Below are 272433 nucleotides of genomic sequence, written 5' to 3'. Positions count from 1 at the left end.
GGTGTATATGTGTTATATAGGGAGACAGGACGGTGTATATGTGTTATATAGGGAGAGAGGACGGCGTACATGTGTTATATAGGGAGACAGGACGGTGTATATGTGTTATACAGGGAGACAGAACAGTATGTGCTATATAGGGAGACAGGACGGTGTATATGTGTTATATAGGGAGAGAGGACGGCGTACATGTGTTATATAGGGAGACAGGACGGTGTATATGTGTTATATAGGGAGACAGGACGGCGTACATGTGTTATATAGGGAGAGAGGACGGCGTACATGTGTTATATAGGGAGAGAGGACGGCGTACATGTGTTATATAGGGAGAGAGGACGGTGTATATGTGTTATATAGGGAGACAAGGACGTTATATGTGTGTTATACAGGGAGACAGAACAGTATGTGCTATATAGGGAGACAGAACAGTATGTGCTATATAGGGAGACAGGACGGTGTATATGTGTTATATAGGGAGACAGGACTGCGTATATGTGTTATATAGGGAGACAGGACGGTGTATGTGTTATATAAAGGGAGACAGGACGGTGTATATGTGTTATATAAAGGGAGACAGGACGGTGTATATGTGTTATATAGGGAAACAGGACGGTGTATATTTTTTATATAGGGAGACAGGACGGTGTATATGTGTTATATAGGGAGACAGGACGGTGTATATGTGTTAAATAGGGAGACAGGACTGCGTATATGTGTTATATAGGGAGACAGGACGGTGTATGTGTTATATAAAGGGAGACAGGACGGTGTATATGTGTTATATAGGGAAACAGGACGGCGTATATGTGTTATATAGGGAAACAGGACGGTGTATATGTGTTATATAGGGAGACAGGACGGTGTATATGTGTTATATAGGGAGACAGGACGGTGTATATGTGTTATATAGGGAGACAGGACGGCGTATATGTGTTATATCGGGAGACAGGACAGTGTATGCGTTATATAAAGGGAGACAGGATGGCGTATATGTGTTATATAGGGAAACAGGACGGTGTATATGTGTTATATAGGGAGACAGGACGGTGTATATGTGTTATATAGGGAGACAGGACGGTGTATATGTGTTATATAGGGAGACAGGACGGTGTATATGTGTTATATAGGGAGACAGGACGGCGTACATGTGTTATATAGGGAGAGAGGACGGCGTACATGTGTTATATAGGGAGAGAGGACGGTGTATATGTGTTATATAGGGAGACAAGGACGTTATATGTGTGTTATACAGGGAGACAGAACAGTATGTGCTATATAGGGAGACAGAACAGTATGTGCTATATAGGGAGACAGGACGGTGTATATGTGTTATATAGGGAGACAGGACTGCGTATATGTGTTATATAGGGAGACAGGACGGTGTATGTGTTATATAAAGGGAGACAGGACGGTGTATATGTGTTATATAGGGAAACAGGACGGTGTATATGTGTTATATAGGGAAACAGGACGGTGTATATGTGTTATATAGGGAGACAGGACGGTGTATATGTGTTATATAGGGAGACAGGACGGTGTATATGTGTTATATAGGGAGACAGGACTGCGTATATGTGTTATATAGGGAGACAGGACGGTGTATGTGTTATATAAAGGGAGACAGGACGGCGTATATGTGTTATATAGGGAAACAGGACGGCGTATATGTGTTATATAGGGAAAAAGGACGGTGTATATGTGTTATATAGGGAGACAGGACGGTGTATATGTGTTATATAGGGAGACAGGACGGTGTATATGTGTTATATAGGGAGACAGGACGGCGTATATGTGTTATATCGGGAGACAGGACAGTGTATGCGTTATATAAAGGGAGACAGGATGGCGTATATGTGTTATATAGGGAAACAGGACGGTGTATATGTGTTATATAGGGAGACAGGACGGTGTATGTGTTATATAGGGAAACAGGACGGTGTATATGTGTTATATAGGGAGACAGGACGGTGTATATGTGTTATATAGGGAGACATGACGGTGTATATGTGTTATATAGGGAGACAGGACTGCGTATATGTGTTATATAGGGAGACAGGACGGTGTATGTGTTATATAAAGGGAGACAGGACGGTGTATATGTGTTATATAGGGAAACAGGACGGCGTATATGTGTTATATAGGGAGACAGGACGGTGTATATGTGTTATATAGGGAGACAAGGACGTTATATGTGTGTTATACAGGGAGACAGAACAGTATGTGCTATATAGGGAGACAGAACAGTATGTGCTATATAGGGAGACAGGACGGTGTATATGTGTTATATAGGGAGACAGGACTGCGTATATGTGTTATATAGGGAGACAGGACGGTGTATGTGTTATATAAAGGGAGACAGGACGGTGTATATGTGTTATATAGGGAAACAGGACGGTGTATATTTTTTATATAGGGAGACAGGACGGTGTATATGTGTTATATAGGGAGACAGGACGGTGTATATGTGTTAAATAGGGAGACAGGACTGCGTATATGTGTTATATAGGGAGACAGGACGGTGTATGTGTTATATAAAGGGAGACAGGACGGTGTATATGTGTTATATAGGGAAACAGGACGGCGTATATGTGTTATATAGGGAAACAGGACGGTGTATATGTGTTATATAGGGAGACAGGACGGTGTATATGTGTTATATAGGGAGACAGGACGGTGTATATGTGTTATATAGGGAGACAGGACGGCGTATATGTGTTATATCGGGAGACAGGACAGTGTATGCGTTATATAAAGGGAGACAGGATGGCGTATATGTGTTATATAGGGAAACAGGACGGTGTATATGTGTTATATAGGGAGACAGGACGGTGTATGTGTTATATAGGGAAACAGGACGGTGTATATGTGTTATATAGGGAGACAGGACGGTGTATATGTGTTATATAGGGAGACATGACGGTGTATATGTGTTATATAGGGAGACAGGACTGCGTATATGTGTTATATAGGGAGACAGGACGGTGTATGTGTTATATAAAGGGAGACAGGACGGTGTATATGTGTTATATAGGGAAACAGGACGGCGTATATGTGTTATATAGGGAGACAGGACGGTGTATATGTGTTATATAGGGAGACAGGACGGTGTATATGTGTTATATAGGGAGACAGGACGGTGTATATGTGTTATATAGGGAGACAGGACGGCGTATATGTGTTATATCGGGAGACAGGACAGTGTATGCGTTATATAAAGGGAGACAGGACGGCGTATATGTGTTATATAGGGAGACAGGACGGTGTATATGTGTTATATAGGGAGACAGGACGGTGTATATGTGTTATATAGGGAGACAGGACTGCGTATATGTGTTATATCGAGAGACAGGACAGTGTATGCGTTATATAAAGGGAGACAGGACGGTGTATGTGTTATATATAGGGAGACAGGACTGCGTATATGTGTTATATAGGGAAACAGGACGGTGTATATGTGTTATATAGGGAGACAGGACTGCGTATATGTGTTATATCGGGAGACAGGACGGCGTATGTGTTATATAGGGAGACAGGACGGTGTATATGTGTTATATAGGGAGACAGGACGGCGTATATGTGTTATATCGGGAGACAGGACAGTGTATGCGTTATATAAAGGGAGACAGGACGGCGTATATGTGTTATATAGGGAAACAGGACGGTGTATATGTGTTATATAGGGAGACAGGACGGTGTATATGTGTTATTTAGGGAGACAGGACTGCGTATATGTGTTATATCGAGAGACAGGACAGTGTATGCGTTATATAAAGGGAGACAGGACGGTGTATGTGTTATATATAGGGAGACAGGACTGCGTATATGTGTTATATCGGGAGACAGGACAGTGTATGCGTTATATAAAGGGAGACAGGACGGCGTATATGTGTTATATAGGGAAACAGGACGGTGTATATGTGTTATATAGGGAGACAGGACGGTGTATATGTGTTATATAGGGAGACAGGACGGTGTATATGTGTTATATAGGGAGACAGGATGGTGTATGTGTTATATAGGGAGACAGGACGGTGTATATGTGTTATATAGGGAGAGAGGACGGCGTACATGTGTTATATAGGGAAGCAGGACGGTTTATATGTGTTATATAGGGAGACAGGACTGCGTATATGTGTTATATAGGGAGACAGGACTGCGTATATGTGTTATATCGGGAAACAGGACGGTGTATGTGTTATATAAAGGGAGACAGGACGGCGTATATGTGTTATATAGGGAAACAGGACGATGTATGTGTTATATAGGCTGTGTTCACACACAGCTTTTTTTAGCGTTTTTTACAGTGGTTTTCACTATAAATCCGCTAAAAATAAGCTTCCCAGTCATTTCTGTGCATTTTGCACTTTTTGTGCACATTGATGCGTTTTTTACCGCGAAAAAAACGCATTGCGGTAAAAACCGCAGCATGCTCATTAATTTTGCAGATTTTTCCGTGGTTTTGGCTTCTTCCATGCGGTTTGAAACCGCTGCGGAAAAAAACGCATTAAAACCGCGCAAAAAAATTTTCTGCAACGTGTGCACTTAGCCAAAGGGAGACAGGACGGTGTATGTGTTATATAGGGAGACAGGACGGCATATATGTTATATAGGGAGACAGGACGGTGTATGTGTTATATAGGGAGACAGGACGGCATATATGTTATATAGGGAGACAGGACGGTGTATGTGTTATATAGGGAGACAAGGACGTTATACAGTCATGGCCAAAAGTTTTGAGAATGACACAAATATTAATTTTTACAAAGTCTACTGCTTCATTTTTTCTAATGGCAATTTGCATATACTCCAGAATGTTATAGAGTGATCAGCTTAACAGCAATTACTTGCAAAGTCAATATTTGCCTAGAAAATAAACTTTATCCCCCAAAACACATTTCAACATCATTGCAGCCCTGCCTTAAAAGGACCAGCTAACATCGTTTAAGTGATTGCTCAATTAACACAGGTGTGGGTGTTGATGAGGACAGGGCTGGAGATCAATCTGTCATGATTAAGTAAGAATGACACCACTGGACACTTTAAAAGGAGGCTGGTGCTTGGCATCATTGTTTCTCTTCTGTTAACCATGGTTATCTCTAAAGAAACACGTGCAGTCATCATTGCACTGCACAAAAATGGCCTAACAGGGAAGAGTATCGCAGCTAGAAAGATTGCACCTCAGTCAACAATCTATCGCATCATCAAGAACTTCAAGGAGAGAGGTTCCCTTGTTGCCAAAAAGGCTCCAGGGCGCCCAAGAAAGACCAGCAAGCGCCAGGACCATCTCTTAAAAGTGTTTCAGCTGCGGGATCGGGCTACCAGCAGTGCAGAGCTTGCTCAGGAATGGCAGCAGGCAGGTGTGAGTGCATCTGCACGCACTGTGAGGCGGAGACTCTTGGAGCAAGGCCTGGTCTCAAGGAGGGAAGCAAAGAAGCCACTTCTCTCCAGAAAAAACATCATGGACAGACTGATATTCTGCAAGAGGTACAGGGAGTGGACTGCTGAGGACTGGGGTAAAGTCATTTTCTCTGATGAATCCCCTTTTCGATTGTTTGGGACATCTGGAAAACGGCTTATTCGGAGAAGACCAGGTGAGCGCTACCACCAGTCTTGTCTCATGCCAACTGTCAAGCATCCTGAAACCATTCATGTGTGGGGTGGCTTCTCAGCCAAGGGAATGGGCTCTCTCTCAGTCTTGCCTAAAAACACAGCCATGAATAAAGAATGGTACCAGAATGTCCTCCAAGAGCAACTTCTCCCAACCGTCCAAGAGCAGTTTGGCGATCAACAATGCCTTTTACAACATGATGGAGCACCTTGCCATAAAGCGAAGGTGATAACTAAATGGCTCAGGGAACAAAACATAGAGATTTTGGGACCATGGCCTGGAAACTCCCCAGATCTTAATCCCATTGAGAACTTGTGGTCAATCTTCAAGAGACGGGTGGACAAACAAAAACCTTCAAATTCAGACAAATTAAAAGTATTGATTTTGCAAGAATGGACTACTATCAGTCAGGATTTGATCCAGAAGTTGATTGAGAGCATGCCAGGGAGAATTGCTGAGGTCCTGAAGAAGAAGGGTCAACACTGCAAATATTGACTTGCTGCATTAACTCATTCTGTCAATATAACCTTTTGTTACTCATAATATGATTGCAATTATTTTTCTGTATGTAATAAAAACATCTGACAAACACACAGAAAAACCAGAGGCCAGCAGATCATGTGAAAGTATAATATTTGTGTCATTCTCAAAACTTTTGGCCATGACTGTATGTGTGTTTTACAGGGAGACAGAACAGTATGTGTCATATAGGGAAACAGGATGGCGTATATGTGTTATATAGGGAGACAGGACGGTGTATGTGTTATATAGGGAAACAGGACGATGTATGTGTTATATAGGCTGTGTTCACACACAGCTTTGTTTAGCGGTTTTTACTGTGGTTTTCACTATAAAACCGCTAAAAATAAGCTTCCCAGTCATTTATGTGCATTTTGCACTTTTTGTGCACATTGATGCGTTTTTACCGCGAAAAAACCGCAGCATGCTCATTAATTTTGCGAATTTTTCCGCAGTTTTGGCTTCTTCCATGCGGCTTGAAACCGCTGCGGAAAAAAACGCATCAAAACCGCGCAAAAATTTTTTCTGCAACGTGTGTACTTAGCCATAGGGAGACAGGACGGTGTATGTGTTATATAGGGAGACAGGACGGTGTATATATGTTATATAGGGAGACAGGATGGTGTATGTGTTATATAGGAAGACAAGGACGTTATATGTGTGTTATACAGGGAGACAGAACAGTATGTGTTATATAGGGAAACAGGACGGTGTATGTGTTATGTAAAGGGAGACAGGACGGTGTATATGTGTTATATAGGGAAACAGGATGGCGTATATGTGTTATATCGGGAGGGTAATGCCAGGCTTGGAAGCAGTGAAGGGTCTCTCTCGCAGTTAACCTATACATGCAACATAGTTCCACTCCAGGCCAGCAGGGGGGACTCCGAACTGGAATTAAGGGGAGGAGTGCTCTCTGAGGGCCAGGAGGAAGGAGTGGTTAGTTAGTGTGAGGAGCGTCAAGTGTGCAGACGTGAAGAAGAAGCACGGAGATCGAGCAGAGAGGAAAGGCTCATCTCCAGTGAGAGCGCATGAACTGGAGCCTGGTCTCCACGGCTGTATGGATACTAATGGTCCTGCAACAGACACCAGAGGAGTAGGAGGCTGTAAATGCCCTACCCCCATCTAAGACTCGGAGGCACACCAGCACGGAGTGAGCCAAGAGAGGAATAGCGGCTACAGCTGTCTGCTATACGAGGAGTGCTAGTAGAAGAGAATTAGGAGGAACTTCAGTGAAACTCAGTACTTGGAGTACTTCACTCAAATAAATGCTAGGAAGGAGAATGCACAGCCAGTCTGCTGAGAGAGAATCCCTGAATTGCTTCCAGGCTAGCCTGCTCCGGTACCATCTAATCAGGACCCTGGACTGCCTTTATCAAGTAAAGGTACAGAAATTGCACCCCGCTGTGTCTTTGTCTGTTTCCGACACTGCTACATCCTTGTGCCAATCACCTCTACACTGCCCTGGGACTACAGCTTCACCGGTGGGGAGCTTTTACATCTTTGCTGCACCATACCATCAGTCCCAGTGGATCTGCATGCAGTGTCGGCTTAACACCTCCCTTGCCGAACACCACAGGTGGCATCACGAACTATAAATTTAATAAATTACATTCCACCATTCAATCTCCCTTTTACATGGGCGCCCAGGGCCACGGACCGGGTCATCGCTGCTGTGACATACCCTTCTGAGAGACCGGCCCGGTACCGAGTACCCCACAGCCGTGGGAGGGTGACCCATATGCATTTTACAGGGAGACAGGACGGTGTATATGTGTTATATAGGGAAACGGGACGGTATATCTGTGTTATATAGGGACACAGGACGGCGTATATGTGTTATATATATATATGGAGACAGGATGGCGTATATGCGTTATATAGGGAGACAGAACAGTATGTGTTATATAGGGAGACAGGACGGCGTATGTGTTTCTTTTTATACAAACCCACTAATTAACTGATCATTTACTGAGCACAAGTGAGGATGTAAACTAGGATTGAGTGCATTATATGACCAGGCGACAAAACTTTTGTCTTGCCAAAATCTGCCCATTCTGTGCCCATTAAATGATCAATATTTCTGCATTGATGCCAATTTATTTTCTTAACCTAAACCACATTTCGGAGGGTTTCAGCTTTCAAAAGAATAATTTATACAACCAATGGATGAATTTAACGTCAGGTTATAAGCTTTTATTTACTTAACACGGATAAGCAACATAACTTCTGTCAGGGAGTGTATACTCTAATGGGTGATGACTTTTATTAGACTGACTGTCATTTGCACCGACCATTTAGGAAAATCAGAGAAAAATATCATTTGCATAATAATTTGAAACATGGTGTACAGTTGTGAGATGATATTAATAGCCTGCGAAGCTCCATGGGTATTACCCCCTTCCCAGGTTATAAACATCTACCCTCAGCCGTCGGCTTTCCCTCTGCTGGTTACAAAATTACACGGGAGCCCACGCCATTTTTTTCTGAAAAATAATTGTATTAATTACATGCACACACACTGTAGTAATTGTATTTATCACTGATATCTATATATCTACTGTGAGGTAGCGCTGTCTTACAGGTTGGGGGGGACACTCGCTTGGCAGCGATAAAACAGTTCCGGCACAGGTTTTCATCAACCATAACACAGTCCTTTCGGTTTATTAATCCTCATAAACCAGGACAGCAACAGAAAGTTCACTAATCAGCATAGCGTCCATGTTAGCAATGTCCTATAGTCACATAAGCTATGCAGTATTCAATGTGCAGGGTTCCTAGCCCCAAGTTATCTCACCCACGTCCGGGTAACCTCACGGTTCCTTTATCATGCAGCAGGCCTTCATTCCCTCCAGGGAACTAACAGGTGCTGGCAGCCATTACACATAGCGTCCACACGTGCTATCAGGCAGGAAGCCCCATCTCAGCGGGACCTTCCACACTGGACCAACCGGGTCCAAGCATTCACTACCATGTGACCAGACCTAGGTACCTTATTTGGTCCATAACCACACCCACAGGTGATCACATGGCTATGACCTCACTAAAGGTCCTATTGCACACAGCCACACACAGGCTTCCCTGACACATTGTAACGGAACCGTCAGCTGTACCTCTGCTGACCATTATGATTATTCAGTATCCTACACCCATTAGGACAATGGAAATGCTTATACGGCTGTCCTGGGACGCCCACACAGCGCCCCCTAGCTGACACAGTGGTCACTACACCACACTACCTATACAATTTGTATATATATATGTGTGTGTGTCACTGACATCTATATATCTATGAATTCTATGTGTATATATCTATTCTATTCTAACCTGTCACTCTGTTATTTTTACTGTGTGCGGCATATGAAATGCCGGCTTTTCAAAGGACACTAGTGCGTAAAAATCGGACAGGACTCGCATGGTCCGAGTGCTGTGCTTTTTTTTTTCGCACCCATAGGCTTGAATTGGCAAGTCACGGACGATATACACGTACCATCGCAGCATATGTGAGCTGCCCCATAGATTAAAACTGGGCCGAGTACTATGTGATGTTTTATTTCATAGCATTCAGCCGTATTCTAAGGTAAGGTGACACCGGCCTAACGGCACTTTAGCAAATCCTGGCCAGCTTCAGTGCAGCACTTACAAGCTTTATTGAGAAAAGCTTGTAAACACTGTCATGTTCCGCAACCACTGCTAGATTGCAGAATCTAGGCAAAATAACAACTTGATAATTGAATTATTTCTTGAAAATTGGGAGAATTTTTAACAATAAGTAAACTGCATGGAAATAACCCTTTAAACGTTATTTGTAAATTTGGCCTAAGGACTTTTTTTTAATTGATCTGCATCAGGGTTTTATTTATTGAACAATAAGTCGTTATTGACATAAATTTTGGTGTAAATCTAATTTATTGCTTTGGGTGGGGGATGAAAATAACTACCGTATTTTTCAGACTTTAAGACGCACTTTTTCCCCCCAAAAAATTGTGAGGAAAATGGGGGGTGCGTCTTATAGTGTGAACGCAGGCTTATCGTGGGGGCTGCGGCAGTGGTGTGGCGGCGGCAAAGGTGCGGCGATGCTGAGGGGGCGGTACGGCGTGCACCTGAGCAGGGTCCCTTCCTCAGGTGAGGTGATGCCACAGCCCGGTGTCCACGGAGAGCAGAGCCGGGTGAATCAAGGGTTTCTCGGTGGCGGCGGCCATCTTCCTGAGGCCGCGCGTGCGCAGGTTGAGTTCTCTGCTTCCCGGGGCTTCAGGAAAATGGCCGCGCGTGCGCAGATTGAATTCGTGGTGGCCATTTTCCTGAAGCCGAGTTTGCAGATTGAGTGTGCCGCCGCCACACCACTGCCGCAAACCCCCCCCCCCCCCCCCATGGACACCAGGCTGCGACGTCAACCACCTTAGCAGGAAGGGACCCAGCTAAGGTGCACAGCCCACACCTAACATCAGCATCGTCGCACCGCCGACACCGGACCCAGTGACTGCAGCATTGCCCCTCTTCTCTTATCGTGAGGAAGGAACCATGCCTCCTGTGACCCTGCTATACCACTGCCAGCCCTCAGGTAAGATACCGTAAATTCAGACAATAAGACGGACCCCCATCTCTTAAAAATCTTTTTTTCTGCTATTTTCACCCCAAAATTTGGGGTGCGTCTTATGGTCCGAAAAATTCGGTACTTTTCATTGCACTGTGTACTCCGATCTGAATTCAAATTTATATTTTTGTTTTATAATTTGAACAACATTAGGTTGGAAAATAATACTTTTTCATATCAATGCATTCTCACAGTGTAGTTTTAATTTTTCTCACAGGTGGGTTGATATATTTTCATCCAATGATTAGCACCTGTAGAGTTTTTATTGAGGCTGAACTACCCCTTTAATCTTATTGTGATTGTCAATAAAACGCGCATTGTATCTTTTTTTGTTTGATTGTTTACAAAATTTATAAAATAAAAAGTATTTTTTGGTATTTTAATCGTACTCTTTTCTTTTACTTTCACACTAGTGGACTTGAAATTGTCATCAGTTATTTACTGATATAATAACATGTCCTCCCAGGCTGTTATCCTTGACACCATGGTTAGATGAGCGTATGAAAAATTGTCCGTGCAAATTTCATCCATATTGTCATCCTGCCATCTGTGTGTCCACAGATGTTCTGTGTGCGATCGATGTTCGGGCCACCCATTGACTTGAATGGGATTCGGGTTTTGGATCAAGTGTTCGGGTATCGTTTTGGTACCCGAACCAAACTTTTTTTTAAAGATTGGCAGAACATCCACGGGTCTGCTCATCTCTAATCACGATTCTCCTGTAAACGGCATCTCTTGTCCGGCATAAATAGGAGATCTTGATTTCTGCTATACATAGCACAAGAGGACTATTCAATACGCTAAAAAGTTTTTAAAAATATGAAAAAATAAAAAAACACAAGTTCACATAACCCACTTTTCCCCCATTAATAGAGCTAAAAACTCCATATGTTTGGTATTGTTGTGTTTGTAAAAGTCCAATTTTTCAAAATATAAAATAAATTAATCCAATCGGTAAACAGCATAACAAGAAAAAATGCCAGAATTACAGATTTTGTCTGCCGCAACATTGCGATAAGATGAATTTAGAAGCAATCAAAATATATCTACCCCAAAATGGCATCAATAAAAACATCAGCTCAGGGTGCAAAAAAATAAACACGCTCACAGCCCTATATCCCGAAAATTGAAAATGTTTTGGGTCTCAGAAAAAGGCAACATAAGCAAAAATGTTTGTACAAATTTCCACATTTTTCACCACTTAAAAAAAATCTATACATGCTTGATATCTGTGTACTCGTACTGACCTGGAGAATCATAATGCCAGGTCAGTTTTACCATATAATGAATATAGTAAAAACAAAAAGACAATTGTGGAATTGCACTTTTTTTGTAATTTAAGCACACTTGGAATTTATTTCCCTCTTTCCAGTACATTACATGATAAAATGAATAATGTCATTCAAGAGCACAACTTGTCCGGCAAAAAATCAAGCCCTCATATAGCTATGGGGACAGAAAAAAAGTTATGGCTCTTGGAATATGGCTCTAAATGGTATAGTGACCAAACAAGGTTACCAAGTGAACAATTAGTACACTTCGTTAATACATACACAAAACGCGCGTCAGGGTTTTAAACCTAGGATTTTGCAGCATTCTACATCGGTTCATATGAAATGCCACTGAGTTTTGTACCTACTCCAGCCCCTCGCCCTGCATTTTTCAAGAGGCACTGAGGAGATCGTGTGTAGTTTTACCCAAATATTTGAGCAGCTACTGTCAGAAGAAGACGGTGTGCAACGGCAATTAGTCTCTCAAGCGGTCGACAAGACACAGTTGCAATCAAGCGATGTTAAGTCAACAAGTCAGGAGGAGCATACTAAGAGGAGAAGACCAATACAAAAATGGTGTGCACACCAGATATAATGCTGTCAATATTCATACAGCTTAATTGATAACATGGACAAACAACTGAATAAAAACATCTAAAACCATGGGAACATGATACAATAACCTATCACCACCCCTGAATATGCCACAAGGAGCACTAATGAGGCAAAATAGCTGTTAGTAGCACCTCCAACTAATATATACTGTAAATAACCCCAATGAAAAATAGTAACATTGCATGGTATAATGGTCATAATGAAGCAGATAAGTGGATATTGGAGATGAACTGCAAATAGAGGGCAAATGATAAGCAGGGAAACAATAATGCTTAAATAATGCCAGCAAGGGAAGGAAAATGCAGAAAATATGTCGAACGTTTACCACGGATGGTACTACCTCACATGCATAGAAAATGCTCCTAGAACACGACAAGGTGCCATGATAAGCAAAAAACACAGAAGCCAGGGGTGTGGGGAGAAAACCCCATGCGTATCACCGTTAAACAACAGCTTCGTCAGGGCTGCCCATGTACCCATTCCAACACAAAAAAGGGTAAATGGTTCATGGTTTCTTCTTTTTCTTGTCCTCCTCTTCTGATCCAAAAGTATTCCTCCAGCACTTTTTCCTACACTAAATGCAGCTAACAGCAGTATTAATAAAGAATAGAATAGATGTAACCCTGATAAGGACTGTTGGTTTTAGGTTGCAGCAGCAAGGACTGTAAGGTATAAACCCTGCCTGTACGCCTCTTATTCACAACTATCCCTTCTCCAGAAGGAATCCCTACACTAATTGGAGCTAACAGCGGTCTAAAGGAATTGTGGGTTTTGGTTTCTGTAGCAAGGACTGTCAGTAATCACTGCTTAACTGCGTCTAATACACTATCCCTACTCCATCAGCTATCCCTACACTAATTTATGCTTAGAGCAGTATTATTAGAGAATAAAATATATTGGAATTAGCACTGAAAAGGAATTTTGTTTTAACATAGCACCAGCAAAGACTGTAAGGCAATAATCCCTAACTAGATGCCGCTAATACGCTATCCTGTAATGAATGTGCCACATTCTGCTGGGTCCTGTGGTACATTTGAGATTAGAAGATCTTGGCGATTAACTGAACACAGGTCCTCTTTAAATCCTCACGGTTATTCATTATTTAACAGGTTTCTTGTGGCATGGACAGGGTTTAGAGTTCCTCGTAATCTATTTTCTGTGCTGCTTAATAGAACCACACCCTTCTATTATATAAACCTGTCTGGCTTCTCTGCATGCGAGCAATAAATTCTTCATTTTGTTCTTGGCTGCATTGGAGAAAGTGTTTCTGGAGAGTCGCTCTAGTCATCTTGAGATTGTTGCATGCGGTTCGTTGCGAATATCTCTTCTTTCCCCTTGTTGTCTCTTCGTGTTGCTTTTCTGCTCCATTACTGTGCACCTATCTTCCCTTTGTATTTTATCCTGTGTGCTTGTTGTTTGATTGTGCCTTGGTTTGCCCGTCTGTCCAGTGTTACCCCTTAAACACATGCCCCTTCCCTAACTGGGGGTGAGTGGAAGCTGCAAAGAATTTCATAGAAGGAGTAACTCCTGGGGAGACTAGGGCCTCCCTAGTTTAGGAACAGTATAGGGTCCCTCTTCCCCGGCATTCCTGTGGTTACAAAGTGACATCCCTTCTCTAGCAGCTAACCCTACACCAATTGCAGCTATGAGTGGTATTATTATATTGTAGAATAAATTCTATTTCAATTAGCCCTGAAAAGAACTGTTGGTTTAATGTTGCAGAAGCAGGTATTTTAATACTGTAACTCACTGTCCATCCTCCAGCAGAAACTCTCTCTACACTATGCTATAAATTAAAAATAAATAAATAAAAAAAGAGCATGGGTCACACCGCCAAAAAGGCATACATTGGCTTAATGCTGCTAGGCAAAAATATGCATTACTGAACAGGAGGTTCTTAGTTTAACATTCTGATCAGACTGTATGAAGCTCAATGCCACGTCACGTCAAACCTCTCAGTGGGTCCTAACCTTTATTGCCTTAAAGGAGTGGCATCGTGCGCTAACCACAATCACAGCGACCATTCACCAGCAGTGAAGGCGGCCCGGTGCCTCACAGCACCCATGCTGCAAGACTGAATTCCCATCACTCCACCCCACAAGGTCAAAATCTGAGCAACAATGGCTACCACACAACACCAAGTGAAAGGAGCCATGAAAATACTCCCTTCACTATTTTCGGGTACAATGCACCGACGTTGGCGCCACCAGGTCTTATATGCACCCGATGAATCTGTGAGGTTAATCACAGTAATGATTTGTACCAGAATCAGATAAAGCAAAGGAATCTAATCAAAAGGTGAACATATCTTCCCTTAAAAATGCTCTTTAATAGAAAAGCTTAAAAAACACCTGTCCCAGTGAACAAGAAAATGGAAAATTCCAAAAATACCTAGACCACACAAAGCCCTACAAACCCCTGCGATAAACCTATTATGACACCTTCCTTGCTGTGGAGGTTGGCACCCTATGAAGAAACTATTTTGGCGCCCCCACTCAACGTGGACTGTCCCTCACTCCCCTAGCTCACCCTAAATAAAAAGGTGGGAAAACAATAATTGATAGGTAAGAGATGAAGGAAGCAGAAGGAAGAACTAGCAGGCAATTTGCAGGATAAATAACATCATAAAGATGAACATACCATTTCCATGCATGAAAGTAGCAAATGGTGCCATTAATACTTGCTTAAACAATCTAAAACTAAAGCACCAAAAAACGGTAAATGCTATTGATAGCAGCAATAAACAGCAACACGTTCAAAAATAGCTTTAGCATGCATAAACTCTTAGCCAAATATATTAGTATTCTGCACTAACATGACCAACCAGTGGTATCATAGACATACAATAGAAAATGGCCCAGAGATTATGAGCCAAATAGAGTAAATGCATTGATAACAGCAAAAACAAAAACTCCACATTGAAGGTCACTTATCATGCATAGTGTACGCCCTGACGCGTTTCCCTGCTGTGACGGTTCATCAGGAGGCTTAGACGGTGGATATGACAGATGCCATCAAATGCCGGATGCCATGATGAAGAAAGCCTAAGGGACTTTTACTTCCGCGTTTGGATTTTTGACAATCCTTGGGTTAGATTTTCCGGAAAGAAAGTAAAGTATACAGTTACTTTGATGTTCTGAGCCAGCTTCCTTTGGGATTTCTCTATTTGCTCGATTTGAGATCCTGTGCACTCATTGGGACAGGTGAGCCGGTTAGCCCATGTATACAGATATAATATTGGGGTGGAACGTATAAAAACAAAATGGATTGAATGACTACTCAAGTGCCCTGATGTGGAAACACAAAAGTGTAGTAGCTAAAACAGTGCAAACTTATACATTAAAACCAGCCAAGGACAAGGAGGAGCTCAACAAATGAGGTCAGAAGGATACAGAAACTTAAAGAATAATCAAACAACATGATGAACAGATAATGGCAGAATTATCACCAAGGTAGAGGTTGAGACCAGTACAACTGGGAGCAGCAGGTCAGAAAAGCTGTCCTGATTGATCAGGTGCCACATACATATGCAACTGTCCCGTATGGCCCCATGACACAAAAACAGTTCAATGACCCCCTAGATCTGGCATTGCTGCAGCGTGGCGAGGTAAGTTATTTATAAGGGTCATCAATAGAAGCATCTCATGATTTGTATTCCAATCAATATATAAATGTGTAATTCACATATGCCAGGTACATACCCCCCTCAGGAACTTACCAATCTCTGCTTCTCTTCCATGTTCACATATAAGATATTGATTCCAGTCTTTTCTTTGTTAAATATTAAGAAATAAAACATTTCTAGACCTCTCCCTGACAGGAATGTCAGTTTAGTTATCCATTATGGGTTGATACAAAGCAGTCACATCCAAGAATATCAAGCAATCCAGCATCTTACGCCAGGAAGCCGTAGAATCAAAATATGCCGGATTTTATCAGCCACCCTGATTCTTCTGTGCTAGAGCAATTTTGACTTTTGTGGAAAGACATTATAAGACTGTTCAAACCCGCTTTTTCATTTACTGTTCGTGGAAAATATTTGCATCCTATGCAACTGTTTGCACTATTATTGCCTACATTGTCATTGTGCACATTCAATACATTACAGAGGTTGTCCAGGACTTGGATATTGATGACTTAAGCCCCCGTTACACATAGTGATATCACTAGCAATATCGCTGTAACGTCACCGATTTTGTGGCGCAGCAGTGATATTGCTAGCGATATCGCTATGTCTGATACTTACCTCCGACCAGCTCCCCTGCTGCTCATCGCTGGTCGCGCGAGAAGGTCCTGGACCGCTTCTCATCGTCAGCTTCCTGCTGGGCTTCCTGTGGCGCCGACGAGCGACGCGTGGACGCGGGCGGGAGGACGTCAGGATCGCCGCGTCTGACAGGTAAGTAGCGACCCCCGACCCCTGCTATGTCGCTGGTGAGATCTGCCTGTGTGGCAGCTCACTAGTGACCACTTAGCGATGCACCAGCGATCCATATCGTTGTCGGGATCGCTGGTGCATCGCGGTACCCTTATCTTTAGCATAGGACATCAGGGTGAGATTGGCCAGGGTCTGACACCCAGCACCCACACCAATCTGATTTGCAGCTCCTGTGGTTGTCCACAGCATACAGTGCCAGGACATCACAGGGCTGTACACCGTGTAATGGTCTTTCTTGGGTGCTGAAGCTCATTTTTTGCAGAAGAGCTGAGATACAGTACCCAAGAACAGCCACCACATAGTATACAGGGTTGTCATGTCCAAGTTATGTACAGCCACCATGGAAGCTGTAAACAACTGACCATTGTGATGCTCAGTATTGGAAACCCACCGAGAGTGGCCAACTTTGCTTTTTATTTTTTCTGGACCTCTTATCCAAAAACTCACAGACAGACGATATTTTTTACAGACACATTGAAAAACCATAATAAATCGTTATGATTATAATGTGTACTATAACGTGATTATAGGTGTACTTCTCTGCTTTTCATCATTTATTCCTCAGGGGACGTAGAATAATATATCCGCAATCTGCATTGATTTAACGATTACATTTTTTCATCACTTTTTCATTATTCATTATGAAACGCAATCTTGCATTCCTTTTTTAATAACGTGGAACTGTTACTTGTTACACCAACAGCGAATATTTAGGAATATATTGAAGTATGAAGTAGAATTATCATCAGGACATTCTACAGAGAAACATACATTCCATAAAATCCGATCAGGAAGGACAAAATATCCTTGTACAAGATAAAATCACCTAACAGTCTGCAAATAAGATAGGCAGGGGAGTGGAGAAGTGATAGCACAGAGAGGATAAAAGGAGAAATGCAGTGAAGAGCCTGGGGAATCCATGCCATTGTAGAAATAATAGTAATGGAAAATAAATATCAAGAATATTATTTTCCCATTGAGTATTTACTAAAAGTAATTAAAGCAAGAAGAAAATGAAAGCAGTACCCATCATGTCCTAAAAACAGTCCTTTATTGCAGTGTGCGGGACATGCAAGCGACATGCAGAGAGTGCAGGGGAATCAAAGGATGACAATCGTTTCGCCTCTGCTCTGACACTTCCAGGGGTCCAGGTGAGGAATGATGTAAATCTGCTTCTTTTTAGAGTGGTGTAGCAGTTTACATCAATAAAATCACATTATCAATACAATATCTAGAATAGCTAGAATATATATAAAAATGAATGTATGTGTGTATCACCAACCAATCACGAAGCATCTTTCATTTCACCAGAGCTGTTCAAAAGAAGCTGAGCTGTGATTGGTTGCTATGAGCAACTGTTTTCCTTGCAAACAATCACTAAGCATTTCTCATTTCACCAGAGCTGGTTGAAAGAAGCTGAGCTGTGATTGGTTGCTATGACCAACAGTTTTCCCACTTGACAACACCTCAGCAGACACTGACATGGTGGGAGAAATATAGCATCCTCGGGAACATAAGCTCCCAGCCATTGTCTGCCCCCTGAAAGGAGCACAGAGCACATGACAGAAATGAATCCCCCCTCTTGTGCCCTTATACCATCACACATCCTCCATCCCATATGCACATCTTCCCTCTTAAAGGGATCACTGGCATGGAAGTCAGAGCAAATCCATTCAGCGCTTAGGTTTTGACCCCAGGTCTCTCTTAAAGGGATCCACGGTATGGAAGTCAGGGCAATTGCCTTCAAATGCTCTGGTACTGACCCCAGGCTCTCTTAAAGGGATCTCCTGCATGGAAGTTAGGGCAAATCCCTCGGCGCTCTGATTCTGACCCCATGGTTCTATTAAAGGGATCATTGGTATGCAAGTCAGGGCAAATCCACTCAGTGCTCTGGTTCTGATCCCAGGCTCTCTTAAAGGGATCCCCGGTATGGAAGTTAGGGCAAATCCTCTCAGCACTCTGGTTATGACCCAAGTCCCCTCTTAAAGGGATCCTCAGTAACAAAGTGAGGGAAAATCCACTCTGCGCTTTGGTACTGACCCCAGGCCTCTCTTAAAGGGATCTCCAGTATGGAAGTTAGTATAAATCCCTCAGCGCTCTGATTCTCACCCCAGGCTTCTATTAAAGGGATCATTGGTATGGAAGTCAGGGCAAATTCACTCAGCGCTCTGTTTCTGACGCCAGGCCTCTCTTAAAGGGATCCCCGGTATGGAAGTTAGGACTGTTCCACTCAGCTCTCTGGTTCTGACTCCAGGCTGAGGGGATGATGTGGGATATTACTTAGTGGTAGTTGTCCGGTGGCTCTGGCTGATGGGATGATGTGGGATATTAGTGGTAGTAGTCCGGTGGCTCTGGCTGATGGAACGATGTGGGATATTATGAGTAGTAGTCCAGTAGCTCTGGCTGATGAGATGATGTGGGATATTAGTGGTAGTTGTCCGGTGGCTCTGGCTGATGGGATGATGTGGGATATTAGGGGTAGTAGTCCAGTGGCTCTGGCAGACGAGATGATGTGGGATATTATGGGTCATAGTCCGGTAGCTCTGGCTAACGGGATGATGTGGCATATTATAGTGAATGTGGCTATGCGGAATGGACGGGGCTATACACTCAGCTTTATATATAAACTTTGTTCCAAATTATTATGCAAAAAGAGTTTAGGAGTGATAAGTTTAGAATTTTTTTGTTTGTCATTTAAACTCATTGATGGTGATGTGTGTCAGGGCTCTTTATATCACTGAAAGCAATTGTATATACCTGTGCAAATTAGTTTGGCAGGTGTGTCCAAATAAAGGCAAGACTACTTAAGAAGGCTGTTCCACATTATTAAGCAGCCAACATTTTTTGCCAAAATGGGAAAGAAAAAGGATGTGTCGGCTGCTGAGAAGCAACAAATTGTGGAGTATTTAGGTCAAGGCATGACTACAATCAACATTGCCAAGACACTTCATCGTGATCATCGCACAATCAAGAAGTATGTAGCTGATTCCCAGCACACACGTGTGCGTGCTGATAAGGAAAAATTGAGGACTCTTTCCAACAGGCAATTGCGTCAGGTTAAAAGAGCAGCTGCAAAAATGCCTTGTCATAGCAGCAGACAAGTTTTTGAAGCTGCTGGTGCCTCCAATGTCCCCCGAACAACAAGATGCATGGTCCTTCAGAGGTTTGCAGCTGTGCGTAAGCCATCCTGTCGACCACCTCTATCCACTGCACACAAGCAGAAACGGCTCCAGTGGGCCAAACGATACATGAAGACTGACTTCCAAACTGTTTTGTTCACCGATGAGTGCCGTACAACGCTCGATGGCCCAGATGGATGGAGTGGAGGTTGGCTGGTTGATGGACACCCCATGAAAACACGGCTAAGGTGCCAACAAGGAGGAGGTGGAGTAATGTTTTGGGCTGGAATCATGGGGAGAGAGATTGTCGGCCCCTTTAGGATCCCTGAAGGGGTAAAGATGAACTCCATAATCTATGTGGAGTTTCTAAAACAGCACTTCCTGCCATGGTTCAAGAGGAAGAACCGTGCTTTCCGCAGCAAGATCATTTTCATGCATGATAATGCACCGTCTCATGCTGCAAATAACACATCTGCATCTCTGGCTGCTATGGGAGGACAACTTATGGTGTGGCCACCATCTTCCCCTGGCCTCAACCCCATTGAGAACCTCTGGAACATCATCAAAAGGAGTGTCTATGATGGCGGGAGGCAGTTCACATCTAAGCAACAGCTCTGGGAGGGTATTCTGTCCGCATACAAAACAATTGAAGCACAAACCATCCAAAAACTGACAAATTCAATGGACGAGAGAGTTCAGAAGCTTCTTTCGAACAAGGGGTCCTATGTGCAAATGTAACATCACCTAGAATAAAGTTTTGACTTGAAAACTGTTTGATTTCATTTTGTAATAAGCTGATAATGCTTATAATTTCACAATTGACCATTTTTTGGTTCAAAATAAAAATCAAAAGGTTGAAAACTCTGCTATGCATAATAATTTGGAACATGCATTTTGAGTGTTTCTCATTTTTAGAAATATACTGTTTTCATAGGCAGTTTGTTCAAAAACATTGCAATTATACTAGAATATTAGATGACTGGAAAATAACAATGACTGCAATTCATATAGGTAATTTAGAGAACATATGAGGAAATATTTGTTGCATAATAATTTGGAACACAGTGTATATATATATATATATATATATATATATATATATATATATATATAGATAAAATAATCTGGGTGAAGTGGGATATTAGGGGTAGTAGTCCAGTGGCTCTGGCTGACGGGATGATGTTGGATATTATGGGTAGTAGTCCGGTAGCTCTGGCTAACGGGATGATGTGGGATATTATAGTGAATGTGGCTATGCGGAATGGACGGGGCTATACACTCAGCTTTATATATATATATATATATATATATATAGATAAAATAATCATAATTTGTTATAACTAACCGTAGTTAGTTACTATGCTCTGGTGTGGCACCCCTGAGGCTCAGTCGCCACAGAGGTACTGCACCTCCTCCTGAGGTGTGGTACCCCACCATCCAGGTAAGTTGGAGGCTCCTGACCACGCTCCAACACCTGCATCCCACACAACACAGTAATTCAGCAAAGCCACATTGCGGCTCCCTGCTTGGAGTGTAGCAGAGCACCTTTGGTGGCTCCCTGCTTGGAACACTAAACGTGCTGGGAGGCGGGTGGAGCGTCCGCTGCCACCATGCCTGCACCGGAGCAGAAACTGCACCACAGCAGAGACTGCACCACCAGGAGGCCCCAGGTATGTCTGATGCCCCTACACCTGGGAAGGCCCTGGGGTGTACTGCTGTCGCAGCGGCTGGCCAGGTCGTGTTAGATCTGGTCTGGGACCAGGATACCTGTCCCCGGGGGGAACCATATGAACCTCTGACGGTGTTGCAGCGGTACACCACGAGCCGGGATCGGTCTCAGGAGGAACGGGAGGAAGATGAGAACTGGGCTAGCTGCCAAGTGACCATCCGACAACTGGCAGCTGAACACCGAGAGAGGGAGCAGCGAAGGTTAGCTGTACTGGGCTCTGATTTGGACCGGAAAGAGCAGGTCCGTGCCGGTCACTATGGTCCCCGGGACTCAGGAGGTTGAGGACACGTCCTAAATGTGAATCATGAGAGGGGGGTTCGGCTTCATCCATGACCCTAGCCGAATCTCCGACCTGTTCTTTAATCGGCGGGACGTGGAACCCCACTTGAGGAAAGGGCACCCTGCCAGAAACCTGCATCTGGGAGATCATGTAACGTTTACCAGACATGAAGGATTGAGAGGCTGGTATGCGATGATCATCAGGCGGGTCCCGGAGGATCTCATCAAGTCCTGCAGGCAGAAACCGCCCACTGCCCCCATGTGCCAAGCTGAATCCACACCAGTCCTGCAGCCAAGAGTGCAGAAAGTTACAAATTTTACCCCTGTGGAGGAAGAGTAATTGAGGGCTGCCAACGCATTCTTCACCCCTGGAAGCAGTTTCAGCAGTTCCAGTCCAGAAACCCCAAGAGGGGACAACAATTAGTCAAGATGCTTCTTTAAAGTAACTCTCATTACCCAGGAGGGTATTTGCACCGTTGTGCCCTTTTGTTTTCTATTTTTGATCATCATGGTTTAGTTTTGTTTCCCAGTTGTTGCCCAGTTATATTGGCAGCCTTCCCATTTGAACTGCAGAGATCATGAACGCTGAATGGTCCAGAACTGTTATTGTACATAGTTTGCACCTCTTTAGGTGCTCTCTCTTGGTTTTACAAAGGACTCTCTCTTCTTGAAAGAATTACCTCAGCATAAGGACGTTTCCAGACATGTTGGCTGGACCCGTGTCTATTATTTGCACTTATTGATAATGGTTAATATAGTTTTGAAACAGAAAGCTAGAAATTGATAATGTTTATTGACAGATTTTATAGGGTATAGTTGAGAAAGGAATATAGTGAATGTTTTACAAATGTAGAAATTTAGTAAATGATATGCTAAAGAAATTTTGAAGTACAAATGCCTTGAATGTGAATAAAGAATTGAAGTTACAGGTGATGAACCAGACACCAGTGGTTGTAATGAAAGGAAGAAAGTAGAAAAATGTGTAAAGTGACAGAACAAAGATGTGTTGCTAGAAAAATGTGAATTGATATTGAGTTGCGTCCATAGCACTTTAAATTAGGTAGCATAATTTTGAATTTAGATAGCTAGTTAAAACTGTTTGCAACGTTCAAGAAACCGTGCCTCCCACATTGGGAAGTTTAGTATAAGACATGTTTATTCAGCATTACAAAATTTTGTATGTTCCTGTATTGTCAACTTTGCTTGCCTTGCAGCCCGCGGATGTGCTGTGTTTAATGGGGAGTATGTGGCGCCCCTGAGGCTCAGTCGCCACAGAGGTACTGCACCTCCTCCTGAGGTGTGGTACCCCACCATCCAGGTAAGTTGGAGGTTCCTGACCACGCTCCAACACCTGCATTCCACACAACACAGTAGTTCAGCAAAGCCACATTGCGGCTCCCTGCCTGGAGTGTAGCAGAGCACCTTTGGTGGCTCCCTGCTTGGAACAATAAACGTGCTGGGAGGCGGGTGGAGTTAGAATACATAAAAGAGTGGAAGGTTTAGAATTTTAGTCAGTTCGAGGTCAGTCAGTTGGAGGGAGTCACTCAGAGAGGAGTGAGGAAAGGAGATCCCTGGAAGAGTGATGGAGGAAGGAGGAGCTGCAGCAGATCTCAGTGACCTGGGTCTGCTGGAATGGGAAAGGAAAGAAGGAGAAAGACATTGAACCGAAACCTGATCTTCCATAAGAAGGAAAGACTAGTACGGAACGTAGGAGTAAAAGGGAACAGAGGCCATGGGTTAGAGGAAGAACCCTGCCTAGAAGTTCTAAGCGCAAGGCCGGGGCCCGGTCCCCGAGGTTGTTTGGACACTAATGGTTCTACAGCAGACACCGGTGGAGTAGTGGGCTGTAAATGCACTACTCCCATCTAAGACTTGGGGGCACAACAGCAACATTGATAGTGAGCCGGGACTCAGGAGTAAGGAGTCCCCGAAGCAGGCTACAGCTGTCTGCCATACAAGTAGAGTTCTTGGGAACATCTGTCAGGAGGCACTCCAGTGTAACTCAGTACTAGGAGTGCTTCACACCAAAGGCGCTATAGAGGAGACATTCAGAAAGGCACATGTTGGCGGAGCGTTGGAAGGGAGCATTCCATCTTGCCTGGAGGTTGACTGAGTCCCTGACCCGGAGGACACGGCACGGAAGCAGGCACCTGTGTGTACTACACACGGTGAGTAAAGATTTGGAACTGCAAGCCTTGTTGTCCTCCATTCATTCTTGCGCCAACGCATCCAGCACCGCTACATCTGGGTACCAACTTCTACACCGCTTGTGCCTCTCCTCTTCCCCGACATCTACACTGCCCTGGGGCTACAGCTCCACCTGTTGGGAGCTTCACCATCTTGGCTGCAACACACCACCAGCCCCAGAGGATCTGCATGCAGCGTCGGCCTAAGGCTGTGTGCACACGCTGTGGAAAAGGTGCGGATTCATCCGCGCGGATTTTGTACAATTCGCAGGTGAAACCGCAGGTCAAAAGACCTGCGGTTTTACCTGCGGATTGCTCTGCGGTTTTGCCCTGCGGTTTTTCATCTCCTCAATGGAGGAGATGGCAAACCGCAGGAGAATCCGCAGAAAGAATTGACATGTCAATTCTTTCTGCGGATTGAAAACCGCAGATAATCCGCGCGGAAAATTCCGCACCGTCTGCACTGCGGTTTTTGATTCCCATAGGGAATCATTGTACTGTACACCGCAGCAGAAACTGCTGCGGGTCCGCAGCGGCCAAAACCGCTGCGGAACCGCAGCAAAATCCGCAGCGTGTGCACACAGCCTAACATCTCACTTGCCGAACACCACAGGTGGCGTCACAAACTATTCATTCAAACCATTACATTTCCCCCCATTACTTGGGCGCCCAGGGCCACGGACCGGGTCCCCGCTGCTGTGACACATCCCGCTGATACCGGCCCGGTACTGAGTACCCCTCAGCCCTGGGAGAGCGACCCACGGGCAGCGCCGGGCTCTTCAGCTAGTAACATATAAAAACTGAAGCACAAGAACACGGACAGATCTAATCTGGCATGTAGACCTAGTGTGTCCTGGGATACTGTATTTATGATCCACTTAGCTTCTCTTTTTAATAATATCTTATTATGGTCACCTCTTTGCGGTGGGTATTTCACCTGTACTAGACCTGCAAATCGTAATGTACTAAGATCGGCTAAATGACGTTCCTGTATATGTTTAATCAAATTAGGGGAACCTTTATTAGTATTGAGTGATCGAAAATGTTAACGGATACAAATAAATAGAGGTCGAATTGTTTTGCCAATATAGTAAAATTGGCACGGGAAATAGATTACATAGACTACATGCTTTGTTCTTCAAAAGATTAACCCCTTAGTGACAGAGCCATTTTGCAGCTTAATGACCAGGGCCAATTTTTATAGTTCTGACCACAGTCACTTTATGAGGTTATAACTCTGGAACGCTTTAACGGATCCTGCTAATTCTCAGTTTGTTTTTTCATGACATATTGTACATCATGTTAGTGATAAAATTTCTTTAATATGACTTGTGTTTATTTATGAAAAAAACAGAAATATGGTGAAAATTTTGCAATTTTCAAACTTTAAATTTTCATGCCCTTAAATCAGAGAGATATGTCACACAAATTTCTTAATGAATAAAATTTCCCACATGTCTACTTTCCATCAGCACAATTTTGGAAACAATTTTTTTTGTTAGGAAGTTATATGGGTTAAAAGTTGACCATCGATTTCTAATTTCTACAACAAAATTTAAAAAAACCATTTTTTTTAGGGACCACAACATCATATTTAAAGTCACTTTGAGGGGTGTACATGACAGAAAATACCCAAAAGTGACACCATTCTAAAAACTAGACCCCTCAAGGTGCTCAAGACCACATTCAAGAAGTTTATTAACTCTTTACATGCTTCACAGGAACTAAAGCAATGTGGAAGGAAAAAATTAACATTTAATTTTTTTTGCAAAAAATTTACTTCAGAACCAATTTTTTTGTTTTCACAAGTGTTAAAGGAGAAAATGAACAAAATTTGTTGTGCAATTTCTCCTGAATATGCCGATACCCCATATGTGGGTTTAAACCACTTTTTCGGCACACGGCAGAGCTCGCAAGGGAAGGAGTGCCGTTTGACTTTTTCAACACAGAATTGGCTGGAATTGAGATCGGATGCCATGGTGCGTTCGGAGAGCCCCTGATGTGCCTAACGATTTGTCCTCAGAACGCTGATACCCCATATGTGGTGGTAAACCACTGTTTGGGTGCACGGCAGAGCTCAGAAGGGAAGGAGCACCGTTTGACTTTTTCAATGCAGAATTGGCTGGAATTGAGATTGGACACCATGTCGCTTTTGGAGAGCCTCTGATGTGCCTAAACAGTGAAAAAACCCCACAAGTGACACCATTTGGGAAACTAGACCCCTTAAGGAACTTATCTAGATGTGAGGTGAGCACGTTGAACCCCCAAGTGCTTCACAGAAGTTTATAACACAGAGCAGCATAAATAAAAAAAATCACTTTTTTTCCTCAAAAATGATTTTTTAGCCCACTATGTTTTAGGGTAACAGGTGAAATTGGACCACAAAAAGTCGTTGTGCAATTTGTCCTGAGTACGCGGATACCCCATATGTGGGAGGGAACCACTGTTTGGGTGCAGGGGAGAGCTCGGAAGGGAAGGAACGCCATTTTGGAATGCAGACTTTGATGGAATGTTCTGCGGGCGTCAGTATAAACCCCCCACAAGTGACCCCATTTTGGATACTAGACCCCCCCAAGGAGCTTATCTAGAAGTGTGATGAGCACTTTGAATCCCAAAGTGCTTCACAGAAGTTTATAACGCAGAGCTGTGAAAATAAAAAATCTTTTTTTTCCACAAAAGTGATTTTTTAGCCCCCAATTTTTTATTTTCCCAAGGGTAACAGGAGAAGTTAGACCCCCAAAGTTTGTAAATAGTGGAAACCCCTCAATTCTTGCTCCAACCCTAACCCCAACACACCCCCAACCCTAATCCCAACCCTATTGCCTAATCCTAATTCTAACCCTAATCCTAATTCTAACCCTAACCCTAATTCTAACCCTAACCCTAATTCCAACTCTAACCCTAATTATAACCCTAACCTTAATTCTAACCCTAGCCCTAACCCTAATGGAAAAATGAAAAAAATATATATTTTCTTTGTTTCATTATGTTTGCCTAACTAAGGGGGTGATAAATGGGGGGGTTATTTACTATTTTTTTATTTTGATCACTATGATAGTTTATCACAGTGATCAAAATGAAGGACTGGAATCTGCCAGCCGGAGCCTGCAGTTTTGCGGCGGGCGCACTGTGCATGTGCCCACCATTTTCTTCCGGATCCAAGATGGCGGCGCCCACCGGAGGCAGGAGGGACCCAGGACCACCGGGAGGGGATCCAGGACCACCAGGAGGTGTCGGGGGATTGGGGACCCTATTTCTCTCTCCTCTGATGTGCGATCACATCAGAGGAGAGAGGAATTAAATGCAAAATCGCGTCCGCCATTTTCTTCTGGATCCAAGATGGCGGCGCCCACCGGAGGAGGCAGGAGGGACCGAGGACCACCGGGAGGTACCGGGGGGGATCGGGGACCCTATTTCTCTCTCCTCTGATGTGCGATCACATCAGAGGAGAGAGAAATTAAATGCAAAATCGCGTCTGCCATTTTCTTCTGGATCCAAGATGGCGGCGCCCACCGGAGGAGGCAGGAGGGACCGAGGACAACCGGGAGGTACCGAGGGGGATCGGGGACCCTATTTCTCTCTCCTTTGATGTGCGATCACATCAGAGAAGAGAGAAATTAAATACAAAATTGCGTTGTTTTTTTTATAGGGCTAATAACGGCGAACACAAAAGAGGGGTTGGTAAAAAACGACCCGATTCATGTTCTCTGGGGTCTCGGCTACCCCCGGCAACTGAGAACTCGGAGAAAATCCGACGCTTGGGGGCGCTATTTAGTTACTCCACAGCGCCGTGAATTCACGGCGCTGTGGTTTAAGTACCCTTAACTACCGCCGTTAATAGGCGTATCGGCGGTCGTAAAGGGGTTAAATCAGTTTCTTTTTTTGGGTAATGAGACCTATTCTTAATGGATTATTTGTGATATGATACTGACAGAAAGAACAGTGTTCACATTTGGATTATTCATGTTGTTCACCGACATCCTATATCTAATATGTCATCCATTGGTCCATATTTAAATGGAATATAAATCTGCAATTATCCAAATTAGGTATTTTTATTTTCTTTTTGATTTATTACCTTCAAGTTATTCTTTCTGTGTCAAAGTATTTACTTTCTTAAGAGCTGCATTCAATATTGTTTAAACGTACCCTTTTCTTATAAACCAATGGGTAAGCTTATTTGAATATTTGTTGAAAGCTCCATTATCATTATTTATTTTTCACAGACGTAGACATTGACTATAGGGTAATCCTAATTTTGTATGTTGACGATGTGACCTGTTTATAATGCAGAAGAGCATTTGTAGTTTTAGGTTTTCTGTTTTATTCTTATCTCTAACAGATCTCAGGACAGATTTTCTTTGTCTGTGCTCCCCATTTATAGATCATATTTACTATAGGCTTTCCCCAGTATATATGTAAAAATCTTGCATGCACACTATAGGTGTTTTTGTAGGGCTTTGAGATGCATGTTTGTAACTGATTTATTTGTCTTTTGTATTATGCATTCCCAAATTGCATGTGTTTCATGTAAATACCAGCATCTGCATTAGGCTCTACTTGTACGCCATTCGCGCATGCACATTGTTCATCTTTTATATTTGGAACTATGGTAATACATGTATATTGATTCTCAATGATCTTTTGTATTTAAAGTTCCGGTGCTTATTTACAGCCCTGATTGACTGCCACAATCGAATTTGCTAAATTTCCTTACTTTGATTGACAAATGTCTTAAATATGTATGCAATAGGTATGTGCGCAACATAACATGCACGGATGCGTAATGCTCACCTTGAGATTACTAGTGCGCGTGCGTTTGCATCGTATGACATTAGGCATCTGAGCGCATGTGCATATCTTCGGTCCTGATTAGAAATGGGAGAACCCAAACAGTAAATTTCAGGGTCCGTACCAAGAACCTACTGTTCGGGCACAGACCCTGAACACAGATTTCTCCAGGAAGTTCGTGTCACTGTTTGGGTTCGGCACCCCAAACAGCAGGAGTTTATCGCGCCATCATGTAGATGATTATTATTATTGTTATCTTCCAGAAATATTGAATACAGCTCTTAATAAAGTAAATATTTTTACACAAAAATAATTACTTTAAGAGATGTAAAAGGGATTTTAAAATGTAAAACCTGTCCATTTATAATGACCACAGACAAGATAAAGATCCCCAATTCACATCAGGACTACAAGATCCCAGGTACTTTCAGCTGCATTACATCTAATGTGGTGTACTTAATTATTTGTATTAAATGTTTAACTGGAGGTTTTTATGTGGGGGAGACATGGCAAAAGCTTAGAACAAGGATGAATGCTCATCGTCACACAATAAGAGAAAAAAGGATGGATCTACCTGTGGCAAAACATTTTTGTATCCCTGATCACAGCAACATGGATATGAAATTACTGGTATTGAAAGGTAACTTCAAGTCTCAGAGAGAGAGAAGAGTTTGTGAGTATAAATTTATGACGACCTTTGACACTCTCAGTGCTGGAATGAATGTGTCGTATGGATTTATGTCTTTTTACATCAATTAAGGAATTTGCTTCCAAGACCTTGTGGGGGCATCACAACACATTAGGAGACCCCAATCAGAGGACTAGAAAACATCCGGACTCCTTATCTATGTACTGGTCCAATATTTATGTTTCTCCCTCTCCCATATTGATAGTTCTGCTTCACGTCACTTTTCTCATCTATTGCATTTTTTCTGTGTTGTATTGTGCATAAATATGTGACTCTTCAGATTTTGTATTAGTCTAGCCTGATGAAGAGACCTGAGTAGTCTCGAAAGCTTGCAATGTGTTACCATCTTTTCAGTTAGCCATTAAATGGTATCAACCACTGAGGACTCTCAATTCTGAATATTTTTCTACTTTAAGGGAATAAATCAAAAAGAACCAGCCAAGCTAAAGCAGACAGCTGGGGGCTGGTATTCTCAGGCTGGTAAGAGGCCATTGATATTGGCTCCCTCAAGCATAAAAATAGCAGCATGCAGCCACCCCAAAAAAGGCACATTTATTAGACACACCAATTCTGGTGCTTTGCCCAGCTCTTCCCACTTGCCCTGCAGTGGTAGCATGTGGGAATCATATTTGTGGGGCTGATGTCACTTATGTGTTGTCAGGTAACATCAAGCTCACGAGTTAGTAATGGAGAAAAGTCTATAAGACGCCTATCTATTACTAATCTCATGGTCTTATTGTAAATAAACACACAGCAAGTATAAAGTCCTTTATTTGAAATAAAAAGACACACTTTTACTTTTTTATTTAAAAATAACAAACATAGTTACTCACCTTACGCCCATTTCATTGAAGCCCTCGTCCCCTGTAAAAAAACAAAATAGTAAAGAAATAAAATACTCACCTAACACCCATTCCTTTGAAGCCCTGGTTTCCTGTAAAAAAAAACCCGCAAACATAAAAAACAACCATATCCTTCACCTGTCTGAAGTGAAGATGTCCCATGCCGTCATCCATGTCTGCGATAAAATGTTTTCAACCTGGATGGTGCCAAGATGCAATCATCCAGGCTGAAGACCATGGGAAAATGAGCTGCAGGGCCTCAGTGACTACTGGTAACGTCATCGAAGTAACTGCAGGTCACTGAAGCTGCCAATGAACTGTGGGTGATGTCAGTGAGATCACCACTTGCACTGTGAGAAAAAGTATTCTAATTTACTGAGATGATGACTTTTGGGTTTTCATTGGCTGTAAGCCATAATCATCAACATTCACAGAAATAAACACTTGAAATAGATCACTCTCTTTATAATGACTCTATGTAATATATGAGTTTCACTTTTTGTATTGAAGAACTGAAATAAATTAACTTTTTGATGATATTCTAATTATGTGAGATGCACCTGTAACTCTGCACATAGTATAATGGCCCCACATATAACCTTGCACATAATATAATGGCCCCACATACAGTCCTGCACATAATATGATGACCCCACATACAGTCCTGTACATAATATGATGACCCCACATACAGTCCTGTACATAATATGATGACCCCACATACAGTCCAGTACATAATATAATGGCCCCACATACAGTCCTGCACATAATATGATGACCCCACATACAGTCCAGTACATAATATAATGGCCCCACATACAGTCCTGCACATAATATGATGACCCCACATACAGTCCTGCACATAATATGATGACCCCACATACAGTCCTGTACATAATATGATGACCCCACATACAGTCCTGTACATAATATGATGAACCCACATACAGTCCAGTACATAATATAATGGCCCCACATACAGTCCTGCACATAATATGATGACCCCACATACAGTCCTGTACATAATATGATGACCCCACATACAGTCCTGTACATAATATGATGAACCCACATACAGTCCAGTACATAATATAATGGCCCCACATACAGTCCTGCACATAATATGATGACCCCACATACAGTCCTGTACATAATATGATGGCCCCACATACAGTCCTGCACATAATATGATGACCCCACATACAGTCCTGCACATAATATAATGGCCCCACAAACAGTAGTGCACATAATATAATGGTCTCACACATAGTCCTACACATTATATAATGGTCTCACACATAGTCCTACACATAATATAATGGTCTCACATGTAGTCCTACACATAATATAATGGTCTCACACATAGTCCTACACCTAATATAATGGTCTCACACATAGTCCTGCACATAATATAATGGCCCCACATATAGTCCTGCACATAATATAATGGCCCCACATATAGTTCTGCACATAGTATGATTGCCCCACATATAGTCCAGCACATAGTATGATGGCCCTATTTATAGTCCCCCATATAGTGTAGTTCCCACAAAGTACTGAATTATTAAAAAAATACCTCTGCCGACTCCCCACTGCTCCAGCCAGGCCACGGCTGCAGGGTTACTAGGGCGGGAGAGCAGAGCGCACTCTCTGCCCACAAAGAACACTCTTGACATATAACAGCGTCAGCGCATTCCCAGCTCCAGCCATATGTTCCACATGAGCATTCAGCTGATGAACGTTGCATGCACGCGCTCCGTGCCCCGCATGATGCTGTACCTCCAGGCACCTGGAAAAATTAAAGGGGCCAGCAGCCGGAAAAACAGGCTGGCAGCCCACCAGGCAGTGCCAAACTGCGGCCCACCAGGAAAATGCCCGAAAGGTCAGATTGGCAGTCAGGGCCTTATAGGAAGTATGCTTGGACAACCAATTAAACACAATGAACCTTTTCAAAAATAAAGTGACCTGCTGATTTCTTGACTGTTTGGTTAGGCAAATACGCTGTTAGAGAACTCCCTATTAATAAGAGGAGGTCTCCATTATGGCCACTTGTATCACCAAGAATAGAGCGTTGCAGCAAAGTGTCTGTGCTGGAGGACTCGACCTGATCATGCAATACACGCACCTGTCATTTATTTCAGTGGACACTGTGATGGTATGGCACACTTGCAGCCAGGATCAATCACAGATCGTAGCTGATCAGAAACAGATTAAGCAGGACAAGTGATCATATAATTATCAAGGGACCCTGGTAAAAAAATAAGTATTATTCAGAGCTAAGAACCCATTTAAGTAGTTTTTATTTATTTTTTTCATTTAGTTTATGGACTATATATTGTACTGTGCATTATATAAACACCGAGTCAGTGTGTAGTGCCAGCATCCTGTTTTCTGACTCTTATATGGTAAGACTCAAGCCTTTGATGTTTTGGCGGATATTCATTTAACACTTGTTAGTCTATGATTGTATCACATAGCATGACGAGGCACGATCTTATTCTTGTACTCACTGTACTGTGCGGAGTAATCCAGTGTGTTCCGGTGTGACCTCCTATGACTCTATGTTGGGTTGTGATTATCTCCGACTTGTCCTCAAAATGAACCTTGGATCTCTGTTCTGAGAACTCAACTAGCTTCTGTTTCACTAGTACTCATGCATATGTATATGTAATTTATACCACCAGATTTCAAGTAGTTAATGTAATTCAAGTAGACAGGGGGACATTGGTTCAGCACTGTTGCACCCTTTACTAGTCAGTAATTTGGGGTAAAGAAATATTGTTTCCTGTGTTTGTTATTAGGATTAAATGGAGCTTAAAATAAATGTGTGTCAAGTGTAATGAGATAGGGCTATGACCTTTATACACAAGAGGGTGCAGTGCTCGATTTCACACACTAAGCAAAGTCCACAGTCAATTAGCATGACATTTTCATTTTTATTTTTTGTTTTTTTTTTTGCCACATATCCATTAAGACTTTCGCTATTTCTTTGATGTGTTGAATGGCTTGGTAACAGTAGATCATGCAGTTATTACTGTTGGAAACATACAAATAAAATTGAGAAACTCTATAATTACTTAGCTTTACTTTTATGTACTTGTACAAATACAACATATATTAAAGCAGTTTGCAAGGTTGCATGTTTCTAAGCTGAAGCCTCCCAACTATCCCACATTTTTCAGCATTATTAGTGAGTAATCTAATCTTAGAAAAGTTAATGCTCACTGAAAGCAGCTTCTAGAGCATTTCTTACAGGATTTTTCCTTAAGTTGGGAGAATATGCAGTGCACAGCATAAATGGGTACACCCCAACAGATTTGGCAGAAAACCTTTAGTTTTTTTCATAATCAACATTTTCTATGGGATACTGTACTACAAAATGCTCCCACAATTGTGGGCCATTGATTGCAAACAAGATATTTTTTTTGTACACCCAAAAAAGTAATTCTCCTAACAAATTAATTCAAGAATGTTGCAAAAATGAGCACACCTCAATGAAGGTCTTAGGACCAAAGTTTAAGTTTAGACTACAAAACTCTAATGAACAAGAATTCAACCACAGGTAAGGCTAATTATTCATTGAACAGATATTCAGCAGACAGTTGACTATAAAAGGGCATTACCTAACAAAATAAACTCTGTTCCATTGCATGCTGTCATCAATAGCACCACATGGAAGAGAAATGTCACAAAACCTGAGAGAGAAATAATTTATTTATTGTTTGCCACATGGTTTTTTTTGCCTTCCTCTGGATCAACATGTTAGGGCAAGTTAGGATAGGATATGGGTTGAACTAGATGGACTTAAAAACTTCCTTCAACATTAATAACTATGTTACTATGTTACTAAGAAAGGTGAAGGCTACAAGAACATCAGCAAAGCTTTAGTTGTCAGTTAGAATAATATAGCAAATGTGATACAAAACTGTCACAAAAATGGAAGTGCAACCATCTCACAGAAATGTCCACTTAAGTTATCACCAAACAGAAGGATACTGATGAGAAAGGTTGAATAAAATCAGTATGCAAGTGGGTCGCCCTCCCAGGGCTGTGGGGTACTCGGTACCCGGCCGGTGTCAGCGGGATGTGTCACAGCAGCGGTGACCCGGTCCGTGACCCTGGGCGCCCAAATCAATGGGGGAATGTATTTAATGGAATAGTTTGTGACGCCACCTGTGGTGTTCGGCAAGTAGGATGTTAGGCCGACGCTGCATGCAGATCCCCTGGGACAGATGGTGGGGTGCAGCCTAGATGGTGTAGCTCCCCACAGGTGAAGCTGTAGCCCCAGGGCAGCGTGGATGCAATGGAAGAGGAGAGGTGCAGGCGGTGTGGAGAATGGTACCCAGCTATAGCGGTGCTGAATGTGTTAGCGCACAAATGAATGGTGGACACCGGGGCTTGTAGTTCCAAAGCTTTACTCACAGTCCGTTGTACACACACACAGGTGCCTGCCTCCGGGCCATGTCCTCCGGGTCAGAGACTCAATCAACCTCCGGGCAAGTTAGGATTTTCCCCTCCAACACTCCGCCAACATGTACCTTTCTGAACGACTCCTCTATAGCGCCTTAAAGTGTGAAGATCTCCTAGTACTGAGTTACACTGGATTTCCTCCTGTCAGATGTTCCCAAGAACTCTACTTGTATGGCAGACAGCTGTAGCCTGCTTCGGGGACTCCCTTCTCCTGAGTCCCGGCTCTCTATCCAATTGCTGTTGTGCCTCAAGTCTTAGATGGGAGTAGTGCATTTACAGCCAACTACTCTACCGGTGTCTGCTGCAGAACCATAAGTGTTCATACAACCTCGGGGACCGGGCTCCGGCCCTGCGCTGAGAACCTATAGGCAGGGTTCCTCCTCTAACCCACGTCCTCTCTGTTTTCTCTACTCCTTCGTTCCGTACTTGTCTTTCTTTCTTATGGAAACTTAGATTTCAGTTCTACATCTTTCTCCTTCTTTTCCTTTCCCGTGCCAGCTGGCTCAGATCACTGAGGCAGCTGCAGCACTCCTTCCTCCATCCCTTCTTCCAGGGATCCTCACTCCTGTCTGAGTGACTTCCTACCCGACTGACCTTCTGTCAGACTGACCTGTCCTCCTACACTTTCCCACTATTTTATGTATCTTAACTCCACCCACCTCCCAGCACGTCCAGTGTTCCATGCAGGGAACCACCAAAGGTGCTCTGCTACCCTCTGAGCAAGGAGCCGCAATGTGGTTATGCAGAACTACCCTGTTGTGTGGGGTGCGAGCGTTGGAGTGTGGAAAGGAGCTCCCAACTTACCCGGATGGTGGGGCACTACACCTTAGAAGAAGGTGCAGTACCTCTGTGGCGACTGAGCCTCAGAGGCGCCACACAAGTTCTCTGCAGTTTGCTAAAGAAGTAGAAAGCCAAATTGGAGGGTTTCCCATGATACAATGCGGTAAATTTTAAAAAGGTAAAACACACATGGGTGTTGCCCACAAATGAAGCCTTTCCTAAAGCCCATCATTGTATTTGTGGAAATAAAATGCGGTATAATATAGGTGCTGCCAGGTACAGGTATATATATCACATAGGAGGCAGACGGCTGTATACATCATAACAGAATGACAGTGCAAAGCATACTAACTCCACCCACAAAGAATGCCCTGACATAATCCCACATTGCATGCACCGCAGCGTTCACTAATGAACACTGTGTATGTATGCACGCAGTCTAAGGCTGGTTTCACATTAGCGTTTTTTTGTGCAGCGCATCGTGTGCGTCCATGCGCATGCGTCATGCGCACCTATATTTAACATGGTGTGTGCATGGTCTAGCGTTTGCACGCATTCGTATTCGTTTTCATGCACATGCGTTTTTCTAAGGTGTGCGCCTAGGCGTGCCAGACGCAACATGTTGTATTTTTGGGTCCGTCCAACGGCGTCAAAAAAACGCATGCGCACACTTGCGCACGGAATGCGACAAAATAACGCATTACAGTCTATGTCCATGCGCACGCCTGCATTACAAAACGCATGCATTTTATGAGTTAACATGGCTAGAAACTGGTTAAAACGCATGCGCCTAAAAAACAAACGCATGCAAAACGCATGATGCGTTTTTTGCATGTGTTTCTATTGCGCACGAAGCGCTTTTTCTAAAAAACGCTAATGTTAAAGTAGCCTAAGGAGGAATCAAAGGGTCAACAGCTGGAAAAAGGGAGCTGGCGGCAGAAGCACTGAAGCCTCCAGAAATATGCCCAAGGGCCAGAGAAAATGACACTGCAGTCCATAAACGGCCTATGAACCGCAGGTTCCTCACGCCTGGTTTAGAAAGTAAAGAAAAAAACTAATCACAAATGATGCAGAGAGGGCTGCAAGCTGTACTTTAAGCATGGAGGGCCTAAGGCACTTATGGAAACCTGCTTGCAGAAACTCTAGGATAGAAGAAGTTAAAGGAAGATCAGCTACCATATGATGGGTGGAGCAGCACGCCAAGAAAATATTCTTTACCCTGAAATAAACCTTGTTCATGCTAGGACCTCTGGATTGATTCAGAGTTCTTATCAAGGTCTTTGAAATCCTTTTGGAGGCTAGGGTCCCATCAATTTCAATAAAGTAAAACTGAGACTCCGGATACTCCTGTAAGGATGCCTGCTCTGAGACATCAGATCTGCCCTGTCGGAAAGACTCAGGAATCAACAACAGCTCATCTGCAGTCGCTGTGAGAGCCACACATTCTTGGGTCAATAAGGTATTTTTGCATTAATTTTCTGAGTTTGATCCAGTTAAATTTTTGACAATATTCTCTGAATCATGGACATCTGAGGGAACAGATTCCAGGCCGAATTTTCATGGCATTGACATTGCACCCTCTGTCAGTGGGTTGTCCTCATGATAGAGAGAGCAAAAAACTGAACACATGGCACTGACCTTGTTCACCATGAGGTCCACAACTGACATCCGCAGATATTCGAGAGATATAGAAAGGTCTCTAGATTCTACAATTCTACTGATACTGTTAAGTCTCTGCTTAATTTGTTCACAATCTTGGTGAAGGCTCTAGGAATATGGATGGCTAATAGATAAGAAAGATGCCATTCCACTAGATGAAGAATAGCCACTGCCTCTCTGATTATAGATGGAGATTTGGGCGCTTATTGACAGTTTATATATGCTGCCACCTTCACATTGTCTGTCTGAATCTTTGCAGAATTTTCTATACGAGCGAGAAAATTACCTAACACCAAATAAATGCCTCTTTCTCTCGTAGATTTGATGACATAAAGATCTCTTAGGTGATTCAAAAGCCTTTGAGCCATGAGACACTCCAGATGTGCTTCCCAGGCTAGTAGAGACACATCAATACTAATTACTGTAAGCGCAACTGGATTGTGGCAAAAATAGTCCCAATTGGAGGATTTAGCTATCAAGTAAGAGAGCTCTATACTGTCTGAATAGCTTTCCCAGGCCTTTGTGGGTATTGTCCCATATGATCAAAAAGGACAGCTTGAGTGATCTTAGATAGCTTCTTGCCTATGAGTTGGCTTATGTGGAAAATCTCATTTGAACAACTGGATCTTAGAGAAATATTTTTGAAAGCAAAAATGTTGCAGTTTGATGAAAACTCTGAAGATGAATTGAATGAAGAGAAATTGCCAAAGTTTCTGTATTTATTAGGTATCCTAAATAAAGGATTTCTGTAAAAGCGATGATAACGGATTTCCCCCAATTTACCTCCCATGCCCACTTTCTGAGCAGAGAGAGAATCCAGTGAAGATGGTTCTGTAGAGTGGCTTTGGACTATGTCCTCAGAAGCCAATCGTCCAGGTAGGGGACAACACAAATACCTCTTTTCCTGAGGACTGTGACAATAGAGGAGAGAGACAATGTAATTCTGAAGGAAAGAGCCTGGAACTAAAATGTCTTACAGTCTCCGTGATGAAGACTGCAATTCTTGGATATTTTTGATTTTGGCCAGTAATGGGAATGTGAAGGTTAGCATCTTTTAGGTCTAAGGACATCATAACATCTTACATAATACTTTTATTGAAGTACCGGAGGTTTGGCAACTAGGAAGACCTGAGAATAGACTCCAAAGGACTTTTTCTTAAGAGGAACTTTCACAAAGACTCTCATCACTGCAACATTTTTCTTCTATGAACTCTTCTTAGTGGCAGGTTTGATAGACATCTGAATAAAAGTAATATTATTAACAAAATAAGAATAAATAGAGAGCTAGAGAGAGCCTGGAAAAATAAGGCGTAATGCACAAAAATTGCCAATAGATGGCAGCAGAGCACAATATTGAAGTAGGTTAGGCCTCAGATATTCTCTTGAGTGCTAGCTGTGTTTGTTATGGATAGCACCCACAACAGGCCTCCTTCACATGTCCATATAAAACAGGTTTAACAAAACTGGTACCGGTGTCATCAGTGTTTTCCATCAGGGTGTCATCTATGTGTCCGTTTTTACAATTAGTATGTCATCCGTGTGTCCGTTTTTACCATCAGTGTGTTATCTGTGTGTCCATTCTTACCATCAGTGTGTCATCCGTGTGGCTGTTTTTACCATCAGTGCGTCATCCGTTTGACCGTTTTTACCATCTGTGTGTCATCCGTGTGTCCGTTTTTACCATCCGTGCGTCATCCGTGTGTCCGTTTTCACCATCAGTGTGTCATCCGTGTGTCCGTTTTCACCATCAGTGTGTCATCCGTGTGTCCGTTTTTACCATCAGTGCGTCATCCCTGTGTCCGTTTTCACCATCAGTGTGTCATCCGTGTGTCCGTTTTCACCATCAGTGTGTCATCCGTGTGTCCGTTTTTACCATCAGTGCGTCATCCCTGTGTCCGTTTTCACCATCAGTGTGTCATCCGTGTGTCCGTTTTCACCATCAGTGTGTCATCCGTGTGTCCGTTTTTACCATCAGTGCGTCATCCCTGTGTCCGTTTTCACCATCAGTGTGTCATCCGTGTGTCCGTTTTCACCATCAGTGTGTCATCCGTGTGTCCGTTTTTACCATCAGTGCGTCATCCCTGTGTCCGTTTTCACCATCAGTGTGTCATCCGTGTGTCCGTTTTTACCATCAGTGCGTCATCCCTGTGTCCGTTTTCACCATCAGTGTGTCATCCGTGTGTCCGTTTTCACCATCAGTGTGTCATCTGTGTGACCGTTTTTACCATCAGTGTGTCATCCGTGTGTCCGTTTTTACCATCAGTGTGTCATCCGTGTGTCCGTTTTTACCATCAGTGTGTCATCCGTGTGTCCGTTTTCACCATCAGTGCGTCATCCCTGTGTCCGTTTTTACCATCCGTGTGTCTGTTTTTCGCGTAGGATCTGATTTTCACAGACTGTCAAAAAGGGAAAGGTGGAGAAACTTTTTTTCACATATGAGAACAACCGATGACACTCATGCCACAATCTTATCAAAATAATCGACAATCGTTTTTCTCACACGTGAGAAATTCAGACATCTGAATGAGGCCTTATATGAACGGGACTTGAATAGCGAAACAAAGCACTAGAGGTGGCAAGGTCTTCAGGGATAGTGAAGAGAAGCTTTAAAGAAGTTGCTAAAAGCCTGCAGTTGTTCTGTGACTGCAGACTTCCGAATCCTCACAGCTCATGCACCACTTATGTCAGGATTCTCGGGTGTCAGCGGCGAGAGCAGAAAGTCAAGTGACTGAAAGTATGTGATATGTATAATTCAGGCCACGTTACAAATAGACGAACTCAGCAAGTGAATTCAACAAGGCCTTACACATATAGTCAAAGTGTGTCTGTAAGGCCGGGGTCACACTTGCGAGTGCAATGCGAGAAACTTGCGCGAGGCACTCGCATCAATACCCAGCACTGCCACCGGCACTCGGGACAGGAGTGTGCAGTTGCATGTCGTTCTATGAGTTTCTGGCCTTGCACTCGCAAGTGTGACCCCGGCCTTAGTATGGAAATCACATACTGCCTGCTCTGGCATCGGAAAATTCTAGCAGCGTGCAGTGTACACAATGTGAGGATTCAGAAGTCTGCAATTACTACAGACTTTTAGTAAAAGATCGGACAAACCCTTTAAACAAGTTAAAATATTCAATTTTTTTATTTTTATGACTGGAACATACATGGCAAACTTTTTTTTACCATCCACCTTTCGTGTCTCCCCTATTTCCTCATAAATTGTAAGCTTGCGAGCAGCGCCCTTATTCCTCTTGGTATCTGTTGATTTATGTAATTATTGTTATGCTGTAATCAGTAGCTACTGGGGGGGCAGAGGGCTCATTGCCCCGGGTCCAATCACATGCAGGGGCCCACTGGGAGACATGGCCAATATCTGAGGAGAGAGAGAAAGCAGGAAAATGCCGGCTCCCCTGTCTGGTAGATTCTGCACAGCGGCAGGTTGTAGAGCCTGTCTGTGCAGTGTACGGTGCTGCTGTCTCACCGGAGGAGCTTCATCCTGGCCGGCAGCAGCTGCAGTCTCTGCCGTGCAGGCTCTAATTGTCTCAGAGAAATCCAATGAACATAGTGGATGGAAAAATAGGAAATTTATAATGGACACAGCCACAATCTCACATATCCACCACAATTAGGAACAATGGAAGACCAACTGTAGTATTAGACTCACAATCAAATGGCAAATTCAGTCATAAGGTCAAATAACAGATAAAAACAACTTTATTAGTATATAAAAAATTGTACACAGACAAACATGCACAGAATAGGGCTAGAAGATGAAGAATGGTCATTACAACCACACACAGGAGGCCCAAGGTAGGTATATCACAAGGGAGTTTAAATAAACATTATAGTACTGTAAACATATCACATCACTCATAATATCATGCCTAATGGCAATATATTACAGGGTACCACATCAGGCAAATATGCCAAGACCAAAAACTAGGTCCCATCCATCAAACAGGTTAATACCACTGGGTTGGTAGGTCTGTCCGGGAGGGTCGCTCTATTGTTTACAAGGTACCTGTATACTTTCACTATTTGGTGTGTTATCAGTGGTTGTCTGTGTACAATTTTTTATATACTAATAAAGTTGTTTTTATCTGTTATTTGACCTTATGACTGAATTTGCCTTTTGATTGTGAGTCTAATTGTCTCAGGCACACTGGGTCCTAGTGTCCTCAGTGTGCATTAAACTGGACACTTCCTGGTCCTGCCTCAGTCGCTGCCTGCAAACTTCATGGTAAGTGGGGATGGAATTTATTACATTCATTCAGATTAGGCATGTCATGGTCACTGTGGGGTAAATGTGAGAGGATGGGTTTATTGTGAGGCAGGGGGGACAGAGCACTGGAGGTGAATGTGAAAGGATGGGGGTACTGTGAGTGAGGGAGTACAGGGCACTGGGGGTGAATGTGAGAGGATGGGGTTATTGTGGGGGCTAGGGCACGGGGGGGTTAATGTGAGGATGGAGTATTGTGTGGCAGCGGGGACTGTGCACTGGAGGTGAATGTGAAAGGATGGGGGTATTGTGAATGAGGGCGTACAGGGCACTGGGGGTGAATGTGAGAGGATGGAGGTATTGTGGGGGAGGGGGGACAGGGCACAGGGGCTGAATGTGAGAGGATGGGGGTATTGTGAGGTGGGGGGACAGGGCACGGGGTGAATGTGAGAGGATGGGGGTATTGTGAGGCAAGAGTGACAGGGCATAGGGGTAACTGTGAGAGGATGGAGTATTGTGTGGCAGCGGGGACAGTGCACAGGGGGTTAATGTGAGAGGATGGGGGCATTGTGAGGTGGGGACAGGGCACAGGGGGTGAATGTGAGAGGATGGGAGTATTGTGAGGCAGGGGGGCAGGGCACAGGGGGTGAATGTGAGAAGATGGGGTTATTGTGAGTCAGGGGGACAGCGCATTGGGGGTGCATGTGAGTGGATGGGGGTATTGTGAGGCAGGGGGAACAGGACACAGGGGCTGAATGTGAGAGGATGGGGGTATTGTGAGTGAGGGGGTGCAGGGCACACTGGGGGTGAGTGTGAGGATGGGGGTATTGTGGGGGAGGGGGTACAGGGCACTGGGTGATAATGTGAGAGGATGGGGATATTATGGGGGCTAGGGCATGGGGAGTTAATGTGAGAGGATGGGTTATTGTGTGGCAGCGGGGACAGTGCACAGGGGGTGAATGTGAGAGGATGGGGTATTGTGAGGCAAGGGTGACAGGGCACGGGGTAAATGTGAGAGGATGGGGTATTGTGTGGCAGCGGCGAGAGGGCACAGGGGGTTAATATGAGAGGATGGGGTATTGTGAGGTGGGGACAGGGCACGGGGTGAATGTGAGAGGATGGGAGTATTGTGAGGCAGGGTGGACAGTGCACTGGGGGTGCATGTGAGAGGATGGGGGTATTGTGAGGCAGGGGGGACAGGGCACAGGGGGTGAATGTGAGAGGATGGGGGTATTGTGAGGCAGGGGGGGACCGAACACTGGGGGTGAATGTGAGAAGATGAGGGTATTGTGAGGTGGGGGGACAGAGTACTGGGGGTGAATGTGAGAGGATGGGGGTATTGTGAGGTAGGGGGGACAGCGCAATGGGGGTGAATGTGAGAGGATGGGGTATTGAGAGGGAGGGGGTAAATGGCACTGGGGGTGAGTGTGACAGGATGGGGGTATTGTGAGTGTAGGGGGACAGGGCACGAAGGGTGAATGTGAGAGGATGGTGATATTGTGCGGTCGGGGATGGAGTACTGAGGGGTGCTTGTGAGAGGATGGGCTGTTGGGGTGTGGGAGGGGGACAGGAGGGAGGTAGGGGGCTTTTTTACTTGTGATCTCGTTAATACTTTAATAATAGATTAATATTTCAGTAGTATTATAACAAGGTATAACAAGGGCACAGGATGGCCGCATAACTCATGCGAAGATTGCATCACAATCTTCGGACTGGCCGGTACCGCTCCTGACATGAGCGAGACAGCGTGATGTATTACTATGCAGCTGTCATACTCAGGTGGGTAGAGCTGATGGTCAGTCCGAGGTTTGCGATGCGATCCTCGCACGAGAAATACATTCGTCTGTCTGGCCCCTAACAAGTATAACCATACAGTAACCACGAGCTGCATTCTATTTAATAATTTAATAATAAACAATTTATTATTATTATAAAGTTATTAAAGACTCGGGATAATTGTTTGCAGTCACTCTGAGACTACAGACCACAAAATCATGATGGGGTGTGCCTGCTGTCATGAGACCCCAAGACCACTGGTGCAATCAGCAGGTCATCCGACCACGTTTGCTATTTGCACATGTTGACTAGATAAGTTTGACTTCACTCAATTGAAGATAATTGGGAGAAGCCGAAAAACAGTCGTCACACGACCCCCTGCTCACATCAGCGATGCTGGGGCCATTACTACTGTACTGTACATACGTGGACCCAGTTAAGTGGGCATTTAAGAAGCATTATTATTTATAGGGGCACCAGTAGGGTAATTACTGGGAGGCAGATGGTGTTGAGGTGGCTGTCAGTCAGTGCCGGGATCAGGATACAGCTGCCACTCTCTATACACAGAGCAGTGACTTAAACCGTGCCAGCACAACCCCTATGTCTGGAAGAGCAAGGCTGCCAGGAGGAATAAAGTTAACTTCCTTCCAATTAAGGGGCTCTCAGTGCGGGCGTCGCACGGTGTCAGAACGCTATTAACTATTATATTGTGTATTGGAGGAGTGGGGACATCATTATATGAATAGCGGAACTCTCGGGGACATCATACTGTGTGTACAGGAGCTGCGGGCCCATCATACTGTATATAAGGTAGCTGTGGGATCATCATGTGGTGTATAGGGGATCTGTGGGATCATCATGTGGTGTATAGGGGATCTGTGGGATCATCATACGGTGTATAGGGGAGCTTTGGGCCCAGCATACTGCATATAGAGGAATTATACAAGGATAACTCAGGGGACATTATTAAATGTTAAATGGGCACTTAAACATTATTATTATAGGGGCTCTCAGTATTGTGACCATCAAAGTAGCACATAGAGTATTATTACTTTCTAGAGACAAAAATTTGGAGGGCACATGCACAGTGCATTAATATTTTCTAGGGGGCAATTTTACCATCTAGAGAGCACAGAGGAGGCATTATTACAATGTAAATGGCACAGTGTTGGCATTACTATTTGGGGCAGTAAGAGGAGCTCTGTTTTTGTACCACATAGCAGGTGCAGTAATAGGGACACATACGGCAGCAGCGGCTCAGCATTGGGATATCAGCAGTATGAGGAGTTTGTGCAGGTTGGCAATACATTTGTACATGGAAACACGAGAAGCAATGGGATGAAACTGAAAGGGAGAAGATACACATTAGATATTAGAAAACACTTTTTGACAGTGAGGATGATCAATAAGTGGAACAGGCTGCCACGAGCGGTGGTGAGTTCTCCTTCAATGGAATTGTTCACACAGAGGCTGGATAGACATCTGTCTGGGATGATTTAGTGAATCCTGCATCGCTGCATTGAGCAGGGGTTGGACACAATGACCCTGGAGGTCCCTTGCAACTCAAAAAACATTCTAGGATTTCATGATTCTACATGTGAACGGTGCTGGAAATGTGAGAAGTCAGATGTGTCTTTGTTGTAATCTCTGCAGATGAGTCCTGGCTGGAGAAGTCAACATGTCGGTCTGTCAGAAAGAACATCATCTGTAAGTCACTATCTGTAACTGTACTGTGATCTCTATAAGCCCTGCAGGACTGGTATCTAACACTATATGTCACCATAAGGCGGTAATATCAGTGCTGGTCTTTGTATAGACTTTTATTTTCAATAACAGGGCGGTCATCTCCCCAGGTTCCCCTATACCACCATAGTTATAATCATGATTACCTGGTTAGGGGCCACAGACGGACACAGACAGAAAGGGCCCCTGTGCAAGAACAATATATAATTCCTTTGCAGCCCAAGAGCTCCTAAAAATACAAAATTGCACCTTCTTTGGAGGTAGATATGGGCCCCCTTACCTCTTGCGCTCATGTGCGGCCGCTCAGGTTGCACCAATGATATGTCCTCCTGTTAGGGGCCCACTCAGATGTTTCGCCCCCCTGAGCTGAACCCCTAGCTACGCCTCAGGCTGTAATGTCTTTCATTGTCTGTGCAAGTCCCCTCTAAAATGTAAAGGGCTGAGGAATATGTCTGCTCTTCCTGATTGCCCCGATGCGGTGACAATCGGGGTAATGGTAGTTGGGGTTGATGACAGCTGTGATTTGTCAAAACTGCACTGTTGCATCCTGCACAAGTAATGATAACAAGTCATGATAACGCTCTGACTTATTCTCATGTCCATAATGACATTTAACATTTCTGGAAAATTAATGTAAACTGGAATACAGATGGGAATGAATGTAACCTTAGCCGTCTGTGCACCAGACAGAAACTGCTTAGAATATGGGGATGCTGATGTGAATCATATTCTTTTGTGTCCAATTTCCATCTCCTAGGTACTATAAACTGCACTATTAATTTTCGTATAAAATGAAATGAAAGGATTACTGATATGAAAAGACCTGACTAAAATAAATCATAATGAGTTTGAACGCAGTAACTTCTGTCATGATCTCATGGCTATAAAAGCGTACAGCTCGTCCGGGCACACGGGGAATGTTCTCCTAATAGTTTACAAGACTGATTATGTCCTGGAGACCCGAACCTTTAGTGTTGTTACTCCTGTGTTCAAGTTAAAGTGTTAAACCAGTCAACAATGCATCACCAGTAATGGTAGATCTGGAGTGAGAAACTCCAGAGAGCCATTATCCTAATTATTCTAAATCCCCTGGCACCCTAATTTTAAAGCACATGCTGAGTAAATGATATGTTTGCCTTTCAGCTCTTGCCATTTTCAGTGACTTCATAGTTAGTAAACACAATTTCTTCTTGGCCGGAGAATGAAGAGTAGTCCTCTGGAATTGCCAGTCAGCACAAATGGTACTTTTCAGTAGACCAGTGGCTTCAGCCGGTAATACTGCACTTTTTCTAATCAATGTCTTTGTATGAAGATCAGTGAAGGTACACTACACTACACCGGTCTCTCTGTGGTAAACCAGACATTGGCAAATTTTGGTATATGAAAAACCATGCAGTGGGGGGACGTGGCCTGGATGCCTAGGATGCCAGTTGCATGAGCTGAATGCTCCTTCCCTGAGACCCTGCAAAGCGACAATTTCAGCGCCTTTCCTGCATATTAATCAACCCACCCGGCTGCCCGAATCCTCACTGATCACTGGCAAGATGACAAGGGGTAAGAGAAATCTCAAAAACCAAAGCAAATTGGAGATTTTCTTCAACAGGGATATCAGGCAAGATGGCCCCTCAGTAAGCAGAGTCTCCTGCTCCTCGGGAGAGTCCCCCTCTCCACTGCCCCTGAGTCCAGCAAATACCACCGCTGCAGTGCAGGATGAGGCAACGACCACCTCACCTTATCTCCGGGGTCCGGGTCCATCACCAGGATCTAGATTTTCCCCACTTGCGGAGGGACACGAGAGAAATGTAGCAGGCCGGCGGATGGATATGCAGCAATGCACACCTCCCCTGCACTCCCAGAATAACAAGAGAGATGTTGCAGAGAAAGGGGATTCTGGAGGGGACAATTGTAAATCTCTTGCAGCATTACAGCAACTTCCTACAACAGATCTCCCTGCTTCAGGAACTTTAATGAAAGATATGCTGATATTGTTGCACGCATTAATTGCTATCATATTAGGCTATGTGCACACGCTGCGGTTTTTGCTGCGGTTCCGCTGCGGTTTTGGCCCTGCGGAACCGCAGCAGTTCCGCAGACATGGTACTTTACCATGATAGCCTATGGGTTTTCAAAACCGCAGTGCTCACGCTGCGGTTTTTTCCGCGCGGTTTTGCTGCGTTTTTTTTTCCGCAGCATGTCAATTATTTCTGCGGATTCTGCTGCGGTTTCACACCTTTAACATAGTAGTGGTGTGAAACCGCAGGCCAAAACGCAGCAAAACCGCAGGTCACTTTATCTGTGGTTTTACCTGCGTTTCCGCGCGGAAAAAACCGCAGCGGAATCCGCAGCGTGTGCACATAGCCTTAAAGAGGAACTTCTGTCTTATTCCAGAAAGAAAGGATCTCTACCTTCACCTTTCCACCAAATCAAAATTTACGCTGATCTCTCGGCAGAGACACTGCGCTTCCGCAGACTAATGAATCCCATCACTGCAGCCCCCAGAGAATCTCAGGTGGCGTACAGGTGGGGGTACCCCAAGAAATTGCTCATTAACAACAAAGGATCGTGGCATACTGTCTCTTCATATGAACGAGGAAGAGATTTGCTTCGTACCTGGGATATACAAGTGCAGGAACAACCTCAGAAACAAAGAGAGCCGCCTGTAAGGGCAGAGGAGACATGGCAGAAAGTCCTCCCAAAAAGAAACAGGCGCTGAAGATTTAATCTATCACGGTCATGTGCGTCTGGACGCAGATGTTACCGCAAGGCGAACCCATAACACACGTGACCCTGGATACAGCGCCTCCAGTGGCGAATTTAAATAATAAGGGGGAACCTGGGTAACATTAACAACGGGGGCCCTGCAATAGGGAATGGGGAAGTGGAGACCTCCTGCACTCCTCTGAGCCAGTGTCCCTGCACTCCTCACATTCCCTAAACAGGCTCCGCACCTGTCGCCGCACGCGAACCTTAAACCCTTGCTCGCCCTGACCCTAAACCCTCACTAGGGAGTAGGTCGGTGCGGAGACTAATCCCACCGCTGCACTAACAACACATAAGGAAAGAAGACAATAGAGGGGAAACACCACTTAGCTTTGCTCTGTTGCGTACGCTCCTAGCAACAGAGCCCCACCACCTGCGTGCGTCTTCTCCTCCACCCGGATCCATCACCATAACAGGATCCTTCACCATAGTGCAGCCTTGGAGCAGAGTCCATCACCAGTTGCAGCAGTCCAGTCACAGAGTCCAAAGGATGAGTCAGCCTCTGCCAAGAATCTAAGCATGCTTGAGTACAGCTCTCGGCAACCAAGTCGAGCATGCCGAGTGCAACTCTCTCCATAGTCACCACTCCACCAAGCCATGCACGCACTTCCCGCCGACACCATAAACTGCGACTCCTCCACGCCATGCCAGCAATTCCTGCAGACACCATTAGCTGCCACTCGTCTCCTCTGGCTGACTGCGCAGGACTCCTCTTCAGCTCTATCCTTCCACCAGGCTCTCACAAACTCAGAATCAATCAATGAATGAATATCACCAGCAGTGATTGCACACCCTGAGACTCATTTATAGAGCCCCACACCTGATTCATAATCACGTGCACATTAAACCTAAAGTGCGATACCACTAACCACCACCGGGGACAGTCAAGTCACTTTTGGCAACTTGCCAAAAGGAAACAAAGTTCACTCTGTGCTTTTAAATTTGTCAGATCCACTTCAGATCATGACATAATCATTATCTATATTTTACTATCTTTTAACAAGGGTGGCATCCTGACTGGTTGGTGCGGACAGTGATATACCACCCCGAGGATTTCCTACTCCCGCGTTTTGTGGACCAAAGTGCAGTCCTCGGTCTGTTTCATGACTTTACTTCTGATTTTATTAGTTTGCATTGTGTTGTTTTTTTCTATCCTTTTGCATACCTGTGGTATATTGGGGTTCAGCATTTTCCCGCTTTGCAGGGAATTCTGACAGGTGTAATGGGCAACCCATTAGTCCTACTAGCATCTATATGTTTACAATATGGTTATTACAATATGCTCACTTAATGTCAGAGGCCTAAACAGCCTTCATAACAGATCTTATATGTGGAAGGAGGCGGTCGCAGCTAAATGTGAGGTGTTTTGTGCCCAGGAGACCTACTTATTGGAGAAAGACTCCCACAGACTGTCTCATCGGCTCTTTCCATATGTGGTCCAATCTAATTTCTCAAAAAAAAAAGAGAGGGGTGATGTTAGCTATCAAGGGGTCTGTTGCTTTCTCCTCGACTTATCAAGAACTTGACCCTGCAGGTCGATACCTCATACAAGTGGGCACCATAAATAATGTTTTATATACTATAGCCATCATTTATGCTCCAAACCAAGCGCAGACTAGATTTATCAAAAAATTATTAACTAGAATCAATAAGGTTAAACAGGGCCACGTAATCATATGTGGGGATTTTAATTGTGTTTTTGATAATTCTCTGGACTCTTCCACCCCAACCTCCAGGGGGCCACCTGTTCTCCCCCCCTTAGCCTTTCGGGAGGACCTACAGTCATATGTAAAAGTTTGGGCACCCCTATTAATGTTAACCTTTTTTCTTTATAACAATTTTGGTTTTTGCAACAGCTATTTCAGTTTCATATATCTAATAACTGATGGACTCAGTTATATTTCTGGATTCAAATGAGGTTTATTGTACTAACAGAAAATGTGCAATCTGCATTTAAACAAAATTTGACCGGTGCAAAAGTATGGGCACCCTTATCATTTTCTTGATTTGAACACTCCTAACTACTTTTTACTGACTTCCTGAAGCACTAAATTGGTTTTGTAACCTCATTGAGCTTTGAACTTCATAACCAGGTGTATCAAATCATGAGAAAAGGTATTTAAAGTGGCCACTTGCAAGTAGTTCTCCTATTTGATTCTCCTATGAAGAGTGGCATCATGGGATCCTCAAAACAACTCTCAAATGATCTGAAAACAAAGATTATTCAACATAGCTTTTCAGGGGAAGGATACAAAAAGTTGTCTCAGAGATTTAACCAGTCAGTTTCCACTGTGAGGAACATAGTAAGGAAATGGAAGAACACAGGTACAGTTCTTGTTAAGCCCAGAAGTGGCAGGCCAAGAAAAATATCAGAAAGGCAGAGAAGAAGAATGGTGAGAACAGTCAAGGACAATCCACAGACCACCTCCAAAGACCTGCAGCATCATCTTGCTGCAGATGGTGTCACTGTGCATCAGTCAACAATACAGCGCACTTTGCACAAGGAGAAGCTGTATGGGAGAGTGATGCGAAAGAAGCCGTTTCTGCAAGCATGCCACAAACAGAGTCGCCTGAGGTATGCAAAAGCACATTTAGACAAGCCAGTTACATTTTGGAAGAAGGTCCTGTGAACTGATGAAACAAAGATTGAGTTGTTTGGTCATACAAAAAGGCGTTATGCATGCGCTGTATTGTTGACCGATGCACAGTGACACCATCTGCAGCAAGATGATGCTTCAGGTCTTTGGAGGTGGTCTGTGGATTGTCCTTGACTGTTCTCACCATTCTTCTTCTCTGCCTTTCTGATATTTTTCTTGGCCTGCCACTTCTGGGCTTAACAAGAACTGTACCTGTGTTCTTCCATTTCCTTACTATGTTCCTCACAGTGGAAACTGACTGGTTAAATCTCTGAGACAACTTTTTGTATCCTTCCCCTGAAAAGCTATGTTGAATAATCTTTGTTTTCAGATCATTTGAGAGTTGTTTTGAGGATCCCATGATGCCACTCTTCATAGGAGAATCAAATAGGAGAACTACTTGCAAGTGGCCACTTTAAATACCTTTTCTCATGATTTGAAACACCTGGCTATGAAGTTCAAAGCTCAATGAGGTTACAAAACCAATTTAGTGCTTCAGGAAGTCAGTAAAAAGTAGTTAGGAGTGTTCAAATCAAGAAAATGATAAGGGTGCCAATACTTTTGCACCGGTCAAATTTTGTTTAAATGCAGATTGCACATTTTCTGTTAGTACAATAAACCTCATTTGAATCCAGAAATATAACTGAGTCCATCAGTTATTAGATATATGAAACTGAAATACCTGTTGCAAAAACCAAAATTGTTATAAATAAAAAAGGTTAACATTAATAGGGGTGCCCAAACTTTTACATATGACTGTATATGACATATGGAGGGTTCTTCACACATGTGAAGGACTATACCTACTTTTCACAGGTACATCACTCCTACTCCCGGATAGACCTATTCTTGGTTAGCAGGCCTCTCCTTAATATTGTCAACTCATCAGAAATAGGTATAATAACTTGATCGGATCACGCCCCCATAAAGATGTCTGTTCGGGAAGAATCTGAGTGCCCCCTTTACTCCCCGTGGAAGATGAACCCCTTTATTCTAAAACCCCCCATTTAGTGGCACAAACAAAAGTAGCTCTTAAAGAATACTTTGAGCTCAATGCGGACTCAGTCACTAATTACTTCCATGCATGGAATGCCCATAAAGCGTTTATCAGGGGCCACTTTATTAAAATAGGCCATATTCTTAAAAAGCAAAGAGAAAAATGCTTATCAGACCTTACAGCATCGATCAGTTCACTGGAATACATGAATAAAAGAGCCCTATCCTCTGCCCAAATGTGTAAACTACGTGATCTCCGACTGGAATTGCGGGAATTACTCACACAATTATGAAAAAAAATCTTATGATCACCAAAGCCCATTACTACTCCCAAAATAATAAAGCGGGTAAACTGCTAGCATCCAGAGTGAAAAATAAAACTTCTAAAACTAAGATCCCCTTTTTGAGGAACTTATCTCCCGATTCTAAGATATACACTCCTCGGGAAATCGCCAATAAATTTAAGGATTACTATGCTTCTTTGTATAACTTAGATCCAAGAGCAGACCTCCACGGCCCAACAGCCCCTGATACAAATCTGTTTTTGTCAAGCATTAATCTCCCAACTCTTGCACCAGACCAGTTAGAAATCTTAAACGCACCTTTGACGGAGACTGAAATGACCAAAGTGATTAACTCTCTCCCAGAGGCGAAGGCCCCAGGGCCGGACGGTCTTACAAACTTGTGCTATAAAGCTTGCCAGGAGACCTTAGTCCCACACTTATGCAAAACCCTACAATTAACAGCAAATGAAGGGAGCTTCCCAGAAAAAATGCTGACAGCTACTGTGATCACACTCCCAAAACAGGGAAAGCCACCGGAGGTGCCCCAAAACTTCCACCCGATTTCATTGTTAAACACTGATGTCAAAATTTATGCTAAGTGTATTGCTCTGAGATTGGCGCCTATCATTCCTTCCCTTATTAACCCAGACCAGGCTGGTTTTGTGCAAGGGCGGACTGCAGCTGACAACACCAGGAAAGTAATTGATTTGATAGATGTAATAAATAGAAGGGGAACACCAGCGGTGGTAGTGGCCTTAGACGCCGAGAAGGCATTCGACCGAGTGAGATGGTCGCTTGTCTTCTCGGTTCAGGAGCGTATGGGGTTTGGGGGTCGGGTGCTGAATACTATTAAAGCTCTGTATTCTACTCCGTCGGCCAGGGTTTTTGTGAATGATACCATGTCAGAGACATTCCCCATTACAAATGGCACTAGGCAGGGGTGCCATCTCTCCCCCCTAGTGTTCATTTTAGCTTTAGAACCACTTGCCCAAGCAATCAGACAAAGTCCAGATATCTTGGGCATAGAGGTGGGGAAACAATCTCATTGCATCACGTTGTATGCTGATGATGTGATATTGACGTTAGCACGCCCCCTGGAGTCTTTGCTGGCAGCTCTAGAGATTATTGAAAAATTTGGCCTCCTATCTTACTACAAAATTAATGAGAATATATCTCAAATTCTACCCCTTAACATACCATTACCGCAGTTGAAATGCCTTAAGGCCATTATGAGGATGGACTGGCAGTTGGGCAATTTCATACCTGGGAACGTTGGTAACATCATCCTCCACTAATTTGTACAAAGCCAATTACCTCCCCCTACTAGCAGATATTGATAATGAGATGAGCAGACTCCAGAAATTTGAAGTCTCCTGGGTGGGTCATATTGCTCTGTTTAAGATGTTATTACTGCTCAAAATGTTATATTTATTTCGCACGGTGCCGATATCACCTCCGAAGGTGTTTTTTCAACGTTCTCATAAGCTTCTGAATGCCTTCATCTGGGGAGGAAAGCAGCCTCGGTTGTCGAGACATTTGTTGCAACGCACAAAGCCAGTGGGGGGATGGGACTCCCTAATGTGAACGATTACTGTATAGCAACTCAACTCAGCCGGTTGAAGAACTGGTGGAATCGCAACCCCCCAAGTAGGTGGTCCCAAATAGAGGCACATTTTGCACCCTCACACGATCTCAGGGCGGTGCTATGGGCAGCTCTGGTTGACCCACGGAACCTGGGGGCCCTCCTTCCACTGACTAAGCACTCCCTGTCTAATTGGCTTCAGGTTCACTCCTCCACTCAGACACACATCCCTGCATTGCCTCTCGAGGCACCTTTAGAACTTCTGGAGGTGTTATCAGAGGACCTTTTCCTGTACCATTGGAAGATAGGCGGGATCACGGTATTAAGCGATATAGTTGAAGATCGCACTCTTTTACCTTTTGCCCAGTTGAAAAACAGGTTTGGCTTGACCTTTAAAGACCATTTCTCATATCTCCGGGTACAATACTGTGGCGCCCCTGAGGGTTCAGTTGCCACAGAGGTACTGCACCTCCTCCTGAGGTGTGGTACCCCACCATCCAGGTAAGTTGGAGGCTCCTGACCACGCTCCAACCCCTTTACCCATCATCACAAAGTAGTGTAGCAAAGCCACATTGCGGCTCCCTGCTTGGAGTGTAGCAGAGCACCTTTGGTGGCTCCCTGCTTGGAACACGAAACGTGCTGGGAGGCGGGTGGAGTTAGAATATATAAATAGAGTGGTAAGGTTTAGGAGTTCAGTCAGTCAGTCAGTCAGTCGTCAGTGAGTTGAGAGTCGAGTGGAGGAGAGGAGATCCCTGGGAGAGGGATGGTATAAGGAAGTGCTGCAGCAGATCACAGTGACCTGGGTCTGCTGGCATGGGAAAGGAAAGAAAGAGAGACAGACATTGAAGAGAAACCTGATCTTCCATAAGAAGGAAAGACTAGTACGGAACATAGGAGAAAAATGGAACAGAGGACGTGGGTTAGGAGAGAACCCTGCCTAGAAGTTCTAAGCGCAAGGCCGGGGCCCGGTCCCCGAGGATGTATGGATACTAAGGGTCCTACAGCAGACACCGGAGGAGTAGTGGGCTGTAAATGCACTACTCCCATCTAAGACTTGAGGGCACAACAGCAACCTTGATAGTGAGCCGGGACTTAGGAGTTAGGAGTCCCCGAAGCAGGCTACAGCTGTCTGCCGTACAAGTATAGTTCTTGGGAACATCTGAAAGGAGGAACTCCAGTGTAACTCAGTACTCGGAGTACTTCACTCAAAGGCTCTATAGAGGAGACGTTCAGAAAGGCACATTTTGGCGGAGTGTTGGAAGGGAGCATTCCATCTTGCTTGGAGGTTGATTGGGCCCCTGACCCGGAGGACACAGCACGGAGGCAGGCACCTGTACGTACTACAGACTGTGAGTAAAGCTTTGGAACTACAAGCCCTTGTGTCCTTCACTCATTCCGACGCCAACATCCTCAACACTGCTGTATTTCTGCACCATCCACCTCTCCCCGCTATCATCCCCTTTACACTGCCCCGGGACTACAGCTCCACCTGTGGGGAGCTTCAACATCTTGGCTGCACCACACCTCCAGTTCCAGAGGATCTGCATGCAGCATCGGCTTAACATCTTAATTGCCGAACACCACAGGTGGCGTCACGAATCATTCATCTATAAACTTTATTCCCAACTCAACCCCTTTTACATGGGCGCCCAGGGCCATGGACTGGGTCACCGCTGCTGTGACATTCCCATATGAGAGACCGGCCCGGTAACGAGTACCCCACAGCCCTGGGAGGGCGACCCAATACATTTTAAAGAAATATCTAAACTTCCCATATAGGGTTAATAGTGATATTATTAGGACCCTCTCTTCTTCCTCATCCCTAGATATGGGCTTGAGACCCCTTTATGATTCCTTGGGACATAAGAGCAGATTTGTAAAATCTATACCCTTCATATCTTGGGAAAAAGACCTCGGCAAAGCCATACCTGACAAGGACTGGCTAAGATTAATTAAGTTGGCAGGACAGACGTTTAGATGTGCGTCCCACTTTGAATCACACTTGAAGCTGATACTTCGCTGGTATTTTACTCCCATGAAGCTCCATTCCATGTTTCCCAACACCTCACACCTATTTTGGCGAAACTGTAATGAGGTGGGGCCCTTATATCATATATTTTGGGATTGTCCACTTATATCTTCTTTGTGGGATCACACCTTTAGACTTATTTCACTTGTAGTGGGACAGATCGTCCAGCCGTCTCCCGAGGTGGCGCTCCTCCTCTTAAACATACATGCATTCCCCCCGTGCTCTAGAGTGGTAACGGCTCATATTGTGTTAACAACAAGACTCCTATTAGCTAAACAGTGGAAAAAATATGTTATTCCTAAGAAAGAGGCCATAGCTCAAGCAGTTAGTACCACGTTTATTTTTTTAAAAATGCTAGCCCACAAAAATAATGCCTTACAGAAGTTCACCAGGGATTGGCAGGCTTGGGAAGCCACACAGTTAGTGAGTCACAGTTGAACCAGTCAAATATAGGTTGGGGGAGGGTCCTGGGTGGGAGAGGGTTAAGACCGGAGCTCTTTGTTTATACTCCAATGGTTGCATAATTACACATTTATGTTACTTTGACCTGTGTTGTACATTTGTGATAATGTTGTATTATAGTATTTTCAATAAAAACGAATTTAAAAACAAACAAACCATGCAGTGGATTCTGCACATAAATAGGAAGATGTGCTTTATAAGGAAAGCTGTACTTTACATAGTGAGGAAGGGGCGGCAAATCAAGATGGCACCAATTTCTGATGCTTAGAGATGGGCGAACCTGAACAGTAAAGTTCGAGGTCTGTACCAAACACCTACTGTTCGGGCACGGACCCCCAACACAGATTTCATAGAATGGTATAGTTGGAAGGGACCTCCTGGATCATGTAGTCCAATCCCCTGCTCCAAAGCAGGATTCACTAAATCATCCCAGACAGATGTCTGTCCAGCCTTTGTTTGAAGACTTCCATTGATGGAGAACCACCTCTCGTGGCAGCCTGTTGCACTCATTGAACACCCTCACTGTCAAAGTTTTTTCTAATATGTAATCTGTCTCCTCCCATTCAATTTCATCCCATTGCTTCTAGTCTTTCCTTGTGCAAATGAGAATAAAGTTGATCCTTCTACAATGTGACAGCCCTTGAGATATTTGTAGACAGCTATTAAGTCTCCTCTCAGTCTTTTTTTTTGCAAGCTAAATATTCCCAAATCCTGTAACCGTTCCTCATAGGACATGGTTTGCAGACCGGTCACCATTTTGGTCGCTCTTCTCTGAACTTGCTCCAGTTTGTTGATGTCTTTTTTAAAATGTGGCGCCCAAAACTGGACACAATATTCCAGATGAGGTCTGACCAAAGAGGAGTAGAGGGTAATAATGACTTCACGTGATCTAGACTGTTTGCTTCTGTTAATACATCCTAGAATTGTATTTGCCTTTTTTGCTGCTGCATCACACTGTTGATTCATGTTTAGTTTATGATCTATTAGTATATACCCAAGTCTTTTTCACATGTGCTGTTGCTTAGTCCTATTGCTCCCATTCTGTATATGCCTTTTTCATTTTTATTGCCCAGATGTAGTACTTTGCATTTTTCCTGGCTAAAAACCATTCTGTTAGTTGCTGCCCACTGCTCCAGTTTATTTATATCTTTTTGAATCCTCTCTCTTCTCTAGTATTAGTTATCCCTTCTAACTTTGTGTCATCAGCAAATTTAATCAGTGTTCCCTCAATTCCTTCATCTAAAACACTGATAACAATGTTGAACAATACAGGGCCCAGGACAGAGCCCTGTGGTACCCCACATGAGACATTTTTCCAACTGGATGTCCAGCCGTTTACGACCACTCTATGGGTCTGATCACTAAGCCAGTTATGAATCCACCTAACAGTTGCCTTGTCCATTCCATACTTAATCATTTTATCAATAAAGATGGTGTGAGATACTTTGTCAAATGCTTTGCTGAAGTCAAGACATACTATACAAGACATACAGACATACAAGACAAACAGCATTTCCCTGATCCACCCAGTCAGTCATTCTGTCGTAGAAAGAAATTAAGTTAGTCTGACATGACTTATTAGTTACAAACCCATGCTGATTCTGGTTAATCACTTCATTCTTATCCAGGTACATACATGTTGTTTAATAATTTGTTAAAAAAATCTTTCCTGGTATAGAAGTCAGACTCACCGACCTATAGTTCCCTGGGTCCACCTTCTTCCCCTTTTTAAAGATAGGAACAACATTTACTCTTCTCCAGTCTTCTGGGACTTCTCCTAATCTCCAAGAATTTTCAAAGATTATGGTGAGTGGTTCAAACATTTCTACTGCTGTCTCCTTGAGTACTCTGGGGTGTAATTCATCTGGACCTGGAGACTTGAATTAATTTATGCTAGCTAAGTATTCCTTCACTATCTTTCTGTTTATAGATATCCTGGATTCTTCTATTTCTTTAATAGAACAGTGAAGATCAGTTAATGTTACATTTCCTTTCTGAGAGAAAACAGATGCAAAATAGGAATTTAAAAGCCTTCTCAACATCCTGTCTTACCATTTCATCATTTTCATCTTGTAAAAATCATATAGCACCTTTGACTTTTCTCTTACTTTTGACATATCCCCAAAATCCTTTTTTATTGCTTTTGATGTCTCTTGCGAGCCTTATTTCATTGTCGACTTTAGATAATCTGATTCGTGCTCTGCAGGTTCTGCAGACAGCATTATATTCTTCTTTAGATATGCCTCCCTCTTTCCATTTTATAAACATTTCTTTCTTCCTTTTTAGCATGTGTTTAAGTTCTGTGTTCATCCATCTTGGTTTCCTTAAATGCTTCCCATTCTTCCCTTTTTTCGGAATTGTTAACGATTGTGATTTGAGAATCTCATTTTTCATAATTTCCTATCCTTCCTGGAAATTTTTGTCCTTAAGGATGTCAAGCCATTGGATCCCTCCGATTCTCTTTCTGAGTCCCTTAAAATCTGCAGGATTACTCCAGGAAAATTTCTCCAGGAAGTCCGTTTTACTGTTCAGGTTTGGCTCCCTCTAACATCGGGTGTTTCCCATGTTGTCATCTGCATGACAGTGTGAGACACACCGGCGGCTCTGATAGTCGGTATGATTATCAACGATCAGCGATACCAGGTGTAGGCTGATGGGTCATGGAAACTGCATCTCTTTGACCGGCAGTAATGATCTTACCGGAGTCCAGAGACAGTGTTTGCTTCGCTGTCATGCACATGACAGCATGGCAAACATTGGATTTTCGGGCTCCCATTCAACTTTTTTAACTGTTCAGCCGAACCCACTGGACGTGAACATCCAGGAGTTCGCCAATCACTACAGACGATGTTTCATACCATATTAACAAGACATAAAAATGCTAAATGTTAATGACGTAACATTTCTCAATAGCAGATTAAAAAATACTGAGGATGCATAATGACATTTTTGGGGCGATAATAACCTATGGCAAATCCTGAATATGTGTACATAGCTTTATAAACAAAATGCAACACCTCAAAATGTACAAGAAATCTAATCAACTGTCTATGTCTAGTACAGCACCAGAGAGGGGATGCTGATGCTCCTGCTACACCATTCAACAGTGCCATCTAAGGCTCGGCGCAAAAGGTATGATGAGAATGGAGGCTGCTGTGCCAGGCTACACACAGCACAGAGATGCTCATCATGGGAACAAGACTGAGTGAGTATTTTTATTTCATTTAATTTGCCAGTGGGTTTAATGAGGAAGCACTGTATTGAGGCGCACTGTGGGCCATCATACCGCGTGTGGGGCACTTAATGGAAATCACACTGTGTGGGCATCTTAACCTTTTTTGGGGGCACTGTGGAGCACCCACACTGTGTAATGGAAGCCCCTGGGGTAACATACTGTGTGGGCATCTCACTGAATGAGGGGGCCCTGTGGAGCACCCATATTGTGTAATGGAGGCTCTGTGTGAGTTGTGTTGGCAGGGCACTGTGGGGCCATTATACTGTACGTGTGTGTATACGGGGGGAAATCTAATAGCATTGAGGTCATCTTTGGGACATTATACTGCCTGGAAGGGCATTGTGGGGGCTTTATACTGCATGGGGTCATAATAGAGGAATTGATCTGCATAGAAACACCAAATGCTTCCCTAGTGGAACGATTTCTGTGTGGGAAAAAGAACTGGGCAGTGTTATCTCTGTATATAATCTGTAATAAGGTTCACTATGGCATATGGCAATATTGACCCCTTATTCCTACCATTCAGCATTGGAAGGTGTGATGCAGATAATGTCTCTTTAGTGTTTCTCACATACTCATGTCATGTACAGCAATAAATATATATGCATATTTTATTTCATTAGAAATGTTTCTTTAACAATAATGTTCTCTCTTACTATGTATTTAATGATACAGAAATGCAATATACTTCGCCATTGGGCTGCTGTTGTTAGTAGCTTCCTAATAAAGCCATACTCATCACTAAACACTAGGTGGCAGTACGCGCACACAAGGATACTAGTATTACCCTTCGCTCTGCTGGTTTTCAGTCTGCTACATGATACTGGATATTCTGTAATCTTACTGCTTCCCACACAGCCATGACAATGGCATTTGTTCTTTTGTTCTAGATGTGTCACAACAGTTTTATTCAATAAAGCTTTATGAAAGAGCATAATGTTCAGTCCGAAAAGAAAAAAGGAATTCCACTTACAAAAGTGCTGAACTATAGATTGAGGACACCCAATGTCTACAGCGGATGGAAATATGTTCTGTACATTTAATGGGTTGCAGACTTGACCCTGTTCCTGTTTTGTTGTAAACCCCAGAACCATGACGCATATCTGCTATGGGACCAAAGAAAAACAAATTTTCTAAATTAAGAACAAAAAGATGAAAACAAGACGCAGCCCGCCGACTTATTAGCAGCATAGCTTCTAATTCTTGTGGTTGATGACTGATTAGCGGGGTAAAATTAGGTCAGTGGGGTGTGGAAATTGGTAGCGGTATCTTACAGCTGCTGCTTCACTCCTTGTGGGATTTCTTCTTACTCTTCACAATTTATTGCTGGCCGAAGCTAAACATAAACTGGCTCGTTGTCCCAGACATTGACCCTAAAGGTTATTCACATACTAAAGTAGAGCTACAGGCCAGTCCATAAGTCTCCACATGGAGAACTGTGGCTCGGAGCCATCCCCTGTGCAGTGTCCCCAAAGAGACTTTCTATCATAAGAATAAATCATTTAGCTCATGACACAATCTATGTAGAGGTTAGACCCCGTCCACATCTGCATCAGATTTTCATTGTACCAGGCCCAGACGATAGATCACCCACCACCATACACCACCGAGGTAAGACTGCATAGCGCTTATACATCGTCTGGTGGGTACAGATGAAGTTCTTTGGAGAGACAGATCGGGAACACATACAGTCAAAGTGTTGGAATCCTTAAAATTGTTCCAGAAAATTATTGTAATTACTGTACACATGTTTTGTTATACACACGTTTATTTCTTTTGCCTGTATTGGAACAACACAAAAAAACGGCAAATTGGACATATTTTCACACAAAACTCCAAAAATGGGCCTGACAAAATTGATGGCACCTTTCCAAAAATTTGGGTGAAAGAAAAAATGATTCTCAGTCAGAACCGAAACGCCGCCATTATGGGCTATTAAATAGCACTTTTTTATCATTTTAAATTGGTGTTCCGCCTCCATTTTCTTTATTATATTGAAGGCTTAGTCTTTATATGGGATGCTCAGCCCCCTTCCTACTTTCTGATGCTGCTTCTGTTTTTCTTTTTTTCTATTTAGCTATCTATTTATATGTCCAACTGTCATAGAGAAAAATTAAAATCCATAAAGACAACTCCAGAGAAGGGAGAAAAGCTAACACTTCAACATTCATTGAAGTAGGTATTCATATTGAGCATATGGGATTAATTATACCTAGGAACAGCGAAACTAATTAAAACAAAATGTGAGAGAGTCAACACTTCAATCTCCATAGAAGTAGGGACCCCTGCAATGTCCAGGTAATTAAATTAGATAAATGCTCTGACAGGTCTGAGATTCCTATAAACATCTAACACCTTCAGAGGTAGTTCTTGTTCTCTTAAAAAGAAACCTGGACAATTGCAGTTATAAACACTGTCTTCAGTGACCAAATATGGATTTTGTGGTTTGCATTGATTTGATATTTATTGGAGATATATTTTTAGCATCGTGGAAATTCATAACGTCTTTCTAACCTCTCCAACTTAATAACGATCCAAAGAATGGTGCTACCCATGTCATGTTCCATCTCCATAGACAGATAAAATTGTGATGAGAAAAATGACAACGATGTCTACCACCTGAGACCTCCAAAGGCGAAGTTATCCTGTAAGTTGGGGACGTCATAAAATTCTGAAAGACCTAGCACATCTCACAATCAGTTCCCACATGAGCTCACCAAGGAGAGGTGTGAGGGCATAATCGTATCCTTGAGCTAATAAATTTGGGTCTCTGCCTTTGTTCATTCTGGAAGACACAAATTCGCTGAGAGTGTCCTATTTTCCTAATCAAAGTGCTTTCCTCCGCTAAACTCTGAGCCATTTCCATGACATCAGGTATAGTAATTTTGCTTCGTTATTCCTTTTCATTTCATGTAATTGTATATACCGTATTGTTTTGTTCCCATTTCGTATAATTTTTGTATATTTTTCTAAACATTGCTTACCTTTCTGGATTAAATATATAAAATTTAACTGTTCTGTTTCTTTTGCTCTGTAAATGGCACCGCTAAAGCCATATATTACCTTGTAACAAATGTCCAATCAGTCTGTATAAACGATTGGTGGGGGCAGCTAGTGGTTCCTTGTTTTGTTATTGCGGAGCTGACTGTGACCACATGGACAGGGCCGTATTTACTACTAGGCACACGCGGGCACGTGCCTAGGGCGGGACGATGCGGTGGGGCGGCACCTGGGGAAAGTTTTTTTTTATAATGGAAGTCCGAGTCGGATCCTCCCCTCCGCTCCGCTCCCCTGCCCTCCCCTCCCCTCTTGAAGACATCATACTCACCTCCTCGGCTCCAGTGGTGTCTGCGGCTCCAAAGGTCTCCGGCGCCGGCATTCTTCCAGTGTCACAAAATGTGTGTGTGAGCGGTCACGTGATACCACTCATTACAGTAATGAATATGGACGCCACTCCTCTCCCATAAGCGTGGCGCCCATATTCATGGACCTTAATGAGTGGTATCACGTGTCCGCTCACACACACAGCCTGTGACACAGGAAGATGGCGGCTCCTGGAGTGGTAAATATGCAGGGACCGCACAAGGTGAGCCCTCAGCACAGCCATGCATACAGAGAGGGCCGGGGGAGGAGAGTATGAGCCCGGGGGGGATGAGTATGAGCCCGGGGGGGAGAGGTGAGTATGAGCGGGGGGATGGGAGATGACGAGTATGAGCCCAGAGGGGAGGGAGGGGGGAGATGAGTATGAGCCTGGGGGGGGAGATGAGTATGAGCCTGGGGGGGGAGATGAGTATGAGCCTGAGGGGGGAGAGGTGAGTATGAGCGGAGGGGATGGGAGATAAGTATGAGCCCAGAGGGGAGGGAGATGAGAACGAGCCCAGCGGGGAGGGAGGGGGGAGATGAGAATGAGCCCAGCGGGGAGGGAGATGAGAATGAGCCCAGCGGGGAGGGAGATGAGAATGAGCCCAGCGGGGAGGGAGATGAGAATGAGCCCAGCGGGGAGGGAGGGGGGAGATGAGAATGAGCCCAGCGGGGAGGGAGGGGGGAGATGAGAATGAGCCCAGCGGGGAGGGAGGGGGGAGATGAGAATGAGCCCAGCGGGGAGGGAGGGGGGAGATGAGAATGAGCCCAGCGGGGAGGGAGGGAGGAGATGAGAATGAGCCCAGCGGGGAGGGGTGGGGGAAATGGCTGCAGTGGGGAGATAGGCTGCACTGGGGAGATAGGCTGCACTGGGGAGACGGCTGCACTAGGGAGAAAGGCTACTTTTACATCAGCGATTTTTGCCAAAGTGTCTGCATTAGTTGTACTCACTAATGGGGGAGGCAGCACTAAAAGCGCCTAGGGCAGCATAAACTCTAAATACGGCCCTGCGTATGGGGGTATATACAGTATATATTCAATGAGCTGGAATAGGAGGTGTATTTTGCTCACTGATAGTTCCCCAATAACCGACCTAGTATTGGAAGCAGCCGCAACCTCGTTCATTACTCATCAGCCAATTAAACAACTGTCCTGACGATTGGAGGCAGCGGAGTTGCGTTCCCTGACAAACTGGTGACTGTGATGGGATCTGAGTGGTGTCTCCCATGTCATCTGTGAGAAAGAGGTAATAGTGGTGGGATCTGTGTGACCCTCTGGCTGTTATCATTGACACTATCTATTATTTATCTATTAACTATTTATCTTTTATTACCTTTCTAGTTATCTATCTAGCATATATGTGTCTATCTATTATCTATCTACCTATTTATTATCTACATATCTGTTATGTATCCTTTTAGCTATATGTACAGATGCTTCTCACAAAATTGCAATATCATCAAAAAGTTAATTTATTTCAGTTCTTCAATACAAAAGTGAAACGCATACATTATATAGAGTCATTACAAACAGAATGATCTATTTCAAGTGTTTATTTCTGTTAATGTTGATGATTATGGCTTACAGCCAATGAAAAATCATTATCTTAATAAATTAGAATAATTAACAAAAACACCTGCAAAGGCTCCTAAACGATTAAAAAGGTCCCTTGGTCTGTTTCAGTAGGCTCCACAATCATGGGGAAGACTGCTGACTTGACAGATGTCTAGAAGGCAATAATTGACACACTCCATAAGGAGGGTAAGCCACAAAAGATCATTGCTAAAGAAGCTGGCTGTTCACAGAGTGCTGTATCCAAGTATATTAATGGAAAGTTGAGTGGAGAGAAAAAGTGTGGTAGAAAAAGGTGCAAAAGCAATCAGGATAACCGCAGCCTTGAAAGGATTGTAAAGGCGATTTAAAAATTTGGGGAAGATTGACAAGGAGTGGACTGCTGCTGGAGTCATTTCTTCAAGAGCCACCACACACAGACGTATCCAGGACATGGGCTACAAGTGTCACATTCCTTGTGTCAAGCCACTCATGAACAATAGACAATGCCAGAAGCGTCTTACCTGGGCCAAGAAGAAAAAGAACTGGACTGTTCCTCAGTGGTCCAAGGTGCTGTTTTCAGACGAAAGTAAATTTTGCATTTCATTTGGAAATCAAGGTCCCAGAGTCTGGAGGAAGAGTGGAGAGGCACACAATCCAAGCTGCTTAAAGTTTAGTGTAAAGTTTCCATAATCAGTGATGGTTTGGGGAGCCATGTCATCTGCTGGCATAGATCCACTGTGTTTTATCATGACCAAAATCAGCACAACTGTCTACCAGGAAATTTTAGAGCACTTCATGCTTCCCTCTGCAGACAAGCTTTTTGGAAATGGAAATTTCATTCTCCAGCAGGACTTGGCACCTGTCCATACTGCCAAAGTGTCAATACCTGGTTTAAAAACAACAGTATCACTGTGCTTGATTTATCAGTAAATTCGCCTGACCTTAACCCCATAGAGCATCTATAGGGTATTTTCAAGAGGAAGATGAGAGACACCAGACCCAGCAATGCAGACGAGCAGAAGGCTGCTATCAAAGCAAACTGGGCTTCCATAACACCTCAGCAGTGCCACAGGCTGATAGCCTCCATGCCACGCCGCATTGATGCAGTAATTGATGCAAAAGGAGCCCCAACCAAGTATTGAGTGCATTCATAACATAGCAGACTCTCGCCTACCGTGGAAACCTTCAAAAAGAACCTGAAAAACTACATCTTCCGACAAGCCTACAACCAGCAATAACCACCGATCAACCAAAATACTGCATGACTAGCTCTACCCTTACGGGCAGGGTCCTCTCTCATTCTGTACCAGTCGTGACTTGTATTGTTTAAGATTACTGTACTTGTTTTTATTATGTATACCCAGGGGTGAACCTAGCCTCTCTGCTGCCTGAGGCGAACTGCAAAATGGCGCCCCCCCTCCCCCATAGTAAAATCAGTACAAATAAATCTGGTTTACTCTTTACTAGCCTAACCTGACGCACATGTAAAATACATACACTTTTATATAGGAATATATTTGAAACATCGATCTTTACACTTGTCTTTAGGGACTCAATGCCGCCTGAGGCGAAGTAATCAACTTGCTGTATTTTTATTATAGGTGCTCCCCTGGACGGGGAACAGTGCTTACTGTAGCGCTTCTTCCCAGGCGGCCGTCTGTGTGTCACTGATGCAGCACACGGGCGGCACACAGTTGCCACATGTATTACACACACGGACACGGATATCTCCAGTACCGTTTTTTCTGGTACCGGAAATTTCAGGATGTATGAAACCAGCCTAAAGCCACATTCGCATATTCAGTATTTGGTCAGTATTTTACATCAGTATTTATAAGGCCAAATCAGGAGTGGGTGATAAATCCAGAAGTGGTGACGTGTTTCTATTATACTTTTCCTCTGATTGCTCCACTCCTGATTTTGCTTTACAAATACTGAGGTAAAATACTGAACTTGTGAACGTGGCCAGATAGCGTGTTTCTGTTACTTTTGACTTCCCACAGACAGAAGTTGCAGTCACAAAATGGTGCTCATAAAAGGTGAAGATGGCAGTAGGGGGTATAGGAGCAGGAAAGGGACCTTAGGTTAGAAGCACCACTCCAGGGCAACCCCCCTCAAAAAAAACACAAAGTGGTGCTTAGAGTGCAGAAGCCCAGCATTAAATCTACACCTAAATACATACACTGGGAAACAAAAAATACAGCAAAGACCCAATAATCGGAGCAGTTTAACAACAAAAAATATATATATTAAAGACGAAATGTGGAAGAACGCAGTGTTTCTGCATTTAGGACCATGGCACAGGGGGCAGACAACCTGAATATATCAGCAGCACCCAGGGTGTAGGATTTGGGGCCATTTTGCTGACACAAATTACTTGTGAATAAAACTGGGGATAAAACTTATAAATTAGTGCTTAGTAATAGTGTAACAAATGTAAGAACAATGGCGATTCCTCCTGCTTTGTCCCGGCTCAGCAGCTTCCTGGGAGCTAACATTGCCCCTGTGCACACAGGTAGAGCTGCCACTAGGAATTTCGGGGACCCATACTGGCAAAATTTTCGGGGCCCTCTTGAGACTCCGCCCAGGCTCCACCCCTCAAACTGTCCACAGTCCCACCGATCTCTCTTGGAAAAACTCCACGTCTCACCTATCACACATTATCAGTTCCCATCACCAGATCACATATATAGCCAGCAGCTTTTGTTTTGGCCGAAAGATTTTTTTAAGTCCCCACCACAACAAGGTACCGTATATACTCGAGTATAAGTCGACCCCCCCTAATTTTGCCACAAAAAACTGGGAGAACTTATTGACTCGAGTATAAGCCTAGGGTGGGAAATGCTCCATAGATTATTCCCCCATATGGTGTCCCCAGAAGAAGCTCCATAGATTGTTCCCCCATATGCTGCCCCCATAAGAAGCTCCATAGATTGTTCCCTCATATGCTGCCCCCATAAGAAGCTCCATAGATTGTTCCCCCATATGCTGACCCCAGAAGAAGCTCCATAGATTGTTCCCCCATATGCTGCCCCCATGCTGCTGCTGCTGCATGTAAAAATAAAAAAAAGACATACTCACCTCTCCGTCGCTGGGTGTCAGATACTCACCTGTCCTGCGTCCATGGCTGCTCACCGCTATCTGCCACGTCATCAGTCAGTGACATTCAGACTGCAGGGGGCGCGGCGCACACTAACCACATCACCGCGCCCTCTGCTGTCTGAAGTCACTGACCGATGACAGACAGCAGCAAGCAGCCATGGACGCAGGACAGGTGAGTATCGCTATACTTACCCGTCCTGACGCTGTGTCTTGAGCTCCCAGCTTCTCGGTGCTCTCTCTTCCTGCCTTCAGCGGTCATGTGGTACCGCTAATTAAAACTCATGAATATGCGCATATTCATGAGTTTTAATGAGCGGCACCACGTGACCGCTGAAGGCAGGAAGAGAGAGCACGGGGAGAAGCTGGGGGCTCAAGACACAGCGTCAGGATGGGTAAGTATGACCTGACACCTCCGCCCCCTCCAACCCCCTTTGTATATGACTCGAATATAAGATGAGAGGGGGACTTTCAGCCCAATTTTTTGGGCTGAAAATCTCGACTTATATTCGAGTATATACGGTAGACTCTTTTGGCCAGGCCCTACTATACTATTGCTATGAGTGGCGGAAGGCACTAAAAAAATAAATAATTAAAGTGCCTTCGCCACTCGGGGTCCACCGTGCGGCAGATGGCAAAACCGCTGCTAAGGGAGGCAGTGCACTACAGCGGTAGTGTGCACAGGGTTCTAAATCACCCAAGTGCAAAAGATGCAGTCTCTGTTATGGGACACAGAGCTGCACAGGAAAATAATAAAGAAAAGGTAACGCTGAGCCTGTTAAACGCACAGGGGCACAGCGGCACACGTACGGTAGCCGAACACAGGAGTAGTTAAAGTGGCACTACAACCAAACGGACTTACCGTAAATGAGCGTGTGCACGGCGTCGCAACTGCGAACGCCACAGAAGTCTGCAACCGCAATAACGCAAGCGCGATGCAGGACGCTTTGCTGCTGAGATGGCTTGAAGCTTGAGCGCGCTGGCGCTAGCGCTGCTACTGGCTGACCCAATCACTCACACACTCGTAATAACCGAGGGAAGGGGTTTCATAATAAGTCATCCACCAGACCAAGCATCCATCAACAAACATACAGCAGCAAGTATCAGAAAATACTAGCGCATGGCATAACGGCCATGCGCACTTTTAATAGTGACCGGGACCTTCCGGAAATCTCCAGAGACCTCAGCTGAACCAATGGAATCAGGAGCAGGACCTGAGCACCTGACTCCTGAACTCCAATGGGAGCTCATTCCAGGAGCATGCTCACAAGCTGGCAGAAAGGACTTAGCCTCTGGAGATGAATGTGAGGATCTGGATCTCTGCATTAGTATGGCAGGACACAGATTCCTAACATTACCCCCCCTCCTAAGGCCCCCTCCTCCCCGAGCCCTGGTAGGAGTTACAGTAACCCGAGACACCTGGAAGGCATCAGAGGAACCGAGGTCACCAGGTTTCAAGAGGGACACTTGGGAGATAGTAGGAGCGGGAGTGACAGAGGCACGCTGCCGCGTGTCGGCAGTTGTCGCCACCCTCTGTCTAGGAGGGTTAGGCTGAGCACACAAGGTGCAAGCCTGAATATATCTTTTTATGTCCCGAGCTCTATGGGGCCACCAATACGCACCAGCCAACAGTTTTGAGACCTGCATATAGCCCCGATGGTGGTGCGTGTTAGGTGCATGCGCCCAGGCGAGCACCTGAGCCCTAAGATGAGGAGGAACAAAGGTCTCGATAACTGGTTCAGACTCCAACCTTCGCGGGGAGACGGCTTCCGGAGAAACCGCACAGACATGATGACAACCGCAGATGGATTCCTGGTCGGAGTCTGAATTAAGGTTGGTACGAGATATCTCCATGGGCTCAGGAGGTAGAACCTCTGGCTCTGCCAGCTCAAGGGGTTCAAAATATTTGGGAGCTGAAACGGATTTGCGCTTGGAGTGCGCCCGCTCCATACCGCGCTCCGAAAAACGGAGGTCAATCCGTGAGGAGACGGAGATTAGCTCCTCTAAGCTGGTGGGGATCTCTCTAGTAGAGAGAGCATCCTTCACATGCTCCGCTAGACCTCGCCAAAAAACGGGAATTAGGGCCTTGTCGGACCATTCCAACTCGGACGCCAGTGTCCGAAAACAGACGGCATACTGGCTAACTGAGAGTGACCCCTGAGTAAGGGCGAGTAGCTGCAGGGACGTATCATGCGTGACCCGAGGACCGAGAAAAACTTGCCTGATGGCAGTCAGCAAGTTAGCCGCGGACCGAATCTCGGGGTCACCACGCTCCCACAGAGGCGTAGCCCATTCCAGCGCCTTGCCCGACAGTAGGGAGATGACAAAAGCCACCTTAGCCCGCTCTGTAGGGAATTGCGCAGCCAGCAGCTCTAGGTGTATCGAGCACTGACTGATAAAACCCCTACAGGAGGCGCCATCCCCAGCATATTTATCGGGCAACGGGAGGCGGGTAACTGTCGGCGCAAGGGGGGACACGGACATACGCCCTACCGCGTCCGTAAGTGCCTGGACGGCAGCATCTGTGGCCTGCGCAGCTGTGAGAGACCTCTCGAGGGAGGCCAAGCGAGCCTCGAGCTGACGCACAAGCTGTAACAGCTGCTGCTGATCCGCCATCTCTAGCCAGACCCTGGCGCTAGTATTGAGTTATGAGTGGCGGAAGGCACTAAAAAAATAAATAATTAAAGTGCCTTCGCCACTCGGGGTCCACCGTGCGGCAGATGGCAAAACCGCTGCTAAGGGAGGCAGTGCACTACAGCGGTAGTGTGCACAGGGTTCTAAATCACCCAAGTGCAAAAGATGCAGTCTCTGTTATGGGACACAGAGCTGCACAGGAAAATAATAAAGAAAAGGTAACGCTGAGCCTGTTAAACGCACAGGGGCACAGCGGCACACGTACGGTAGCCGAACACAGGAGTAGTTAAAGTGGCACTACAACCAAACGGACTTACCGTAAATGAGCGTGTGCACGGCGTCGCAACTGCGAACGCCACAGAAGTCTGCAACCGCAATAACGCAAGCGCGATGCAGGACGCTTTGCTGCTGAGATGGCTTGAAGCTTGAGAGCGCTGGCGCTAGCGCTGCTACTGGCTGACCCAATCACTCACACACTCGTAATAACCGAGGGAAGGGGTTTCATAATAAGTCATCCACCAGACCAAGCATCCATCAACAAACATACAGCAGCAAGTATCAGAAAATACTAGCGCATGGCATAACGGCCATGCGCACTTTTAATAGTGACCGGGACCTTCCGGAAATCTCCAGAGACCTCAGCTGAACCAATGGAATCAGGAGCAGGACCTGAGCACCTGACTCCTGAACTCCAATGGGAGCTCATTCCAGGAGCATGCTCACAAGCTGGCAGAAAGGACTTAGCCTCTGGAGATGAATGTGAGGATCTGGATCTCTGCATTAGTATGGCAGGACACAGATTCCTAACAACTATATCCTATTAAACATTTGTTAAAATATCCAATATAATTTTGGTATATTGTTATTTATTTTTGAATTTTTAAAATGATGAATAATATCACATACAAGGGACAAATAACAGCACACCATGTCCAGACACTATATTACCACCACATAGTGACCTATAATACCGCATACAAGAAACAAATACCACCACACCATGTCCAGACAACTTATTACCACCACAGTGACCGAATAATGCCACATACAAGGAACAAATACCACCACACCATGACCAGACCACATATTACCCCCACATAATGACCAATAATACCACATACAAGGAACAAATACCACCACACCATGGCCGGACAACATATTACCACTACATAGTGACTGAATATTACAATACTGATCATTAACAAAAAAAACACAATACTGATATCACCATAAGTGCCATTATACACAGGAGATCTGTACTTTGTATGCAGTGTCTGTGTACAGGTAATAAAGTGATCAGTGGTGACATTAGGAGAGCAGGAGCTCTGTATATAGTGTACAGGTAATACAGTGATCACTGGTAACATTATACACAGGAGCTCTTTATATAGTGTCAGTGTACAGTTTTACAGCAATCACCGATGGCTGTTATGATGAGTCACCGAAGGAGGAAAAAACAAAATACCAGCTAAGTCCAGAAAAACCAGAGAGGTTGGCAGCTATCGGATTGCAGACCCCTGAACCTATCCACAACAACTAGCAGTAGCCGTGGGGGTTCCTACGGTGCCCTAGACCCCTCGATCACAGCCGGAGAACTACATAGCCTAAAGACAGAAAGGGGAAAAACTAAACTGCCCCAGAGCAGACCCCAAAGCAATAGGCAGCCCCCAACATATAATGACGGTGAAGCAAGATGAAAACACTAACACAGATAGAAAGATAGGTTGAGCAAATGATGGGGCCCAAGCTAACTACATAGGACAGGATAGGAAAGCTGCTGTCTGCCATCCGCAAAAACCCTATCAAAATGAGCCAACCGACTGATAGGAAAAACAGGCCCTGAAGTCGCTAGGCTTCAAAAGACTATATCAGCACTCAGGTATATTCTGAAGACAGAGCAAAAGATCAACAGATCAGAGACAAAAATGGAATTCAGCTCACCCCCGGCCGGGGATGGCAGAACTCCCAAAAAACAAGGCAAAACAAAAACAAAACTGAAGAGTACAAAGCAGAGCAGAAAAACTTAGCTTTGAGATGTAGGAATCAGACTGGTCTCCAAGAATCCAGCAGGAAAATCACCAGCCAGGAAGAAGGGCGTCGGCAGCCTTATATCCAGTCCTCAATTCCAGCCACCCACTCATCATCTAGCTGCCCAGGTGTTTGGTAATCAGTCTCACTACCTTCCTTCACTAGAGGAGAGAGTTCATCAGACCTCAATGGCATTATACACAGGAGCTCTGTATATAGTGTCAGTTTATAGGTAATACAGTGATCACTGGTGACATTATACACCGGACCGCTGTGTATAGTGTCAATCTACAGGTAACACACTGACTCACCAGTGACATCTCTAGGTGAAGTCCTTCATCTTTGCTTTTCATCTTTCATCCAGCACAGACCGCCATCATTTCTTCCAGCCAAGGCTCATCTCTGCTGGAAATAACACCGTTATCTAGAGCACCTCTTGCAGAACACATTACTTAATTTTATACTAAATTCTAAACAACAACAGATGAAAAAAAAGCGACATTTAAAACAGTATCCTCAAAAAATAAAATAAATACATCACTGCAGTAATAATATCCCTTAATTAGCATATAAAGCAGGAATAGAACAATCCACAAAATAGATTACGTAGCAAGGTGGATAATAAAACAACCTTTATTAGGTAAAATTGTAAGAAGCCAAATTAGTCAAATGGCAATTAAATAGTGATGAGCGAACGTGTTTGCCACTACTCGGTACTCGCCCGAGTATCACTGTACTCGGTGTACTTGGCGAGCACTAAGCATTTCCGGGAATACTCGGCGGGAACTCGGGTCTCCACCCAGCTTTTTAGGCGAACTGTACAGAACCAATCACGATGTAGGGATTGTCTGCCAGGCAATGAAACGCCGCAGCCATCTTTGTTGTGGTCGTGCAGTGATTGGCTGGCCGCACAGCATCATCAGGTGTATAAGAGACCGGATGCCGCCCTGCTCGCCGCATTCAGCTCCGGATTGAGATAGTGTAGGGAGAGCTGCTGCCTTGATAGGGTTAGAATTAGGGATTTATTAGTGAGTATGGGGTCTACCATCCTAAATAACTTAAATCCAGCTAAACCAACAGTCCTTCTAAGGACTAATTCCGGAGTATATAGGTTCCAGTGTTAGGCAGGCAGGGTAGTGTACGTCGCTGTATACACATCAGTGCAAGGCCTGCAGGCACTGTATGTGTGTATATACATATCATTGCATATATTAAGAGGGTCCTGTGTTCTAGTGCTGCTGCTGCTACCTGTGGGATATATTGGCCGTATATACCTAGCCCCAGGTGTAATTGGCTTTGAAAATTTTTTGGGCCAGGACTAATAGAGCTTTTTATATTGCATAGCAATCCAGAGCCCTTTTTTTTTCCTACATTTACTTTTTGACAGTGCACAATAGAGCCAGATCCTTTTCCTAGCACAGCGTGAAAATCCAGCAATTTTAAAGGGGTCTCAAACATCCCTTTTAAGTGTGGAGAGAAATATTTATTTTTATGTGGTACAGGAGTAGGTTTTTTTTGAGTGTCTTACACAATTTCTTGACACTATTTTGCTGAACCCTGCTAAAAATACAGACAGGCCATATATTTTACAGTGTGGTATATCTGTGACATGCTTCATCCATCCATCTGCTAAAAATGTTGGTCTTTTTAGCCCTAAATTCTTTTTTTTTGGCTGTCTGGCACTGTACTTATATACAGCACTATTTAGCCAAAAAATTTAAAAAATACAGGCCACACATTTTTCGGTGTAATATCTGCGTGCCAGCTCATATCTGTGTGCTCAAATTTTGGACAGTTTACGGCTGTTTTCTTTTTTGGTACTGGGTGTCACTAGACTTATATAAAACAGTATTTTCCCCAAATATTAAAAAAATACAGACCACACATTTTTCGGTGTGTTATCTGCTTTCCAGCTCATATCTGTGTGTGCTCAAAGTTTGGCCAGTTTGCGGCTGTTTTCTTTTTTGGCCCGGGGTGTCACTGGACTTATATACAGCAGTATTTAGCAAAAAAATTATTAAAATACAGGCCACACATTTTTTGGTGTGGCATATGCGTGCCAGCTCATATCTGTGTGTGCTCAAAGTTTGGCCACATTACGGCTGTTTTCTTATTTCGTCTGGGGTGTCACTGGACTTATATACAGCAGTATTTACCCCAAACATTAAAAAATTACAGGCCACACATTTTTCGGTGTGGCATCAGTGTGGTGTCTGCGTTCCAGCACATATCTGTGTGTGCTCAAAGTTTGGCCAGTTTACGGCTGTTTTCTTTTTTGGTCCGGGGTGTCACTGGACTTATATACAGCAGTATTTACCCAAAAAAATTAAAAGAAAAAATTGTGTCTTACTGGTATCTCCGTGCCAGCTCATATCTCTGCGTGCTCAAAGTTTGGCCAGTTTACGGCTGATTTATTTTTTTGTCTGGGGTGTCACTGGACTTATATACAGCAGTATTTACCCAAAAAAATTAAAAAAGAAAAATTGTCATAGTGGTATCTCTTTGCAAGCTCATATCTGTGCATGCTTAAAGTTTGGCCAGTTTAGGCCGGGTTTCATTTTTGGTCCTGGGCGTCACTGGAATTATATACAGCAGTATTTAGCACAAAAAAAGTTATAAAAAGCAAAAGTAAATTTGTAGTAGTGGTATCTGCTTGCTAGCTAATATCTGTGTGTGCTCAAAGTTTGGCCAGTTTACGGTTGTTTTCTTTTTTGGTTTAAAGTTGTTATGGCAGCTTCATGACTGTGTTAAATGCTCCAACTACTACCACCGTCATCATCTCCCGCCTAGAGGCAGTCACTGTGCAGATAGAAAGTCTGAGTAGCAGAGGGTGAACGCTTAGGCGCTGTTGTACTGTGTCTTGTACTCTGTCTCTGTATTATGAAGGCTAAATCTTCGTGATGAAATCATGCCTGGAAGAGCCACAGGGACAGGACTCGCAACAACTGAAGTCTGGTGTTCCTGGGCAGGATTCTGACAAGCTCTCACCTTCTAAAACTTAACTGGTTGGCCGCTGACGTTTAAAAGGAGCCCATACATTGTCTAGAACTGAAGATAGAGATTTTGACATTTTGGCTGCATTTCAAGAGATGTCAATTAGAGAGCTTGGTGGTCGGAGATGTGACTTCTACACCACCACATGAGCTGCAGCCTCTCCGCCACCCAATTTACCACACTCCCCACCCTCTGTCTCTTTCCCATTCTCCCGAAGAATGAAAGTCCGCAAGGACGAGGTCCTCTCCCCTCTATAACAGTCTGTCATTGTAATTTTTTTTGTTTAAACGATATTTATTCCTTTGTATGTAACCCCTTGTCATGTACAGCACCATGAAATTAATGGTGCTATATAAATAACTAAATAATAGTATATGGGTGTTTCCTAGAGACAATCCATCAAACATGTTATTGAAGGATTTTTTTTTAATGACAACTCTGTTCAGTTAGGCACAAACTATGTCAAATTGGTAGCTATACCCCAGTGGGTGTTTGCACAGTGTCATGTTGACTACAATCCCCAGATGTTATGTAGTTCTCACCTCTACTTCAACAGCATGATGAATTAATTAAAAAGCACGTAGTATTGGTGTAGCTGTTGTTTTTTTGCCAAAGAAACTCAATAACATCAATTAGGTGGTTAGCCACACATGGAATGGAGAAATAGTAAAGATGAAAATTGACAAGTAGTTTCTCTTTTACATTTGAGGTAAAACACAATTCCACAATTTACTTCAACTCTTACAACACATTATATTCAAAAGCCTTGAAGAAAAAGATGAATATATTGTGAAGGTCATAGGTATGAATAATTAAACACACCAATGATGTTACATAATTCCAAACATACACAACCTATCAGTGGTGAAATTATTTTCCACCAATAATTTAAAGTATCAGACTAGTGTCATCTTGTGGAATGATATGAGCCACAAAGCCCTTCACATTGAAACTGTTGTGGATGTACTGTAGAATTTTCTCTTGAAATTTGAAAGTACATGCAGTCTATGCTGCTTGCATTAAAGTAACTGATTTGCCCGATATGTACGGAGCCAGGATGACCGGTCCGCAGGTACCTGTGCTGTGACGGTTCTGGACCTGTTTTGGCTGCGTCCCCTGTTTATTGTTATTGGATTATTATTGTTATTGGATTATTGTTATCGTTGTTATTTAAGACTGTTGTGTTTGAAACTGTTAAACTTTAAATATGTTTTTGCTCTATAATAACTCTCAATATTCAAACTAGAACACTGATAAGTAGGATGGAGACGTTAATTATGGTGTCATTGACGCTCACCCTCTTGGTGGATTCCTCAAAGTTTTGGAGGATGGTACATATGTCAGACATCCATGTCCACACCTCAGATGCTATGTGTGAAGACAGAACTGAATACCGACAACCTTGTTGATGCTGGTAGATTAATCACCAACTGCCCTCTTCTCCTCAGAAATCCTTTCCTACATCTGCAGTGTAGAGTTCCAAGGCCTGGGGGCATCACACATCAGTCGGTGAGCCAGTAGCAGCAAGCGCTGCTGAATCACAGCAAGGGCGGATGAAGCTATAGCTGACTTTCTAAAATGGGAATTTAGAGTGTTGTATATTTACCAACAGATCTGCCAGCTCTGTGTCGCTTTCCAAAAAACGTTGACCAATTAAGTTAAGCGCATGAGCCAGGTATGGCACGTGTGTGAGCTCGCCTCACCAAAGAGCAGCCATCAGGTTCCACCAATTGTCACACACAAACGTGCCTGGCTATGGGTTTAGCGGTCTCATCCACCGATATGCCTGCTGTTTCAGAGCTGTCCACAACTCTTCAGCATTGTGGCTTTTGTCGCAGAAGCATATTAGAACATCACAACATAGACGGCGACAACCCTGGCACACCCTGCAAACACGTTTCCTGCAGCGGTGCTCCAGGTGCACCAAACATCTGTGGAGAAAATCCAATCTACACAAAGATTTCATCCATTATAAGTTTATGCTTAGAACATACAACACTGCCCTTCACCTCTCAAAACAAACTTATTTCAACACCCTCATCACCTCACTGTCCAATAACCCTAAACATCTCTTTGACACTTTTCATTCTCTACTCAACCCAAGAGTACAGGCCCCAACCACGGAACTTCGAGCTGACGATCTGGCCAATTACTTCAAAGAAAAAATTGACCTGATCCGACAGGAAATTATCTCCCAATCACCTCATACTATGCACTGTCCTCCCTCCCCCACTGCATCTAGCTCACTCTCTGATTTTGAACCAGTCACAGAAGAAGTAAGCAGGCTCCTTGCATCTTCTCACCCAACCACTTGCACCAGTGACCCATTTCCGTCACATCTCCTCCAGTCCCTTTCCCCTGCTGTCACCCCTCACCTAACTAAAATATTTAACCTCTCTCTCTCTTCTGGTATCTTTCCCTCCTCATTTAAGCATGCCATCATACATCCACTACTTAAAAAACCATCCGTCGACCAAAACTGTGCCGCTAACTACAGACCTGTCTCTAATCTTCCCTTCATCTCTAAACTCCTGCAACGCCTGGTCCACTCCCGTCTTATCCGCTATCTCTTTGATAACTCTCTTCTCGACCCTCTACAATCCGGTTTCTGCTCTTTAAACTCTACTGAAACTGCCCTCACTAAAGTCTCTAATGATCTACTAACAGCTAAATCAAATGGTCATAACTCCATGCTAATTCTCTTGGATCTCTCTGCAGCGTTCGACACTGTGGATCATCAGCTCCTCCTCACTATGCTCTGTTCCATTGGCCTCAAGGACACTGCTCTCTCCTGGTTCTCCTCCTATCTGTCTGACCGCTCCTTTATGGTATCTTTTGCTGGTTCCTACTCCTCTCATCTTCCCCTTACTGTTGGGGTGCCTCAAGGATCAGTCCTAGGCCCCTCCTCTTCTCTTTGTACACTGCCCCTATTGGTCAAACAATCAGTAGATTTGGTTTCCAGTACATCTCTATGCTGATGACACCCAATTATATGCTTCTTCTCCTGACATCACACCAGCTTTTCTAGAAAACACCAGCGATTGTCTAAACGCTGTGTCTAACATCATGTCCTCACTATATCTGAAACTGAACCTGTCAAAGACTGAACTCCTTGTGTTTCCTCCTGCTACTAATGTACCTATACCCGACTTTGCCATTTCCGTGTGTGTTTCCACTATTACTCCCCAGCAACATGCCCGCAGTCTTGGGGTCATACTTGACTCCGAGGTTTCCTTTGCCCCCCACATCCGATCACTGGCTCGCTCTTGCTATCTGCATCTCAAAAACATTTCTAGAATTCGGCCTTTTCTTACTTTTGACTCTGCAAAAACTCTTACTGTTTCTCTTATTCATTCTCATCTATTGTAACTCTCTTCTAATCGGTCTCCCTCTTACCAAACTCTCCCCCCTCCAAACTGTCTTGAATGCTGCAGGCAGGATCATATTCCTCACCAATCGTTACACCGATGCCTCTACCTTGTGCCAGTCATTACACTGGCTACCCATCCACTCCAGAATTCAGTATAAACTTATTACCCTCACCCACAAAGCTCTCCATGGCTCAGCACCACCCTACAGCTCCTCTCTTGTTTCAGTATACCACCCTACCCGCGCCCTCTGTTCTGCTGATGACCTGAGGTTAGCATCATCAATAATCAGAACCTCCCACTCTTGTCTCCAAGACTTTACACGTGCTGCGCCAATTCTTTGGAATGCACTTCCCAGGTCAATACGATGAGTCCCCAATCCCCACAATTTTAAGCGTGCCCTGAAAACGCATTTATTCAGACTGGCCTACCGCCTCAACACATTAACCTAATCTATCCCTGTGTGGCACAGCCAAAAGTTTTACCATAACCAGGTTCCCCGCATCATGTTGCCACATGCTTTATGCATCCATTAGCCCTCTGTGTCCGTTCTGTTACACACTTAACATTATGGCTGGTCCATACAATCAGGGCAATTGTTACCACCCACCTTTCTTGTCTACCTTTTTCCTCATAGATTGTAAGCTTGCGAGCAGGGCCCTCATTCCTCTTGGTATCTGTTATGATGTATGTGATTATTGTTATGCTGTAATGTCTATTGTCTGTAGAAGTCCCCTCTGAAATGTAAAGTGCTGCGGAATATGTCGGCGCTATAGAAATAAAATTTATTATTATTATAGAAATAAAATTTATTAATATTATTAGTTTCAGCACAGCCTGTTCCCGCTTTGATTAGGCAGTACTGCAGTGCTTCCAGCTTGTGACTGATGTGTTATCTTTTGGAGCTGGAGGCTGAAGAGGAGGCAAGGGAGGAGGAGGTGCAGGAGCTGTACAGTGGGCAGTGGATAGCACTGAAGCCTTGCAGCGCTGGAGTCCTGGGTTCGAATCCCACCAAGGGCAACATCTGCAAGAAGTTTGTATGTTCTCCCCGTGTTTGCGTGGGTTTCCTTCGGGTACTCCGGTTTCCTCCCACATTTCAAAGACATACTGATAGGGAATTTAGATTGTGAGCCCCATCGGGGACAGTGATGAAAATGTGTGCAAACTGTAAAGCGCTGCAAAATATGTTAGCACTATATAAAGATTATTATTATTATAAATAAAGATTATTATTATTATTATTACTGTACACTGGGGGGGCAACCCAGATTAACGTAGGCACCCAATACTCTGTGTTTGTGAGGACGGCCACCATACCAAGGTCTGAGTGTGTCCTGGATTCCACTATATTAACCCTGTGTACCCTCAGTGAGATGTATCGTCCCTGACCACAAGCACTTGTCCACGTGTTTGTGGTTAGGTGGACTTTCCAAGTACCAGCATTGTGCAGGGCACAGGTAATTTTGTAGCACACGTGCCTGTGTAATGCCGGGACGGCACACCGGGACCAATATTTTCGCATGTTCGTGGCCTTGGGGTGATCCTCGACTCTACCCTCTCTTTCAAACTACATATGAAAGCCCTTGCCTCCGCCTGTCCATTACAACTCAAAAACATTTCCTTGATCCATACATTACAAGAGACTTAAAAATGTTTGTGCACGCCCTCATGATCTCCCGCCTCGAGTATTGCAACCTTATACTCTGTACCCTCCTATCTAGAACTGTTGCACACTCAAATCTATCCAAAACGTTGCTGCCAGAGTAATCCAATTGTCCCTCCGTTATTCCACAGCTTTTTCTCTCTGCCATGCCCTTCACTGTCTTCCTATTGCCCATAGGCTACAGTTCAAAACCATAAATATGACATACAAAGCCTTCCTTAAACTGTCTCCTCCATACATCTGTGACATTGTCTCACAATGTCCAACTGGGTCATGACTTTTTCTTTTGGAATATACAGTGTATTTCTTTATTGAAGTGAAATATCGCAAACAATACAGCTCATGAAGACTTTTCATATGTGGATGCAAATACAAAACAAGCAGTATTACGCAGAAATTTTGAGGTATGACCAACCGAGTCAAACCCAATTAGTGCAACAAAACTTAACAGTAAAAACTTTACATTGGTACAGGCTATAAGTAGAATTATAAATGACTATGTCAACTATGGCCAATATTCAGAGAAGTAGATTCATTGTGAGGCTTTGTTTGAGGCCTAAATCAGTGAGTTAAGCGTAAGTGAGGGGAGTCTAGATGTCTATATAGCCAAGTTTTGGAATCAGATTGAGGTGGTGAACATTTGGAAAAGAGCGTTTGGGGAAAAAGCAGCTGGGAAGGAAAAGCAGCGTCCGACCAATGGGCCTGCCTAGAGGAAGAAAGAGGAAGTCAGGGAACATTTAGTGGCTAGTATTGGGCGCATTTTAGCCTCCATGAGGCCCAAGCCTTTAAAAAAAAGGAATGTGAGTGAGATTCCCAACTGGAGAGCTCCTCCATTTGTATATGAGCTTTATTTTTTCAAGCCATTCAGCTAAGGGCGGCGGAGAAGGGCTCTTCCAGTGGGATGAGATTAAATGTTTTGCTGTGCTTAGTAACAGAGCCAAAGGCCCATGTTTCTTTAGTTTACAATCCGAAGAGGGGCAAGATAGCAGTACCTCCTTGGAAGAAAGGCTTCTAGTTATTAACTTTAAGTCTTTTAGCGTTTTGTTAACCCCTGACCAAAAGTCTTTCAGAAGAGGGCAGTTCCAGAAAATATGCGACATATTACCTATTCCCAAGCCGCACCTCCAACATAATTTTGACTCGATTAATCCAAGATGATGCAAAAACTCAGGGGTTCTATACCATCTAGTAAGGATTTTGTAAGCATTTTCTTGTAACAAGTGTGGTGTAATGACCACTGTGTCCGCTAGGGGGCTCTGTGTGGATGTCCCAAGAGAGAGGATGAGTGGCAGAATATGGAAGGATCGTTATGTATCTCAAGGTGGGTGGCCTTGAGATGGAGACTTATGTGTTGATCAGCAATGATATTGCTGAGGTGTTGCTTCAATGTGTCAGGGAGATGTCTCCAGGTAACTAGGGAGATGGGCGGTACCTGGTTACCTACAAACCCACCCAGGGGGTGTGTTTAAAGAGCACTATTGTAAAGAGTGTGAGTGGTTGAAGGACCTGTGATGAGGTCATAGTCATGTGACCCGGTGGGCGTGGCTATGCACCATATAATGTGGCCAGGGTAGGTCACATGGGGTGAATGCTGGGACCCGGTTGGTCCAGTGTGGAAGGTCCCGCTGAGATGGAGCTTCCTGGCTAACAGCCTGTGAAGTGGCTGTGGTGAATGACTGCATGTGTCTGAGAGTTCCCAGGGGAGGGAATGAACGTCTGCGGTAAGCTGAAGCAGCCATGAGGAAACCCGGACGTGGGTGAGATAAGTGAGGCTAAGAGAGCCTGTATGCTGGACATTGTACAACCTGTGTAAACACAGGGTTTACAGAGTGAAGCTATAATGGAAGCTCTGCTGTTTATATGCTGTTGCATATTGCTTTGGTTTATGATGATGAATAAACCTCATGGACTATACTGCTTTATGAAAACCTGTGCTGGATCTGGTTTTGTGGCGGCTAAGCGAGAATCCCCTACTTACATGACAGCGCTACCTCACACAAGGTGCATCTGGAGAACCCTTTTGAGTTAGCCAAAATCTTATGTACTGTACTTCTGGGTCAGTTAACGAGATGCCTAGTTCTTTTTCCCATGAGAGTAAGCAGACTGGTTTCGATGTGCTAGAAGGGGAAATGATGTTTTTGTATATTCTGGAAAGCAGCCCGGGGATAGGCAAGGGGAGTTTAATCAACGCTTCGATCCAGATCCAGTTTCTGGTCCTGGTGTATTTAAAATTAAATTGTTTTAAGATTTCAGAGGCGTGAGCCTCTTGTATAAAGTTCACCGGGTGGGTACTGGCGTCTCTGGGCCAAATGTCCAGTAAAGAAATATTTCCCAAGTCCAGTTGGGAGATTGTCTGGTACGGTAGACGGTGCCACAGGTTTAAAGTGTCCGTATAGTTAGGGTTAAGGAGGTATGAAATAGCACTAGTGGGAGTTAATGCGGAAGGTTCAACTGAAGTGGATAAAGTTTTACTTAAATCTTTTTTGACTTTTAGAGTAGTCAGAGTGATTGCGTCTAATTTTAAGTGAGTAGGGGGTACCAGATCGTTCCAGATATAGTGATACTCGTTCTTTTCCAGGAGTAACAGCTCTACATTATTGTGATGCGGGGATTGACGGGCTAGTGAGAGTTTTAACCATCTATTGATGTGTATGGCTTTATGATAAGAAGTAAAATCTGGAAAGTTTAAACCCCCTGATAATTTCGGGAGAGTAAGAAACCTGTGGGAAAGTCTCGGTTTTTTAAATTCCCAAACATATTGTGAGATAATTCTTCTAATGGTCTTAAAGAAAAAATTAGGCAATGGAATCGGTACCATAGACATTGTATACAGTATTTTAGGAGTGATATATGTTTTAAATATGTTTATTCTTCCCATCCAAGAGAGATACGGGTGATCATAAGACTTTAATTGCCCCTCAGTGGATTTAATTAGTTTGTCATAGTTTTCTTTATAAAGATCTGGAGGAATTTTGGTAGGGTCATGACTTTTTCTACGCAAACACAGTGAGGAAAGCGTCCGTTTCCCAAGAGTCTAGAATGCAACATTTCCAGCGCAAGCAGAACACAAATTTGTGAATTTAGTACTGTGGCCTGTGGGCAGTTGGCTGCGTCTTTCCGCTTACGGTCCAATGACTAGGGTATGGACAACTGAAGGCTGCACTGGGACAAGGACGTGGACGTGCTTGATTATGGTGCAGTTTGACTGTGGTCAACAACAGGTGCAGGCCAGGAGGCATCTTCACATGCACCGTGGACAGGGGATTGCCTTGCACGCACAACAGCGGAAGAAGCAGTGGTATCACACACAGACACTGTTCATGGAGCCTGGTGTGCAACCAACAAAGTCTGTTGCTTTGCTGCCATGTGCCTGATCATGCTGGTGGTAGTAAGGCTGGTAGTTTTACTACCCCTGCAGATGCGGCCATGGCCAGTGGTGCAAATGTCCTTTTTGGAGTTATCGGCAGAATCTTTAAAAAACAAGAAGACTGGTAGGGGGACATTCATTGTCTCCCTCTACAATGCCACCTCCTCACCTCGCCACCTGTATTTTGTTGTTCCCCAAGGCTCTGTTCTAGGACCCTTACTTTCCTCCATCGACACCTTCAGCCTGGGCCAGCTGATGTAATGGCACAGTTTGCAATATCATCACTACGCCGATGACATGCAGACCTACCTATCTGTACCTGACATCACCTCCTCACTGACCTAAATCACACATCTTCCCACATAATCATCCTTCTTTTCTGCCTGCTTTCAAAAAGTGAACATAGACAAATCAGAATTTATCATCTGTCAAGCATCTCACGCTGATTACGCCAGAGAGCTGTGTATGACCTCATTCGGTACCACTTTAGTAAGAGGTAAACTTTGACCTAGAGAAAATGATTTTCAAGACATTCACTTTTAATTCATTTTTGGAACATTTTTTGCAGCTGTGATGTTCATCTTCTTGGTGTGGATGTGTAAAATTTCTAAGTCGTCATCAATACCATCATTGTCCATATGTTGTAAAGAGGAAATCAGGTTTTTCAAAGGGTTGTGGTTATTTACGTTCTGTGGCATTCCTTTAACTTTGTTGGTTACACTCGGACAATTAATTTAAGACTGTGACATTTGTATATTTTTGTTAATATGTGTGGGTGAAGATAAAAAATCTTGTTGCACGGGTGTGTTTATAGTTACTGACGGTGCACTCCTCTTTAAACTTAGTTTTTCATGAACATACAGTACATCAGTTTGTTTCATTTTCATCCGACACTGATCTGCTTTCTCTAATTCAGCATCTCACGAACATGTTGCACTTTACCCTTTCTACAGACACGCGCGTCTTTGACAACATATTTTGGATGGGCATTTTTTAGTCCGAGTCTCAGACACGCATCTGGTACACCGATCTTCTGACAGGCATGAAACTGATTATGGTAATTTATGGTGAATAAACGACAAATCGTTGCTGGCTGTATCATGGATCTCATACCTCCCATAGCCAGTGCTGTTAATCATCATGTACTTTCCCATTCCTGTCATCACCATGCCCCTTTTGCAGATTACTTCAGCCAACCATTCGTCCGCAATATTTTTACTAAAAACCTGCACCTTCACAGCAGCAACTGTGTATGAAACCACGCTACAGTTTTGCACAGTGTTTATGATGCCCCACACCTAAAAAAAAGGAAACAATATGTTGATATCTACCCCTAAGGGCGAATGTTTGCCAGCCCATTCACTTTGTGTATGGGCATTCCAAGTCTAGGAGACCTGCTCCTTTACATTGGGCATAGTTTTTAATCAGGCTTTCCTCCACATCTCATCATCCGTCGCCACTAGATCACCAGCATTAACGTGTTCCGTGCTGCTACAGCTAGGGTCGACTTCAGAACAAGGGTGGGTGTTTTTTCTGGGCGTAAACTACTTGTTGTGAAAATGGTTGGAGTATACCCCACAGGGGAAAATGTTTGACAGTCAACACACTTAGTGTATGGGCATTCCAAGTCTAGGAGACCCGCTCCTTTAAATTGGGCATAGTTTTTAATCAGGCTTTCCTCCACATCTCATCATCCGCCGCCACTAGATCACCAGCGTTAACGTGTTCTGTGCTGCTACAGCCAGGGTCGACTTCAGAACAAGGGTGGGTGTTTTTGCTGGGCGTAAACTACTTGTGCAAACGGATGAGGTGTACCCCACAGGGGAAAATGTTTGACAGCCAACACACTTAGTGTATGGGCATTCCAAGTCTAGGAGACCCGCTCCTTTTTAATGGGACATTTTTGGTTAAGAAGCCCTCCTACATGTTTCTTCCAAGGGTTATTGGGGTGCATATGACATGGTAGCAGGGCAGGCCTTGCAGTCTATGCATAATAAAACAAAATGGGAGTACAAAATGAATAATGTGAAGTGTATTTTCCTGTGCCCATCCAGTATGTGGTTTCAAAGGCATATTGGGGTGCAGATAACTTGGCAGCAGAGCAGGCCTTGTAGACAATGCATAAGAAAATAGTTTGGGATTACGAAATAAATAATGTGAAGTGGATTTTCCCATGGACATCAAGTACGTGGCTTGAAAATCTTATTGGGGTGCATGTAACTTTGGGGCAGGCCAGGCCTTGTATTCAATGCAACATTTTTTCAGGAAGCCCTCCTGTACCTTTCGTGAAAGGGGTATTGTGGTGCGTTGTAATTCTTGGCAGCCCATCTTCTCACTGCATAGGAAATAACAGTTTAGGAGACCCACTGATTAATAATGGCCCTTTAAGAAGATTAATGTTGCCTGATGCCCCTGTAAAAATAGGCTCTGTGACTTTAACCCCTTAACCCCCACGGGTGGTTTGCACGTTAATGACTGTGCCAATTTTTACAATTCTGACCACTGTCCTTTTATTAGGTAATAACTCTAAAACGCTTCCATGGATCCCAGTGATTCTGACGTTGCTTTTTCGTGACATATTGTACTTCATGGTAGTGGTAAAATTTCATTCATATAACTTGCGCTTATTTGTGAAAAAAATGGAAATTTGGCAAAAATTTGAAAATTTCTCAATTTTCCAACTTTGAATTTTATACCCTTAAATCACAAAGATATGGCACACAAAAAACTTAATAAGTAATACTTCCCATATGTTTACTTTACATCAGCACAATTTTGGAACCAAATTTTTTTTTTTGTTAGGAAGTTATAAGGGTTAAAAGTTGACCAGCGATTTCTCATTTTTACAACACCATTTTTTTTTAGAGACCACATCACATTTGAAGTCACTTTGAGGGGTCTATATGATAGAAAATACCCAAACGTGATACCATTCTAAAAACTGCACCCCTGGCGGTACTCAAAACCACATTCAAGAAGTTTATTAACCCTTCAGGTGCTTCACAGGAATTTTTTGAATGTTTAAAAAAAAAATAAACTTTTAACTTTTTTTCACAAAAAAATTAGTTCAGTTCCAATTTTTTTTATTTTACCAAGGGTAACAGAAGAAATTGGACTGCAAAAGTTATTGTGAAATTTGTCTTGAGTACGCTGATACCTGATATGTGGGGTGGAACCACTGCTTCGGCGCATGGCAGAGCTCGGAAGGAGCGCCGTTTAACTTTTTCAATGCAAAATTAATTGGAATTGAGATCAGATGCCATATCACATTTGGAGAGCCCCTGATGTGCCTAAACAGTGGAAACCCCCCACAAGTGACCCCATTTTGGAAACTAGACCCCCAAAGAACTTATCTAGATATGTGGTGAGAACTTTGAACCCCTAAGGGCTTCACAGAAGTTTATAACGTACAGCCGTACAAGTAAGAAATCATATTTTTTCCACAAAAACGATCTTTTCACCCCAATTTTTATTTACCCAAGGAAAACAGGACCCCAAAAGTTATTATGCAATTTGTCCTGAGCATGCTGATACTCCATATGTGGGGGTAAAGCACTGTTTGGGCGCATGGCAGATCTCGGAAGAGAAAAAGCGCCGTTTGATGCAAAATTGGCTGGAATTGAGATCGGGCGCCATGTCGCGTTTGGAGAGCCCCTGATGTGCCTGGACAGTTGAAACACCCCACAAGTGACCCCATTTTGGAAATTAGACTTCCAAAGGAACTTATCTAGATGTGTGGTGAGCACTTTGAACCCCTAAGTGCTTCACAAAAGTTTGTAATGCCCGGGCGTGAAAATAAAAAAATCATATTTTTTCCACAAACATGATCTTTTAGTCCCCATTTTTTTTTATTTTCCCAAGGGTAACAGGAGAAATTGGACCACAAATGTTGTTGTCCAATTTGTCCTGAGTACGCTGATACCCCATATATGGGAGAAAACTACTGTATGGGCACACGTTGGGGCTCGGAAGGGAAGTAGTGATGTTTTGGAATGCAGACTTTGATGGAATGGTCTGCAGGTGTCATGTAGTGTTTGGAGAGCCCCTGATGTGCCTAAACAGTGGAAACTCCCCACAAGTGACCCCATTTTGGAAACTAGACCCCTCCAAGGAACTTACCTAGGTATGTGGTGAGCACTTTGAATCCCCACACTTAGAGAATTAGCTGACACCTGGCCGCGATCAGCCGCGCTCCCCCCGTGAGCACGGCTGATCACGTGTGACTTACTATTCTGTCCATGGGCATTAAATCCCAGGGCACATGGACGGAATAGTACGTCCAGTGACAGGAAGGGGTTAAATCACATGATGATCCAAACAAGTGCAGAGAAAAACACAAGTCCATAAACACTCGGTAATAATATTGAATGCAACCTAACAGAGTCTGTAGGAAGCTTCAGAGGGAAATGCAATCAAACGAAGCAGTCTGTGAAGCACAGTTATACTTGGAGAAACTTGACCCATGAAAGTCCTTCTTTAGTCCATACACGAATATATATATATATATATATATATATATATATGCAAGTTCAAATATTATTTTGTATTAATTCATCCAGGGAGGTCTTGGTAGGAAGTCTCAGGTATTTGCAGAGCAGCAACAGCTTACGTGTACCACAAATGCAGGTGAGACCAACATGATAGCCAGAAGCAGGATGAATACTGGAAACTGGTGTATGCAGCAGAAACTCTGAGAGCGGAGAAACAGGAGATTCACACAGGTTCACAGCAGCAGGTAGAAAGCCAGCAAGCCATTCAGTATTCTGCCTGTGTCCAGGAGCTGGACACAGGCAGACTACTCCAGCACAGACTAAAGGCTGGGGTGGAGTTATAAAGCAGGAAGACAAGGGCACATGAGACAAAAGAGGCCATCTTGAAAGAGGGCAGGAATGCCCAAAAGGTAATAAAAAAATGTTCAGAGTCCTGACAGATAGGTGATAATGGGTCTGAAAGAAAAAAGGGGCTAACAGATTGAGGAATTGAAGGAAATGTCAAGTTTGGTGAAGGAAGCGTTATGATATGGAGTTGTTTCACAGCCAAAGGCATTGGATTCATGACCAGGGTCACTGGTGGTCTCAATGCTGAGCTATATGTGAGTATCCTACAAGATGAGTTACTTTGTGCACTCAAGTTCTATGGGCATTAAAAGGACAACATAGTGTTTCAACAGGACAACAACACAAAGCATATGTCGAGATTGATGAAGAAATGGTTCAATGACAATGAAGTATAGGTACGCTAGATTGGCCCACAGTCCCCACACTTCAGCCCAATCAAACACTTGTGGGTAGAGTCAGGGTCGGACTGGGGTGTCTGGGGCCCACCAGGGGAATGGACTCTAGGGGCCCACCCTATAGCTATATACAAATATCTGTCAGTCATTATCCCCATTATAGTGGAGCATCGACTGTAAAATACAGGCGACTCCTGTACATCTACTGTGCGCCACCACAAATGGGATGTATAATTACAGTAGTTTACATTAATGGGGTTCTTTGGTTAGAACAAGTTATCACCATGTGGATCCATGGGCTCCACAGGATAGGTGATCGCTTGGGTCCGACCATTAGAAACTGCACCGATCGGAAGAATGAAAAGTTTTATCGTTGATAGGACACATCCTCATTTTAAAATGGAGCGGCAGGTAGGATATCTGACCACAGCTCCATTCATTCTCTTTGGAGCATCTACAAAAAAACAAGTGGAGCCACTGAGGAAAAGAATGGATCAGTGGTCAAGTCGGACATGCCACTCCAGTCTAATGGGGATAAAAAGTTTCACATTTTGCTGAATGGGTCCAAGTAGTCAGACCCCCACCAATCAATACGTTATCATTTATCCTGTGGAGAGATGATTACTTTTTTCCACAGGAAACCCCCTGTAAGTGCATCTCTGCTGCTGTGTACACAGTATTTAATCTCTAGTTGAAATAAAGAATCTTCTCCTAAATATTATCAGAGAGAACAAATGACCGCCATACACAACACAATCCACTATACCAAGACCAATACCACCACATACAGGAAGAAATACCAAAACACCATGATCACACCACATGGAGACCGAATAATACTACATACAAGGGACAAATACCGCCACACCATGACCAGACCACATATTACCACCACATAGTGACCGAATAATATGACATATTACCAGCATATAGGGACCAAATAATAACACATACAAGGAGAAATACTGCCACACAGTGACCAGACCACAAATTACCACCACATAGTGACCGAATACTACAATACTGATTATGAATACAAACCCCAATACTAACAACACTTATTACCACCAGTGACATTATACACAGTACCTCTGTATAAAGTGTCAGAGTCCAGGTAATACAGTGATCACCAGTGACATTATACACAGGAGCTCTGTATATAGTGTCAGTGTACAGGTAATGCAGTAATCACTGCTGACATTATACACAGGAACCCTCTATATAGTGTCAGTGTACAGGTAATACCAGTGACATTATACACAGGAGAGCTGTATATAGTGTCAGTGTACAGGTAATACAGTGATCACCAGTGACATTATACACTGGACCTCTGTATATAGCATATAGTGTACAGATAATACAGGGATCACCAGTGACATTATACACAGGAGCTCTATATATAGTGTCAGTGAACAGGTAATGCAGTAATCACTACTGACATTATACACAGGAACTCTATATAAAGTGTCAGTGTACATGTAATACAGGGATCACCAGTGACGTTATACACAGGAACTCTGTATATAGTGTCAGTGTACAAGTAATGCAGTAATCACTGCTGACATTATACACAGGAACTCTATGTATAGTATCAGTGTACAGGTAATACCAGTCACATTACACACAGGAGCTCTGTATATAGTGTCAGTGTACAGGTAATACAGTGATCACCAGTGACATTATACACTGGACCTCTGTATATAGCATATAGTGTACAGGTAATACAGTGATCACCAGTGACATTATACACAGGAGCTCTGTATATAGTGTCAGTGTACAGGTAATACAGTAATCACTGGTGACATTATACAGAGGAACTCTATATATAGTGTCAGTGTACAGGTAATACAGGGATCACCAGTGACATTATACACAGGACCTCTGTATATAGCATATAGTGTGCAGGTAATACAGTGATCACCAGTAACATCATACAAAGGAGCTCTGTACACAGTATATAGTGTATAGTGTGTGTGTGTGGGCATGTAATACACTGACTCACCAGTGACGTCTGTAGTTGAAGTCCTTCATCTTTGCTTTTCTTCAACCAGAACAGACCGCCGTCACTTCTTCCAGCCAGGACTCGTCTCTGCAAAAAATAACACAGTCATCAAAAGCTGATCGCTTCCAGAGCATTTTCCTTACTTTTTCCCTCACTTCTACACTATGTCAGATGAAGAAAAAAAGCAACGTAGTACCGCCCTGCACAGTAACAAGATCCCCTTTTGTTCCCTCCATGGAAAATCATTTCCTAAAAAGTAAATTACATTACAGTAGTAATAATGTCCCTAATTGGACCCTAAAAGAAATTATGTTCCCCACTTGTCACCATAAACTAATATAGCATGTTCCTCATTCTGGCCCCCAAACAGTAATAAAGTCCCTCATCTTGGCCCCCTTTATTTAATAATCTCACTCAGCCTGAACCCCTATGTCCCTTGTCCAGACTGGCCCCCAGATATCCATCCTGCTTCCCCAGGTATACATACTGGCCCTCATATGTCCCTTGTCCTGCCTCACCATATATCTCTGCTGGACCGCATATATCCTTCCTGGTCCATTGTCCTGCCCCCCCATATAGCCATCCTGGCCCCACATATATGCAACCTGCCCCCCATATATATCCACACTGGCCCCTCCCCATATATCTGCATCTTGGTCCCTTGCCCTGCCCCCCTCACCCATAAATCTATCCTGGTCCTTTCCCCCCATATATGAATTCTTGCCCACTCATATATATCCATCCTGCCCCCCTCCATATATTCATCCTGGCCACCACCTCCCCCCATATATCCATCCTGGCTGCCCTATAAATGAATCCTGGCCTGCCATTTATATGCATCCGGGCCCCCCATATATGTATATATACATATATATATATATATATATATATACTGGTCCCTTGTCCTGCCCTTTCCCCATATATCCATCCTGGCCCCCTCCCCCATAAATGCATCCTGGCCACCCCCATATATATGCATCCAGGCCCCCCCATATATATGCATCCTGGTCCCTTGTCCTGCCCCTCCCCCATATATCCATCAGGGCCCCCTCCCCCATATATCCATCCTAGCCGCTCCATATATGCATCCTGACCCACCATATATATGCATCCTGGTCCCTTGTCCTGTCCCCCATAAATCCATCCTGGCCCTCCACATATATGCATCCTGGCTCCCTCATATATCCATCCTCGTCTCTTATCCTGCCCCACATATACAGTACAGACCAAAAGTTTGGACACACCTTCTCATTCAAAGAGTTTTCTTTATTTTCATGACTATGAAAATTGTAGATTCACTCTGAAGGCATCAAAACTATTAATTAACACATGTGGAATTATATAATTAACAAAAAAGTGTGAAACATCTGAAAATATGTCTTATATGTCTTCAAAGTAGCCACCTTTTGCTTTGATTAATGCTTTGCACACTCTTGGCATTCTCTTGATGAGCTTCAAGAGGTAGTCACCGGAAATGGTTTTCACTTCACAGGTGTGCCCTATCAGGTTTAATAAGTGGGATTTCTTGCCTTATAAATGGGGTTGGGACCATCAGTTGTGTTGTGCAGAAGTCTGGTGGATACACAGCTGATAGTCCTACTGAATAGACTGTTAGAATTTGTATTATGGCAAGAAAAAAGCAGCTAAGTAAAGAAAAACAAGTGGCCATCATTACTTTAAGAAATGAAGGTCAGTCAGTCTGAAAAATTGGGAAAGCTTTGAAAGTGTCCCGAAGTGCAGTGGCAAAAACCATCAAGCACTACAAAGAAACTGGCTCACATGAGGACCGCCCCAGGAAAGGAAGACCAAGAGTCACCTCTGCTGCGGAGGATAAGTTCATCCGAGTCACCAGCCTCAGAAATCGCAGGTTAACAGCAGCTCAGATTAGAGACCAGGTCAATGCCACACAGCGTTCCAGCAGCAGACACATCTCTACAACAACTGTTAAGAGGAGACTTTGTGCAGCAGGCCTTCATGGTAAAATAGCTACTAGGAAACCGCTGCCAAGGACAGGCAACAAGCAGAAGAGACTTGTTTGGGCTAAAGAACACAAGGAATGGACTTTAGACCAGTGGAAATCTGTGCTTTGGTCTGATGAGTCCAAATTTGAGATCTTTGGTTCCAACCACTGTGTCTTTGTGCGACGCAGAAAAGGTGAACGGATGGACTCTACATGCCTGGTTCCCACCGTGAAGCATGGAGGAGGAGGTGTGATGGTGTGGGGGTGCTTTACTGGTGACACTGTTGGGGATTTATTCAAAATTGAAGGCATACTGAACCAGCATCTTGCAGCGGCATGCTATTCCATCCGGTTTGCGTTTAGTTGGACCATCATTTATTTTTCAACAGAACAATGACCCCAAACACACCTCCAGGCTGTGTAAGGGCTATATGACCAAAAAGGAGAGTGATGGGGTGCTACACCAGATGTCCTGGCCTCCACAGTCACCAGACCTGAACCCAATCGAGATGGTTTGGGGTGAGCTGGACCGAAGAGTGAAGGCAAAAGGGCCAACAAGTGCTAAGCATCTCTGGGAACTCCTTCAAGACTGTTGGAAGACCATTTCTGGTGACTACCTCTTGAAGCTCATCAAGAGAATGCCAAGAGTGTGCAAAGCAGTAATCAAAGCAAAATTTGTCTACTTTGAAGAACCTAGAATATAAGACATCCAGTATTTTCAGTTGGCTCACACTTTTTTGTTAATTATATAAATCCACATGTGTTAATTCAAAGTGTTGATGCCTTCAGAGTGAATCTACAATTTTCATAGTCATGAAAATCAAGAAAACTCTTTGAATGAGAAGGTGTGTCCAAACTTTTGGTCTGTACTGTATCTATCCTGGCCCCCCACATGTATCCATCCTGCCCCCCCACATGTATCCATCCTTCCCCCCCAAAAGGGTATCCATCCAGGCCCCTTGTCCTGCCCCTCTCCCCATGTGTGTATCCATCCTGGCCCCTTGTTCTACCCCTGGCCCCCATGTGTATCCATACTAGCTCCCTCCTGTACGTGTATCCATCCTGACCTCCCCTGTACATTCATCCATTCTGGCCCCCCTGTATGTGCATCCATCCAGGGCTCCCCCCTTCCCTGTATGTGCCTGCATCCAGGCCCCCCCTCCCCTGTATGAGCATCCATGAAGACCCCCCTGTTATGAATGAGTCACCGAAGGAGGAAAAGACAAAAATACAAGCTAAGTCCAGAAAACCGGAGAGGTTGGTAGCTATCGGATTGCAGACCCCTGATCCTATCCACAACAACTAACAGTAGCCGTGGGGGGTTGCTACGATGCCCTAGACCCCTCGATCACAGCCGGAGAACTAAATAGGCCTAAAGAAAGAAAGGGGAAATCTAAACTGCCCCAGAGCAGACCCCAAAGCAATAGGCAGTCCCCAACAAATAATGACGGTGAAGCAAGATGAAAACAATAACACAGATAGAAAGATAGGTTGAGCAAACGATGGGGCCCAAACTAACTAAAAAGGACAGGATAGAAAAGCTGCTGTCTGCAATCCGTAAAAACCCTACCAAAAAATGTCCCAACCGTCTGATAGGAAAAACAGGCCCTGAAGTCGCTTGGACTTCAAAATGACTATATCAGCACTCAGGTAAATTCTGAAGACAGAGCAAAGAGACCAACTGATCAGAGACAAAAATGGAACTCAGCACACCCCTGACCGGGGATGGCTGAACTCCAAAAAACAAGGTAAACAAAACAAAACTAATAAGTTCAATAGCAGAGCAAAAACTTATCTTTGGGAAGCAGGAATCAGACTGGTCTCCAAGAATCCAGCAGAGAAATCACCAGCGACTCAGAAGGGCGTCGGCTGCCTTATATGCAGTCAGAAGTTCCTGTTACCCAGTCATCATCTACAAGATCAGGTGTTTGGTAATCAGTCTCACTACCTTCCTTCACCAGAAGAGGGAGTTCATCAGACATCGACGGTGAAGGGGAAAATGAACTCACAACAGTACCTCCCCCTTGAGGAGGGGTCACCAAACCCTCATCCACGCCACCAGGGCGAACAGGATGGGCCCGATGAAAGGCACAAACCAATCTTTCGGCATGAATATCGGATGCAGGGACCCAAGAATTATCCTCCTGGCCATAACCCTTCCATTTAACCAAATACTGGAGTCTCCGTCTAGCCAGGCGAGAATCCAGTATCTTCTCAACCTCATATTCCACATTACCTTCAACCAATACCGGGTCAGGAGGTGCCACCACAGGAACTACTGGCTCAACAAACCTCTACCTGAAATGGGAGTGAGACATCAGGTTGCCGCAAAACCGGAGCAGAAGTGAACCTTCGCTTTAGCTCCTGAAAGGAGGAAACAGCCTCCGGAGACCAATTCAGCACATCAGCACCCTTCTTAGTCAAATCAGTCAATGGTTAGGCAATATCAGAAAAATTAGCTATAAATTTACGATAAAAATTAGCAAAACCCAAAAACTTCTGGAGGGCATTCAAAGAAGTGGGCTGAACCCAATCATAAATGGCCTGTACCTTGGCCGGGTCCATTTCAATAGTTGACGGAGACAAAATAAATCCCAAAAATGAAATCCTCTGTACACCAAAAAGGCATTTCGATCCCTTGACAAACAGGGAATTCTCCCTCAAAATCCGGAACACAGTCCGATCATGTTCCACATGAGAGTCCCAATCCTTGGAAAAGATCAAAATATCATCCAGATAGATGATCAGAAATTTATCCACCAAGTCTTGGAAAATATCATTCATGAAGCACTGGAAGACAGAAGGGGCATTAGTGAGCCCAAAAGGCATCACCAGGTACTCAAAATGTCCCTCCGGAGTATTAAACGCCGTCTTCCATTCATCCCCATGCTTAATGCGAATAAGATTATACGCCCCCCTGAGGTCAAGCTTTGTAAACCAGCAAACACCTTTAACTCTGGAGAATAGATCAGAAATCAGGGGTAACGGATACTGATATTTAACAGTAATTTTGTTGAGGGAACGATAGTCAATACAAGGCCTTAATGACCCATCTTTCTTAGCCACGAAAAAAAACCCAGCACCTAATGGTGAAGAGGATGGTCTAATATGACCCTTCTCCAACGACTCCTTAATATAGGATCGCATAGCCTCGTGCTCGGGTACCGATAAATTGAAAAGTCGACCCTTGGGAAATTTACACCCAGGGCTCAGCTCAATTGCACAGTCATAACTCCTATGAGGAGGCAAAGACGCAGACTCATTCTCACTAAATACATCATAAAAATCAGCCAAATAGTCAGGAACATCATGCGACTGGGGAGAGGTAGAGAAAACAGGAGCATCACTAAGGGCACACGGACAACCCCAACTCACCACAGACACAGATTTCCAATCCAAAACTGGATTATGGATTTGCAACCAGGGAAACCCCAGAACAATGGTATCATGCAAATTATGCAACACCAAAATCTGCAATTCTCTTGATGGTGTGGGGCGACCCGCATTACCACCTGGGTCCAAAACTGAGGTTTATTCTTTGCCAAAGGGGTAGCATCAATACCCCTCAAAGGGATAGGCGTCCGCAGAGGTGTCAAAGGAAATCCACAACGTTTAGCAAAATCCAAGTCCATCAGGTTCAGAGCTGCTCCCGAATCCACAAAAGCCTTAGCGGAAAATGTGGACAGGGAGCAGATCAGAGTAATTGCCAGAAGAAACTTAGGTTGAACACCACCCACAGCAAATGTGTGTGCAAAACGTTTCTCTCGTTTAAGGCAGACAGAAATAATATGCGAGGCATCACCACAGAAGAAACACAGCTTATTATGCCTTCTGAACTCCTGACGTTGCGCCCTAGACAAAACTCTATCACATTGCATAGGTTCAGACATTTGTTCAACAGGTGGCAACACCTCTCGTGCAGTTTTGCGTTCACGCAAACGCCGATCAACCTGAATGGCTAATGACATAGAATCGTCAAGACCAGAGGGAACAGGAAATCCCACCGTAGTATCTTTTACGGTTTCTGACAAACCCTTCCGAAAGAGAGCTGCCAAGGCACCATCATTCCAGGTAGTAAGGACCGCCCACTTTCGGAATTTTTGACAGTACAACTCTGCAGAATCCCGACCCTGGCTCAATGCCAACAGGGCCTTTTCAGCCTGATCAATACCATTAGGTTCATCATACAACAACCCCAAGGCTTGAAAAAATGCGTTCACATTAGTAAGAATAGGATCATCAGGTTTCAAAGAAAACGCCCAATCCTGGGGATCGCCGCGCAGCAAAGAGATGACAATATTAACCTGCTGCGCGGAGCTCCCCGACGAGTTAGGCTTCAAGGCAAAAAATAATTTACAATTATTCTTAAAATTCAAAAATTTAGACCGATCCCCAAAAAACACATCAGGAGTAGGGATCTTTGGTTCAGCAGCATGTGAATGAGCAAGATAGGCGGAAATTCCCCGCACTTCAGCAGTGAGCTGCTCCACACGATCAGGCAATTGCTTCATCTCCATTGAGAAAAAAAAAAAAATTCCCCATACGGCCTCAGAGACATAGAGGAAAAAATATACATGAAAAAAAAAAATTCTGACAAACTCTTTTTTTTTTTAACAATTCTTTCCTGCTAGTGAGTACCCTAGGATCTGCGGTATGGTTGGTGATTCTGTTATGAATGAGTCACCGAAGGAGGAAAAAACAAAAATACAAGCTAAGTCCAGAAAACCGGAGAGGTTGGTAGCTATCGGATTGCAGACCCCTGATCCTACCCACAACAACTAACAGTAGCCGTGGGGGGTTCCTACGATGCCCTAGACCCCTCGATCACAGCCGGAGAACTAAATAGGCCTAAAGAAAGAAAGGGAAAATCTAAACTGCCCCAGAGCAGACCCCAAAGCAATAGGCAGCCCCAACATATAATGACGGTGAAGTAAGATGAAAACACTAACACAGATAGAAAGATAGGTTGAGCAAACGATGGGGCCCAAGCTAACTAAAAAGGACAGGTGTTATGATTGAGTCACCGTACGAGGCAAAAACAGAAATGCTAGCTAAGTCCAGAAAACCAGAGAAGTTGGCAACTATCAGATTGCAGACCCCTGAACCTATCAACACAACTAGCAGTAGCCGTGGGGGGTTCCTACGATGACCTAGACCCCTCGATCACAGCTGGAGAGATACATAGGCCTAAAGAAGGAAAGGGGAAATCTAACTGCCCCAGAGCAGACCCCAAAGCAATAGGCAGCCCCCCACATATAATGACGGTGAAGCAAGATAAAAACACTTACACAGACAGAAAGACAGGCTGAGCAAAGACGGGGCCCAAAAACTACCTAGATAGGAACGGATAGGAAGGCTGCTGTCTGCAATCTGCCAAAACCCTATCAGAGACAAAAGCCAACAAGCTGATATAAAAATGGCCCTGAAGCAACTAAGCTTCAAAAACTAAATCAGCACTCAGGTACTTTCAGAAGACAGAGCTCACGGAACACTGCACACTCCAGCAGGGAGTGGCAGAATCCAAAAAGCAAGAAAAACAAAAGCAAATCTTAAATGCAAAAAGGCAAAACAGAAAACTTAGCTTTAGGAGAGCAGGAATCAGACTGGTGTCCAAGAGTCCACAGAGAAATCACCCGCAGGGCAGAAAGGGCGTAGGCTGCCTTAAATCCAGTCAGTGACTCCACTCAGCCAATCGTCTTCATTAGTCCCAGATGCCTGATAATCAGGCTCACTACCTTCCTTCACTAGAATAGGGAGTTCACCAGGCCTCAGTGACGGAGGGAAAAATGAACTCACAACAGACAGGATAGAAAAGCTGCTGTCTGCAATCCGTAAAAAACCCTACCAAAAAATGTCCCAACCGTCTGATAGGAAAAACAGGCCCTGAAGTCACTAGGACTTCAAAATGACTATATCAGCACTCAGGTAAATTCTGAAGACAGAACAAAGAGACCAACTGATCAGAGACAAAAATGGAACTCAGCACACCCCCGACCGGGGATGGCTGAACTCCAAAAAACAAGGTAAACAAAACAAAACTAATAAGTTCAATAGCAGAGCAAAAACTTATCTTTGGGAAGCAGGAATCAGACTGGTCTCCAAGAATCCAGCAGAGAAATCACCAGCGACTCAGAAGGGCGTCGGCTGCCTTATATCCAGTCAGAAGTTCCTGTTACCCAGTCATCATCTACAAGATCAGGTGCTTGGTAATCAGCCTCACTACTTTCCTTCACCAGAAGAGGGAGTTCATCAGACATCGACGGTGAAGGGGAAAATGAACACCCCCCTCCCCTGTATGTGCATCCTTCCAGCCCCCCTCCTTCCCCTGGATGTACATCCTTCCAGCCCCCCTCCATCCCCTGTATGTGCATCCTTCCAGCCCCCCTCCATCCCCTGTATGTGCAACCTTCCAGACCCCCCTCCCCTGTATGTGCATCCTTCCAGCCCCCCTCCATCCCCTGTATGTGCATCCTTCCAGCCCCCCTCCATCCCCTGTATGTGCATCCTTCCAGCCCCCCTCCATCCCCTGTATGTGCATCCTTCCAGCCTCCCTCCATCCCCTGTATGTGCATCCTTCCAGCCCCCCTCCATCCCCTGTATGTGCATCCTTCCAGCCCCCCTCCATCCCCTGTATGTGCATCCTTCCAGGGCCCCCCATCCCCTGTATGAGCATCCTTCCAGCCGCCCTCCATCCCCTGTATGTGCATCCTTCCAGCTGCCCTCCATCCCCTGTATATGCATCCTTCCAGGGCCCCCATCCCCTGTATGTACATCCTTCCAGGGCCCCCCATCCCCTGTATGTGCATCCTTCCATCCGCCCTCCATCCCATGTATGTGCATCCTTCCAGCCCCCCTCCATCCCCTGTATGTGCATCCTTCCAGGGCCCCCCCATCCCCTGTATGTGCATCCTTCCAGCCCCCCTCCATCCCCTGTTTGTGCACCCTTCCAGGGCCCCCCATCCCCTGTATGTACATCCTTCCAGCCGCCCTCGATCCCCTGTGTCATGCCCGTCATGCCGGCCATGCTGCTTGCGCTGCACGATCCCCATTGTCATGCCTGTCATGCCTCATTGTTCCCAGGTCCGGGTCCCTGCGGGCGCCCCGCAGGTCTCGCCTGTGTGTACAGACGCACCTCATGACTGTTATGCCACAAGATCCCTGGAGCAGTGTGCACACGCACCTCATGACTGTTATGCCGCGTGACTCCTGGAGCAGTGTGCACTTGCACTGAATTCTCATGCCCGTTATGCTGCATGATTCCTGGAAGCAGTGTGCACGCGCATGTCGTGACTGTTGTGCTGCAAGATGCCTGGAGCAGTGTGCACGCGCGCCTTACCTCATGGCTGCACGCCGTTGCTAGGCAACCATCCGTCTCTGCTCTGATTCTGCAATCCTCTGTATTCCTGGAGCCCCTGATCATGTGACCTTTCCTATGTTCCAGCACTGTCTGATTCTGCAATCCTCTGTATTCCTGGAGCCCCTGATCATGTGACCTTCTCTATGGTCCAGCCAGTCTGATCTAGCAACGCTCTCTATGACCCAGGAGGAACTGAACCGGAAGTCCTTCCCTGGTCCTGACCCGGAAGTACAGATGCTATGGTGCTATATCAGACAGCCCCTTCCTATGGTCGGGGCCTGAGTATCATGTTGCTTCCCTGCATGGCTTCTTGGTCTGCTCAGTCGCTCCCTGTATTCTGTGCCCCTGTACTCTGCCCTGTCATGTGTCTCTGCACACGCTCTGTGCTTGTACTCTGTCTCTTGTCTCGTGCCATGTCTTGTGTTGTGTCTCGTGCTGTGTTTGTTCTTGCTATGCTTTGCCTTGTAGTACTTCCGCTGTCCTCTGCCTAAGGCCTGTTTCACACTTCAGTTTTTTGTGTCAGTTAAAATCCGCCAAAAAGGCGGAAAAGCGGATCCGTTCCTAACTGATGTGAACGGATGGCAGCGGATCCGTTTTTTGACGGATCCGCCGAATGAAGAATTTTAAAGGAACCGCAGTCCGGGGACGAGAGAGAGAGAGAATTTTTTTTTTCTTTTTCTCTGGCCGCCAGAAAGATTTCAGGGTTAAATTTACTCCTGAGTTCATTCCTCCGGGCATGCGCTGTATATAAATGCGGATCCTTCACCACAAAAAAACGTTACATGGTCCGTCCAGGCATCTCGGTGGACGCAAAAAATTGACGGATCCACAAAAAAACGGATCCAACGGATTTTGACTGATGGTCAAAAACGGAAGTGTGAAACAGGCCTTAGCCTGTTTCGCTATGTCTTACCTAAGCTCTTCCTTGCCTTGCTGTTCGTCTTGTGTTCCGTTTCTAGACCCGGCTCTGTGCTCCGGCCTAGGCTCCGCTGCTAGACTCTGTCCTATGGTGCTCTCTAGCACACTCCCGAACTAGTCTCAAGGCTCTGCCTTGACCCGGCTCTGGGCTTTGGCCTACACTCCACTGCTAGTTCTATGTCTCTGTACCCGGCTCTGGGCTCTAGCGTACGTTCCGCTTCTCTTCTCTTGTACCCGGATCTGTGCTACTGCCTACGTTCCACTCTCTGTCCTGAACCCTGACCCTAGCATGCCCTCTGCATGCGCAGGACCTTGTCTTGAACTCTGTGTTTTGCCTCCGTTTTTCGTGTGCCCTTGCACCTCTCGTACCAGGCTTTGCCGTGCTGTCTCACACGCATCTCTGTCCTGTACCTTTGCCTAGCCCTGCCTTGTGGCTGCGTGCCCTCTTGCACGCGCCTGGTTGCCTCATGTCCGCCTATTGTGCCTCAGCCGTGCCGCCTCTAGCCGTGCCCGCCTGTGTGCCTCAGCTGTGCTTGCCGTCCAATGCTATTGTGGTTTCCGCCTGTCTGTGCCTCAGCCGTGCCAACCTCTAGTCGTGCCCGCCTGTCTGTGCCTCCAGCCGGTACCGCCTGCCGGTGCCCCAGTCGTGGTTTCCGTGCTCCCTTGCACTCACGCTGTTTCTCGCACTGTGCGTTATCGTGCTACTCTTGCACAAGTCTTTTGCTTTCCTTGCTCTGTCCTGAACCTTGTCTCTCTGTTGTGTTCTGAGTTATATGACCTGCCTTGAATCTTTGTCTTGCTTGTACCTTGCTCTGTGCCCTGCTCTTTGTCTTGAACCCTGACCCTGGCGTGCCCCTCTGCACGCGCAGGACATCTGTCCTGAACTTCAAAGCCCAACGTGTTCTCTAGCACATGTGGGACCTGCCGCTAAACTTGTACCCTGGCGTGCCCCCTAGCACGGCCAGGACCATTCTTTCTACCGCGCCCCTGGCGTGCTCCTAGCACGCGCAGGACCTTGAATCTTGAATCCTGGCGGCTTCCTTAGCACGCCCAGGACCTTGGACCTTGAACACTGGTGTGTCCCCTATACACGCACCTTGCCTAGTGTGTTGAACCCTGCCTTGCACCTTGCCTTGGACCCTGGCATGTCCCTAGCACGCATCCTGCCTTGAACTTTGCCTTGAACCCTGGTTTGCCTGCCGGATGCCTGGATCTTGCCGATCGCCATCAGAGGTCCGGAACCTGATTACCCTGCCGATCGTTGCCTGCTGTCTGGAGTCTGAAGTCATCGTGCCTTTGCCTGTACCCAGGCATGCCATCTAGCACGTACCTTGCCATGGACCTTGGCGTGCCCTCGCACGCACCTTGCTGTGTTTTCCCTGTGTTTTCACGTCTTGCACCTGATGTTACCCTGAAGTTTTCCTTAATGAAGATACCTTGAACTTACGTCTTGTCTTGTTTCCCGCACGTCCCTGGTCGTCAGACACTCACATTGAGTCTTCCTTGAGCTCGCCACATACCCCCCCCGTTAAACACAGCACGTCTGCGGGCTGCAAAAGAAACAAAGATGGAAAAAATACAGGAACATACAAAATTTTTTGTAATGCTTAATGAACAATTCTTATCTAAACTTCCCAATGTGGGAGGCACTGACTCTTGAACGTTGCAAACAATTTTAACTAACTATCTATATCTTAATACAGTACCTAATTCAAAGTGCTATTAGCAGTAAACTCACTACCACTTTCAAGTATTATCATTAACACATTTCTTCATCACTTCTTTTCCTTCACATTTTACTATTACTTTTGAACCTTAAGTGACAACCGCTGATGTCTGGTTCGTCACCTGCAATTTTTAAATCTTTATTCAAATATTAGCATAAGTAAAACATTCACTATTAATCAGATTTCTAAACCTCACTACTAACTATAAAATCTGTTCTATCAAAAATACTAAACATTATTTCTTTAAGTGCAGTTATGTAGGTTAGACACTGCTCCAGCCAAGTTGCCTTGAAATGTCCTTATTCTAAGAGCAAAACGCCAATTCTTGAGGTAGTCCTTATTCTAAAAAGGGCTATGTAAAACCAAGAGAGGGCACCTAAAGAGGTGCAACTATATTTATAACAGTTCTGGATCATTCAGTGTCCATGATTTCCACAGTTCTATGAAAATGTTGCCAATAAAACTGGGCAAACTGGAAAAAACATGATGAACAAACAAACAAAAAAAAAAAATAACTTTGAGGCACAACTGTTTGAATACCCTCAAGGGTAACAGAGTTAGTTACTAATCATTGTTAGTGTTGGGGGTCCCCTCCTGGGGTGCTGAAAGCTGATGACTTCGGCTGCTTTCAGGGGAGAAATTGTGGGCATCCTCTTCCTGCTTGGGGTTTCACATCAGAGGTGGTGGTAGCTGGTGAAATTGCTGCCTGAGGTACAGTGGGTGTAACTACTTGTACCATAGGGTGGTTAACAGGAGTGGATGTAGCCTGCCTGACCTTGGCAGGTGTGATCACTACGGTGGGAGGTATTCCTGCCGGGGGAACATAGGCGTGCTCCTTTTTGTAGGCCGCAATGAAATCTTCTGGTATGCGGCACACATTCAGAGCGTACCAGCCACGCAACCCCTCATGCCGGGTAAAGGTAACGTATTCTCCCGGTTGTAGGTCTCTGGCAGGGTGTCCCTTCCTGTGAGACTCCACATCCCTTCTGCTGAAGAATAGGTCTGAGATCCGCTTGGGTTCAGCGATGAAACCAAACCCCCGCTCATGATTAACATTCAGGACCTGACCCCATCCTGCTGAGTCCCCGGGACCGTAGTGACCGGCACAGACCTTTTCCTTCCGGTCCAGATCAGGGCCCAGCACAGCCAGCCTCCGCTGTTCCCACTCTCTCTGCTCGGCTGCCAACTGGCGGAGGGTCTGCTGAAAAAAGGACTCCGTCTCCTCTTCCTCCTCCCAGGATCTGCTTTTACCCACCGTGGACAAGGGTACTACCGCTAGGGATTCAGGTGTTTCCCCCCAGGGCTCAGAGTCCCGGTCCCAGACAAGGTCCAGCACGACCTGTCCGGACGCTGCAGCAGCTGTACACCCCGAGGCCTTCCCAGGTGCAGGGGCAGTGGACGTACCTGGGGCCCTCTGGCGATGCTCCGGTGCAGGTTTGGAACGGCAATCAACGGCAGGAACATCCACCGGAATAGTCCAGTTAGCTGTCGGAGGCGGCGGTGGAGCAGATGGCGGCTCCGGGTCCGCAGGGGTCTCCGGTGGGACCAGCGCAGCCGCGTCAGGTCCAGGCAGGAGCTCAACTTCCTCTGCTCCGGCTCCCAGGTCCTCAAAGAACTCCTCCCGGCAGGCCGTGCTCTGCGGTGATGGTAGCGTGCAGGTGGGGACAGGCGCTGCCAGTGGCATAGCAGCGGCCGTAGGTTCCACAGGTGCTGCCTGAGAGAAGTCTTGTGCAGCAGCAGCAGGTACCGTGGGTGAAGGCACTGGTGCGGCAGCAGCGACAGCGGGTACCAATGGCGAGGGCACCGGACATGGAGGTACCGATGGTGTAGGCCCCTCCTGCCAGTTCATTGTCCTGAGCACCTCCTGCCTCAGCCGTAGACGGTGTGTCAGCTGGGTGATCTCGGCCTCCAGCTGCTGGCGGTCCATCTTGGAAGTCGGATCGGAGCCTTCAGCCAATGCGCCGGGGAGGTTCAGCTCAGCCTCCTTGTGCTCTTCGGGCCTCCCTCCTTCTTCCATCATGGCGTTCTCTCCTTCTACTTCCTGTCTCGACTCCTTTCCCGCCACCGGCTCTCGCTCCTCCTTCTGAGGGCGGCGTCTTCTTCCTACTCCTCCATACCAAGCCAGTATACGAACCCCTCGGAGGGTGGGCTATGTTGCAGTTGCATAGAGGTTCAGGCAGGGGAGGCCCAGGACAGTTCGCGGTCTTTTCTTAGGACCACCCATGTTGTCACGCCCTTCTTCTCCGCGCCGGTGACCATTTTTAGAGTCCATTTTACAGTCTATCAATTTGGTTACTCTGCACATTGTCAGCAATCTTTAAGTCCAATAAATCTTAGGCACACAGAACCCGGTGGCACCGGGCTTCGTCATCCTGTTCGTGACGCCAAAATGGGTCACCCGCCAGGGCTGTGGGGTACTCGTTACAGGGCCGGTCTCTCAGAGGGAGGTGTCACAGCAGCGGTGACCCGGTCCGTGGCCCTGGGCGCCCATGTATAAGGGGTTGAGTTTATGAGTGATTCGTGACGCCACCTGTGGTGTTCGGCAATGAAGATGTTAAGCCGACGCTGCAGACGGATCCTCTGAGACAGATGGTGTGGTGCAGCAAAGATGTTATAGCCGATCCACAGGCAGGGCTGTAGTCCCAAGGCAGTGTAGAAGAAGTGACACATAGATGGTGCAGTGTCAGGCGCGGGGGATGTAGCGGTGCTGAGTAGGTTGACGCAGGAATAAGTGGAGGACACCAGGGCATGTAGTTCCAAAGCTTTACTCACAGTCTGTTGTGCATACAGGTGCCCGCATCTGTGCCGTGTCCTCCGGGTCAGGGGCTTAGCCAACTTCAAAGCAAGATGAAGTCTTCCTTTCCAACACTCCGCCAACATGTGCCTTTTCTGAACGTCTCCCTCTTAGCGCCTAGAGTGAAGTACTCACAGTACTGAGTTACACTGGAGTTCCTCCTGTCAGATGTTCCTATGAACTCTACTTGTACGGCAGACAGCTGTAGCCTGCTTCAATGGAGTGATCAATGAGTGGAACAGGCTGCCACGAGAAGTGGTGAGTTCTCCTTCAATGGAAGTCTTCAAACAGAGGCTGGACAGACATCTAACTGGGATGATTTAGCGAATCCTGCTTTGAGCAGGGGGTTGGACCAGATGGCCCAGGAGGTCCCTTCCAACTCTACGATTCTATGATTCTATGATTCTATGATTCTATGATTCAGGGACTCCTTACTACCTAGTCCCGGCTCACTCACGATGCTGTTGTGCCCCCAAGTCTGGTGTGGGAATAAAGTGGTGACAACTTCTATTCCTCCGGTGTCTGCTGCAGGACCATTAGTATCCATACAACCTCGGGGACCGGACCCCGGCCTTGCGCTGTGAACTTGGGAAGGGTTCTGCTCTAACCCTAGTCCTTAGTTCCCTTCTTCTCCTCACGTTCCGTACAAATCCTTTCCTTCTTATGGAGAGAGTCAGGCTTTCTATCAATGTCCCTTTCTTGTGCCAGCGGACCCAGGCCACTGAGGTCGGCTGCAGCACTTCCTTCATCCATCCCACTCAGGGGATCTTCTCTCACAGACTGACCCAATCCTAAACTCTTCCCGCTCTTTTGGTGCAAACTAAACTCCACCCGCCTCCCAGCACGCTTCGTGTTCCAAGCAGGGAGCCACCAAAGGGTGCTTTGCTACACTACTGTGTTGTGTGGGATGCAGGTGTTGGAGCATGGTCAGGTGTCTCCACCTTACCTGGATGGTGGGGTACCATACCTCAGGAGGAGGTGCAGTATCTCTGTGGCGACTGAACCCTCAGGGGCGCCACACACCCTTCCAGGGCCCCCCTCCCGAGAGAGAGAGAGAGAAGAAAAAAAAAATCTTTCACTCTTACCTGCCTGTGCTCCCAGCAAAACAGTCAGGCTGAGTGCACACGTAGCAGAAAATTTCTGCTGGAAAACCTGACTCCCTTCCCAGAAACCGCGCGTTTTTTTCTGCGAGTTTTCCGCGCATTTTCTGTGCGTTTTTTGCACAGAAAACGCGTGGTTTTTTATCGTTTTTTTCCCGTGCGTTTTCAAAACGCATAGAAATAGCCAGAAATGTGGAAAAAATCCGCAAAATTAATGAACATGCTGCGTTTTTTACCGCGATGCGTTTTTTTCGTGGTAAAAAACATCAATATGCACAAAAAAAATTAATGGGAAGCTTATTTTTAGCGGTTTTATTGGGAAAACTACTTAAAAAAATGCTAAAAAAACGCTGTGTGTGAACACAGCCTAACAATTCAGTGACATGAGAAGAATCTACATAACTAATCATATGCTAAATAGTTGCAAATCAAATTTAAGTATGAGATATTCAAGGTGATTGTCTGTAAAATGATGGCAGTCTCAAGTTCAAAGCAGAAGTGGATAATGAGATACAGAGCCTGAAAGTCAAGAGTTCAAGACATTACCATTTTGCTCTTCACTGAAAGTGAACGTCGACGAGAATGGTTTAGCTGCAGTAACTGTCACAATCACACATATGTGGCTATGCCAAGTACTGGATGATGGGTGATCAAGGAGTGGAACAGGCTGCCACAAGAAGCGGTGAGTTCTCCTTCAGTGGATGTCTTCAAACAGAGGCTGGACAGACATCTGTCTGAGATGGTTTAGTGAATCCTGCATTGATGACACGATGGCCCAGGCTTCCAACTCTATGAGCCTAAGGTCACAGTTAGTCCTTTGTTCTGTTGATCAGTTCTGTTGCAAATGTGCAGTGGATCCACATGGATATTAGCCCTTCTGTGATGCCATCAGATAAATCCACAGCTTTTCTGTGCTGAATACACACAAAGATTTTTCTGCAGATTTAAGAATCTAAAACTAAGGCATTATTATGTGTACTCATTAGTCTGCATAGAATTCTTCCACCGTTTGTGCATGAGGTATAAAATACTTTATTCCCGGGCATTAGATAAGGAATATCAGTGTATTTGATGAGGGGAAGCTGAAATCCTCATCAAATACTGAACAAATAAGCTTGTACACCCCACATGTCAGACTTAAGAATGTGCAGAAAGTAGCAGCAAGTTGCCTTCAGAAATGTTGGAGCGGAGGTGGGTTTTAGTAGTTTCCTTGGAGCGGTATAATCTGTATATTCAGAGCCTCCTACATTCACCTTACTAAAAAGGAAGCAACCTGTCTGACATCCAAAGTAAAGCCACACATACTTTCCCTGTGGGAGGAGGAACTGGCACAGGACAAGGAAGAAAGAGACTGTCACTTGGAACCTAACAGCTGCTACACTATCACTAGGCACCAGACAAGGGTAACAATATGGCTCAGCAGGGTATGGGCGTCTTTCAGAACATCCCAAGCGTAACCAGAGCTTACACCGTAGCCTGCCTCATCACCACTGCTGCTGTGGTAAGTGGCCTCCTGAGAGCTGAGATTGGAGGCACAGATGTCGTCAGCATATGTCATCTCAAAATTGTCCACTCTCTGACCTCAGTCTTTATACCTTTTCATTTGCAGCAAATGGAGCTGGTCAGTCCATTCCAAATTTATTTTAACCCGGATCTAGTCTTCAAAAGGCTTCAGGTAAGTGACTACGAACCATCTGGAAGGGTGGCTACTGGCATATGTCTACTGGTCCACGACTATTGAACCAGTCCGTGAACTGTTAGGTTGGCCAACAGTTATCTGTATCCCCCATACAAAGCACACTGTGACCAGCAGGGAGAGCATGTTGAGGCCCGCATTTATCAAAAATTGCATCATTTGTCCAAAATCTGCTGTTTTCACTTCCACTCTGTCACTTCATGTTTGTCAAAACAATAATTGTGATAAATGTCATTATGTTCTGTAGAAAAAAAGAGTAGCAAAGTACACCTCATGTTACATATACCCAAGATCTCAAATGCAGATCTTGTTCCCATACAAGTTGTGGATGTTTACTAAGCTCAAAGTGCCAAAATTCTGGCCAAAACCCTGGAGTACATGCCTTTCACCATATTTATTTATTTTTGAGAAATTTGTAGCTCTTCACTTGAAAAGTGGTCAGGGCTTAGCAGAGGGGGCATGGCTTAGTGCAGAATATTGGCAAGAACTACATTTAAACCATTCAATAAATGGCCGACGTCATAGAATCATAGAATCATAGAATCGTAGAGTTGGAAGGGACCTCCTGGGCCATCTGGTCCAACCCCCTGCTCAAAGCAGGATTCGCTAAATCATCCCAGTCAGATGTCTGTCCAGCCTCTGTTTGAAGACTTCCATTGAAGGAGAACTCACCACTTCTCGTGGCAGCCTGTTCCACTCATTGATCACTCTAACTGTCAAAAAGTTTTTTCTAATATCTAATCTGTGTCTCCTCCCATTCAGTTTCATCCCATTGCTTCTAGTCTTTCCTTGTGCAAATGAGAATAAAGTTGATCCTTCTACAATGTGACAGCCCTTTAGATATTTGTAGACAGCTATTAAGTCTCCTCTCAGTCTTCTCTTTTGCAAACTAAACATTCCCAAATCCTGCAACCTTTCCTCATAAGACAGGGTTTGCAGACCGGTCACCATTCTGGTCACTCTTTTCTGAACTTGCTCCAGTTTGTTGATGTCTTTTTTAAAATGTGGTGCCCAAAACTGGACACAATATTCCAGATGAGGTCTGACCAAAGAGGAGTAGAGGGAAATAATGACTTCACGTGATCTAGACTGTATGCTTCTGTTAATACATCCTAGAATTGCATTTGCCTTTTTTGCTGCTGCATCACACTGTTGACTCATATTCAGTCTGTGATCTATTAGTATACCCAAGTCTTTTTCACATGTGCTGTCACTTAGCCCTATTCCTCCCATTCTATATATGTTTTTTTCATTTTTATTGCCCAGATGTAGTACTTTGCATTTCTCCCTGTTAAAAACCATTCTGTTAGTTGCTGCCCACTTCTCCAGTTTATTTAAATCTTTTTGAATCCTCTCTCTCTCTTCTCTAGTATTAGCTATCCCTCCTAGCTTTGTGTCATCAGCAAATTTAATCAGTTTACCCTCAATTCCTTCATCTAAATCGTTGATAAAGATGTTGAACAATACAGGGCCCAGGACAGAGCCCTGTGGTACCCCACTTGAGACATTCTTCCAACTGGATGTGCAGCCATTTACGACCACTCTTTGGGTCCGATCACTAAGCCAGTTATGAATCCACCTAACAGTTGCCTTGTCCATTCCATACTTAATCATTTTTTCAATAAGGATTGTATGAGAGACTTTGTCAAATGCTTTGCTGAAGTCAAGATATACTATATCTACAGCATTTCCTTGATCCACCCAATCAGTGATACCGTCATAGAAGGAAATTAAGTTAGTCTGACATGACTTATTAGTTACAAACCCATGCTGACTCTGTTTAATCACTTCATTCTTATCCAGGTATTGACATACATGTTGTTTAATAATTTGTTCAAAGATCTTTCCTGGTATAGAAGTCAGACTCACTGGCCTATAGTTACCTGGGTCCACCTTCTTCCCCTTTTTGAAGATAGGAACAACATTTGCTCTTCTCCAGTCTTCTGGCACTTCTCCTGTTCTCCAAGAATTTTCAAAGATTATAGAGAGGGGTTCAAAAATTTCTTCTGCTATCTCCTTCAGTACTCTGGGGTGTAATTCATCTGGACCTGGAGACTTGAATTCATTTAGGCTAGCTAAGTGTTTCCTCACTATCTTTCTGTTTATAGATATCCTGGATTCTTCTATTCCCTTAATAGGACAGTGAATAACAGTTGATGTTACATTTCCTTTCTGAGAGAAAAGTCAGTGTGTTAGACTGATATTCTAATATGTATGAGGCTCCCAGACAGATTTTGGACGGCTGATCCTTATGCTCTCTAAGGGTATGTGCCCATGATCAGGAAGTGCTGCGGGTTTGACGCTCCATATTTAAGCTGTGTTAATCCCGCAGCGGCCATCTGTGACAGCATAGTGGATGGGATTTCTAGAAATCTCATGTCCACAATGTGTGCAGAACTCAGACAGAGAGTTCTCTCTCTGGAAGCGCGGTGCTGCAGCCTGCTTTCTCTCTGGCACGCTCTCCCCTGTCTCTGGCGCGCTCTCCTCCATGCCTGGCGCGCTCTGCTTTCACGCCCTCTGCCTGCACATCTTCCTCTTCCTCCCTGTCCCCTACAGTCACATGGTCTAGTCCAGTGATGGCGAACCTATGACACGCGTGCCAGACAGGGCACGCAGAGCCCTCTCAGCTGACACGCGGCCAAGGCCTCACCTCACTGTTCAGAGCTGCAGCTTCCTCACACACTTTGAGCGGCGCGGCCGCGGAGCTGAGTGATGATGTCATCCAGCCGCGGCCGCGCCTCTTAATGTGTGAGAGGAAGTGAAAGGTAGGACGCTGCCGGCGTGCAGAGACCGCGAAGAGGTGAGTGTGGCCGCTGGTGTGTGTGTATGTGTGTGTGTGTGCCACTGGTGTGTGTGTGCCGCTGGTGTGTGTGTGTGGCCGCTGGTGTGTGTGTGTGGCCGCTGGTGTGTGTGTGTGGCCGCTGGTGTGTGTGTGTGTGGCCGCTGGTGTGTGTGTGGCCGCTGGTGTGTGTGTGTGGCCGCTGGTGTGTGTGTGTGGCCGCTAGTGTGTGTGTGTGTGGCCGCTGGTGTGTGTGTGTGTGGCCGCTGGTGTGTGTGTGTGTGGCCGCTGGTGTGTGTGTGTGTGGCCGCTGGTGTGTGTGTGTGGCCGCTGGTGTGTGTGTGTGGCCGCTGGTGTGTGTGTGTGGCCGCTGGTATGTGTGTGTGTGTCGTGAGTGTGGCCCTGTGTGTGAAGAGAGCCAGTGATGGCGGTGATGGGGAGCAGGACAATGATGGGAGTGATGAGGAGAGGGCCGGTGATGGGGAGAGAGACAATGATGGCAGTGATGAGGAGAGGGCCGGTGATGGGGAGAGAGACAATGATGGCAGTGATGGGGAGAGGGACAATGATGGGAGTGATGGGGAGAGGGACAATGATGGGAGTGATGAGGAGAGGGACAATGATAGGCGTGATGAGGAGAGGGCCAGTGATGGGGAGAGGGACAATGATGGCAGTGATGGGGAGAGGGACAATTATGGAAGGGATGGGGAGAGGGACAATTATGGAAGGGATGGGGAGAGAGACAAAGATGGGAGGGATGGGGATAGGGCCAGTAATGGGGAGAGGGCCAATGATTGCGGTGATGGGGAGAGGGACAATGATGGGAGTGATGCGGACAGGGCCATTGATGGCGGTGATGGGAAGAGGGACAATGATGGGAGTGATGGGGAGAGGGACAATGATGGGAGTGATGGGGAGAGGGCCAGTGATGGCAGTGATGGGGACAGGAACAATGATGGGAGTGATGAGGAGAGGGTAATGATGGGGAGGAGGAAATGATGGAGGTGGTGGAATGGGCAATTTCTACAAGAAGGGGATCATGATAGGGCATATTTCTACATTAAGGGGATCATGATGGGGCATATTTCTACATGAAGGGGATCATGATGGGGCATATTTCTACATGAAGGGGATCATGATGGGGCATATTTCTACGTGAAGGGCATCATGATGGGGCATATTTCTACATGAAGGGGATCATGAATGGGCATATTTCTACATGAAGGGGATCATGATGGGGCATATTTTCTGCATGAAGGGGGCCATGATGGGGCGTATTCCAGCATGAAGGGGATCATGATGGGGCATATTTCTACATGAAGGGGATCATGATGGGGCATATTTCTACATGAAGGGGATCATGATGGGACATATTTCTGCATGAAGGGGATCATGATGGGGCATATTTCTACATGAAGAGGATCATGATGGGGCATATTTCTACATGAAGGGGATCATGAATGGGCATATTTCTACATGAAGGGGATCATGATGGGGCATATTCCTACATGAAAGGGATCATGATGGAGCATATTTCTGCATGAAGGGGATCATGATGGGGCATTTCTACATGAAGAGGATGATGATGGGGCATTTCTACATGAAGGGGATCATGATGGGGCATATTTCTGCATGAAAGGGATCATGATGGGGCATATTTCTGCATGAAGGGGATCAAGATGGGGCATTTCTACATGAAGGGGATCATGATGGGGCTTATTTCTACATGACGGGGATCATGATGGGGCATTTGGCACTTTGTTATAAATTAATTGGGTTTTAGGTTGCAGTTTGGGCACTCGGTCTCAGAAAGGTTCGCCATCACTGGTCTAGTCGGTCCAGGGCAGAAAATCTTCCCCCTGGCAACCCTTCTGTCTGGCTAAGTGGTTCTGGATAAGGAGCAGGGAAGGTAACCTCCTTTGGGCTCTTCCTTCTCTTCACCCCCTTACACTAGTGTTCAAAATAATAGCAGGGATTTCAAAAACATGAGTTAATCACAAAATTTTTATACTAGTTTTTATTTCCATCATTCGGGACATTGCCCATTGTATTCTAATTCAAACCTCTCTCTCTCTCTCTCTCTCTCTCCTTTTCCAGGCTGCAATTCCTTTAAAATTCTTCATTTGTCGGATCCATCAAAAAAATGGACGGGTGGCATCCGTTGGCATCAGTACTAAAACGGATCCGACATCCGTTCTTTTGGCGGATTTTGACTGATGCAAAAAACTGAAGTGTGAAAGAGGCCTAACCTGATATTTAGTTGTATACCCACAGCTTTTTAGAACTGCTTCACATCTATGTTGCATAGCGTCAACCAACTCCTGGCACCTGTCAATTGTTAGTTCAGCCCAGATGCTTTGACTACATCTTACAATTTCTTGGCACTTGTTGGCTTTGCCTCAGAAACAGCATTTTTAATGTCCCCCCCCCCAAGTGTTCTATCAGATTAAGGTCCGGGGATTGGGCTGGCCACTGCATAACCTCAATTTTGTTGGACTGAAATCAAGATTTTGCTGCTCAATTACTGGAGTGTTTAGGGTCGATGTCTTGTTGAAACACCCATTTCAAGGGCATATCTATCATGGGGTTACCTCGACAGTGTGGAGCCAGAAGACCACAGCGGTCTGATTGCTCCTACTCAGGCTCTGAGAAGAAGCACTTCTTCATTTAAAATGTGTTTATTCCTTCTGGCAGAACAGGGGTTAATCAGCCATGTTGGAAATCCCTGTGTTCACAGCTGAGCTCAGTTAGCCACCCCTTTTCCCTTTATAATCTGGGCTCTGATACAAATCCTTGTCAGAGCTAGCTTTATTGCTGCATGGCTAACGCAGGGAGAGTCGTTCATAGTTAATATGAGAAGGAGAGTTGGAGGAGTTATCAGTGACTGTTGCTTGGTTTGTATGTGTGGTAATTCTCTATCCTTCTCTATTTTGGTTTATTCCCCTACCTTCACACCCCAGTGCATTCCTCTGATATATGTGAGTGAATATTTTATATGCCTGGAGTTTTCTGTTAACCCTTGTTTGTGTTGCCTTGTTTGTCAAGTTGGTGTGCTACGGTGCACAGTAGCGCCCCACTTCCCTGGGTGGGGGAAGAGAACTGACGGAGGGCTAACTCAGGAGAAAAGGCAAGGGCGGAGGCCTCAGCATCTTCAGGTTCGGAAGTATCCTGGGGAGTAGGGCAAGCTAGGGCACCCCCTAGTGTTAGGGACAGGGTCAACCGACAGCTGTGTCGTGACAATATCCTCTTCAGCGTAAGGCAATATGACCACTTCAAGTATTTTAATATATGGTATTCGGTAAATAGGTTTGGCACCATAGTAAGAGAAACATGCCCATATCATGATGATTGCACCACCATGATTCACTGTCTTCAGAGTGTACTGTGGGTTGAATGTGTTTGGGGGTCGTGTGATGAACTGTCTGCGGCCTTTGGACCCAAAATTTTACTTTTATCAGTCCACAAAATATTTCTCGATTTCTCTTTATGCCAGTTGATGTGTTCTTTGGAAAATTGTATCCGCTTCAGTACATGTCTTTGTTTTTAACATTGGGACTTTGTGTGGACTTCTTGCTAAGAGATTAGCTTCACACATGTGTCTTCTAACTGTCGCTGTACGCACAGGTAACTGTGACATTGTCTTTAATCATCCTGGAGCTGATCATTGGCTGAGCCTTTGCCATTCTGGTTATTCTCCCATCCATTCGAATTGTAGTGTTCCGATTTTTTTCCACGTCTCTCTGGTTTGGCTTTTCATTTTAAAGCATTGGAGATCATTTTAGCTGAACAGCCGATCATTGTATGCACTTTTTTATAAGTTTTACCTTCTCCAATCAACTTTTTAATCAAAGTATGATGTTCTTCTAAACAAGGCTCAAACCACCCATATTTTTATGGCTTTCAAGGAGAAATGCATGTACAACATGTCCTGGATCCACCCTTAAATAAGGACCACCTGATTCACACTTATTATTTTGAACACACCCCTTTCAATTAATTATTCTAATACACAGACTCTAAAACCTGTAGATCATGAATGCGGAGTCTGTTGGTTTTCTTAGAATCTACTGCACCAACTAGTAAATTGATTAACACGTGGTAATATAATTTATAACAAAAACAGTGATTAATCTGGTTAGTCATATTGCACTGCTATTATTTTGAACACTACTGTATCTTTCAGATGCCATTTACATGCTACAATCTGTTTTGCCTATTTCAGACGTGTCTTCTGGCAGTTTAACAGATTTTAGCTAAGTTAAATAGCCATTTACACACACAGAAATTGACTTATAATATTCTGATTGAACAGAATCGGGTCAGATATGTGTTATAACTCTAAAGGTACTGTCACACTTAGCGATGCACCAGCAATCCCGACCAGCGATATGACGCGGTCAGGATCGCTGGTACATCGCTAAGTGGTCGCTAGTGAGCTGCCACACAGGCAGATCTCACCAGCGACATCGCAGGGGTCGGGGGTCGCTACTTACCTGTCACACCAGGCGATCCTGCGTCCTCCCACCCGGCTCCACGCTCGTCGCTCGTCTCTCCACAGGAAGCGCCGCAGGAAGCTGACGACGAGAAACGGTCCTGAACGTTCTCGCGCGATCAGCGATAACCAGCGGGGGAGCCGGTCGTAGGTAAGTATCAGACACAGCGATATCGCTAGCAATATCACTATAACGTCACAAGTTATAGCGATATTGCTAGAGATATCGCTTAGGCCTCTTTCACACTTCCGTTTTTTACAATCAGTCACAATCCGCCAGGTTTTGAAAAAAACGGATCCTCAAATTTTTTTTGAGGATCCGTTTTTTTCCCCATTGACTTGCATTAATGGCGGATTGTGACGGATTGCTGTCCGTTGCATCCGTTTTTTTTGAGGATCCGCCAAAAATTGCTGTCCGTCACCATCCTCAAAGATTTCAAAACGGAGCTTGTAACGTTTTTTCCTCTGGCGGATCCTCCAGACACTCATTTAACCCGAAATTCTTTCTGGGTGCCGGAAAAAATTCTCTCTCTCTCTCTCTCATTTAAATTTCCGCATTTTCAGGATCCGGCTAAAAACGGATCCTGTGCCATCCGTTCACATCAGTTAACAACGGATCCGCTTGTATGACTTTTTGGCGGATTTGAACTGATGCAAAATACTGAAGTGTGAAAGAGGGCTTAGTGTGACAGGCCCTTAAGGCCACATTCACACGTTCAGTATTTCACATTTGTAATTGTAAGTCAAAGCCAGACGTGGGGGGGGGATGCTGGAGTGCACATGTTTCTGTTATACTTTTTCTCGGATTGTTCCACTCCTGATTTTGGCTTAGAAACACTGATGTAAAATACTGACCAAATACTGAATGTGTGAATGTGACCTAAAGCTGTCTATACACACTAGATGGCTGTCAGCTGAACGTTGCTTCTGCCCATTGTTTGCTGAGTTACTCTCAGCTGAGTGTCCCATACACAGGAGGCCTCTTTCATTGTGTTCTCTTAACAGAAGCTTAGCTCAGGGAGAACAATATGATCGACATCACCCTTGACCAGTTGGCCGGCGATCTCATATACATAACACCATTGGTCAATATTGGTGGGTTCAGCCAACTTAAAGAGGTATTGCCATCTACATGATCCTATCCCATTATATAGTAGGTGTAATAATAATAATAATAATATTATCAAATATCTCCAATTAGAAATGTAGTATAGTTTTTCTGATTTGTTATGTCTCTTTCCTCAAGTGCAGGCATTGCAGGATCTTAGATATCCATGGTTACGACCTCTGATATAGTGTGTGTTAGTGGTCATAACCATGGATACCTAAGGTCCTGAAATGCCTGCACTTGAGAAAAGAGACATAACAAATCAGAAAAACTGTACTACATTTCTAATTGGAGATATTTGTTAATATTATTATTATTACACCAACTACATATTTGGATAGGATCTTGGGGATGGGAATACCCCTTTAAGTCTAATGTGTATTGGAGCCTTCAGGCTACATTGCGTGTGCTGTTATTTTTTTTCCTTGTATAGCACACTGACCCATAAAGTTTAATTGATCCATACACACATCCATTTAAAAACCAAATCCTGGTGTCCAGTCTGTGACACTAAGAATTACGAGCACATTCTATTCTCATCCTTTTGTGGACCAGACTCGGCCATTAAAGTTTAAGGTGATTTGTACAAAACAAATGAAAAACAGAATACATACTTTGTAATTCAGACATTCATTCGAATTTCATTGATTTTCACTGATTCATTGTAAAAAGACAAGGATAAATAAAATATCAGACGGTCTTCCTGGGTCAGTGAGAAAAAAAGGCTGAATAAAAAAACAGATGTAACAAGGCGGTAATACAAAAGGCACATGAGAGAAACACGGATGTGTTACTGTAGCCTAGGGGAGAAATCACACAAGGCTCGCTGGTTACATAGTAACATAGTTTTGAAGGCTGAAGGAAGACCTTATGTCCATCTAGTTCAGCCTATTTTTAGTGCAGCTGTTCTGCATTGTTGATCCTGGGGAAGGCAAAAAGCCCACAGAGTAGAAGCCAATTTTCACCATAGGGAAAAAAATTCCTTCCCCTAAGCTGGGTCAACCGTCTACCTATAATATTCTGTTATTCGTAACCTTCTATACTGTTACTCACAAGAAAAGCATCCATTCCTTTCTTAAATTCATTCAGTGAGTTGGCCATCACCACTTCCTCAGGAAGAGAATTCCAGAGCCTCACTGCTCTTACCGTGAAGAACCCTCTTCTATGCTGGTGCAGAAATTGTCCTTCCTCCAAATGAAGAGAATGCCCCCTTGTTCTTGTCACAGTCCTTGGTACAAACAGTTCATTGGAGAGATCTCTGTATTGCCCTCTGATATACTTGTACATACAGTGGGAAAAAAAAGTATTTAGTCAGTCAGCAATAGTGCAAGTTCCACCACTTAAAAAGATGAGAGGCGTCTGTAATTTACATCATAGGTAGACCTCAACTATGGGAGACAAACTGAGAAAAAAAAATCCAGAAAATCACATTGTCTGGTTTTTTTTCATTTTATTTGCATATTATGGTGGAAAATAAGTATTTGGTCAGAAACAAGCAATCAAGATATCTGGCTCTCACAGACCTGTAACTTCTTCTTTAAGAGTCTCCTCTTTCCTCCACTCATTACCTGTAGTAATGGCACCTGTTTAAACTTGTTATCAGTATAAAAAGACACCTGTGCACACCCTCAAACAGTCTGACTCCAAACTCCACTATGGTGAAGACCAAAGAGCTGTCAAAGGACACCAGAAACAAAATTGTAGCCCTGCACCAGGCTGGGAAGACTGAATCTGCAATAGCCAACCAGCTTGGAGTGAAGAAATCAACTGTGGGAGCAATAATTAGAAAATGGAAGACATACAAGACCACTGATAATCTCCCTCGATCTGGTGCTCCACGCAAAATCCCACCCCGTGGGGTGAGAATGATCACAAGAACGGTGAGCAAAAATCCCAGAACCACGCGGGGGGACCTAGTGAATGAACTGCAGAGAGCTGGGACCAATGTAACAAGGCCTACCATAAGTAACACACTACGCCACCATGGACTCAGATCCTGCAGTGCCAGGCGTGTCCCACTGCTTAAGCCTGTACATGTCTGGGCCCGTCTGAAGTTTGCTAGAGAGCATTTGAATGATCCAGAGGAGTTTTGGGAGAATGTCCTATGGTCTGATAAAACCAAACTGGAACTGTTTGGTAGAAACACAACTTGTCGTGTTTGGAGGAAAAAGAATACTGAGTTGCATCCATCAAACACCATACCTACTGTAAAGCATGGTGGTGGAAACATCATGCTTTGGGGCTGTTTCTCTGCAAAGGGGCCAGGATGACTGATCCGGGTACATGAAAGAATGAATGGGGCCATGTATCGTGAGATTTTGAGTGCAAACCTCCTTCCATCAGCAAGGGCATTGAAGATGAAACGTGGCTGGGTCTTTCAACATGACAATGATCCAAAGCACACCGCCAGGGCAACGAAGGAGTGGCTTCGTAAGAAGCATTTCAAGGTCCTGGAGTGGCCTAGCCAGTCTCCAGATCTCAACCCTATAGAAAACCTTTGGAGGGAGTTGAAAGTCCGTGTTGCCAAGCGAAAAGCCAAAAACATCACTGCTCTAGAGGAGATCTGCATGGAGGAATGGGCCAACATACCAACAACAGTGTGTGGCAACCTTGTGAAGACTTACAGAAAACGTTTGACCTCTGTCATTGCCAACAAAGGATATATTACAAAGTATTGAGATGAAATTTTGTTTCTGACCAAATACTTATTTTCCACCATAATATGCAAATAAAATGAAAAAAAAAACAGACAATGTGATTTTCGGGATTTTTTTTTCTCAGTTTGTCTCCCATAGTTGAGGTCTACCTATGATGTAAATTACAGACGCCTCTCATCTTTTTAATTGGTGGAACTTGCACTATTGCTGACTGACTAAATACTTTTTTTCCCCACTGTATATATTAAGTCTCCCCTAAGTCTTCTCTTTTCTAGAGTAAATAGACCTAATTTTGATAACCTTTCTGGGTATTGTATTGAACCAACTCCATTTATCATTTTAGTAGCCCACCTTTGAACCCTGTCAAGTTCAGTAATGTCTTTCTTGAGCAACGGCGTCCAAAATTGCACACAATACTCAAGTGTGGTCTGACGAGTGATTTGTACAGAGGGAGAATTATGTTTTCATCTCGTGTCCCCAGACCTCTTCTAATGCATCCCATGACCCTATTTTCTTTGGTGGCAGCTGCCTGACACTGGGCACTCCAATTTAGCTTCTTATTGACTAAGATGCCTAAGCCTTTTTCCGTGTCTGATTTCCCCAGCAGTTTCCCATTTAGTAAGTAATTGTAGCATCTGTTTCTCCTTCCCATGTGCATAACCTTACACGTATCTGTGTTAAACCTCATTTGCCATTTTTCAGCCCAATTCTCCAATTTACTCAAATCTGTCTGTAGTTGCAAACTGTCCTCCTTTGTGTTAACTACCTTAAATAGTTTTGTATCATCTGCAAATACTAATATTTTACTGTGTAAGCCATCCACTAGATCATTAATAAATATATTATTAAATAGTAGGGGGCCCAATACAGAACCCTGTGGTACCCCACTAGCAGGCCCGGATTGGTAATATACCCAACCGGGCATTTTCCCGCTGGGCCGCTGTCATGTGGGCCGCGGGCGGCAGCACCCGATCATCTGGCCGCTGGCCGCTTGCCAGCTGATGCAACAACTGGCACTCCATTCTCGTCCTAGCATGAGACCTCCCCCCCACGCACTCCATCCACGCCCTCCATCCACGCCCTAGCATGAGACCCCCCCGCCGCCCGCAGCCACTCACAGCGTCGCTTGCCTGCTCTCTTCTCTGTATACAGGACCTTTGATGAGGTCACAGGAGGGGAGGAGTCAGGGGTCACAAGATCAGGAGCCTTTGTCCAGACCCCTGATCATGTGACCCCTGACTCCGCCCCTCCTGTGACCTCATCACAGGTCCTGTGCGCACAGCCCTGCCTCTTGGTGTCTGCAGGACTCGGCTGTACTGGTTGTTATGGTGCTGGATGAGGGAAGTATGTGTGGGGTCAGGAGGAGTTTACAGGATAGATGTAGCAGAGCTGTGTGTGTACGAGGTGTACGGAGTGGAGCCCTGTGTGTACGAGGTGTACGGAGCGGAACCGGATGTGTACGGAGTGGAGCCGCATGTGTGTACGAGGTGTACGGAGGGGAGCCGCATGTGTACAAGGTGTACGGAGCAGAGCCGTGTGTGTATGAGGTGTACATAACGGAGATGTGTACGCGGTGTACGGAGCAGAGCTGCAGGTGTACGGAGAGGAGCCACGTGTGTACGAGGTGTACGGAGCGGAGCCGCGTGTGTACAAGGTGTACGGAGCAGAGCCGTGTGTGTACGAGGTGTACGGAGTGGAGCCGCACGTGTACGAGGTGTACGGACCGGAGCCGCGCGTGTACGAGGTGTACGGAGCGGAGCTGTGTATACGGAGTGGAGCCATATGTGTACGGGATGAACAGAGCGGAGCCAAGTGTGTACGAAGCATACAAAGCAGGCTTTTCCCACGGACACAGGAGTACACGGCAGAGCCCCGAGGAGCATTTTAAAACTCGCACATGACATTCCACCTGAAGTGACGTGATGGAAGCTGACCGGAAATGAGATAATTTCATGAGGAGATTGTGACGGAACTAGGAATGCTCCATCACCATGTCCTCCTCCGACAGCGCAGACAGCAGGATCGCCTTGGAATCGGGGATGCCGGCCATGTGAGCGGATCATGATAAGTCCTGCATCTGGAGGCTCAGGTGGGCACTACAATGGGAGCCGGGCTGCTATAGTATCTTTATAGAATATTTCTTTATTTCTTGCTCTCTCTTTCTTTCTCTGTTCTTTCTCATTCTCTGTTCTGTCTTTCCCTCATTTTCTTTCTCTCTCTCTGTTCTTTCTTTCTCTCTCTAATCTTTCTTTTTTCTTTCTCTCTCTCTGTTCTTTCTTTCCCCTCTTTCTTTTTCTTTCCTCTCTTTCTTTCTCTCTGTTCTTTCTTTCTTTTCTTTACTTCTTTCTTTCTCTCTCTCTGTTCTTTCTTTCCCCTCTTTCTTTCTCTCACTGTTCTTTCTTCATTCTCTCTCTGTTCTTTCTTTCTCTCTCGCTCTCCTTTCTTTCTCTCTCTCTGTTTTCTTTTTTCTCTCTCTCTCTCTCTGTTTTCTCTCTTCCTTAGTGCCAGTCAGTGTGCCCATAATGCCAGCCACTGTGCCCTCAGTACCAGTCAGAGTGATCAGCAGTGCTAAATGGGTGCAGTTGGGAGTGGACATGGGTGTGACTAGTTGTGAAATGGGTGTGGCCGGGGGTAGCCTAAAATTTTCAGCGGCGTGCTGAGTGCGCCGCAGTCTTTGTCCCTCTTTCCCTTCTTGAAAACTTGGGAGGTATGATAGGGGTGGCTATGACCAGGGGGGTCTGGTTGCCAAATGGATAGCAGTTCTGACAGGAATTCTGTCATCGTGCGTACAAAAGGGGACAGAGCTTTGGGAGGAGTACTGTACCTAAAAGCAATAAATAGGACTGAGCTGAAATACTGGGCACAGCTGTGACTACATGTTATATAGTCGTGTTAATCTCCTCTCACTTCTTATAACCTACAAGTGTACAAAAATATTATATAGTCACCATGTGACTAGTGGGCCTGTGTAACTTCAAATGCCAGGGCTGAATTTTAGTCCCAGTCCGGCCCTGCCCACTAGTAACCCTGGCTCAATCTGAGTATGCACCATTAATAACCACTCTTTGTTTTCTATCACTAAGCCAGCTACCTACCCATCTACACACATTTTCCCCTAGCCCAAGCTTTCTCACCTTACTTACCAATCTTTTATGTGGGACAGTGTGAAATGCTTTAGAGAAGTCGAGATAAATGACATCCAATGATTCTCCTTGGTCCATTTGAGAGCTTACATCCTCATAGAAGCTGATCAGGTTAGTTTTTTCAGGAGCGATCCTTCATAAATCCATGTTGATATGGAGTTAAACATTTATTAACATTGAGATATTGCATAATGGTATCCCTTAGAAACCCTTCAAAAATGTTACCCACAACAGATGTTAAGCTTACCGGCCTATAGTTTCCAGGTTCCCTTTTACACCCCTTTTTGAATATTGGTACCACATTTGCTTGCCGCCAATCAAAAGGAACAGACCCTGTTTCTATAGAGTCTTTAAATATAAGGAATAGAGGCCTGTCTATCACATTACTTAACTCCCTTAATACTCGAGGGTGAATGCCATCAGGGCCTGGTGATTTGTCAATTTTAATCTTACTAAGGCAGTTCTACACTTCTTCCTGGGTTAGGCAGGTAATACTTAGTGGGGAGTTTACATTATCACTCTGCATTTCCCCTGGCAAATCCTTTTCCTGTGTGAACACTGTTGAGAAAAAAGTATTTAAAACATTTGCTTTTCCCACATCGCTCTCTATGATTTCACCCTCATTGTTCTTTAAAGGGCCGACACCATCAATTTTAATCATTTTACTGTTTATATAATTAACTCCACACACTTGTCCCACAATTATCTTCTGCAGTCACGCTGCCTTCGGACAGCTATGGGTGGGCAGAGATTTAAACCCTGAGAGGTTATTAATCATCTTAATGAAGAAATCAATGTTTCAAGCCATATCAATAATAAAGTACTTAAAAAATGTATTGCAGCATAATAAGTGTGTAAAATGTATAAGAGTGAGGCCAGGAGAAGAATTCATGTCACAACCGCGATGCAGCCGAGTAGCGCAGCGGCCAGGTGTTGCTGTAGTTTTTAAGTTTCATATTAAACAATCATTTGATTTTGTGGATGAAACAGCTGCTCTGTGTGCAAAATCTAGTAATTGTTATATAGGCAATCTAAAGTCACAGCAGCACTTGGCTGCAGCTGTTCTCGGCCTTACCGCAAGAGATAAAGTAAAAGCGTGTAAATAAAGTATAAAGGGATAATGAAATACCAAACTACTTCGCTCGGCTGCTCCCATCCTGGAGGAGTTTGGGAAAGCGACTTGAAGATAAGTCATCAAAGACTGACCTGTCACGATCTTCCTTGGTCTTATAGTTCCAGTATAAATTATTTAATCATGTATTACAGCAAGAAGGATTCATCCAACCAAATGGCTTTCTATTACTTATGTAACTATTTTTCTAAGAATTGTTTTGATTTCACACATATAATGATAAGAAGCAAATAACTTTCTTGACCTTGCATTCATAGAAGAGATATAAAATGTCAAATGGTGATGAAATGCAGTCCGGCTTCACAAAATGTCAAACTCTCGATATATGCCCCATGATTTACTATACTCTGAATCAGTAGTCCCCAATCCAACCCAACCTGTAGCATTGACATCACACCTGATGAAGGTATTAGAGAGATTGGTTCTCACACGTCTCCGTCCTCTAGTGAGCTCGGATATGGACCCTCTCCAGTTTGCCTACAGGCCGGGCATTGGTGTGGATGATGCCATTATCCACCTTCTAGATAGGACTCTCTCTCACCTGGAGAAACCTGGGAACACTGTGAGAATAATGTTCTTTGATTTCTCTAGTGCTTTTAACACCATACAGCCAGGTCTACTGAGAGACAAGCTGGGCCTTGTTGGTGTGGACCTCCAACTCTCCACCTGAATCCTTAACTACCTCACGAACCGACCTCAGTTTGTAAAGGTTCGGGACAGTGTGTCAGACACAGTGATCTGCAATACAGGGGCACCTCAAGGTACAGTTCTTGCCCCTTTTCTCTTCACACTGTACACTGCGGATTTTAGGTGCAACTCATCTAGCTGCTACTTGCAGAAGTATTCTGATGACTCTGCAATAGTAGGCCTCATCACAGGAGGAGATGAAAGAGAGTACAGAGATACTAACCAAGCTTTTGTGGAGTGGTGTCAGAGGAACCACCTTAGGATTAATGCCGGGAAGACCAAGGAATTGGTGGTGGACTTTCGCAAGGGCAAAAATCCACCAGTAGTGGTGAACATTCAGGGAAATGACATTGAGATAGTCGACACCTATAAGTACCTTGGTGTGATCCTCGATAATAAGCTTGACTGGGCCCATCACTTGGATGCAGTGTACAGGAAGGGCCAAAGCAGGCTTTATCTGCTCAGAAGGCTGAGAGCCTTCGGAGTTAGAGGGGCACGCCTTGCATCCTTCTTCAACTCTGTTGTGGCATCAGTCATCTTCTTTGGTGTGGCGTGCTGGGGTAGTGGCATATCAACCAGGGACAGGAATAGGCTGGACAAACTGATTAGAAGGGCCAGCTCTGTCCTGGGATGCCCCCTTGACCCAGTTCAGGAAGTAGGCGACAGGAGGATACTGGCCAAGGTGAGCTACATGGTGCAGAATGATTCCCATCCCATGCATGAGACCATGACAAAGATGTGCAGTACTGTCAGTGACCGGCTACTTCATCCTAAATGTGAGAGGGAGCGCTATCGAAAGTCCTTCCTTCCTGCTGCAGTTAGGCTGTATAACCAGCACTGTCCAAAACGGAGAACGACCCAAACAGTGAACTTATAGATCCAAAGTTGTGACAGTCCGGTTACATTTTTTTTTCATATATGTACCTACCTACTGTCAATGTAATGTCTTTTATGCATCTGTATCTGTACTTGTTCCTGCCTTGCTGCTGTAATGCTCTGAATTTCCCCATGGTGGGATGATTAAAGGATTATCTCTTTTTTAAGTGAAAACAGGAAACAACTAAAACAAGAAGTACCCACTGGCTAAGACTATGTTCACACGCATGTTTACAGATACCTGCCGGGTCGTGTACTTAATTAGCTAGTATTGTGCACCTATCATAGTCTTTGCAATAGGACAATTAGACGATACAGTTGTGCTCAAAAAATTACATACTCCAGCAGAACTTTTGCTTAATTGGCCTTTTTTCCTAGAATATGAATGATAACACCAAAACTTTTTTCCACTCATGGTTAGTGGTTGGGTGAAGCCATTTATTTTCATACTAATGTGTTTTCTCTTTTCAAATCATAATGACAACCCAAAACATCCAAATGACCCTGATCAAAAGGTCACATACCCCATTTCTTAATACCGTGTATAGACCCCTCTAACAACAATGACAGCTTGAAGTCTTTTGTGGTACTTATGGATGAGGTTCTTTATTTTCTCAGATGGTAAAACTGTCCATTCTTCTTGGCAAAAAGACTCCAGTTCCTGTAAATTCCTGGGCTGTCTAGCATGAACTGTGCACTTGAGATCTCCCCAGAGATTGAGGTCAGGAGACTGAGAACCTTCACTTTGTTCTGCTGTAGCCAATGTTTGGTCGACGTCCAAGTACGTCCCATGCGCAGCTTCCGGGCTGATGATTGCAAATTTGCCTCCAGTATTTGCAGATAACATGCTGCATTCATCTTTCCTTCAACTCTGACCAAGTTTCCTGTGCCTTCGTAGCTCACACATCCTCAAAACATCAGCGATCCACCTTCGTGCTTAATTGTTCCTTGTTGACCGCTATCCAAATGTAACGTTCATGGTTGTGGCCAAAAAGTTGAATTTTGGTCTCATCACTCCAAATTACTTTGTTCCAGAAGTTTTGAGGCTTGTCTCCTTGATGTTTTGCATATCGTAGGAGAGATACTTTGTGGCATTTGCGCAGTAATGGCTTTCATTCGGCAACACGACCATGCAGCCCATTTTTTTTCAAGTGCTGCTCATTTCTGTAATGGTAGGTGAGCACAGCCGATGACAGATACCTACCTGCAGGGATGAATGTACCCTTGGCAGATGTTATGCATCTGTGCTAATAAATAGGACAGGTGCCCAATATCTGCCAATCAAGGCTGCCACCAGGAATTTCAGGGCCCCATAGAAGCACCATTTTTGGTCCCCCTTGAGACTGCTCCTAGGCTCAACCCCAGTTCCGCCTCCACCCCTCAAACCTTCCACAGTCCCACCGTCCTTTGTTGGAAAAATTTCACTTCTGCACCACATCCTCACATTAACAGTTCCCATAAAACACCAGCTCACATACATTGCCATCAGCTTTTGTTTTGGCCAAAAGATTTTTGAAGTCACTGCCATGACAAGGTAGACTCTTTTGGCCTGGCCCTAACTCTACCCTATTAAAAATTTCAAGACGCTTATTAGGTATATTTTTCATTATTTTTCTTTAAGGGAATGTGTCACATACATTTTTTAAAATGACCAATAATACCACATACAAGGGAAAAATACCATCACACCATGGCCAGACCACATATTACCACCACATTGTGACGAAATAATACCACATACAAGGAATAAATACCACCACATCATGGCCAAACCACATATTACCACCACAGAGTGACCAAATAATACCATATACAAGGAATGCCGGCACACCATGACCAGATCACATATTACCACCACATAGTGATCAAATAATAACACATACAAGGAACAAATACCGCTACGCCATGACCAGATAACATATTATCCCCACATAGTGACCAAATAATACCACATACAAGGAACAAATACAGCCACACCATGACCAGACCACATATTACCACCACATAATGACTGAATACTACAATATTGATCGTTTATAAAAAACACAACATTAATATTACCATAAATGCCATTATAAACAGAAGCTCTGTACACAGTACACAGTGTATAGTGTCAGTGTACAGGTAAGGCTAGTTTCACACTAGCGTTTATGAGCGCAGCGACGGCCTGCGCACGGCCGCCGCTAAGCCCCGCCACCTGCCGCGCCCCCCGCCGGTAGCTCCGCCCACCGGCGCACGATGCTGCATGCGCCCTGCGTCCCCTATCTTTATCACAGGGGGCGCAGGCCGTGCGCAGTATGCGTTTGGCGGCGCATGCGTCCTTTTGACGGTGCGCCGACCTGCGCCAAACGCAACCTGCTGCAGTTTGGTTGCGTCGACGCACCGTCAAAAAGGCGCATGCGCCGCCAAACGCATACTGCGCACGTCCTGCGCCCCCTGTGGATAAAGATAGGGGACGCAGGGCGCATGCAGCGTCGTGCACCGGTGGGCGGAGCTACCGGCGGGGGTGCGGCAGGGGGCGGGGCTTAGCGGCGGCCGTGCGCAGGCCGTCGCTGCGCTCATAAACGCTAGTGTGAAACTAGCCTAACACACTGACTCACCAGTGACGTGTCTAGTTGAAGTGCTTCATCTTCGCTTTTATTCTTCATCCAGCTTAGACTGCCATCACTTCTTCAAGCCAGGACTCATCTGTCACAAATCTTTTAGGTGTCTGCTGAAATTTAAATGTTGTTTTTTTCCTTTTGGTCCACCAAGAGTTAATATCAGTCTCTTGCTGGCAGTTCTTTTAGGGTGGCCAGCTGATGTTGGTTAGTAACCTCTCCCACTTCCCTTTAAATAATCACAGGATCGTGATGCTAGCATCCTTGCCGGCCAGTGCATTAGCCAGGGTCAATAGAGGTGACAGTCAGGGAGTAGGCACGTGACAGCGGTGGGGGGAAGGACCCGCATAGGGCGTTAGGAGAGCTTAGGGCACAGGTTGGTGTCAGGAGGTGCCTTCCTCTCCCTTTTCCATCCCATCGTATTGATATGCTGTGTCGTTCGCTGTACTTACCCGTATTCAAGCACATCATCTCTGCAGAAAATAACACTTTTAGCTAGAGTAAAAAAAAGTTAGATAAAAAAAGTGACATAGTGCCGCCCTGCACAGTAACAGGAATCCACCTCAATTCATCGTTTGCTCTCCCCCATCTTCAATACAGCATCATTTGCTCTCTCACCCACAATTCATCATTATTTGTGCTCACCCACCTTCAATTCATCATCATTTGCTCTCCCGACCCTCAAGTGATCATCATTTGCTGTTCACCACTCCACAGTCTCAATTCATAACCATTTGCTGTTCCCCACCCCAGTCTCAATTCATAATCATTTGCTCTCCTCCACCCCAATACAGCATCATTTTCTCTTTCTCACTGTCAATACTCTGTCATTTACTCTCCCCCTCTCCACCCCAATTCATCATTATTTGCTCATTCCCACCATCAATTAATGATTTGCTCTCCCCAGCCCCAATAGATCATTATTTGCGCTCCTCCACCCTCAATTCATCATTTTTTCTCCCCTACACCGCACCCTCAAGTCATCATTTGCTGTTCCCCACCCTGTTTCAATTCCTAAACATTTGCTGTTCCCTACACCCCAGTATCAACACATAATCATTTGCTGTTCTCCACCGGTCCAGTTTCAATTCATAATCATTTGCTGTGAGATCAGTGCGACCAGATGACAATGATGGAAGTTGTATTCAGCAGCAGATGTGTAACTCCTGTATAATATAAAGAATTAAATAAAAAAAATGTTGTGGACTCCCATGCAATTTTCATAACCAGCAGAGGGAAAGCCCACTGCTGGGGGCTATTGTTAATAATCTGATAAAAGGAGCAATATACCAAAACGTTCCCAGGCTTTTAATAACAGCTCACAGCTGTTTGTTTGGCCTTTACTATTAGTGAATTTATGGGCTGAGGGCTGATGTTGGTAGCCTGTTAGGTATGCAAAACAGAAGCCGCGGAGACACCATCACATGTTTCTCAACGCAAGCAATGACTAGCCAGGTCTTTCCCCGGGAAAGAATAACCACGGGAAGGGCAGTCTCCAATGAAGGAAACCACCTATGCCAAAACATGGTATCCATCCACAGACAGCTGTTTCGGGGTATTTGCCCCTCATCAGTGTGGAGTAGGAAACTGGCTAGTAGGAGCAATGCCTAGTAGAAGACTGTGTAAAATGAGGATGATTGACCTCATGGAGATCAACATCCAACACTGCGGAGACACCATCACGTGTTTCTCAACGCAGTGATTCTAGAGCACTGCCCCCATCCCTTGTGGGAAATATGCAAAACAGAAGCCGCAGAGACACCATCACATGTTTCTCAACGCAAGCAATGACTAGCCAGGTCTTTCCCCGGGAAGGAATAACCACGGGAAGGGCAGTCTCCAATGAAGGAAACCACCTATGCCAAAACATGGTATCCATCCACAGACAGCTGTTTCGGGGTATTTGCCCCTCATCAGTGTGGAGTAGGAAACTGGCTAGTAGGAGCAATGCCTAGTAGAAGACTGTGTAAAATGAGGATGATTGACCTCATGGAGATCAACATCCAACACTGCGGAGACACCATCACGTGTTAGGGGGAGCAAAATATCTGTCTCCTTTCCAGGCTATCAATATCAACCCACAGCTGTCTGTTTAGCTTTTGGTGGTTTGAATTTACAGGGGAACACATTATTTTTTTTCTGTGGTCCCCCTTAAGTTCACCAGGAAAGGCTAAGCAAACAACTGTTGTATGACAACCTGACGAACACTACACAACTCACGTATGCCACTACATTATAAAATTCGCATACCAGGAACAGTAGATTAGTTCCAAAAAGGGGGCACTTGGTTGGCATTGCCACTGTTAAGGAGCTCTGCAAATGCGACATGACGCACGCAGACCATTCCATCAAAGTCTGCATTCCAAAACATCCCTACTTCCCTTCTGAGCCCCGGCGTGCGCCCAAACAGTAGTTTTCTCCCACATATGGGATATCCGGATACTCAGGCACCGGCGGCTGAAGGCAGCTCTCATTGTTTATACCAAAGAAGATGACGGTCACAAGGGGGCATTATCTACGTCTGGAGGAGAGAAGGCTTTTCCACCAACACAGAAGAGTATTCTTTACTGTTAGGGCAGTAAGAATCTGGAATTCCTTGCCTGAGGAGGTGGTGATGGCGAACTCAGTCGAGAGGTTCAAGAGAAGCCTGGATGTCTTCCTGGAGTGTAACAATATTGTATCTTACAGTGATTAGGTTCTTTGGAAGGATGTAGATCTGGGGATTTATTCTGACTGAATATAGGCTGAACTGGATGGACAAATGTCTTTTTTTGGCCTTGCTAATTATCTTACTATGTTACATCCCTCTTGTCCTTGTACTTGACCCCCAGCAACTCTGCTGTCACCCCTTCTGAGCATCTGCCCAATTAGCGTTTTTGGGAGGCCTCTCTCATTTTTGCGGACAGTAACATAGGCTGTGGTACCTCGCCTAGAGAGGGTTTTAAAGAGTGGGATGCTGGTATAAAAGTTATCCGTGTAGAGGTGATAACCTTTATCCTTCCTTCCCTTCATAAACTCTAAATCTGTGGGTGTACCCTGAGGTACTCTTACACAGCTTATACAGTAGAGTTTAATTCCGTACCTGGCCCTTACTGGGCAGGTACTGACGAAATTTGAGCCTCTCCTTAAAATAAATTAAGGACTCATCCACAGTCCCTTGTCCCTTTGGGGCACGTACCCTTCAGCAAACTTTTTGTTGAAGTGTTCAATAACCGGCCGAACTTTGAATAGATGGTCAAAGTTGGGGTCATCTTGTGGGGGACACTGTGCATTATCGGTATAATGCAGAAATTTGTGGATGGCCTCAAAACATGTCCGGGCCATGACCATTCAGAACACTGGAGTGTTGTATAAAACATTGCCGAAGTTCTGGCTTCTTGAAGATCCCCATGTGAAGGACCAGGCCCCAAAACTGCATCATTTCAACTGCGTCTACAGGAGACCAGTTAGAAAATGATGAAGAGGGGTTTTGTGCCAAAAATTGATGAGCATACAAATTAGTTTGACCCACCATGAGGTTAACAAAATCCTCAGAGAAAAAGACTTTGAAAAAGTCTAGTTCTGTGAGGCCGGAGCTGTCAAACTGGATTCCTTATTCTGCTACAAAATCAGGAATCATTAGCACATAATTTTCAGGGGGCGAGGTCCATACGGGGTCCATAATGGGGGCGCTGCTTCATTTTCTCTCCTGGGATGTCTTTGTGGTGGTTCAGCAGGACCTGAGGATGAAGAGGAAGAGGATGAGGACGAATCTGAAAAATAAAGCAATGTGGGATCCTCTCCCTCGCTATCAGTCTCGGAGGCAAGGAAAACAAATGCCTCCTCCACTGAATAGCGTTGTCGGGACGAGCGGGACGACTTTTTTATGAATATGATGATTGTGTTAGTACTTTATTTAACTGTTTGTGTGTGTGTGGTTGTGAGATAGTGCTTGGTGTAAACTTATTTGTCTGAAAAGAAAAAGCTAAAAGAAAAAAAAACAGCAACCAGGGAGGAAAAAAATGTCAGTGAAAAGTGTAAAACATCAGGCACGAGCTCTGATGAGTGAATTGTGTCACTAATCAAAGCTTGGCGGCTGCTGAACGTGCGCATGGAGGTGGCGCAAGTGGGGGTGAGAAAGAAAAGTGGAAAATAGCAGGCACGAGCCCTGATGAGTGAACTGTGTCACTAATCAAAGCTTGGCGGCTACTGGATTTGCGCACGGGGGGTGGCGCAAGGGGGGTGAGAAAGAAAAGTGGAAAACAGCAGGCATGAACTCTGACGAGTGAACTGCATCACTAATCAAAGCTATGTGGCTGCTGGGTGTGCGCACGGACGTGGCACATAAGGGGTGAAAAAGAAAAGTGGAGGACAGCGAGCATGAGTGTTGATCGGTCAGCTGCGGCAACAATCAACGCTCAGCGGCTGCTAAATGAGCACATGGAGGTGGCGCAAAGGGGGTGGAGGGGGGTAAAAAGAGTGGGAAAGGGAAGGGGGGATGGGAGGGATTGGTACTACAAAATTCCAGTAATTGTCTAGTCTCTAACATCATGTCCTCCCTCTATCGAAAACAGAATCTGACAAAAACTGAACTTTGTGTTTCCTCCCTCTACTAACCTAACTCAGACCAGAGCGTGCGGCTACATATATTTTTATGCAGCCACACACTCCGGTCCCAGTGCCGGCGGCAGTGCCAGGTTTTCATGCGAGAGACTCACACGAGAATCGTGTGAGTCTCTCGCAAATGAGTATGAGCCCTAAGCCTCCTTACCTTTCCATGCCAGAGTCAGTATATCACTCTCCACAAGGAGAAACATTACCCCTTGGACCTCGATAGTGACTTGTAGGATTGCTCCTTCCAACAGGTGGCGCTATGCAGTTCAAGTCCTCTTCCTCTCTGAAGAGGCAATTTGCATATTACATTTCCCAGAGGAGCATTGCATGGCGAATAAGCCACCTTACCTTGGCATGCCAGAGCCGGTATGTCACTCTCCGCAAGGAGAAACACTACCCCTTAGACCTCAATCCAGAGCCTCTCAACTCAACTAGCCAAATCAGTTCTCATACTTTGCACTGATGTGGCTAATAGCCAGAAACACATTGCTTCTCGGCCTTTTGGCTAAGATGAAGCGTAGTATCTTTCGAAAAGGTGGTCTGCTCCTATCACCCTAGTACATTGACACACTAATACACACCGGGTTGGTGCACTTGGTAGTATGCCAGGTGGCTCATATATTCATCTGCTGGAAACCATAGCCCCCCAGCATCAAAGTCATTGGGCTGAGGAAGTGTGAGGGCTTATGGCGCAATGTGTCCCAGGAGTTGGTCACCCTGGTGGGAATCCGAGCTTACTTGGAGTGAGATCCCAAGTCTTGGACTCCATACGACGCCGCACCTGGCCTTTCATACTTTCTTGAGCAACCCCCCCATTCCTGACCTTCGGGTCAGGATGGGTAATTTTTATAAACCTGGTGAAAGGTCCGGTCAGCTTTGAGCTGAGAAACCAACATGAAACAGGGCTCCCAGCTCCACTAGAGTGAGAGTCTGGTTGAATACTGGGAGCACGAAAATGGCTCTTCCCCGGCCTCAGCTAGGGAAAGCATTGAAGATACCTGAACCTCGCTGTGGCCTTCTGGCTCGGAGGGACGGGGATGGTTTATTGGGGACTCTCTCCTCCGGGAATGGTCCACATGAATCCTCACTTTGTGCGCTGTTTTGGTGTGACTTCGGTCACATTTTTCAGAGCCTTAGATGTTGCTTCAATCAAAAAATAGCCCAAAACACCATGTCTGCAAACTGAGAATCTGATTTGGGTTTTATGCTAAGTCATATTGCAAGACTTGTTAAAGAGTCAGGAGTGACTTTTAAGACTGCTGCTTCCAACACGTGGTGCTACAGAGTTTAAGTCCTCTTCCTCTCTGTAGAGGCAATTTGTATATCCGATCACTTACTCGATCATGTCACCTACACGTCAAAAACATTTCTAGAATTAGACCTTTTCTCACCTTTGACTCTGCAAAAACGCTTACTGTTGCTCTTAGTTTTCATTTGGACTATTGCAAATCTCTACTAATCAGTCTCCCTCATACTAAACTCGCCTCTCTTTAATCTGTCTTGTCAGGATTATATTCCTCTTCAACACTACACTGTTGCCTCTTCCTGTGCCGGTCATTGCACTGGTTGCCCAGCCACTACAGAGTCCAATATAAACTTACCACTCTCACCCACAAAGCGCTCCACAATTCTGCACCACCCTACATCTCTTCCCTGATCTCTATCACCCTACCTGTGCCCTCTGTTCTGCAAATGACCTAAGGCTAACATCCACAAAAATCCGAAACCTCTCCCATCTCCAAGACTTTTCGCAAGCTAAGCCACTTCTCAGGAACGCACAGTTTTGGGTGTGCACTAAAAACGCACTCCTTTAGACTGACGTATTGCCTCACCTCATGTAACTATTCCAGTTTTGCCCTTTCAAATCTGGTCCCTCGTAGCATCTGTTTACACACCCTCCATGCACTTAAGAGCAGTTTGCATCTACACTTAGGGTCCCGTTACATTTAGCGATGCACCAGCGATCCCGACAACGATACGACCCGGTCAGGATTGCTGGTGAATCGCTAAACGGTCGCTAGTGAGCTGCCAAACAGGCAGATCTCACTGATGCTGCAGCGGTCGCTCTTACCTGTCAGACGGCAGCTCTGATGACGACTTCCTCCCGTGTCCATGAGTCGCTCGTCAGCGCCAGCAGGAAGCCGACGACGAGAAATGGACCAGGACGATCTCGAGCGATCAGCGATATCCAAGGATTTTTTTTTACCATTTACTCGATTTCCTCATAGATTGTATGCCTCATGGTATCTGTTGAATTATGTGTTTTCTCTGTTATGTTTTTATTGTCTGTTTGAAAAGTTGCCTCTAATGTGAAGTGTCACGGAATATGTTGGTGCTATAGAAATAAAAATTATTATTCCATGCAAATGCTAATGTTAGATACTTCCAATCCGGTATGTTCAGATTAGAACCAGAGCTATAATCATTTAATTCTTAACATTCATTTTTGGTTTTCCAGTTTGACTTTGCTGATTCTGATTGTAAATCAGGCTAAATTGTCCAATTATGTGATAGGTAAGAGATTTCAACACAAACTACTTACCTTTGAAAGATGTCACATGGCAAGCAGACTCCCAGAAGTAAGCTGCAATCTGTGCTAGTCTTATTGCCTACACTGCGGGTGCTCACACAACGTACGTGTGAGTGGGTTCTCTGAAATCTGTATTGGCATAGGCTGACCGGTACAGAGCCGAGTGAATGGACAGGTTGGAGATTAGGCTGCTGTTTACTTCATTCTTTAGGGACAATGAACCTTTAAGTTTCAGGTATTTAAAGAGTTCATCAGGGAATTTTATTATTTTTCTAAATGGGCTAAGAACCAACCATTTTGCAGCCCTGCATCTGGTGGCCAAAACATAGAAATCATGGCCATTAAAAGCTGAATTTGGGATTACTTTTTAACCTTTACTAATTGAATCAGTGAATATTCAGCAAGTAAACACAACAGGGAATCTGTCACCAGGATTTTGCTACCCTGTCTGAGAGCAGCATGATGTAGGGGCATGATCCCAGCTATGTACCACTAACTGGGCTGCTAGCTTCAGTTTTGATAAAATGTCTGTTTTATATGCTGCAGATCTACCAGCTCTCTGTATGCTGAGCTCTGTATAACCCTGCCCACACCACTGATTGGCAGCTTTGTGTACACTGTGCATAGGCAGCCAGAGGTGGGGATGAGATTATACAGAGCCTGATAAAACAGTGATTTTATTAAAACTACAGCAATCAGGCCAGTAAGTGACACATCACTGGAATCAGTGTCTCTGGTCTTACATTATGAAGCTCTCAGATTAGGTGGCAAAATCGGGAGACATATTCCCTTTAATATTTTTTTACTTACATCTTTGAACATTACATTAATATTTTAATTTTTTCTTTTCACAGATTTGGAGACTAATAACAAATTTTCTGTACTTCGGACAGCTGGATTTCAGTTTTCTTTTCAAAATGATTTTTACGTATCCTTACATTGTAGTAGGTATCCACCCTCTAAATATGGACATGAGAATGTATGTTGCTGTCTTTCATAATGTCACAATATAGAAGTCACAAAGCGAAAGACATTGTTACTTTGGTTGTTAATTTCCTTTACAGATATTTCTTCTATCCAGGTACAGATATTGCAGGATGTTGGAAGAAACGTCCTTTAGGGGGCGCACAGCAGATTTTGTATTCATGTTTCTCTTTGGAGGACTCATCATAACAGTATCCTTTTTGTTTTAAATTGTCACAGATATTGAAAATCTTTAAAAAAAAAACCCAAAAAAACTCAAATCTAAGAAATGTCTATACAGCTCTGGCAAAAATTAAGAAACCACTGCAAAGTTTTCAGTTTGTCTGATTTTTCTCTTTATAGGTATATTTGAGAAAAATGTAAATTGCTTTTATTCTATAAACTACTGACATGTCTTCGAATTTCCAAGCAATAAATTTTGGATTTATTTTCAGAAAACTGAGAAATGGTCAAAAGAACAAAAAATGCAGTGCTTGCAGACCTCAAATAATGCTAAGAAAACAAATTCATAATCATTTAAATCATTTAGAAACAACAATACTAATGTTTTAACTCAGGAAAAGTTCAGAAATCAATATTTTGTGGAATAACCATGATTTTTAGTCACAGCTTTCATGCGCCTTGGCATGCTTTCCAACAGTCTTTCACACTGCTTTTCGGTGACATTATGCCACTCCTGGTACAAAAATGTAAGCAGTTCTTCTTTGATGGCTTGTGACTATCCATCTTCCTCTTGATTCCATCCAGAGGTTTACAATGGGGTTCAGGTCTGTAGATTGGGCTGGCCATGACAGGGATTTGATGCGGTGGTCCTGATTGATTGAGCTAGCTGTATGGCATGGCGCATTGTCCTGCTGGAAAAAACAGTCCTCAAAATATTGCCTGAGCAGAAGGAATCAACTGTTTTTCCAGGACAACCTTGTATGCGGCTTGATTCATACGTCCTTCGCAAAGATTAACCTGCCCAGTTACAGCATTGCTTGAAGCATCCCCAGATCATCACCGATCCTCCACCAAATTTCACAGTGGGTGCAAAACACTGTGCCTTGTACACCTCTCCAGGTCTCCGTCTAACCATTAGATGACCAGGTGTTGGGCAAAGCTGAAAATTAGACTCATCAGAGAAGATTATCTTACTCCAGTCCTCTATGGTCCAATCCTTATGGTATTTGGCAAACTCCAGCCTGGCTCTCCTTTGCTTCTCATTGATGAAAGGCTTTTTTCTAGCTTTACATGACTTGAGCCCTGCCTCTAGGAGCCTGCCATGAACTGTTCTTGCCATGCACTTCACCCCAGCTGCCATGTGCCATTGTAGGTCACTTGATGTCATCATGCGGTTGCTGAGTGATATTCGAATAAGATGATGGTCATCCCGGTCAGTGGAGAGTCGTTTTCGCCCTCTGCCGGTCTGTAGCTTTGTTGTCCCAAATGTCTGCTGCTTGACCTTGTTGTATTGGACTGCCGTCTTAGAAATTTTAAGGATGGAGGCAACATGACGCGCACTGTATCCCTCTGCTAGTAAAGCCAGAATTGAGCCCTTCTTTTCCTCACGCAAGACTTTTCTTTTCAACACCTTTGGCATGGTTAAAAGTTATTTTTTCATTTCTATTACTTTTGGGATATTTCTAGCACTTGTTTTGCCATCCAGCTTGTCCTACTGCAAGAGGATTGTGAACACCACAGCAGGGTTTTTTATACTTTCCTTCGTTAAATAAGATTTGGTTCAGGTGATCACCTAATCAGAAGCACATTAAGTAGAATGAGGTGTACTCTGGTTGGAATTCAACTGACACTGGAATGGAATGGCTGTCAGACATGTAGAGAAGCTGATTTTTATAACTATGCAGTGGTCTCAATTTTTGCCAGGGTTGTATAATAGTAAATGAGAAATAAGAAAGCTTCAATACTCTTAAAACCATATGGTGATCCAAGTTTTGGCTAGTTGAAAAGCTTGTGGTGAGGTTTTTCTGCCTTAAGGGACTTTAAAATGCAGCTGTATTACCTCAGTGTAAGCTGGTGTTAGACCAGTAGCACATTACTAGGACAGTGCTCACATGTAGGCAATCCCCGGATGTGTTGCGGCTGTCAAACATATGAGGGACATGCAGCTGCGGGGACTCAAACATATTATTCGAGCACACCGAAGGCACTCTTAGCACACGATCATGATCAGATAACACCTTATGGAAGCATCTTGGCATTCTCTTGATGAGCTTCAAGAGGTAATTACCGGAAATGGTCTTCCAACAGTCTTGAAGGAGTTCCCAGAGATGCTTAGCACTTGTTGGTCCTTTTGCCTTCACTCTGCGGTCCAGCTCACCCCAAACCATCTCGATAGGGTTCAGGTATGGTGACTGTGGAGGCCAGGTCATCTGGCATAGCACCCCATCACTCTCCTTCTTGGTCAAATAGGTAGTCATTTCCGGTGACTACCTCTTGAAGCTCATCAAGAGAATGCCAAGAGTGTGCAAAGCAGTAATCAAGCAAAAGGTGGTTACTTTGAAGAACCTAGAATATAAGCCATACAGTATTTTCAGTTGTTTCACACTTTTTTAATTATATAATTCCACATGTGTTAATTCATAGTTTTGATGACTTCAGAGTGAATCTACAATTTTCATAGTAATGAAAATAAAGAAAACTCTCTGAATGAGGTGTGTCCAAACTTTTGGTCTGTACTGTGTATATATATATATATATATATATATATATATTCTAACACTATGACTTATCTCAGCTAAGACAAAGCCTAGATCCTCAGGCTACATTCACACCATGGGCGTAGCCAGGATCAAACCTAGGGGGGGGGGGGGGGGAGGCAGAACCTCATACTGTTCCGCAGAACCTCATACTGCACACCTCAGCTGCTGCAGAAGCTCATACTGCACACCGCTACACTTGAAAATAAAGCCTGCACCTTAAGATGTGGTGGTGGTGATGAATGCAGTCTATTTATTCCAACTATCAATTGATGTTGATGTGTTACTGAAGACGAGCAATGCCTGTCCTGGGTGTCCTTTTGGGCAGCTATGAGGTGTACCTGACTGGTGCTAAAAAAGGAGTGTTAGTCTGTGTGCTACCCGGCTTTCATTCTTTTTGGTACAGATACGATATGGATAGACAGATATGGATAAATGGATACATAGAGCAGATTTCTAATCTGCTTTTGCTATTGAAAACATTATCTTTGAGCTCAAAAACCTTTCAGGTGATGCAGTTTTTTTAAAAAGCTGATTGGCTTTTGCAGCTGAAAAACGCTGTGTGTGAATGTAGCCTTAGATCAGGAATAGAACAGTCATTTATAGGACATTTCATAACTTTCCCAAACTCCTATGAAAAAATATTCTGCACATTCTGCATTGAATTACTGTACCCAATTTATTATATATTTTAGGAGTCGGTTCATTTTATACCGACTCCAACTCCACAGCCCTGGTGGGCGCCAAGTCATGTTTGGAGACCCCCAGATGTGCCTAAATATTGGAATGCCCCCAATTCTAACCCCCAACACAACTCTAATCCTAATCCCAACCCTAACCCTAACACAAACTTAACTCCAACCCTAATCCTAGCCCCAATCCAAACCCTAGCCCAACCCTAACCCTAGCTCTAACCCTAGCACAAATCCTAACGAAATGGTTTTTTTTAAAAAAAATATTTTTTACCTAAGGGGGTGATAAAGGGGGTTTGATTTACTTTTTTTTTTTTATTTTGATCACTGTGATAGACCCTATCACAGTGATCAAAATGAACCAATAGGAAAAATTTCCTATTGTTGCCGATCTTGGTTTGTGCACTGCGCATGCGCCTGTCATTTTCTTCCTGGAAGACAACGCCGACTGGGGGATGCAGGAGGGGGGTCCAGGGACACCGGAGATACCAGGTGGTTCGGGGGACCGCATTTCTCTCTCCTCTGATGTGCTAGATCATATCAGAGGAGAAATTAAATGGGAAATCTGATTTTTTTTTTTTTTGGGTTGTCGTTATTCTGGGAATAACAGTGATTGCAACACTGAATCATGTTCTCTGGGGTCTCACCTACCACCAGTAGCCGAGACCCCAGGGAGGCACTATAACCTTATTTCTCAGTGCCAATAAACTGTGGCCATTAAAAGGTATTTGCAAGACTCCCATCAGCCTGGACAGTAATCTGTGACCGCTTAACAGGTGGGCCTGAAAAACTCTTTACCTCCCAGCATTGCCAGGAGAGTCACAGGCCCCTCTTGTGCAGCAGTCACTCCGTGCTAAAAGACTAATACTGACTCTATTCAAATGCCTCTAGAACATGTGGTCGGGAACCCCCACGATCATGTTTCTCACCTATCCTGTGGATAATAAATGTTTGCAGTGGGATAAGCGCTCTTATAAATGATCCTTCTGTATAGCATTCTGTAGGTCAGAGAATACTCATCATGCAGTCTTTTTAGGCTTCTTTTGACTATACGGGTTCATGTGGCCATTGATTTCTCAGGAGCGTTTAGGTCCTCTTGAACCTTTACGTTTTCTTTAAGTATCAATACTGTAGCTATAAAAATAAATGTACATTAGTTCAGCAGCTAGTGATTTCTTTATTGAAATAGATCTAAATTTTCCAGTCCTGTCCTAAACAAGAAACAGGTGTTTGGTCTTTTTGTCAATCTCTACTTCATGGGCCAGGCTTTTACTCTAATGCTGCTATACATTTGGTGCCGCAGAAATCCTTCTGTTCATATCAATATTCTTGGCATTCTTACAGTCCAGGCACCTTACATGCCCTGGATACTCCTGGTTTTGTCCCTACTAGTTGGCAATTCCATCATTGTGGATGCACTAGGTAAGATATATGGCCTCCAAGTCCTCTTTTTTTTTTTTTCAGAGGTGGCCCTATTTTAGGCTGTACGTAAAATGTTTTTCTTCTGTTTCAGGCATTGCAGCTGGGCACATTTATTACTTTCTTGAGGATGTTTACCCAAACCAACCAGGAGGAAAGAAACTCTTAGTTACTCCGGAAATTCTGTAAGTATGAAAATGATGGGTCTTATATTCTATGTTGGTGAGAGTTGGGTTAATAGGAACTTCATGAAATAATAGAAACAAGCAGGAAAAAACCCTTTCAGTGTTACCATAGGGAAGTGATCCTTAAAAAAAAAAAAAAAAAAAGTGATGGCGTCCAGACCACTCATCACGAGCCCACTGAGGCAGCAGATTGGCTGCAGGGTGAAGTAACTGGTGGTTGGGCAATCACATCACTTCTGCTCCTGCAGAAACTGGAGCAGTGGTGGTGGGGAGGATTTGATTCATAAGTATTGCTTATTTTTTGTCTTTTTCATAAATATCTCTACTCTTTAATCATTACAAATGTAAAGAACCCATTTAGATCAGAATATCTTGAACTTGGTTTTCCATCATATAAAAACAATATGTGGGATGGAAATAAGGAGTTGTTCAGTAAGTGCATGTTACAAAAGACGTCATAATAATTGTGCAGGATTTCTTAAGGGAGGTACTAACATTACCTAGTGAAAGAATCATTTACTACCATCAGGAACTTTTCAGGGTATTACCATGAACTGCTTTGTCTGTGTGTCTTCCGCAGGAAACAGATACTTGATGAGCCTCACGTCGACCCCAATTACAACCCTTTACCAGAAGATATTGTGAACCAATGGGTCAATGGGCAGCCGCCTCATGTTGACTAAAGTAACAGTATTAAACCCAAATTTCCTACATATCTTAAAATAAACAATTTTTCTAAACTATGGGCTTGTGCATTTGAGTTAGGCAGTACTGTGAATCAGTTTTAAAGAAGCCCTACTCCCATCAAAGTTTTTATCACCTTAATATATTGCATTCATCATATTATATAGCACTGTATACTCACAATTGCTCATTTTGACTTTCTGCCCAATAAATTCTTCACTTTTCTCTGCTCCATGTAGAAACAGGAAGTCTTGTCCCTGCAAAAATCATCCCCCTCTCCAACTCCTGATCCAGCCAGATACTCCTCCTCCCCCTGCCAGGAACTTATGCAGTTAATTATGGCTTATACAGGGAAAATTGACCTCCTGATTCTACATAGAGCTTAGGATTCAGCTAGTCAGTTTTTAATCACGTGATTATTATTAGTATTTATATAGCACCATTGATTCCCTGGTGCTGTACATGAGAAGGGGGTTACATACAAATTACAGATATCACTTACAGTAAACAAACTAACAATCACAGACTAATATAGCTGTCATAGATATAATGGAAAACAGAAGAGTTAGCTGGTAGAAAGGCAAAATGAGCAATTGTAGGAACACAGTGCTATACAATATGATGACTGCAATATATTAAGAGGATACAAAATTTGATGGGAGGAGGGCTTCTTAATTCTCTTTTCTCTTCTCTGTGTAGAAACAGGAAGTCTCTTATCACTGCATGAGTTATCCCCATCTTCAAGTAATGACCCAGCATAGCAGCTACTCCCCATTGAAAAAGGGCTTTTGTAGTGATGACTCATGCAGGGAAAAGAGACTTCCTGTTTCAAAGAACTCACGTATTCAGTTTTTTTTTATTAACGTCATGTCATTGACCTAAAGGGAAAGAGAAGAATCACTGGGTAGAAAGGCAAAAGGAGCAATTGTAAGTACACAGTGACATATGATGGCTGCAATATATTAAGAGGATAAATGTTTTGATGGGAGCTCTCCTTTTATGGACACGTAGGATCAGCTATTACTTTTTTTCTGAAATGGTCTTTCCAAAATAATATTTATTGGCAGACAAAATACACCATATTCTTAGCCGAACATTGATCCTGTAATAATTGGATGAGGCACAGATGATATGAACAAACTTCAGACTTTATCCAGAGCAAACTTGCCCACATGGAACATAAATAGGCAGGGGAGGTGGGGAGACAATAAAAAAAAAGGCAAAACCCTCAATGCAAAATATTTAGCATTATGTTTATTTAAAAAGTTCTCTACAAGTGCGTGATGCACCTATACAAATTAAAAATAGAACACAAAATAGCTTTACATATCACGTACACAGGTATAAAGGAGGGCTTGGGACATCTGTCTCAGGTCTTCCGGTAGTCAGGTAGCACTAAAGCTTCACACTCTGTACATGGAAGGAAAAGGCTGAGGGAGTCAAACTAGGCAGCATCCAGCTGCTTTGAAAGTGGAATGTGTGGGTTCCCTGCACCTTCTGATTTGGGCTCAAGAGGTGCTAAGGTGACCCTCCCTCTTCCACAGCTCTTTAGTCTTATTTTTTTTTTTTTTTTTTTTACATTTCTCTCTTTTTTTTAATGGCTTTTTGTTTATTTATGGGGCGAGGTTCCATCTCCAGGATGAGAACCGCGAGATTCGTCGGGAGGGGACTGTTTACCAGGCCGGTGCAGTGTTGGCAAGACGTCTCATACGCCTATAGGGAGGAAAAGAGAAGAGGGGCAAGATAAATGTTAAGGAGGTTGTAGGTGTATTCTTAACACTAAGGCAGAGGATCAGGTAATGTTCACGGGGGATTTTAGTTTCACACTGGCCACTTGAAAATCATCCTCTAGCGCAACTGCTTCTAATACCCTTCCAGATATGCTCTTTCAAATAAACCTAAAACCAAATCCTACATCCTGAAATGATCCTTCATCTGCTAAAGAGCTTTTGTTGCCAAGATTCGGACCATAACAAAAAGAGAAAAAAAAAAACGGGGCAAGAGCTGGGCATAAAATAATACGATGGCATTATTTCAAAATGTGAAATGCTAACTGCAGAGCCCGTTGTGTACACGTCTACATGCCTGTGGCCAAATGTTTCAAGCTCATAAGGTCATTCTGGTTTAGATCAAGTTGATGGGGAATTACATGTCTGTATGCGCTCAGCCTAACTGGAGAAACTATGTGAAAAATGATATCTGCTGACTGTATACATCAAGGTCGGAAAATAAGCCTTTTGTTCGATAAATCCGTTCTAATATTTATATAAATGTCAGCTTTTGCCAAAGTTGAGTCAGTCCCATTGACTCTGATATGGCTGCGTATTTTACCGCTATGGCAAATTACAATATGTGCTGATAGCTAAAATTAAAAGAAAAAAGTAAAACAAAACAAGTCTATCTGGAACATATTTTCACATGGATGCAAAAAATCTATACAACAATAGAGGGCAAAGTAGACCCTAAAATTAGTTTCTCTTAGTTCTACTAGATAAAAGTGCCAAACTGATAGCTCTCATTGCCCGGGGCAGGTAAGGCATTAATGTAGCGACTGAAGTGTTAGTACATTAAGTGTTAGTACATTCACAGGCTTCTCTGTCATATTTCCATAGAGCTTGTCCTACCCAACTGATGTTACAGCCACAATTATGGTGGCAATCAACCAGACGCACTCTCTATAAAGGCACGTGTTCTAGCTTATATAAGAATGCATTGCACAAAAACACCGATATGGAACCAAAAGACTTGTGCTTACAAGCACCGGGGTGGGAAACGATATTAACATCATCCAGATGTCCTCAATTAGTAAACTAAAAGCTAAAATTAGGGGCTTAAAGGTGCTAGAGGGTACTAAAACCAGAAAGTAGCTTAACCATGTCATTCCAGGTTGTACCACAGATATTACTGTCCGTAAGCCGATGAACTACAAGAAGGGCACTGCAATGCGTAGCCATGCAGATTTCTGCTATGAATTCCCTCAATCACAGCTCTTTAAGCATGATCAACCTCAAAAAGAAAAATCAGGGGACTCAACCTCAGAAAAATCCATCCATGTGTACCGTAATAAAATTCCGACCTATGCCCAAAGAGGCTCTCCAACCAGCGTGAGCCATTTAATCTGAAACATAGCGCCTCACCTTCCAGAAATAAAAAAAAAAAAAAAAAAAAAAAAACAACGTTAATACTGTCACTACACTACGATACACAGAAAGTAAAAATACAAGTCTTAATACTGCACATAAGTACTTCATAAAATCACCACCATAATATAACCAGTGGCGATTCATGTTCCAGTAACCCAGCATGCACCAGTAGACATATATGCTACATGGACTGGCAAAAGTTAAAGGATTATGGTTAAGCGTTTCAAGCAGCAAAGCTATATCTATAACGACATTTCACAAGCAGATTTTTTGGCACCAGTTTTAAGTATAATCCATCGATGCTAAAGAATACTAAAGCCTGATCAACAGATACAAGAGAACATGAAGGATTCTGCTGTGGGCACTCCGAGGTGCTCTCGCTACAGGAACCAGCAATATCCCATATATTGTAGGTTCTGATAAAGGGGGAAAAAAAATGTAAAAAATTATGAGGCAAGTGGGCGACTGACTATCTCAATGTGAGACAAAGATGCTTGAAGGTGGAAATCAATTCTAAGTGCATTAAGCCTCGGGGCCGAGTACCATGTTTAGGGGTTAAACAGAATCGCTTTTCTAAGGGGAATTGGGCACAGATGGTGCTACTAAGCTAAAGGCGAGCACTGGGAGAAATGTCCAATCCCACCAGCTAAAGTCATATGAAATACCAACACGTCACTTGCAAAGTGCGATAATGATTAAAAGAGCAGCTCCACTGGCTGAAGCACGACAGCACAGACACGGATAGACACACATCACTTCATAGGCTGGTGCGCAAAAGCTGAAAAGTCTTCCTTGTGGACGCTCCGAGGAAGTGCCACATTGTTGTCTATATTCTACCCCGGCGAGAAGCCCGGAAGGAAAAGCGTATGAAACGACGGTGGCACCTGGTGTTCCTGTCCTGGTCACGGATCTTCTTTTCCATTTCTGCGTCTGTAAGGGTCTCCAGAAGAGGACACCATTGATCTGCATCACCTGTATTTCGAATTGCGATCTCCACTGTTGGCAAGGGGTTTTCACTGAAATAAGAATGTTAAAATGTTAGGAGACAAAATTTTATTTATTATAGCGCCGACATTTTCCGCAACGCTTTACAATTAAGTATGGACATATGAAGTCAATAAAAACAATACAATGTAACGCATTTTAGCAGTTACGGGAGGAGTGAGGGCCCTGCTCACAAGCTTACAATCTATAGGGAAATAGGTAGAACGTGCTTCTCATATATGGCCCTGCAAAAACCCAACATTACTGTACGCAGGTATAAAATCAGATCAAACTTCACAAAATGACGGCCACAGCTACCTAGTTGGGTGTAACATTTCTTTCCTCCTATTGCACACTGATTTACATAGAAAAGCAATGCTTTATTGCCAACTGTTATTTACAGAGCATAATATATTAAAAAAATAAGGAAACGACTTCAAATTAGGGCCAGGTTTAGACCAGCCGATCCGTGAAGTTAAATGACTGGTGATCGGCCACACATTTGCCACCAGCGGTTGGTTTATAGTCCCTTTACGCTGGAATAACACACAGAACGATCAGCAATGGATCGTTCTGTGTACACTGACTGTCATCGTTCTCAGCAACACATATTTACACAGAACAATGTGCTGCCGAGAACGATGAGCTTTAAGCCAGTCAAAAATTCATTTCACACTATGAACTGGGATTGGGTGATCGACAGGTTGTTCTTACTACATGATTATCGGGAAACACGTATTTCGATAATTACTCGGAAAAAATAATGCAGTGTAAATACTGTATATACTCGTGTATAAGCCGACCCCCCTAATTTTGCCACAATAAAATGGGAAAACTTATTGACTCGCGTATAAGCCTAGGGTGGAAAATGCAGCAGCTACTGGTAAATTTCAAAAATAAAAATAGATACCAATAAAAGTAAAATTAATTGAGACATCAGTAGGTTAAATGTTTTTGAATATCCATATTGAATCAGGAGCCCCATATAATGCTTCATACAGTTCATGATGGCCCCATAAGATGTTCAATACAAAATACACCCCATATAACGCTGCACAAAGGTTAATAATGGCCCCATAAGATGCTCCATAGATTATGCCCCCATAAGATGCTCCATAAAATGTGCCCTAGATTATGCCCCCATAAGATGCTCCATAAAATGCTTAATAGATTATGCCCCATAAGATGCTCCATAGAATATGCCCCATATGCTGCTCCAGATTATGCCCCCATAAAATGCCCCATAGATTATGCCCCCATAAGAAGCCCCATAAGATGCTCCATAGATTATGTCCCCATACGATGCTCCATAGATTATGCCCCCATATGCTGCCCCATAAGATGCTCCTGCTGCAAATGAAAAAAAAAATAATTACACTCACCTCTTGTCGCTGGGGGCCAGGTTCCGGTGTCCTAAGCAGGCGGGGACACTGATGCGCTATGGGGGCCAGGTGTCGTTGTCAGGGCCCCGGCACCTCAAATATTCACCTGTCCCCGGTCCACTGCTGCCGCTCTGTCTTCCGGGTCCTCTGTCAGTGACGTTCAGACAGCAGAGGGTGCGGCAACTGCGTCACTGTGCCCTCTGAAATGACATCACATCACAGCCAGAGGACGTGGAGGACAGAGCGTCGTGCAGCGGTGGACCAGAGACAGGTGAATATTGCATATACTTACCCCCTCCTGGCACGGTCTCTGCAGCCCCGCTTCTCCCACGGTCTCAGGCTCCTTCCTTCAGCGGTCACGTGGTACCGCTCATTAAAGTCATAAATATATGCATACGGTACGTGACCGCTGAAGGAAGAAGCCCGAGAGGGTGAGAGAAGCGGGGGGGGGGGGGGGGGAAATGTATGATCTGACACCCCCGCTCCTCCGCCGACCCCCTGGTGTATATAACTCGTGTATAAGCCGAGAGTGGGACTTTCAGCCCAAAGAAATGGGCTGAAAATCTCGGCTTATACGCGAGTATATACGGTATATGTTGAAGTGGTCAGCCAGACATAAATTTACTTTTCCAGAAGACTCCATGTGTTAAAATAAAAACAAACACAATCTCAGTCACACGGTCATACTCTCCTACCCTGCAGCCACTTGGATCCAGCATGAGTTGTTCCGTGGTTTACGCTAAGATGGGAAGTGGGAATTTAAGATCTCCACCTGTTGCTGGACTCCACTCCAGTCACTTCTGCTGCTGGATCTAGGTGGGTGCTAGTAGGCAACACGACCTGAGATTGTTAAATACCGGTATTTTTTTAAAATATCCAGACCACTAGACAAAGTTTTATTATACTTGCCTACCGAGCGGTCGGGGCCAATGGGTGTTGCTGGTCTTGCTTTAGCGCCTCCTCTATTCTTGTGATCACCTTCTTCCTCCACTGCTTCGTATCCTACATCATACACATAGTATTGCACATCGCGCTCCTGCGCAGACGTACATCACTCTGCCATGTCGAGGGCGGAGCAAAGTACTTAAGTGTTTATGCGCCAGCGCTCTTCGGCTTTTTCCTGCACCTATGCATTGCAGCACTTTGCTCTGCCCTCGACAGGGACCAGAGAAGTACGCCTGCGTAGGAGCGCGATGCTGGGCATTGGATGACGAAGGATGCGTCAACCACACGAAGCAGTGCAGGAGGACGGCGATCGTAAGAAGAGAAGAGGCGCTGAAGAAAAAGAAGCAACGCCCATCTGCACGTACCACCCGGTATGCAAGTATAATAGGTGTTTTACTTGTCCTGCAGGCCGGATCCGGGGCATATACACAGCATATTAGAATGCTGTATGTGAGGGCTTACTGGCATTATCTCATATGGGAAAAACCTTGTGTATTTGGTTCATATTTAAAAAGTGTCTTGAATGACATTGACACAAAGCATTTTTTTTTTTTTTTTTGCAAAGTATTGAATTTTCTTAACTGCTAAAATATAAAGTGTCTCATAAAAGTTGGCATGTCAGCAATTGTACACACCTGAAGAATCAGGTCACCTTGGGATTTTACTGCTCAGCGAATGCTGTAACGACAAAACTATGGCAAAATTGCATTGTATTTTTTCGCCCATTTCATGTGGAATTTTCACCTTTTTCCAATGCACAACATGGTAAAAATCAATAGTGTAATTCAAAGCTACAACTTCTCCCTCAAAAAGTGCTCATTGCCATTTAAAAAAAAAAAAAAAAAGTTATTAGCTATTGGATGAATGGGAAATCACCCTGTCATTAAAGGGTTATATTTTATTACTAATTTCATCTGGTAAAGGACCCAAGAGAGCTGTTTTTTGTGGAGCTTAGTGAAAAAATAAGCTTGTTGATGTACATTCCTAGTTGACAGTGACATGAAAAACATTGTTTCCCATCTACAGAATATGCAAACCATAAAACACATGGGCTGACCACAAGCACTGCATTATCTGCAAACATATCGCTGGTGCTGAAAGGACACTGCAAAAATATACACATTCTGCATGATCAGCAAAAGACTGTCTGCCGCACTCATGGCTTTGCCTCAAGCTTTATGAGTTTTAGCGCAGAATCCTAAACCTAGCTTCACACCAAACGTGCGGAACTAAATGGCCGCCGTTTGGCTACTTGTTTGGTGAATAGCTACTCTGCAAAAATCACGACTTGAGGCACTATTATTGAGATTCCTAATGCCATGTCTAATTGAAACACTTAAAAAGGCAAAATCAATGCAGGACCCCTGCACCTTCCTTGTCAATGCAATAGTAAATTATTACGGTTTAGCAACCGTACCACAAGGGGTTATGCCGTAGGATAGGTGAAAAATGTATAAACTGCTTGTAGGCCTGCGCAACCACAGTGACCAAGAGTTTGGGGCAGCAGCTGATCATTTCTGGTGCCGCTACAATCAAGGTCTACTAGACTTGTACAGCGCTTGGCTGTTTCGGTGATCCCAAAAACACTCAATTTTATTTTGTTACTTTAACCATATAACCATAATCATTTAACCATATAACTTATATACAGGGGTTGGACAAAATAATGGAAACACCTAACGTTTTGGCATCATAATCTTCGAACATGTTATAAACATGCAAACCGTGACATATGGTAATGTTTTGTAGTTGATTATTTGTGATATGTGTATGTAAATTAACTGTTTTGCAGAATTGTAAGAACACTGATGAGAACCTGATACCAATGGCAGACCTCTCGGATTTTCAAAGAGGCCAAATTGTTGGTGCTCTTATGGCAGGAGCTTGTGCAACAGAAAGTGCCCGAATGCTTGGCGTGTCAAGAGGTACTGTCTCCAAAGTAATGACTGCGTTTGAAGGAAAAACGTCCGCAGCAAACCACAGGTCCAGCCAAAAGTTGAAGTTGACTGAGAGAGACCGTCGGACTCTAAAGCGAATTGTGAGAGAGGATCAAAAGACCACGGCTCCGAAAATCACTGCTGAGCTCAATGAACACCTACAGAACCCACGAAAACTGTTCTTTGGGAGCTGCATACATCTGGATTCCACAGAAGAGCTGCAGTTCGAAAACCGCTGCTCTCAATGACAAACGTTTCCAAGCGTTTAGTCGTGTAGAAACCTCCAGAATTGGTCCCTCGAGCAGTGGAAACATGTGATATTCTCAGACGAATCATCGTTTACCCTATTTCCCACCTCCGGTCGAGTGTACATTTGGAGACAGCAGAAAGAAACATTCCATCCAGACTGCCTTCTCCCAACCGTAGAACATGGCGGAGGTTCTGTGATGATCTGGGGTGCTATTTCGTGGAGATCCGCTGGGCCAATGATATCCCTTCATGGAAGAATTAACAGCAGAGATTATTTAGGCATTTTGGGCGACCAAGTGCATCCTATGGTTCAAGCACTGTTCCCGGAGGGGAACGCCATCTTTCAGGATGATAATGCACCAATTCATACAGCTAGAATCGTTAAAGCATGGCACAAGGAACATTGTAATGAAGTTGAGCATCTCATCTGGCCCCCACAATCCCCAGACCTCAACATTATTGAGCATTTATGGCCGATTTTAGAGATTCAAGTTAGACGCCGATTTCCGCCGCCATCGTCGCTCAAAGAACTGGAGGGTGTTTTAACTGAAGAATGGGCTACAATTCCTTTGGAAACAATTTACACCTTGTATGAATCCATACCTCGGAGAATTGAGGCTGTAATCGCCGCAAAAGGTGGACCTACACCATATTTAACTTTTGTTGATGTTTCCATTATTTTGTCCAACCCCTGTAGTACCAATAATTCTACAGCGCTTTACAGACATCAGCATCACTGTCCCCATTGGGGCTCACAATCTAAATTCCCTGTGGAAGAAAGCCAGAGAACCTGGAGGAAACCCAAGCAAACAAGAAGAGAACGTACAAACTCCTTGCAGATGTTTCAACCCAGGACCCCAGTGCCAAGTAGCAACAATGATAACCGGAGCCGCGATGGGAAGCAAAGAAGAGCACGTCATCTCTAGAAGATGGGAGGTGCTGGACCGGACCGCGACACCCATCGCACTGGACCCAGGACCGCCCCTGGATGAGTATAATCTAACTCGTTTTTCTTCTTTCAGGTTACATCGGGGGCTTACCCACAGCATTACAGAATGCTGTAGATAAACCACTGATGGCGGTGGCCGCAGCTTATAGGCAAAAAATGGGGTGACAGATTGCCTTTAACGTACGAGACCACCACTGCTATTCAAGTTGCTCAACACTACTAATGTGGAGTCATGAGGAACGGGATGCTCGAGACCTCCATTCTAGTGATTGGAATGGACAAGGCAACTGTTAGGTGGATTCATAACTGGCTTAGTGATCGGACCCAAAGAGTGGTCGTAAATGGCTGCACATCCAGTTGGAAGAATGTCTCAAGTGGGGTACCACAGGGCTCTGTCCTGGGCCCTGTATTGTTCAACATCTTTATCAACGATTTAGATGAAGGAATTGAGGGTAAACTGATTAAATTTGCTGATGACACAAAGCTAGGAGGGATAGCTAATACTAGAGAAGAGAGAGAGAGGATTCAAAAAGATTTAAATAAACTGGAGAAGTGGGCAGCAACTAACAGAATGGTTTTTAACAGGGAGAAATGCAAAGTACTACATCTGGGCAATAAAAATGAAAAAAGCATATATAGAATGGGAGGAATAGGGCTAAGTGACAGCACATGTGAAAAAGACTTGGGTATACTAATAGATCACAGACTGAATATGAGTCAACAGTGTGATGCAGCAGCAAAAAAGGCAAATGCAATTCTAGGATGTATTAACAGAAGCATACAGTCTAGATCACGTGAAGTCATTATTTCCCTCTACTCCTCTTTGGTCAGACCTCATCTGGAATATTGTGTCCAGTTTTGGGCACCACATTTTAAAAAAGACATCAACAAACTGGAGCAAGTTCAGAAAAGAGCGACCAGAATGGTGACCGGTCTGCAAACCCTGTCTTATGAGGAAAGGTTGCAGGAATTGGGAATGTTTAGTTTGCAAAAGAGAAGACTGAGAGGAGACTTAATAGCTGTCTACAAATATCTAAAGGGCTGTCACATTGTAGAAGGATCAACTTTATTCTCATTTGCACAAGGAAAGACTAGAAGCAATGGGATGAAACTGAATGGGAGGAGACACAGATTAGATATTAGAAAAAACTTTTTGACAGTTAGAGTGATCAATGAGTGGAACAGGCTGCCACGAGAAGTGGTGAGTTCTCCTTCAATGGAAGTCTTCAAACAGAGGCTGGACAGACATCTGACTGGGATGATTTAGCGAATCCTGCTTTGAGCAGGGGGTTGGACCAGATGGCCCAGGAGGTTCCTTCCAACTCTACGATTCTATGATTCTATGACATTTATCACGCATAGTGTAGATAGATGATACGGATTGTGGGGTAATCCCTATAAGTAAGATTATGTTTATGAGAAAAAGGTGCTGTCTTCTTTGCATATTTCATGTAAGTGAATTAAAAAGATAATAAAACTTTCCTTTCTTACCATTCGCTTCTGCATTTGTGCCCAATTCATATCCTACCTGAATGCATAAGTCTTCTGATGCCAGCTGAGCTGCCCACGGATGCTGTATGCAATAGTGGTAACGAACTCGCCACCCAAACCAAGCTCGGAACATAACTTCAGTGCAAACTTCTCTGGGGAGTTCTCCTTTTCGGACATATCCCACTCAAACTGGTCAACCAAGGAAATGTTCCCAACGTGGATATTTAGCTGAGGAAGAGCACAAGGAGAAAAACAGCAAACCACAAAGTGAGGCCGCTATCTTTCATTCACCGACACAGCAATAGTCTCGACACAGAGACATTATGCAGATTCGGAAAACACACGGCCAGCCTTTTATGATATTAGGAAAATACTCGGATTCCAGAAGAGCCATGCAAAAACATCATCCAGGTATGAAATCAGCTGTGAAAACTGCACAAAATGTCCACAGATTATCAAACGGTCTGAAAAAAAGGCAAACAACTGGCAGGCATATGACTACACTAAAAGAAAACCATGCAGCACACTTCGACGACATGCAATGGAGTCAGCCGAAAAATGCACATAAGCAATTGTTACGAGGTCATGAAGACTAATCACTTTCTCAGTACCTTAATGATGACTCTCTGGTCAGACTGGTCCTCCAGAATGCTGTCAGTAGGATAAGACTCTATCTGCTGGCGGATAGCTGACGCAATAGCTGGGACAAAGGCAAGAGGGTTGAGGTCTAGGTCGTCACAGAGAATCTCCGCAAACATTTCCGGGGTCATTAACTTCTCTGTAGATGAAAGGGGGAAAAAAAATGTCAATCCCTAAATAACCCAAAACATAACTTCACAGGATAAATCTCATAACCTCTACTAATTTAACGTTTGTAAAGTACTTTCCTAAGACTACAATATTAATGGCCTATCTTTCATACAGGCTACGAATATCACATTTACGGGGGTGTGACTGGACTGAAGTGGCCAGGGGTTGTGCAGGCACAACCACAAATAGAATTATGGAGTTGTGCCTGGTTACAAAAAGGCCTTGAAAACTTCTTTAAAGGGAATTTGTCACCATGTTTTTGCCACTTACTCTGAGAACAGAATGATGTGGTGACAGGTTCTCTTTAACAGCTGTGTACATTGGGAATAGGCAGAAAGCTGGCAGTCAGTGGTGGGGCAAGTTGATACAGAGCAGGACAACATGGCATGAGAAAACAAGTCCATCAATGCCAAAAAGAAAAAAAAAAAAAATAGATGGTTGATATCGGCCACTTAAAAGATGACAATAACAAAATAATCACAGAGGATAAAGAAAAGGCTGAGATACTAAACAGCTTTTCATCTGTGTTCACCAATGAACAGTCTGTTACAGGGATCATTCAAACAAGGCAAAAATAAAAAATCACAACCTGATATAACTTAGTTTAACACAAAAAGAAGTGCATCTACGTCTGAGCAATTTAAACATTGACAAATCCCCTGGCCCAGATGGCATTCATCCACGGATACTAAGGGAATTGAGCTCAATAATAGACAGACCACTGATTCTCATATTCTTAGACTCTTGTAACAGGGGTGGTGCCACAGGATTGGAGGATGGCTGAGGTGGTACCAATATTTAAGAAAGGTAAGAAGGTGGATCCTGGGGACTACTGTCCGGTAAGCCTGACATCAGTAGTGTGCAAAGTTTTTGAGGGCATTATAGGAGATGACCTTCAGAAATACATTGCAGAGAATAATATAGTAACTGACAACTAGCATGGATTCATGAAGAATAAGTCGTGTCTAACTAACATGTTGGGTTTCTATGAGGAATTGAGTGCAAATCTGCGTGGAGGTAATGCGGATGATGTGATTTATCTGGACTTCGCAAAGGCATTTGATACCGTTCCACATAGCCTTATACTAAAGATACAGGCAAGGACTGGGGAAAACGATATGCAGATGGGTAAGGAATCGGCTAAATGATAGGAAACAAAGAGTTGTCATAAATGGTACATTCTCTAAATGGGATATAGTCAGCAGTGGGGAACAGAGGGACCGATTCGTTTTAACCTCTTTATTAATGACCTAGTGGATGGGATTGATAGTACAGTGTCAGTCTTTACTGACGACACCAAACTATGTAGGATATTAAAATCTGACCTTGAAATTACAATGTTGCAAAACGATTTGAATAAGATGACGGAATGGGTAAACACTTGGCAAATGAGATTTAATGTAGAGTAATGCACCTAGGACGGAGTAATCCTATTGCTGCATATACATATACATTAAATGGGAGTATACACTGCGTTCCAAATTATTATGCAAATTGGAAAGTGTCAAAGATGTAATTTTTTGTTTTTCAAATAAACTCATGGTTGATCACTGAAAACAATCTCAGAAACCTGTGATAATTAGTTTACCAGGTAAGCCCAATTAAAGAAAAACTACTTAAGAAGGATGTTCCACATTATGAAGCAGGGCACAGGTTTCAAGGAATATAGGACAGAAAAAGGATCTCTCTGCTGCCGAAAAGCATCAAATAGTGCAATGCCTTGGTCAAGGGATGAAAACATTAAATATTTCCCAAAAAGTTAAGCGTGATCATCGTACTATTAAGAGAGTTGTGGCTGATTCTGAGCACAGGCGTGTTTGTGCTAATAAAGGTAGAATGAGGAAGGTTTCTGCCAGGCAAATTCATCGGATTAAGACCAGCTGCTAAAAAGCCATTACAAACCAACAAACAGATATTTAAAGCTGCTGGTGCCTCTGGAGTCCCTCGAACCTCAAGGTGTAGGATACTTCAAAGGCTTGCTGTGGTGCATAAACCTACTATTCCGGCCACCCCTAAACAGTGTTCACAAGCAGAAATGGTTGCAGTGGGCCCAGACATACATGAAGACTTATTTTCAAACAGTCTTGTTTACTGATGAGTGTCGAGCAACCATGGATGGTCCAGATGGATGGAGTAGTGGATGGTTGGTGGATGGCCACCATGTCCCAACAAGGCTGTGACATCAGCAAGGAGGTGGAAAAGTCATCTTTTTGGGCCGGAATCATGGGGAATCAGCTGGTAGGGCCCTTTAAGGTTCTTGAAAGTGTGAAAATGACCTCTGCAAAGTATATAGAGTTTCTGACTGACAACTTTCTTCCATGGTATAAAAAGCAGAAACGTGCCTTGAGGAGCAAAATCCTCTTCATGCATGACAATGCACCATCTCATGCTGCAAAGAATACCTCTGAGTCATTGGCTGCTATAGGCATAAAAGGAGATAAACTCATAGTGTGGCCACCATCTTCCCCTGACCTCAACCCTATAGAGAACCTTTGGAGTATCATCAAGGAAAAGATCTATGAGGTGGGAGGCAGTTCACATCAAAACAGCAGCTCTGGGAGGCTATTCTGACTTCATGCAAAGAAATACAAGCAGAAACTCTCCAAAAACTCACAATTTCAATGGATGCAAGAATTGTGAAGGTGATATCAAAGAAGGGTTCCTATGTTAACATGTAACTTGGCCTGTTAAGCTATTTAACTCCAAAATATCCTTTCTGTTCAGTGAATGTGACCTCCTAATGCTGCAAATTCCACAAATGAGCATTTTCAGTTCTTTAAAACATATCAAATGTTTAGAAATTCTACTGTGCCTAATAATTTGGAACAGTGCAATATGAGTTTTTATTCATTTTAGAGATTATATTGTGATCATTGGGAGGTTTCTTCAATAAAATCTGATGTATACTCTAACGGGTGATGACTTTTATTAGACTGTCATTTGCACTGACCATTTTGGAAAATCAGAGAAAAATATAATTTGCATAATAATTTGGAATGTGGTGTACTCGGGACTACAGAACAGGAGAAGGACTTGGGTGTTCTGGTTACAAGTAAGCTGAGCAGTAGTACTCAATGTCAAGCAGCAGCCGCAAAAGCAAACAAGATTTTACGATGTATAAAAACGGAGAGAAACATCATGTGATCCCAACATATTATTACACCATTATAAATCACTGGTGAGTCTACATCTAGAATACGGGATCCAGTTTTGGGATCCACATTTTAAAAGGATATTCAGAAGTTAGAATAAGTTCAACGAAAGGCAACTAGATTATTACAAGGGATGGAAGGCCTCTCATATGAGGAGAGGTTGGAAAAGTTGGGTTTGTTAAGCTTAGAAAAAAAAGATGCCTCAGATTAGATCTCATTTACATGTATAAATATATATGTGGCCAGTACAAAACACTGACACATGACTTATTCCTCCCAAAGACCGTACTGAGAACTAGGGGGCGCTCATTTCAGGAAAAAAAGCGATTCCTGCAGCTAAATAGGAAAGGGTTCTTACAGTTAGAGCGGTCAGACTGGAATGCCCGACCACAAGAGGTAGTAATGGCAGACACTAAAACAACTTTTAAAAAAAGGGCTGGAAGATTTCCTTGGTACACATAACATTAGTTTAGTGACAAAATGTACAATTGGTGGAGAAAGGATGAACTTGATGGACCTGGGTTTTTATTTTTTCAACCTACATAACTAGTGAGTTCTTTTCAGGAAGAGATTATTTGTATGAAAACTACAACAAGCAGCCCAATAACTGGTAAATCACTGGATCAAGGTCTCTGCCTTTAAATTATGCTACTCTCAGATTAGGTGGCAAAAGTATGATGACAGATTTCCTTTAAGCAGTATTACTCCTAAATGAAATCGAGGAATGTTAATAGGAGCCTAATGGCTCTAGTGACTGGTGCATGTATCTAATCTCACCACCACTAAGTACCACTAGCTGAGGAATGAGGAATTTGTGCAGACTAATAATGCACATTTCTTTTAAGATCATTCATTGCATGTCAGTGGTGAAATTACAAAACCGTGCAAAGTTTTCCTACCAGCATGGCACTTTACAAATCACTGATCACAAAAAACAACAAATTCAATTTGAAGTCAAAAGTACCATTCATGTTCCATGTAAACGCATCACGCAACTTCTGCCCATCGATCTCCATGTCCAGGCGGATAGGGACTAGCACCTCTGGCTGGGAAGCGTTCTCGTGAATCACTGCTGGATCGTGATCATCAAAACTATGAATTAAAGGGGGGAAAAAAACAAACATGAAATGTCTCACTATGTAATACTGTCAATCAACTGAACAAGACTTTATCTAATATATAAAGCTCAATGTGGGTATGTGTATGTACAGAATTGATGAATCCAAAGGGAGTTTGTAGCTATATTCCGCGCTGCCGCTTTAGACAAATTCCAGGAGAATGCTGTATGATTGCAGTGGTTTTATTCAATAAAATATAGCTACAAACTCCCTTTGGATTCATCATTTCTTTGGTCACTGAAGACCTGTGGATCTGCAGCAGCCGCTACCTACACGCTCTTATCTCATCCTAACCAGGTGAGCATATTTCATGATATACTGTCTTTTGTAACGTGGATAAGACCCTATTGCGCTTTTTTGTCTCCCCCTTTTTTTGCAATATGTACAGAATTGGCATCCGCACCGTCGCAGCTACAGCCACAAAATTTGGCAGTGTCACACGTCTGGACCCTGAGAGTGTCCTAAGCTATGTTGTGAGGCGAAATTTTAACCCCACGCGTTCCAATTCACCAAACAATTTTGCCCCTATCTACATAATGGGGAAAAAGTGTATATCAAGCCCCGCCCCTCATTATGATGTCATAATGGTTGCCATGGTGACGCTGATGTAATCATAGGTTGCAAGCCCCGCCGCTCATTATGATGTCATAATGGTTGACTTTGGGATGGAGGATGTGTGATGGGTATATGGGCACTGGACTATGGGATGGAGGATATGTATGACGGGTATATGGGCATGGGACTATGGGATGGTGGATATGTATGATGGGTATATGGGCACGGGACTATGGGTTGGAGGATGTGATGGGTATATGGGCACGGGACTATGGGATGGCGGATATGTATGATGGGTATATGGGCACGGGACTATGGGATGGTGGATATGTATGATGGGTATATGGGCACGGGACTATGGGATGGTGGATATGTATGATGGGTATATGGGCACGGGACTATGGGATGGAGGATGTGTGATGGGTATATGGGCACGGGACTATGGGATGGAGGATGTGTGATGGGTATATGGGCACGGGACTATGGGATGGCGGATATGTATGATGGGTATATGGGCACGGGACTATGGGATGGAGGATATGTATGATGGGTATATGGGCACGGGACTATGAGATGAAGGATGTGTGATGGGTATATGGGCATGGGACTATGGGATGGCAAATATGTATGATGGGTATATGGGCATGGGACTATGGGATGGAGAATATGTATGATGGGTATATGGGCATGGGACTATGGGATGGAGAATATGTATGATGGGTATATGGGCATGGGACTATGGGATGGAGAATATGTATGATGGGTATATGGGCATGGGACTATGGGATGGAGGATATGTATGATGGGTATATGGGCACGGGACTATGGGATGAAGGATATGTATGATGGGTATATGGGCACTCGACTATGGGATGAAGGATATGTATGATGGGTATATGGGCACTCGACTATGGGATGAAGGATATGTATGATGGGTATATGGGCACTCGACTATGGGATGGAGAATATGTATGATGGGTATATGGGCACGGGACTATGGGATGGAGGATAATTATAATTTGTTATAACTAACCACAGTTCGTTACTATGCCCGGGCAGCGCCGGGCTCTTCAGCTAGTCTAATATATAAAGCTCAAGTGTGAGTGTGAGTGTGTGTGTGTCCGGGATAGGCATCCGCACCGTCGCAGCTACAGCCACAAAATTTGGCACAGTCACACGTCTGGACCCCGAGAGTGTCCTAGGCTATGTTGTGAGGCGAAATTTTTACCCCGCGCGTTCCAAATCACCAAACAATTTTGCCCCCATCTACATAATGGGGAAAAAGTGTGTGTATCAAGCCCCGCCGCTCATTATGATGTCATAATGGTTGACTATGGGATGGAGGATGTGTGATGGGTATATGGGCACTGGACTATGGGATGGAGGATGTGTGATAGGTATATGGGCACAGGACTATGGGATGGAGGATATGTATGATGGGTATATGGGCACTCGACTATGGGATGGAGAATATGTATGATGGGTATGTGGGCATGGGACTATGGGATGGCGGATATGTATGATGGGTATATGGGCACTGGCCTATGGGATCGTGGATATGTATGATGGGTATATGGGCACGGGACTATGGGATGGAGGATAATTATAATTTGCTATAACTAACCACAGCACAGTTAGTTACTATGCCCGGGCAGCGCCGGGCTCTTCAGCTAGTTGCAAAATAAAACTAATGGGAAGATAATTGCTGAGCGGCACAGAATCTCTCATTTATCACCTCTGATTATGTTTAACCCCTTTCCGACATATGACGTACAAAGCTAGAGTCCAGCTTACCTTTCTGACATGTATCTCCACCTGCACTATCGGGGGCATCCTACATGGGAGGACAGATACACAGTGATACAAAACACATCTTACCACAACGGGAAGGTTCTCTTCTTGTCCCGGCCTAAGCGGTTTCGATTAATAGTAGTAGAACAGGGCACAGCATCCAAGTGGTGAGAGCTGTTCGGCAGTGTTGGGACCCACTGGCTGTTTCTTTTCGCTTTTTGTTCCCTGAAATAGAAATACAAAAGCTCTAAGTCCAAAAATAATAGGAAGACAAGATAAAAAGCAAGATATTGCTGTATCCAGATTTAGTACGAAACGTGCAGGTAAATATATAAAGGCGTTTTAGGATCTAATCACACCCAGGCCATTTATAATGGAAGCTACAAGTTTCTGCCGGTACAAATGGTGTCCAACCAACCCAATTTACTTACAAGGGGGGCTGTTGGGGTTTTGTGTGGTATGCAGAACAGCATTACTATTCTTCATTGCAAATTTGACACAAAGCACAAAGAAAATCTGACAAATGTGAACAGAGCCTAAACCGCATTCATGAAACACTGCTCAAAAACTGCCGGACAGTGCAAGCACTAAAGATGCCATAATTCTACATATACTTATGGTAGGCAAACAGCGTATGCTGAAACATGAGCATTTACCAATTATGCCAAATGAACAGAAAAGGGCACGATAGCTCTTGTCTCCATTACCAAAATATCTTCCGAACGCCAACCAGCCCCAGACATGACGGCACTTGAGGTCCACACCTAGGCTTCTCAGTTCAGCACAGAATTCTATGTTGACCCAAGTCCAGATCCTTAGAAGATCGTGGTCCAGGATAGAGAGGAGTGAAATTGTTCGGATTCAGTTCCGAATACGATCGGCAGCGAATATTGTTTTTGCAATATTAGTCGAACACAGCCGAACGTCATTAGAGTCAATGGGAGTAGAAATTACCGAATATGTTCAGAACCGATCATAAGACAAACATTCGGCACAAATAGTGTTCAAATATGGTCCGAATGTGTCAAAATCAGATTCGGGGCCAAAATCCAAACAAATTCGCTCACCTCTAGTCCAGGACCAATATGAACCCTAATATTCTGTACTGTAGTCGTGACTATATTGGTGGTAACACTAGACTTTACTAAATGCACCAACGCTAGAACCAGGCTTACCTGAGATATGTCGGAGGCTCGGTGCTGATAGAAACAGCTTTGTATTTTTCATCGTTCCCATCTAGGATCTCTTCGACTTCTGAAGCTCTCAGTAGAGTGACACTAGTAGCTAATGTCGTGTACCCGTGATCTACAGAGGAAAGGGGAAAAGTACAGAACAAGTTACATCAGACTCACTGGAAAGACTGGAAATGTCAGGCGCGGACGCCACCGCTGCCTTAACACTGATGAATGCAAATTAGTTGTCGTTTTCTGTGAATTCATTGACACATTTATTGGCTTGCAAGACTGGATGACTGCAACTAATGGTGTTATACGTCTGCAGTCATGACAGCATGCGATGGCCACAATTACGATTTCCCGTGCGGACAATGACTTGACCTCATATGTGCAATTTGCAGATTTGTTCTCATGCTTCTCTTAATTCTCTTCTATTCAGATATGCCGAGAGAATAATCGGCAAGTGGCCAAATACACAAATCTCATCTATATGGGGGTTATAAGAACACCCTGACCCCCTCGCACAGGGAGTCTCAGAGTGACTGTAGACTTTCTTCTTAGATAGGAAAACCCATCTAAATACAATCATTTGTATGGCCAACAACCCCTAAACATGTATAACCGGGGGAGAGAGCAGCGTCTCCAGGTCCGTATGGACGAGCTCTTCATTCTACCTCACTAAGAAGAGGGGAGAGTAAGAGACCAGCACAAATACTTATTGGGAAATGATTGAAAAGTATAATTAGGTGCTGCAGTATAAGATCAGGTCTCCTGCACAACACAGAGAAGACGTGAAGCTATACCTGCAGGGACAAGGGAACAATGTGGTCCCCCCACATCAGCACCCTGGACAAGCATGACAGACCAGAATTAGAGGGCTGGGCACGATCTGTAGCCTGCCTGAATAGCAAACACATGGTGCACACTCATGTACAGCACGAGGAACATCATGGAAGGAGCACCTACATTTCTTCCCATGTGAAGAGGCGACAATCTTCTTCCTTTCTTCTACCGTGGCCAGGCGTCTCCACAGAGAGGGGTACCTCTTGTATAGTGAACCTCTAAACATGCGCAGAAAATTCCCCACCTGGAACCAAACAACCATAAAACCTAAATATTCATCACTGGTGACCGTACAAAAGTATCAGGGAGGTAAATCCCCCCCCCCCCGCCGCATACAGGTATTGGGGAGGTAAATCCCCCCCCCCCGCATACAAGTATCGGAGAGGTAAATCCCCCCCCCCGCATACAAGTATCGGAGAGGTAAATCCCCCCCCCCCCGCATACAAGTATCGGAGAGGTAAACACCCCCCCCCCCGCATACAAGTATCGGAGAGGTAAACCCCCCCCCCCGCATACAAGTATCGGAGAGGTAACCCCCCCCCCCCCGCATACAAGTATCGGAGAGGTAAATCCCCCCCCCCCCCCGCATACAAGTATCGGAGAGGTAAATCCCCCCCCCCCCCCGCATACAAGTATCGGAGAGGTAAATCCCCCCCCCCCCCCGCATACAAGTATCGGAGAGGTAAATCCCCCCCCCCCCCCGCATACAAGTATCGGAGAGGTAAATCCCCCCCCCCCCCCCGCATACAAGTATCGGAGAGGTAAATCCCCCCCCCCCCCCGCATACAAGTATCGGAGAGGTAAATCCCCCCCCCCCCCCGCATACAAGTATCGGAGAGGTAAATCCCCCCCCCCGCATACAAGTATCGGAGAGGTAAATCCCCCCCCCCCCCGCATACAGGTATCGGGGAGGTAAATCCCCCCCCCCCCCGCATACAGGTATCGGGGAGGTAAATCCCCCCCCCAGATACAAGTATCGGGGAGGTAAATCCCCCCCCCCAGATACAAGTATCGGGGAGGTAAATCCCCCCCCCCAGATACAAGTATCGGGGAGGTAAATCCCCCCCCCCAGATACAAGTATCGGGGAGGTAAATCCCCCCCCCCAGATACAAGTATCGGGGAGGTAAATCCCCCCCCCCCCCGCATACAGGTATCGGGGAGGTAAATCCCCCCCCCCAGATACAAGTATCGGGGAGGTAAATCCCCCCCCCCAGATACAAGTATCGGGGAGGTAAATCCCCCCCCCCAGATACAAGTATCGGGGAGGTAAATCCCCCCCCCCAGATACAAGTATCGGGGAGGTAAATCCCCCCCCCCAGATACAAGTATCGGGGAGGTAAATCCCCCCCCCCCAGATACAAGTATCGGGGAGGTAAATCCCCCCCCCAGATACAAGTATCGGGGAGGAAAATCCCCCCCCCCAGATACAAGTATCGGGGAGGAAAATCCCCCCCCCAGATACAAGTACCGGGGAGGTAAATCCCCCCCCCAGATACAAGTACCGGGGAGGTAAATCCCCCCCCCAGATACAAGTACCGGGGAGGTAAATCCCCCCCCCAGATACAAGTACCGGGGAGGTAAATCCCCCCCCCAGATACAAGTACCGGGGAGGTAAATCCCCCCCATACAAGGTGAATCCCCCCTCACATACAAGTATCGGGGAGGTAAATCCCCCCCCCCCCTGGATACAAGTATCGGGGAGGTAAATCCCCCCACATATATATAATTATTGGGGCGCCAGTCCCTCACCTCCCCCAGATCCCTGGCATCTCCCGGATGCACATCACTGGGGGGGTCAGGTAACCCCGGGACATCCACATGTTCGCACTGTCTGCACTCCCCTCCTTGCTCCTTTGTCTGAGCCCCGGCTCTGAGCCGCTTAGTTTCGCGGTATTTTAAGGGTCTGACCCGATCATTTTAATCTGATACCTCGGAGCCGATCATGTAAAAGTCTCCATCTTCTTCCAGCTGAAATTTCACCGGCTTTTGGCCAAATGTTTTACTCAGCGCCATGATCATTTTGCTGTCTCCTGCGCCGGGCCCGGCTCTCCGAGCATGCGCAGTACAATAATCTAGCAATGAGGATGCGTAGGAATAGCTGCCATTGGGCATGCGCAAAACTAATGGACGGCTATACGGAAAACAATAAGTTGACAATGCGCATGCGTAATGGAGCAGCCTCGCTTCACATACACAGGATCATTTAGATTCGGTAGCGGCGGTATGTTTCTCGCGCATGCGCATAACACAGGTTGTGAGGTTCGCTGTAACGAAGCTTCATTTCTCAGTATAGTTTACTGCTTTTTCATGAATACTTGTGTCCAAACTACTGCAAATATTTCAGAAACGTTATAGCTTTAAATGTGTGCAGTGCAATATATATTCTGCAGCATAGAAGAGGTATACTGGCTGTTTCTGAATACTAAAGCCATAATATTGCTCCCATGCATGGCCGACCTGGCCACACGGGCCGGTGGGAAGTGGCTGACCAGTCCACGTCCAGCTGGACAGGGCATCGGGACAGTGTGGCGACCTCCATACTTTCCATCGTAAGGCTGTGTGCACATGTTGCGGATTGCACTGCGGATTTTGTGAAATCCGCAGGTAAACCCTATCTGCGGATTAGCCTGCGGTTTCACACCTCATAATGATAAGGTGTGAAACCGCTGCGGAATCCGCACAAATAATTGACATGCTGCGGATTGTAATCCGCGGAAAAATCCCCAGCATCTGCACAGCGGTTTTTGTTTTTCATAGGCTAACATGGTACTGTACACCGCTGCGGAAACCACAACGTGTGCACATAGCCTAAGCCCAGAATTTTCGGGGACTGTCTCATACCTTCAGAAACAATCTGGAATGTCCCCCGGCAGAAAACCAATGGGGTACACCACTCACCCCAAAGCAGGTGCTCCCACACGGTGTAGGACCTTCGTGTGATGGGACTTTAGATCTCTATGTTACCAATGGTGGATAAGCCTGGCCCACCATTAGGAAGCAGATATTCGGCCAACGACATGAGCGCAGGTCGATCATGTAGCTCCATTGACATAGAGCAATCATTCATGTTACTGGCAACTGAACGAGCAGGGCTGCCACTAGGAATTTCAGGGCCCCATACAACATTGTTGGGCCCCCTTGAGACTCCGTCCAGACTTCCAAAGCCAACCCCCCCATAGCCCTCCTCACCAATTGCACATTAACAGTTCCCATTGAACACCATATCACATATATAGCCATCAGCTTTTGTTTTGGCCAGATTTTTTTTTTAACCCTTTAACAACCAGCGGTACTTTTGGTTTTGCATTTTCATTTTTCCATCCTCTTCTTCCCAGAGCCAAAACTTTTTTACTTTTCCATCAATATAACCATGTGAGGGCTTGTTTTTTGCGGGACGAGTTGTACTTTTGAACGACATCATTGGTTTTACCATGTCGGGTACTAGAAAACGGGAAAAAAATTGCAAATTGCAAAAAAAAGTGCAATCCCACACTTGTTTTTTGCTTGGCTTTTTTTGCTAGATTCACTAAATGCTAAAACTGACCTGCCATTATAATTCTCCAGGACATTACGAGTTCATAGACACCAAACATGTCTAGGTTCTCTTTTATCTAAGTGGTGAAAAAAAATTCCAAAGTTTGCTAAAAAAAAATAAAATTGCTCCTTCTTCCGAGACCTGTAGCGTCTCCATTTTTCATGATCTTGGTTTGGGTGAGGGCTTATTTTTTGCGCACCAAGCTGACGTTTTTAATAATACAACTTTTGTGCAGATTTGTTCTTTTGATCGCCCATTATTGAATTTTAATCCAGTGTCACAGCAATGAAAAAAACGTAATTCTGGCGTTTTGATTTTTTTCTCACTACACTGTTTAGCGATCGGGTTTATTGTTTTATTTTGAATGGGGCAAAAGAGGGGTGATTTAAACTTTTGGCATGCTTCAATAGCCTCCATAGCACGATTAGCTCTGCTACATATAGGCGATGCTCAGATCGCCTTTGTGTAGCAGAAATACAGCATTGCTATGAGTGCAGACCACGGAGTGGCGCTCATAGCAATCGGGCATGAACAACCATAGAGGTCTCCAGGAGACCTCTGGTTGTTATGCCAACACATCATTGACCCCCAATCACGTGACGGGGGTCAGAGATGCACGCATTTCCGGCTGCGCTGCCGGAAGCGCCGGTTAAATGCCACTGTCAGCGTTTGACAGCGGCATTTAACTAGTTAAAAGTTGCAGGTGGATCGCGGATGGTGTCTGTCATTGGACGTTAAGGGGTTAAGCCTCCACAATGACAGTGTAGACTCTTTTGGCCGGGCCCTACTCTACTCTTACCTATTAATCTGTTGTGAGTTCATTCTCTGGTTCACCAGTTGTGATTTCTCCTTCCAGACTCCCTCTGGTGGTAACAGGAGGTAGAGAGGCTGATTTGATCAGTGGAGATCTGCCACCTGAGAATGAGGATGACGAATGGATCTCAGGAGTCTCAGATTGGATTTAAGACAGCTGACGCCCTATTCAGTTGTTGGTGATTCCTTCTGGCTTGTCAGCTCTTGGTTTTCAGCTCTGTTCCAATCATCTAAAGCTAAGCTTTTCTGCTAATGTTCACACTTGATTTTGTTGGTCTATTCAGTTTTTTGGTGTGGTCAGCCAGCCCCTGTGCTGACCACAGACCAGAAATAACAGACCAGACCAGAAATAACAACCACCTCAGGATAAAATTAGACTTGTACTGCAGTGGCCAGAAAGTCTAGCTTGAACTGGGAAATGAAGTGCTTAAGTGCTACAATGTAAACATATGCCCCCTGCAGCAGCGTGCCTATATAGTTACATTCTGCGGCAGAGCAAGGAGAATCAATCTCCCTGCTCTGCCGCCCGGCCGCTATGGGCCCCTGAGCAGGCAGTGGGGGGCCCTGTGCCAGCAGTGCCCCCCCCCCGTCAACACATGGTCAGCTGTATCGGCATCCATCCGATACAGCTGACCGCAGTGATGAGAGAAGGAGCGAGCGCTCCTTCTCCCATCATCCCCCTCTCACACTGATGCCGACACTGTCAGGGGGCACGATGACGTCACTGCCCGGCGCCTGCTGTCAGGAGAAGAGCGGGAGCTGAGAGCAGCGCAGGAGCGAGGAGGAAGAAAGGTGAGTACTGGATTTTTTATTTTTGTATCGGGGGTGCATTATAATATAGAGGCTGTCTATGGGGGTACATTATAATACAAAGGCTGCCTGTGGGGGTGCATTATAATACAGAGGCTACCTATGGGGGTGGGGTGCATTATAATGCAGAGGCTGTCTATGGGGGTGCATTATAATATAGAGGCTGCTTATGGGGGTGCATTATACTATAGAGGCTGCCTATGGGGATGCATTATAATATAGAGGCTGCCTATGGCGGTGCATCATAATATAAAGGCTGCCGATGGGGGAGCATTATAATATAGAGGCTGCCTATGGGGGAGCATTATAAAGGCTGCCTATGGGGGTGCATTATAATACAGAGGCTACCTATGGGGGTGGGGTTCATTATAATGCAGAGACTGTCTATGGGGGTGCATTATAATATAAAGGCTGCCTATGGGGGTGCATTATACTATAGAGGCTGCCTATGGGGATGCATTATACTATAGAGGCTGCCTATGGGGATGCATTATAATATAGAGGCTGCCTATGGCGGTGCATCATAATATAAAGGCAGCCGATGGGGGAGCATTATAATATAGAGGCTGCCTATGGGGGAGCATTATAGTATAGAGGCTGCCTATGGGGGTGCATTATAATATAGAGGCTGCCTATGGGGATGCATTATAATACAGAGGCTGTCTATGGGGGAGCATTATAATATAGAGGCTGCCTATGGGGGTGCATTATAATACAGAGGCTGCCTATGGGGGTGCATTATACTATAGAGGCTGCCTATGGGGATGCATTATACTATAGAGGTTGCCTATGGGGATGCATTATACTATAGAGGCTGCTATGGGGATGCATTATAATATAGAGGCTGCCTATGGGGGAGCATTACAGTATAGAGGCTGCCTATGGGGGAGCATTACAGTATAGAGGCTGCCTATGGGGGTGCATTATAATATAGAGGCTGCCTATGGGGGTGCATTATAATACAGAGGCTGTCTATGGGGGAGCATTATAATATAGAGGCTGCCTATGGGGGTGCATTATAATATAGAGGCTGCCTATGGGGGTGCATTATAATATAGAGGCTGCCTATGGGGGTGCGTTATAATATAGAGGCTGCCTATGGGGGTGCATTATAATACAGAGGCTGTCTATGGGGGTGCATTATAATACAGAGGCTGCCTATGGGGGTGCATTATAATACAAAGGCTGCCTATGGGGAGTGCATTATACTATAGAATCTGCCTATGGGGAGTGCATTATACTATAGACTCTGCCTAAGGGAAGTACATTATACTATATTGAGGACTATCTGGTGTATTATGCTATATCAGGGGTCCCCAGCCTGTAGCTCGAGAGCCACATATGGCTCACGGTCCCATGAATTGTGGCTCTTGACTGTCTGCCATCTTGGTGCATTAGGTCCCGGTCTAGCAAACAGGTATGAACAGTACAACACAAAATGGTGAATTTTGTGAGTAGCCCTGCACAGAAGAGCAGATCTGGATGCACATATACTGGTCTTGGGGGTTTAGAGATGTTTTAGGTATGGTACGCTGGAGGATGGTACTACCTGTTAGAGGAGGTGCTCAAAGCTGGATGTGACAGTGTGTTCGGAGTGCTTGATGGGAGAATACTGAATGGGGGTATTGTGGGAACCCCTGGATCTTAGTGTAGTGCTTTGGAGTGATTTCTGTGGAAAAGCTTTGGTTATCATTATACCTGTAATGGGGGCTTTGGTTGACACTACTTTGAGGGGGGTGGGAGCTGGATGTGGCTCGTGCCCCTCTCTCAGTGCTGAATGTGGCTCGCGACCCTCTGTTTAAGCTGAATGTGGCTCTCAAGGTCAGAAAGGTTGGAGACCACTGTGGTATATGGATGCTATCTAGGGGGCCATCATACAGTGTGGGGATTATAGTAATGGGGCCATCATACAGTGTTGGAGCCATTAAAGAGTTTGGGAATATTAAGGGGTCAGTATATATACAGTGATGGGGCATTATACTGTGTATACGAGAGCATCATACTGTGTATAGTGGAGCTGTACAGGGGGGAGACTTGGGACATTACTAAATGTAAATTGGGCACTTATTATTATAGGGGAACTCGGGTTACTGTGACTGTCAAAGGAGCTTACACAGGACATTATTACATTCTACGGGACAAAATGTGGGCACTGTTTTCTAGGGCATTGCACCCGGCATCACTATATTGTAGAGGGATGCTTTAGAATTTGGAGGTCACACAGAACAACACAATAGGTGAAGTAATAGGGACACATACGGCAGCAGCGGCTCAGTATTGAGGTATCAGCAGAATGAGGAGTTTGTGCAGGATGGGAATAGTCCAATTGGTGACAGTGCCGAAAATATGAGAAGTGAAACGTGTCTTTGTTGTATTCTCTGCAGCTGAGTCCTGGCTGGAGGAGTCGTCATGTCGGTCTGGGTCAGATGGAAAAGACGTGAAAAGTGAACGAAAGAATGTCAGCGGAAAGTCATTATCTGTAACTCTGCTGTTATCTATTATATGTTCTGTAGGACTGGTATTATTTACCACTGACCATATGGCAGTAATATCAATATTGGTCTTTTTATATATAGATTATTTTTGGCAACATTGCGGTCATCTGCTGAGGTTCTCTGGTTAGGGGCCCACTCAGAAGTTTCGCCCCCCCTGAACCAAAACCCTAGCTATGCCTCTGGCCCTCTGCTATCTATGCTGTCCTGCAGAGAGTAAGTCTAAGTGCCCACGTTGCAGAAATGCTGCGGAAAGATCCGCAGCATTTCCGCAAGTCCCTGCCGCGGGTAAAATGCATGCGGAATTTGCATGCGTTTTCCAGCAAAACACAAGCGCTTTCCAAGCATTTTGCAGCATCAGTAGTAAAAGATAGGATGTTAAAAATAATAAAAAATATGGTTATTCTCACCTTCTGACGGCCCCGGAGTCCTCAGTGGCGCTCCCGGTACTTTCCGTTCCCAGGGATGCTTTGCACGAAGGACCTTTGTGACGTCACGCTCGTGAGACCGCGACGTCATCTCAGGTGATTCGCGCAATGTATCTCTGGGAATGGAAGATGCTGACAGCGTGGCTGAGAAGCGGGAGGACTGCAGGGGCCATCAGAGGGTGAGTATATCACTATTTTTTATTTTAATTCTATTTTTTACAGGTATATGGTACCCAGGGCATGGAGGAGAGTCTCCTCTCCTTCAGACCCTGGGTACCATCCGCACATGAAGCGCTCACTTTACGCATGGTGGGCATAGCCACATGCGTAAAGTGAGCTTTTCAATGCAATCCTATGGGTGCGGAATCGCTGCGATTCCGCAGAAATAATGAACATGCTGCGGATTTTACCGCTATGCGATTCCGCAGCGGTAAAATCCGCAGCTTTGACACAGCAACTGCGGAATCCCATAGGATTGCATGGGATGCATTTTGTTAGTGTTTTTTAAGCGTTTCCGCTGCAGAAAAAAAGCAGCAAAAACGCTTAAAAAACGCAACATGGGCACACAGCCTAAAGGTGATAATGGCTGTCGCAGCCCCTTTTTCCCTTGATATTGGTACATTGCACTTTTGACATCTATATGCTCCTTTCCTTGCACTCTGCACTTTAGTTAATACATGCCCTAATTGTCTTCATTGCTTTTGACACTGTTGCACTTCACTTGCCACTTTTGGGGAGTGCTCTCTCCTCATATGGATTGTGATAATTTCATCACCATATATATATATATTTATATATATTGTTTTATCACTTTTGTTTCTGTTGTTGTGATTATCAGTTGTTGTTTCACCTATTTTTGTACACCTCTTTATGTACCCTCTATATATATTTTTTCATCTTTTTCTTTCTATATTTTAATTTTCTTGGGGTGTTGTTTTATGTGATCACATATATATTTAATATTTTTTTATATTGCGATCAACAACTAGTTTTTTTAGTATTACCTTTTACCCTTTTGGTTTGCTTGTTACATTGGATTTATTTATACGTCTATATATTTATTTTCCAATATACTAGTATACATACTGTCCTGATACGTGCACGTTTCTTTTATAGTACTACTGTTTGCCACTATCTGTTTAGTAAAGGCAATTATATACAATTTTGTACAGAGTGGGCCATTTATATGGATACACCTGGGTGGGCCATTTATAAAATTGCATCCAAAATGGCCACCATGGTCACCACCCATCTTGAAAAGTCCCCCCCCCCCCATATACTAATGTGCCACAAACAGGAAGTTGTTATCACCAACCATTCCCATTTTATTTAGGTTTATCCATATAAAGGGCCCACCCAGGTGTATCCATATAAATAGCTCAACCTGTACTTGTCCGGTATTTTTATGGTAGTCCACTTTTCAGGGTGTTTTCTTTTTGCTCTCTTGTCTTGAGTGGTCACCACTCCTCACAGAGCAGACTGGGGCAATCACTATAGTGTTGTATTTTGATTTTTTTTAATTGTGTATTTTTATGAGTGTAGACCCACAGGTGTGTCTTTTGTGTTCATTCTAAATGTGGACCATGAATAGGATCATCAACAAACTATTACATGCTCCCACTCTATACCTGGGTTGGATTGTGAGCCCCATCGGGGGCAGTGATGATAATGTGTGCAAACTGTAAAGCGCTGGGGAATATGTTAGCGCTATATAAAAATAATTGTTATTTTTAAATATTAAATATATTATTATTACTACCCTGTCTTTACACTGCGTAGGACTGCACTAAGATTGTCCCACAATTAGTTGTTTAGGTTTGGTTCGGTATCATTTATGTCAAGAATGTTGCTTTTCACCTGTATGTACTGTGAGGTAGCGCTGTTATTCAGATAGGGGACACTCGCTTGGCAGCCAATAAATTACATCCGGCACGGGTTTTCCATAAAGCAATAACAGTTCATGCGGTTTATTCAGGCATCATAAACCATGACCAGCAACATAAAGTTCATATAAACGGCATAGCGTCCATGACGGAGCTTCACTCTGTTAGCAATGTCCAATACGCAGGCTTTTCAGCCTCACAATTATATCCCCTGTCAGGGTTTTACCTCATGGCTGCTTCTACATGCTGCAGACATTCATTCCCTCTCCCTAGGAACTCTCAGGCACTTGCAGCAATTAAACACAGCGTCCACACGTGCTGTCAGGAAGACAGACATCTCTTTGCACGAGACCTTCCATATGGACCAATTGGGTCCCTGCATTCACTCATGTGACCAAACCTCAGATACCTTATATGGTCCATAACCACACCCACAGGTGATCACATTGCTATGACCTCACTAAAGGTCCTATTACACACAGGATTCCCTGACACATTGCAACGGAAACGTCAGCAGTACCTCTGCTGATCAATACTCGAGCCTGCATCCCAAGGCCACCCACCTTGAGATACATAATGGTCATTCAGTATCCTACACCTATCAGGACACTGGAAATGCTTATACTCTCGTCCTGGGACATTCACACAGCGCCCCCTAGCGGACACAGTGGTCACTACACCACAGTACCTATAGGCAGGTGCTGTTAGAGCTCTTTTTTTCCAATTTGTTTCTCATTCTCAAGATTTGAGTTGTATGTAACCATGTGTGGGACAGAAGATGGCAGAAAATTGATGCTGAGCATGTTGTCCAGACCACATAAGTATAGCTGTAGCACCCAAAGATCACACTGGCTACAATTTACAGTAAAATAGACACAAACTTTCTATAAAACACATTTTATTACAGATCATATAAAAACTTTATATACAATAAAGCATAAAAGGTTCACAATGGTTATTTAAATAACAATATACAATACAAATGCTGCATAAAGGCTCAATTTATGAGAGATACAATGTACAGGGACCTTTTAAATATATATTGTTACAGAGGACCTTTTACCAGATTTAGCATGTTAAACTAGCCATAAGGTATAGTGGCTGCAGAGATTTTTCTCTGGGGGTGTGTACGTCTTACCCTGTGTGACACTGACCAATCATAAGCAACATACAGGAGAGAAAAAGAACACGCCCCCACAGTAGCTTATCTCCTCATTGGTCTTACTGAAGAGGTGTGTGTGATTAAAATGTGAGGGGAATAAAGCAGAGATTATTAACACTTTTCAGATTTTAGAGAAACTGTTTTACTCAGCTCTGCAGCTATTACTCCCATATGTGGCTAGATTACCATGCTCGTACTGGTGAAAGGACCTTTTTATATACCAGTAAATAATTAGTATCTAATAATTATCTGTTAGGCATATGAACTGACAAGGGTGTGAATTTTTTTCAAAAGTACTAAATACCTAAATAGTCCCTTAACCTGAAAATATATGGTAACTGTACAGCACCCTTGGTGCTTGATCTTCACTGCTAAGGCTTGCTTGAGGACCAATAATTCTCAATGCATAAAACAGAGGAGAACCCCTGCTAACTTTTTGTATTCTCCTGGGCAACATCTACAACTATCCCATGCCCAATTTAACAGTTCTTATTATTGTTTTCTTTAGAGAATGACTAATCAGGTTAGAAGAAAACCAAAGGAGTCCATTGTACCCTATTTGGCGGACATTGCACTGGACAGTAAATATTATGTAGTGGGGGTTTTTTATTGGCTTTGTATATTTGTTTCATTTCTAGTTAGCCAGGTGAAAACATATATGTAAGTGTGCTTATATATATTTTTACTTCGCTGGGATGTGTCTTTTTTGCTCTACAGTGCTTACACGGGTTTTCCGAGATTAACTTTTTATTGTCACAATGTGTCTCCATTCAGCTCTAAGCAATTTTCTGATTTACACTCTATCAAAATTGCTACCGCTGCTGAGATTATGATCACAAAATACCCGCCAGCTCTTTTCTGTTCCTGCCTCTGTTCATGTGCCGTACATTTCACATGATTTGCGTCTCCTTAATGACTACTACAATGAATATGTCGACATTATTGATGTCACGTTCTATGTCCGCCACTGTTTCAAGAGCACTGGTGGTGTTACATTGATGGCTAAAGTTGTTGACATCATTGTTGACATCAATGTTGACAATAATTTTGATGGAGTCCACATTACAAAATTTCTTAACGATTCGTGACACGTTTTTACAACAAAACTGTTTTCCTAGAAAACCCATTTAAAGAGACCACTCGGTAAAAGTAAAACCAAAATTATAGTCTTATAAACCATAACTTCACCATCTGGAATATCTCACTACCCATGGAACAGGCCAATGAGGGCCTTCTCATAGTTTTGACATATCCCATTAACAGGTAATACAAGTATTTTCTAAAAAAATTCCTTTAAAGTCAGTCTATTGCAATATACGGTAGTTTTACTTTGTGTAGGAGAAGTAGTTGCTGTGTCCTATAAACTGTCCTGCAAAACTAGAAATCTAGGGCAGTAGTTGGGTTATGTTGTATTGATATTGTATATGTGAGTCTCAATACTGTGATAATTATTGTTACAAATGATTAATATGAAGCATAACTGTAGTGCCAATAACAATTACAGTAGTCATATCGGTAAACATTGCAGTGATAATTGGCTACATTTCCAAAACCTGAGTTTGCCATAGATGTTTGCTCCTCATGCTTCCTAATTAACTTACCAGGAATAGAGCCCAAGACAGCGTAAAACAAACACCAGATAAAATAACACCTTAATCCCATGTTTTAGTATCATAAAAAGCTATCTGATCACTTTAAAAAAATTACAGAATGTATTAATACTTGGAGGATGTACAAATACTGTCAAGATGGTAATGACAGTACTGTAGCCACACTGAGACTAAAGGCCCTATGTCATCAGATACAACAACCTTTCAAAATGTAGGTACCATGGTGGTCAGCTGATTGCCACAGGTTCCAGTCTTGGCACCGCTCACAAGCTGATGATTTTGCCAATGGAAGCTGTGGCCAGCTAAGAATTTTCTCTACTGCGGCTACAGAGTGTTTTGAGTCAGGGTGCTTTCACATTCCACTTTATCAAATGTCCAAACCCCTCGTAAAACGGGATTAAGGCGTAAGCTCCAATGGGGCCATTGACTAAAATGGCGCTAACAGAGTGAACGTGTGCTCTGCTGTGCATCATTTGTGGGAATATACACCTACTGGAGGCGGACACTCAGATGTAGTAGACTGTGTCAGGGTGTCCGCCTTCAGTAAGCGTATACACCCGAAAATGATGCACGTCAGAGCGCACTTTCACTCTGTCGGCACCATTATAGTTAATGGCCCCATTGGCGCATGTGTCCGAAGCGTGTTTTCCAGGAGGTTTGGAATCAAGCCCCAAGGAAACCAACGAACGTGTGACAAATCACAATGTAAAGGCTTCCTAAGTCAAAATGGGAAATGCTAGAACGACTTTCCATTCTGGCCTCTCCTCTATGACATCCAGATGCCCTACTAATGAATATGCATAAGGGTTGTCTTTATGAAACAATTTCTTTAAAGCACCACTCTGGCATTTTTTTTTTCACCACTGGAGTGATATTACTAATGCATGTTCCTTGCCCCTAGTCAAAAACATATCAGCTGCCGTCTTCTCCTTTTCTTGGTGCCACTCTGTTTGATTTTCTGCGGGTTGTCACCTGTCGGATCGCTCCATAGTTAGTGGGGCGACCCGGAGGTCACTACTCAATGTAAGTCTATGAAAGGAAGAACGACGCCAGAACAAGGCTATCACAAACTTACATCGAGAGCTAATGACTGTCATCTCTGACTTCTGCTCAGTAAGGAGCTGCTCCGGTGGTGAAGTGAACAAAAAAACACCACAGTGGTGCTTTAAAGGCTATGGATACCTTTGACTTGAAAGAAGGATTTTTAAATATATTAGTGGTTCCTTGAGTTAAAGAAAAAGTGTCAGGCTCCAATCTTCATTCATATTTTGACCACCTTATTACTCATTTTGCAGTCTGTTCGTAGTCCCTTACCTTTTAATTTGAAAGCTAATATCCTTTTTTACTATTAAGTTCTATCTGGGTTCTGGTCTTCCCATGGACTATCCATGAAAAATCTGTGTATATAGCACCTTGTTGCTTGGGGTTGCCTTTGAAACTACAACATTCATCTTGTCCACCACTGATAAAAATGTACTTATAGGGTGTTTCCAGGCTGACACCTTCACAAATCTCTACAAGTGCCACAACAACTTTGACATGTAGAATAGGTCCACACTCAGCAAATTTTGCTTCAAATTCAATACCGCAAGGCCACATGTGTAGCAAAATCTGCTTTTTTCAAAGTAATTCTCAGTGGGTTTCACCCAGCTACATAAAAAGGGAGATTAAAATCTGCCCCCAAAAAATTACATGTTGCAGATTTTAAAATCTGCAGGTCAATTTCTATATTTAAAGGGTAACTGTGGTTTTAATTTGTATTTAAAAAATTAACATTAGACATGAAAACAAGAAAACTTTGTAATGTATCTTATCAGAGCAATCTGTTTCTTTCTCCTCCTGGACTGATCGTTCATTTTTAAAATTCTCAATTCACCGGTAAATTCTGTACACGTAAGGCTTAGTTCACATTGCGTTAGGGGCATGTGTTTAACGGATCCATTAAACGGATGCTCTAATGCTGATGTCATTTTTGACATCTTTTGTGCCCTAGTGCTAACGGTATGCGCTAACGCATGGTAGCATTTTGCTATCATGCGTTAGGCATACAGGTCTATGCACAGCGAACGCGTCCGTTCGCTGTGCTATAGACCCGACGTACCAGAAAACGATGCAGACCGCTTTCGAGGGTGCGCCATAAAGTAACGTTTCATCGCTAACGCATGCTGATTTTGGCATGCGTTAGGATGCGTTACTATTATTGCGGCCAATGGGTGTGTTAACGCATCCCTTACATAGCATTAGTGCAGCTATGTAACAGATGTGCTCAACGCATGGCCCCCTAACGCAATGTGAACCACCCCTTACTGAGATAGGAGAAGAAACTTGCTACTGATAAGATTCTATGTAGACCAGAGGAGGGAAGGAACTCTGCTTCTAGCTCTTCTCTCTTCCCCTTCACCGCCTCCCCGCTACATAGAATTTTATCAGTACTAACTGCCATCTCCTATCTCAGTAATGAAATATCTGCCTGCTTTCACTAAATACAGATTTTACCCATCAACTGAAAATTTAGAAAATGAATGATCAGTCCTGGTAGAGAAAGAAGCAGATTTCTCTGATAAAATATATTACAAAGTTGCTTATTTTTTTACATAGAAATGAAAACGATGGTTACACTTTAGTATACCTGCAGAGTGTAGACGAGATTTGTAAATCCACAGATTAAATCCGCAGGCAAAATCCTCGCAAAAAAATTGTGCAAATCCACAGATACATTCAGCAGTTTCCATCTTAGGGTATGTGCACACGGAGTTTTTTGGCTCTGCGGATTTTGTAGTAAAATCCGCAGATAAATCCGCAGGAATAAAGTCCTGCGGTTTATCTGCGGATTTGCCTGCGGTTTTACACCTCATAATGGATGAGGTGTGAAACCGCAGCGTTTCTGCACAAAAGAATTGACATGCTGCGGATTGTAAACCACAGCAAAACCGCGCGGAAAAATCCGAAGCATGTGCACAGCGTTTTCCAGTTTACCATTGAAAACAATAGTACTGTATAACGCACCTAAATCTGCTGCGGACCTGCAGCTGCAGAAACGCTGCGGATCCGCAGCAGAATCCGCACCGTGTGCACATACCCTAAAAGAACTTACCTGTATTTCGCCTGTAGAATAACAACTTGGAAATTCAACATGGTATGAAATTTATATGATTTGGAACTGATAAAATCATGGCAGTTTTAGTTTATGTTACAAAATTTCACTAATACAAAAATCTAATTAGTAGAAATGTTAAAAGAACATTGTGGGAACAGCCATTCTTCCTAGATAGTGAGAATAATTAGCAAACGTGTGCTACAAACCTTTCTTGATCAGTGTCCAGCACTGCAAGACGTATTGCTACTGTACAGATACATACATTAAATAAAAGATAGAGAAAACGTCTCTCTAGGTAAGTGTTGCACACCGTGTTAAAATCGTCAATGTCGGCAAAGTGTAAGGAGTTAAACATAGATTTCAAGTTGCAGATGTGATATGTGGCCTTTTGTGTTTCTTCACAATAATATAATAATATTGGTTCTATGTGTTGCAATAAAATTGTTACAGTACGTCTAGATGATAGTAGCACTGATGCTGTGAAATCACAACCGAACCCTAAGGAAAAGACTGAAATCAAAAATCGATGTTTCAGTTTTTGGAATCGTTTCCTGAGTCCCTTTCATCTCGCACACACAAGCAGTCTAAGCTTCCTGGCAATCCATCACATGACTTGCACAAGGCAATAATGTATTTTTTTTCCAAAAAAGCATGTGGTAGGGTTACAATGTGCCTTACTCTGCACCTGGAGTTATATCACCTTGCTTTATACGTCAGTCCAACAAAACACACAACTGGTCGATGCGACAGAAAATGCTGTTCTTTGCTTTACTCTCTGCAGTCCATTAAAAAACGTGGACTTGTCTTATGTCAGTGCTCTTCGCAAATACATTTGGGTTATGTCAGTGCTCTGCACAAATACATGTATGTAGTGAAAGAAAGGGTTGTGTGCAGTTGGTTTCATCATAATGAGTTGGCAGATGATGATGACGCTGGGCAGTTGAAGAAATCTTGACTGATCAGGCGGGGATAACCCTCCTGCACACGGACTTGTACAGGATCAAACTTCCAGTAATATCGACCCCGCAGGAAATAAGCAAAACCTACAAGCAAGCACGGTAAAGCTGATTGTGAATAAATATTTCTGACTGGCGGCACAAAATCATTATGAAACTGTGATATGTAATCATTCCAAATACGTGTAGGACTATATACAGTAGAAGGACTCACAAAGAGATGGTTAAATGATCATATGAACACATCTGTACAGGTCCTCTAAGGGGTTGTCCCATTAACAAAGTACATTTTAAACAGTAGATTTTGGAACAATAATAAGTTCCAAAATTAGATGTGTAAAAAATGATCCTGTGCTGAGATAATCTTATACATGTGCCCCTGCTGTGTACTGTGTAATAAATGACTGACCGTACAGGGACATGGTCTGATCATACCACAGCTCCTGGGCAGGGGAGGACACAACTGGACATAAAATACTTAATTTGAGAAATTATCCCATTCACTATTTCACTTCTTTAGGTCATCAGTGATGTTTTAATTAACCTCTCCTCTAAAAATGATATAATCACTATAATTTACAGCTGTTTTTATGCTTTGGGAGCACAATTTTCCTTAATGGCCTAAAACACCAAAATACCTTATTTGGTCCATAATAGCAATAAAATAATAGTTATTACTTTGATCCATTTTTTTAGAGTTGGAATATTAGCACTAATCACTGTAAAATAGTGAAAAATGTTTAAAATGATTGTCCAGTTATGTTTTTAATAAGAATATGGAAACCTAACTAATGTGGTTGTATTATCAAATATAGATGTTGGTGTGCTTCTGGGTTCAGACAGCTCTGCATACTGCTAATGCTCAACACAGAAAAGAGTTTCCTGCATGGGATGGATGGCTAATCTGAACTTCCAAGCCACTTTCCTTTTCGTAATGACCAAGTAAGCCATATTAATTAACGACAGGAACCAGTCAGCCAGCCCTCTTCACATCAAACTGATTGCAGATTGAGACAGGAAATGCTCTTTAGTTTTGGACACAAGGCTGAAAGTGTGTTGCTGCCATCCATTTATTCTGACAACCAGGGACGGTGTTAGGGGCAGGCAGATTAGGCAACTGACTAGAACCCTCGCTATCCCAGGGGCCCCCAGTCTTTGGTGTGCGCAAATAGCCACCCACCACGTGGCCGCTATGGGACCCGTGAGTAAGAGGGGTTTTGTTGTCGTGCCGCCTCCCCCTGCATCGCACATTCAACTTATCGGCATCACAGACGCCGATACAGCTGAGAGCAATGATGGAAGACAGATCGTGAGATGATGCTCCGTCTCCCATCACTCCTCCTCTGCTTCTGACTCAGCGGGCGCGTGATGACGTCACGTCATTGTGTGTCATGTTATGTCAGCAGTGGAGCTGATGAGATAAGCTGCAGAAGCCAGAGCAGCGGTGAAAGGTGAGAGGTAAGTATTGTGTGTTTTGCATTATACTGTGTGTAATACTGCTGGACTATTGGGCTGCATTATTGTGTGCGTGTGTGTAGGCTGCATTATGCTGTGTGTGTGTGTGTGTGTGTGTGTGTGTGTGTGTGGGGTGGCAGCATTATTGTGTGTGTGCATGGGGGTCTGCATTATATTGTGTGTAGGGAAGCTGCATTCTACTGTGTGTGTGTGTAGTGGGGGATGCATTATTCTGTATTATGGGGGGCTTCATTACACTGTGTGAGTGGTGGAGCTACATTATACTGTATGTGGGAGGCTGCATTTTGCGCTTTGTTCTGTGTGCGTGGGGGCTGCATTATACTATGTGTGCAGGGGGGCTGCATTATACTGTGTGTGTAGGGGGGCTGCATTATACTGTGTATGTGTAGGAGGGCTACATTATACTGTGTGGGGGGGACTACATTATACTGTGTGTGAGGACTGCATTATACTGTGTGTGGAGGGTTGCATTATACTGTGTGTGTGGGGTGCATTATACTGTGTGTCGAGGGCTGGATTATACTGTGTGTGTAGAGGGGGCTGCATTATACTGTGTGCGGAGGGCTGCATTATACTGTATATGAGGGCTGCATTATACTGTGTGTATGAGGGGCTGCATTATACTGTGTGTGGGAGGGACTGCATTATACTGTGTGTTGGGGGACTGCATTGTACTGTGTGGGAGGATGGATTATACTGTGTGGAGGGCTGAATTATACTGTGTGTGTGGGGGGGCTGCATTATACTGTGTGTAGAGGGTCTGCATTATACTGTGTGTGTGTGTGGAGGGCTGTATTATACTGTGTGTTGGGGGACTGCATTATAATGTGTGTGTGGAGAGCTGCATTGTACTGTGTGTGGGGGATGGATTATACTTTGTGTGTGTGGAGGGCTGCGTTATATTGTGTGTGGGGGGACTGCATTATACTGTGTGTGTGCGTGGGTGCTGCATTATACTGTGTGTGGAAGGCTGCATTATACTGTGTGTTGGGGGACTGCATTATACTGTGTGTGGAAGGCTGCATTATACTGTGTGTGGGAGCTGCATTATACTGTATGGGGGGCTGCATTATACTGTGTATGTGTGTGGAGAGGGGGCTGCATTATACTGTGTGTTGGGGGACTGCATTATAATGTGTGTGTGTGGAGAGCTGCACTGTACTGTGTGTGTGGAGGGCTGCATTATACTGTGTGCATGGGGGCTGCATTATACTGTGTGTGGGAGGCTGCATTTTATTGTGTGTAGGGGGGCTGCATTATACTGTGTGTAGGGGGGCTGAATTATACTGTGTGGAGGGGCTGCATTATATTGTGCGTGTGTGTAAGGGGCTGCATTATGCTCTGAGGGAGTGCTACATTATACTCTGAGGGGTCGCTGCATTATACTCTAATGTGGCACTGCATTATACTCTATGAGGGGACTGCATTATACTCTATGAAGAGGCGCTGCATTATACTCTGAAGGGGGCTGCAATATACTGTATGTGTGGGGGACTGCATTATACTGTGTGTGCATGGGGGCTGCATTATACTGTGTGTGCATGGGGGCTGCATTATATTATGTGTGTGGGGGCTGCATTATATTGTGTGGGGGCTGCATTATACTGTGTGTGGGGGCTGCATTATACTGTGTGTGTAGGGGGGCTGCTTTTTACTGTGTGTGTCGGGGCTGCATTATACTTTGTGTAGAGGGCTGCATTATACTGTGTGTAGGGGGCTGCATTATACTGTTTGGGGGCTGCTTTATACTGTGTGGGGGGCTGCTTTTTACTGTGTGATGGGACTGCATTATACTGTGTGTAGGGGGTTGCATTATACTGTGTGTGTAGGGGGCTGCATTATACTGTGTGGGGGCTGCATTATACTGTGTGTGTAGGGGACTGCATTATGCTCTGAGGGGATGCTGCATTATACTCTATGATGTGGCACTGGACTGTACTCTATGAGGGGTGTTGCAGTATACTCTATGAGGGGGCTGCATTATACTCTATGAGGAGGCGCTGCATTATACTCTGAAAGGGGCTGCACTATACTCTATGAGGGGAGCTGCATTATACTCTGAGGGGGGCTGCATTATACTCTGTTGAGGACTATGAGTTGCATTAAATTATATGGGGGCTGCATTGCACTCTAGCAAAGACCACGAGGAGTGCATTATAGTATATGCACTATATTGGACCTGCATTATACTGTATCAAGGACTATGGAGAATGCATTAGACTATATGAAGAAACATGGGGTGCATTATACTATGAGGAGTGCATTGTACTATATGAAGGACTATGGGGGTGCATTATACAAGGTGGAGGACAATGGGGGTGCATTATACTATATGGAGAACTATGGGGAGTGTATTGGACTAAGGGGAGTGTATTAAAGTATATGGAGGGATATGGAGCACATTACACTATATGGAGGACTATGGGGCACATTATACTATATGGAGGACTATGGGGGGCATTACACTATGTGGAAGACTATGGGCTTTATTATACTAAACAAGCAAAATGCTGCCTATTCATCTAGTGATTGGATTGTTTATGCTGGAAAAAAAAGCACACTGCCCGGTGTAACCTTCAGATTTGCTGCTTATAACATGATACTGCATGGGGACAGACTGTTCTACTAGTGATCATTCTGTGCCCATCATTCTTCGTCAGCTGGTGTAAAGAGGCCAGGAAACAAGCATCGAACAACTTCAATATTGTCAATCACGCTCGTTTAGCGGCCTGAACTTAGCGCATGTAAATACAACCAAAATGGTTTTGCGTGATGTGGAGTAAATGAGAATTTGGGGCCCCGCTTTAAATTTTTGCCCAGGGCCACACTTTGTCTAATACCGGCCCTGCTGACACCTATTTTTTCCCAACAACTGCTGCCAGACAGCACTGGCGTCTTATTTACTGGGAGAAGAAAAGAATCAGCTGTTCATATTCAATTGTTGTGAGAGAGCTAGGAACCCGCAGAAGATGATGTGTTTGAAAACTTTTATTAGGGTGTATGGGGGTCTTAAAAATTCTTTTATGAGTATTCCAATACTACTGTAACTGGAGATAGCTTATAATATGTTGTTGTGCCTGATTTTAAGGGAAATCTGAACCTGTCAGCTGGATTTCACCAACTGCAAACTATTTATAATCATAGTAACTCTTTCAAAGACAAGTCCAGCAATAGCTTTATATGGACAGTCTATTCCTCAGTTACTGAGAAATCAGAATTTGAATTGATATGTAAATGAGGATGAAGGACTGTGGTAGAACTGAAGACTCTTTCACACCAGCTCTATTCCCCTCTTCCTGCCTGAGAGCCTCAGTGGTGTGTGACTTCACGCCAAGAAATCATCATTCAAGCAGCAGGAGGAGGTGGTGCTGTGCAAGGAATAGAGCTGGAGTGACAGAGGGTTCAGATCTATCCATTCGCATAATTTTAAATGATGATTTTTCATTAATGGAGGACCGGATTGACCATGTAAAGGTATTATTGGACTTGTCTGTGAAAGAGTTACATGCGCATATACATAGTTTCGGGTGTGAAACTATGCTGACAGCTTTCCTTTAAGATGGATTTGAGTGCATAATGCTATAGAAATTATGGTCAATGCCCTTCCTTTTTTAGGAAATAATATAGTCTCACCATGTTCATCCTGGAAGACAGCATCTATGCTTGTGGGCACTCCTCTCCAATCACTCATGCTTCTGGAGTGTCTATTTTCTATCCGTCGTGTCTCAGTATTGAATCGCCAATATTCTGCTCCTCTAAATAAGTATGTTTTCTTACTCTTGTTAGTGCCCCACAAAAGTGCCGCTTGAACATCAGGCACAGACAATCCAAGATCGGATATCTGGAAAGGGCCTGTGGCTTGTAATTTTCCATCAAATATCCAGTACTTTAAGCCTGTAAAAGAAATGATAGAAATATATAATATAAATATAATCTTTTACTTACCATTTTCTGTAGCTGTATGCACACTACATCCAAATTACATACAAAAAATATACAAGTATCAATCTATACATAATACTGTACAAAAGATATAGGCCTGTGCAAAAGAAAAAGAAGGCCAAAAAGAATGCTTTTAAAAATAGCAGTTTTAATAGTTTAATTTTATCACTGAACAAAAGTTAATGAACAAAAGTGAAATCTAAATCAAATTAATATTCGGTCTGACCACCCTTGGCATTCGAAACAGCTCATTTCTTCTGTGTATGCCTGCACCAGTTTTTGAACGAACTCCGCAGAGCAGGGAGGGGTTGCTTCAAACTTCTTGAGGTACTAGCCACAGATATTCTTTTGATGTGGAATTACACGTTTTTTTGACTCTTCGTGTAATCCCAGACTTGATGATGTTGTGATCTATGTCTCTGGAGGCCATATCATCAATTCCAGGGCACCTTGTTCTTCTTTACACCGAAGATAATTCTTAATAACATTGGCTGTATACTTGGGGTCATTGACCTGCTGCAGAATAAATATGGAACCAACTAGACACCTCCTTGATAGTATTGCATGATGGATAAGTACGTATCTCCCTTATTTCTCAACATTTAGGACACCATTAATCCTGACCAAATCCCAACTGCATTTGATGAAATGCAGCCCCATACATAAGGAACTTCCACCATGCTTCACAGTTACCTGCAGATGTTCATTATTGCACCACTCTCCAGCCCTTGAGAGGTAAAGCTGCCTTTTTGTTACAGCCAAGTATTTGAAATTTTGACTCATAAGTTCAGAACACCTGCTGACATTTTTACTTGACCTTGTTTCCATGATGAAAGTATGTTTTTTAGCAGCAATTCTTTGATCAAGACAACTTCTGACCAAACTTCTCTGAACAGTAGATGGATGTAGCTGTGTCCAAATGTTGCTGTACATTCTGAACTTTGGGCATTGCGAGTCTTCTTATGAATTCAAATGAAGAAAGCATAATTTATTTATCATCTTCTCAAGTAAGTTTCCTTGGCCAACTACTGCGTCTACAGACCTCAACATTGCCCATTTCTTGGTGCTTCTTCGAAAGAGCTTAAACAGCACATTTTGAAAATCCAGTCTGCTTTGAATAGTTTGCCTGCGAGAGATCTTATTGATGTAGTATAGCCACTTTCTCTGTCTGTGCTCCATCTTGCTATGATGTGACATGAAACTGACTTACACGGTTTTACCTTTGTAACAGAGATTGGCTCATCCTGTTTTAAGCCTTCTACACAGACATTACTGCTTCAGTTAATGACTGCATTTCAACCTTCGTATGACAATGATGATCATTATCACGTCTGGAATAATTAGTTACTCACGCACCTCAACATAATCCTACAAAACGTCTGAGAAAATATGCAAATATGCCTAGAAGAAATGCTGGTGTGAAGGTGAAGTGTGGTCACAACAAGAATTAAATTGCTTCAGATTTCTTTTCATTCACTTTGCATTTTTTTTTAATTGTTACAAATAAACTATTAACAATGCTATTCTTCAAAGCATTCTAAAGCCCCCGTTACACACTGCGATATCGCTAGCAATATCGCTGTAAAGTCACCGATTTTGTGACGTTGCAGCGATATTGCTAGCGATATCGCTGCATGTGATACTTACCTCTGACCGGCTCCCCCGCTGGTTATCGCTAATTGCGCGAGAAGCTCCTGGACCATTCCTCGTCGGCCACTTCCTGCGGCGCCGACGAGCGACGCGTGGAGCCGGGCGGGAGGACGCAGGATCGCCATGTCTGACAGGTAAGTAGCGACCCCCGTCCCCAGCGATGTCGCTAGTGAGATCTGCCTGTGTGGCAGCTCACTAGCGACCACCTAGCGATGCACCAGCGATCCTGACCGCGTCATGTCGCTAGTCGGGATCGCTGGTGCATCGCTAGGTGTAACGGTACCCTTACTTTGTGGCACTTGTTCCACACCTGCCTAAAACACACTTATATTTACAAATCTGATTATTAGGCTACAAACCTAAGGGAAACTATAAATTGCTTTATGATCCAAAAATCTGCCTGTCCCTGTGAACCTTGCGCTCCCGTATGTCTGCTACCTGTCTGTCAATGCCCCTCTCTTGCAATGTTTGAAATATTGTGCTCTAGGATATGTTGCTTTATGGGGCAGTTGAGCTGGCAAAAGCTTGATTTTCTTCTGTGCCTCAGGGTTAATAGGACATGCTACGGCTCCGGTGTACAGACATCCAACAAAGGCCTAAGAATGCGAGATGATCCATGGACCTGCCCTAGCTTGTACCTGCACAATCAATACACACTGTTAGTTATAATAGAATAACCCGAACCTCTATATTTGGGAATATCTACATCTATTCTTTATGCTACTAAATGTGATCTCTCTCAATAGGGCACTATTTGTCACATAGACAGCTATAATGCACTTCTTTGTCAACTCTATAGTCACTGTTTTTTCAGACAATTGTTTTATCATGGAGCTAAATCAAATCATCTATCTAAACATATTTATTACCATTATACTTCTGCAGGTCCATAAGGTGAAGGCGTTGTTTGACATGTATTTATACCATCACTTGCTTGCCTTAGGGTTATTAGTCACAGTGATTATTTATGATCACTTTGAGATATAATTGTTTTCAATGTTAAGAGCAAGGAAGACCTGGCACATACCTCAGGTCAGCAAAAGTAACATCTCAAGCAGATGTTCTTATAGCTTTATATTCTTTAATCTCAGAGGTATACTTTTACCACCTCCAGGGTCAGATTAGACCACCAGAATGCCACCAGATCCTGTGATCAGCCAAGGCACGGACAAAGTATTGTGCCCTAAATACAATATTGCCACAAATGTCCAGTAGAAGGCAACCTATTTGGATCTGGCTTTATTACCAATCACTTGCCCCTAGGTTCTAAAAATCTCTTACAGTGTCTTAACAAAATAATCTTACTCCATTAACTTTTTCACATTTTCATGCTACACCCACAAACTATTTTATTGGGATTTTATGTGATATACCAACACAAAGTAGCAAGCCTTTGTGAAGTGTAAAGGAATGATAGATACATGGTTAAAAAATAAGAAAAAAAAGTATTTATACCCCCAAAATGGCTAATGGCTACATACAGTGGGGGAAATAAGTATTTTATTCCTTGCTGATTTTGTAAGCTGTCTTTAATGCAGGTAACGAGTTGACTAGGAGCGTCTAACTGGTCTGTAGGAGCCAAAACTCTTAATGGGTTGGTAGGGGATCAAATACTTATTTCTCACCGCAAATTGAAAATTTATATAATTTATATAATGTGATTTTCTGGATTTTATTTTTGATATTTTATCTCTCAATGTTAAAGTTAACCCACCCTTAAAATTATAGACTGTTCATGCTTTTGTCAGTAGGCAAACTTACCAAATCAGCAAGGGATCAAATAATTATTTCCCCCACTGTATTAATAAATTAGAAGTTAAAGCAGCAGCCAATGTTTCATCATTATAGTTTTACTTACAGAGAAATTATACATTTTCTTTGTAACGTTAAGGCAGCTATGTTGTCTACTAAAATACCAACAGAAAGGATATAAGTAGCTTCTTGAATACCAAAGTTAAATAACAAAGTGACAGTTTGTCAGTCTTTAAGAAATTAATTAAAGTAGCACTCCCATCAAAATGTTTATCTTCTTAATATATTTAAGTTATCATATTATATAGCTCTGTGTACTTACAATTGCTCATTTTACCTTTCTACCCAACTAATTCTTCTGTTTCCCATTAGGTGTATGACACCATGTGATTAAAGACTGACTAGCTGAATCCTTCTAAGCTCTATGTAGAAACAGGAAGACTCATTTCTCAGCATGAGTCACGTGCAGAGGCGTATCCAGGGGGGGCAGCCGGGGCATGTTCCCCAGGCGCAGACGGCAGGGGGGCGCAGTCGGGCCGCCTAATGCGGTGGTCCGCAGTGTCTCCCCTGGCGGCTGCATTCTGCCACCCCCTGGCCTGGGAGTCGGCCGTTCTCTGTGTCGGCTGTCAAGATGACAGCTGGCACAGAGAAGCTGCCGCGTGCTGGCTCCCAGAGAGCAAGTGTACTGGCATCTGTATAGAAGCCAGTACAATTGAAGCTCTGACCGCCGGGTCAGAGCGATGTCAGCCGCGTGATCAGGTCATGTGATCACGCTGCTGACGTCGCTCGTCGGCGCCCAGAGCAAACGCTGGTGGTAAGTGTGCTCCACTCGGGAGCTGAAGAACCACCGAAGATTAAGGGGGGATACATAAAGTGTGGGGGGATTTAGAGTTTGGATGGGGGGGATACATAAAGTGTGGGGGGATTTGGAGTGGGGATGGGGGGATACATAAAGTGTGGTGGGATTTGGAGTGGGGATGGGGGGCACTTTTTGTGTGGGGGGATTTGGAGTGGGGATGGGGGTTATTTAATGCGTGGGGGCATTTGGATTGGGGATGGGGGGTCATTTTATGTGTGTGGGGGATTTACAGTGGGGATGGGGTTTATTTAATGTGTGGGGGATTTAGAGTGGGGATGGGGGGTCATTTAATGTGTGGGGGGCATTTGGAGTGGGGATGGGGGGCGCTTAATGTGTGTGGGGAATTGGCATGAGGATGGCGGTTATTTAATGCATGGGGGGATTAAGAGTGGGGATGGGGGGGTTATTTAATGTGTGGGGGGAATTGGCATGGGGATGAGGGTACTTAATGTGTGGGGAGATTTGGAGTGGGGATGGGGGGATTTAATGTGTGTGGGGAGATTTGGAGTGGGGATGGGGGGATTTAATGTGTGTGGGGAGATTTGAGGACACAAAATCAAGAGTATGTATGAGGAAACAGTATGGAGGAGGGGTGCAGACACAGTATGGGGAGTCAGGGGTATGTGTGAGCAGACAGTATAGAGAGTGAGGGGGTAAATATATGAGGAGACAGTATGGTGAACAGGGGGATGTTAGAGGAGACAGTATGAGGAGGGAGGGGAATAGTGTATTTATGTTAGGAACATTAAAGGGGTTGTCCAGGATTGTGATGAGTCTGCAATCAGTCATTGTGACTGCAGACTTCTGAATTCTCACAGTGCTCACTGAACACTGTTAGGATTCTTTTGTGCCGGTAATTTACATACATGCGGTCACGTGCTGACTAGACATGCGTTGCCTCACTCAATGAAAATGAACAGAGCGAGGCCAGGCACATCTAGTCGGAATGTGGCCAGAAGTATTTAAATCACATGCTTGTGCTGACATGACCGTGTACTCTTGCCATCGGTACAGGAGAATCCTAAATATGTGCAGTGCATTAGTTGTGATAATTCAGAAGCCTGCAATGTCAGGATTCAGCTCTGCAGGTTCCAGTAGTCATCACATGGACACTTCACTCATATGTGATTTTCATAGTTATGGTCCAGTGACAATGAGCTTTTCTTCCTGCTTCTCTCAGTTTTTCACTGAACATTGAGAGCATTAAGAAGAGCAGCTCGTCGGTACATGACTAAGTGCAAATCGCATGTGTGCTTGGGGAGGGGGGGGGGGGTGCCGAACCGAATTCTTGCCCCGGGTGCCAGAAAGCCTAGATACACCTCTGGTCATGTGCTGCTGTAAAAGTCCCTGGCAGGGGGTGGAACGGAACAACTGGGTCAGGAGTTGAAGAGGGATGACTTATGTAGGGAAAAAGGTCTTCCTGTTTCTACATAGAGTTGAGAAGAATCAACTGGTTAGAAAAGTAAAACCAGCAATTGTAAATACACAGAGCTATATAATATGATGATTGCAATATATTGAAAGTATAAAAAATTTTGATGGGAGTGCTGTTTTAAGAGTGACAACAAATTTGGCAACAATGCTTGTTATCACTTTATCTTGAATATGTGTCACAACTGAATACAGAATTGCCGATATATCTCTAAGCAACAAAATCATTAAGCTTTGGGTAGTACTTTAAGGAGCTCCATACACAATAGCTGGTGGTGATTATGGCCAGGTGGCAGCTATCTCTTCCTACTCCTCCATACAAGGGCGCTCATTCTGCCAATTGTTCCTGTGTTCCCTCTGGCAGCGGCTTACCTCGTCAGGATCAAAAATATCAGCAGTCTGAAATCGGACATGCAGGACCCCCATCTCTCTTCACCTCACTTGTGGGGAAATAGACGTGATGCCTCCATAAACATTCAACTGCCGGCCGAGCCCGCTAATATTGGAACGTTCGGCTGATGTTTCTATAATGTATATGGAGACCTTGAAGCTATATTTAGACAGCCTGATAGTGGCCATTAAAAGGCCGCCAATCTGCATCATGATAGCCAATCTGATACCATTTAATAGCCTGTTTACTCAGGATGACTACACTTCGACATGTACAAAATAACAGTTACTATGATCATTGTGTATGCATAAAATATCACTCTTTCACCAGTGCAACCCCTGTTTATACAGGATTATGTGCTGCTGACAATAATCTTTAGGTAAAAAAAGATTTTTTTGCAATTTGTTCATTGGATGATCACCAGCTTGTTAAAACAAGCTGATAATTGGAATCTGATATTCCTATGAATGCTCGTTCCCGATTAGCGACCAATGTAAATGGGCCCTAAATGATTTACTAATGTATGATTGATTTTACCTTTTGAGGTGATCGCCAATAGCTGCTACTGCGCAGGCGGCACAATATTAGAGGAGGAAATTTTTTTTTGTTCTCTAGCAAGATGGCTATTGGATCATATATGCGATCACTGGCCCCTGCCTGCAAAAGGGTTTTTTTTCCCCAAGATATATATAATATATGTCAGAAGCCATACACATGAATACATAATCAGAGCAACACATGAATACCCCCCACAGGCCACCTTGAAGAATGAGCATATTAACTCAAAACTGAAAATAAAGATTAAACAACCACAAGACGGATTTCGTAATTTGAACTGGATATGCTGAGGGAATGGGAGCCAGTGAAGAGATTTGCAGAGGGGAGAAGCGGAGGAGTAGCGAGGAGAGAGATGAATGAGTCGGGCAGCAGAGTTAAGGATGGACTGGAGAGGTGCGAGGGTGTTAGCAGGGAGGCCACAGAAAAGGATGTTGCAGTAATCAAGGCGAGAGATGATGAGGGCATGCACAAGCATTTTAGTAGATTGAGGGTTGAGGAAAGGACGGATTCTGGAAATATTTTTGAGCTGGAGGCGACAGGAGGTAGAAAGAGATTGGAAGTGCGGTTTCAAGGACAGGGCAGAGTCAAAAGTTACTCCGAGGCAGCGGACTTCCGGTACGGGGAAAGAGTGATGTCATTTATTGATAGATAGGTCAGGTAAGAAAGATCTGTGAGATGGAGGAAAGATGATGAGCTCAGATTTGTCAACATTAAGCTTGAGGAAGCGAGAGGAGAAGGAGGATGATATGGCTGATAGACACTACGGGATTCTGGACAGCAGAGAGTTGACGTCTGGGCTAGAGAGGTAAATCTGAGTGTCATCAGCATAAAGGTGGTACTGGAATCCGTGGGACTTTATGAGTTGCCCCAGGCCAAGTGTATAGATTGAGAAGAGTAGGGGTCCTAGAACAGAGCCTTGGGGGACTCCAACAGAGAGAGGGTGGGATGAGGAGGTAGTGTGGGAGTGGGAGATGCTGAATGTGCGGTTGGAAAGGTATGAGGAGATCCAGGATTGGGTGAGGTCTTTGATGCCAAAAGGAGGAGAGGATCGGTAGTAGGAGGCAGTGGTCAACTGTGTCGAAAGCAGAGGACAGGTTTAGAAGCAGGAGTATAGAATATTGTCCGTTTGCTTTGGCTGTGAGTAGGTCATTAGTAATTTTGGTCAGGGCTGTCTCAGTGGAGTGATGAGGGTGGAAACCAGATTGTAGATTGTCAAAGAGCAAGTTAGATGAGAGGTGGGAGGAAAGTTCAGCGTGGACGTGCTGTTCCAGGAGTTTGGAAGCAAATGGGAGCAGCGATATTGGGCGATAACTGGACATAGCGGTTTGGGTCAAGGGTTGGCTTTTTAAGGATAGGCGTGATTGTGGCATGTTTGAAAGCAGAAGGGAAGGGAATGTGTTCTGACCTAATATCAATAGTCTGTGTGCTGAAAGTTTAATTTCTGTCAGACATTTTTTTAACAAGTTTAGTTCGTTAACACTGGTAACTTTAGCTATACTAGCAAAACGCTAATATGCCAGAGGCGTGCATAGAATTCATGGGGCCCCACAGGATAAGTCCTAATGCTTTCCTTCCCCCGCGAAAAAAAACAAACATTTGCGGGATTAGGAAGGGTCAGGGGACATATACATAATCACAGAAGGGTGTATCTTCTAATTTTTAAAGACACAGAGAGGGATATGTATTTTGTTCCATTAAACCCCCTAGAGTTGTTATCCACTACAATAACTCTTCCATGGCCCTCATAAACTGAGATGCAAAATACCCCCCACAGTGAATTCCTCCACAGTCCCTTTCACACGCACAGTATGATACTCTCACAATGACCCCAACACAGTGATGTCCCCAAAGTTCTTCCCTACAATTATGAGGCCACGACAATCCCACATCACAGTATTATATCCAACCCAGTCCCACAACACAGTATGATGGCCCCTACAGTCACACAACACACAACACAATATGATAACCCCAACACAGCTCTCTACACAGTATGATCACCCCTGCACACAGTTTGATCATACCCAAAGTCCTCCCACAAACAGTTGATGGCATCCAAAGCTCCCCACAGTTTATGATAGCCCCCACTGGATATTCCGCACACATAGAATGACAGCCCCTTACTTTTTGTTAATAAAAGAAAACTACTCACCCCTCACCATTGCCCTGCTGCTCCAGTGTCTTCAGAGTGCACTCTGAGGCTTCGCACAATGGGCCCGATGTAGTGAGTCTCTACTGAGACTCAGAGCTCAGACACACAGGGAACATAGGGAAAAAGGCTTATAGCTTCCTTTTCTATCTTCATCCAGGATGCACTTACTCTTGATAAAGTGACATTGGACAGGAAAAGCCTAATGCTGGCTCCATAGCGGCCACGTGTTCTGACACTATTAGTGATACCCCTGATACCACACATGATGAAATTTAGTTTTAGTTTATTCAATTTTTTTAGCACTTCCAGTAGGGTTCCTTAATGTAAGAAAATAATAAAAGTTGAATAATGCTATTTACCATGGAAGAACCAGATATTCCCAACAGAATCTTCCAAAGCAGCATCCACAGACTCAGGGATCCCTTTCCAGTGTCTTGAAGCCAAAGCTGGATACCCACTCTGGAGCTTTCCCCCTCTTAGGCGCCAGACATATCCAGATCGAAAGAAGAACAGCTCTCCCCGGATTGTGGATACCGCATCAAAATCTGTTGTACAGGCATCTGGCTAAAATAAAATTGGATACACTGATGTGACTAACAAAGGTAATTTTTTTTCTTTTTTTTAATTAAACTATACGGTTAAATTGTTCCGGTGTTTATGTTCTTCCCGTGTTCGCGTGGGATTCCTCGGAGTACTCTGGTTTCCTCCCACACACCAAAGGCATACTGATAAGGAAGTTAGAATGTGAGCCCTACATGAGATGAGATCTGTAAATTGTGGAATATGTTGCCGCAAAATAAATAACACATAAGTGTGTATAATCACATATGAAGGCTCTATCACATGAATATGTGACGGATCGGGCCCTGTGTCATGTTTTGTATTTTTATGCACAACACAGATGTGGACAGAGCCATGAATGGGAAACTACAATTGCCTAGTATATTTTCAGTATAGAATGTCAACCATCCGTTTAATCTAAATGGACTAAACATTTCTAAAAATCTGTACTTTTTTACTATATCACAGCAAACGTAATATAATCACTGCACAGGTATGTAAAGAAAGTGACCAATACAGAATGGTAAAAGATGGACATTGACTTTAGAGCTAAATATTTGCTTAGACAATGTAGGTAATGAGTTAATGATTTTTGACAAGAGGGTCAAAATAAAACAACCCATTTTCACAGTATAGTAGGAGTACATAATTTCCATATGCAGACATTATTATAAAACAAACCTCAGAATAAGGGATCTCATTGCTCTCAGGCTCAAGCGGACGGCTTTCTGGCTTCACGGTTGGAGCTACAGTTGGAGATTGTGGCGTACCATACAGGTATTGGATTCCCTGTTTATCGTCCGTGCTAAGGCTGAGTGGGTAGCGAAAAGTATAGAATGGAGACATCAAAGACTTGGAGACTGAGGAATGTTGTAAACCCAACACATGGCCAAACTCATGAGCGGCTACTTGTAAAAGGTCGGTTCCTGCAATGGATGAAAGTGAATGTGTATTTTTATAATCAGCTGCAAAAGGCTTCCATAGGAAAGAGAGCTATGTAGACATGAATGCCATTGTATTAGCTTATTGATGTTTAGTACCTACCTAAATTGTTGCCAATGGTCCAAGCTTCATCGTAATCAAAGTGTACATCCCCTTCACGATGTGTTTTCGGGAAAAAAGCATGAGCAAGGATGCCTCCAGGGCCATCAAATGGCAAGTTGTCTCCATGCCAGTACCTGTATGTACAACCATTTAATTCAACAGGTTACTGCAATAATTCTTGTGCTGAGCTGACTCTGCATATACTGCCTATGATGTGAAGATGTTCTTCTACCTGTCCAATCACTCATCATTTTTAGTAGACTAGGCTCAGCTCCAGGTTCTAAACTGTACCACTGCCACTACAGAGGGGGTATTCCAGTAAAATCAAATGTTAGGAACACCGCACTGCACTTGCTCACTGAGCCAGTGCGCGTGTCCTGAGTAAATAAACTGTGCCCAAAGAGACATGTGGAGCATGGCAGCAGCGGTGAAGATGCATGCTTCAGACAAACAGGACCTGAAGCATGTGATGGCTGGGGGCGTGGCCTAAGCTCCAGAGAGCTAGGAGCTGAAGGAAAACTCCTAGAAGGGTAACTACGGGTCAAAGTTACCAAGGGACATAGACAGTGACATAAACTTGATCAGACCGGGGTCAAAGCACGAGATAGCATGACAGTATCAAAGGATTAGACAGAACGGATAGTCAGGACATAGCCTAGGGGTCATACACAGAGAGGGCAGTACAGTACAAAAGGGGCAGGCAAAACTCGTAACAGGGACACGGCCAAATCAGAACCAAACAGGCACAACATCGTAGCACAGGCACAACAGGGTCAAACACACTCGGCAAGAGTCAGAGTATAAGCGACAGGGAATGGCCCCACAATGAGGCTATAAGAAGCCTCCCAGAATCTCAGAGTGAGGCCATCCAGGTTAACCCTAAAACCACCTAAGTCCAGAAACTCAGCAGACCATGACATCAAGTAACCATCTAGCCACAACATTTATAAGAGATTGTTGGGGTCTGACCACTGAAATCCTCAAAAGATCACTAGAACAGAGGACTTCCACCCTCGGTTACAATATAGCAACAGTTGTACATGGTCGGCGCCCCTCCATTTATTCTCTATGGGACAATATTTTGCTATCTCTATCAATCCCATAGATAAAATATGTAGCTGCGCTGCATATGCTCAACTACTGCTCCATTCAAATGGGTGACAGGAACCTCCCTTTCTGATGATCAGTGAGGGTATCAGTGCTTGGGCCCTCACTGATGTAGTAGATAACATCTGTCCTCTTGCGGTGGGTTCCTGCTCACACATACACTATGCACTCAGCTCTGCTAGTATCCGACTCTGTCTTACTTTGTCGCACAACCTTTTTACAATTGTAAGGTGAACACCAAATTGTCAATTTATTACCCAATCTCACGGGGAACAACAGAGGAACAGAAAAACGTGACATTTAAAAATAACATGAGCTAGGATTGCTATTTAAATGGGTTGTGCCACCATAAAGAATACATTTAACCAAGCAGAAAAGGTGGAAATAAATGGTTTTGTAATTCACAGTCAATAAAAATTATGCTCCATTCAAAAATTAACAAGCTTGTATTTTCTGAAGTTTGTTCCCTGGCGCCCACAGGCGTTATTCCGTCTGCAAGCTTTATCAGTCCCTGCACTGTCAGACCTGTGTGAGGTGAGTGCAGGGAGAATCCGTTGTGCACACTGGGGTTGGGAGTTGGGGGGACCTCTTATGATGACAGGAACTGTGCAAACTCGGTCAGGTGATCAGCCACTCAGGGGACGGATAAAGCTTGCAGCTGGAATAACGCCAGGGAGCAAACTTCAGAAGATACAGTAAAAGCTTGTCACTTTTTGAATGGAGAACAATTTTTAATAACTATAAATTAGCAATTTTTAATAACTGTAAATTACAAAACTATCTCCAAATTTTCTGCTTGGTTAAATGTATTTTTTTTTGGTGGCACAACCCATTTAAGGGGGAAGAACAAGGACAAGGAGGAGGATTAGGAGGAAGAGGAGGAAGAAGAGGAAGAAGAAAGGTGGAGGAGAAAGAGGAGGAGGAGGAGGAAGAGGAAGATCCCATTTTAAAACTTGAGATCTATAGTGTCTTTTGCCATTTGGTTGGTCAGGCATATTAGTACAGTGGATGCAGAATTAGTACCCATAGCAATACTGCAAGTATGAGAAGAACCAGAGATAAAATGCTCTCGGTAAAACACTTACTTTACAAGACCTGACAGTAATATTTATAAATGATTAGACTTAAGGCTTTCATCCCAGGAGGTGATTCTGGCAGTCTGCCAAGCGGGAAGCAGTAAAGCACCCCTACCGGAATGTCTCAAGTTGGTAAAATTTTAATTATGAGAATAGCGATAGTTTACTGCTGTGAGAAACTTGTAGCAGCTACAGCAGTTCATGAATTTATACTAAGAAATGGTAACATCTTATATTTCATTGTTTATATTTCTATAAACTAAGGCTGGTTTCAAACTTGCGTTTTTTTGCGCTGCGTTTTTGCGCATAAAAGCACATGCGTTTTTTTCCCTATACTTAACATGGGTGCACATAGTCATATGTTTGTATGCGTATGTGTTTTTTTTGTAGTGTGCGCCCTGGCGCACAAAATGCATCCTGTTGCATTTTTTTGTGCGCCTGACCTGTCTCAAAAAAACGCATGCGCACGAAATTCACCCAAAAACACATTATATTCTATGGGTGCGCTGACGTGCACATGGTCATGCGCACATCAGCGCAAAAAAAGCATGTAAGGCTGGTTTCACATTTGCGTTTTTTAGCGCTGGAAAAAAACGCATATGTGCGCATGCGTTTTTTCCCCTATATTTAACATGGGTGCGCATACCTGCGCGCTTGTAAGCGCATGTATGCGATTTTCATGCGCTGCGTTTTTTTGGGGTGTGCGTTTGTATTTTCCAGACGCAGCATGTTGCATTTTTTGGCCCTGCAAAAAAGCGCATGCGCACATATGCGCACGTTTTGCGCTAAAAATGGCCATTATAGCCTATGGATGCGCATATGTGTGCACTGGCATGCTCATGTATGCGTTTTTTTGCATATGCGTTTTTTTTTTTTAACCATGGAATTTAGGGGTTTGGGTTAGAGTTAGGGTTAGTTAAGGGGGTTTAGGGTTAGGGTTAGGGTCAGGGTTAGGGTTGGGGTTTGGGTCAGGGTTAGGGTTAAGTATGGTTTGGTTAAGGGTTAGGGTCAGGGTTAGGGTCAGGATTAGGGTTAAGTATGGTTTGGTTAAGGGTTAGGGTCAGGGTTAGGGTTAGGGTCAGGGTTAGGGTTAGGGTCAGGGTTAGGGTTAAGTATGGTTTTGTTAAGGGTTAGGGTCAGGGTTAGGGTCAGGATTAGGGTTAAGTATGGTTTGGTTAAGGGTTAGGGTCAGGGTTAGGGTCAGGGTTAGGGTTAGGGTCAGGGTTAGGGTTAAGTATGGTTTTGTTAAGGGTTAGGGTCAGGGTTAGGATTAGGGTTAAGTATGGTTTGGTTAAGGGTTAGGGTCAGGGTTAAGGTTAGGGTTAGGGTCAGGGTTATGGTCAGGGTTAGGGTTAGGGTCAGGGTTAGGGTTAAGTATGGTTTTGTTAAGGGTTAGGGTCAGGGTTAGGGTTAGGGTCAGGGTTAGGGTCAGGGTTAGGGTCAGGGTTAGGGTTAGGGTTAGTTAGGGTTTAGGGTTTGGGTTAGGGTTAAGTATGATTTGGTTAAGGGTCAGGGTTAGGGTCAGGGTTAGGGTTAGGGTTAGGGTTAGTAAAGTCATGGTTTGGGTTAGTGTGAGGGGCCACCTAATGTTGGAAAAAAACGCAAACGCGGTAAAAACGCACTAAAAACGCATACAAACGCATAAAAACGCTGCGTTTTTTTCATGCATGCTCATAAAAATGCTTGAAAAAAACGCAGCAGTTGTATGCTTTTGTATGCGTTTTTTCAATGCGTTTTTTTGCGGGAAAAACGCGCTGCAAAAAAAAGCAAGTGTGAAACTAGCCTAAAATAAGTAAAAACCATGCGCAAAAAAATGCATGATGCGTTTTTTATGCGCGTTTGCACTGCGCACGCAGTGCAAAAAAACGCAGGTGTGAAAGTAGCCTTATACTTTTAATTTTTATTGGGGGGTCACAAAATTAATAGCATTAATATTAGATGTTTTGACATCTGTGTGAAGGAGCCACATCACTTATGTGAGAGCTGCAGCCTCTTCTTTGCTTACACTGCTTTTAAGTGGGTGCAGAGCTGGGCATGCACACATCATGGGTGCAGAAAGCTGCACCGCCACTGTTCTTATATTGATGTCCTATCCTCAGGCTAGGTGATCAATATTCTAAACTTGAAAAGCCCATTTATTGTGTCGTCAGGAACTTTTCACCTCCTCTCTCCATCTTACTGTTAAATCTGTGCTCTTCAACTGCCATATATAATCTTTAATAAATAATAATCTTTTTTTTTTATATAGCGCTAACATATTCCGCAGCGCTTTACAGTTTGCACACATTATCATCACTGTCCCCGATGGGGCTAACAATCTAAATTCCCTATCAGTATGTCTTTGGAATGTGAGAGGAAATCGGAGCACCCGGACAAAACACGGGGAGAACATAAAAAAAAACCTTGTAGATGTTGTCCTTGGTGGGATTTGAACCCAGGACTCCAGCGCTGCAATGCTGCTGTGCTAACCACTGAGCCACCATGATGTCCATTACATTCACAACATGGTGGATGTCTACGTTTGGAAAATGCTGTATATTGGTATCTGGGTATAGTATAATTTTCTTATTTTACAATTCAGGTATTATTTCTGTACATGAAAAGTTTGAAAACTGTCATGGCAGCTTTCTGTTTGGGATGCAGGAATCTAGTAATCAAACAGCACTTGTGTGTTCATCATTGAAGACCCCTATAGATGGGTATAATGACAGTGATTAGCTGAACCACTAGGAGGTGCTATAACATGCAAGTAAATATAATACCTTGGGGCACAAGAACAGTACCATAGACTTTTGGCCAACCATCCCAAATACAAGCCATACACATCACATGACCTCCTTCTGCCCTCTACTCCTAGCTCATGTCACTTACCTTGTGAAATCAATATTGATGTCAGCCCGTCCTTCATGCACCTCAGTGAATGTTATAGGAGTCACCTCGCTCCATACTCTAAGTGCTTCAGCAAGAGTCTTTCTCACCTTTACCTTACTGAGTTGCCATGGAAAACGAATAAGCCTAAAACGCAGTGAGACAATGTTAAAAACTGACGCATATCAGTATTATGATTTTTCTTCTCTTTTACTGTTTACATGTACTTGACAGGTCAACAAATCTGTGATGAAACTGCATGTGTAACTTTCACATTTCCATCTTGTTCTAGCCATGGATTTGTTTTTAATGCAACAAAATCCAGAATATATTCCTTAAAGGGGTTGTCCGGTCTTAGGCTACAAGTCTGCAGTCGCTCTATGTGACTGCAGACTTGTGGATCGTCACCGCACGCATACTGCACCCTGTGAGGATTCTCCGGTGCTAGCAGCGGGTGGTCATGTGACCGCAAGTATGCAATTTGTCTACTTCCGGCCATATTCTGACTAGAAGTGTCCATCCTTGTTCAATACACTTGCATTGAGCACTGAGAGAGGAAGTGCACTTCTAGTCGGCATGTGACCGCATGTATGCAAATCGCATAATTGAGGTCACACGCCTGCCACTCCTGGCGCCAGAGAATCCTCATAGCGCATGCACATAGAGTAACTGCAGACTTGTAGCCTAAGGCCAGATAACCCCTTTAGGCTGTGTGCCCACGTTGCGTTTTTTAAGCGTTTCCGCAGCGCTTTTAGACAAGCGTTTCTGCTGCGGAAACACTTAAGAAAAGCATCTAATGTAATAGAATGGAAAGCGCACATGTTGTGCTAATGGTGCGTTTTTTTCTGTTGCAGAAACGCTTAGCGGAACAAAACGCAGCATGTTCATTAACTGCGCGAAATTGCATGCGATTCCGCATACATACACTGTAATTGCAAAATCGCATAGGAAAACGCATGTCAAAATGCTTGACAATCGCGTCAAAAACGTGTGTCAAAAAGCGCATGCGTTTTCTCTGGCAAGGGCATGCGTTTCTGCTCAGGGAAAAAACGCTTGAAAAACGCTACGTGGGCACATAGCCTAAAAGTCTAGAACTTGTTAGGGATGAAGCCATACACCATGTATTTTACAAAATATTGCCAAATTTATTGCAGCATTTAGTTTGGAGCTCATAAGTCATGTTCCAGACCGGGTATTGAGTCCTGTCTTTCCATGTTCTCAGTCTGGTCATTTTCAGGGGTTAACTTTCCTCAGCCTCAGTCTGGTCCCAGGTTTGCTATTTAGCTTCGCTACATCCTGCAGGCGGTGTCAGCTATAGTTCTGCCTTCGGCGTGTGTATCTGACTCTGGTATATCCTGATTTGTCCTGCTGTGATCCCTTACTTGCCCCGTGACTGTTTATTCCCTCTGTCTGTCCTGAGTCAGTGTTTCCCTGTAAGTTTGTTGACTCCCTGGTTTTGACTTGACTTGCATTTGGACCTGCTCGTGTCTTTTGTCTTTGTCAAAACCGCTTTCAGCTATTGCTGATCCCCCTGGCTTGTTTCTGACCACGTGTACTGCTATGACCTCTGGTACTTCTGCTTCTGACTGTTTCTGACTCAGCTCGTCTGACCACTCTTTCGCCACCTGGTGGCGCTTGTGCTGCTGCTCAGTGTTGCTACGCTGTGTGTGCAACCTCTCTTCCCTCACCAGCACCCCCTGGTGGAGGTTGCGCTATACTGCACTGCAGTAGATCGACATTATAGCTGATCTATACATTTAAAGGGGATTTTGCTTTTTTTTTTCTCTGATCATGGATCCGCTTTGTAACTTTGGCGGATCAGGTATCCAATCTGACTCAAATGATGCAGGATTTATCAGTGGAACATAGGGCTCTTGTTTCCTCTGACAACCTACTCCAGCAGGAGCTTACTCAGACTGTAAAATCGTTTCAGGGTTCCGTGACTAAATCAGCTGTTAGGTAATCTAACCCCACTGATGTGTCCTTACACTCTTCTGAACCTACGGTCAGGCTCCCTAGGAGAGAAGGAGAGGTTTCTTGCATTCAGAGAAAGTTGTAAGCTTGCTTTTTTTTTTTTCCCTTAAGGGCCCGTTACACATAGTGATATCGCTAGCAATATCGCTATAACGTCACTGGGTTTGTGACGTTATAGCGATATTGCTAGCGATATCACTACATGTGATACTTACCTCCGACCGGCTCCCCCGCTGTCTGTCGCTGATCGCACGAGAATGTCATGGGCCGTTTCTCGTCGGCCACTTCCTGCTGGGCTTCCTGTGGCGCCAACGAGCGAAGCGTGGAGGCGGGCTGGAGGACGTCAGGATCGCTGCGTCTGACAGGTAAGTAGCGACCCCGACCGCTGCTAAGTCGCTAGTGAGATCTGCGTGTTAGGCAGCTCACTAGCGACCACTTAGATATGCACCAGCGATCCATATCGTTGTTGGGATCGCTGGTGCATCGCTAAGTGTAACGGTACCCTTAGACCCAGATCCTCTGGAGATGAGAGTCAATGGGTGAGGATAATTATTTAATTACTCCGGGAGGGGCCTCTAACCTGGGCTTTTTCTTTACCTGCTTCTGCTCCTGAATGTACGTCTATGGACAGGTTGTTTGAGGCTTTAGCACTGATTTATGTCGAACCAGACCGGGTCAGGGTAGCAGAGGACATGATCATGGGTCTCTCCCAGGGTAAACTCGCTGCTGACCGGTATTGTTCTGAGTTTAGATGGTGGTCTACTGAGGTGTCTTGGGATGACTCTGCTTTGAGATGCCAGTTCAGGAGAGGACTTTCTGATCATCTCAAGGCCCTCGATCTGCCATCCAGTTCCCTGGAGGAGGCCATGACCCAGGCCATTCATATGGACCGGAGGTTACGGGAGAGAGGAATTATCCAGCGTGAGACTCCTGTATTGCCTGCCAAGACTGAGGTGATGCCATTCATGGAGACTATGGAGGTTGGTGCCACCAACTTCAAGAAGAAAGAGAGGAAGTGATGATGTGATGGGAAATTATATTTTTATTGTGGAGATCTGGGACATTGGAAGAAGGACTGTCCTTCTTGTTCATTGAGTATCAAGCTGCCGAGTCTGGGTGATTATCGAGGAGGTCACCCAGACTCTCAGGTAGCATTTTCACCATTTCAAAAAGTTTTGGTAGAGGTGGAACTGTGTTATGGAGGTGGTTTTGCACCCACTTCAGCTTTTGTGGACTGTGGATCTTCCATGAACTTCTGCCCCTAACGGTTTCTGACTCAGCTCGTCTGACCACTCTTTCGCCACCTGGTGGCGCTTATGCTGCTGCTCAGTGTTGCTACACTGTGTGTGCAACCTCTCTTCCCTCACCAGCACTCCCTGGTTTAGGTTGCGCTATACTGCACTGCAGTAGCACGACATCATGCTTGGAAGCTATTTGGCTGCGCCCCTATTTGGCTACACCAAATACAAGCAGTCATCGGGTTATGAAGAAGATAGGTTTGTTGTTAAATTGAATTTGTATGTAAGTTGGAACAGGTACAGTGCTTGAAAATGTTGAAAATGGTAAAATAAAAAAAACAAAAAACCTAAAACTCACTCCATTGCTCACCTCTACAGCCGCTCTGCTGTTCGCAGCCTACCATCCGGTCCTCTTCTTTTTGCTGCTGCGAGTTACATCTATGGCCTCTTCACTATAGGCTACGTCATTGCGTGTCATAAGGTCACAACGTTGTGACATCAAGACATTCTACCTTACGACACACAGTGACCTCTGAAGCTTGAACATGGCCGAAGGTCCTGGATTAAAGTAAAGAAGTCAGACATGCGGCCCGAGATGGCAGAAAGAAGAGAACTGGACGGCAGGCAATGGAGAGCAGGGTGGCTGGGGAGGTGGGCAATGAGGTATTAGTTTCTTTTATTTTACGTGCCATGTTCGTAACTACGAGCAGTATGTACAATCATGGCCTAAAGTGTTGGCACCCTTGAAACTGTTCCAGAAAAATACGTTTTTCTCCAAAAAAAAAGGCAAATTGGAGATCACGTCACACAAAAGCCCAGAAATGGGCTGGACAAAATTGTTCGCATTTTTCCAAAATTGTGGGTAAACAACTTTGTTTCAAGCATGTGATGCTTGTTCAAACTCACCTGTGGCAAGTAACAGGTGTGGACAATATGAACATTGCACCTGAAGTCAGATAAAAAAGGGGATAAGTTGATTCAATTTTTGCATTGTGTGTTTTTGTGTGCCACACTAATCATGGAGAATAGAAAGAGGAGAGAATTGTCTGAGGACTTGAACAATATCAACAACCTATGGCATTGTAGCTAATCTCCCTGGATGTGGACGGCAGAGAAAAATGAATGAAAGGTTGCAGCGCAGGATAGTCCGAATGGTGGATAAGCAGCCTCAATCAAGTTCCAAAGAAATTCAAGCTGTTCTGCAGGCTCAGGGCGCAGCTGTGTAAGCGCGAACTATGTCCAATTTGCCTTTTTTCTCGATTTTTTAGTGTTGTTCTAATACACACAAAGGAAATAAACATGTCCATAAAAAAAGTGTAATTACAATATTTTTTTTAGGAGAAATTCTATACTTTCTGGAACAATTTCATTGGTGCCATTTTCAGCCATGACTATAAGGGGGATGTTCGTAACATGAAGTGGCAATGGACGTTCTCTGTGAGGTGATACAAGTATATTACTAATACTAACTTCACAGCCTAACATATTTGATGGGAAAGATAGTAAGTCATTCAACTATATTTTTCCACCTTAAAACAGCAGACACATCAGAGGAAAATGATGGACCCACTTTGTAAGTCAACAGGGTTTTTCTAGCGCCACAGGTAGCCATTGCATGATATTTCCCCCACCTGGTTTCTGCTAATGAGGATACCACAACGCATATGGGAACAGAGCTTAACCTGTCACCAGCTTTTTGCTACCTAATCTGAGAGCAGCATAAAGTAGAGACTGGGACCATGATTACAGTGATGTGTCACTAATTGGTCTGCTTAGTGTAGTTTCTATAAAATCGCTGCTTTGTGAGCAGGAGATTATCACTAGAGGACTAGAAAAAAATGCTACCATGTAGTCCTCCATATTCATTAGCTCTATATAACCCGCCTCCACCAATGATTGTCAGCATTCTGTGAACACTGTGCATGGGCAAAAAGCTGCCAATCAGTGGTGGGGGCGGGTTATATAGAGCTCAGTATTCAGAGAACTGGTGGATCTGCAACATTGATTTTATAAAAACAGCAGGCAGCAGCCCATGAAGTGACGCATCACTGGAATCAGGGTATCTGCCCCTACATCATAATACTCAGATAAGAAAAATTTGGTGAGATATTCCCTATAAAGGGATTATCTAGTGTATTTTTTAGCTTGACGGAAAAAGAAAAAAAGATAAATTCAAACATGAAATATGATTTCAGCTCCAGTGCTTCCGCTCTTTCTGGAGGAGCAGAAGCGATAAGTATCATGACCTTTAGTGATTTGACCATTAAAGGGAACCTGTCCCCATGTTTTTACTGATATGAGATAAGACCATCACCTTTCAGGGCTGATATACATCATTCTATAATGATGTAGATAAGCCCCCAACCTGACCTGTAAGTGAAGAAAAATAACTTATTATACTCACCTGCGAGGGGGTCCGGTCCAAGGGCTGTCGCTCTTCTTGATCCAGCGCCTCCCATCTTCTTGCGATGCTGTCCTCCTTCTTGGTTTGTGTGGATGACCCGTCCCTGCGTCATCCACACAAGCTCCCCGGCATCGCGCTCCTGCACAGGCGTACTTATCTGCCCTGTTGTGGGCAGAGCAAAGTACTGCAGTGCGCAGGTGCCAGGAATGGTCAGAGAGACCCAGCGCCTGCGCGCTGCAGTACTTTGCTCTGCCCTCAACAAGGCAGAGAAGTACGCCTGTGCAGGAGCGCGATGTCGGGGGGGCCTGTGTGGATGACGCAGGGACAGGTCATCCACACAAACCGAGAATGAGGACGGCATCGCAAGAAGATGGGAGGCGCCGCAACAAGAAGAGTGACACCCCTCGGACTGGACAGCCCTGCAGGTGAGTATAATAAAAGTTATTTTTCTTCTCTTACAGGTCGGGTTGGGGGAAGATATACAGCAATATAGAATGCTGTAAGGTGATGGCCATAACTTCTATCGGCCAAAACTGGTGACAGGTTCCCTTTAAGGCCTCTGATTGTCTGCAGTGTTGGGTAACTGGTGATCAGGACATCTTTGCTTCCAGTCTGGCAGAGGCTGTTGGGGTAGCAACTCTGGAGTGGATTTCAGGGGTGAGTATGTCTTCCTTTTTTTTTTAATCGAGGCTGGTTTGGTTTAAAAAGAGACTGGAGAACCCCTTTAACTCAATACTCCATGTCCAATCTGCTAAGAAGGTTTTGAGTACAACTGCAGTAAACTCTCAGCAAAAAGAAGTACTCTGTCTAGGAACAGGTGTTTAGCATCTGGTATAAAACAGAAATGTCCTCATCAACTATGCCTGTCAACAGTCCCGCAAACCAGACATCGAACAGGGGCGATGATTTGAAAATGTACATTATATTGATTTGTGGATCAATAATGAGTAAGCAGGGCAGCTAACTCATGTCCTATAATTTTGAACTGAAATATTGGGCGGCATACATAGGGCTATGTATAAACCATACATTGCTTTTTTACCTTCTTTCCCTCCACTCCTTGCTTTTCACATTAGGTTTAAACCAGTGAATGACGACTTTTGCCACTGCTACTACTACTTCTTCCTGTCCGTCAATGTATACACTAGCTACTACACTGTACGCCATATTCCCAAATAATAAAACAGTGCTCTTACTTGTATGTTAGGTTTGTCTTGTCCCATCGTCCTCCAGAGAGCACATACCGTTTCTGTCTATTGCGTGCATTTGAAGAGTCTGCAGGGACAGGGATATCTGGTACTCCACAGCGAGGAGGGTTCCAAGATTTATGAGGTCTGAGAATTCCCTTTGTATGAGGTTGTCGCGTCCATAACCGTGACTTCAAGGAGGGATTATCCTGCTCCTGTAGATAAAAGAGGTTGAGTTCTTCCTTTCAAGTAGACATTATAATAATTTGTCCTCTTTGTTGTCTGATTTTGGACATTGAATTAATTCCATCTTCTACCACCTCCTATTTACAAAAAAAGGAGAAAGGTTGTACTTGAAGTCCATGGGTATATTATGGGTATCTCATATAACTCATACAACATTAGGGATATGTGCACAGGGTATCATCTCCCTTTTGCAAATTTTCAAAGCCTTCAATTAAATATGGGGTTGCTCTTACTAGGGTACCCGAAATTTATAGCAATTTAGAAAATACCGCACATAAGAGAAGCAAAGCTATAATTAGTAGAAACTAAATTCCAACAATTTAATTTTCAAGTTTCTATTAAATTTAACACTTAGATTTCAGGAGGGCATTTCTCCAAAGTGTTCAGATTTACAGCATGTAAAGACCGCCTGGAAAGGAGAGACTGAATAATAACCTTTCCAAAGACCAAAAGACCGCCTTTTTGAGAAGACCATCCCTTGTCTTGACCTCATTTCCTGTGACAGACTTATAGCTCCAACATATACTATGCATACTGGACATCTTCTTTGAGAGAATCACCATTCTGGAAGATCATTTTTTCAATGCTATTTTGGGTGGTCCTCTCCAAAAAGTTTCACTAAAATTTTACACAGTAGTAATAAAATCATTACTGGACACTGTAAAGGTTTAGGACTACATAATACCTTTTACGTATTGGGTTGTGCTGTCATCACCAAGTTGCATTTCGTTGCAACACACACAACAAAAACTTGGGGATGCGCAATTCTGGTGGCGTTGCCTTGGTCCAACGTTCATCTGCGTGACAGCCTGATATCACTACTGTGACCAGCATTATCAAACCAGTATTTTGGGCACTACTGGCACACACCGTGGTGTCATGTGACATGTAATTACTAGGCTTCATGTAATTTTATAACCTGTATCACGCCGAGATGTCATCATGACGTCGAAGGGGCATAGTAAGCTGCAGAGGAAACCAGGATGCCAGCGCGAGAATGCTGGGTGTAGAAGTGAAAACTGGCTGCCACAAAGAACTGGACTACATAGCATCTATTGTAAATGATTGCAGGGCAGTGTGGCTCACACAAGGTCACAGACCAGCTGGATAATGCTCCATGGAGAGATTTACCGGTACTTATTTATTTCACTCGCTTATGTAGTGATAGAATGGTGGCTCAGTGGTTAGGACTGCAGCACTGGGGTCCTGGGTTCAAATCATTCCAAGAACAACATCTGTAAGGAGTTTGTATATGAAGGGAATTTAAATTGTGAGCCCAGCGATGATAATATCTGTAAAACGCTGCCAAATTAATGGTGCTATACATAAGTGAGCAACATTAATAAGCAATGCAATTATACTTTTATGTAAGCATAGTGAGTGATTTTTGAAGGAGATATTACATACTTTTAGCAGGATTAATGTTATATAAAGAATATCCTGTTGGAAACCAGATGATTATTATTGGGGTCCATTAATTATAAGTAAAATATTGTAGCATTCATACAGTGACTGGTGGGTAGTCCATAGATGAGTTTGGGGCCCTTATTGGCAGCCATACCACCAGCCATGCTCTGAACCAAAGATCCTGGCAGGGGTGCGTGTAGGTAAGCTGCAGTTACATTGTATCCTTCCATTTAGGCTTCTAAAGCTGCATATCCTAAACAGTGTGATTATATTTATCAACTTTTGATGACAAGCATGATAGCCATGCATATTTGGCACATAAAGTTCCCTGACTCCGAGAAAGAAGAACCCCCCCCCCCCCAAAATAGCTAATTTGGGGAGTTTTCAGGTGATTCAATGGACTTCAGAGATTTGCAGTCTCACCCTTGTCTGGGGGACATGTGGGACATTCTGGGAGAATGGCGCTTCAATAGTGCATGTAGGACAGAAAAATACTTTGCTTTATGTCATGCTATAAGAGCAGACCAGTTTTGTGTATTTTTTTTATATCTAGAACAGGAACGAAATACACTGAAAATTGTAAAAAAGAAAACATGTTTATGTACTTTATTTATGGAAAAATTGTAGGCAATAAAATATATTCAAGAAGGTTTTTATTTTTATGGAATAATAACAAGAAATTGTACATGTCATCTGAAGACAACAACCTGTAATGACCTATTATGCTTTTAACTGCCCCCCCCAGGCCTCTCTAATAGTATGTCCTCCTCTTAATCTTTTCTAACCATAATATTTAGAGATGCTATTTGAAATACTTACAGTCTAAAAACAGACGAGAGGCTCAAAATACCACAGCGGCCGCCAGATATTTACAAAAATGACTTTTAAGAGAAAAAGAAGAATACAATCAGTGCAGCGCTTTTGCACATTTTTTTTCTCTATTTTTTTTTCCAATTACATTCCAATTCAGTTTAAGGCTGAAACTAAATGGAGACACACACCGATGTTATTGCACAACCACAAGACTGATTTTTCATCAACTCAGCCAAGGTATAATTTTATTCAGTATAACGGCGCCGACCTGACACTGTCCGTAGATTACTGTGCACAGTCCTGCTGACAGGTTCCCTTTATAGTACTTTCACATCCATTTAAAGCACAAAATAAAAAAATGGATTTTCTTTAAAGGTTGCAAGTAACTGTGATGTCTGGCTAATATGATAATTGTTGTTAAGTCTTAGGAGATAATTAACATTTGAAATAACAAATGTCTTGACATCTGTCATGAATCTTTTGACCATCAACCAAGTGACCTCTGGTCTAAAGGGGTTTACTGCAACAAAGATATTGATGACCTATGCTTACAATTGGTCATCACCCAACACCGACAGCCACATGATCAGCTGTGACGGACTCTGACAGCGGCTGGCTGTAGATAGTATACTGACACTTCACTGTCATACTGTTCAGTGGCCACTCCTGCAAATAAGTTCTATTTCAACTGAATTGGAGCGGATCTGCTATACTGGAATGGTCAGTTAGAAGTGTGATGGAGTGGTGCTGTTCGGTTTACATCCGGCCGCTGATCAGTAGAAGTGCCAGGTGTCGGGCCCTCACTGTTCTGATATTTATGACCTATGCTAAGGCCGCAGTTAGACAGCCATATAAATTGCACCGCGATACGAACGCAGTGCACAGAGTGGTCAGAGGCCTTCCCGACCCGAGTGAGAACTGCATGGAAATTTATGAAGCTGTCATGGGTTAGGAGAGATGACGCCGGCCAGTCTGTGTGCACTGCGTTCCGATCTTGCCCTGAATTATACAGCCGTCTGCGCACTTAGGATAGGTCGTCCATATCTTTATACTGGAAAACCCTTTTAAAAGTAAAAGCAGGATACAGAAAATGAGAAGTCAATATACAACTTGGCCAAATACCTATTACTATGGGCTGAAGAATTAAAAATTGATATTTGTTATGAGATTAGAGCAAAATTGCTTTACAGTTAGTAAAAATGTAATGTTGTGTTTATTTTGTTTAAAATGTAATATTTACGTGATATTAACTTATGATGTATTTTACTCCGACATATAAAGATGTATAAGATATTCTTTACCGGACTTTTGAATCTTGACAGCGCGCACACCACATACTGTCAGGATTTTCTGGCGTCGTCAACGAGAGAGGCCGATCACATGATGGCATGTGTGTAATTTGAATACATGTGGTTATGTGCCAACTAGATGTGCTGGGCCTTCCTCAATACAAGTGATTGAGTGAGGCTGGACACAACGAGTAGGTTTGTGGCCAGAAGTACAAATTGCATACTTGAGGTCACATGACCGCTTGCTTTTGCTGGTGACACCGGAGAACCCTGACAGTGTATGTTGGATTCAGAAGTCTGCAGTCACACAGAGTGACTGCAGATTTTCATCAGAACGCCGGACAACCCCTTTAAGGCTAGACATACTTTGGTATTTGATGTTCATACAAGAGTACGTAGTTATTTTTAGTTATGCATGTCAGTACCTGTGTAGTCCAGCTAAAGACAAGAATGATGAGAATACCCAGGAGAATTACCTTTAGGCCTCTGAAAAGTCTAATACAGTAATTTAGGCTGTAGATAATGTAACTGAAGCCTCCCATAGCCATATATATGCACATAGAATTGTACTGTAGTGATTTAAGGGTCCATTCACTGGAATTTTTCTTCATTTAAAACTGAGAAACTCCTTTCATTGCCACTGTTCTACTGATACTGGAACGGTTATTCTTTTTTTTTCTGTGCCCCATTGATCCAAAGTTTTGCTCCTGGTAATAAAGATGCAAGTTTTTCTTTGAAACAACTGGCATATACAACAAAGTTTTTCTGTAGGTGTTTGCTTTTTCCCGCTATGACTCACGTTTTTATCATTATACTATGGGGGTGCATTATACCCCTAAGGAGCTGCATTATACTATGGGAGAGCATTATAATATGGGAGTGCATTATACCCCTATGGGGCTGCATTATACCCCTATGGGGGAGCATTATATTACCCGATTAAATTTGCTCATCTCTAGTGGTAATATGTGATCTGGTCATAGTGTGGTGGTATTTGCCCTTGTATGTGGTTTTGTTCGTTCACTATGTGGTGGTAATATGTGATCTGGTCATAGTGTGGTGGTATTTGCCCTTGTATGTGGTTTTGTTCGTTCACTATGTGGTGGTAATATGTGGTCTGGTCATAGTGTGACGGTATTTGTTTCTTGTATGTGTTATTATTCGGCCACTTTGCGGTGGTAATATGTGGTCTGGTCATGGTGTGATGGTATTTGTTTCTTGTATGTGGTATTATTTGGCCACTTTGTGGTTGTAATATGCGGTCTGGTCATCGTGTGGCGGTATTTGTTCCTTGTATGTAGTATTATTCAGTCACTATGTGGTGGTAATATGTGGTCTGATCATCGTGTGATGGTATTTGTCCCTTTTGTGTGATATTATTAGTCATTTTAAAAATTGAAAAATAAATAAAAATATACCTAAAATTGTATTGGATACTTTAACAAATGTTTAATAAGTTACAGTAGAGTAGAGCCTTGCCAAAAGAGTCTACCTTGTTGTGGTGGTGGATTAAAAAATCTTTTGGCCAAAACAAAAGGCTGCTGGCTATATATGTGATCTGGTGATGGGAACTCTTAGTGTGTCTTAATGTGTGATTGGTGAGGATGTGGTGCAGAAGTGGAGTTTTTTCAAGAGAGGGCAGTGGGACTGTGGAAGTTTCAAGGTGTGGAGGTGAGGCTAGGGTGGAGCCTGGGAGGAGTTTCAAGGGGGCCCCGAAAATTCTGCCAGTATGGGGCCCCGAAATTCCAAGTGGCAGCCCTGTGCTTAGGCAAAGCTGTGTCTGCTAGCAGCAGCATCGAACAAAGTACAGTTCAGACCTACGATCTGTAGCACATTACCCTTTGTCAAGCAGGAGGCAGAGGATCAGTGTGTTCCTGAACAATCAAGTTGAGCATACCACTTTAAATAATTTTTGGCCACTGATGTCATTTGCCCTAAAAATATTGGCTGTACCAAATCTTTCTCTGTATACACTGTAAATACACGTTTTTGAACTTTTATTGGAAATTATACATTGCCTAGATATCCACCCTAACTAACCCTTAGATTAGGGTCACACGACTGTAGATTTTCTCATCTGAGAGAATTGGATCGATTATGCTAATGGAATTATGAAAAAACGCTGATCAGAATTTGATAAGAGTGTCAGCATAGTGTGATACCCTTCTCTCGGATGAGATAACCTTAGCACAGTGTGAGGAGAAGATGGAGAACAAAATTTCTCCATCTTTTCCATTGTGTGAGTCAGCGGAAATGAGAGTGTACTCAGATGTCACCCGAGTACAGTCTGATGTTTTCCACTCACCCATAGCCTTGAATGGGTGAGTGGCGTCCGACTTCAGAGATTTTGTCAGTGAAAAAACTCCTGCATCAGCACTGCCCCATTGAATAACATTTTTCGGAGTGCCATCTGATTGTAAATTGATAGCACTCATGCGATGGATTCGGCGGTGTGAGCGAGCCCTTACACTTACTACAGAATCGAATGTTATTGACAATGTAGCCAAACAGTGACCACAAACCGTTGGTGACCATAGACTATGGTAATTCAATTCCCAGGTACCAAAAACAGATTGGCCTATGTAATATGAGCAACTTTAGCTGCCCTTATTACTAGTTTTGCTTCTTCACCAGAAGGCAAACACATTTCTGTATGGATTTTGCCAGTTGTGAATGAGTGGTTTTGTCACGCTTGGTTTTCCATCTTATTCTCTGGGGTTTACAGCTCCACTATGGTAAACACTCTGTATTTGTACTATTTGACCCGAAGGCTTTAATTTTGCCTCAGGATTCAGACCATTAAACACTTTAAGCTCTTGACTAATCGTCTCCCTCCTTCTTTGACATCACCACTTATCAGTGTCTGAAGATATCCCTGACTCAAATTCAAAGTCACCTGGAGACAGGTAAGGGCTAATTAACCTTCCATATACAAAAGCGAGACAGGATGAATAACAGACTGTCCTCTGAGCTCCTTAGGTCTCTGTGTCCTTGGGTCACATAAATCATTGTGTGCAACAGAGATCACAGTATCCTTCAGCTCACCCAAGGAAGCAGCTGCCTCTCTCTCTGTCTCTGTTCTCCAGTCAAACCATTCACACATGCTTACTGCTTTAGAGAAGGTGGATAAAAGGTTATCTTCTACGGGAATGGGCAATACTAAAGTCCCAAGTGCCTATTGTCTATTTATCCCAAGAAAAAACTTCTATTTGCCTGAGAAAATACTATTGTTCTTAAAGGCCACAGAAATAATATTGTGATACATTTTCCTCCTTTTTGATAATCTAATCTAGTTCAGAAACACATTTGTTAATATCATTGATCCGTGGAGGAGAAGCGTTTTTTAAAAAATTTTATTCCATATCGAATCATACATATCTAAGTATCATAAGCAAGAACATGCAGTGATGTTTTATGCAATCAATCAATAACACTTGTGTCAGTTATTGCTATGCGCAAATGGTCATTTATCCAAAAATACACAGGCACCGGATTCAAATCTGACCTAGGGGCAACATTATGTAGCCAAACTATTTAATAAGCTGTGGTCTGCTGCTTAAAATGGTTGTCCGATCTTGAGCTACAAGTCTGCATTCACTATGTGTGACTGAAGACTTGTAAATCCTTACATCGCGTGCACTGCATACTGTGAGGATTTCCCAGTGCTGACACCTGGAGTGGCGGGCACGTGACGGCGAGTATGTCATTTGCATACATTTTGTCACATGCTGACTAGATGGACGCTGCCTTGCTCAATGCAAGTGTATTAAGCAAGGCTGGATAAAGTCTGGTCAGCATGTGGCCAGAAGTATTCATATCACATACTTGCAGTTATATGACTGCCCACTCCTGGCACCGGAGAATCCTCACAGCGCGCAGTATGTGCGATGTAAGGATTTTCAAATCTGCAATCACATGACTGCAGACTTGTAGCTTAAGGCTATGTGCACACACTGCAGATTGGTCTGCGGATTCTTATCTGCGGAACCGCAGGTAAAATGACCTGTGGTTTTACCTGCGGATTGGCCTGCGGTTTTTTGCCCTGCGGTTTGCCACCTGGACAATGGAATAGGTGGCAAACCGCAGCAGAATCCGCAGAAAGAATTGACATGTCAATTCTTTCTGCGGATTCAAAACCGCAGCTTTTCCGCAGTTAAAAATCCGCAGCATGTGCACAGCAGAATGTAAATCCCATAGGATAACATGATACTGTACACTGTCTGCAGAACTGCTGCAGTTCTGCTGCGGCCAAAACCACAGCAGAACCGCAGCAAAAACCGCAGCGTGTGCACATAGCCTAAGACTGGACGACCAATTTAAAAAGGATAGGTCACCAGGTCAAAAGTGGGCAGTTTTGCTTTTATTTTATTTATTCTGCTCCCCTGATTATTCCTTTTTTTAAATCCACCATACGGTTACAGAGGTATTTGCCTTTTTATCAAGTTGCTTATAAGATAATCATGCAGAGTAGCCTAGAGATGCCCAGGGAATCCTGTGAGCTACACCCCATCAGTAACAACCATAAAAATTAGCATTAAATAAAAAAAAAAAAGACTTTAAAACAAAACAAAAAAATAAAACACAACAAACTGGAATACTCAGGGGAGCAGCAGCAATATAATACAAGTAAAAACTGGCCACTTCTGAACTGGTGACAGGTCCTCTTTAAAGAGTTTCTCCAAAACTTAAAAGTGAATTTAATATTAATGGATAACTACGCATTTTAAAGAAAAAAACCCACAACTTTTCTAATCTACTTCAATTAAAAACTCCCTACTGTTCCGGCTCCACTCTAATTTCCTAACTATGCTTTTTTTTGGAATGTTTTTCATTTGAGTCTCCAACAGGCACATGGAGATGCTGTCACCACCCTGTGAGAGATGTCATCAGGGACGACTTTTTTAGGTGATGAGCTAGTCTATGCTATACTAGTTGTTGATATAGTGAGCATGCGCCAGTTGTCAGTTCAATGCATGCTCAATAAGTGCCCCTGTTTGCCGCTTTATTTACTTTCAATGTGCAATGACAGTGCCCTTCCCACCTGTTGGGTGACCCGGGACCAGGGGCTCCTTCCCTGTCCCTAACACTAGGGGGTGCACTAGCTTGCCCTGCTCCCCGAGATACTCTGATGTTGTGAGTTCATTTTCTCCCTTCAACTTTGATGTCTGATGAACTCCCTCTGCTGGTGAAGAGAGGTAGTGAAGTTGATTGGGATGGGAAGAACCTGTCATCTGAACAGGCGGAGTGTGATTGGACATCTGGAATTTCTGAGTGGATATAAGGAAGCCGACGCCCTGCAGGGTTTGCTGGTGATCCTTTCTGCTCTGAGCTCTGGCATCCAGTTTTAGTTCCTGTCTACTAAAAGCTAAGTTTTTGCCCTGCTATTTTTCCATGAGATTTTGTCTGGTTTCCTTAGTGTTTGTATTCAGCCAGTCCTGTTTGGGACTGGCTGAATTCCATTTTTGTCTCTGATCAGTTGATCTCTTTGCTCTGTTTTCAGAATATACCTGAGTGCTGATATAGTGATTTTGAAGTCTAGCGACTTCAGGGCCTTTTTTCCTATCAGACGGTTGGGACATTTTTGTAGGGTTTTTTGCGGATTGCAGCCAGCATCTTTTCTGTCCTGTCCTATCTAGTTAGTTGAGCCCTATCGTTTGCTCAGCCTGTCCTTCTGTCTGTGTTTGCGTTTTCATCTCTTTTTCACCGACAATACATGTTGGGGGCTGTCTATTGCTTTGGGGTCTGCTCTGGGGCAGTTTAGATTTCCCCTTTCTTTCTTTAGGCTTATGTAGTTCTCCGGCTGTGACGAGGGGTCTAGGGCACCGTAGGAACCCCCTACGGCTACTGTTAGTTGTGGTGAATAGGATCAGGGGTCTGCAATCCGATAGCTACCAACCTCTCCGGTTTTCTGGACTTAGCTTGTATTTTTGTTTTCTCCTCCGGTGACTCATTCATAACAGAATCACCAGCCATACCGCAGATTCTAGGGTATTCAATAGCAGGAAAGAATTGTAAAAAAAAAAAAAAAGTGTCAGAATTTTTTTTTTGTGTATATTTTTTTCTCTATTTCTCTGAGGCCGTAGGAGGAATTTTTTCTCAGTGAAGATTAAGCAATTGTCTGATCGTGTGGAGCAGCTTACTGCTGAAGTGCGGGGAATTTCCGCCTATCTTGCTCATTCACATGCTGCTGAACCAAAGATCCCTACTCCTGATGTGTTTTTTGGGGATCGGTCTAAATTTCTGAATTTTAAGAATTGTAAATTATTTTTTGCCTTGAAGCCTAACTCATCGGGGAGCTCCGCGCAGCAGGTTAAAATTGTCATCTCTTTGCTGCGCGGCGATCCCCAGGATTGGGCGTTTTCTTTGAAACCTGATGATCCTATTCTGACTGATGTGAACGCATTTTTTCAGGCCTTGGGGTTGTTGTATGATGAACCTAATGCTATTGATCAGGCTGAAAAGGCCCTGTTGGCATTGAGCCAGGGTCAGGATTCTGCAGCGTTGTACTGTCAAAAATTCCGAAAGTGGGCGGTCCTTACTACCTGGAATGATGGTGCCTTGGCAGCTCTCTTTCGGAAGGGTTTGTCAGAAACCGTAAAGGATACTATGGTGGGATTTCCTGTTCCCTCTGGTCTTGAGGATTCTATGTCATTAGCCATTCAGGTTGATCGGTGTTGGCGTGAACGCAAAACTGTACGACAGGTGTTGCCACCTGTTGAACAAATCTCTGAACCTATGCAATGTAATAGAGTTTTGTCTAGGGGCAACGTCAGGAGTTCAGAAGGCGTTATAAGCTGTGTTTTTTCTGTGGAGATGCCTCTCATATGATTTCTGTCTGCCCTAAACGAGAGAAACGTTTTGCACACACATTTGCTGTGGGTGGTGTTCAACCTAAGTTTCTTCTGGCAATTACTCTGATCTGCTCCCTGTCCACATTTTCCGCTAAGGCTTTTGTGGATTCGGGAGCAGCTCTGAACCTGATGGACTTGGATTTTGCTAAACGTTGCGGGTTTCCTATGACACCTCTGCGGGCGCCTATCCCTTTGAGGGGTATTGATGCTACTCCTTTGGCGAAGAATAAACCTCAGTTTTGGACCCAGGTGGTAATGCGGGTCGCCCCAGACCATCAAGAAAATTGCAGATTTTTGGTGTTGCATAATTTGCATGATACCATCGTTCTGGGGTTTCCCTGGTTACAAATCCATAATCCAGTTTTGGATTGGAAATCTGTGTCTGTGGTGAGTTGGGGTTGTCGTTGTGCCCTTAGTGACGCTCCTGTTTTCTCCACCTCTCCCCAGTCGCATGATGTTCCTGACTATTTGGCTGATTTTTATGATGTGTTTAGTGAGAGCAAGTCTGCGTCTTTGCCTCCTCATAGGAGTTATGACTGTGCAATTGAGCTGAGCCCTGGGTGTAAATTTCCCAAGGGTCGACTTTTCAATTTATCTGTACCCGAGCACGAGGCTATGCGATCCTATATTAAGGAGTCGTTGGAGAAGGGTCATATCAGACCATCCTCTTCACCCTTAGGTGCTGTTTTTTTTTTGTGGCCAAGAAAGATGGTTCATTAAGGCCTTGTATTGACTATCGTTCCCTCAACAAAATTACTGTTAAATATCAGTATCCGTTACCCCTGATTTCTGATCTATTCTCCAGAGTTAAAGGTGCTTGCTGGTTTACTAAGCTTGACCTCAGGGGGGCGTATAATCTTATTCGCATTAAGCAGGGGGATGAATGGAAGACGGCATTTAATACTCCGGAGGGACATTTTGAGTACCTGGTGATGCCTTTTGGGCTCACTAATGCCCCTTCTGTCTTCCAGTGCTTCATGAATGATATTTTCCGAGATTTTGTGGATAAATTTTTGATCATCTATCTGGATGATATTTTGATCTTTTCCAAGGATTGGGACTATGATGTGGAACATGTTCGGACTGTGTTCCGGATTTTGAGGGAGAATTCCCTGTATGTCAAGGGATCGAAATGCCTTTTTGGTGTACAGAGGATTTCATTTTTGGGATTTATTTTGTCTCCGTCAACTATTGAAATGGACCCGGCCAAGGTACAGGCCATTTATGATTGGGTTCAGCCCACTTCTTTGAAGGCCCTCCAGAAGTTTTTGGGTTTTGCTAATTTTTATCGTAAATTTATAGCTAATTTTTCTGGTATTGCCAAACCATTGACTGATTTGACTAAGAAGGGTGCTGATGTGCTGAATTGGTCTCCAGAGGCTGTTTCTTCCTTTCAGGAGCTGAAGCGAAGGTTCACTTCTGCCCCGGTTTTGCGGCAACCTGATGTCTCACTCCCGTTTCAGGTAGAGGTGGACGCTTCTGAGATTGGTGCAGGAGCTGTTTTGTCCCAAAAAGATCCTGTAACATCTAAAATGAATCCCTGTGCTTTCTTTTCCCGAAAGTTCTCCCCATCCGAACGTAACTATGAGGTGGGGAATCGGGAACTGTTAGCCATGAAATGGGCATTTGAGGAGTGGAGACATTGGTTGGAGGGAGCTAAACCTCAAGTCGTGGTCCTTACTGACCACAAGAATTTGATTTACCTGGAGTTGGCCAAACGCTTGAATCCTAGACAGGCTAGGTGGGCCTTGTTTTTCACACGTTTTGATTTTGTGGTCTCTTTTCTTCCGGGCACTAAGAATGTCAAGGCAGACGCCCTCTCTAGGAGTTTCTTTGCTGATTCTCCTATTGTGACCAAGCCTGCTACCATCTTAGGTGAGGGGGTAGTTCTTTCTGCCATCTCACCTGATTTGAGACGTGCTCTGGAAGAGTTTCAGGAGGACAAACCTGAGCGTTGTCCCATTGGAAAATTGTATGTTCCTGACCAGTGGAGAAAGAGAGTGATGTCTGAGGTTCATTGCTCCACATTGGCTGGTCATCCAGGTATTTTTGGTACTAGAGATTTGGTGAGTCGGTCTTTTTGGTGGCCCGCCTTGTCTCGTGATGTCAGGAATTTTGTGCAGTCCTGTGGGACTTGCTCCCGGTCTAAACCTTGTTCTCGCTCTAGTGGGTTGTTGATGCCCAGGAGGCCATGGACCCATATTTCAATGGATTTTATCTCTGATATGCCTGTCTCTCAGAGAATGACTGTTATTTGGGTGATTTGTGATAGATTCTCTAAGATGGTCCATCTTGTACCACTCCCTAAGTTGCCATCTTCCTCAGAGTTGGTGCCCTTGTTTTTGCAACAGGTGGTTCGCTTGCACGGGATTCCTGAGAACATTGTATCTGACAGAGGAGTTCAGTTTGTTTCTAGATTTTTGAGGACTTTCTGTTCCAAGCTGGGAATTCAGTTGTCCTTCTCCTCTGCGTTTCACCCTCAGACCAATGGGCAGACGGAGAGAACAAACCAGACTTTGGAGTCGTATTTGAGATGTTTTATTTCTGCTGATCAGGATGATTGGGTTTCATTTTTGCCCTTGGCCGAATTTGCTTTAAATAATAGAGCTAGTTCTGCCACTTTGATGTCACCTTTTTTTTTGTAACTTTGGGTTTCATCCTCGATTCTCTTCAGGGCAGGTGGAGTCTTCTGCCTGCCCAGGTGTTGACACTGTGGTGGAGAGAATGCACCAGATCTGGGACCAAGTGGTGGATAAGTTGTCTCTCTCCCAGGAAAAGGCCCAGCGGTTTTCCAACCGGCATAGGACCATTGGTCCCCGGTTTAAGGTGGGTGATATGGTTTGGTTGTCATCAAAGAATATCTCTATGAAGGTGGCTTCTCCAAAATTTAAACCTAGATTTATTGGACCTTACAAGATTTTGGAGATTCTTAATCCGGTCTCTTTTCGATTGGCTCTTCCTGTTACATTCAAGATCCATAATGTGTTTCATAAGTCTCTGTTAAAGAGGTTTGTTGAGCCAGTAGTTCCTGTGGTGGCACCTCCTGACCCTGTATTGGTTGAAGGTAATGTGGAATATGAGGTTGAGAAGATACTGGATTCTCGTCTGGTTAGACGGAGACTCCAGTATTTGGTTAAATGGAAGGGTTATGGCCAGGAGGATAATTCTTGGGTCCCTGCATCCGATATTCATGCCGAAAGATTGGTTCGTGCTTTTCATCGGGCCCATCCTGATCGCCCTGGTGGCGTGGATGAGGGTTCGGTGACCCCTCCTCAAGGGGGAGGTACTGTTGTGAGTTCATTTTCCCCTTCACCTTTGATGTCTGATGAACTCCCTCTGCTGGTGAAGAGAGGTAGTGAGGTTGATTGGGATGGGAAGAACCTGTCATCTGAACAGGCGGAGTGTGATAGGACATCTGGAATTTCTGAGTGGATATAAGGCAGCCGACGCCCTGCAGGGTTTGCTGGTGATCCTTTCTGCTCTGAGCACTGGCATCCAGTTTTAGTTCCTGTCTACTAAAAGCTAAGTTTTTGCCCTGCTATTATTCCATGAGATTTTGTCTGGTTTCCTTAGTGTTTGTATTCAGCCAGTCCTGTTTGGGACTGGCTGAATTCCATTTTTGTCTCTGATCAGTTGATCTCTTTGCTCTGTTTTCAGAATATACCTGAGTGCTGATATAGTGATTTTGAAGTCTAGCGACTTCAGGGCCTTTTTTCCTATCAGACGGTTGGGACATTTTTGTAGGGTTTTTTGCGGATTGCAGCCAGCATCTTTTCTGTCCTGTCCTATCTAGTTAGTTGAGCCCCATCGTTTGCTCAGCCTGTCTTTCTGTCTGTGTTTGTGTTTTCATCTGTTTTTCACCGACAATACATGTTGGGGGCTGTCTATTGCTTTGGGGTCTGCTCTGGGGCAGTTTAGATTTCCCCTTTCTTTCTTTAGGCTTATGTAGTTCTCCGGCTGTGACGAGGGGTCTAAGGCACCGTAGGAACCCCCCTCGGCTACTGTTAGTTATGAATAGGATCAGGGGGTCTGCAATCCGATAGCTACCAACCTCTCCGGTTTTCTGGACTTAGCTTGTATTTTTGTTTTCTCCTCCTCCGGTGACTCATTCATAATACTCCGACATTGCCTTATCTCCTAAGTTAACCCTCCGACTGTTCTCTTCCCTTACCCAGGGAAGAGGGGTGCTACTGTGCACCGTAGTACACCAACCCGACAAACCAGGCAACACAGGCAAGGGTTAACAGAAAACTCCAGGAACACAAAATATTCACTCACATGTAACAGAGGAATGCATCGGGGTGTAAAGGTAGGGGAATAAACCAAAACAGAGAAGGATAACGAATTACCATGCATACAAACCAAACAACGGTTGCTAATAACTCCTTCAACTCTCCCTCTCATATGTACTCCTCTCACACTGTTAGCCATGCAGCAAATGCTAGCTCTGACAAGGATTAGTAACAGAGCCCATATTATAAAGGGAAAAGGAGAGGCTAACAGAGCACAGCTGTGAGCACAGAGATTTCCAACATGGCTGATTAACCCCTGTTCTGCCAGAAAAAATAAACATTTAAAATGAAGAAGTGCTTCTTCTCAGCGCCAGAGTAGGAGAATCGGACTCTGTGGTCTTCTGGCTCCACTGTCATGGCAACCCCGTGACAGGAACTCTCTTGCTGGCTCATGACTTGTCTTTATAGCTGGAAGGAAAGTGCACAGTCAGGGCACAATGAAAGTAACAGAGCAGTGAGCGCATACTGAGCATGTGTCGGAATTGACAACCAGCACATGCTCAGTATAGCAGAGACTAGTACAGAAAACACTAGCTCACCCCATAAAAAAACATCCCTGAAGATGTCTCATTCAGGGTGGAGACTGTAGCTAAGGCAGTGACTGCAGCCCCAGCTGCCTGATGACGTCTCATTTAAGAATCAGCAGTACACAACACGTCATCAGAAAAAAAAATCACAGATAGGAAGTTAGAGTAGAAAGGGAACAGTAGGGAATTTTTAATTCAAGTACACTAGTAATGTGCTTATTTTTTTTGGGGGGGGGTCAAATAATTATAAAGTATTGTTAAATTCACTTTTGGGTTTCAGGCAACCCCGTTAAGGCAGCTTTACGTGGAAAAATATGCTAAGTAGATCCTATCATACTAGCTTCCCGAAACAGGAACATGGATTACACAGACTTATGTCAGACTGCCATTTGCCTAGTTACAGTATACCAATTACAGTCATCTATAAGTAATGTTTTTTTCTAAATTGGCTGACTATTTTATTTACAAATGTAGATGTCTACAAATTGTTTATAAATGACTGATTGCATTCTGTATAAATGCCAAGAGTATCACAGGATGGATAGGACAATTTATGTGCATACTGATGGCCAGCTGCAGTGAAAGCAGGTGTTATTTGCAAACACTATATAAGTGCTGAGGATAATAATAATAATAAATTTTATTTTTATAGCGCCGACATATTCCGCAGCACTTTACATTTCAGAGGGGATTTGTACAGACAATAGACATTACAGCATAACAATAATCACATACAGTAGATTATAACAAATACCAAGAGGAGTGAGGGCCCTGCTCGCAAGCTTACAGTCTATGAGGAAAGAGGTAGACACGAAAGGTGGGTGGTAACAGTTGCCCTGATTGTATGGACCAGCCATAATGTTAAGTGTGTAACAGTACAGACACAGAGGGCTAATGGATGCATAAAGCATGTGGGAACATGATGCTGGGAACCTGGTTATGGTAAAACTTTTGGCTCTGCCACACAGGGATAGGTTAAGTTAATGTGTTGAGGCGATAGGCCAGTCTGAATAAATGCGTTTTCAGGACACGCTTAAAATTGTGGGGATTGGGGACTAATCGTATTGACCTGGGAAGTGCATTCCAAAGAATTGGCGCGGCACGTGTAAAGTCTTGGAGACGGGAGTGGGAGGTTCTGACTATTGAGGATACTAACCTCAGGTCATCAGCAGAACGGAGGGCGCGGGTAGGGTGGTATACTGAAACAAGGGAGGAGATGTAGGGTGGTGCTGAGCCATGGAGGGCTTTGTGGGTGAGGGTAATAAGTTTATACTGAATTCTGGAGTGGATGGGTAGCCAGTGTAATGACTGGCACAAGGTAGAGGCATCGGTGTAACGATTGGTGAGGAATATGATCCTGGCTGCAGCATTCAAGACAGATTGGAGAGGGGAGAGTTTTGTAAGAGGGAGACCGATTAGAAGAGAGTTACAATAGTCGAGACGAGAATGAATAAGAGAAACAGTAAGAGTTTTTGCAGAGTCAAAAGTAAGAAAAGGTCGAATTCTAGAAATGTTTTTGAGGTGCAGATGACAAGAGAGATATTTTGGAAGCGCCATAACTGTTAGTTATTGCCATTTCCAGCACAGATGTTTCTTATTTTAGATGTATATTGTTTGTGAGACAGGATTTAAAGGAACACCCCTGGAAAAGCTTGTACATTATGTATGGCCAGTACAGTGCATCACACAAGGATTCTTTCCTTGGTGCATACTAGACGTAATCATGTCAGATTCTTCGATATTGTGACTCAACCCAAAGCTATAACTATAACTGCTGTGAGGCAGTGAGGGGGATCATATGCGAGGTTTGATATGTGTCCCCCAGGATGCGGACGGAGTCCTATTAAACCAGCTGGAGTGCCTTGTGTTCACAGCAGGACACCTGTGAGTCACAGGTCAAAATAAAAGAAAGAGTGGATTGGGTAGTTTGATAGGAAAACCTGTTAAGGGCTTTTATTTTTAGAGGGATTTGCAGGTTTGGTAGTGGGGTGAATCCTTCTCTCCAGCCCGGGTTTGTAAGTGGCTCTATGGCCACAATTCCATTTAAATCTGTCAGTTTTTGCTTTGGGAGTGTCAGTGTTGGAGTTTGCAAGTTGCAGAGAAGGTGGCTCTGTGCAACCCAGGACTGTGTGGAGCTAATACAGTGCCAGGGAACTTGAGGTGGCTGAGGCACCCAAAAGAAACGGCGGTGTCATTGTCCACGGCAACGGGTTTTGAGTTCTAGACTGTGTTTATGGAAACTCAGCTGCGATCCGGAGGACAGCACTCCTATGTGTGAGTTTTTGGACAATAAAAGATATTTGCTTTGAACTTTCCTGTGGTTCCTGCCTATCTGTTGCACTGCACCTACCCCGCTGCACTACACTGCACAAAAAGTGCTGCATTTTTTTTTTCATTTGAAGCTTGATATTCTGCAATATTAAAAAATATGTACTTCTCAAAATCAATTTTCTTTACATAGTTACCATATCTCCATTTGTCTGTTCTTGCTAATCTTCAGTGACTAAGAGGTCTACTAAGGCACATTTACCTTTTAAGAAGGATCAATTACCAGATTTCACAATACAACCTGCATATGTTATTAAATACCGTAGATATCTTATACCTGATGATGATGGTTCACTTACATTGAAAATCCATGACAAAATGGTTGTACAAGCCTTTTTGCAGGTTTTCCGTCCTGACTTTTAAATGAGCGTTTTATGAGTCCAGACTTATTAGATGCTCATCTTAGTATCAGGATTATACACTTATTCTGATATGAATTTTCAAAGAAAGTAGCCTTATTAGCCATACAAGATCTATTTAGTAATGTATTCAGTTTGTATTTTGCGATGCACCTGACCCGATCCATTAGACTTTCTTGTGCTCCATGTCAGGCTTTGCAAGTAGCCCGGTGTGCTCTCATATGTTGTACTTCCTAGGCCTTTATTTAAGCTTCCCAAGATATACACCTGTATCTTGGTATTGTATTAAGACTTTCTAGTAACTCTTTTAATTGGTCTGTACACAGTTCCTGTCCACAGACTCCAAACATCTCCTGGATGCCTGTGGTTCTCAGTCCCTGAGATATTTGTCTGCAGCTTCCAGTAACCCTACAGCCTATCAGTGGTTTTCATAACTTCACTTGTCTCTAGCGTCCAATATTCTGCTACCTGTTAATGTTCTTCAGGACTTGTCTGTGACCTCCAGTAACACCGCTACCTGTCAGAGGCCTTTAGGACTTCATGTGTTTGTCTGCATCCTCCAGTAAGCATGCTATTTGTCAGTGGTCTAAAAGACCCATTTTATATTTTGTTTATCTCTATGTGTCTGCTTGAGGCTTCCAAGACGTCTTCTGTCCACTTGCGACTCCCAGGACCCCTTTAAGACTTTCAGTTTGACTCTGTGTCTGCCTGCAGCTTCCAGAACATCTCTTGTCTGCTTATGGCTTCCAGGACCCTTGTAAGGCTTTTAATTTCCCTCTATGTGTCTGCTTGCAGCTTCCTGGATGTCTCCTGTCCGTTTACAGCTTCTAGGACCCTTTAAAACTTTTAAGGTACCGTTACATTTAGCGATGCACCAGCTATCCCGACAACGATACGACCCGGTCAGGATCACTGGTGCATCGCTAAATGGTCGCTAGTGAGCTGCCAAACAGGCAGATCTCACCAGCGATGTAGCAGCGGTCGGCGGTCGTTACTTACCTGTCAGACGGCAGCTCTGATGACAACTTCCTCCCGCGTCCATGAATCGCTCGTTGGCGCCAGCAGGAAGCCGACGACGAGAAATGGACCAGGACGATCTCGCGCAATCAGCGATATCCAGAGGGGAGCTGGTTCGGAGGTAAGTGTAACATGTAACGAAATCGTTAGCGATATCGCTGTTGCGCCACAAAATCGGTGACGCTTTAGCGATATCGCTAGTGATCTCGCTATGTGTGAAGGTGAAGGGGCTTTAGTTTACCTCCATTAACTCTGCTAGCAGTTTCTTGCATACAACGCTTGCCTGCTGCACCAACGCTAGGATCTTGGGTTTAGAGGATCTATGATTCTATGACCTCACCTAATGTGTCTGCTTTCTGTAACAAGTTTCCAGATAATGTTGCAGATAGAGCACAAACAAATCGAAGAAGCCCAACTGTTATAATCTAAAATTGTGTAACCCAGCATAATATCTACATTCCTGGTAATAGAGAGTGAAGGGGTTAATACCAGCAATCCTGGTGGTCTAGGGCACTAAGGGGGTTAATTAATGATCTTCCTGATCACTGAGGCAGGAGCCAGGGAGTCTGACAGGCACAGGTTCTCCCAGTGCAAGTGGAGTTTTTAAGCTGCACAACCACAGCTTAGCAGGAACAATAGTCTATTGCCTTGCCTACTTTAGTTAATCAGTTTTAGGTGTGTGCTCTTTGGCGTGGGTTAAGAACTAATTTTTCTAAAGAACTAATTTTTGTAAACTGCTGTTTCATCAAGGTTTTGGTTTAAGTTTTAATTTACATGAAAACCTTTCGTAAACTCCATCTTTTCAAACTTCTTAGAGAATAATGAAGAAAAGCAATAAGTCCTTAGTGGTGCCATAGTGGTATGCAATTCCAAAATTATTTATGCCATGGAGTGTACAGATAAACAGTGCATACATTAACTGGAGAGAACCGCATATTTACTGAACAGAGTGTCTAGTGAGTGACTTAGATTATATAATACAAACCACTCTGCACACATAGACCAAATATTGCACACATAGTGCCACATTATGTCAATTAAAGCCATACTGTCCCCACATGGTGCCATAGAGTGCCTAGGGCTCCAGATTGTCCATGCTTTGGTCTGATATATGCATATAGTGCAGTACCGTGCTCACATGGTGCTCTACTCGGCTTGTACATAGTCTAAAAGTTCCCACATATTGAAAGACTGTGTCTAAATACTTCCATACTGTGTCCAAAAAATAGTGTCAATTTTTCTCAGTGATCCAACCAAACATCTCATTGTTTCTGGACCAAAAAATTGTTCTTGGGTGGCATGGTGGCTCAGTAGCTAGCACTGTTGCTTTGCAGCACTGGAATCATATCCCACCAAGGACAACACCTGCAAGGAGTTTGTATGTTCTCCCCGTGTTTGAGTGTCTTTCCTCCGGGTTCTTCGGTTTCATCCCACATTCCGAAGACATACTGACAGGGAATTTAGATTGTGAGCCCCAATGGGGACAGCAATGATCATGTCCGTTAAATGGCGTTATATAAGCAAGTAAAATAAAATATTCTACATTACTGTACAGTATAAAAGACTTTTGCTAATAATGTGGTGTTGACAGCACTTTGTTGACTAGGCTGAATAAGAGAGAGTACATCCAGAAAGCAAAAATACAGCTGGACATTTTGGATCTCTGGACACCTAATGGTCTGTGTGACATCTCAAAGAGTTATAATGAGTGCTATATTGGGTGTCAAACCTCTTCATCAAGATTTAGCTAAGAAACTGTTGAACCAAATTTTGAACAACTTGACAGAAGAGGGTATCCCAATGATTTAGATGTACAGTGGGTACTGAAAGTATTCAGACCCCTTTAAATTTTTCACTTTGTTTCATTGCAGCCATTTTGGTAAATTCAAAAAAGTTCATTTTTTTCTCATTAATGTACACTCTGCACCCCATCTTGACTGAAAAAAAAACAAATGTAGAAATTTTTGCAAATTTAATAAGAAAGAAAAAGTGAAATATCACATGGTCATACAGTAAGTATTCAGACCCTTTGCTCAGTATTGAGTAGAAGCACCCTTTTAAGTTAGTACAGCCATGAGTCTTCTTGGGAATGATGCAAGTTTTTCACACCTGGATTTGGGGATCCTCTGCCATTCTTCATTGCAGATCCTCTCCAGTTCCGTCAGGTTGGATTGTGAACATTGGTGGACAGCCAGGACAGCCATTTTCAGGTCTCTAAAGAGATGCTCAATTGGGTTTAGGTCAGGGCTCTGGCTGGGTCAGTCAAGAATGGTCACAGAGTTGTTCTGAAGCCACTCCTTTGTTATTTTAGCTGTGTGCTTAGGGTCATTGTCTTGTTGAAAGGTGAACCTCCGGCCAAGTCTGAGGTTCAGCGCACTCTGGAAGAGGTTTTAATCCAGGATATCTCTGTACTTGGCTGTATTGATGTTTCCTTCAATTGCAACCAGTTGTCCTGTCCCTGCAGCTGAAAAGCACCCCCATAGCATGATGCTGCCACCACCATGTTTCACTGTTGGGATTGTATTGGGCAGGTGATGAGCAGTGCCTGGTTTTCTCCACACAAACGGCTTAGCATTATCACCAAAAAGTTTTACCTTCATCTCATCAGACCAGAGAATCTTATTTCTCATAGTCTGGGAGTCCTTCATGTGTTTTTTTCCAAACTATGTGAGGGCTTTCATATGTCTTGTACTGAGGAGAGGCTTCTGTCGGGCTACTCTGCCATAAAGGCCCAACTGGTGGAGGGCTGCAGTGATAGTTGACTTTGTGGAAACTTCTCCCATCTCCCTACTGCATCTGTGGAGCTCAGCCACAGTGATCTTGGGGTTCTTCTTTACCTCTCTCACCAAGGCTATTCTCCCATGATTGCTCAGTGTGGCTTGACGGCCAGGTCTAGGAAGATTTCTGGTGGTCCCAAATGTCTTCCATTTAAGGATTATGGAGGCCACTGTGCTCTTAGGAACCTTGAGTACTGCAGAAATTCTTTTGTAACCTTGGCCAGATCTGTGCCTTGCCACAATTCTGTCTCTGAGCTCCTTGGCCAGTTCCTTTGACCTCATGATTCTCATTTGGTGTGACATGCACTGTGAGGTCTTATATAGACAGATGTGTGCCTTTCCAAATCAAGTCCTATCCGTTTAAGCACAGCTGGACTCCAATCAAGGAGTAGAACCATCTCAAGGAGGATCACAAGGAAATGGACAGCATTTGACTTAAATATGAGTGTCTGAGTAAATGGTCTGAATACTTACAGTATGACCATGTGATATTTCAGTTTTTCTTTAATAAATTTCCAAAAATTTCTACATTTCTGTTGGAAAAATATTCAGGATTGAGAGTCCTCAGTAGTTGATACCTTTTAATGGCTAACTGAAAAGATGGTAACACATTGCAAGCTTTCGAGACTACTCAGGTCTCTTCATCAGGCTAGACTAATACAAAATCTGAAGTCACATATTTATGCACAATACAGCCTAGAAAAAATGCAATAGATAAGACAAGTGACGTGAAGCAGAACTATCAATATGGGAGTGGGAGAAACATAAATATAAACATTGGACCAGTTCATAGATAAGGAGTCCGGATGTTTTATGGTCCTCTGATTGGGGTCTAGTTCTGTGTTGTGATGCCCCCACAAGGTTTTAAAAGGAAATTCCTTAATTGATGTAAAAAGACATAAATCCATGCGACACATTCATTCCAGCAGTGAGAGTGTCAAAGGTCGTCATAAATTTGTACTCCCAAACTCGTCTCTCTCTCTGAGACTTGAAGTTACCTTTCAATACCAGTAATTTCATATCCACGTTGCTGTGATCACGGATACAGAAATGTTTTGCCACAGGTAGATCCATTCTTTTTTCTCTTATTGTGTGACGATGAGCATTCATCCTTGTTCTAAGCTTTTGCCCTGTCTCCCCCACATACAGACTCCCAGTTGGACATTTAGTACAAATAATTAAGTACACCACATTAGATGTAATGCAGGTGAAAGTACCTGGGATCTTGTAGTCCTGATGTGAGTTGGGGATCTTTATCTTGTCCGTGGTCATTATAAATGGACAGGTTTTACATTTTTTCTGGTTGCAAGGAAAGGTTCCTGCAGCTGTTGGAGAGGACAGGGAGCTTCTGACAATGATGCTTCTTAAATTTGGGGGCTGCCTAAAACACAGCAGTGGGGGGTCTGGAAAAATGGATTTTAATCGGGCATCTTTTTGTAGTAAAGGTTGTAATTTCCGTGCAGCTCCCCTTAGCACCTCAAGATTTGGGTTGTAGGTGACTACTAGAGGCACTCGGTTATTTCTTTCCTTAGCTTTGTAATGTAGCAGGTGATTCCTTGACAATCTGGTGGCTCTTGTAATTTGGTTTTCAATTGTTCTTGGATGGTAACCCTGATTCAAAAAGGTCTTTTTGAGGCGACAAAGGATAGAGACAAACACCTTGGTCGCCTCAAAAAGACCTTTTTGAATCAGGATTACCATCCAAGAACAATTGAAAACCAAATTACAAGAGCCACCAGATTGTCAAGGAATCACCTGCTACATTACAAAGCTAAAGAAGAAAATAACCGAGTGCCTCTAGTAGTCACCTACAACCCAAATCTGGAGGTGCTAAGGGGAGCTGCACGGAAATTACAACCTTTACTACAAAAAGATGCCCGATTAAAATCCATTTTTCCAGACCCCCCCACTGCTGTGTTTTAGGCAGCCCCCAAATTTAAGAAGCATCATTGTCAGAAGCTCCCTGTCCTCTCCAACAGCTGCAGGAACCTTTCCTTGCAACCAGAAAATATGTAAAACCTGTCCATTTATAATGACCACGGACAAGATAAAGATCCCCAACTTACATCAGGACTACAAGATCCCAGGTACTTTCACCTGCATTACATCTAATGTGGTGTACTTAATTATTTGTACTAAATGTCCAACTGGGGGTCTGTATGTGGGGGAGACAGGGCAAAAGCTTAGAACAAGGATGAATGCTCATCAGTACAAATTTATGACGACCTTTGACACTCTCACTGCTGGAATGAATGTGTCGCATGGATTTATGTCTTTTTACATCAATTAAGGAATTTCCTTTTAAAACCTTGTGGGGGCATCACAACACAGAACTAGACCCCAATCAGAGGACCATAAAAGATCCGGACTCCTTATCTATGAACTGGTCTAATGTTTATATTTATGTTTCTCCCTCTCCCATATTGATAGTTCTGCTTCACGTCACATGTCTTATCTATTGCATTTTTTCTAGGCTGTATTGTGCATAAATATGTGACTTCAGATTTTGTATTAGTCTAGCCTGATGAAGAGACCTGAGTAGTCTGGAAAGCTTGCAATGTGTTACCATCTTTTCAGTTAGCCATTAAAAGGTATCAACTACTGAGGACTCTCAATCCTGAATATTTTTCTATCTACTGGCTAACACGGTACAAAGATATACATCTTTCCTGTATCATACATTTCTGTTGGTTTTTTTCAGTCAAGATGGGGTGCACAATATACATTAATGAGAAAAAAAATGAACTTTTTTGAATTTACCAAATGGCTGCAATGAAACAAAGAGTGAAAAATTTAAAGGGGTCTGAATACTTTCCGCACCCACTGTACATGTACTGTTTTTTTCCATGGAAGAGTAAATACTGCCAACAATTGTTTACTACATCGCATCCACATTGCCCATCAGAAAGTCTTATTCATTATCTTTGCAATTGGTATACTTGGTCAGTTCACTTCTAGGTAAATACACAGTCTGTCCTAAACATTGGTTTAGTCAACAATACATTTCTCTCCAGTGAGTCAGTACTTTAACAACAACAACAACGACGACAGTACAACATTCACCATTGAATGCCTCTATTTTAGGGCTCATACTCGCTTGGGAGAGACTCAAACGATTCTTGTGTGAGTCTCACATGAAAACCTGGCACTGCCACCGGCACTTGGACCGGTGCCGTGCAGCTGCGTAGAAATACATGTAGCCGCACGCTCCGGTCCGAGTGCCGGCAGGTTTTCATGTGAGAGACTCGCACAAGAATCGTGCGAGTCTCTCGCAAGTGAGTATGAGCCCTTAGTTTTCTTGTTTATTCTTCCATAGACCAGAAAGTCATAAAAATTCTAGCTTTGTTCGTAGCTCTTTTTTAATATTCGAACTGTACCCTTTAATATGCTACTATGTCCCTCTCTCCTCCATCAGCCACTGCCTGCACTGAGCTTTCAATCTGTGCAATGTTTTTAGATCCTGTTTATACAGAGGATAAACATTTCAAAAGATCGGAAATAACTCCGAACAAGAATGCAAATTCCATCTGTGCAAGCTCTCCTTTGGCTCCTGTTGCTGCCACCAAATTCTACTTTCTAGGCAGCAATACAGATGTCACTGTAGAAGACGTGCAGGCGGTGACGTAGCAGTCTTAGGTACTGCTACATTGCACTTCAATTGAGATCTATACTCTTTGTTCTGGCCATGAGTCCAGCCCATTCAATCAGTTGTGGCTCCTCCTAATGCTACTTCTTTACCTAGTAGACTTCATATGCATAAAAGATGCCATTCTTTGCCCTACACACCACCTTGGCATACATAGCCACATTGTGAGACAATGTAATGTAGCAGAGATACACCACTACCCAACTGCTACTGTGTGAGCATGAAACAATCTCCTGTATTCTTTAGGTATAGGATAATACATCATACAAGTAATTAGCTGGCTTGGTGAATGAGACAATTGTATACAGTCTTTCCAGCATTTTCATCACATGACTAAGTTTCAATTTAAATCCCCATGAAAGCAAAAGGGTTTACAGCTGAAAAAATGGTTTCTGTACCAGCAAAAATCTGTTATTACATACACAGCCCTTAACCTTCATATGTAAAAAAAAAAAAAAACAAAGAAAAAAAAACAAAAAAAAAAAAATCCACCAGCCTGCAGATTCCAAATCCCAGGCAGCTGACAGCACAGAAACACGACATCCCTTATACAAACAGGGTCCTCCACAGTCATCCTGTGGCTGTCACACTCATCCAATCAGATAATCATCACCTTTACACTGCTAAAGGCCTGCAGCACATTCTTCCCAGGTGGGAACATGTGCAGGACAATCTTATACATATCTGTTATTATTTCTTAGTAATGGTTCATAATCTCCAAAGTGCCGATGAGGAGCACCCCAAGCATGCCAGCATTGGCACCTCCTTAGCATTGCTGGCTATACACTGTATGACTAGGTATACTTTGCTCCTAATTGATCTTAGTGGTGCAATTTTATAAAATGTAGCACTCCCAAATCTGCTAACTAATAATGCCTATGCCATCCTTTCTGGTAAATTTACTAACGATGCCCACGCCATCCTTTCTGGTAAATTTACTAACAATGCCCACGCCACCCTTTCTGGCTAATTTACTAACAATGCCCATGCGATCCTTTCTGGCTAATTTACTAACAATGCCCATGCCATCCTTTCTGGCTAATTTACTAACAATGCCCATGCCATCCTTTCTGGCTAATTTACTAACAATGCCCACGCCATCCTTTCTGGCTAATTTACTAACAATGCCCATGCGATCCTTTCTGGCTAATTTACTAACAATGCCCATGCCATCCTTTCTGGCTAATTTACTAACAATGCCCATGCCATCCTTTCTGGCTAATTTACTAACAATGCCCACGCCATCCTTTCTGGCTCATTTACTAACAATGCCCACGCCATCCTTTCTGGCTTATTTACTAACAATGCCCACGCCATCCTTTCTGGCTAATTTACTAACAATGCCCACGCCATCCTTTCTGGCTCATTTACTAACAATGCCCATGCCATCCTTTCTGGTTCACTTACTAACAATGCCCATGTGATCCTTTCTGGCTCATTTACTAACAATGCCCATGCCATCCTTTCTGGCTCATTTACTAACAATGCCCATGCCATCCTTTCTGGCTCATTTACTAACAATGCCCATGCCATCCTTTCTGGCTCATTTACTAACAATGCCCATGCCACCCTTTCTGGCTCATTTACTAACAATGCCCCCATGCCATCCATTCTGGTTAATTTCATACAACCATGAAGTGCGCCTGAGGTGCCACCTTACACAACACTTGTGTTATATTTGTCCTCTGGTAAGACATTGACTAGAATAATTTAGAAACAACTCTATATCTGAGGTCTAAGATACCAAGATACAAGCTGCTATTAAAATTAAGAACACCAAGTACAAGAAGACAACGCATGCAAATAAACTGCTGGCTCAGCACATAGCACCATGTGTGAACTCATCCTACAGAACAGAACCGTGCAATGTATTCAGATATTGGGCACATGTTAAGAAATACTATAAGAAACACTTGTGAACATATCTTCTGTGTCTGGAGCTCACCTGGCTATTATGCTTGGAGTTCTTCTGAGGTAAAGTTGCTGTTTGTGCCCCTAGTAGGCATAGGGCAGATAGGATGAGGAGGAGATGCATCCTCAGGGCAGGACACAGGTTGACAGGAGAGGTAGTGCTACTGTCTGGGCTGCAAACCCTTTGTTCTTTCTTTGTCTCTTCTTCTTTCTGTGCCTCCTCTCCTCTATGTGAATGTGTTGGAGGAGCTGCCTGGTGCCTGTGTCAGTGAGCAGAGGATCCCTGCTGGGGATTTATACTCCTCTGTGCCTTTTGTTCTCTCTCTTCACTTTTATGGCCTGAAGTGACACATCTGAACAGCATCACGTGCTAAATGTTTGGGAAGGAGAGACACAGAGGGGTTGACTAAGGAGAGGGGTTCACTGAAGAGGAGGAGGGAGACTTTAATCTCCTTCCCATAAACAAAAAAAATGAAGAAAGAAGTCTAAGGACTTTACTGAAAGTTTACACTGTGGTGTGTTACTGTAATGTGGGGCTTCACATACATAACAAACACAAAGCGAGAGCTACAAATACATTTTGAACTTGTCAAACAATTTCCAGTTATGGAATTTATGTCACTTGGTGCTACATAAAGTTCTCATAAGCTACTGATTGATGTACCCCACTGAATCAATGTATTGGGAACTGCCAGAAACTCAATTTAAGCCAAGTAAAAAAAAAAACTTAATAAGATTGTATGACTAATTTTATTGTTTCCCAACAAGATTAGATGTAGTAGAATGGCCACAATGCTACTCATTTTTCCTAGATCTATTCACTAAGCTAACTTTAGATTTCTCCCCCAATGTCTATGGAATACATATGACCAGCTTTATATATATAAGATTGGTTGGCCACATTAGGGAAGCACTTGCTGATCCTGGGTCTAGTCATTCAGAATGTTGGGAACCCACACTTTAGCCGTGAACAAGCCAAGAACAAGCCATTCTTAGTGGACATGACACAGTCAACATATTTGTTCAAAGTTTCTCTCCGCTCTTTCTAGGACCAATTTTTTTGGAACAAGTATACAAATTCCATCAGGGCAAGCTCTTCTTTAGCTCCTGTTGCTGCCAACAAATTGTCTACTGGCGTTCTACTTTCTAGGCAGCAATACAGATGTCACTGTAGAAGACTTGCAGGCGGTGACACAGCAGTCTAAGGCTGTGTGCACACTATGCAGATTTGCTGCGGTTCCGCAGCGGATTTTACCGCGCAGAAACGCTGCATATCCGCATTGTGATGTACAGTAGCCTTAAAATCAATGGAAAAAAAAACCGCTGTGCAGACGCTGCGGATTTTTCCGAGCGGTTTTCCCGCGGTCCAAAATCCGCAGCATGTTACTTCTTTTGTGCGGTTTTCCATCTCCCCTGTCACCAAATCCGCAGGGGGAAAACCGCGATGGAAAACCGCACAAAAACCGCATGAAAACCGCATGAAAAATGGAAGAAATCCGCAGGAAAAATGCAGGTCATTTGACCTGCGGATTTCTTCCATTCTGCGCGGAAAAATCCGCAGGGCCAAAAAGTACGTCTGCACTCAGCCTTAGGTATCACTACATTGTACTTCAACTGAGAACTATATTCTATGAAGTGTCAGCCATAAGGCCACTAAGTGGCCATGTGATATGTCATTCTTGGGGATGGTTTACAGGGGTCCAGTAACTGGCCCAAGACCGGGATCGGGAAGCGGTCAACTGATCACTGTTTAGTATGTTATTGTGTGCGCAGTGACCTGAAAAGAAAAGTTGGGGGGGCGTGGCCTGCAATGCAGACTGTGATGGCTGCTTAGAGCCTGAGCTCCATCATCTACCGACCGAAAGCAGCACATATCAGCTCTCCACGGTGCACCCGACCTTCAAAAAAGTAACTGCTGGCTGCCTCATATACCTGGGCTCATGATGGCACGTGGTAGGACGCAGAAAAGAAGCTCCCCGCCGCGACTGCCAGATTTCTTTCCTAAGGGACAGACTGCACATGCTTCAGGGAAGATGGCGGCTGCATCCCCCTCCGGGTCCTCCATGTCCTCACAAGGCTCTGGAAGAGGTATGAACACAGAGGACAGGCATAGCAGCTCTACCCCAATGACTAAAAGGGAAATGAGGGAATTCTTAGCCTCCATCTGTTCCTCCCTAATAGAGCACATGCACTCCATCTTAAAAGAAATAAGAGGGGACATACACTCCCTGGGAGAACGTACTTCACGTGTTGAAAACAAAATGGCGGAATATGCTACTTCCATTAATGCCCTGGTGGATGAAAATGAGGCACTTAAGGGGGAACTAGTTCCTGTGCTTGACAAATTTCATGACCTGGAAGACAGATCCAGGAGAAATAACGTTCGTATACGGGGTATACCAGAAGAGGTAGCTGATAAAGACCTAGCCCCCTTCATGCATAATTTTATACAAGCTGTACTTCCCACACTGGCTCCAAGGGATCTCCTGATTGACAGGATTTATAGAATTCCAAAACCCAGGCACATAGATCATGCTCTGCCTAGAGACACCTTAGCCCGTATCCATTTCTTCTCTACTAAGGATGCATTTATACAGCAGATGAGGAAACCTCCTGAATTACCTACTGAACTAAACAATCTGCAGGTATTCCCAGATCTATCAGCAGCAACCTTGGCTAAAAGACGGGAATACGCTCATATGCAAGACCCTCAGATGGCAACATTAAGTATAAATGGGTATTTAATCCTGTAAAATTGATGTATGGAGGTCACACGGTGACATGTTCATCTCCTAAACAAACAGAAGATAAGCTGTTTGTTAAAAGTGACACCATTCTAAAAACTGCACCCCTGAAGCTACTCAAAACTACATTCAAGAAGATTATTAACCCTTCAGGTGCTTCACAGGAGCAGAAGCAACGTGGAAGGAAAAAATGAACATTTAACTTTTTAGTCACAAAAATAATATTTTAGCAACAATTTTTTTATTTTCCCAAGGGTAACAGGAGAAATTGGACCCCAAAAGTTGTTGTCAAATTTGTCCTGAGTACGCTGATACCCAATATATGGGGGGGAACCACTGTTTGGGCACATGGCAGGGCTCAGAAGGGAAGGAGCCCCGTTTGACTTTTTCAACCTAAAATTGGCTGGAATTGAGATCGGACGCCATGTCGCGTTTGACGAGTGTCTGATGTGCCTAAACAGTGGAAACCCCCCACAAGTGACCCCATTTTGGAAACTAGACCCCCTAAGGAACTTATCTAGATGTGTGGTGACCACTTTGAACCCCCAAGGGCTTCACAGAAGTTTATAACACCCGGGCGTGAAAATAAAAAATCATATTTTTTCCACAAACATGATCATTTAGTCCCCAATATTTTGTTTTCCCAAGGGTAACAGGAGAAATTGGACCCCAAAGATTGTTGTCAAATTTGTCCTGAGTATGCTGATACCCAATATGTGGGGGGGAACCACTGTTTAGGCACATGGCAGGGCTCAGAAGGGAAGGAGCCCCGTTTGACTTTTTCAACCTAAAATTGGCTGGAATTGAGATCGGACGCCATGTCACGTTTGACGAGCGTCTGATGTGCCTAAACAGTGGAAACCCCCCACAAGTGACCCCATTTTGGAAACTAGACCCCCTAAGGAACATATCTAGATGTGTGGTGACCACTTTGAACCCCCAAGGGCTTCACAGAAGTTTATAACACCCGGGCGTGAAAATAAAAAATCATATTTTTTCCACAAACATGATCATTTAGTCCCCAATATTTTGTTTTCCCAAGGGTAACAGGAGAAATTGGACTCCAAAGGTTGTTGTCAAATTTGTCCTGAGTATGCTGATACCCAATATGTGGGGGGGAACCACTGTTTAGGCACATGGCAGGGCTCAGAAGGGAAGGAGCCCCGTTTGACTTTTTCAACCTAAAATTGGCTGGAATTGAGATCGGACGCCATGTCACATTTGACGAGCGTCTGATGTGCCTAAACAGTGGAAACCCCCCACAAGTGACCCCATTTTGGAAACTAGACCCCCTAAGGAACTTATCTAGATGTGTGGTGAGCACTTTGAACCCCCAAGTGTTTCACTAAAGATTATAATGCCCAGGCGTGAAAATATAAAATCCTATTTTGTTCCCACATAAATGATCATTTAGTCCCCAATTTTTAATTTTCCCAAGAATACAGGAGAAATTGGACCCCAAAAGTTGTTGTCCAATTTGTCCTGAGTACCCTGATACCCCAGATGTGGGAGAAAACTACTGTTTGGGCACACGTCAGGGCTCGAAAGGGAAGTAATGACGTTTTGGAAAGCAGACTTTGATGGAATGGTCTGCGGGCATCATGTTCCATTTGCAGAGCCCTTAATGTTCCTAAACAGTAGAAACCCCCCATAAGTGACCCCATTTTGGAAACTAGACCCCCTAAGGAACTTATCTAGATGTGTGGTGAGCACTTTGAACCTCCAAGTGTTTCACTAAAGATTATAATGCCCAGGCGTGAAAATATAAAATCCTGTTTTGTTCCCACATAAATGATCATTTAGTCCCCAATTTTTAATTTTCCCAAGAGTAACAGGAGAAATTGGACCCCAAAAGTTGTTGTCCAATTTGTCCTGAGTACCCTGATACCCCACATGTGGGAGAAAACTACTGTTTGGGCACACGTCAGGGCTCGAAAGGGAAGTAATGATGTTTTGGAAAGCAGACTTTGATGGAATGGTCTGCGGGCGTCATGTTCCATTTGCAGAGCTCTTGATGTTCCTAAACAGTAGAAACCCCCCATAAGTGACCCCATTTTGGAAACTAGACCCCCTAAGGAACTTATCTAGATGTGTGGTGAGCACTTTGAACCCCCAAGTGTTTCACTAAAGATTATAATGCCCAGGCGTGAAAATATAAAATCCTGTTTTGTTCCCACATAAATGATCATTTAGTCCCCAATTTTTAATTTTCCCAAGAGTAACAGTAGAAATTGAACCCCAAAAGTCGTTGTCCAATTTGTCCTGGGTACTCTGGTACCCCACATGTGGGAAAAAACTGTTTAGGCACACGTTGGGGCTCGAAAGGGAAGTAGTGTTGTTTTGGAATGCAGACTTTGATGGTCTGCTGGCGTCATGTTCCATTTGCAGAGTCCCTGATGTGCCTAAACAGGAAAAAACCCCACATATGACATCATTTTGGATACTAGACCCCCAATGAAGAAATCTAGATGTGCCTCCAACTAATCTAATGTAAATTAGTAGTGCATGGAGGTGTGGTACAATTTGAAGCAATCCTTCATTTACAGGCCAGGTTTTTCAGGGCAGGTGTCGCACTGGTAAATGGTGTCCCTGCGTATTCCTTTTTTGTAACACACTCGACACCTTTTTTGCGGCTTACCTTTTCTTGGGGTTGGCGGGACGACCCCCGGAAAATGCTGACCTGGGACAATACGAGCACCTTCAGTTCCTGAAGTACTGGGGCCCGCTCCTTCCTGAGCGCCAAACATCATGGCCTTAACCACTAACTCCTGGAAATGAAGGTACGACGTATCGCTGGGGCATGCACATTGTGACAGCAGGAATGCGTTGAGCATTGCCATTTGGACGATGTGCACGGCCAGCTTTTTGTACCACACCTTGGCCTTCCTCAATGCATTGTACGGTTGGAGGAGTTGATCGGAGAGATCAACTCCCCCCATTTTTTTGTTGTACCCCACTACACATGTCGGTTTGAGGACCTGTGTAGAGGTACCCCGTACAGTGCAGAGGGTACTGCCATCACCGTGTATGGTGGTCAAGAGATGGACATCTCTCTTGTCCTTGTACTTGACCACCAGCAGGTGGTCGCTACATTGGGCTCTGCTCTCACCTTTTCGGAGCATCTGCCCAAGTAGCGCCTTCGGGAGGCCTCTCTGATTTTTGCGGACAGTACCGCAGGCTGCGGTATGTCGCTCAGAGAGGGATTTGTAGAGTGGGATGCTGGTATAAAAGTTATCAGTGTAGAGGTGATAACCTTTATCCAGCAGTGGGTGCACCAAATCCCACACAATTTTCCCACTCACTCCCAGGAAAGGAGGACACTCAGGGGGTTCAATCCGGGTGTCCTTCCCTTCGTAAACTCTAAACTTGTGGGTGTACCCTGAGGGGAATATTACTACAACAGGCGTCCTTTTTAAAACGTACACGGGAAAAAAAGCAGAAATGACCTTATATCCCACTTACACCATTTAGAGTCCACAAATAAGTCTAATCCTTCTCTTGCTGTTTCAAAATAAATTTTCCAGATTAGATTTAAACTACGTGAAAACTTCCTGTCTATATATGCCCATAATCTAAAGAAGTTTAGAACTAAATTATATGTCACAGGTGATAGGGCGGGTGCCCTGCTTGCTTGTAGAGTTCGCTATAGGGAAGTGAAATCTAGATTGGAATATTTAGTGGATTGTGAGGGACGGCTTTTTAGAAATCCAATTGAAATTGTAGAAGTATTTTCCAAATACTATACCCATCTTTATAATTTAAAAGACGATACATCTAATCCGCAACTTGATCAACAAGAAATAGACAAATATCTTCAATCAATCTGCTCCATATTTCCCCAGATCAATTAATGCTCTTGAATGCCCCTTTCACTGAGGAAGAAGTTCAATTCGCTATAAACCATACTAAACGATATGGGGCCCCTGGTCCGGATGGATTTTCAAATGTCTATTAACGAAGTTTTCAACAAAATTTGATTCCCTTTCTATTACGTTTGTTTACAGTGTGGAGAGAAACGGGCAAAGTGTCTACGTCCGGGTTGGAGGCTACGATCACAACCCTCCCTAAACCGGGGAAGTCCACCACGGTCCCAGGCAATTTTAGACCTATAGCACTTTTGAACTGTGATGTCAAGCTATTCAAAAAGATTCTGGCATCACGTTTGAAATTGATTATTCCATCACTGATCTCTCCGGACCAGGTAGGGTTTGTGGCTAGACGCGAAGCAAAAGATGGTACAAGGAGAATGCTGGATTTGATAAGGGTGGCGGAGCTTTCTGGTGTCTCCAGTGCATTCCTGTCACTGGATGCTGAAAAAGCGCTTGACAGGGTGCACTGGGGATATTTACGGGCTGTCTTGACTAAATTTGGCTTTGTGGGTCCCATCTTTTCAGCAATTAGTTCAATGTATTCGACTCCCTGTGCTAGGGTACTGTCGTCAGGTTTTTTGTCCGGAATTTTCCAAATAACAAACGGAACACGACAAGGTTGCCCCCTATCCCCCATTATATTTGCACTAGGTATGGAACCGTTGGCTGAGCGCATAAGATTAGATTCCAATATCTCGGGGATCAAAGTGGGCCCGGTAACACATAAGGTGGGACTTTATGCGGATGATGTCATAATCTCTTGAGTGAATATGGGGCCATCATTCTCAGCTGTCATGTCCGTGCTGGAGGAATTTGGTAAAATATCATATTACAAACTAAACCCTACGAAATCCTTGATATATCCAGTTGCAGTCTCAGATGCACTGCGCAGATCTTTTGAGAATAGATTCCCCTTTAAGTGGATGCCAGACGGTATCCCATACTTAGGAATTACACTAACAAGCTCCCATAATGTAGTGGATATTAAAGGTACTGTCACACTAAGCGATATCGCTAGCAATATCGCTATAACTTGTGACGTTATAGCGATATTGCTAGCGATATCGCTATGTCTGATACCTACAACCCGCTCCCCCGCTGGTTATCGCTGATCGCGCGAGAACAGGCTGGACTGTTTCTCGTCGTCAGCTTCCTGCGGCGCTTCCTGCTGTGACGACGAGCGACGCGTGGAGCCGGGCGGGAGGACGCAGGATCGCCTGGTGTGACAGGTAAGTAGCGACCCCCGTCTCAGCGATGTCGCTAGTGAGATCTGCCTGTGTGGCAGCTCACTAGCGACCACTTAGCAATGTACCAGCGATCCTGACCGCGTCATATCGCTGGTCGGGATCACTGGTACATCGCTAAGTGTGACAGTACCTTAACTTCTCTAATGTAGCTAAAACTATTAAATCAGAGTTAGATAAACTTCATAATATTATGACCTCATGGATAGCGAGAATCAATATTTTTAAAAGGATAATACTTCCCAAAATTATCTATTTCTTTAGGTGCATCCATTTTAAAAATCCCTAATAGGAATATTGTTATGGACGGCGGAACACGCTAAATAAAATATAAATAAAGCGTGTTCGCCGCCCGGGGTCCACCGTGCGGCAGGTGTAGAAACCGCTGCTGAGAGAGGCAGAACACTTAAACGGTAGTGTGCACAGGGTTCTAAATCACCCAAGTGCAACCTAAGCAGTCTGTTTAGGGACACAGAGCTGCACAGAGAAATAATAGGAAAATGGTACGCTGAGCCTGTTAACAGCACAGGATCACAGTGGCACATGTACGGTAGCCAGGGACCGGAGTAGTTAAGTAACGTCACTACAGCCGAACGGACTTACGGTAACAGGATGTGTGCACGGCGTCGCAACTGTGAACGCCAAATCGGACTGCAAGCGCAATATCGCAGGCGCAAAGCAGGACGCTGGCTGCTGCAACAGATGGAGCTATAGCGCGCAGGTGCTAGCGCTGCTACTGGCTGGCCCAATCACTCACACATTCGTAATAACCAAGGAGGGGGATATTTAATGAGTTAGTCACCAGTCCAAGCATCCATCATCAAACACACAGCAGCAAGTATAGAAAATACTAGCGCATGTCGGAACAGCCATGCGCACTTTTTATAGCGTACGGGACCTTCCGGAAATCTCCAGAGCACAGAGCAGAACCAATGAAATCAGGAGCAGGACCTGAGCACCTGACTCCTGAACTCCAATGAGAGCTCATCCCATGAGCATGCTCAGAAGCTGGGAAAAAGGACTTAGCCTCTGGAGATAAATGTGAGAATCTGGGTTCCTGCATAGGCATAGAAGGACCCAGATTCCTAACAAATATCCTGTTACTTCAACGAATGGCCAACCGTTATATCTGGGCACATAAACAGCCAAGGATAGCACGTAACCTACTATATTATCCATATGATCTTGGCGGGATGGGCATGCCGAACCTCTTGGCATATCACAGAGCATCTGTTCTATCTGGACTCAGGGACTGGTGGCATATGGACAGGGACCACAGATGGCTTCAAATTGAAATATTCTATGCTAAAAGGAACTCTCCTCACCTAGTTTTGGAAGCTGAAGCTATTAAGATTAGCCAGTATACACCAGGTTTGCCAACAATGGTAGCCGCATTACAGTATTGGAGGAAATTAGTCGCGTCCTTAATTAAAATCCCCCTAAGTATTGTGTCTCTGAGATCTCTTGAGGCACATATTCCATATATAGACTTACAAGTCTGGATAACGGCGGGGATTAGGAACCTTCAGGACTTGATGGGGAGCTCGGGGATTCTGCCCTTTGATCATTTAGCATCCAAACACCCAGGTATATGCAGATATTTCTATCAATACTTACAAATACGCCATCTTTTCTCAACTTCACTGGAATCACCCTTTTTTAACTCCAAAATAGATCGCAGAGCTAATGGATATTTCTTAATACCAGAATCCGGCCCAAAAGGAGTGTCCATCCTATACAGGGCTCTGAATGATCCTGATTTGGATATAAAACTTCCTTATATGTCTCTCTGGGATCGTTCATTGGGTATATCCATGGAGCCGGAGGCCTGGAGGGATGCTCTGGGAGAGGTGTTACGGGTCTCATCATGTCTTAACCATCTTGAACAATTGAAATAAATTCGCCTTCGTTGGTATAGGTTTCCGGTACAAGTGGCTCACTTTGGTCCGGACCAATCCCCATTATGTTGGAGGAGATGTGGGCTTCGGGGGACACTAGAACACATGTGGTGGGACTGTCCAGCTCTGAATAATCTATGGAAAGACATTGCCAGATTAATACTAGAAGTTCTTGGGGTAGGCCTGACATTGTCCCCTAGCCTGGTAATTTTACATATTGGAACAGAGGAGTTTCCACATATGATTAGGGGAGCCTTATCTCACATACTGATAGCAGTTATATTGCTAGTGGCGGCTAAATGGAAATATGATGCAGTTCCGACCATTAGGCCGGGGTCACACTAACCGACGCAAAATACGGTCAGTATTTTACATGCGTAATACGGATGAATGGCCCCTAAACAGTGCGCCGTATGTCATCCGTAATCAAGGTGTGGTCGCGTATTTTGCGCATGTAAACATCCGTATGTAATCCGTATGGCATCCGTATGGCGAGATTTTCTCGCAGGCTTGCAAAATGGACATATAATGGAGCCCTATGACAGGGTTTCTAAACAGAAACCAAAGAATAGATATAGACACATAGAATGCATACATATATATATATATATGTATTCTATGTGTCTATATCTATTCTTTCGTTTCTTTATTAAAACTGTCAGTGTGAGTTTACTGTATAGTGCACTGAATTGCCGGCTTTGCTAAAAGACACCGGGTGCATATTTCTCGCAAGTCACATGTGTGGTCCGTGTGTAATCCGTATTTTTTGCGCACCCATAGACTTGCATTGGCGTACTACGGCCGTAGTACGCTGACAATCGCAGCATGCTGCGAATGGCACGGAGCGTAGAATACGGATGAGAAATATACGGCTGGTGCGAGGGACCCCATAGAGAATCATTGGTCCGTGTCTAATGCGTGCTTTTAGCGCCTCTCACTCGGCCGTATTCCTCACCAGTGTGACCCCGGCCTTACAGAAGTAGTTGAAAAAATTAACTTTCACTGTGAGCATGAATTAGCCCTTACACAAACCGCCTCTGCAAAAAAGAAGACTCAGCATATATGGGATCCCTGGCTGCAAAGCCGGTATTCAAATGTGTCGAGGTCATGTGGTATATAACATATGTTTGTAAACTGGTTCTATCGTGTTAGTGTGTGGGGTTTGGGTCCTACCTTTGAAATACATCCGATGGCAAGAGACTTATTACACTATCATTCCGGGAGATAAGCCTGAGTTTTTTTTGTTTTTTTTTCCTGTTGCAATGCAAGACATTTACTGTATGTTAATGCTTATGTCTTCTTCTGTCATGTTATGTGCTAATGTTGTAGCACTGATTTTTTTTATGTCAGTTTTTGTTTGTGATGTTTAAACACCAATAAATAAGATTGGATTAAAAAAAAAAAAAAAAAAAGAAGAAAAGTTGTTCGACTCCCTCTCCAATATTATATATCTGCTTGGTTAATACATTGTTATATTTATTCTGATTACAAGAGGTTTACTTTATGATGTGATGAAAGTTAATAGTTAGGCAGTTTTCAATAAAAAAAAAAATTAAGAGGCATTGTATAAGAGATAATCCACTTCTATGCCTGCTTCGTGACTATTTGTTTTCAATAATACGACAAATAATCTCATGGATAGTTATTGCTTGTGTACGTACTTTATATTTTTTAGGTCTAGCTTCTTTAATCTTGTAGTTGTACAACTATATGACAATATAAAACACTGACGTGTAAGTAGACATTAGATTTGAAACCTAACACGTGTTATGAAGTATGACTCTTGACATGGTTTTCCACTGACTATCATCTCACATGAAACCCACCTGCCAAGGATCCCTAAACCATCAGAAAGGTGCCTCATTCAAACGAGTGGGAGTTATGGATATGACAAGCACTTTGTCATATCTATCCAAATGTCTTACCTGTATATCCATGGCACGTGCTCCAGAAACAACCCTATTGAAATGCACAGAACTGATCTTGGAATAATATCTTCAGCAATCTGTGGCGTATGTTAAGCCTCATTCAGACATCTGTTTTTCACCCATATGTTCTATGTGTGGTTTTCACGGATAGAACACATACCCATTATAGTGTATGGAGCTGTTCACATGTCTGTGTTTTTTTGTGTCTGCAAAAAATTTACGGAGATATGTTTTTGATTTGATGAAAAGTAGCAATACAAGTCTATGTGTCGAAGAAAATCACAAACAGACGGATGGCTGTATACCATTCGTGTGCTGTGAGTAATAATGAAATGAATAGGAGAAGGTTTGTAATTTATTTATCCATGCAAGAAAATCACTGACCAGACACTGATGGTAAAAACTGACACTAACAAAAAAAGGATTTAAAACACTGATGACTCTTGGACTGTTTTGCATACCAGAAAAATCACGGAAGAATGAATGAGCCCATATATATTGCTCCCATAGCTTGGAATATTCACTTAGAAAAAGTTGACCTCACATAGTGTAATCTGAGCGCAGTAGCAGACCTGTTAATCTCTTAGTACAAATGGGCACAGCAGGTGGCTACTTGTCTATTTGTACTGTGAGAGGGGAAGCATCACATAGTTGTAAGATTTCTCTTCCAAATGCAAGTTTGAATAATCATTCCAAAATATGGAGCCGAGAATGACCAACTTAACTTTCTTTGCAATAAAGTTCAACACTTTTCCCTCTCTTGTGTTGAAGGCCAGATACACAATGCTGAGGTTCATACTGTATAATGGAATGAATATCATACTGTACAACTAATGATCCCAGGCAGTGGCATAGCTTGAAGCTTGTGGGCCCCAATGCAAAAGCTCCAACAGGCCCCCCAACTATTGAAAGTCTTTAATTGTTATTATAGTTACACCCCTGATCCCACTTTTTGCTTGACATTAACATGTCAGGAAAAGGTTGCCCATCAGCCTTAACCTCTTTTAGGCATGGTGAGGATCAGCGTTTGTATAGGAACCCTTAGGCGTGTTCACATATCTTGGATTTGCAGCGCAAAGATCTGTAATTGCCCCATTCACATGAATGGTGTTTCAGAAATCCATGGACATGTTGTTGAAACAACCCAATCAGACATATGTGGTTAACAACACTGCCACGTACAATTATACCCTCAGAGGTTTCCTTTTACACACAACAGGAGGTTCATCCATCACACTGGACACTTGGATGCATCTTATGTACAAACAACTTGCACACCGCCTGTGGGAATTCATCCAGACTGATACAATTCCTGAAAGAGGTAAACTAAAACACAGCTTTGTATGTCCAAAAAAAAGAATCCAACCTAAATGAAAACATGGTGCTGCTTCAAACACCAGGTGTCCATTCACCTGACACCTGCTGGTGCACATGTTTCCAGACCTCCATAAGTATGAGTAAGCATATGTGTGTGTCAATCTCCTGACACCTATGTGTTTATCTGTAACATCAATACATCACAAATAGACATACCCAAAACATTTTCCCCTTCAGTGAACGTACACTAATTTGTAGGATCATTACGGTGGATTCACAAAAGGTGAATTTTTTGCCACCACGGAATATTTGCTGTAAAATTTTCATGTGTTATGTGTGCATTTTGCTGCAGATTTTAGCTAGACTGCAACAAATCTGTTAAGAACTACTGACATATCGGATCTAAACGTGCATATACGGGTCCAAACGGAACCAATTTATCAAAGAAAATAGAAATAGCAACTCCTTACATAATATGATCCTCCAAAGGAAATGGGGAGATATGCCCTAAGTAGTAAAGTGAGATAAAAAGCAGTGCCAATAATGATGTATACAAAATTATTTAGTGAAGAACTCACATATAATTAAAAGGTATGTACCCTGAAGACAAAAACAAGATGGGTGTAAAAGGGGAAAGGCCTGGCAACAACTGCCATCACACAGATCTCATGGCAGAAAATAGATAAATAACAGCATAGAGCAAAATACAGAGTAACACATTTATCTCACAATAACAACCATATATAACAACCAGAGATATAGGAATTACATGAGGGAAGGTATATGCTTAAAAAAAAAGCAAATCTGCATAGTCCTACGCATAAAGTCCCGCTCATAGTGCAGTTAGATATCAGTGCTTACCTATGTGGGAGAGACCTAGGAGACAGGCTGTGTTTACTGTAGCCCCGACGCGCGTTTCACGTGATGGGCTTCCTAGGGGGGCTGCAACAAATCTGCATCAAAATCTGGAGAATACAGACTGCCATGCTCAGAAGTAGCTATGTGCTGCATATTATAACATAAGAAGAAAGTGATTCTGTCTGACAGAGTATACCGTATGTATAACGAAGAAATAATATGTAACACACCCACCATGTATATTGTTTTTTTTTTCCACAAAAATATTGTATCTGTTTTGAAAGCGGTTGAATAAAAAAAAAGAACAGATCAACAAATCTCCCCTGAACATAGCAGGTACTTTTATTGGGACGCACTTTTATGGCGGCATCTGTGACTGCCACAGTGTTTTGGAAGCATCTGTTTTAGGCACATTGTTGCGATGGTTATTAGCTCATTTCGAGTAAAAATTGTTGTTAAAAATGAAGTCTCCTATTTGAACATTTGTCTCTTGTAAAATGAAATTAAAAATTGCTTATGGGAATATGTCACTTGATTCATGCTGTCCAAGCCACAGACAGCGTGAATCAGATCTTGGCTGCACAGTTGTACCCAGGTACAATTTTATGCGAAATAGTCTGGTATTTCAGAGAAAATATAGTTTGAAGAACCAGCTGGGGACTATGGTGAGAGATGAGACTTGTGCGCCTGACATATTTTACCTGTGTTGCAGTGGATTGACAGGTCTTTCAAGTGTGTATACATAGGGAGAGACCGACTTGTCAGTCAACTACATGTATGGTGGGAGAAGCCAGCTGGGGGTGGCACCAGACCAATCTCATTTCTACCTATGGTCCCTGGCCGTTTACGTTTTTTCTGAAACGCCGGAGCTTGTCTGCAATCATCGTGCAGTCAGGCTCTGATTCATGTTCACCACAGTTTGGGCAGCATAAATCAAGTGACAGGTACCCTCTAAAGAGAAATGTGGTCCTCATGTTTATTACATTATACCTGCTAAATGGACTGGTTAACTAACGGGTATGAGGGGCTTCTAATTCTTCGATAAATGATGTCGGCGAGATGAGAATAAGGATGAGTTTGTAATTTGAAGGAGTTTATTATTTTCAGGCACAAGCTTGCTCCATCACAAAAATAACCACATTAGCCTTACTAACCAGCTACGGCATCAGCACTGACTGTCACTCATCTTTGTAGATACAGTTGCGATGACAGTGATGTCACGACTCCAGCACGTGACTGCTGCAGCCAATGACTGAGTTCAACGGTCATGCTGAGGTAGACATCTGATCCCAATAACTGGTTGTATTCACAATGAACTCTAAAATGATAATTACAATGACAATAATCAGAATAAAAAAGACAGTGGTAAAAAATCCGCTATTTTTGGGGCTGTCCAGGAAATTGTCCACCCTGGCCTTCTATTATCTCCTGTAGCTATTCCATTTTTAACAGGTTGTTTAATACAAAAGTGGAAGTTTCACCACTTTGAAGTACATATGCTATGTTGGTTATTTGCATCACATTTTTGAGCACATGTGGCAATTAAAAACTTGTGGTATTTCAGTTTTGTTTTCATTCACAGCATTTACCTTGCTGCTTAAGTAATTGTATATTTGGCTAGATCAGATATTTGCAGAGAAAAAAGTTACACAAAATGCAGTTCTTAAATGTAGGTCTGTATTATTAAGGGAAAAAAATCCAAACCTACAGTGCCCTGTATGAAAAAGTGATTGCCCCCTAAACCCAATAACTGGTTAGGTCACCCTGAGCAGCAACAACTGCAATCAAGCGTTTGCGATAACTGGCAATGAGTCTTTTACAAAACGCTCTGGAGGAATTTTGGCCGAATCATCTTTAAAAAAATGTTGTAATTCAACCACATTGGAGGGTTTCCGGGCATGAACCTCCTTTTTAAGGTCATGCCACAGCATCTCAATTGGGTTAAGGTCAGGACTTTGACAAGGCTACTCCAAATTCTTAATTTTGTTTTTCTTAAGCCATTCAGAGATGGACTTGCTAGTGTGTTTTGGATCATCTTGCTGCATAACCCAATTGTGCTTCAGCTTGAGGTAATAAACAGATGGCTGGACATTCCCCTTCAGGATTTTTTGGTAGACAGGATAATTCATGGCTCCGTTTATCACAACAAGTCTTCCAGGTCCTGAAGCAGCAAAACAGCTCCAGACCATCACACTACCACCACCATATTTTACTGTTGATAATATGTTCCTTTTCTGAAATGCTGTGTTACTTCTATGTCAGATGTAGCAGGATATGCACCTTCCAAAAAGTTCAACTTTTGTCTCGTCAGTCCACAGAGTATTCTCCCAAAAGGCTTGGGGATCTTCAAGATGTTTTCTGGCAAAACTGAAAAGAGCCTTTGTGTTCTTATTGCTCAGCAGTGGTTTTCGTTGTAGAACACTGTCATGTAGGCCATTTTTGCCCAGTCTCTTTCTTATGGTGGAGTCATGAACAGTGACCTTAACTGAGGCAAGTGAGGACTGCAGTTCTTTGGATGTTGTTATGTGGTCTTTGTGACCTCTTGGATGAGTCGTCACTGCGTTCTTGGGATAATTTTGGTAGGCTTACCATTTGTGGGAAGATTTACCACTGTTGCATGTTTTTGCCTTTTATGGATAATGGCTATCATTGTCGTTGACTGCAGTCCAAAAGCATTCTTTAGAAATGGCTTTATAACCTTTTCCAAACTGATAGATCTCAATTACTCTGTTTCTTAATTGTTCTAGAATTTCTTTGGATCATGACATGTTAGGCAAGTCCTATTTAAGTGATTTCTTGATTGAGAACAGGTGTGGCAGTAATCAGGCCTGCGTGTGAATAGGAAATCTGAACTCAGCTTCCCAAAGATGTCATAAATTTATGTTTTAAAGGGGGGAGTGGGGGTGGCAATCACTTTTTCACACAGAGCCTGCCCTGTAGGTTTGGATTCCTTTTTCCATGAATAATAAAGACATTCACTTAAAACTTCATTTTGTGTTTACTTGTGTAATCTTTGTCTAATATTTAAATTTTTGACGTGATCTGAAACATTTAAGTGTGACAAACATGCAAAAGAATAGGAAATCAGGAAGGGGGCAAACAATTTTTCACACCACTGTACCTTTGATGATCTAAGTATGGTTATTTTCAATATCATGTCTGTCACAGAGAATTGCACAAATATTGTACGGTATGCAAAGTAATAATCAATTACTTTTCGTTAATTACAGTGTAATCAACATAACAGAAAAAGTGAGGTAACCGCACACTGATACAGATTTCAGATACTTTTTAAAGGTGTTAATGCTGAATGAAAACACAGTTACACATTACCCCTTGTAGGGATGTGACTCGCTTAGGTGCAACGGGAGACAAATATGATACAGGTTCTTCCAAAGTTCATGTGGTTTATTCACGTCATAAACACACAAGGCAGCGTAACCCCAAAAATGAACCTTTAGCTCAGGCAAAAGAACACAAATGTCCGTGGTTATAGACTCAGAGCAGGAGTCTCAGCACACATGGGAGGCTTAGTCCTCCCCACACACAACTCCCTGGTTCAGGAGCATGCCACATTATAAGGCTGTAGCCACACCTACGAACCCAGCAGCTGACTGGTCACCTGACTGTGACCTCACCACAGGTCCTTCAAACAACAACAATAATAATATCTGGTATGCTTTACTTATGCCTTACATTATAGAGACAAGCCATTTATGAGGCACATATCTCCCATCGATTACACAACCCTTAGCCCTGCCACACCCTGCAGAGACTGCTAATAAAAAAGGATGAACAGAGCAGAAGCTGCTCATACAGCTAAACGCTGATCTTGCACATACAGGAGGTTCCATGTGAAGATTTCCCTCACTGTGACAGTCATATGCCCTAAAGGGCCGTATGACTAGAAGTTGTGCTCATAAAACATCCCTTTTAATAATTCTTTTTCACTTTTTTCAAACTCAGACATTTTTTTAATACAATCCAAAAATGTATTCATTAGCTTCATAATTGCTTTACTTCCCACAAAGGAATTCGGTATCAGATTGCTGCTTACAGTGGGGAAAATAAGTATTTGATACACTGCTGATTTTTGGAAGTTTTCCCACCTACAAGGAATGGAGTGGTCTGCAATTTTTATTGTTATACACTTTAACTATGAAAGACAGAATGTAAAAATAAAAACCAGAAAATGAATTTGTATGATTTTTACATTTTATTGCATGAAATAAGTATTTGATTACATACCAACCAGTAAGAACTGTGGCTCTCACAGACTTGTTAGTTTTTCTTTATGGAGCCCTCCTACTCTGCACTCGTTACTTGTATAACAGACACCTTTCCACACACTCAATCAATCACACTCCAACCTTTCTACCATGGCCAAGACCAAATTGCTGTCTAAGGACACCAGGGACAAAACTGTGGACCTGCACAAGACTGGGATGGGCTGCAGGACCATAGGAAAGCAGCTTGGTGCAAAGGCTTGTGTGGTAAGGATGATTCTGAGAAAGGTCAGGAATCAGCGCAAAACTACACATGAGGACCTGGTCAATGACATGAAGAGAGCTGGGGCCACAGTCTCAAACATTACCATTAGTAGCACACTACTCTGTTATGAGCGGTTCACCGAGGAGGAAAACAAAAACAACAAGCTTAGTCTCAGAAAACCAGAGAGGTTTGTAACTATGCAGATTGCAGATCCCTGATCTTAACCACACAACTAGCAGCAGTCGTGGAGCGTTCCTACAATGGTCCTAGACGCCTCGTCACAACCGGAGAGCTACATAAGCCTAAAGCAGGAAAAGAGGAAAACTAACTGCCCCAGAGCAGGCCCCAAAGGAAAGACAGCCTCCCACATGTATTGACGGTGAAGCAAGATGAAAACACAAACAAAGGCAGGAAAATAGGCTGAGCAAACGATGGGGCCCGACTAACTAGAAAAGACAGGAAAGGAAAGCCACTGTCTGCAATCTGCCAAAAAACCCTACCAAAATAATGTCCAACACGTCTGATAGCAAAATTAACCCTGAAGTCACTAGACTTCTCCCACTATATCAACACTCTGAAATATTCTGAAACAGAGCAAAAAGAGGCCAATCTAATAAGGGACAAAAAGGCAAATTGGCAAATACAGATAAATAGGAGTGGAAGTTCAGCATATCCCCAGCAGGTGCAAGCTGACCACACAAGAAACTGAATTGACCAACAAGCGCAAGTGTGAACATTAGCAAAAAACAAGCTTAACTTGAGAAGACTGGAAGAGAGCTGAAGTCCAAGACCAGAGAAGCAGACTGAATCACAAGCACCAGGATAGGGCGTCGGCTGTCTTATATCCAGTCTGATACTCCAGAGATCCAATCGTTATCCTCCTCATCAGGTGGCAGATCACTACCACTTAAACCAACCTCACTACCTCCTGTCACCACCAGAGGGAGAACGGAAGGAGAACTCTCAACTGGTGGAGCAGAAAACGAGCTCATAACAGTACCCCACCCCCTTGAGGAGGGGTCACCGAACCCTCATCCATGCCACCAGGCCGATCAGGATGGGCCCGATAAAAAGCACGAACCAATTTATTGGCATGAATATCAGAGGCAGAGACCCAAGAATTATCCTCCTGGCCATAACCCTTCCATTTGACCAAATACTGGAGTCTCCGTCTAACCAAACGAGAATCCAATATTTTCTCTACATCATTGCCTTTAACCAATACAGGGTCAGGAGGTGCCACCACAGGAACTACTGGCTCAACAAACCTCTTCAACAGTGACTTGTGAAATACGTTATGGATTTTGAACTTAACTGGAAGAGCCAATCGAAAAGAAACAGGATTAAGAATCTCCAAAATCTTATAAGGTCCAATAAATCTGGGCTTAAATTTTGGAGATGCAACCTTCATAGGAATAATCTTAGACGACAACCAAACCATATCACCCACTTTAAACCGGAGACCAATAGTCCTATGCCGGTTGGAAAAATGCTGGGCCTTTTCCTGAGAGAGTGACAACTTATCCACCACTTGGTCCCATATCTGCTGCATTCTCACAACCACAGTGTCCACGCCTGGGCAGGACGAATATTCCACTTGCCCTGAAGAGAATCGAGGAAGAAACCCAAAATTACAGAAAAAGGGTGACATCAAAGTGGCAGAACTAGCTCTATTGTTCAGCGCAAATTCGGCCAAGGGCAAAAATGAGACCCAGTCATCTTGATCAGCAGATATAAAACATCTTAAATAAGACTCCAGGGTCTGGTTTGTTCTCTCAGTCTGCCCATTGGTCTGGGGATGAAACGCGGAGGAGAAGGATAACTGAATTCCCAGATTGGAATAAAAGGCTTTCCAGAATCTGGAAACAAACTGGACCCCTCTATCGGACACAATGTTCTCAGGAATCCCGAGTAACCGAACCACCTGTTGTAAAAACAAGGGTACCAACTCAGCGGAAGATGGCAACTTTGGGAGTGGTACAAGATGGACCATCTTCGAAAATCTATCACAAATCACCCAGATAACAGTCATTCTCTGAGAGACAGGAAGATCAGAAATAAAATCCATTGAGATATGGGTCCATGGCCTCTTGGGCACTGGCAGAGGCATCAGCAACCCATTAGAAAGGGAACAGGGTTTAAACCGAGAACAAGTCCCACAGGACTGTACAAAATTCCTGACATCACGAGATAAGGCAGGCCACCAAAACGACCGACTCACCAAATCTCTGGTACCAAAAATACCCGGATGACCAGCCAATGCGGAGCAATGGACTTCAGACATCACTCTCTTTCTCCACTGGTCAGGAACATACAATCTTCCCATAGGGAAACGCTCAGGTTTATCCTCCTGAAATTCCTCTAGGGTGCGTCTCAAATCGGGCGAAATGGCAGAAAGAACTACCCCCTCACCTAGGATAGTAGTAGGCTCGGTCATATTAAGAGAATCAGCAAAGAAACTCCTAGAAAGGGCGTCTGCCTTAACATTCTTAGTGCCCGGAAGAAAAGAGACCACAAAATTATAACACGTGAAAAACAAGGCCCATCTAGCCTGTCTAGGATTCAAGTGTTTGGCCAACTCCAGATAAATCAGATTCTTGTGATCGTTGAGGACCACAAATTGATGTCTAGCTCCCTCCAACCAATGTCTCCACTCCTCAAATGCCCATTTCATGGCCAACAATTCCCGATTCCCCACGTCATAGTTGCATTCAGATGGGGAAAACTTTCGAGAAAAGAAGGCACAGGGATTCATCTTAGAAGTCACAGGGTCTTTTTGGGACAAAACAGCTCCTGCACCAATCTCAGAAGCGTCTACCTCCACTTGAAATGGAAGTGAGACATCAGGTTGCTGTAAAACTGGAGCTGAAGTAAATCTCCGCTTAAGCTCCTGAAATGCTGAGACAGCCTCAGGAGACCAATTCAGCACATCAGCTCCCTTCTTGGTCAGATCAGTCAGTGGTTTGACAATAATAGAAAAATTACCTATAAATTTACGATAGAAACTAGAAAAACCCAAAAACTTCTGGAGAGCCTTCAAAGAAGTAGGCTGAACCCAATCATAAATGGCCTGTACCTTGGCCGGGTCCATTTCAATAGTCGATGGAGACAAGATAAATCACAAAAATGAAATCCTCTGTACACCAAAGAGGCACTTCGATCCCTTAACAAACAGGGAATTCTTCCTCAAAATCCGGAACACAGTCTGGACATGTTCCACATGGGAATCCCAATCACTAGAAAAGATCAAAATATCATCCAGATAGATGATCAAAAACTTATCCACAAAGTCTCGGAAAATATCATTCATAAAGGACTGGAAGACAGAAGGGGCATTAGAGAGCCCAAAAGGCATCACCAGGTACTCAAAATGTCCATCCGGAGTATCAAACGCCGTCTTCCATTCATCCCCGTGCTTGATGCGAATAAGATTATACGCCCCCCTGTGGTCAAGCTTAGTAAACCAGCAGGCACTCTTAACTCTGGAGAATAAATCAGACATCAGAGGTAACGGGTACTGATATTTAACCGTCATCTTGTTAAGGGAACGATAATCAATACACGGTCTTAATGAACCATCTTTCTTGGCCACAAAAAAAAAAACAGCGCCTAAAGGTGACGAGGATGGTCTAATATGACCCTTCTCCAACGACTCCTTAATATAGGATCGCATAGCATCATGTTCGGGTACAGATAAGTTGAAAAGCCGACCCTTGGGAAATTTACACCCAGGCATCAAGTCAATTGCACAGTCATAACTCCTATGAGGAGGCAAAGACACAGACTTACTCTCACTAAATACATCAGAGAAATCAGCCAGATAATCAGTAATATCATGAGACTGAGGAGAGGTGGAGAAAACAGGAGCGTCCCTAAGAACACACTGACAACCCCAACTCACCACAGACACAGATTTCCAATCCAAAACTGGGTTATGAGTTTGCAACCAGGGGAACCCCAGAACAATAGTATCGTGCAAATTATGCAGCACCAAAAATTTACAATTTTCTTGGTGGTCTGGGGCAACTCGCATTATCACCTGGGTCCAAAACTGAGGTTTATTCTCTGCCAAAGGAGTGGCATCAATACCCCTCAAAGGAATAGGCATCTGCAGAGGCGTCATGGACAAACCACAACGTTTAGCAAAGTCCAAATCCATCAGATTCAGAGCTGCTCCTGAATCCACAAAAGCCTTAGTGGAAAATGTGGACAAGGAGCAGATCAGAGTAATTGCCAAAAGGAACTTAGGTTGTATACTGCCCACAGCAAGTGTGTGTGCAAAATGTTTCTCTCGTTTAGGGCAGACAGAAATAGTATGAGAGGCGTCTCCACAGAAAAAACACAGCTTATTACGCCTTCTAAACTCCCGACGTTGCGCCCTAGACAAAACCCCATCACATTGCATAGGTTCAGACATTTGTTCAAAAGGTGGCAGCGCCTCCCGTGTAGTTTTACGTTCACGTAAAGGCCGATCAACTTGAATGGCTAATGACAGAGCCATCCAGACCAGAAGGAACAGGAAATCCCACCAAACCATCTTTTACGGTCTCTGACAAACCTTTCCGAAAGAGAGCTGCCAATGCACTATCATTCCATGTAGTAAGGACTGCCCACTTTCGGAATTTTTGACAGTACAACTCTGCAGGATCCTGACCCTGGTCTAATGCCAACAGGGTTCTCTCAGCTTGATCAACGGCATTAGGTCAATCATACAACAACCCCAAGGCCTGAAAAAATGCATCCACATTAGTCAGAATAGGATTTTCAGGTGTCAGAGAAAAAGCCCAATCCTGGGGATCGCCGCGCAGCAAGGAGATGACAATTTTAACCTGCTGCACAGAGCTCCCTGATGAGTTAGGCTTCAAAACAAGAAATAATTTACAATTATTCTTAAAATTCAGAAATTTAGACCGATCCCCAGAAAACACATCAGGAGTAGGAATCTTGGGTTCAGCAGCATGTGACTGAATAAGGTAGGTGGAAATTCCCTGTACTTCAGCAGCAAGTTGCTCCACACGATCAGACAGTTGCTTAATCTCCATTAAGAAAAAAAAAATCCTCCTATGGCCTCAGAGAAAAAGAGGAAAAAATATACATATAAAAAAAAAAAAAATTCTGACACTTTTTTCTCTTTTTCTCTTTTTTTTCTCTTTTTCTCTTTTTTTTCTCTTTCTACAATTCCTTCCTGCTTTTGAGTACCCTAGAATCTGCGGTATGGCTGGTGATTCTGTTATGAACGGTTCACCAAGGAGGAAAGAAAGAAAACAACAAGCTAAGTCTCAGAAAACCAGAGTGGTTGGTAACTATGCAGATTGCAGATCCCTGATCTTAACCACACAACTAGCAGCAGTCGTGGAGCGTTCCTACGATGGTCCTAGACGCCTCGTCACAACCGGAGAGCTACATAAGCCTAAAGTAGGAAAAGAGGAAAACTAACTGCCCCAGAGCAGACCCCAAAGGAAAGACAGCCCCCTACATGTATTGACGGTGAAGCAAGATGAAAACACAAACAAAGGCAGGAGAATAGGCTGCGCAAACGATGGGGCCCGACAAACTAGAAAGGACAGGAAAGGAAAGCCACTGTCTGCGATCTGCCACAAAACCCTACCAAAATAATGTCCAACACGTCTGATAGCAAAATTAACCCTGAAGTCACTAGACTTCTCCCACTATATCAGCACTCTGAAATATTCTGAAACAGAGCAAAAAGAGGCCAATCTAATAAGGGACAAAAAGGCAAATTGGCAAATACAGATAAATAGGAGTGGAAGTTCAGCATAGCCCCAGCAGGGGCAAGCTGACCACACAAGAAACTGAATTGACCAACAAGCGCAAGTGTGAACATTAGCAAAAAACAAACTTAACTTGAGAAGACTGGAAGAGAGCTGAAGTCCAAGACCTGAGAAGCAGACTGAATCACCAGCACCAGGATAGGACGTCGGCTGTCTTATATCCAGTCTGATACTCCAGAGATCCAATCGTTATCCTCCTCATCAGGTGGCAGATCACTACCACTTAAACCAACCTCACTACCTCCTGTCACCACCAGAGGGAGAATGGAAGGAGAACTCTCAACTGGTGGAGCAGAAAATGAGCTCTTAACACTACTCCATCATGGATTAAAATCCTGCAGGGCATGCAAGGTTCCCCTGCTCATGCCAGCACATGTCCTACCTCGTTTGAAGTTTGCCAATGACCTTCTGGATGATCCAGAGGAGTGGGGGAAGGTCATGAGGTCAGTTGAGACCAAAATAGAACTTTTAGGTATCAACTCCACTCGCAGTGTTTGGAGGAAGAAAAAGGAGGAGTACAACCCCAAAAACACTCTACCAACCATGAACCATGTTGGGTGCAACATCATTCTTTGGGGATGCTTTTCTGTAAAAGGGACAGGACTGCACCGTACTGAAGGGAGGATGGATGAGGTCATGTATCACAAGATTTTGGCCAACAACTTCCTTCCCTCAATAAGAGCATTGAAGATGGGTCATGGCTGGGTCTTCCAGCAGGACAATGACCTGAAACACACAGCCAGGGCAACTAAGGAGTGACTCCGTAAGAAGCATTTCAAGGTCCATAAGTGGTCTATCCAGTTTCCAGATCTGAACCTAATGGAAGATCATTGGAGGGAGCTGAAACTCAATGTTGCCCAGTGACAGCCCCGAAACCTGAAAGATCTCCTTTGGCGGAGAATAAATCCCTACTGCTGTGTGTACAAACTTGTTCAAGAACTACAGGAAACGTCTGATCTCTGTAGTTAGAAACAAAAGTTACTATACTAACTATTAAGTTCTGGCTTTCTATTATATCAAACATTTATTTTATGCAATAAAATGCAAATTAATTATGTAAAAATGATACAGTGTGATTTTCTGGATTTTTATAAGATTCTGTCTCTCACAGTGGAAGTGTACCTGCAATAAAAATTACAGACCTCTCCATTCTTTGTAGGTGGGAAAACTTGCAAAATTGGAAGTGTATCAAATACTTATTTTCCCAACTGTATATAGCATAATATAAACTTATAGAAAATCACACAAACTTGAATAGTATGTTCACAATATAAAAATACAATGTTTTATTATGATAATAAATTACAATGAAACACAGGAAATGCAAACACATATGACCATATGTTATTGGGTACATAGCAAGCAATGTATTGTTTAATAGACCATCAGAAGATGATGACATGGGATGTATGAAACATCAGGGTTACAGTCAGTGTCAGACTGGGTGCCAAGGGCCCACCAGTAACATTGACTTTGGGGGGCCCAATTTTCACCTGCATACATATATTACACTACCCTCATTCACAAATTTACCTCTACCTCTGTACAATAATTAACCGGGTAGTTTGGTTAAAGTATGAGGAGTTGATTCTTTTTTTTCTGAACAGAGTGAATCAAGTGAATTATGCCAAGTATAGCCCATACAGTGGGGTTGGGGGCCCAGATCTGCACTGGGGCCCACCGGGGGATTCTCCTTTTACCCTATGGGCCAGTCTGAGCCTGGTTACAGTGTCCCAATAGCAAACACAGTCATGAACATGATGTACATTCAATATTGTGAAAAACCACTTCTCCACACATGCAGTGGCGTAACTAGAGTCCGATGGACCCCAATGCAAAATTTGGACCTGGGCCCCCCTGCCCCCACATATTGGTCAGATGTATGGGCCCTTGTAGAGTTCTAAATCCTATAAGGACTTATGTGTTGCCCCTCCACTCCCATTATGTAGTAATTTCCCCCCTTCTGAGCTTCTTCCTGGTATAAATATCTACTATCCTGGGCCCCTTCATGGTAAAATTTCCCTCATCCTGGTATATATGTCCTCAATCCTGAGCCCCTTCCTGGTACATAAGTCTCCCATCCTGGGCTTATCCTGGTGTATATAACCTCTATCCTGGTATGTAACTTCCCCATCCTGGTATATGTGTCTCCAGCCTGGTATATATTTTCTCTATCCTGGTATATATGTCCATAAGGGAAATCAATTCACAGCAACAATGAATCATAGAAAGTTCTTTCCCATAATAAACTGTCAATGCAAGATCCAGGGAAAGTCTTGACGTATGGTCATCTGAGACTGCATTTTGACGGCGATTTGATCTTCTATTAGCAACCCATTTTATCATGCTTATATTATTTGTGTTTCATTGTAGTTGATTAACTTAATAAAACATTGCATTTTTTATATTGTGAACATAGTACTCCAGTTTGTGCAATTCTTTATAGGTTTATGTTATTAGAAATTTAGACTAATAAAGTGATATTTGACAGGTGGATATAAAAGTGTCTAACGTGAAAGAAAAAACTAAGTAAAAAATAATTTTTATTAATAGTATTTAAAGTAAAACTACAAACTGATCACAGACCAAAAATGTTACGTGACACCCGAAGGATCACAATTAATGTCCACTACACACTGACATTCATGCGTCTCTACCCAAACAAGTTTCATAGTCACTGGTAAAGTACTGGAGGTGAGATATGTATCACTGATGTTATTAGTTTCAGCGATATAAACCTAGGAAAATGCAAACTAAATGCTGAGAGAGGTTAATTGGCCAGGTTAAGGGCTAAATTCAGTGAACAGCTGAAGAGTGGGAGGGAGGCTGTTCACCATATCTCCTCTCCAGGGTGAAGTCCAGAAGGTAAATACACAGTCTTCTGGCTCATACAGAGGTAGGTGTGCCTGGAGATAGGAGCTACAGAGCTGTGTGTGCTTGTGATAAGGAAAGTTGGACCTTTTTATGTTTGTTCCTGATGTATTCCTGTGCCATTTGTTTTTGTTTTGTATTCCCGATAGGCCAGAAAGGCTGTGTTTATGTTGATGACTTTGCCCTGGTTTATGCTGCACGTCAATAAACCAGTGGTAAATTTAAAGAGACAGCGTTCCTGTGTCTACCTCTGTGAGCAGCCAAGTGAGACAATCTACCACAGATGGAGCATTAATAAGCTATGTATAGCTGGAAGCATAACGAACAACCATTTACAAGTACGTATTGTCACATACTCAAATGGCTGCAAAATCAGAATTGGACAAAACAGTGACAGAAATGTCAGGTTAGATTTATCAAACAAGAGCTCCTGACCAGGCCTCATTTACAGCAGAATCAAGCTTTTCTCACAAGGCAAGTCATACAGGACTCGTAATGCTTAGATCTTTGTAGTTAACAGTGATGTCATCTGATTTCCTTATGTCTGTAAGCTGGACTGCATTGTATTTTTGAATATTTTTATAAGGTGCTGAGTATACACTTTCCACTCTAGGCACCGTAAACACTTTCTATAAATTCATCACTCCAATTCTATGGCTGCGATCTCTCTGAAGCGGCTGAGTCAGCACAATAAATTCTCCAGTAAAGGTGTTTGTACACAGGACTCAGGCTTAAAACAGTAAAACTAGTCTAATAAAACAACAAAGAATTTTGTTTTAGTTAAAACTACATGTGATGAAAGTCTGTGGGTTAGATAATATAATTCTGGTCTGGCGGTCTACCAGGGAAGACTGGACCCATTAAGTTACAACTGTTTTTACTTGAGACTATTCTAAGAAGCAGCGTTCCAAGGTATCCCTAAAGCCCCCTTTACATTTAGTGATGCACCAGCGATCCGACCCGGTCAGGATCGCTGGTGCATCGCTAAATGATCGCTAGTGAGCTATCACACAGGAAGACCTCACAGCGATGCAGCAGCGACGCAGCGCACGATACTCACCTTTCACACACAGCGATCCTGACGTCCTCCCGCCCGCCTCCATGCGTTGCTTGTCGGCGCCAGCAGGAAGCCCAGCAGGAAGCTGACGACGAGAAATGGAGCCGGACATTCTCGCGCGATCAGCGATAGACAGCGGGGGAGCCAGTCGGAGCTAAGTATCACACAAGCGATATCGCTAGCGATATCACTATAACGTCACAAAATCGGTGACGTTATAGCGATATTGCTAGCGATATCGCTATGTGTAAAACCCCCTTAAGTCTTTACTCTTTTACCACTTGATAGGTATGTGGACTTCACTGCAGGGAATCCCCAGATTGCCAACCTCATTGTAGTCTCCACCAACTGGTGGATTCCAAAGTATGGTAACAAACAGAAGATGTGAAGCGGAGAGGGACAGATGGCAGGTCAGTGCAGGCAAATGTAAGAGGTCAGAAAAGAAGGCAGGATGAATATCAGAGACGAAAAACTGAAGAACACCTTCCCATACCTATATACTGTAGGCAGGCATTTTCAGTATTTTCTAATACTAACACTGTATATAGTTTGTATAGTAAATTTGTAACATGGAAAGGACACCACCTTTGCGGCTAAGGAGGATGAGTCAGCTCAATAAATTCTCCTATCGACTTGATTCCCGGATCTACACCCCTTAGAGGTCGAATTTACCCTCTGTTTCCAGCTGAGACTCAAGCTATGTCGAAATACATTCATGAGAATTTGGCCAGAGGGTTCAATCAGAAGTCCTCCTCTCCTGCTGGGGCCAGGAAAATCTTCGTTAAAAAGAAAGGCGGATCACTCGGACTCTGTATAGACTATCGGGGTCTCAATCAGATCACGGTGAAAATTAAATATCCTATCCCACTGATCCCTGAGTTGTTTGACCGATTAAGAGGTGCCAGGATATTCACCAAATTAGAATTAAGAGGCTCTTACAATCTAATCCGCATTCGCCGGGGGGACGAATGGAAGCCTGATTTCAACAGCAGGGACGGACATTATGAACACCGAGTGCTGCCCTTCGGTCTCAGTAATGCCCCGGCAGTTTTTCAAGAATTCGACAATGATATCTGCACAGAGATTGAAGCTTCAGAGACTGGGAGTACTGTGGAAACTGTTTGGGTAAGAATACAAGGACAGAACAATGGAAAGGACACCATTGTAGGCATTTACTACAGGCCGCCTGTGCAAGCTGAAGATATGGATGAACTCTTTATGCATCAAATGGCCAAGTTCTCCAAAAAATATGACATAGTTGTCATGGGAGATTTCAACTATCCAGACATTTGTTGGGAATCTCTCTCAGGCAAAACTAACAGGTCAAGGAAATTCTTATCCTCTCTTGCTGACAACTTTATCTTCCAAAAGGTAGGGGAGAAAACAAGGGGAACTGCTACCTTGGATCTAATCCTTACAAACAGGGAGGAAATGGTTGAGGAGGTAAAAGTGGCTGGGACCCTAGGAGGTAGCGACCATGCTATTTTAGAATTTTGGATAACTAGAGGAGGAAGACATGTGAAGACTCAGACGTCAAGGCTAGATTTCAGAAAGGCAGATTTTAAGGGATTCAGAAAGAGAATTGGAGGGATCCAATGGCTGGATATCCTTAAAGACAAAAATGTCCAGGAAGGATGGGAAATCTTGAAAAATGAAATTCTCAAAGCACAATTGTTAACAATTCCAAAAAGAGGGAAGAATAGGAAGCATTTAAGGAAGCCAGGATGGATGAACACAGAACTTAAGCACATGCTAAAAAGGAAGAAAAAAATGTTTATAAAATGGAAAGAGGGAGGCATATCTAAAGAAGAATATAATGCTGTCTGCAGAACCTGCAGGGAACAAATCAGATTATCTAAAGCTGACAATGAATTGAGGCTTGCAAGAGATGTTAAAAGCAATAATAAAGGATTTTGGGGATATGTCAAAAGTAAAAGAAAAGTCAAAGATGCTATAGGATTTTTACAGGATGAAAATGATGAAATGGTAAGACAGGATGTTGAGAAGGCCGAACTTTTAAATTCCTATTTTGCATCTGTTTTCTCTCAGAAAGGAAATGTAACATCAACTGTTCTTCACTGTCCTATTAAGGGAATAGAAGAATCCAGGATATCTATAAACAGAAAGATAGTGAGGAAACACTTAGCTAACCTAAATGAATTCAAGTCACCAGGTCCAGATGAATTACACCCCAGAGTACTGAAGGAGATAGCAGAAGAAATTTCTGAACCCCTCTCCATAATCTTTGAAAATTCTTGGAGAACAGGAGAAGTCCCAGAAGACTGGAGAAGAGCAAATGTTGTTCCTATCTTCAAAAAGGGGAAGAAGGTGGACCCAGGCAACTATAGGCCGGTGAATCTGACTTCTATACCAGGAAAGATCTTTGAACAAATTATTAAACAACATGTATGTCAGTACCTGGATAAGAATGAAGTGATTAAACAGAGTCAGCATGGGTTTGTAACTAATAAGTCAAGTCAGACTAACTTAATTTCCTTCTATGATGGAATCACTGATTGGGTGGATCAAGGAAATGCTGTAGATATAGTATATCTTGACTTCAGCAAAGCATTTGACAAAGTATCTCATACAATCCTTATTGAAAAAATGTCTAAGTATGGAATGGACAAGGAAACTGTTAGGTGGATTCATAACTGGCTTAGTGATCGGACCCAAAGAGTGGTCATAAATGGCTGCACATCCAGTTGGAAGAATGTCTCAAGTGGGGTACCACAGGGCTCTGTCCTGGGCCCTGTATTGTTCAACATCTTTATCAACGATTTAGATGAAGGAATTGAGGGTAAACTGATTAAATTTGCTGATGACACAAAGCTAGGAGGGATAGCTAATACTAGAGAAGAGAGAGAGGATTCAAAAAGATATAAATAAACTGGAGAAGTGGGCAGCAACAAACAGAATGGTTTTTAACAGGGAAAAATGCAAAGTACTACATCTGGGCAATAAAAATGAAAAAAGCATATACAGAATGGGAGGAATAGGGCTAAGCAACAGCACATGTGAAAAAGACTTAGGCATACTAATAGATCACAGACTGAATATGAGTCAACAGTGTGATGCAGCAGCAAAAAAGGCAAATGCAATTCTAGGATGTATTAACAGAAGCATACAGTCTAGATCACGTGAAGTCATTATTTCCCTCTACTCCTCTTTGGTCAGACCTCATCTGGAATATTGTGTCCAGTTTTGGGCACCACATTTTAGAAAAGACATCAACAAACTGGAGCAAGTTCAGAAAAGAGCGACCAGAATGGTGACCGGTCTGCAAACCCTGTCTTATAAGGAAAGGTTGCAGGATTTGGGAATGTTTAGTTTGCAAAAGAGAAGACTGAGAGGAGACTTAATAGCTGTCTACAAATATCTAAAGGGCTGTCACATTGTAGAAGGATCAACTTTATTCTCATTTGCACAAGGAAAGACTAGAAGCAATGGGATGAACCTGAATGGGAGGAGACACAGATTAGATATTAGAAAAAACTTTTTGACAGTTAGAGTGATCAATGAGTGGAACAAGCTGCCACGAGAAGTGGTGAGTTCTCCTTCAATGGAAGTCTTCAAACAGAGGCTGGACAGACATCTGACTGGGATGATTTAGCGAATCCTGCTTTGAGCAGGGGGTTGGACCAGATGGCCCAGGAGGTCCCTTCCAACTCTACGATTCTATGATTCTATATCTTCCGGGACCTGCTTTATTCGTGCGTTGTGTATCTGGACAATATCCTGGTATTTTCCCCGGATCTGGCCTCCCACAGACGAGCAGTTTGGCAAGTTCTTCAGCGTCTAAGGGAGAATCGACTCTCTGCCAAGTATGAGAAATGCGTTTTTGAACAGTCCTCCCTTCCCTTCTTGGGCTACATCATCTCAGATACCAGACTCAGGATGGATCCTGAGAAGGTCTCTTCTATCCTTAAGTGGGTGCTGCCCAAGGAAGTCAAAGTAATCCAGAGATTCCTTGGCTTTGCTAATTATTATCAGCAATTCATTCCTCACATCTCCACTTTGACCGCTCCCATCTCTGCTATGACCCGAAAGAGAGCCGATCCGAAGAACTGGTCCTCTGAGGCTGAAGAAGCCTTCCACTCTCTTAAATGGTCCTTCTCCACAGCTCCCTATCTGCATCATCCGGATTTGAACAAGCAGTTCTTCCTAGAGGTGGTCACATCCTCGTTAGGGGCTGGAGCTGTGCTTACTCAGAAATCCTCCTCAGGCCGCCGCGTGTCCTGTGGTTACTTCTCTAAGGCCTTTTCCGCTCCAGAGCGTATCTATTCTATCAGGGAACGGGAGTTACTCACCATTAAGATGGCTTTGAAGGAGTGGCGATACCTGCTGGAGGGGGCAGTCTATCCAGTTTTTATCTACACAAACAATAAGAACCTGGCGTATCTCCAGTCCGTCCAGAGACTTAATCCACGTGAAGCTAGGTGATCTTTGTTTTTTGCCCGCTTTTACTTTTTGTTGCATTTCAGGTCCGGTGACAAAAATGTCAGAGGAGGATCCTCAATTTATCATTGAACCGTCCAAGATGGTCACTGTCGCTCCAGTCAGTCTGTCTCAAATTCCCCCAGGAAAGACCCTTGCGGCAGAATCTGAAAAGGAGCAAGTATCGTCTTGGGGCCACTCGTCTAAGGTGGCTGGTTATGAGGGTCAATGGAAGACACTACAATTGATTTCTCGCCACTACTGGTGGCCATACATGAGGGAAATCTATGCTTACGTGGCTGCCTGTCCTATTTGTGCCCAAAATAAAATTTCCAGTCGACTTCCTACCGCTTCTCTCCTGCCGTTAACCGTGCCATCTGGTCCATGGCAGCACATAGCAATGGACTTTATTACGAATTTGCCAGTGTCAGAGGGTTGCACCGTCATGTGGGTAGTTGTGGATCGCTTCTCCAAAATGGTGCATTTTACCCCGTTGTCTGTTCTTCCATCCACTCCTGAACTGGCTGACAGCTTCATCAAACATATTTTCCGCCTGCACGGATTTCCTCATCACATTGTGTCCGATCGAGGTTCGCAGTTCATTTCCAGATTCTGGCAAGCTCTCTGTAAACATCTGGATATCGTCTTGGATTTCTCGTTGGCCTATCACCCTCAGTCCAATGGGCAAGAGGAGCATGTCAACCAGGTCCTGGGCAACTATCTGCGACACTTTGTCAATGCCCACCATAATGATTGGGTGAAATTACTTCCCTGGGCTGAGTTCTCGTACAACAATCACGTTGGTGAAGTCTTGGGAGAGTCTCCATTCTACATTGTGTTAGTCAACAACCCAAGGTTCCCCTCACGGTAATGGTTCCTTCTGATGTCCCTGTGGCAGATGTCCTCTCCGAGGATTTTGTAGTGAGGACACCACAGCCACTTTAGAAGCATCCTCCATCCGTATGAAGAGACATGCAGACAAAAGGTGCCTGGATCCTCCGTGCTTCCGCCCTAGTGACAAGGTTTGGCTTTCGTCCAGGTACGTCCAGCTGAAGAGTCCCTCTTACATGTTGGGTCCTCATTTTATTGGTCCTTTCGAAGTGCTGAAGAGGATCAACGAGGTCTCCTATAAATTGAAGCTGACTCCTTCATTACGGATTCCAAATTCCTTCCATATATCTCTGCTGAATCCGGTCATCCTGAGTCCCTTCTTCAAGGATCCCAGTACCACGCCCATGCCAACTGCCTCGGATGATGCTTTTGAAGTGGAAAACATCTTGGACATGAAGAAGGTGAGAGGCAAGACCTTCTTCCTTGTTGACTGGAAGGGATTTGGTCCCGAAGAGAGATCTTGGGAGCCGAAGGAAAACATTCACGCTCCGATGCTCCTCCGGAAATTCTTTGATGGCCTGAAGAGGAGGGGGCGTAAGGGGAGGTACTGTTAGCACCACGCCGGATTCCTGCTCTGACAGGCAGGGTCTCCGGCGTGTCACTTCACTCACCCGCGCTATGATCCGTTCCTCCCTTCCTCATGCTCCGCATGCTCCCAGCAGAGCTTCCATGTGCTTAGGGCGTGCGCACGCTCCCGCCCTCTTAAAGGGCCAGCGCGTGCACATGCTATTTCCTCCCCAGCCAATGGCTGAGAGGCATTATGTATATATTGCTTCCTCCCTTCCTGTTTTGCAGTCTATGTTGTGTAAGGTTGCATACCAGTCCCTGCTGCACTCAGGTGCAAATCCTGCCTGCTGTACTCTGATGCAAATCCTGCCTGCTGCACTCTGGTGCAAATCCCTGCCTGCCTGCTGCACTCTGATGCAGATCCTGCCTGCTGCACCCTGGTAAAAATCCTGCCTGCTGCACACTGGTGCAAATCACTGCCTGCTGCACTCTGATGCAGATCCTGCCTGCTGCACTCTGGTGCGAACTTTGTCTGCTACACTCTGATTCACACTCTGCCTGCTGCTCCATCCAGTCTGTCCTCTGGGTCCAGCTGCTGCGTATCCGTTGGTCTGTCCTGGAGTGGCATCTGGCGTTCATCAGGAGCCAAGACTAACCTCAATATCAGAGGCTCTAGTGAATAGTCAGGTGCTCGCTTAGTCATGCCCCTCCAGGCTCTCCGCGGTCTCTGGCACAGTGGTTCCACAAACCACATCCGTGACAGTGGGATGGATGGATGTGTGGATGAGGGATGGTTGGATGAGGGAGAGATGGATAAAGGGATGGATGGCTGGAGGGATGAATGGAGATATAGCTGGATGGATGATGGAAGGAGGGATGGGTGACTGGAATCCATAATGTCTCACACTAATGTAATCCATATGCGTTACATGTGCTCTTTGGCATAAATGGTGGCATCATGCCACCGTTCATGCTGGGAAGCATTGAAGAATGAGTTGCAGCAAGCGGGCCCCTCAACTGCGGTGATCACCGCTAGCACAATGAGAAAAAGTCTCATGGTGCAGGGGTGAGTTAACCTTGAGAAATTTGGATGTCACATAAAGAATAAGGACAGCACCTCACAGGTTCGTGAATTGTATATCTCCTTTTTTCTGCCTTCTGTAGCGACGTTTCGATTCAACACGATCTTTATCAAGCACGACGGTGATGTTTGGACGTTTTCCGAGGACTCCTTGGATTTGACGTGCGCTTCCATTGTGAGAAAAGTTAAGCCTGTGATGCTATGAGGTGCTATGAACTATCATTTATTTGATGTAGTAATGGATATGTGTCTTACAGACACCTCTCCATTACTAAGCCATGGGCTTGATGTCACCTGACAATACAAAGGTGACATCAACCCCAACAATACTGACGCCACTTGCCACCGCTACAGAGCAAGTGGGAAGAGCTGGGCAAAGTGCCAGAATTGGTGCATCTAATAGATATGCCTTTTCTGGGCAGCAGCGGGCTGTTATTTTTAGGCTGGGGGGCCAATATCCATGGCCCCTTACCTACCTTAGAATACCAGACCCCAACTATCTGCTTTAGCAAGGCTGGTTATCAAAAATGGGGGTGACCACACACAGTTTTATTTATATTATGTATTTAAATAATTAAAAAATACGGCGTGGGGACCCCTCTAGCCTTGCTGAAGCTGACAGCTGAGGGTTGCAACCCCCAGCTGTGAGTTTTGCCTGGCTGGTTATCAAAAATACAGGTGAACTCGTGCGTTTTTTTTTCAAAGTTATTTATTTACAGCGCAGGAGTAGCTGATGAATACTCCCATCCGCCGCTCCTGCTCTCGCTGTTATTAGCGGCAGCAGGTGTCGGATGATGGGACCAGCTGATACCAGTGACTGGAGGTAAACTTTATACCTCCAATCACAGCTGAGCACTCTCGCTGTCTTTTGACAGTGTGAGAACAGTGGCTGTCTGACCGGCGGGGATGATTTCACCGCCGATCAGAAGCGGTGTTTTCCGCACTATCATGCACATGACAGAATGACAAAACATCCAGTGTTCGGGCAGATTTGTCTGAGAGTCAGATGCAGCCATCAAAAGAGCCACATCTGGCTCACGAGCCATAGGTTCCGGACCCCTGCTGTACTGGATGTGCCATGAATCCACACAAGAATTATCTCATTTGTCATTAAGGCCTCAATTAGATGTTAGATTTTCCACATATGCAAAAAAAAATGGTACTAGTGTCATCAGTGTTTTGTATCCGAGTGCATGAGTGTTGGGTCAATGTCAGTTTTTATCATTAGTGTTTCATCAGTGATTTTCATGTAGGGAGAAAAAAATAAATAAATTGCAAAGTTTCTACTATTCTTTGCATGTTAAAAATGGGACTATTTTATTCTTTTTCTTATGGGCCTAAGAACTAACAGGCAGAAATGGTAGTTGCCGGTTGTGGCTGGTGCTGATCTCTGCTGGCGCATACTGGTCGCTGACCACTCCTGCCAGTGATTCTGCAACTTCCGATGATGTCATGTCAATAGAACAGCTGCTTCTCTTCCACTTTGCTTTGTTGACGGGCCATGACTGCTGATATGCTAACAGCCAGCTGTGCGCTGCCTATCTGTAGGGATCCGCCTGTCAATTAGCATGCTATTGGCAGTCAGTGTCGGACTGGGGTGCCAAGGGTGCACCAGTAACATTGACTTTGGGGGGGGCCCACTTTTCACCTGCATACAAATATTACATGACCCTTATTCACAAATTTACCTATATTTCTATATAATAATAAACTAGGTAGTTTAGTTAATGAATGATGAGATGCGGCTTGTTTTCTGTACAGAGTGAATCAAGTGAATTATGCCAAGCACTGCCCATTCAATTGGGTTGGTGGCCCAGATCTGCACAGGGGCCCACCGGGGGATTCCCATGTTCCCCTATGGGCCAGTCTGAGATTGTTGGCAGTCATGCCCTCATCAACAGATCACCCGAGAAGAGAAAAAGCTACTGTTTTGACATGAACCAGCAGAATAGCTGGCAGGAGTTAGTCCTGGGATCACTCGGAGCTGACACCAGGTAGAACAGCTCTTAGGCCTATGAGAAAAAAGTCACAAACAACCCCTTTAATCACGGTCAGCACACCTAATGTACACTGATTTCATCTGTGTGCTCTCTGTGATTTTCACAGACCCATACATTAGTATTGGTACTTATTATCAGTGAAACTGATAAAATTGGACATGTTTCTGTGATATTTCACAGTCACACGGTCCGCGAACATAGACATGTGAACAGTCCCATAGACTTTTATGGGTATGTGTTTTAGCTGTGAATATCATGGATAGAACATGCAAGTCAAACCCATTGTAAAACTAACTTCTGGCTCACACATAAACTGGAATAGAAATCACGTGAATGTGAAGAAGACCAGAGCGCCACTGGAAACTTGAGAAGACGGCAATCGCTAAGTATATTAACTGTGTTAGTTCAACTCACCTGGTGGTATACAGAGGTAGAAAACAGGAACACTGAGTCTTTAAATCTTTGGTTGGTTTATTATGTGGCAGCATAAACCAACAAGAAGGGAAAATTAAGCACAGCCCTTCAGGCAAAAACAAGAAAACAACAAAGAAAACGAAATGCTGTTCATACGTTTGCGGGTAGCAGCCCGCTCTGGACCAATACAGGTTCAGTCTTTCCTCCTCAGGACACAAACCACTGGACAATCCTCTCTTAGGCTGGTTTCACACGTCAGTGGCTCCGGTACGTGTAGCGACAGTTTCCTCACGTACCGGAGACACTGACACACGTAGACATACTAAAATGAATGTGCCTCTGCACATGTCAGCGTGTTTTCACGGACACACGGTCCATGAGAAAAACACGGAGACATGTCAGTGTTTGTGGGAGCGCACAGTCCGCAAAAATGCTAAACACGTGCACACGGAGAACAGTTCACACTGTCCTCCGTGCTCACGGACGGCCGCCAGGGAAGAAGCGCTACTGTAAGCGCTGTTCCCGGCAGTTGGTGCTGAACGCGGCTGTCATGGTGCTGTCATTCTGCTCTCCTGCTCTGCTGGCAATAGCGAGCAGGAGAGCAGAATGATTGAAAATCCGACGTGGGGTCCCCCTCAGTTTGTGAACCAACCAGGCGGAACTTACAGCTGAGGGCTGCAGCCCTCAGCTGTCAGCTTCATCAAGGTTGGTTCTCAAGAATAGAGGGATCCCCACGCTGTTTTTTAAATTATTTAAATAAATAATTTAAAAAATCGGTGTGGGGTCCCCCCTATTTTTGACAACCAACCTGACTAAAGCTGACAGCTGAGGGCTGCAGCCCCCAGCTGTAAGTTTCATCTGGTTGGTTCATAAACTGATGGGGACCCCACGTCGGGTTTTCATTCATTCTTTCTCTCCTGCTCGCTCTTGCTGGCAGAGCAGGAGAGAAGAATGACAGCCGTGGTCAGCACCAGCCGCTGGGAACAGCGCTTTTACTGTAGCGCTTCTTCCCAGCGCCGTCCGTGTGGTCCTGATGTGGCTCACGTGCGGCACACGGTTGCCACACGGAGGAAACACGTGTCCACACGGACACAGATAGCTCCAGTATCGTTTTTTCCGGTACCGCAATTATCTGGACGTGTGAGACCGGCCTTACTGAACCAAGACAGCCT

General features: G+C 43.9%; 3 protein-coding genes across 3 annotated transcripts; 1 reads left to right on the top strand and 2 right to left on the bottom strand.

Annotated features, from left to right (window-relative positions):
* Positions 1-107768: 107768 nt before the first annotated feature.
* Positions 107769-141477, top strand: DERL3 (derlin 3). The gene is made up of 7 exons (XM_073559166.1): positions 107769-107963; positions 108072-108137; positions 135610-135683; positions 135837-135930; positions 140357-140552; positions 140644-140734; positions 141315-141477. The coding sequence occupies exons 1-7, from the start codon at positions 107874-107876 to the stop codon at positions 141415-141417; spliced, it is 714 nt and encodes a 237-aa protein (XP_073415267.1). The 5' UTR covers positions 107769-107873; the 3' UTR covers positions 141418-141477.
* Positions 141478-142652: 1175 nt separating this feature from the next.
* On the bottom strand, positions 142653-164048 carry SMARCB1 (SWI/SNF related BAF chromatin remodeling complex subunit B1). Its single transcript, XM_073559165.1, has 9 exons — positions 163873-164048; positions 162066-162186; positions 161100-161229; positions 160012-160149; positions 157425-157552; positions 153110-153276; positions 152536-152726; positions 145446-145577; positions 142653-143131 (listed from the first exon to the last, which is right to left on the bottom strand). The coding sequence occupies exons 1-9, from the start codon at positions 163960-163962 to the stop codon at positions 143092-143094; spliced, it is 1137 nt and encodes a 378-aa protein (XP_073415266.1). The 5' UTR covers positions 163963-164048; the 3' UTR covers positions 142653-143091.
* An 11245-nt stretch (positions 164049-175293) lies between these two features.
* MMP11 (matrix metallopeptidase 11) lies at positions 175294-234132 on the bottom strand. The gene is made up of 8 exons (XM_073559163.1): positions 233897-234132; positions 206409-206614; positions 199600-199743; positions 194546-194679; positions 194183-194427; positions 193300-193504; positions 183839-184099; positions 175294-178816 (listed from the first exon to the last, which is right to left on the bottom strand). The coding sequence occupies exons 1-8, from the start codon at positions 233984-233986 to the stop codon at positions 178677-178679; spliced, it is 1425 nt and encodes a 474-aa protein (XP_073415264.1). The 5' UTR covers positions 233987-234132; the 3' UTR covers positions 175294-178676.
* Between the last annotated feature and the right edge of the window lie 38301 nt (positions 234133-272433).

The sequence above is a fragment of the Dendrobates tinctorius genome, unplaced genomic scaffold, assembly GCF_039654945.1.
Source record: "Dendrobates tinctorius isolate UK_male_01 unplaced genomic scaffold, ASM3965494v1 ptg000265l, whole genome shotgun sequence".
In the NCBI taxonomy this organism is placed as follows: Eukaryota; Metazoa; Chordata; class Amphibia; order Anura; family Dendrobatidae; genus Dendrobates; species Dendrobates tinctorius.
This window is presented reverse-complemented; position numbering and strand designations above follow the sequence as displayed.

What these genes read in the sequence shown, in the direction of transcription:
- DERL3 (XM_073559166.1), top strand. Translation starts at nt 107,874, where the DNA reads ATGGCTCAGCAGGGTATGGGCGTCTTTCAGAACATCCCAAGCGTAACC. An exon ending in TAGTCTTCAAAAGGCTTCAG is followed by an intron (nt 108,138 to 135,609) that starts GTAAGTGACTAC and finishes TTCTTTTCACAG; the next exon opens with ATTTGGAGACTAATAACAAA. An exon ending in TTGGAGGACTCATCATAACA is followed by an intron (nt 135,931 to 140,356) that starts GTATCCTTTTTG and finishes AACAAGAAACAG; the next exon opens with GTGTTTGGTCTTTTTGTCAA.
- SMARCB1 (XM_073559165.1), bottom strand. Translation starts at nt 163,962, where the DNA reads ATGATCATGGCGCTGAGTAAAACATTTGGCCAAAAGCCGGTGAAATTT. An exon ending in AAGAGAACCTTCCCGTTGTG is followed by an intron (nt 157,553 to 160,011) that starts GTAAGATGTGTT and finishes TTTAATTCATAG; the next exon opens with TTTTGATGATCACGATCCAG. An exon ending in CAGAAGACTTATGCATTCAG is followed by an intron (nt 145,578 to 152,535) that starts GTAGGATATGAA and finishes TTCTTATTTCAG; the next exon opens with TGAAAACCCCTTGCCAACAG.
- MMP11 (XM_073559163.1), bottom strand. Translation starts at nt 233,986, where the DNA reads ATGCATCTCCTCCTCATCCTATCTGCCCTATGCCTACTAGGGGCACAA. An exon ending in ACTCCAAGCATAATAGCCAG is followed by an intron (nt 206,615 to 233,896) that starts GTGAGCTCCAGA and finishes TTTTATCTACAG; the next exon opens with GAGCAGGATAATCCCTCCTT. An exon ending in TGTCTTCCAGGATGAACATG is followed by an intron (nt 178,817 to 183,838) that starts GTGAGACTATAT and finishes GCTTGCTTGTAG; the next exon opens with GTTTTGCTTATTTCCTGCGG.